Here is a 269,489-nt window from a genome sequence, read left to right on the forward strand (position 1 = left end):
CACCTTGCCCTTTGGACTGAGAACGTCCCCTCCTGTTCTCATTCCCTTGTCACCAAAACGCCCAGATCAGCATTGCTCAGTACAGAAGCCACTGTCCACATGGGCTGGTCAGAGTTGAGACGTGAGAGGAAAACGCACCCTGGACTTCAGTGAGGTGCAGAGATCCGGCCCAAATGTCCCATTAACGATTGGTGCGTCGGTTACATAGTAACGTGGTAGTTTTCAGTGGTGTCGGGGCAAATGACATGACCAGAGCCAGTTTCGCCTGTTTCTTCCACACCTTCTGACGTGGTTTCTAGAAAATGGACATTGGCGTCTGCAGCTTGTCCTGCGCTTTACCGGTCTGTGCTGCTCTGGAGGGCCTACTATGTGCTGGCCCTTGGGCTCTGCAGGACGCCTCAGAGTGGGACCAAAAGAGAACCCAAGGAGCATTCAGGCGAGAGCCCCGCTGCCCTGGGCTTGGTCTCTGCAGCTGGTCCCCGGCTGTGCCCCGGCCTGCCTTGTCACAGGGCGAGCCTATGCACATGACCGGGCTTCTCTGTGTCCTCCTCCATGAAATGGAAATAGCAATTATCCCTGCCTTCCGGAGTTATTTTCAAGAGCAAATGAAGTACATTAATCAATGAAAATGTCTGTCCTATAATGGGCGCTTAAATGCGTGACTGTGATGTGCAACCCGGGACCACGTTGCAATGTCTGCAAACGTGGTAGGGATGTGGGAACTGAGTTGGGGAGGTGCTACTGGCCTCTGGTGGGCGGAGCACAAGGGTGCCACTCAACATCCCCGCCCCCCAACAGGACGGCCCCACCACAGACTTATCCAATAGCGTCGCGACCCTGGAACCCGGATGTGGAGCACAGGCTACGACTATTACTAACCACTGACACCTTGAAAATCACCTCGTTAAGCGAGCAATCACGAGACAGTAGACTTCGTGAAGACAGGACTGTGCTGTGTCCCCAGTGCCCAGGACACTGGCATGTAGTAGGTGCTCAGGAAATATTTGCAGAATGGAGAATGAGAGAGGAACTTGGTGGGGCTGCCCGTGGTGGTTCCAGTCTCCGAAGCTTGAAGCTGGAACACGGAGAGTCGTTATTCTTATTAACACGGGACATATTTGCAGGCCCTGGGCACAGTGGCCTGGAAGCATGGAAAACAACTCGGGCTCGCGAGTAGGTGCGCCGGGCCAGCAGGAAGCCGGGCGCTGGGCGCTCGGGACACGCACCTGCTAGGGCTGGGGCCAGACCAGAGGCCTCCCGAAGATGGTGCTGAGGTGAGGCCGGGAGGAGAGGCGAGCCACATCTCCCCCGATTTCTGGAACTCCCTTCCCGGTGTCCTGATGGGATCCTTGGATCACTGAGGGGCTCGTTCCTTCGCAAGGCAACCTTCTCCATGATTCTTCCTAGAATGTTCTAGTGCGTCTCTCAGCCACGCCCACCAGCAGCCTCGGGCGCAGTCCCCTGGTCATTCTGAAGCCTGGTCAGTGTCCCAGGCACCTGCCGCAGGCCTGGCTCCGGAGGCTGCACTGCTGACGGCCGAGCCAGCTGCCTGCTCCCTCCTTGGCCTGGTTGGTAAGTCAGGCCGGCTGAGTCACGGCTCAGCTCCCCCCGTCGTGGGGTCTGGGTCCGCGCCAGGGGCACTGCCTGCCAGGGAGCCCGCAAGACAGACCAAAAAGAGCCCGGGAAACTCACTGAGGAAGAGACCAAGGAACATTCTGGAATCCCACACTCCACGTCGGAGTTCCCCAAGGTGCAGACCCCAGCAGACTGGCATGTCAAACCAAGGCGCCCAGTATGGGGGGACACCTGTCCCAGGTAGAAACAGTAACATAGTAATTGTCATTGCTACATGCTGTCACAGCTGATGACTGAAACCTGCTGGTCCCAAGTGGCCGGGCTCTTACAGACGTGTGCGCGCGTGGGTGCATTTCTATCCCACCACAAGGGTGCTAGTGACTGTTTTGTGTCCCGGGCCCCCTAATCCACACGCAGTAGCTGCTCAATAAATGTCACCCAGAGGCAGGTGCGGGGCATTATGTCACTTACTCCCACACAGCCAGGGCCAGGAGGGGATGCTTCCAAGCACCTACTCAAGAGGAGCCGTCGAGACCGGAAGCAAGGTGGCTTGGAAGTACAGGCAGCTGGTGAGCACAGAGTCCAGACTGGAAGTAGTTTCAGAGCCCGTGTGCGCTCTGGACCATCAGCCGCCTGCCAGGGAGCCCACAGGTCAGACCGGAAGAGCCCCAGAGCCTCGCTGCAGATTAGACCGAGAACGTTCTGAAATGTCACACTGCCCTGGTGGGCCCTGCAGTCAGGGGAAGGGGCCGGGCTGGGGGCCTCTGGGAAGGGCTACTGGGGCAAAGAGGGAGCTGCTCAGGCATTCCCCAACTCTGCCCTGTGAACCCCAATCACAAGGCCTTTCCTGCATAGTATTCCATTTGTTATTTAACAGCAGCGGCAGTGAAGCCCAGAGAGGTAAAGTAACTTCCTCAAGGTCACACAGCAGGCTCCTCAAAGATCTCCTGACTCCATGCTCAGTATCTTTTTCCTAAACTGCAAGCTCTGGCTCAAACCCAGAACCCTAACATTAGCAGGGACACAGGTGGGCCAGGAGACAAGGCCTGTTTCAATAGTTACTATATTTTCCCTGCCAACCTGGCCCAACACACCTAGTGGCAAATCCTAATTCCATACTTGGCTCTGACCAGCTTCCTCCCCTGAGCCTCAATTTGCTTGTCTAAGGAATGGGGATGTGTTATCTACCTTGCAGGTGGTGATGAAAATCCCTGACCTGGTGTCAGACTGAGCGGGGTGCATGTCCTGGTTCTCTTGCTGTGTGACCTTGGGAGAGAAGCTTAACTTCTCTGAGCCTCTCTTCACCTGCAGAGTGGAGTTAATCCATACCCACCTCCTGGGGTATGTGTGGGTACCAGGCAGGACCTGGCACATAGTAACTGTTCAATTAAAGTTCGTGGGCTGACGGCCCTTGTCAGGATCCAGCCGGGATGGGCAGGACACTGCAGACCTGGTGCGCCCACTCCAGGCTGACCCAGCCAGCTGGGGGAAACCTGAGCCGGGCGCCTTCTGGGCAGGAGGTTGCCACGGCTGCTGCCACCTCTGAAATGAAGGAAAGGTCAGAGCCTAGGAAGCATGGCCGGGCGGACAGAGGGCGCCTGCAGGGGAGGAGGGGCGGTGGCCGGGCCGCGAGCACCTCTCTCCCGGGAGGCCTGAACCACGGGGGCTGCCCGGGGCTTGGCCTCCCAGCCTGCAGAGCCGCCTCCCAGCCTGCCCCTGGGGAGGGGCCACCTGGTGTCAATTAAGCCCCAGTCACTCGGCCGCACCACGCCGGGCGGCTGATTAGTGCCGCTGGCTTCTCCAGATGGGGCGCACCGACTGAGGGGGACGCGCCAGGCCCGTGAGGCCTCTCCCAGCCCAGCCGGTGAGTACCCGCCTCCCGCCGATTGTCCTCCTGGGGCGTTTGAGGGCCGCCCAGCATCTCTGACCCCCTGCACCTGGGCCTTCCCCGCGGGGACCCAGCTGGTCAGTGTCCTGCTCAGGTCACACAGCTGCAAGAGCCTCCCCCACACGGCGTCTAGGGGGACGTGGTGGGCGAATGGGGACCGGTCTGCAGGACGAGTGGACCTGGTTCTCTGTGTCATCCTGTGTGGGCATCTGAGGCCATGTCCCTGCAGGCCACCAGCCCAGAGTCACTCTGTGGGGTGGCCCTCCGCGAGGAGCAGCCTGGAGAGCCTGCGGCCGTGAGGGCCGCTGTTCCGGGGAGGCCATGGGCTTCAGAGGGCCACGTGTCCTGGGGCACAGCAGGGCCGCAGCGGTCCCTGGCCCAGGACCCGGAGATGCTTCTGGGGCCACTGGTCCAGCCCCAAGCTGGCAATTCCGCAGGGGCTGAGCCACCTCCTGGCTCTCAGCAGGGAGTCAGTCCCAGGGGGAGAAAGGAGGGGGCGGTGCCTGCCTAAGGGACAGGCTTGGGGTGGCGGGGTTGTCATGGAGAGCAGTGAGTGACACATGAGCCGTTCCTGGGCCTGTGTGGGCTGTGGCCTCGGCTCCCGGCTGGGAGAAGTCCCCATATCCATGAAGGGCCCCCGAGGTGGGACCTCCTGGTGGTCTGTGGCCGTCACCTGCTTGTGGAGGCGGGGCGTGAGGGGCAGGCACGTGACCACCGAGTGTCACCCGTGGGCATCTGCCCACGTGCATAGGCCAGGGAGGAGGGCCGGCCACGGCTGGGAGCCAGGTGTGCACGCTGTGCCCGCGCGTGTGTGGGAAGCACTGATGCCCACGCGTGCCCAGGTGGGTTCCTTGGCAGAGACTGAGTCCGCGGCTGTGCCTTCCAGCTCCGTCTGCCTGGGGGTCAGCAGTGCCCGAGGCGAGCAGCCCAGGAGCGTCCTCACGGATCCACTGAGCAGCCCCAGCTGCCGGTTAACCGGGTTAACTGGCCGTGTCCCCGGGGCTGCTTTCCCACCTCCCAGGGCCACGCGGGCTGGCGGCCGCCCCAGAGCACCGGGTCCCTGGAACCGTGTCTGAGCGTGAGGCCAGTGGGGGGCGGGGAGGGGCGGCCCGGGGAAGCCCAGCTGCCTCCTGAAAACCCAGCTCCGTCCAGTGGGTCGGGTGCACCACCAGGGTCGCCCTGCCAGGACCCGGGGCCACCCTGGAGATGGGGCAGCCACGCCCCAGTTCAGTCCTTCACTCAACAAACACCCACCGAGCCCACCCTGCTGGGTGCCGAGGCTGGTGGTGCAGCTCGCCCCTGCGTCCCTCACCCGCGCCCGGGGTTTACGGAGCAGCCTGGAAGCCCGGTTCTCCTCTGGTCCCTCCTGCCAACCTGGACGCCAGAAGCGTCATCTCTTCCCGTTCCCCCGCTGTCCGTGCCCACGGAGCTTGGGCCCAAAAGACAGCAGCGACTTACCAGGCAGAGGGACACTGAGTTCTCTTCCTGGGTTCCTTTTAGCAAAGAATCAGGGCCCCACTTGGCAACGCCACTTAGCATGTCCACCTGGAATTGGTGACTCCCGCTGAAGCCAGAGAGGGCGATCATGATGGGGTCCGTGGGAACCCTCTGCACCAGGACAAGACGGGCTTCACGCTCGGACTTGTCCCAAAGGCAGTGGGATCGTTTTGACAATCGATGACCAAGCCTGCCTGAGATGCGCGCCCAGGTCGCTGGTAAATCCGAGGAGCTCCCGTTTCCTACGTGCCATGACCACCACGCTCGCCTCAGCTTGCTGAATTCTTGCCCGGCCCTCTGCTGGGTGGCTGAGGATTTCCCGCTTCACCTAGAGGAACTGAGACCGAGGAGAGCGACCCAGCTCCCCACAGCCTTGGTGACAGGATTCTTGGAGGGATTCGTGGACTTGGCAGCCAGGAGCCTTTGGTCCAAACACGCTTGAGGGGATGGCCCAGAGCTGAGCCATCCTGGGCGAAGCCAGGTGGGGTCTCCCCCGAGGGCCAGGCTCTCTTTGATTTCTTACCCCTGGGGTCGGGTGCCCTTCTGAACGCCCGAGGGGACCAGGCAGCTGACAAAGCACTTTGGTATGAAGTCACAGCCAGCCAAGGGGGACAGGACAGGGAAGGACACCTGGCAGGTGATGCATACGGTGACCGTGAAGGAGACCTGGGTCAGGGGGAGATGGCACTTTCTCTCAGGCATCCCTTCGAGAATCCATTCGGCAAACTTCACTAAGCTCCGACTGTATACCAGGCACCGTCCAGCCCAGGGGTAGAGGCCTGAGTGCAGAGTGAAGTTCCTCTCCGTAGCTGGGGTCCCATGCCCTGAGCATTCTCCCGGTGGGGGGCCCCTTGCCTTTTCAGCAAGAGTTCCTACCGTAGTCCCAGCCGGGGCCCTGGGGTCTCGGTGGCAACTGGCTGAACCTGCCTGCTCTGGTCAGGCTTTCTGGCCTTTGCGCCTGCGTGGAGTCTGGAGGGAGGAGTTTCATGAAAGGGCAAGTGCAGGAAGCCGGAGGCCAGCAGAAGAGGCTCAGCACCCACGGGACCTGGGCAGTGGGCTGCCTCTGGGAGTCACCTCCTGAGACCAGGGCAGGCCTTGTCAGTGGGCCACGTGTCAATCATCAGCTCAGGTTGTGCTTCGTGGGGGGTGAGGGGGGGGTCACAGTTTACGGACCGGCCAGCTTCCTCTACCAGAAGGGACGTCAGTAGCTGGAGAGCGGATGTCCTGGCCTGGCCAGGGACACTTGGGTGCGGTACTCAGGTCATTCACTGCACTGCCCCTGAGTGGTCCCTCTCGGATCAGGGAGGGAGGTGGATGATGACCTGAAAGGAAGCAGCAAATGCCAAGGGAGCCCAGGAGGGGACCCCAGACCCAGCACAAAAACGGGGCAGAGGAGCCTGGGGCCCCGGTTCAGATCCTAGCGCCGCGCTTGCCCGCTGCTGACCGCTAGCCCTTGGCTCCCAGAGCCTCTGCGTCCCCGGCTGGAGGCTGGGGATGCTACTCGGGCTCCCTTCCGGGAGGCTGGCAGGACTGGTGTGGAAGTGGTGCGGTCCAGTTCCTGGATGAGGCCCAGGGCGGTGTGCTGGACCCTGGCTGGGTCCCATCACAGGGGACCCGTGCGGCTGTGAAGATCCGGGTCCTTCCCTGCTGAACTCCGGGGTTCCCTAGGAGGCTCCAGGGGAGGAGCCAGAAATACGGCGGCCAGGGCCGGTCTTGCTTTTGATCCAAAAGACCCGACCCAGCACGCCGGTGTCAGTGCTTTGGGGAGGCAGGACCCGCAAGGCTGTGCGCGCTGGGGTGCGGCTGCGCCGGGCGGAGAGCTGGAGGGGGACCGAGGGCTGCGAGGCCCCTCGCCTCATCCCCAAGCCCAGGGCCCAGTCCGAGACCATCTCTAGACCTCAAGTCCCGCTCGCCCCCATTCAGCAGTGTTTCTTCAACGCCAGTCCCACACTGCGCTCCGAGGGTGGCACGGAATCAGAGGGAGGGTCCCCGCGCTCCCGAGCGCGGAGTTCACGGAGGGGCCGTGGAACAGTCAAGGGCACGGGGAGGAGCAGGGCCAGGGCCAGGGGCAGGACGCTGAGAGCGCCCAGACGTCGAGGCGGTCACTGTGGAGCGTCGGTGGGCGAGGCCTGCGGCAGACCTGTGGGGACACAGGCTGGCGGGGACGTGGCCAGGGCGCAGCTGGGAAGGGAGGCTGGGCGAACCCGGTGCCGACGAACGAGGGTGCAGAGTGTGGGCTCAGGTGGATGTGGTGGGCGCGTGTGGGTGTGCCTGGGTGTGAGCGTGGTGCACACGGGTGTGCGTGGGTGTATGTGGGTGTCATAGGTGTGTGTGTGTGTGTGTGTGTGTGTGTGTGTGTGTGTGAGGGGCCTATGTCCGGGAATAGGGGGACGTGGGTGGAGAGTGGGGAGTGTGGGTGTGTGCGGGCGTGCAAGAAAATACCGGTGAAGGAGTGAGCTCAGGAGATCTGAGTCTGGGCCCACGTGCACGTGGGGTCAGAGGGGACCGTGTGAGGGTTTGCTGTTGTGCAAGGACGCGTTTAAGGGCACGTGTGGCGGGGGCTTTGAGACAGGGTGTGGAGACACGTGTGAGAAGTCCTCTGACACCCCCACCTGCCAAGTGCATCTTGAAAATCGCTGTTCAATTAGGAAGAAAATTCTTATCCTCACACTAGAGAAAACAAAGTTGGTCCTAAAGAGGCTGGAATCTTGTTGACCAGTGAGTCCCACAGATTCAGGAGGCACACGTTCTGCCCACTCTGCCCCTGCACTCTGAGCTGGCGCCCCGGACAACCTTCCTGTTCGCAATGGGCACCACCAGACATGGCCGTGGGCCTCCAGATGTCCACAGGAATATGCAACCGGGGCGACTATAGTACATCCTGACCCTGCCAAGCAAAACCCCCACACAGGGACTCGTTCCCAACAAGAAAGTTAGCTATAGGAGGCCTTTGATGAAGTTCGGTGGCCATTAAAATCTGTGGTCTCTAAAGCACCTGACAGATTTAAACCACCCTCTCCCATGTCCTTCAACACACACACACACACACACACACACACACACATCTATCCATCCATCCTGCATCCATCCATCATCCATCCATCCATCCAACATTCATCCATCTATCCATCCATAATCCATCCATCATCTGTCCATCCATCCATCCATCCATCATCCGTCCACCCATCCATCTATCCATCATCCATCCATCATCCATCCATCATCCATCCATCATCCATCCATCCATAATCCATCCATCCATCCATCCATGATCCATCCATCCATGATCCATCCGTCCATAATCCATCCATCCATCCATCATCCATCCATCATCCATTCATTCATCATCTATCCATCATTCAGCCATTCTTTCAGTCATCTACCCATATATCTACCTTGTCATTCATCTATTCATCCATCCACCTATCCACATATCTATTCAGCCTTCCATTCATCCACCCACACCCCCCCATCCCTCCTATCCGTCATCTCTTCTATCTATCCACCTAGTCATTCATCTGTCCCTCCACCCATCCACCTACTCATCCATTTATCAACTGTCATTCACCCATCCATGTATCCTTTATAGCCACTTATCAATTCATATGTCCATCCATCCACCTCTCTGGGGTTGGGGTCCCCAAGACCACCCCCAGGTCTGATGACTCAGTAGGACTCAGGATTCAGCTGATAGTCATGCTCATGGGTTGATTATAGGGAAAGGAAGCAAAGCCAAATCACCAGAGGAAAGGAGCAGTGGGGTCAAGTCCAGAGGAAACCAGGAGCCAAGTGGAGTCACACAGGGCACACTTCATTCCTGGAGCGACAAATTGTGGCACCAGGTGTGAACGAGAGATTCGTAATAGACTCGGCATGCCAGGTGTTCACTGGGGCTGGTCACACGGGAACCCCTGCCAGCCCCGTACCCAGATCATTGTGGTTTAGACACACTGAGCTTCTCATCGATTCTGGGAATGCGGAAACCTTTACAAACTCCAGGTTCCCGAGGCGAGCCACTGCACTCGGGCCTCTCTAAGGAGAGCCGTCTCACACCTGCCGCGTGAAGACCCCGCTTCATGCCATCCAGCTGTCCGTCATCCTCTGTTCGTCCTCTCACTCAGCCATTCATCTACCCATGATCCACTGCGCATCCACCATCACCGTGTCCTGCCTGGGTACCACCCGCCATCTCCATCACTCCCTCCTTCCCCCGCCTGCCGGCCCATCCGCTCTCCTCCTGCCGCGCCGGCTCAGAGACCACAGAAAGGCATGAGATGTCCCTACCTCTGCGATCACGTTGCTCACATCCCGGTGCCTTAGAAGAGCTTCTCCCATCTTCTCCTCCACGGGGGAGATGAGGAACGCAGTCGAGAGGAGCCCTCCTGGGCCGTTTGTCTCTGGGAGGGACTGAGGGTCGCGGCTGAGCTCTGAGCCCTCAGTGAGCCCAGTGCCATCCAGCGACCCCAGCCCAGCCCAGCGTTGACACGCTTGCTCCGCACACCCTGTGCTATGGCCCCCCCTGGGGACTCCCTCATCTCCCCAGGAACCTGGCATTGGTCTCTTCCACCATCCCTGCTGGGTCCTCGGCCACCGCCAAATCAGGTCCAGGAGGCTGTGTATGGAGATGGGAGGGAAATATCTTGGGGACTGTCCCTGAGTTAGGTCTGGGGAGGGGACAGAGTTACTCTGCTGCTCTGCCTCTCCCCATCTTGCCTTTGCCTCCTTTGCTGGCTCTTTGAGCAACTATGCAGCTCCAACGCATCACTATTCCTCTGGCAATGGTGACACTCCACTTGCCACACCCCTGGCGTCCTCCACCCTCCTGTCTGCTCAGGGCTGGATGAACACACCAGGAACCAGACACTCGGAGTGGCTAAATAGTTCACCCAAGGTCACACAGAGCCGCACCTTACCCAAGCCTGTGTATTCCCCCATCCAGAATGTTCTTCCCCGCAACAGTTTGGGACCCTGCCTCAAAACTCCTTTGGGGGTGCCTCTCCACTCTGGCTAACATCTGTACCTCGATTTCCTTTCTGTCCCCATGAACTTAAGATGTGGAGACAGGAACACCAGGCGAGGGTTTATGCACCATTGGACCTCTGTCCCTGGTCCCACAGGACAGAAGGGCTTCGTTTACCAAGCACCTACCAGGGCTTTAGGTGGTGGTCAAAGCATCTGGCATGCCTCACCCTTACCTCTCTGGGGAAGTGTTACTGGACATTCTTAAGGCCACTTGAAGGACATTACACTAATCCAAAGCAGAGGGTCTGGCCACAGAAACCAGCAAGATGCCGGGGCCAGCCTAAGCATTTGGAATATTATCTCCAAGTGGCCAGCAGTTTTTGAGCAGTGGACATGGCCCACAGAGGGACCCACACTCGGTGTCTCAGCTTTTAAAGGGCATGTGTTCTTGTAGACGCCACCCCGCTCCAGGGTTGCCATGGAATATTTTTATCCTGATGTTGTTGAAACATGTACCAGCATAAAAGCAGGCGTGGGCTCCTCACTCTCCGCCTCACAGGCGGCTGTAAAACCACAACAATCCGCACATTCAACACAATCACCATCGCCCAACCAGTAAATTCACATTTGAAACGTGGGTGTGATGTGTAGCCTGACCTTCTGCTGAGACAACATTGCCACTCACAAAGTAAGTGCGGGACATGCGGCCAAGAGCATTTCTCTTCTTCTTTAAGAGCTTAGTTAGCACAGATTTCTTTGACTTCCAGAAGATTCTTTTGAGTCTCCCATGGTGGTGACTTGGTTTTCCACCGCTCTCTCCTCCTATGCTGGTGGAAATCCTCTGTTCACAGGGCATGGTGGGCCACCTCGGGCCTTTACCCAGACCCACGGGGGACTGTTTCTGAGACTCATCCCCAGCCTTTCCTCGTTACTGTGCCTTAAGGACAGTGGGGCTTCACAGCAGAGTAGCCGTCATGAACACCATGCAGAATGGGCACCAGAAACGGTGCTTAGAGAGAAGAGAGGTCTCAGTTAATCCAGGAAAGGATGCTGGCAAAATCCTACAAATTAAAACACAGGGTCACAGCACCAGCATGGTGTTTTGTGGGCTTCAGGGGATCCCAACTGGACAAGTTCAAGTTCAAGTGCATCTTGCACTGTTGGAGAGAATGGGTTCAAATGAGGGAGTCTAATGAGGATATTAGGGGGCATTCAGGTTCCATGCTGGGTGGGTTCCAAAGGCTAAAAGTGGAAGGAAGGACCTGAGCAAAGCTTTAAAGAAACACTAGGTGGATTTGAACTTCATGGTGATGCCCAGGGATCTGGCTTTAAGCTCCCAACCTTCCCAGCCCCTGGGCTGCCATCGGCGAGGAGGAAGGAATCCGCAGGCAACCAAGGGAGGAAACCTCAGCTGCTTTTCCCGGGCACGCAGAGACGCCAGATGGGGCTCCCCTGGGCTGCTCTGACCCTTGGTTGCTTCATCCGTCAAGCGAGACTGAGACCTTCCAACGTACTTGGCAGTAGGGACGGGTGAGTCCCGGCCCAGGCGGAAGGCAGGAGCCCCTCCTCTGATTCCTAGCTGCACGCCTTGCCAGCTGTGGGGCCTGAGATTAGTGCCTGAGCACATCTGGGCTGTGCTTCCTAGACTAGCGGGGAAACAGCAGGAGCACCCTCCCTGGCTGTTGTCGGAGCTGAACTCCGAGTGAGGTCCCCGTGGCAGCTGCAGCTCCGTGATTTGGGACATGGGGGCTCCTCTGGATTTCTTGCTATCTGCCTCTCCGCCCCTCAGGGTCCCCACTTCCCTCAGCCTGTGAAGACTCCTCCACGGGTTCTCCGCCTGTTTAATGCCACAGAGCCCTGGGCAGTCTGGGGAAGCCCACAGACCGCTTCTCAGAATAATGTGTTTAAATGCATAAAGCATAACACTCAGGATGGCCAGTGAACCAACCCTCTCGAGATATCCTTGTCGAGAATTCATTGGAAGGAGGCTAATGTGAGATGGTAATTTCTCGTGACATGGTTGCATGTTTTCTTGTTAATACATTCATGATCAGGACCCAGCTGTGAGCCTAAGAAATACTGCAATTTTAAAATCAGGCTGAGCCTAACTATTTGGAGATATTCGCAACGACTGTGAGGTGATACGAAAATACTTCGAACTTCTGTTGGGGACACAGTCATGGCTACTGACAACAGCTAGCACAGTGGCTTTGGGGCTCTATTTGCTGTAACCGCAGATGCTAAATTTCAGATAGAGGTTAGTACAAAATAAAGACATCATTTTTTTCCCACCCAAGTTCAAGTTCCCCTGAAGGATATTCTCAGACTCTTTACTCCACATGGAACAGCATTAACTGCCTGCCCTACGCCCGCTCTCTGCTCTTGACTCCATCCAACCCAACAGATTTATCTATATTTGTTCACTTCTTTTATGTACAAACATGCACACAGTGAAAAAGTCATCCATTGAGAGAAAAATCTTTGCGATAGGAAACAGTTCCCTGCCCACCCTTCCTGCTTTTATCCTGTGTCCCAGGGGCTCCCATTCTTCAGCTTCTAACTTCCTCTGCTGTTATCTCTCCATCTCTGGGTACCACGTTTACCCTCGCCGTTGACTGATGTTCAGACATACAGCCTTATCTGTTGACATTTCTTGCCCTGCTCTTCCAATCGAGGTCTGCTCCTATTTTTAGTTCCACACTGGTTACTGTGGCAACTTTACGAGATGCCACACACACTTTTCCTTCTTTCCCATCCATTACAGGTGGTGTGTTTGGACACTGCAACCCTTCAGAAGAGATGTCAGGGCTGCTCCCCATGCTCTGCCTTCTCCATGTTGACAAGGGCATCTTTGGGTGGGTGCATCCCACCCACCTAATACCATGACGAGCCCTTGGGAAGCAGGAACCTGCTTCAGCTTCTCTTATGTGGCCAAGCCACAATGCCTTGGCATGTAGTAAGGGATCAATAAGTCTGTGCTCTGTTCCGGGGCTACAGCACGCACCCCCACCCTGGCCTCGATTTTGGAAAATGAGCTCCTGGCCTTCCTCGTGGCCAGAGAGGGGAGTGAGAATGGTGTGAGGCAAGCCTGTCCCCAGTGAGAGGCCATGGTACAGCCCCAGGGGACATCGCCACCCTGAATTATGCGCCACAGGATTCCTCTCCTGCTTTTGGGATCTGAACGTCCCACCAGCGCTTCAAGCAAGCTTCCTGGGGGAGAAGACCAACGACCATCTGAAGCATGAGCTTCCCTCCCATCAACACCGCTAGGTTTTCAACCAGGTGAAACGCAGTCCCAGGAAAGGGACAGGGAGACCAGGGTGCATCAGGCAGAGGCTATCTGCTCCCATGCCCAAGTTGGAACAGTCGCCTGCCGGGGGCTATTCCTAGTTCAAAAAGAGAACCATTTCCTGGGAAAGGGATCTTCCTAAAGTCCCCCCTCAAAACTCCTCAATAGCAATCCAGGGCTCCCCAGTCCCTTGGGACCAAGTTCAAATTCACGCTCAACCCCAGTTTCTTTGCAACTGTGCCCTGGACTCTGGCCAAGTCTCTTTCCTTCCGGCTTAACGGTGCATGATCCAGCCAGAGAGAATCACCTGGATTTCCCAGGTCAGCAGGTGTCTTCTGTCCTTGCTCTACACAGCCGCTCCCTCAGCCTGGGGCTCTTCTTCCCCACACAGCCGTTCCTGCCTGCCTTGGCCGAGGCAGCTGCAACACTTCACCCAGAAGCCTTCCCGACCCCTCTGAATCTTATCTCCCACGGCCTCCGTGCTCCTCCCTCTCCTCTCCCAGAGCATACTGAACGGAGATTACTCATTGACTCACTCGTTCAAATGCAGATTCCCTAAAGGTGGCGACCAGGTGACATTCAGCAATAGCCCAGAGCAATGCTTGGAAGGTGAACTGTTCCGTGGAGATGCTCGTGGTTGGTGTGTGTGGATAGATGGACTGAGGGATGGATGGATGGATTGACAGATGAAATGTTAGATAAATAACTGGAAGGATGGGATGGATACATCAGTGAGTAAAAGGTTAGTGGTTGGAAGGATAGATGGTATGTGACCTTTTCATCCCTGGTGTAGTGGACACATGCCATCAAAACATGTACCCTGGAGCTGGGCAAAGTGACACATGCCTGTGATCCCAGCCACTCAGAGGCTGAGGCAGGAGGATCACAAGTTCAAGGCCAGCTTCAGCAACTTTTGAGACAGATCTCAAAAATTAAAAAAATAAATAAATAAAAATGGCTGGAGATATAGCCCAGGGATAGAGCACCCCTGGGTTTAGACCCCAGGACCACAAAAAAAGAAAAAAAAAAAATGTGGGATTATTTGATTGATTTCATTGCACAGAGCCCTTAAGTTCTTGTCCCAATTTGTCCCCAGCTCTCTCAGTAACCGAGGGAAGATATTTCACTCTCTAATGTCTCTGGGGCTGGAAATTGAGCTCAGTGATCGAGCACTTGCCTGGCATGCATGAGGTCCTGGGTCTAATCAGCACTGCAAAGAGAAAAAAAAAAGTCTGATTCTTCCGAGAACTTAAACTTACAGAATGGTTTGGGGGCTCTGAATTTCAGCTGCTTAGCCTCAGTGGTGTAAGCTGGCCTTTCTTTGAATTTATTATTCAGCAACAAACATTTCCTAAGGACGCATTATGCTCCAGTGATGACGGTAGGTGCCGGGGACAGGAAGTTGAAAAATCACCGCCTTCCAGGAGCTGAGAGTCCCGGCAAGAGGGGGCGGTGCGCATGCGCGGTGGCTAATTGCACAAGGACAGCAGCCGCATTAATCTTCGCCCCGGGTTTATTGGGTTCTTACTGGTAGGAGACTAAGTCTCGGATGGAGAGAGCAGAGAGGGTGCTCCTGGCAGGAGGAAGAACAAGAGGGAGACATCTTCTCCTGGCACGCAAATTAGGTGCCATTAGCTTCATGTCGCAAATGGAGAAAGTGAGACTCGTGGGGGTTAAGTCAATATTTCAAGGTCACATAGCTGATAAGTGGCAGAGCCAGAACACCACATGTCCCCAAGACCCAGGCTTGCCATGGCTCCCTGGCCCTAAGGTAGCACGCAGCAGAATGCAGGGGACAAGAACCATCTAAGGGGACACAGGGCAGCAAAGTTGACTCTTCAGGAGGGGACGTGGGGACTTGGCCCAGCTGAGTTTGGTGGGCTGCTCTGTGTACCTGGGGGCAGTGCCCACATATTTAGAGAGGGATCCTCCAGTGGACTCTGACACCTCGATGCCTGGTTTGCTGAGCCCTGGACCAAGGACAGGGTGTACATTTCCTCACCAGGTCACCTGACTCCATTCACATAGACGGCACAGCGCCAGAGTGGCACCAGCTTGCGATCAGACAGACTTGAGCTGGAATCCCAGTCCTCGGCCACAGTGGGACAGGCACGTGGCAGAACTCAGTGTCGGTCTCTAATGTGACTTCTCTGAGACTCAGTTTCCTCATCTAGAAAATGGGAATAAGGATGATGCCTACTCTGCCCATTGGCTGTAGCACAAGATAGAGATAGTGTATGTCAGACTGGCACACAGTAGGACTCAGTCGCTGGTGGGTCCCTTCTCTTGGCCCCTGGGCGTGAGCAGCCTGCTTAGATCACTCTTACGAGGTGATCCCTTTATGCACAGCGAAGCCCTGTGAGAATCACAGGGGAGAGACTCACGTACACCCTGAATGTTTGATCTTAGGGCTACAGTTCAAGTCATGCGGTTGCTCACATTAGCATTGTATTAGCTGGGTTTTCATTGCTAAAATACCTGATAAGAACAACTTGAAAGGAAGAAAAGTTTATTTGGGGCTCGTGGTTTCAGAAGTCTCAGTTGATGGTCGGCTGACTCCATTGCTCTGAGCCCGAGGTGAGGCAGAACATCATGGCAGAAGGGGGTGACGGGAAAGCTGCTCAGCTCGTGGCAGTCAGAAAGTAAGAGTGGGGTGGGGGAGGACCGGGACAAAGACAGGCCAAGGCCACACCCCTGTGCCCTGCTTCCGCCAGCCACGCCTTCCTCCAGCCACAACCCGCCTGGTGCAGATACCACCCAGTAGTCCACGTCTGGCTTTTCCACTTAGCCTACTGTCAGCTATGTTAGCATTTTTGAACGAACGAGGGAAGGCCCCCTATATGCCCATTTTACAGATGAAGACACTGAGGCTCAGAGAGGTAAAGTTTCTTGGCCGGCATCATTCAGGAAACTGTACAGCCAGGACTTGAGCCTGGGTCCATTTAATACTAAAAGTCATGTTCCCTGGGTGAGAAGATTCTACTCAGGCCAGCTGTCACTCACACCCCAAGGATTATGTAGTAAGGTCGTGCATTGATGGACCAGAGCTCCCGGGGCTAGATCAGCAGCCGGGTGGATGCAGTGGGAGTGTCCGCGAGAACTCAGAGGTAGCCCTGATGACCTCTACTTAGGTAGCTCTGCTCCCAGCCTTGGGACCGCTGTGTGGGGACCTGCTGAGCTGACCCTCTCTGGGCATGAGTCCTTCACTGCCAAAGTCCTCTGAGGATTCTGGGGCAGATCCTCCAGGGGGGCTGCTTTTCTCGCAGTGGCCGAGAACCCTGGGACTGTCCCATCCACGACAGCATGTGGGCGTCCCATAATTAGATGGTGGGTCTCCTTCCTAGAATTCTGAGACAGTCTACCAACAGGGGAAACCAGTGAGCCATGCAGCCATCTGTAATTGGTGGCTTGTTGGCTTTGTCCCCTGGAAAGGCTGCAATCGTGGGTTTTCTCCACCATGACTTTGATGGGCAGAGAAGGACCTGGCTGACAGTCTGATGGGGATGTCCTCCCCCGCACAGTCACCGCACAAAGCCACAACCCACTGAAATGGGTGCCTTCAGCCCAGGGCTTCTCCTGGGTCCTGGCCACCAACCCAGGGGTCATTGGCCTGAACAATCAGCTCATGTCAGTTAGGGCCTTTGCTGGGGACACTGTCTCTACTCTCCTCTCCACCCACAGGCACACAGATTCAACAAAGCAGAAAGGACGATAAGAGGCAGCCCTGTGGTGCGTCGGGCTGCTCCTGCCTGGAAACACTCCAAGCTCGGGCATACTGTGGGACACCAGGCACGTGACTGTCACCTCGAGGTGCCCATGTCCCCCTTCTGAAATGTGAGGGGCAGTGGAAATCCACCTTGCAGTTGGGATGTGGGGTGTCAACTCTTAGAAGAGAGGCGTGTTCGTTTCCTAGGGCTGCTGTGTTACCCAGCTTTCCGTCACTATAATAAAATACCCGAGATAATTAACTTACAAAGAGAAGATTTATTTTGGCTCCCAGTTTTTATTTGGGGGAAGGGGGGTTCCAGTCCATGATTGACTGACCCTTTTTGCTTTGGGCCTAAAGTGAGGCAGCCCACCATGGCATCGGGGTGACACTCCTACTTACCTCTTTACCAGGAAGCAAAAGAGGCGAGGAGGGCCCTGGTCCCACAATCCTCAATGAGCTAAAGACCTCCCGCTAGACCCCGCCTCTTAAAGGCCCAGCACCTCCCAATAGTACAACCCTAGGGACCGAGCTTCTAACACATGGGACTGTGGGGGACTTTCTGGATCTAGGCTACAGCAGCTGCCATGACACCCTACCAAACGAGGTGGCTCCTTCAGCAGACATTTCTTCTCTTGGAGTTCTGGAGGCCAGAAGTTCACATCAAAGCCTCAGCCGGCTGGATTCCTTCCAAGGGCCGCGAGGGAGAATCTGTTCTATGCCTCTCTGCTTCTGGCAGCCCCCGGCGTCCCTTCACCAGCAGGTGGCCTCCTCCCGGGACCTCACTTCGTCTTCCCTCTGTGTGAGTCTGTCTCAGCACACGATGTTCCTCGGGTAAGGTCACAGTCCTACGGAGCAGGGGCCCACCTACCCCAGGTGACATCGTCTTAACGAAGAACCCTGTTTCCAGTTAAGGTCCCGGGAGGACATCCGTAGGTGTCTGGGGCTGGGAGGACACAATTCAACCCACACCAGGAGGCAGGCGCCTGTAATTTAGGACCGTGTGAGATGGCCTTGGAACCTGTCACCCTTCCACCAGGCAGAAAGCGAGGAGAGGGGAGAGCAGGCAGGGGAGGGACCGGTGAGCACGAGACCATGAGGTGACCCCAGCGCCAAGGACAAGGGGGACACCTGCCACGGGGCCCTCCGCGCCGCCGCCTCTTCTCTTTTCTCCCCCTTTCTTCTTCCTTCTGGGTCACCGGGGGATGTCAGGAGGGTCCAGCTTGACTCCTCAGTGTGGGAAGATGTCCAACAGCTGGAGTCCCCGCAAAGTCAAGCCCGGCAGGCTTTGGGGGTGGCAGGTGGCATTGGAGGCACCGCTCTCAAGGGGACCCCCACCGGAACACTCTAAGGAGGAGCTGGCTCCCTGGAATGCAAGAGAATCCGTGTCTCAGGGGGTGGTAAGAGATCTCCTCCATCTCTAGGGAGGATAGTTAACAAGTTAACATGAAGCAGGAAAGAATGAGGAAAAGCAGACAGACAGACAGACAGACGGGGCGCGCTTCCTTGGTCTTACCTTGCAGTGCTAACAGGAGGTGCCACCCAGCCCGAGGCCGACCCCAGAAATACCTTCTCACCATGGGGCTGGACATGAAGGAGACATGTCTCTCCCTGTCCTGGAGCAACAGAAAGGTCAAGATGAGAAACCAAGTCCAAGACCCAGCCTCGGCCCCGAGGGAGCCCGCAGCCCATGGGTGAGCTTAGAGTCTACAGGAAACAGCTAGAGAACGGACAGGTGGCCACAGGGGCGACTGGAGAGAGGTCAGGGTTGCAGAACTGGGCAGCTCTGGGTCGAGAGGGCCTGTCGGCCATCTTGGTGAATGTGGGCAGCAGGAAGCCACGGGTGAGATTTGAGCAGGGGAGGAGGCGGGAGGAACATTCAGATGAGAAAGACCACTCTGGGGCTGCGAAGAACCCGGATGGGGCTGTGAGAACAGGAGCAGGCTGGCTCAGAGGTGCTCACAGTGATCCTGGTGGGAGATGATCCAAGTCTCCTAAATGTGGGTTGGCTCCCAGTTGCACCTGGTCAGATGGCAGGGGCCAGAGAGGAGAGGCCAGGCGCTACCTGCTTGGAATTCTCACCGCGGAAGAACTTGTGGGGCAAGTGGTTAAGCTGTGTGAGCCACAGAAGGCCTGTTACCAAGCTCTCGTCCTCACAGCAGCTAGCCGGGCATCTGCTCCCAGTCACGTGAGGGGGACTGAGAACATGCCCATAGGCACGGGCCCCTGGGCCAAGGCCCAGACCCAGCAGCTGGCATGGATAGCCACCAATCCGTCATCCCCGAGGACCCAGCGTCTGCTTCCCGCCAGGGTCTGGGAACCGGGGGAGCAAGGCACCATCTCGACCCTTGAGGATGTCCAGGCTAGTTGGGAGGATTTCTGTGCAAAAGGAAAAGAAGAATTAGCCAGGCCTGGGCAGTGGCCCAGAGGCTATTTGGGGGAAGAGGAAAAGTGATGGGTGGGGACAGGCTGTCGGAATGACCTCTGCATTCCCCAGCCCGGCAGCCAGCCTGGAGCACTGAGCAGAGTAACATGATCGGCCTGGAAATGTCTCCTTGGCGTGGAGGGATCGAAGGACAGGGTGTGTGTGTGTGTGTGTGTGTGTGTGTGTGTGTGTTGGGATGGGGACAGTTACCTAAATAGCCCAAGTCACAAGGCTCATGGACTGGGTTAGGACAGACACCAGGTCACAAGATGCACGCAGGAGTCACCACCAGAGTTGAGAAAGACGTCCAGGGCCTGACCTGGCCTTTCCCAGGATGGCTCCCGGCCAAGGGTGAAAATAACCCAGACAGTCAGAAGCCACAGGCCGGGATGGGCTTCAGGAAGGACCCCACGGGGTCTTCTAAACCAAACACTGTGCAGCATCTGACTTCCCACGGGCAGAGAAACGCCAGCCCAGGCATGGCATTCATAGCAGCAAAGAGCTGGACTCAGCCTGACGCTCATCAGCAGTGAATCAATAAAACGAAGTTTCTACCACGGATCCAACAATTTAAAAGAAAGAACTAGTTCTATGAGCATTCGCAAGGACCGAATCACAAACCTGTTCTGCAGAGCAAGAAAAGAAGCTTAGAGAAGACGGTGAAATCCTAATCATATTGATGCACAGGTGAACATTGGCACCTAATGCAAAATAATTCCATATAGACTTTATTGACATATATATGCATACACATCAGCAGAGACCAAGGTTGGAAAGACACTTAAGAAATTCTCAGCATCCACTCCCCCTGGAAAGCAGTGACATGGGTGGATATTTGTGTCACCTGCAGCAGATCATTTTTTTAATGTGACAAAATATTTTCAGTAATAATACAGTAATAATAAGTATTATTTTCATGGGTTTTTTTTTTTTGGATTTAAACCAATCATTTTTAAAGAATACATTTCAACATTAAAGATGTATTTAAATTCAGCAAAACAGATCATGGAGGAACCAAAAATTGGAGCTTAATGAATGCCAAGAGAGTAGTACGCCTCGTGGCTCATGCTGTGCTTCTCCGTTTTAAATTTTAAACACAAATGAATTTTAAACACCACTCTGGGTGATGGTAAGGAGTGATAGAAATAACTCTAGTGTGGTTTCTTTTTGTCTGTAATCACTATTTATTTTGAATCGACTGTTTAAACATAGGAAGATATAGTATCCAGAGATTGAAGACAAACTGAGTCTTAAGTGACTTTGAGCAATTCCAAAATGTTATTAACTCTCAAACTTTCAAAATAATCATGTGTAGGGGAATCTATCTGGTTATGTCAGGGACTAGGGGTAGACCTGGGGAGGTGGGTCTTTGAATTGGCATCCGTGTAAATAGTATTCATAAAAGAATGTGTTATAAGAGTGTGTCAATTTAGATCTTATTAGTAAAACTTAATAGCAATGCAGCAATGGTTTAGAACTTAAAATACTTCCTCAGGAATTTTTAACTTTAAAAAAAATTTTTTTATTTGTTATAATTAGTTAAACATGACAATAGATTGCATTTATGCATTTTGATAAATCATACATAATGGGAGTATAATCTCTCTTTTTTCTGATTGTACATGTCGCAGGATCACATGGGTCATGCAATCATACATGCACATGAGGTAGTAGTGTCTGTTTCACTCCACTGTCCTTCCTTCTCCCATGCCCCTTCCCCTCCCTACACTCCCCTCTACCTAATCTAGAGTAACTCTATTCTTCCCTAGAGCCAAACCCAAAAAGCCAAAGACTGAGTGTTTTCTCTGATATGCGGATGCTAATTAACAATAAGGAATTTTTTAACTTTTGACATTATTTAGAATAGCCAGGGCATAGTGATAAGAAAAGTCAGGCTGACTTAAGCCAGAGCTGTTATTGTTGGAAATTTTTCTACAGACAGATCACGCTTTTAGTGCCTGTATGCAGGGAGAGCTGCCCCCTTAGCCTGGCCCTTGGTATCCCATTGCTGAGGAGGGATGTAGGGCACTGGGTTTGGAGCTGGGAGTTAAAGAGGTCTTTTGCTTTATCTTTCATATGCTCATTTTTTGCAGCATGGTAGTCGAATATGGATTCTGACCTCAAACTGCCTGTCTCCAATCCAGGCCCCAAGGCAAGTTACTTTACTTTTTCTGGCCTCGGTTTCCTCATCTGTAATCTGGAGCTAATAATGCCTAAATCATTCAGTGGTTGTAAGAATGATGTAATTTGTATAAAAACCATATAAACACATCTTGGCAAATGGTCAGTCCTCAATAAATGCTAGATTTGTGTTAGAGGAATATGTATACATATATGAATGATGCAATTTTAAAAAGTATTTGTCTTGGACAAGGGCTGAAAGAAACTTGCCAAAGTGTTCACCAAGGTGGAGTAGGGAATATGAGGGACAGTGTTTTATTCTTTGTACTTTTGAAAATTTTCTGACCTCCTCTCTGGAGCCTGGGAAGCAGGGGCATGTGGTCTCCTTGGGGCCCCAGTGACTAAAACAGGGCCCGGTCCCCAGCACACCCTCAGCTTTGGCCTGCGACTTTGATTTCTGCCTGGGACACCTCCATCCTGGCCCTTGCCTGGCATGACCCCAAGCAGCACATTTTTTTTTTCCTCCTGTGAGCAAAATTTCTTAACCAGGAAGTGGGCAGGGGAGCCAGCCAGGCTTCCAGAGGAGAAGAAGGAGCTGGAACAGGTCAGTAGGAGTACAGGTGGCCTCTATCGTGGAGAGAGAGGACAGGGGCTTGGCCAGGAGTCTACCTGCAGGGCCGACTCTGGTACCTACCCACCCACTTCTCTATCCCTCTGTCTATTGGTCTATTCATCTCTCCTCCTGCCTTCCTATTGGCCTGTCTGCCTGTCCATCCTCTCAGGCATCCGCTATTTGATTTATTCATTTATTCCACAAATACCTAGTAAGCCCCTCTCTTGTTCCAGGCACCTGGGGCGTGGGAGTAAACGCCAGGACACAGCCCCTGCCTCCCAAGGCTGACACTCCAGTAGGGGGTCACAGTAATAAAACACACCACCAGACAAGGATAGAATCGCAAGTTGGGTGAAGAATCAGAGAAACAAGCAGGCTGCTCCCTGTCTGTCTGTCCATCCGTCAGCTAGACCCACCCCCTCCCCACCTCTCCTTAGACCTCCCAGTCTGTCCAGCTAACCGCCTGGACCAGTTCCCAGGGTCTGCTCCACCAGAGGCCCCTTCTCAGAACTGACCTTCACCGTCACCCAACTTTCCCAATGGCCAAATTCAATGGTACACCTGTTGAAAATACAGATTTCTAGAACCTTCCTGGACCATTCAGAACCAGAAGCCTATAACAGGCAGACAAACCCAAGGCAAGTGGGCTGAGCCACCTCTACTCCCTTCCCCCAACCCTCAGCCCGGAAGCCTCATCTGCAGCCGTGGATCTTGGAACAACTGGGCCAGGTGACAGGGCCCCAGGGACACATCTGGCTCTTTCTCACAGCTTGGAGCCTTGGGGGAGGGCTCACTAGACCAAGAATCAGGCCTGCCAGGCCTCCAGGAGAGCAGGGACAGCCATGCCCTGAGAATGGCCAGCTCCTGAGGAGGAGGAGGAGGAGGAGCCTCAGAGGGGACACAGCAGCCACAGAGCCAGGTGCGAGGTCAGGGCGGGGAAGGGCCAGTCGTTCTGTCTGAAGGGAGGGTGTTCCGCCCAGACTGTGCCCTGGTGCTCGGCACCCTGGTGATCCAGGGCAGAGTGTGAACCAGGTTAAAGGAAAATACCCAGGTGGGCGCCAGAGGGTGGGACAGCGTCCGCGGGAGGCCTGGAGGCCATGCAGCTCAGGGTGGGCAGAGAGCAATCGGAAAAGTGATCCTGCCGCTAGAAGCGGAGCTCAAGAGGGACCCAGCCCTCCCCTGAGGCTCCGGCGGATGAAAAGATGAGGCTTCCAAAGCAGAGCTTGGTCGCCGTGCAGCGTCCCCGGGAGACGGCGCTCTGGATGCTGGTCCTAGAGGAAGGACAGGGGTCATTTTCCATGTTAACTCACGGTGGCTCCGAGTGGGGTCTGGGCCCGGCACCGACGTTACCAGTGATCTGATGCCAGTTGTCTGCCGGGAGCCCCCCTCTGAGTCTTGGTGACATTTGGAGAGGACATCAGGGTCCAGGTGAGGACCCGCGCGCCTAGGCCCCACCGCCGCTCTGCCTTTCTCACCCTGGAGGGGGCGCTGTGAGCCCCGGGGCTTCGGTCCCCCGGGGAGGTGCAGCTGGCTCCATCTTCAGTGTCGGCCGGTCTCCCCAACCAGCCACAGGCACCCAGGGGAACTGCGCAAGCGCCCCGGGCGCGCGGAAGCAGGCTGTCAATCAAGTAAGCCGCAGGTGAAGGCAAAGGCGGGGACAGCCTGGCTGGGCCCCTCGCCCTCCTACGTCCAGAGACGTTCCCCAGGGACTTCAGCCGCGGAGCTAGAGGGAAGGAGGGCCGGGAAGGGCGGTCCAGGCAGGTGGGACCGCAGGGGCAGAGACACAGAGGTGTGAATGGCCGTGGTGTCTTCAGGAAAGTCCATCACAGTCAAAGTTTTGGCCAAAGCCGGGAGGCGAGAGGAAACGGGAATGGGGGAGAGGAAGGCACTGGTGCTTCTAAAGTCAGGGACCCAACAGGTAAGGCTCCCCATGTGAGCGCACGTTGGTCCAGCCTCCTGCCTGTCCCCACCCCTCACCCAAGGTGAGGACAGTCCCTCTCAGGTGAGGACAGTCCCTTTGGAGGACGACGTCGGGTCTGGTCGGGCTTGCTTTCCGAGGTTAGCCGTCGAGATGGATATTTCAATCCCAACTTCTAGTTTTTTGTATAAAATCAGATAAAAATCTGGCCACACCGAGTCCCCACCGTCTCTCTTCCATTTTTCCTGAGGACACTTCCTGGTAAATCACGGCCACACAGATGCTCCTCTCAGAGCCCCTTCCGGTCTCAGCCCTCCCACCCTGGCTCTCCCTGGCTCTCCTTCCTGCTCGGAGTCCCCTCCGGGCCAGCTCACTGGCACCTCAACCCCTGGCTTGGATGCAGACGGCACCCTCCGGGTCAGCAAGCTCCCTCCCGGTGATTTATGATCCTCGGTTGGCAGCGTTATTTTTAGCCATCTCTTGCCACCTTGGCTGTCCTCAGTTAGGGAGGAAATTCTGCCCTGCTTCCTGAGCATCAGAGGGGGTTATGTGAGTGGCTTTTCAACCAGACACAACCTTGTCCCCCAGGGCACACTGGGTAACATCTGGACACATTTTTGTTGTCATAACTAGGGTGGAGGGTGCTGCTTCATCTAGTGGGTAGACACCAGGCACACAGCTAATCCACTGTTCATGGGGCAGGAGGATCCATGGTCTCAACTTCAGAAGCAGGTTGGGTGGTTCCCCCAGAGGACCAAGAAGACAGCATGTACTGAGACTCTGTTTTCCTGAGAGGGGAAGTCCCACCTGTATGGAGGCTTCAAGTCTGACAAGTGTCGGGTTAACCATGGTTCCTTGAACCAATCCTTGTAATGTATCAGTCAGCTCTTGCTGCGTAACAATCTATCTATCCTCAAATGTAAATGTGTATTATGTTAAGTTATTTAAGTTCAATTCTGCACATTGGCAGTTGGAGTTGGGTTAGATGATTGGTATATCGGATCTCAGATGACCTTGCACATGCACCTGTGCCAGTTACCAGGGTGGCCATAGGCTGGCTGATCTAGAAGGCTCTGGCCTCAGATGGATCCTGTCTGCTCCAGCGATCCCCTCCTCCTCCAGCAGGCTAGTCAGAATCTGTACACGTAATGGACTTTAAGAGCAAGAGAACAGTTACGAGGACTCCTGAGTCTTACACTGCGATGTCACCTGTGTGGCATTCTATTGCTCAAAGCCAGTGACCTGACCAGCCCAGATTCAAGGGGTGAGGAAACAGGCTCCCACCCTTAGAGGAAGGAGTCACATAGCATGTCACCATGTTTATGATCTACCACGATGACATTCTCCTTCCAGACTGGGGTCACATATATGTTTAGAATCCTCATGGTTAGTAATCATAGTACTTAATCTGGCTCTAATCAACTGTTAGTTACTTAGCTGTGTGACCTTGAGCAGTTACTCAACCTCTCTGTGTCTTGGTTTCCTCACATCATGGGAAAAATATGCCTATCTTGCCTGCCTCATAGATTGTCAGAAAACCCAAATAAGACCACAGAGGTAGAAGCATATTTTATGATCAGTCCTTGAAACAGAGAGAGGCCTGGCTGCTTCTGCTGGGTGTATGCATCTCCCCCAGAGCGCTGTCCTCTGTCACTCATCAGTGACCAAGGCCTGGCCATCCCTCAGTAGATCTTCCCTCATCCTCACATTTTCCCAGGAAAAACCCAAGAGGTTTTGCCAGCAGCTCTCAGGACCTCTTTCACTCAAGTTCATACCCTCAGCTGCCAGAGCCCCTCTGGTGGATTCGTTATTTGTTCTGAAAGCAAACTTGGAGATTCCCTGAGTGGAACAGCCTCAGAGAAGCCCTCTCTCTGGCAAAGTTCAATAAACACGGCCCCGCAGGCTCAGGGCCGTCTCAGAGGCCACAGGCTCCCAGGGAGCAGGAAAGAGCTGTGTCCTCCCCAGATGGGGAGGGGTCTGTGCAGGAGTCTCACTTGCACGGTGTCCGGCTTCCCTTCTTCAGAGTCCCCCGGACCTTCCCCAGCAAGCGTCTCACTGGCCTGGAGAAACTGAGGCCAGAGACCTTAAAGGAAGAGTAGGTCAGTCCAGTCTTTGGGTCCTTGTGTTGTTGGGAACAGACAAAACAGAACCAACACGGCCACTTAGTAGTGACTGACTGGTCCTAGTTGTGGAATATGGACTTTGTGAGGGTCCCTGGCGTAAGCCAGACCATTCCTGTCCTGTTCACTGCTGACCCCCATGACTCACATCAGGCCCTGTCCCTAGGAGGTATGGGGTGGTCTAGAAGGAGCTCATTTAATCCTCCAAAGACCCAACCAGGCAGGTGCCATTATCCTCACCCGGTTTCACAGATGAGGAAACCGGAACCCAGAGAGGCAAAAGGATGCGTCCGAGGCCCGCAGCTAGGGGGCGGCAGAGTGCAGATGGCAAAACAAACAGGAATTTATTACAGTTCTGGAGGCTGCCAAGTCCAAGATCAAGGCCACAGCGGATTCCGTGTCTGGTGAGGGCTGCTCTTGTTTCACAGAGGCCGCCTTCTTGCTGGGACTCCCGGCAGAAGGGCCAGGCGGCTCCCTTCAACCTCTTTTATAAGGTCACGGATCCCACACAGGAAGGCAGCGACCTTATGACTTAATCACCTCCGGTAGGCGGAAGTTCTGACTACCGTCGCATTGGGAGTTAGTTACCATGTAGGAAACCCCGGGGGATGAAAACAGTCAACCCCACCACTGAGAAAGAAGGTTCTAGAACTTTCCAGAGTCACCCGAAAGTGAGTGGCGCCGCTGGGATTCGAACCCAGGCAGACCTAACGATAATAACGATGACGTCTTGTGCTTATATGGACTCTGTGAGGCAGCTACTATCATGATCTCCATTTCAACAAGGAGAAACAGAGTCACAGAGAACTAGTGATGTCCCCTGAGATCACAGAGGGAGCAAAGGGCAGTGCCGGTCAGGATTCGCACCCAGGGCTGGCCGTCTCGGGCCCACGGTGGAGTTGAACCCTTGGGAATGCTCATGAGATGACGGAGCAGGTGAGCGAGTGGGAGGCTCTCAGGGAAAGAAGTCTGAGCTCGGAGCAGCTGGTCTCCAAGGAGCAGCTGGCAGGGCAGGTGGATCATCCCCAGGAAAGATTCCCAAGAAAAGGACTCTTCTTACCAAGACCCCGGGAGGGCCCCTGCCGGCCCCGCTCCTGGGTGGGGCATTGGCCCCTTTCCTGGTGGGGAGGGAAGAGGGCACTTCAGGGAGGCGTCCTGACCCTCCCTCTGCCTGCAGAAGGGTCGTCAGACACTGGGTGAGAACTTGGTAGGGACCCCTGAGCCCGCTTCCCCCTGAGGAGTTGTGCAGAATCAGACCACAGCCCCCAACAGCCAGAGCCCCCCGGAGCACGGTTAGGAAGACAGGGCGCCAAGTCAGGGTCTAAGGTGCCTCCCCTTCCCCATGCCTCGGAACAAAAAGATGTCCACTCTCTCCTGGATGCCGGGGGTCCAAGCCTTATCCACTAAGCTCTGTCTGCCCTGGACCCCGCTAGTCCTCTCTATCCTTACTGTGGTCCTCCCCTTAATCCCCCACATAGAGGGACTCAGATGACCTCACTCCTCTGCTCAAAGCCCTCCGTGGCTCCCCAGCAACCTCAGAATTAAGTCCAAAGTCCCCACCCGAGACCTTAGGGTCTTCTCCCTCCCCTCTTGCTGACTCTACGACCCAGAGCACACGCGTGCCTCAGGGACTTTGCACTGGCTGTTCCTTCTGCCTGGAAACCTCTTGCCCCGGGTTTACACAAGCCTCATTCCCCCACCTCTAGGGGGTCTCTGATGAGGTGTCCCCTCATTGAGGAGGTTTCACTGGCCACCCAGCTTCCCCTCCGCCTATCCCTTGTCCTAGTTTTCTCCCCAGCACTATTGCCTCCGACACTGTAGAACATCAGCCTCATGACCACAGGGCCCGGGTGTGTGTTCATCCTGTGTCCTCAGCACCTGGCACAGGGTCCAGCTCTTAGCAGGTGCTCAGTAAACACGTGTTGGGTGAATGCAAATGACTCTACTGGATTAAAATGAATGGCCCTGTTTTACAGATGAAGAGTCTGAGGTTCAGAGAGGTAAAAAGACTTCCTTGAGTCTCAAATACCCCCAAATAGAAAAATTCAAATGAGGAAGAAGTCAGTTTTATAGACTGCCTAATATTCTGTCTTGTAGTCGTCTATTGTTGACAATTTAGATCATTTCTTCTGTCTGGTCCAAAACTCCATGACCCTCCTGTACCTTCTTCTTTTCTGTATCTGCTTATTTCCTGAAGATTTTATTTCTTCTCTCCTTTCCTCAGTTTCCCAGTCTCATTCATGGTATTCTGCGGGGCTGAAATTCAAATATTAGTATGAACAATAGTTTTATTGAATAGATCTCTGTTTAATTATTTTTACATTTGATTATTGGTAACTACTATTCAAAAACAATGCAGATTTATTTTCTTGTCTTCCGGGTTCCATGTTCTATGTCAGTTACTAAACCTATGATCTCATATTTGGGTTATTTATTTTGACTTATCATTTGATCAATGGGGCTTGCATTTGGGGTTTTTTTTTTTAGTATTATCTTTTTTTTTTTTTTTTTTTTTTTTGCGGTGCTGGGAATTAGAACCCAGGGCCTTGTGCTTGGGAGGCAAACACTCTACCAACTGAGCTACATCCCCAGCCCGTTAGCATTCTTTTGAGCTTGCGCCGTCTTTATCTGAGAATGCATTTCTAGCCCGTGGAAGGTACCTTAGCTGTGAGAGGTAATTAAAGGGGAGAGAATTCTTGGATGGGATCTGTTACCCAGGTCCATAGATGCTGCAGTTGCTGCTTCTCCATGTGCACGCGTGTGTGTGTGTGTATGTGTGTGTGTGTGTGTGTGTATGTGTGTGTATTTGTGCACAAAAGTACTCACTGGGCTATCATAAACCTTCAGCAAAATGCAGAAATCTGATTGTACAGCTCAAAAGAAAATTGAGAATTTATTTACTCATAAAACCATCAACCAGGTCACGAGATAAAACATTTCCATTGCCCTAGGATGTTCCTCCCGCGCCCCTCTCCAGCCAAGCCTCTACCCCCCAGATGCAACCAGGGTTATGATAAGAGCGTGATTGGGCTTCACCTGTCCTTGACCGTCCTATGAACGGAATCGCGTGGTGACAGAGACCCTCAGGTCTGGCTTAGTCCACTCGACCTTTCCTAGTTGAACTCCATCGATGTTGCGGTCACTCCTTTTTAGAAATCTGTTTCCGTCTAATAGCGTCAACATCCTACTGTTTACCCGGTTTCCTGGTGACGGGCACCCGGGTGGTTTCCGGTCTGGGATGGTCGCTGCCGTGCGGGTCTTTGTGAGGATGTTGGCTCCATCTCCCTGGGCAGCTAGGTAGGGGTGACCTTGCTGGACCGTGCAGAGGGTGCGTCTGGAAGAAGCTGCTGACCGCTTTCCCAGCCTGGTCGCTCCATTTTACCTTCCTGCCACCCGCATACGCGGGAGCCTCTTGTTCCCTGTCCTCGTCAGCACGTGGAATCGCAGGTGTTTAAGAGTCCTTGCCCCCTGGGGTGGCCGCCATGCTGGGTGTGAAGACAGAGTCCACTGTGGTTTTTCAGCTGAAGAGGCTGATCCTACTTTCTCCTGCTGGTTCATCATGCGGCATCTTCTTTCCTAAAACACCCGTAGACATTTGCCAACTTCCATCTTTGGCCTTTGGTACTGAGCATTGGAAATCTGCAGAAAGCCCTGGAAAGAACACCTGCGTGGTAGAGGTGTGAGTTGCGGTTTGGAGTTTTTTGGGTCTTTTTTTTTTTTTTTTAGTTTGTTTGGCTTCATTTTTTTTTTTCCTTCCTTATCTCTGAAATTTCCTGACATTGATTTTTGTTAGTTGTGTCTGGAACTCGCTCAGCTCAGTCAATTATAGACTGAAACCTCAAGATGGTTTTCTATTATTATTTTTTATTACTTTTCTCTCCTTGTTCTGTTCCCTTTTCTATAATTCCTGGCTTTGTCCTTCCTGAGTCTTGAGATGACATGAATCCTACTGATTCTTTCAGACCCAGAAGTAGCGAGAAGGGGAAAATGGAGATTGTTGTGGTTGAACATTTCTGGTTTGGGATTCCAGTCACTGGGAAAAAGGGATGGGGACAGATGTCATGGGCAACCCCACCAGAGGCCCAGTTTGGAGTCAAATACTGCATTTTCCGCAGTGGCTGCAGAATGAGAGGTAGTTAAGCCAGTACCCTAACTGTCTCCAAGCCTGGCTTCCATCCATGGCGGCCAACCATGAATTAGCTCCCTTTTGGGACTCCTTCCAATATGGCGGCCCCCAACATGGCCATCCCTAACATGGCCGTCCCTTCTGTGTCCTGCCCAGGGGCCCCGGTTGGATTTAAATGAACCCGTCAGTTCTCCCCTTTCATTCCTGAGGTGCCACCCTCTGTGGTCTCTTCCACCAACCTGAAGGTGACTCATTACTTCACACTTGACCTTCCACAACTCCGTTCAGACCTTCTTTCAATCCAATGCCTTCCACACTCGATTTTGCATAAACTGTATGAAGTTGGGCCAGTCTTGCCTAGTTCCCACCAATCAAGGCTGTCCCTGGGTTGTTTTTTTATTCCTTTGTTAATTCTGAAGATATCGAGGGATGCAGCTAAACCCAGCTGGAAAAGTCATCGTCTAACGCAGAAACCCTTTCCCGGTCCCTGAAGCCACACGAAGCTGCCATCTAATTAAAGAGAGATCAGATCTCACCTGTGAACAAGCGCCTTGTATTTCATCCCTCGGCCCGGGAGCCCTCTTATTAAATCTAAATTGCACACATAACCAAGTGTATCGCAGGCGCTTAATCATGGCCTCGGGCCTGTTTTTCTGCCAGAACCCAGGCACCTCCAGGTTCTGAGAAAACGAGAGAAGAGTCAGGTTAGAAGTTCTGTTTCCTTGGAAGGGTTTTTGATTATAATGAGGGGAGGTCTGTGTGGCCTTGTTTCCCAACTAGCCTCCCCCTTCCGGGGGCACCAGGTAGTTTGTGCCTCGGGGTCCTGTTAGCTCCCCTGTGGGATCCCCCACAGCACGGCCTCCCGGCTGGCCTCAGCCTGTGGGTCCTCTGCCTTCTGCTCTGGCCAGGCCGAATGTGCAGGTCCTGGAACAAGAGTTGCTGTCTTCCTTGGGCCTTTGCACACACCTGTCCCTCCCGGAATGCCACTTCCCTTCCCTGTCCCAGCGGAGCACCCGTTCACCCCCCACAACACTGCTCGCCCGAGGCAGCCGCTCCTCTGGAACATGGACGCCCTTCCCTGGGCTGCCTGTGAGCGGGCACAGGGCTCCCTGCACGTGCGCAGGCATTAGAAGGTAGATCTGGGCTCCGCGTCCTGCACTGGGGGCTGAGGGCGAGGCTGCTGGTCTCCTCCTCCTCTCCGCAGCCCTGAGCTGGCTCAGTGCTGGGCGTGGCATCGGGGATCACCACTGGCTTCTGAAAGAACAGAAGGAGGAACGACGGGCGAAGGGCGGATAAACGGATGGATGGATGGATGGGTGGATGGATGGATGGGTGGATGGACTGGTGGATGGGTGGGTGGGTGGATGGATGGATGGATGGATGGACTGGTGGATGGATGGGTGGGTGGATGGATGGATGGATGGATGGATGGACTGGTGGATGGATGGATAGACTGGTGGATGGGTGGATGGATGGATGGGTGGATAGATGGACTGGTGGATGGGTGGGTGGATGGATGGGTGGGTGGATGGACTGGTGGATGGATGGGTGGATGGATGGATGGATGGATTGGTGGATGGGTGGGTGGATGGATGGAAGGATGGATGGATGGACTGGTGGATGGATGGGTGGATGGATGGGTGGATGGGTGGGTGGATGGGTGGATGGACTGGTGGATGGGTGAGTGAATGGTTGGGTGTATGGGTGAATGGACTGGTGAATGGGTGGGTGAATGGATGGATGGATGGATGGACTGGTGGATGGATGGGTGGATGGTTGGGTGGATGGGTGGATGGACTGGTGGATGGGTGGGTGGGTGGGTGGTCTGCCAGATAAATGGATGGAGAGAAGGAAGGAAGAACAGATGGATGGATGGGTAGATTAATAAGTGGTGAGTGGATAATCGGAGAGACAGATAATGGAGGGAGGGAAGGAAGGAAGCAAGCAAGCAGAAAACATGGATGGGTGGATGGATGGATGGATGGATGGATGGACGAAGATGAGTAGAGTGGGGGGAGGGAGTTTCCTATGGGAGGCACTGATCTTAGCCTTAGTCCCCTTCTTAGGAGTTTGCTTCACCCTCTCTTGACCTATGGGGCTGGCTACCCCTATTTCACAGAATGTGAAGTAAACCCCGAGGGCAGACTTAACTTCCTGAGTGCTGTGAGACAGTGGAGGAAAGAAGGATGAGCCTCAGAACCCTGGACTCTGGTTGTGGCCTCCAGATTAGGGCTCTTTGCCAGGCACCGTGGCGCACACTCGTCATCTCAGCAACTCGGGAGGCTGAGGCAGGAGGATTGCGAGCTCAGAGCCAACCTCAGCAACTGAGCAAGACCCTGTCTCAAAACAAAACATAAAGAGGATTGGTGGTGTTGCTCAGTGGTTAAGCACCCCTGGGGTTTAATCCATGGTAACTTCCCCCCCCCAAAATTGGGGCTCTAAACCAGGGGCCTTTGGATGAGATTTCAGTGTCCGTGAACCCTCTAAAGTGGCGAGAGTTATATGCATCAGGGAAATTTCCTGGGGAGAAATTCTGTAGCTCTCTGCATATTCCCAGAGGAATCCGTGACCCCAGTAAATGGAGAGTGACATCGGGGCTGTGCAGGGTGGCGTGGGCTGCACTCTTTGCCAGTTCAGGAGTCTCTCCCAGGGGTGAGGTCCAGCGGTCAGCAGCCGGGTCCCTTGCTGGTTTCATGACCTCATCCCTCATGTCCCCCTTTCTTCCTTCCTTTAAAAATGGTTTCAAGGAAATGGCCTTTCGGATCATCCACAAGGTCCCTCAAATGCCACATGTACTGATCTTCCCCGTACCCTTCCCCTTCCCTAGTCCTCCCTAGCTACGTCCTGGCTCAGGGTCACGAATCCAGCCAGCATTTATCTATAAGTGTATCCAACAGCTCCACCAAGTTAGGCATCTAACAGCCCATCCTACCGATGAGGAAACTGAGGTTCTAAGTGGCCCAGTGACCACACCACTAGGGTGAAGCACGGCAGGGATCAGAAACTCTATTTTATCTCCATCCTTTCTCAGAGGAACCTTTTGAATCAGATGACATTATTTCCACTTGAAAGTAAGAGAACTGGTAACCAGAGAGAAAAGTCAGGTGCCAGTTCACCTCGCTCAAGCGGATGGAGCCACGATGTCTCTGGGAGCCGGCCCGGTGCCCCCTGTGAGTAGGCGGGAAACAGGGCCCAGGAGTCTGCCTTTCTTCATGTCCCATGTGACGTCCAGGCAGCTGCTCCAGGCGCCAATTTTGAGAGCCACAGTCTAGGAGGTGGTTTTCCTAAGAGGGTGAACTTGGGAAGGCTGGGGTCCGAGCCGAGTAGCCTCAGTCCCAGCTTCTCCCTCAGGCCTCGCTCAAGAGTCTCCTTCCCGATCGAGGCAAATCTGAGACCCGGCCAAGCGCATTGATCTTCAGGCACATGCTTGATCCTGCGCCTCTGCTCCTGGTCGGGATGCAGGGCGTCTCTCGGGCACCCTGCCACCTCCCTGGTGACCCCCATCCAGAGCTCACCCACGGCGACCAGTTTTCTGGTTTCTTTTTTGGTACCAGGGATTGAACCCAGAGGGGCTTATCCACTGAGCCACAGCCCCGGCCCTTTTTTACCTTTTATTTAGAGACAGGGTCTCACGGAGTTGCTGAGGGCCTCACTTGCAATCCTCCTGCCTCAGCCTCCCTGTCACCGGAATCACAGGCTTGCGCCACAGCGCCTGGCTGGGTAAGCGGAATTCTGAGTCCTGCCCCTGTGGCCAATGACTTTCTTCCTCTTGAATCCAGAAAGTGGAACCTCGTGATCTGTTCTCTTTGCGCTGGAGGCTCCTTAATGATAGAAGGGCATTTTATTTCCTATTTCTCACTGACTCTGACTACTCAGGTTGGGGACTGTATCTGTGCCTTCTCTGTGCCTCCTTCCTGTGTGTCAGGTGCCTGTCCCCAAAGACCCTTCCATTACCCTTGGCCAGACAAGGGTTTCTATATCACCTGTTTCCCTTCTCAGAACAGCCCTGCAAGGGGAGGTGTTTGTATCACAAATGGAGAAACTGAGGCAGAGGGAGAGAATTTACTTGCTCTGAATTCCACAGACTGCAAGCAGTAGCCACCAGCGGTTCCAACCCAGAGCCTGCCAGCCATCTTTCCTCCCAATGGAAACTTTGCCACCCAGTAGCTGTTTGTTGATTGACTAAAGGACGTGAACCCCTTCAAAATGCCTGTCTCTCCTATCGTTGGGGTTGCTGCATTACCAGTGCCCGGGATTACTTCCCAAGGGTGACCCAGAGCCAGGTCAGCTGTTCCCCCTGGAATGAGCCATGGATTTGTGTCCCCAGATCTTTAGTCTTTGCTGGGCTTGTGCCTGAGCTGATCACTTTGGGCAGCTGAGTGCTCGGGCCTGGAGATCCGGCTCAGTGATCAATGCATCCAGGACCCTGAGGTCAGTTGGGTCATCAATAGTATTTATTCTGGTTATAGAGATAAAAAAAAAAGGATGCCAAAAATATGATTTTTTTTCTCCCCTGGAGTTTTGAAGAGAGAGAGAGAGAGAGGAAGAACGGGGGAAATGAGCCTAATTATAATTGAAGTTAATGATGACTCATTTTTAAAATTGGTGTTTGACAAAAACAAGAGAGAACTGGAACCAGGGCAATTAGGAGGTAGGAGACCCTCAAACTCCGGGAGAAAAGCAGGAGAGGGACGTCGGGAAGCCAGGCGGAGGGACGGGGGTCTCGGGGCCTCAGGGAGCAGCCTGGAGAGTCGCTGTCGCCCACCCCTGAGCCTCCAGCCCCGCCGGCCACGGGCCTCCCCTCTGCCACTTTCCCGCCACGCCAATCCAGCCCTCCGCCTGGTCTCCCCTGAAACCCTGACAGGCCCCTGGTGTCTCCCTTCCTCTTCCTTCACCCTCTCCCCATCCTCTCACCTCACTCAGACGAGTGACCGCCATTCCCTTGTTCCAGAGCCTGCCGTAGCGTCTCAGAGCATGCCGGAGAGAGTCTCCATGCCCAGCCTTGATCTCCAGGTTCCCTTCTGAGTGGCGGGCTAATGTCCACCTGCCCGGCCTCGTCTCGAGTCACGTGGCCCCCGATTCAGTGCACGTGGGGATTCTGGCCCCCCAGTGGTTCCGACCTCAGGGCCTTTGCACACACTGGTCCCTCTGCCTGGACCACCCCTGCCTCACACGGGGGACGTGGGGGAGGCGGGTGTTCTTTCTTGACCTTAAGTCGAAGGCTGAAGTCAGAGCAAATGTTCCTGAACAGTTAACTGAAATAAGTCCCCCTGCCAGATTCTCTGTCCTCATAGCCCTTATCATAGCTTATCATGATGGCTTTGGTTCGCTGGTTCACCTTTATGCTGTCTTGTTTCTCCTCTGGACATGAAGGCAGGGCCTATAGATTTTTATTTGCTAAAGTATTACCCAGCACTCGACACAATCCACTATGCATAGTGGAGTAATCAAGAAAGCAGTCACTTCCTACAGTGGTTCTAGCTCTGGCTTCAGGCACAGCTGGATCCAGGAGATCATTGACACTGGAGACCTTTCTCTGTTCACCTCTTGGATCAGCTTTCTTCTGTGCTGTCTACAATCTCAGGCTGATGTGTGATACCAGCTTATCAACTCCAACGGCGAGAGTCTCTCTTTTCCAATCACCTCGGTGAAATTCACCATCATAAATTCACTTAATGAGTCTTTATAGAGCACTTACTATATCCTGGGCTTTGTTCTCAGAATCGAAGAGTCATCGGTACACATGATGGGTCTTGCCTTCTTGGAGCTTCCGTTTCAGTGAGGGATGCAGACAACGAACAGGTCAGGGGATCTGAAGTCATTGTAGCTGGGATGGAGTTGGAGAAGACCAGAGGGGCAGGGAGGACCCCAGTGAGAAAATGCTCCATCCCAGACAGATCAGGTCAGCTGCCGGGACCGGTAGTGTTTGGAGGGAGGCTGAGCTTTGGGTGGGGTTTGTCCTTAGCCATCTCAGCCTCCTTGTTTTTGGAAGGCCCTGAACTAGACCAGGGGATCAGAAAATATTGCCTTGTCTCAAGATGACCACCAGGATGGATGTGTGTCCTGGTTTCCATCTCAGAGGGTGTGACTGCCTGGGTCACAGTGTTGGGAACAGATCCAGGTTCATGGAGTGAGTGTGCTGTGATCCATTAGTAATGTCTGCCAGGGGTGTGGGAAGAGCGGCGTGGGCATCCATGCCAGGTAGTTACCACACTTGATCAAATGGTTAACAATGTACATCCCAGGGGAAAAGGTCCAGCCAGAAATAGATGTGGCACAACAGCAGAGTGAGCTTCCTGAGGTCACCTGTCACAAGGAAAACAGACTCTGAGGTCAGGTCACTCCTGGCCCCCGCCTCTTGTATACACTGTGTGACTTTGGGCGGATCCGATACCTCTCTGACCCTCAGTTTCTTCTTCGTCGCTTTATTACGGCAATAATCACGCCTAACACGTAGGCGTTTTTAAGGATTAAATGAGATCATATACCCAAAAGCATTCATTTGTAGGAGGGACTCACTGAGCCCTGCTTCCTTATTTCCACCCTCCCCTCCTGCCAGCATCCAGCCCAGGGAGATGAGATGTCAGAAAGGGGAGCGGGAAGATCCTGGAATAACTTGGGGTCGGGGGACTATGGAGGGGCTACCTGGACGTGAACTAAAACCAGACCAGCTGTAGAGTAATAGGGAGTTTTGCGAAGCAACCCTGAAGCTTCCAGAACTGGACATACAAGCCCATCTGGCTGTACGCAGTCCCTGGAGGGGCTCTCGGAGCCCTGGTCACGAGGATGCGCTCTAGAGCCAGTGCGTGGGGTCTGGCTGTGTGATGTCCCCTCTGAGCCTCGGTTTCCTCACCTGTGAAGTGGGAGCGGTCAGGTGCCTTCCCCAGAGAGCCGGTGCCTTAGTCACACGAGGTCCTCAGAAGCCCCTGGCCTCTCTGGTCTGGCAGGTGTCCACCTCCTCTGTGGCCTGGGAGAGCACCCTTAGACTCCTTTCTGTCACACCGTCCCCGCAAGATAATGGGGGACTGGACGTCACCTTGGGGAAGTGCCCCTGCTTCTTCCGGGAGGCATGTCCTTCCCGTGGCCGGGGGCCTGGAGGGCGGCTGAGCCTGAGGGGTGAGCGCACGGTGCAGAGGCTTCTGAGTCCCATCCGGGCAGATGGTGTCCCCGGGGACGGTCATTAATGATCACAGTAGCAGGACCTTGCACTTCCCATCCTAATGTCCCTGTAATCAGCCACGAAACCTTGCAGTCCGATACTTGGAGACCATTAGCCCAGTTCATGGCCTCTGCAGCGGTAGCGAACGTGACTGTGCCGTCCGTCACGGGGAAGCAGGGGCGGGCAGGAGGGTGAGGTCACAGCCGTGGCCTCGGCTCGCATGAGATCCGGGAAGGGGCTGCGGTGGGGCCTCAGCTCCTCAGCCACACGGCTGGGGCCCCTCCCCCAGGGGCTTCCAGGGACCCACGGCTGGAAGCCCGCGCGGCCCGGGCCTCTGAGCTCAGGTCCAAGAGGGTGACCACCACCCAGGCCTACCTGGTGGGTCTCCCAGCCTCTGTAAAGATGCCACAAACCCACTTATCTTGGTTCCCCCCAAAATGGCCTCAGCTTGGGGTGACCCTTGGGCTAGACAACACTGGTGGCGTCCACCACCCTGCCTCGGGTCAAGGGTACTCCCTTGGAGTGACAAAGGGCTATTTGGTGGCCGTTTCTTAGAAGGCCCGGTCTCCCCACCTGTCAGACAGCGGAGGCTTAGAGGCCAGCCCGTGTCCCTCTGGGTCCTGGCTCCGCCGTGTCCTCTGGGCAGCTGTACGAGCCCTCTGACTTTGACTTTCACGTACGCAAAATGGAAACCCCCACTTTTTTTTAAAAAGAAACAAATGGGTTTAACCCAGCGAGAGTGCTTGACTCGTGAGCGGTGCTGGGCAGTTGGCAGAACAGCAGTTCATGGAAAAACTAGGAAGTATCTCCGAGGGGCCTGGAGCTCGCGGGACACTGTCCTTCCCGGCCCCGAGGACACAGCAGCCAGCCTTCTGCTCCAAGCTTGCTGGTGGCTCTTGGCAGCCTCAGGGACTCGCTGGCTGTGGCCAGAGACATCAGCTGCTGGCCACGGGGGCCTCCCCGGGAGGCAGCTCAGAGAGGCAGCCTCTTCTCCCCGCCAGGCAAGGGCTTCGCGAGCGCAAGGGCGAGAGAAGACGAGAAGACAGAAGCCGCTGTCTTTTTGTCACCTGGTCTCAGAAGTGACATCCCATACTTGTGCCATCTTCTCTTCCTGAGAAGCAAGTTACAGCCACTCACGCTGGAAGGCCAGGGGATCATGGGGGATCCCGGCGTGAATGTCTGAGGAGGGAGAGGAGCGAGTTGGAGGTTGTCCCCCCTAAGGGACAGTTGTGTCCCCTCCAGAACCGGGTACCAGGTGAAATGCTCAGCAGGCACCACCCCATTTCATGGGAAGCAGACTCTGCGAGGCTAAGCATTAAACCACCTCTTGGTTGGAAAGAGGGGAACGTGGATGAGCCAGCAAAGAAAGACTGGTTTCCTCTGTAAAAAACAGAGAACACCCAGAGGAAAATAAAATGGATGGCAAGGAGGAAAAGCAGAAAAGAAAGAAGGAAGATGGGAAAAACTCAGCCGCCCCGTTCCGATTACCAGATGCCCGTCCTATTTTCTAGGTGGGAGAACTGGCCCAGAGAGGTCAGGTAACTCGCCCGGGGACCGGGAGGCGCTGCTAGAACCTGAACTCTGACCTTATCTTTGGCGTCTCCTTCCACAAAGGTCGGGCCACTGTCTTTGGGATGCAGCCAGGGACCGTCTGGGCTGCCCTGAGCTTGGACGGTTGCATCTCTGGTTAATGGGGTCAGGAAGCCAGCGTCCTGCCCGGGCAGGGAACCTTGCAAACAAGCCGTAATTCAGTAATGCAATTTCCTCGTCCAGGACAGCCTGGACGTTCTGCTCAGGGGAGCAAAATTCCTTAGCTTGTCTGACCTGGTCTCACTGGAGACGGGAAGGCCCCTGGCCATTGTGGCCAGCACTGCCCGGGTGGGTTAAAGGCATGAGAACGGTGCCAACTCCATTGGGAGGAACTGCCCTGAGCCCCCGCCCCGCCCCCCAAGTAGGAAAGCACTGTATCGAACCCCAGGAGACAAAGGACAGGCCTGTCCCCGTTCTGACCCTGACAGGGCAGGGCAGGGCACCTTCCAGATATGAACAGAAGTCATTCCCGGAAGGAACAGGGCCTTATGCCCCAGCCAGGCCTGGTTCCCTGTCCCACCTCTGCCACCCTCAGATGGGAAGACCCTCAGCCGCAGTCTCCTGACCCCTAAGACAGAAGGGATGCTGACCCAGCCTCACGGGGGTGCAACAGAGCCTGCCAAGGGTCCCCCCCGCAGCCACGCTTGGTGACAACTTGCTCTGCTCGGAGTGGGGAAGGTGCCCTGTAGAAATCGGGTAACTCCGTGCTTGGGTTCCTCGGGCGTGGTGCAGGCGTGGCCCTGGGTCACATTTAGCCAATCCAGTGGAGAATTCCAAGGCTGTTCCAAGAAAGTTCCGAGGCTTCTGAACAAGGCGAAGCCTTGGAAGGTGCAAGTTCAAGAGAGGGAGACCTTCCCAGCCGGGAAATACGTGCCAGTGGGTCATGACCCTATTTTAAAGGAAACTTAGACCAAACGAGTCCACGATGTTAACCAGCAGCCCAACAATGAGCGTGACTTTTAACCACCTCGGGGACAGAGTGTCCCCAGCATCGGAGAGGCAGGCAGATGCAAGACTGGTTAGGAGTCGCTCTGGTCTCTTGTCAAAGACAGCTTGCTGAGAACCCCTGGGGACATGGATGGATCCAGGGTCTGCCACACGCCCTCCTCCGGCCCCTTCTGCAGCGATTCTCAACTTGCTGGAAAACCCTGGGAGAACACATTTGCTCTGTGACCATGGGAGAAAGACTTAACCTCTCTGAGCTTCAGAAATTTGGGATCAGGTCAGCAGCTCACAGAGTGGTCATAAGGACTCAGAGTGACAGGTAGGCACAGTGACAGGGCTCGATATAAGTCCTCGGTTAACGGCAGTCCCCTTGTTATCCAGAGCCACACTTCAGGAGGATATCTGTGACTCGCTGGATCTTCTCGGGGCTCAAGGAGCGAAGCTGGCTCTCTACCCACAGCAGACCCGGGAGGAGCAGGCCCCTGGCTGGCAGTTGACAGAGGGAGAGGGGTCGGCGACCCCGGAAGGCTTAGGGCAGGCTGAGCACAGGTGAGGAGGACCCTCCCCTCGCCACCTCCGCTTGGCGCCGCTGGAGGCCTGAGGCCCCCGCCACGTCCCTCTTGGCGTTGGAGCTTCTGCTTGGTGTTGGGAGCAGAGAGATCATCTGTCCTGGTCACTGACCCTCGGTGTCCTGGGGGGACCCGGGAGCAGGTCTGTGACAGAGAAGGACGGTCTCATAGTCGTGGCTGCCGATGGTCCCGGGTCCATCGGAGCTGCTGGCCCTGGGGAGGGGACCCTGTGTGGGCTGGTGTGTGTCCAGGGTCCCCGAGACGCCCTCGCCTCTGCAGCCCGGTCCTCCTGGGTCACCCGTGAGGCCAGCCGTGTTTGGGGACTGCTGGCTGCAGATGGCCAGATATTAAATTCTGCTCAGACTCCCATCTGCTGGCTGCTCAGGCTGGCCCGGAAAATCCCCCTGGGCTGCTCTGGGCGCTGACCAGGCCGCTCTGCTGTCACCCAGCCCTCCAGTGACCCTCAGGCAGGGCGGCCTGCAGCTGAGCGGGACAGCCACCCCTCTGCCCGCCCAGAGCAGGCGCTACGGGCACAGTGCCCTCCTCATCTGCCTGCCCCTCTCGGCCTGTCTCCCTCTTGGACCCCCATGTCCCTGGGCCTTTGGAAGGATGAAGGGACATGACGTGGAGAGTGGTCACCCTACCTGGACTCTAGGTCATTCAGCAGCATCTCGAGGCTCCACCCACCCGGTATCCCAGCTGGGACCCCCAAAAGTATCTCCCGGCATTGCCAAGTGTCCCCTGAGGGTCAGCGTCACCCATGCTACAGCCGCTGCTGGAGGGTCTTTCCCACCGAGCGAGGCACGTGGTCAGCCCTGTGTGGGTGGAGCCACAGCAGGTGGGACCAGCTCCTGGGTTTCGGGGAGACAGCACGACTATGGGGTGCGTGGGACGCTGCCAGGCGGGTTGTAAGAACTCGAGAATAGCGCTTGTCATTCCCGTGTCCGCCGGAGCACCCTCTGGCCCCCGAGGCTGGAGGATGGAAGGTGCGGAACCTCGTGTGGTTTGATATTCGATCATCAAACGTGTGGAGACGGGATGGAGACCTGTCGGCCTGATTCCCAGGCAGGGCAGAGGGAAGACCGTGTCGTCACCGCCACTTGCTCTTTCCTACTGTAATTGTGGGGAATGTTTATTGGCCGTGTTCTCTGTCCCAGGAAACGCTCAAAGGAGTGCGATCCGGGAGGCCCAAGGAGGGGCTCCGTTCGCTCTCCGCGGTCCAGGCAGGCGTCAGGGTAGCCGAGGAACTGGCCACGGCCTCCCAGCAACCCACGGAGGATCCCCCAGCGCCCCTGGTGCCCCACAGGGAAGGGCTAATGTGACCTGAGCAGGGCCGCGGGCAGCTCAGGCAAAGGGAGGTGGCTGTGAGCTGGCTCTTGAGGAATTAGGGATTTCTTTTAAAAAATCTTGATAAGTAGGGGGGGAAGGGCGGCCCAGACCGAGGGCTGAGTCTGAACAAGCTGGAGGCTCAAAGTCTCCGCTGGGATTTCACAGGGCAGGCGACATCTGGAGGAGACTGTAGGAAGAGAAGCGGCCCAAGCCCCTTCCTGGCCTTGGGAGACCAGCCCCAAAACACCCTGGCCGGCTGCACTGAGCAGCCCCTGCGGGGGTCCAGCCACATCTGCCGAGCCCCTCCTGGGTCCTGTGGTCCCTGGGCCATTTCCCAGAAGTATCACAGTCCTGCGCCGGGTCCTCTGTGGAGCCCGGAACGCAGCAGGCTCCCGGGACATGGAGCTTTGGGTGTGAAAGTCAGGAAAGTCCCAGGCAAACCAGCAAGGCTGGTCGCCATCTGGGGTGGCCGGGCTTAAGGGCCCTTTACCCACATCCGCTGGGCCTCTGGGCTCAGCACCCCGGTGACTCAGCCCCACTCCCCTGGCTGACCAGGCTTCTCTCCTCCGAGGGCAGCGTGGGGCCGGGAGGGCGGGACACGGCTGCTCCCAGCTGCCCAGCGAGGCAGGTGGGTCCCAGAACGGGAGGGGAGGACCCGCCCAGGACCAGCCAGAGGGCCAGAAGCAGAGCGGGCAGCAGAGGAATCGAAACTGGAATTTCAACAGAAGGGTGATAATAATTGAGGTTTATCACGCTCTTACCACACGGAACACACCCCGGGCACCCAAGGCCCATTCTGACCCCAAAAGCTAGTGCCTGTACGTATCAGGACCGTGTTATACAAAGGGAAACTGAGGCACGGACACGCTCAGTGACGGGCCCCCTGGGCAGCCAGCGGGGAAACGGCCAAGTCGGGATCCGGAGCTGGAGAGTCAGACGGGACAGTTAAAGGTGACCGCTGGCCGCACCGCCCCCCACGAGCAGCCCTCGTCTCTGTCCCTGGGAGCGTCACTATTGGCAGGCTTGAGTCTGGGACCCTCGCGGAGTCTTAGAGTGAGGAGCGTCCCCAGAGCACGTGACAGACACACGCACCCCTTTTACTCCCTGGGGGGTCTCTGCCTGAGGATCCCCCAGAAGTGGCCACGTGTCCCTTGGACTGTGACATTTTGGTGGCAGCACGGGAGGTGCTGTGGGGAGCCGGAGCTGGGGTGCACGGAGCCCCCATCCATCCCCTCCTAGGGCACTGGGGAGCCACTGACTCTCTAACCCCAGGGACCTGAGGGACAGGCAGGTGACAGGAGAGTGGCGTCTACCATTCACTCGCGCTCCCTCTTCCTGTTTGGACTCTTGCTGTAACGGACACGCGGTGGCTGTACATCCTGAGGGGTCCCAGGTGCTCTTCCAGGCGGGGACGCCCCGTGTGATCGTCACGTCAGGGCCACGAGCAAACCCACCGCCTCGTATGGTTGTCCTCCCTTGGTGGTGACAGCGTTCAGGAACCGTCTTTCCGGCCACTTAGAAATCTACGATTGGCTCTGGTCAGCTGAAATCTGCCCGCTGGGCACAGGACACAGGACCGCCTCCTCACCTCCGCTTGTAACCGCGTGCCTGGGCCCAGCCTCTCCCCGTCTCCTCTGAGTCCCCTCTACAGTCCCCGGTGTCACGAACACACACAGACACGGGGACAAACTGAACACCAGGGGTCCATGAACGGCATGAGTTAGGCCAGGTTGGAGGTGAGAACAGGGCCGCTGGAACAGAGCAGGGCCACTTCGCCCATTTGAGGCGGTGGGAGAGGCTTCTTGGAGAAGGCACTGTCCCCCAGTGTCTTAAGGAGGAAGTACAGTTTAACCAGGCAAAGAGCTGGTGGGAAGGTGTTCCAAGCAGGAAGAGGAGCTTGTGCAAAGGCCCTGGGGTAGGTGGCAGGGGCCCAGGCCAGCACCCATTCTGTTTGGCAAGAGCATAGGTCATGGGGTGGGGAGTCTGGAGAGAGAAGCAGGGGGCCAGCCAGGGGCCTGTAGCTCATTCCATCATGAGGACAATAGACGGCCACTCGGGCTTGAAGTAAGGAAGGGGTCGCCATTCTACTTGTGTTGCGAGAAAATCATTCTGCCTGCTGTGTGGGAAATGGATGAGACAGTGGGGGAAGCTGGTGAGGATGAGGGCCGTGTCTTCTCCGTTCTTCGATTATCTTCAACACGTATCTCAGAAGGAAGGAAAGAAAGAAAGGGAGGGAAGGAAGGAAGGAGAGACGGGAGGGAGGAAACCCATGGGGTGGGACGGAACCAATAAACACAAGTCCCAAGAGGAAATAGCTCAGCTCGGAATGTGAAAAAGAGTGTGCAACAATCAGAGGAGGAAAGAGCCCCCGAGAGGGGTGAGCTGCGTGTGCCCGGCGTTGCTGGTGCGCAGGTGGAGACGGGAATTCAGCACGAGGCGTGATTGACAGGATTAGGACCTGACGTCCGCACAGAACCACGTATTTCTAAAGCGGCTTCCTGCTCTCTATCTCCTTTAATGGTCGTGACTACTCTGTAATTTGAGTATTAGGCTAAGTATTATTCCCTTTTCACAGATAAGGAAATTCACAACCAGAGACGTTAAGTGACTTTCCCCGCTGGTAAGAAACACAGTCCCCAGGAAGGGTTCCAATTCCCAGTTTCCTCTCTCTCTAGAGAACTCCAGAGGACCCCTAGAGTCCCTTCTGACCCAGAAATGATAGGTTTCTTCACTGGTGACACCCTTGCCCCATGGGAGTTTGCATTAACACCGCAAAATAGTATTTAAGCTCCAATTCAGAAAACTGGTTCTTTGGGATTGGCAGAGTGACACCGTATAAATAGAGCAGCTCCGGAGTCATCAAACTGATCCCCTCTCTTGCCGCCTGTGTGGACTTAGGCAAATCACTTTACCTCTCTGAGCCTCGGTTTCCTCATCTAAAAATGCAGATTTTTAAGACCAACTTCCTCCACCTCTTGAGAGAGTTCAGCACACACACACAAAGCATATAAAGGACTATATCAGAAAGAAACCCAACTCTAGAAAGACAGGAAAAGGAGCACATTGCTTGGCTCATTTCTTCTGCTCTCTGGTTGTCTTTTTAAGAAAAAGAGAAAAAAAAAAAAAACCCTTTATTTTATTTCATTGTTATGTGGTGCTGAGAATCAAACCCAGTGCCTCACACATACTAGGCAAGTGCTCTACCACGGAGCCATAACCCCATGTCTCTTCTCCTGGGTTGGAAGCCTCAATCTCTCCTCCTACAGATGAGTCTCTTCCAAATGGCAAGAACAAGACCCCCTCCCCAGCCCCAGCTTAACAACCTCAGGAGAAAGATGGCTTCCTTCACCCGGTAACGCATATCTGTTCCAGGGAAGGGCTCTGATTGGCTCTACTTGAGTCACATGCACATCCTGCAGACCAATCACTTTGTGGGAAGGGTATGAGGTACTCTGATTGGCCAGGCTTTAGTCACATGCTGACCAGGATGACCAAGGGAGTCCAATCAATGAAGAGAGGAAAGGCATCTAAGAGGTTAGGAAAGCCAGTAGACACGTCCAGGACAGTGTCTGGCAGGAGGTGGCCATTCCCCCCATGGGATTGTCCTTGCTGCCATGATTCTCTGGGAAAACCGATGACAGTTTTGCCTGTAACAAAATCAGAAGCTTGAGAAGATTCTAGCAGGGAGGGAAGAAGGGGAGACAGAATCCCAGGTCAGCCACACAGACCTTGGGAATACCAAGTTCATGCTCCTCAGCCGGGACCACCAGACCACCTGCCTCTTTAGAGAACAGTTTACAAGTAACTGGAATTTAAACAGGGGCTGGGGGCCATTGGGTCACTCCCTCCCCAGCCCGAAGCATACAGAGTGGACTCTGAGGAGGCTTCTTCTCTCATCTACTCATTTCTGTTCATCTGTTGCTTTATTTTTTTAAATATTTTTTTAAAAATTACAATATTTTTTTGCCCCTACCAGGTATGGCCGTAGTCCCAATTATCTTTTCTTTTTGAAAACTTTGAAATGTTGAACTGAAGGTGGGGCTACAAAGAACGAGGTCTGTGGCAGAGTTGGCGAACGTGTGTTGGTTCCAAATGATTTCCAAGGTCTTTAGAAGGGGCCACCTGTCCCCCTTCACAACCTCTGAGGGCTTCAAGCTGGGGCCAAGCCCAAGCCGCACAGGAACCCGGCTCATGGTCTTCGGCCCCAGAATCCTTCAAATGCGAAAGTCGGCAGCTTTGAAAGCTCAGGTTTCATGTCAAGTCTGAATCTGGAGCTTCTCTTGAGAGTCCGGAAGACCTGCTGGACTCAGGTTCCACTTAGCAGCATGTACTGGGGCCACGTGCGCCCCCTTTCCACCTGACATGCTCACGGCTTCTCCAGGGTCCTCATGGGACCCATCCCTCTGATTCATTAACGGTCGGCTCCTGCAGACATCTGAGCTGGTTGCCCCGGAGTAGAGGTCCTTGGTCTCTCCCCAGCCAACACGACGCCCAGAACCTTCTGCAGCAGCCTCTCCAAAAACTTCCCCAGAGTTAAAAACCTGCAGATCAGAGAGGAGACAAGGGTTCTCATCCAGAGGCAGGTGAGGCCAGCCTTGCCTTTTTCACACTCTGTTTTCCACCCCAGCCTATTAGGTGAAGCTTCTGGAAGGAATCAAAGGCAGGCATTCAAGTGGCCCTCATTGCATGGCAGACGAGGGCGTGTTTTCCCCAGGAAGACGGTTTTAAGCACCGTCAGAATTACCTCCATTCAGCCGGTGAATAGTGTAATTCTCAGGCTGCTCTGAGCTCGGAGAAGCTCTTCAATGGGCAGATGAGCAGAAAAGAAGGAATGGATGGTTCTTCAGCCGGCTGCCTCACTTGAGCGTGATTTATACCGCCTACTTCCAAAGGCTGCAGAGCGGCGAGGAAGAGGTGGTTCCCATTCCCGTTGAAAGAATGTTTATTGAGTACCTACTGTGTACTTCAGATGCCATCTTCAAGACCATCAATCCCCGACTCCACCTCCACCAGACCTCTGCTGAGTCCTTATGTCTCCCTTCCTTCTCGCTCTGCGCTCTCAGACATCTCCCGGCACTCAGACACCCGTGTTCTGAACTCAACGCCTCACTCCCCAAAACAAAGAGCTCCCCGACATCTTCCCTGGCTCAGGAAGCAAGGACTCCATCTCCATAACTGCTCAAGCTAAAACTTAGAAGTTATCCTTTTTTTTTTAAATAAAAAAGGAAAAAATGACAAATTTTAAGATTTGCAGATATTTGCCTGCATATACACACCAAGGAGAAAGAGCATATGGTGGCAGAAAGAGAAACGGTCTTGGAACAACATGGAAGCGGGGTGGACGGAGGAATCTCCAGCCGCTCACCGGCTCCATGGTCAGTGCTCTGGGCAGTAGGAAGGTTTCTGATCCCATCCTGGATTTATGTCTTCTCATTTCGGAGCCTCTATGGTTGAACCTCAGTAATATAACATTGACGATGACATGTGACAGGGAACATATAAACATGCATGGAAATAAATGGCCCCTGTGTTTGTGAAATGATAAGTGGGTCAAATAAGATAATGCAGGTGAAACGCTTGGCGGCAACGCTGCAGAGAGTCCATAAACAATAGCCATCACCACAGTTGTTAAGAAATAAGACCTGGACTCTGTAACTCACCCGAGAAACCCCAGAAACCTAGACACTTGGGGGCAGTCCTTTTGATCTCCGGTGTTTCGAGGTGCTAGATTATGAGGATTCAAGATGATTCCATAAAAGGAAAAGTTATCTTACTGGAAAATACTGAGTCAATATAATTTCCTCCTCAGAAAGACAACCAAATAACTAGAAGGTAGATAGAAACTTGTTCTCTCCTGCCGTGCACCATGGTCCTCCCCTGAAATCCCAGAGGCTCTGGAGGCTGAGGCAGGAGGATCACAAGTTCAAAGCCAGCCTCAGCAATTTAGTGAGGCCCTAAGCAACTCAGAGAGACCCTATCTCTAAATAAAATATTTTTAAAAAGGGCTGAAGATGTGGCTCAGAGGTTAAACCCCCCTGGGTTCAATCCCGGGGGCCAAAACTACTTGTTCTCTCCTATTCTTGCTCTCTGCAGCCAGGAAGGGTTACGGACAGGAGAGTCCTCTCCCCTTAGTCTGGGGGTCACATAGAAAACAAGACCTGGGAGGGGCCCTCGTGAGCGTCAGGCACTGTTGCTCCAGGAATGAGGAAACCGGGAAGCGGGTGCATAAGGTCATCTGCCCAGAGCAGGGATGGAAGGCATCCGGCTCTGGGTTATTCCATTCCTCCCCAACGTCATTGTCTTCCAGAGACTGGAACCTCTGCTTGTGAAAGTGACCTGAGTTATCCTTCTAGTCTCCCCTCAGCGGCATTTCTCTTATTTCCTAACACGTAATGATTACGCAGATTTGTGGGGTACAGAGAGGTTCCTCTTAGTCTCCTTCTTGCTTATCCACAAGAGCAAATTGTCACCAAGTCCTGCTGGTTCCTCCTGTGCCCCCCATTGGTCTACCCATAGGTTAGTTAAGGTACAACTAGTTGCTGTAACACGTGGACCCTGTAATCTCAGTGGCTTATTATAACAGGAGTCTGTTCTGATGATGACGTCAACACCTCTGCCTCTGTGTCATTGGTAAGAACCAGTCACATGACCTCACCCAGCTACAAGGTTGCTGGGAAATGTAGTCTGTGGATGAATGAATGAATGACATGCTGTCATTAACTCCCCAGCAGAGGCCAGGGTGGTGGACTCTATCACCAGTCCCATTTTACAGCGAGAAGATGAGGTTCAGAGACAGAATGTGGTTTTTCCCAAGATTACACAGCAAGGAAGCCGTGAGCCCCTGTCCTCTGACCTAGGAAGTGGTGAACCCCGGTTCTCTGACCTAGGAAGCGGTGAGCCCCGGTCCTCTGGCCTAGGAAGCGGTAAACCCCGGTCCTCTGACCTATGAAGTGGTGAACCCTGGTCCTCTGGCTCAGGACTTTTTCCAGCAGGTCTTTCATCAGTGTTCCTGTGGGGGCCACTTTAGGATAACTTCCATCCCATCCCACTGCTACCTCCCAGGAGCCTGGGAGCCTCACCTCCCCTGAGCAGGCATCCATTATGGGAGAGTCCCCCGCTGTATCACTCAGGGCCCTGACGAGAGGCGGATGCACACTCCACCTGTGTCATCGCAGAGAGATCAATGCAGGGCCAGTTTGCATGGGTCATGGGAAACCAGTAACAAGTGCAAGACCTGGGACCGCGTAGGACCTCCAAGAGACAGGGGAGGGAGTGGAGAGCAGAGCTGGCGAAGGAGCCGTGGGAAAGGACTTCCTGTAACTGAGGGACAAGGCCCCTGCTCTCTCCAGCCCCAAAGATCCGAGAGGGAGTGAGCCCATCCTAACTGTCCTCCCATCCCCCAAGCCCTGCCAGCGCCCTCTACTGGCAAAAGGTCAGCCTGCAGGGCTCCTGGCAGGTGGCAGAGGCAGGTGCATGGACCTCAGGAGACCAGCAGACCTCTTTCAGACGGAAGGATGGGTAGGCGGCCCCACCTGGGAGGTTCCTTTGGTTTCGAGCACTACAAACTGACTGGCAGAACGAGGAACTCAAAAGCGGGCTTCAGGGTAGCCTTATTAAAGCCAAATAACTGGGCCTCAGGGGCAGGAAACAGACCCCAAGACGTCACACCGATGGGGAGGGCAGTTCCCCAGAGCTAGTTGGGCTGCGTTGTGACAAGAAGGCTGGGAACGCTGGACCCATGAAAACAGGCGATGGTCCACTGGGCTCACCGCTGCCAACAAGAAGAGCCTCACCCGAGCTCATCAGGACCAGCCGCGGGTGCTCGATCGACATTTGCGGGTTGCAGGAGTCAATGAGCCAAGCCATGCCAAGGAACTTGGGCTTCATCCAGAGGACACAGGAGACTTTGGAGAGCTTTGAGCTCAGGAGGCGACGCGGTCAGAGCTGAACCTCAGACAGAGCTCGCTGACCCGGGGAGGGAGGTCGGATTGCAGCCAGGGGGCTGCCTGCTGATGGGTGGTCCCAGGTAGGCAGGCTGCGGCTCAGACTGGCGAGTGGTAGACAAGGAAAGTTGGGGCGACAGCAGAGCGACTCGGGCTCAGGATGCAGCCAGCCCTTGGGACCGTGTGCCTGCGGCCGTTGACGCAGCTGCTAGGAGCCCTCCCGGTGGGCCAGCATGGGGGGCCCAGCCCTGGTGGGGTGAGGTGCTCTGACACCAGCCCCAGTCCCAGCCAATCTGTCCCTGGAGAAGAGCAACCGCTGCAGGAGGGTCCCAAGGATTCCTGGAGAAAGGTGGGAACTCGACTCAGCACAAACCGGGTCCGTGAGGGACATGGCGGGAAAGAATCTCAGCCTGCGTCGGCAGGGACATGGATTCATTTAGGAAAGCAAGAAATGCGGGCTCAAACGAGAAAGGCGCCATCTCAGGAGGGAGAGACTCCTTTCTGGGATTCCTGGCTCCTCTTTTAAAAAAAACTTGGTGAGGGGTGGGCATGGGGGGTGTGGAAGGATGGCGTCCGTCACTCGCTCTCAGGATCCTTATGGTGATGTGGTCTCCATGATCCGGTCGCTAGATCCCTTTGGAAAATCCCCTGAACTCTAGGTTTCCTGAAACCTCTCTCTCTTAATCCTCTTGTTGGTGGCTAGTTAGCCGTGTCCAAGGTGGTTTTCAGAAGTGGGCGCATTTGTGGTCATTTTTAAATGGACAGATTCCCCAGTGATTTGGGAGAGACCGGCTTGGGGGCACACAGAACTCTAAAGAGACGTTTTCTTGTCCTTCCTTTCTGTCTCCTTCCTACTTTTTCTGTCCCACCTCGTCACACGCTGATGCGAAGTCCCCGCAGGCTGGATGTGGCTTCATCCAGAGCAAAGCCCTGAGCCACACCAAGGGTCCAGCCCACCTGTAGTAGCAACACAGAAGCCCTGGGGAGCTCTTGGCTGTGCCGGGACTTGCAGGGCACGTTTCTGGAAAGGTCCCCTCTCCCTCCTCCCTGCCCGCCGTCCCTGGGTCCCCCACCAGCCTCCTCCAGCCTCCAGCTCAGCAGTCATGCCCGCAGGGGTAGGTGTCCCTCCTGGGCTCGGGCTGGGGGGCACGCCTCCTCTGGACTCCCATCTCCTCCACCGCCAGGCCCACCATCGCCCTGGACATTCTGTGTGACCTTGAGCATGGTAATGAACCTTCTCTGGAAGGTTCCATTTCCTTCCCTGAAAAATAAGGTCACATGGCAGCCACCTAACAGGGTCACTGTGCGCCTTGATGGTGTGGCCCCGAGAGCGTCCTGGCCTTGGTGTCCCAGCAGAGTGAGCAGGCAGGAAGCGTTGGTCGTGGTGGCCTGAGTCACTTCGAGGTCTTGAGGCCCTTTGCAGAATCTGTTAGAGACCTTATTTCACCCCCGCCTGAGGTTTCCCGAGACCTCAGACGGCTGCTCATCGATTCCCGCAGTTGTCCTGCTAGTATCGACCACATATCAACCCTGCCTTCCTCTCAGGGCTGTTAATTGGCCCAAGAACCGTGGCGGGGGCGGGGGACCTAACAGATTTATGAATGAAGTCAGATTCCTTTCCCGCGGTGGCACTCATTCAGAAAGTTAACTCTTAAAGTTCTTCAAAAAAGTCTTCAGGAGATTTTTTTTTTTTTTTAATTGACAGTACCTAGTTTGTCTGTTCTATTATTCGCTGACTGAATGAAAAGTTTACTTCCTGTGTTTAACCATCCGTTATTGAGCACCAACGGTATGCACATCTGCCCAAGATGGCTTCCCCGCCAAGTTCCTAAAATCGGCCAAGGTCCAGACTCCACCCCCTCATCCTGCTCATCAGAATCTGTTCACCTGTTTGTTTACTTGTGAGCTTTTCTCTTACTTACGTCTCGATTTCTATCTGATCTGCCTCCCAGACCAGAATCCCAGCTCTGCTCCTCCGTCTCTCTGTGGCCCACAATGTATGGTGGTTGCTCAATGAGTATTTATCAGATCAATGGAAACAAAGCAATGGGCCAGGCATTTTTGCGGCACGGCCGGGGGATTATATATGTAAATAGTACAAGGATGCAATTTGAGCCTCCAAAAGCCAATTCATCCCAGCAGCTCAGGAGGCTGAGGCAGGAGGATGATGGCAAGTTCAAAGCCAGCCTCAGCCAAAGCGAGGCCCTAAGCAACTCAGGGAGACCCTGTCTCTAAATAAACTACAAAATAGGGCTGGGGAGGTGGCTCAGGGGTCAAGTGCCCCTGAGTTCAATCCCTGGTACCCCCCTCCCCCCAAAAAGCTAATTCATTGAATGGTCAAGAAAAGACTCGGGAAGCATCATTACGGTTCTGGAAAGAACTGGATGTGTCTAAGAGACGGGCCTTAAGGTCCTCTGAGAGGCAGAGAAAAGGAGGAGGACGGGCCTCGAATGCTCCGGTTCATCCCTTTGAATTTTTTTCATCCCTCTGCCTCTTCCCATGGCCTTACGCCAGGTGTCCCGGCAGCAGGGCCCCTGTCTGTCTGTTCTGGCTCATTTGGGCACAGGTTGGAGAGCAGCGTGGCACATGGCAGAGTCCACATCTTCTAGAACAGACCCTGAGATGCGGGCTGGAGTGCCAGAGCGGACTGGGGGGGAGATTCCAGGAAACTCCAGGCGTGGGGTGGGGAAGCGGGGCAGGGGAGGGGAGGATGGCTGGCAGGCTGGCTCACCTGTGTGGGGGGGGGCGGGGACCAGGTAGAGCACACACCCCAGTTGCCCTGCTGGGGGCAAGGGATTTGGGACCCTTGTGCCCCCACCCTTGCAGGCATTGGTTGGGAGTGTTGCAAGTTACAGATGCTGAGAGCAGCAGGGGCCAAGGTCACAGGGGTGGGACACCAGCGGGTGGCCCTGCAGTAAACAGGAAATGAACAATGGATGCAAGTGGCTCAGGGTCTGCTGCAGGCCAGGTGCCTGGCAGCCATTAGTGGATGTGCATTTCAAAGCTTTGGAAGGGCAGGAAGATACTAGGGTTCAGAGAGGTTAGGTAACGGCCCGAGGTCACACAGCGAGCAGGAAGCAGAGTCTGGATTTGGGCCAAGTCTCCTCTGGCTTCTGTTCACCCTCTTTCTGACTCTCATGTTAACTGGTGGGACACAGAGTGGTGTGGTTACCCTGGGCTGGAAACTTCAGGAAAGGCACCTCCTTTTCCTATTCATCCTCTAACCCACTGTCTTCTCCTTGGTTCCAGGTCTGAGTCTGCCCAACCTTGTCCCAAAGTCCAGCCAATGGACCCCTTTGCCCTGAGGTCACCCCAAACCCCTAGGGCTCCACCTCCAACAGACTCTCCCTTCAGATTGGAGGGCATTGGTGGCTAAGAGATCTGAGTTCAAATTCTGAAGTTCCCGGCTTAACCATGTGACCTTGAGCAAGTTAAATCTGCTTCTCTGTGCCTCGGTTTCCCCCAGATGTTGGCCAATAACACCCAACTCACTGGGTAGCTGTGGAGAATAAGGAAGGCGACAGAGACACATACTAAGTGCTCAAGAAACGGTCTCCACGGTGATCGTGATGGAGACACGCGTAGCTTGTCAGTTGCTACCCCTGTGCCCCAAACTGCCCCTTCCAACATCCCCCCACACCAGCAGCCATCATGTAGTGTACAAGCACTTAGACCCTCGGGATCGTCTTCCCGAGCTCAAATCCTGGCTCTGCCATTTCCCAAGGTGAAAACTGGCAAAGCGATCTGCCCATCCAGGCTGAGCGTCCCATACGCAAAATGTTTAGGACCAGAAATGTTTTGGATTTCAGATGTTTTCAGATCCTGGAACATTTGCATCTACACAAGGAGATTCCAAGGATGGGACACAAAATTCATTTATATTTCACAGACTCTTCACACGCAGAGCCCAGAAGTCATTGGAAGTCCTATTTTTGGTGCACCTGCGTTTGGACCTCGCGTGGGGTGTGGACTTCTTCGCTTGTGACATTACGTCAGAAGGTCTAGCCCGTGGGGCATTTGGGGTTTCCAGTTTGGGGTCGTTGAACTGGTGTACCGCGGGTCAAGTCGGGCAAGGCTGGCACGGCACCGGCATGCCTGGTGGTGAGGTCTTGCTCTTCACCCAGGTGTTCATATCCCCGTATTCCTTGTCATCGTCACCATTAACGTCACCTAAAATTCCTTCTGTGCATCCGAAAACCTCTATTAAATACCTACTGTGTGCCAAATATTGCATGGAGTGCTGGGGACCAAGCTGGAGAAAACAGGGTCCCTGTGAATGCAGAGCAAGCTGACCAGCCCTGGGACGGTGAGAGGAACCAAAGGATGTCGTTGTCTTATGCAGGGAAGCGGCCCGGGGGTCAATCCAGGAGAGGCCTTCTCGGGGCCTGCTGTCTCCCCTGCCCAGGTTTCTTTCTTTCTTTCTTTTTTAACTTTGAAAGATTAATTTTTTTTTATTGTAAACAAATGGGATACATGTTGTTTCTCTGTACATGGAGTAAAGCATACCATTTGCGTAATCATAAATTTACATAGGGTAGTGTTGTTAGATTCATTCTGTTATTTTTTCCCTTCTCCCCACCCCTCCAACCCTCCTTTCACTCTATACAGTCCTTTCTTCCTCCATTCTTGCCCCCCTCCCTAACCCTAACTCTAACCCTAACACTAACCCCTCCCCCCCATTATGTGTCATCATCCACTTATTAGCGATATCATTCATCCTTTGGTTTTTTGAGAGTGGCTTATCTCACTTAGCATGATATTCTCCAATTTCATCCATTTGCCTGCAAATGCCATAATTTTATCATTCTTTATGACTGAGTAATATTCCATTGTATATATATACCACAGTGTCTTTATCCATTCATCAATTGAAGGGCATCTAGGTTGGTTCCACAGTCTGGCTATTGTGAACTGAGCAGCTATGAACATTGATGTGGCTGTATCTCTGTAGGATGCTGATTTTAAGTCCTTTGGGTATAGGCCAAGGAGTGGGATAGCTCGGTCAAATGGTGGGTCCATTCCAAGCTTTCTGAGGAATCTCCATACTGCTTTCCAGAGTGGCTGCACTAATTTGCAGCCCCACCAGCAATGTATGAGTGTACCTTTCTCCCCACATCCTCGCCAACACCTGTTGTTGCTTTAAATTTTTTTTAAGTTTTTATTTTTTAACTTTTTATTTGTTCTTTTTAGTCATACATGAGTAGAGTGCATCTTGACATACTATACATACATAGAGTATAACTTATTCTAACTAGAATCCCATTCCTGGGATACAGAGTTTCACAGTTGTGTGTTCATATGTGAACCCAGCAAAGTTACATCTATTCATTCCACTGTCTTTCCTATTCCCTCCCACTCCCTTCCCTCCCTTCCCATTTGTCTAATCCAGTGAACTTCTACTCTTCCCTACCCCCCTCTTATTATGTGTCAGCATCTGCATATCAGAGAGAACATTCAGCCTTTGGTTCTTTGGGGCTGTATTATTTCACTTAGCACAATAGTCTCTAGTTCCATCCATTTACCAGCAAATGCCTTAATGTCATTCTTCCTTACGGCTGAGTAATATTCCACTGTGTATACATACCATATTTTCTTTGGTTGGTTCTATAGCTTAGCTATGGTGAATTGAGTTGCTATAAACATTGACAAGGCTGTGTTACTGTACTATGCTGATTTTAAGTCCTCTGGATATAAACCAAGGGGTTGGATAGCTGGGTCAAATGGTGGATCCATTCCAAGTTTTCTGAGGAATCTCCATACTGCTTCCCAAAATGGTTGCACCAATTTGCAGTCCCACCAGCAATGTATGAGCATACCTCTTCCCTCACATCCTTTCCAACACTTATTGTTGCTTAGCTTCTTGATAATTGCCATTCTGACTGGGGTGAGATGGAGTCTCAGTGTAGTTTTAATTTGCATTTGCCTAATTTCTGGAGATGTTGAACATTTTTTCAAATATGTGTTGATGAACTGTGTTTCTTCTTCTGCAAAGTTCAGTTCCTCAGCCCATTTGCTGATTGGGTTATTTGTTTTTTGGGTGTTAAGTTTTTTGAGTTCTTTATATATCCCAGAGATTAATGCTCTATCTGAGGCGCCTGTGGTAAAGATTCTCTCCCATTCCGCTGGCTCTCTCTTCATGTTCTTTGCTGTGAAGAAGCTTTTCAGTTTGATGCCATCGCGTTTATTGGTTCTTCACTTGACTTCTTGTGCTTCAGGGGTCTTGTTGCAGCGTCAGTTCCTACGCTGACATAATGGACAGTTGCTCTGCTCAGATTTCTAACTGCCCCCAAAGCCTCCCACTCTGGCCCTACAGCACAGCTGGAGTCCCCCATGCTCCCTGTCCCTCTCCTTGACAAGCCAACCCTTGGCTCACTGAGGCCAGGACAGGACCTCAAGGTCATTGAACGTGCCATGACCTGGCCGACACGCAATGCTGAAGAAATGAAGGAGGGACAGACAAGAAACGGGACAGGTGGGAGCTTCACCCTCTGTAAGCTCACAGCTTAGCCACCGTTCTCTGGAAGCTTGCAGAAGACATGAGATTCCTGGTTCAAAGACGCTGGAGTGTACTGTGAGCAGCAATAGTATTTGTGCCACTTCCCCAAGCCCCGATTCCCCCAGGGCAGCACAAAGAGGACCAGGTGACAAGTATTGGATTAAAGAAGGGGGATCCCAAAGCTAGAGACACTGAACCTTGTACAGTGTTTCATCGGCAGTTAGTGTCTGTGTGCTCCTGGACAATAATGATGCCTGCCCTTTCCTCTAAATGGACACAGCATTTCTGCCTTCCACAATCACTTTCTCCACAGTTTTGTAAAGAGGCTGGAGACGTGTGGCCTTCCTACAGATAGATATGGATAGATTAGCACATGGGCAGGCAGGCAGGTAGGTAGGTGGAAGGGTGGGGGGGTGGATGGAAGGATATATGGATAGATGGATGAATAAATGATGGATATGTGGATGGATGGATGGATGGATGGATGAATGGATGAATGGATGAATGGATGAATGGATGGATGGATGGATGGATGGATGAATGGATGGATGTATGGATATATGGATGGATGGATATATGGATGGATGGATGGATGGATGGATGAATGGGTGGATGGATATATGGATGGATGAATGGATGGATAGATGAATGGATGGATGGATGGATGGATGGATGAATGGATATATGGATGGATGGATGGATGGATGGATGGATGGATGAATGGATATATGGATGGATGGATGGATGGATGGATGATATATGGATGGATGGATGGATGGATGAATGGATGGATGGATATATGGATGGATGGATCGATGGATGGATGGATGGATATATGGATGGATGGATGGATATATGGATGGATGAATGGATGGATGGATAGATGAATGAATGGATATATGGATGGATGAATGGGTGGATGGATATATGGATGGATGGATGAATGGATGGATGGATATATGGATGGATGAATGGATGGATGGATGGATGAATGGATGGATATATGGATGGATGGATGGATGGATGGATGGATGGATGAATGGATGGATGAATGAATGATGGAAATATGGATGAATGGATGGATGGGTGAATGGATGGATGGATATGGATAGATGGATGGATGGATGGATGGATATATGGATGGATGGATGGATATATGGATGGATGGATAGATGTATGTATGTATGGATGGATGGATGGATGAATGAATGGATGAAATGAGAAGCTGGCAGATGGAGGGAGGGAGGGAGAGATGGACAGATGGGCTGGTAGATGGAGGGAAGGATGAATGGAAGGATGACAGACAGATAAGCTCCTAGATGGAGGGAGGGGTGATTGATTGATGGATGGACAGCTGGGTGGGCGACTGGCTGGACAGGTTGTGGGCAGGGTCGGAGGGTGGAATGTCGCCAGGCAGTGCTCTCTAAGTTATATTCTTTGGAGTCCCAAGAGCTCGGGGAGCTCCTGAGGAGAAGAGAGCAGGCAGGGAAGCGTCCTGCCCCTCCCTCATTCACTCCTAGCTCCTCTTTCACCTTCTCTAAACACTGAAGCATGCACACAGTCCCGTGGAAGTTGCTAGAATCCCCCTAGCTGTTCTTCACTGGTGCAGAGAAGTGACTCCGAAACTTGAAAGCACATCAGAATCACTGGAGGCGTCTTGAAACCCAGAGCAGCAGGTGCCGGCCCGGGAGTTACTGACTCAGTGGGCTTGGGAGAGGCCCATGATATCTGCATCTGCAACAAGTCTCCAGCTGTGTGGGTGCTGCTGGTCTGGGGACCCCCGTTTATGAGTCGCTAGTATAAATTGTCCTAATCCTTCCACGCGATTGGATTAAGTTATTTAATGCCTGCAACCTGCGAGCAAATGGCTAAACATATTGCAGAGCACTGAGATAGATTCAGACCTGGCTTCCACCCTCAAAGTGGAAACAAGAATCCCACAAAGGCCAGTGTCAACAACAGGAGATGGAGAGACAGGGGGAGCCTTGGTTGAACGTGTTCTGTGGGCCAAAGACTCTGCCATGAGCTCCACGTGCAGGATCTCATTTAATTGGCACTGTCCCATGAGGTCCAAGTTGAGGCTCAGAAAGAGTAATTAACTCGCCTAAGGTCACACAGCTAGCGAGTAGCAGAGCCCAGATCGGACTCCTCAGCTTTGAAATCACACTGTGTACCTCCTTCCCTCCCCACTTCCACACAATTAGAGAAGAGGATGAGACAGTTTGCTGGAGTGTCTGTTTGAATAAATCAAATGTCAGAGCGTATGAAGCTCACGGAGCTCAGGACTGCCAGGCTGGGGAGAATTCAGTGGGTTCTCTCATTAGAGCTTCAACCGTCGGGTGAGGCCTTCCGCATCCCTTCCACGGTTTCGGGGCTACCGACGGCCTGCGGTGTCACCGCTTACTTATGGACCGTGGGCCTGGCTGACTTCGCCATGAGTCTTGCTATTCCAGGAGTCAGAATCCTGCCAGGGCGTCTCGGCTGCCCCAGCCCCGGGCACCGTGCCAGGCACAAGGCCCACCAGAAAGGAGGAGGAGTGAGTAGCTAAGTGGATGATAGAAGATGCCGCAGAGAAGTCCCAGATCAGTCCCCATGAAGACGGACGGAGGAAGGCAGAGCCCCAGATGGAAAGCAGGGGACACTCAGGGACGCACGACTCCCCAGCCTTGCTCCCAGGCCCCTGAGAGGCCACGGAAGAGCCCAAAGCAACCTAGAACGGAGAAGGAACTGCATTCGTGTCCAACCCCTTAATTTTATAAGACAGGGAAACAGAGATCCAGAGAGGGAGCAGCCTTGCCCAAGGTCACACAGCAGATGGAAGACAGAGCCAGGGAAGAGGTCAAGTTTCTCCATCCTGGTTTTGTGGTTTTCCTAAATACCAAGCTGGAATTCTCCCGCCCCTCCCTTGACTACCTCTCCATTACCCTCCCCTGGGGACTGGCCTCAGAATTTTTATGATTCTTAGGAATAAATCACACTGTCATATTTTCTGTACATGTCTGTGATATGGTAGAGAGAGGCAGGATCATAAGAGATCTCTGTTTTGGCTTGTAGGAGGGGAGCCAGGTCATTGTACTCCAGGTATCTACAGGTGAGAATGAAGATCCAGCCCAGCTCACAGGGTTAACTTTCCAGGCCCCAAGCAACCAACTTGGAACCAGATGGCCCCTGCCTCAGTTTCCCCTGGAGAGTTTCCTAAAAATGCAGCCACCTCAGATCAGTAGATTCCAAATCTTTGGAGGCAGCATCCAGGACTGGGATTCTCCTTCTTGGGGGATTCTTATACGCCTGCCTCACATGACATTCAGAGCAAGGTGCCCCTTGCCACTCAAAGGCAGCGCTCACTGAAGCTGAAATCCATTTCCTTGGCCAGAGCTCCTTAATGGGGCTCAAGGGGTTTAATTTGCTGGAACACCACTTTGGAAGCACGTGAGTATAAACACTTTAGGAAGGACATGCCCTCCACTTTGCCACAGACTCCACTACTCCCTGGAGCCTCACACCTGATCCACTTCACATGTTCCCCGGAAGCACAAACATTGGCAACTTCTGCAATCCCAGCCATTGTCTTCAAAATACAAATTCTTTGGTCAGCCCTTTGCACCTCAGCATGACTTAGACCCTCAGGACTGAACTCCAGGTATGGAGGATCCCTGCAAACCTTGTGGTCCCTTGATCTGGGGTGGGACAGGCAGGAGACTCTGTTATGAGGTAAAGGAGAGCTGAAGGACTAAATTACACTACCAACAGTACCCTTAGGGCTCCTCTTGATCCCCTAGAGGATTCGGGACCCCACCCCTCCTCTCTCTTTCCCCAGCACCCCAACCTCACATCCTGCTCAGGGCTACTTCTGCATGGACAGGTGCTGGGTGAGAGGCTGGGAACCAGGAGGTGCAGCCAACCCAGGGTGGCCCAGCATCCTCATCCCACCCGAGTCAGCCTGGCTTAGCAGGGACCCAGACAAGGGGTCCCAAACTCTGAGTACAGGAAACCAGGGACTCACTTGGCAGGTCTCAGAAAACAAGCCGCTTCGGTGAAGGTTTAGCGCCATCTGTTGGTCATTCTGGAAACTGCCTCGGTTGAACAGGTCCAGGGAGTGAAGGGCACCCATGATCTTGCCTGCCGGGCTCTCAGGGAAGAAGCTGCCTCCTTCTTTGACGATCGGGTTCAGCAACTCTTAACTTTTACAAAGTCTAAGGTCCAGTCCTAAAGCTTCTAGACACGGTGACAGGGGAAATGGCAAAGAACCGTAGAAAACCACTCTTGCCCTGGATTTTGCCTATAATCCAGGGAGGCAGCCATGCCCAAGTTAAGATCTCCTTTTGAAACCCAGAGATGCCAAGGGATTTGCCCAAGCTCACACCGGACATTAGTGACAGAGCCAATTCTGGAAGCCAAGTGCTCCAACCCCAGAACTAATGTTATTTCTTATGCCCAGCCTGCCTCTTTAAGCCTTAAAGGGCCCCTCCTCTTGCTTCCCTGCTGGAATCCTCCAAATGTCTGTAGGCCATTTGTCACCCAGAATTGTGACCCTTCTTCCTCCATGGTGACTCCAGGCTCTCAGACAGATCTGTTCTGATCACTGCGTAAGGGACAGAGAGAATCTGTGTGTCTTGGGAACAGGGGGACACAGTGCCCCCCCCCCAGGTCTTTCGGTATCTCTTAGGGGCCTGTAATTCAGGACAGTAAAGCAGACCAAGGGACATTTCTTAGGGATGAAGTAGTGAGAAAGACAGTGAGTAATGGATAAAGGGTTGGCTAAAAGGGTTCAAGGTCATCACGCATGGAGCTGGTCTATACAGTCGGTGCCTAATAAGAGATGGTTGTTGTCATTATGTCACTAAATCCAGTTGCCACTCAGCTCCTCGTTCACTTAAACATTTTTTCCGGCTTCTGGTTGGAACTGCTGTTCTGAGACTTGGGCAGGCAACAGAATCACCCTGGGGGGGTGGGGCTTATGGCAAACGCAGACCGCTGGACCCCACCTTGAGGGTTCGACTCTGTGGGTTTGGGGCAGGGCCCAGGAACTGGCATTTCCAGCAGGTTCTCCAGGGATGCTGATCCAGCCATCCCAGGAACACACTTTGGGAACCACTGGCTTGGTCCTGTCTGACAGTAAACCAAGTGGTCTTCCCAAGTGCGCTGTGATTCTGAAAGAGGCGGGAAAGTGTCCTTGAACTCCTCAAAGGTGCCCGATCCCTCTCACATCGCTCATCCATTCCTCCCCGCACCCCCTGCCGGCGACGAGAATGAGGCAGAATTCACCCCATTTGAGGGATGAGGAAGCTGAGACTCAGCCAGGAACCAGCCCAAGAACTCTCGGCAGGACAGAAGCCCAGGGCTGTCTGTTTGTAGACACGAACCGGCCACCACACCCGCTCTGCCGCTCCCGCCTGACCCCTAGGCTCACCCACGGACACAGCAGGGGGACAAAGTGCTCTCACGCTGTGCCCGGCCCAGAGCCCTTCGAGGGTTGCCACTGCTGGGTGACTGCTGCAGATGCCGCTCCATCGCAGCCTATCGAATCAGCCCCTCTCTGCAGCCAAAAGATGATTATGTTTTCATTAGCCCTGGATAATGTATCACCCACTCCAGGTCGGAAAACGAACCTGTTCCCTTCCCTGGGCTCCGCCAGAGGGCTCCCCTCTCCTGGGCCCACCCTGAGCTGAGGGGGGAGCTCTCCCCCTGCCCGCCATCCAGGGGCTGTCATCACGGTGACCATTTATGGTGTCCCTGCCGGGCAGGTGCCTGGATGTGCCTCTGCCAGCTTAGGCCTCCTTGGTCCCAGAGAAGGGTGGTATTGCCACCATCCCCACTCCCCTGCACATCGGGTGAGCCTGAGCGCCCACAGCCACCTGAAAGCCACCATGGCCAAGGAGCATTTGGGGGACGGTCACTGAGCATCGTCCCAGGAATGCCTGGTTTGATGGTAAAAATATCTGGCCGTTTGCTTCCTGTTGTGACGATCACTCATGCAACCCAGCCTTAGTGTGGCAGGTCCCCAAGCCCTAGGAGTCCCTCCCCAGACTCTGCCGGGGTCCCCTTCCCCCTCTCCCCACGAGGACCCGGCGGAAGGAAGTGGAGTCTGACTTGGGGATCCCAGGACCTGAGTTCTAAGACCTTCTCTGTCACCCATCACTGGGGCTCTGGAGCAGGTGGCTTTGCCTCCAGAGACTGTTTTCCCTTCTATAAAAAAAAAACAGACTAAGGAAGAGAGTCATGGCACCATTATTATCACAATTCAGTGATCTCTACCTAAAGATGCTGGGCTCGGGGCTGGCAGGATGTGAAGTGCCCAATGTAAGGCAGCCACCATGCCTTACTACGACAGGAAGTGTCGCTACTAGCTCCCCTTAGCCCTCCAGACCAGCCAGAAAAAGGATGGGGAAGCATCTCCCTCTCCCTCTCTCTGTCTCTCCCTCTCTCTGTCTCTCTATCTATCTGTCTCTGGCTACTTATGTCTCTTTGCCAATTTCCCTCTCTCTCTTTCCTCTGTGCCTCCCTGTCTCGTTCTGTCTCTTCTTCCACCTCGTCTCTGTCTGCCAGCGCTCTCTCTCTCTCTCTCTCTCTCTCTCACACACACACACACACACACACACACACACACACCCAGGACTCCTCATGGTGACTGGCTCCTCTCCTGGGCTCCCAGGCTCTGTCTCTGAGATCCCCGTCTCAAAAGCCACGTTTCCATGCTTTGCTATCAATTGCACCACGTCACCTGGTGGTGAGAACAGAATTGGGGGAGAGCGGGATTCTGTCTCCCCCTCCCCAAACCCAAGCCAACTCTGCCTCCTGCAGACACAGCTCAGCCTTGGCCCTGACCTCACCATCCTAGGGTCCTGTGTTCCCTACCAAGCACCCTTCTCCTGGATTTCAAAACCGCTGGTGTTCCAGGACAGGCGAGGCACCCCCATCCCGAGCCTCTCTGGACCCCGACTCCCACACCCCCGGGCAGACCCCGTTTGGACCAGGTGAACTGCCAGGCCCGTGCAAGAGCAGCTTCCCTTCCCCTGGCTTCCTGATTTTCCCCAGTTGCCATGGTAATTGAGGAGCCGAGTTCTGAGACCCACACCACTGAAACCCAGCGCTCAACTTTGAAATGGTTCAGGCTGGAGCCCCGGGTCCAGGATGGGAAGGGACGGGGCTCCAGCCTGGACCTCCTGCCAACACAGCCAGCCTTTATGTCGCGGCTACCGTCATCGTGGTCTGCAACTCTTTCCTGAGCATTTACTATATGCCAGGCTCTCTAGGTCAAGGGCTGCAGCAGCGTGGGCTTCCTGCATCCTCACAATGACCCCAGGCCGTTTGGCCGCTGAGGAAACAGGCCCTGGATCTTGCCCCCCACGCCCCCCACGGGATGGTGTGGTCAGGGAGAGGCAGAGCCTGGTGTTGATGGCATTTCTCTGGTCCTCCTTCCAAGGTGTTGAAGACAACGCCGAGCTCCCGCAAACCAGCAAACCAGCATCAGCTGCTGCTTTACCGCTTCCTCCCCTCCTCACCCCCCACACCCCTCTTCCTGCGCCCAAAGTCACACCCCCTTATCCCCTGCCTGATGTGCAAGACGATCTGAAAAGCACTTATTAGCGACAAAGGGGGGTGGTTTTCTTCTTTGCCTCTGTACACAAGTCAGAGCCTGAGTGGGCTGCATTCCCTTGGCAAGGCTGGGGAGGAGGAAAGATGGGGCCACCCAGAGCCAGGTGCGGAGTGTGTGTTTGCGTGTGTGTGTGTGTGTGTGTGTGTGTGTGTGTGAGAGAGAGAGAGAGAGAGAGAGAGAGAGAGAGAATCCTGCTCTTTCCTTGAGGCCCCCACCCCCTGCTTCCCCAAGTGTCTGAGCAACAGCGACAGTGAAATGCAAAATCCTTTGCAATCTGCCCAGGAAAAGACAGCTTTTGAGACGGGTTTATATGGTTACCCATATGTTAGGGCCCCTAAGAAAGGAAGGGAAGCTTGGTTTGCTGCATCTGCCCCTCCCCCAGCCCAGCCTTTGGCCTCTCCCACACGCGGGTCTCCTAGGTCGCAGGCCAACAAGTCCCCTCCATCCTCCCCACTCCCCAGGATGCCAGGCCTTAGCTGTGCTCCAGAAAAGACCAGAATCAGACAACATTTCCGGAAAGGGCTGACCCGCCCTCTGCCCACCCCAGAGCCAGGGCCAGTACCCAGGCCCTGACACCCTGCTCCATCCTGGGGGTTTCCAGCTCTGCTCAGGGTGCGGGTCTGTGCATTCTGCTGTCCCATTAAGAGATATCGTCCCAACACTGATGTAGAGACAGAAATAGCCATCCCTGCCTCCTGCGGGGCTCTCTCTGCCCAAAGAGAGCTGCCCTTCCCTGCCCGGCTACCACATTCAGCCCCCTCCAGACTCCCAGAAATTGTCATTGTGTCTATGTGTGTGTGTATGTGTGTGTGTGTGTATGTGTGTGTGTTTCCTGATAGAAAAAAATGGAAATTAGGTTATATAAAAGATGTATGCTTTGGAGACCAGAGCGGCTCTTTTAATGAGGGTTGCGACGTCTCCCTCCCCACACCCATAAAGCAGCCGGGTTGGACGTCACCGCTAATTCGTTTCGGCGATGATAGGATAAAGGAGGGACATTAAGAAATAAATTCCCCCTCACGACCCTCGCTGAGCTCACAGCTCAGTCCCTACATATTTATGCCGTGTTTCCAGTCGCTGGGCGAGGAGCTACTTAGCGCCGCGGCTCCTCCGAGGGGCTGTCGGGCGGCAGCGGCGGCCGAGCGGACGGGGTGAGCCAGGGGCGCGCGCGGGGCGTCGGGCACTGCGCGGGGGAAGCCTGCAGCCTGCGTCCCGAACTTGGGTTTGCTGGGGCCGGGGGAGGAGGGAGGAAGAGGAGGGGACAAGGGAGAGGTGGGGGCTAGGCGAGGGGGTGGGGAGCGATCGGGGCGGCACAAAGCGGAGGGACAGGGGAGGGGCGCGCGCGGCTCCTACCCGGAGGTGAGTGGGAGCGGCTGGAGCCCTCCAGCCGCGCGGGGCTGCCGACCCGGAGGCTTCGGCTCCGCGAGCGCGGCGGCACGGGTGTCCGGGAGGAGGAGGAAGCGCAGGAGCAGGAGAAGGAGGCGGCGGCGGCGGCGGGCGGGCGCGCAGCGCGGAGAGCGGCCTCGGCGCTGCCCGGCTCCGCGGCAGGTGAGTTCCCGGCCCCGGCGTCCCGCGCCCCCTCGCTGTCCCCTACTGCTCGCGGCTCTCGCGTCGGCCCCCAGGGCGCCCGGGAGGCACGGGCTTTGCCGCGCGTCCCAAGTTGGGTCGGGCGGCCTCCTCCTCCTCCCAGCGGGCGGCGGGCGGCTGGGGGTCCGGTCCCCAGGGTCGACGCGGCCGCCCCGCTGCAACTTTGCGGGGCCCGCTGCCTTCCCAGCCGCGCGCTCGGCTCGGCGCTGCGCTGCGCTGGGTAATGGCGGACCGCTGGGCACCGACGCTCCCGGCTGGCAGCCTGAGGCTGGGGACGCCCGTCCCTGGGGATCGCTGCACCTGCCCACCCTCAACTTTCCGCGTTCCGGGTGCGGGGCTCTCCGAATGCGGCGCACCTGCGCTCGCGGTAATGGCGGACTCCTGGCACCGCCAGCTGCCGCGGCAGGGGGCCCGCGGCCGGGAGGGCTCTGCTCCAGGAACGCTGAGCTCGGGGACGCCGCTCCCGCCTGGCTTCCAACTTTGCCAGGATCCTCTTTTGCGCTCCCGCGGCAATGGCGGGGCCGCCTGCACCTCTTGCTTCTCTGTACGGGCGGGATTAGGGTGTGAGAACCTGGGAAAGTTGTTTCTCCCCCAGGAGCGAGGCTCTAGGGCTCCTGGCACGTCCCCAGAGTGGGCAAGGGGCGCGCTCCGCCGTGGTTCAGGGACGGGCAACGCGCCCAGCGCCATGGGTTTGCTTCCAGGTGGCCACGGCTCCCCGCTGGGGACCTGCGAGATCCAACTTCCCTGACCACCCAGGGTCTTTGGGTCGGTGGGTGTAGACAGGGCTCTTGGTACAGCGATCTAGAGGACATGTGACGCTAGCCCCCACCCCCAGGACACCACGATCTGGTCCGAGCGCCCGCAGTTCGCAGCGCGCCGGAGATGGCGATAGCGCTGAGTGGGGCGGGCTCGCGGAGAGGAGAGGCGCGCGCAGAGAAGGCGGCAGTGGAGCGAGGTCAGGAACCTTTCCAGTGACTCCCCGTGGGTTTTAATCCTAGATCTACCCTTTACTTGCTGCGTGACCTTAGGTAAGTCCCTTCATCTAAGCCTCAGTGGTAACATGCGGAAGCAAGACCTTTCTCGTGGGGATCTTAAAAAATCACGAACGTAAATACAAAGCCCAGGGCAAGTGCTCATTACGCAGGAAATGTTGCTGCTGTGTTTTATTTGAACGCCCTGGGACGGATCCGGGAGACTCCCAGGTCTTGGTTTCCTGCCTGCGCTGAATGGAGGGTCGGCCCCTGAGGGTAAGAAAGGCTGCTCCTACCTCCATCTCCACCCTAGCAGTCCTGGGGAAGAGGGGTTGGGGTTCCTCTGGCAGACCCCCTCTGCTCCCATTGTCCAACTCAAACCTGGCAAGTAGGTTTGGGGTAAGCACCCTGGCGGTCACCACGGAGGGAGCATTCCCAAAGGCACCCCTGGCACCGGTGCAGGGCAGGCTAGCCCTGCGTACCTTTGGTGACCCAGGACCTTGGAACACAGGAGGAAGGAGCTCCCCCCCAGACTCCTCCCCCAGAGGAATGAGGAGCCCCACCACTTTGTTTAGTGCTTCTGTAATTGGGATCAGGGCAAACAGGTCTGAAGAGACACCAGAAGACCCTGGCAGCAGCTTTCTGGAGGGGAGACTAGATTTCCCCCATTGCATTTTGCTTTGGGTGGGTTTTGGTTTTGTATTTTAACCCTGGAGCCCTGCCAGAAGCAGAGAGATCAGGCCCGTTCTTTGCCCTCAGCAATCTCCTGGGTAGGTCTGAGAAGCCACGGCAGGTTGGGGAAGGTCAGCCCTTGGCTCCTGCACCTCTGACCCAGCCCCTGTCTAGCAGCCCAGATTGCCAAAGCCCTCTGACAAGCACACCGCTCTCTTTAGGTTCCAAGGTGCTGTCACCTGCAAGATATTTCTGGAACCTCTGAACAGCTCCCCCAGGTCTCTAGCCTAGGGATCCAAATCCCACATTTGCAGATGTGGAAACTGAGGCAGGGCAAACGGTCACCCCTGGCAAGTGGTCCTGCTGAAGACCTCAACCCTGGTTTGGGGCTTCCTAACTGGGAGTGTTTTGCATGCGTAGCAATGCCTGCCGCCCTCTTTGGGTATTTCCTCATGGATCTGCCCAGCCAGAGGAAGGGGGACCCCAATCATCAGGGGCATACCAGCACGTTCAGAAGTTATGATGTCCCCCAGTGTCCCAGGCCATGCAGACAGAGAGCAAGCCACATACTAGAGAGACCTGTTGAAGACCCCTGGGTGAGAGCAAGTTTAGTGCAGCCGGTGGCTATGCAACTTACCGTATATCACTTACCCTCTCTGAGCCTCAGTCCCATTATCTGTGAAGTGAGAACAAGAACTCCCTCAAGGGGTTGTTTTGAAGATTTTATGATAATGTGTGTAAAAGGGGCTCTGGAAACGACAGTTTCATGCCAAGACGTGATTGTAAGGAAGTAAAGAAACCTCAGTGGGACATCTCCTGTGCACGCCTTTTGGGTCAGCAGTGTGGACGTGGCCTCCAGACCGGCCGGCCCTTTGTGCTTCCTGCCTTTTAAAAATTTTCCTCCCAATAACTGAAGCCAGCCCAGAAGACTTGTCTTCCCCTGGGAAGGACACTGGGTGAAGGCTGAGAGGCCGGAGGGGTGGCTGATGTAGGAGGTTCCCAGAGGGTCTCTGCCGCCAGCGGCGAAGGAGCTGTCCAAGGTACCACATGGGCAGTTGTCCAGAACCTTCCCTTGGGACAGTGGTACTGACGTCCCAGGACACAGGAAGACGCGGGGTCAGCTCAGCCGGGTATTGTGAGCAGGAGTGATTGTGGGGTTGTGATTGTGTGGCCCTCTCGGCTGTATGTTTCAGGGTGTCTCAGGATAAGGCTCTGCGTGCTGCTGCCTGTCACTTGCGTTCTGCGGGTTTGTGCAGGGACTGGCCAAGCCCTGGAATGCGGTTAAGAGCTACAGGCAACCACCTGTGTCCATGAGTGCAGGGGCTCTTTCCTGTTAGAAACTGAAATGCACAGCAGTCGAATTTGGCATTTCCGGACCAATTTTCATCTGGGCTGTTTGTGCAGAGGATAGGTTTTCCATCCCAGATCAACAGCGTGGAAGCTGGGAAGGCTAGAGACGCGACCCCGTCCCTCATCCCAAAATATGATAGCATTTGCACATCATCTGATCCAGCGAATGCCAAATGTCAGCCCACCGGACGGTCGGCATCAGAATCCACCAAGGCACTGGCTGAAAACTGGGGTGTCAGACTCCACCCCCTTTCTGGGGAGCTGGCATCTCCAGGAGGAGCCTGGAAGGATCTGGACTTGTAACGAGACTGCTCCAGGTCATTCTCATGCCTTCAGATCTTAACCCTCAGCCTCACCGTATGCATAGGGAAACCGAGGCCCAGAGCAGACAAGTGACCTGGCAAAAGTCACACAGCCCATTATCGACACAGCTGGGATTGATTCCCCAGTGTCTTGACTCTGTCCTGAGCTTGCCGATGGGAACTGAATGTTTCTATCAGCCTAGAGAAGCCCCAGAGGTGTAGAACTCAAAGGAAATTTCTTTCTGTCTCTTTGGGTTGTCATTACAAATTGGCAAACTGTTCAGGACAGACTGGACACGGTCCTTCCCGCTATGACCGTGCTGGATGTCGGCTGTGAGATCCCACCTCATGTTGGGCATTAGCCCCCGGGGTTAATCTTTTCAGGGAGAACATTTCTTTTAAAAGTAGGTGTAATTTCAGAAATCAGGTAATCGTGGGAGCTAATGGAACCCAGTTAACTGCCATTGATTTCACCAAAACCCTGCTTGGAGCTCCTTGCGTGGCCAGCTCAGGCCCCCGCCCTGCTTCTGCAAACCCTGCGGACGTTTCTGTGGCTCCCGTGCCTGTCCCTCCGGAGTGGGAATGCTGGCTAGCGCCCTTTAATACTGAGCCGTTGAGCTCACTTGACTCTAGTCAATGAAATAGATGTAGATGCCACAGAAAATGTCCCTAAGTCCCCAACACGAGCATGCTCAACAGGGTGGAGTGGGCACGAATCTTAGCATGATCATATTTCATGAGGACCAGAGCAGCTCTCATGGGTGATTCTGCAGCCGACATCAGCACTTTTGCTAAATGTGACATGAGGAGAGGCAACTAGCAAGTCCAGGGCCAGGCCCCAGGGGCAGGTGCCCAGATTAGGTGGTGCGAGCCCTGTTTGACAAAGCCTGCGGTCCCCTCAGGCGGAAAGCACCGAGGAAGCCACATACCAGGCTGTCTGTGAGAGAAGGTGAGGCGAGGTGCTGCTTCCACCCCGGGACGGTGGCCGAGGGAGTCGGGGACGCTTCTGGAGAAGGCGGGATGGGGGCTGGTAGCCTGATTGCTACCACCCTTTCAGTGACGCGGGGTCTCCAGGGCCACGCTGTGGCAACAGCAGTCAGCTAGAAAGGCAGAGCATCTTAAAATGTCATCCTGAGACACACCCAGGGCCAGGCCCGGGCATCTGGGGACACAGTGACTGGGTGTGCTTGTGTTAACCTCTGTGACCCACCGGCAGTCATCCACGCTGGGGGGACTGTAACTGCTACTTGGGGTTGTTCGGAGGGTTCAGTGGGACAGTGTGCGTGTGTGACTCTGGAAAAGGGACAAGGAACAGCATCTGGCCCATCTCAGAGACCACCATGAAGAAATGCAAAAAGGAGAGACGCCCGTAGGGGGTCGGTTGATCTGGCCCACCCGCTTCCTGTCTCCCAACTTCAGCTTTCTCATCTGAACAGAGTCGAAATTCAAGGGCATCTCTCTGTTCGGAGGCTGGCAGATTATGTCCTCGTAGGCTGGCGTATGGTTTTCTGAGTTTGGTCAGTTTGAATTTTCTTGAAGTTTCGGTTTTCCGGTTTGGATTTGGATTTGGGTTTTGTTTAGTTTACTTTTTGGGTTTGCCTTTAGTTTAGCTCTGCACCCTTAACTGTTATGTATATCACTTACTCGGCCCTTGGAGGCATTAGTTACATCCCCTGGACTAATTATCTGGAAAAAACCTTTTCTGCTTTAACTTTTTATTCCTCACCTAAGACAAACACTTACCCAATTGGCATCCATCAGTCACATTGGATAGACAGGTGGCCCTGTTCAGATGGAAAACAGAATCCTTTGCAAGAGGCCGGGAGGATTCCCCAATTCCAACCCCAGCAAAATTTTCTTTCTCCACCTCTGATTTGCATGTTCTGTTCCTTCCTGCGATCCGTCACCTCCTCTCAGTTGGAATATTCAGGAACAGGGGTCCTGATTTTTCGGTCACCCACGATGCTTCGGGAGTTTTGAACTAAAACCACCTGAAAGAAATTCTACAGGTTTTCAGAAGTGCCCTGAGGGGCATCTCAGCTTCTGCCGGGAGCATTTGCCCAACGTTGCCCAACATTAAATAAGACTCGGGAATCTCTTCTTTATGCCAAACCTGACAGCTAAATTGCTACTCTGAGATTATAAAGGTGGGCTTCCCTGGAATCCATTTCCAGTTAGGAATGAAGATGGGTCTTGTGAATTCCAAAAAAAAAGCTTACTGGACTTCAGATAGTATCAATGAGCAGACATCAGGTCTCAGCTAACGGATTTTGATTTCTTGTCATAAACGAGAGTCGGGTCAGCTGCTTTTACATTTAAGGAATAAGCCCCGAGCTTCCTGCACCACGCCAGACCCGGCAGGAGAGGCTGTGGCCTAAAGAAGGGGGAAGATATGTCCCTACCTTCAGGTAGCTCACGGTGTCAAAAAAGGTACCAACTTGCCTGTAACTTGAATGCAATGAGGCCAATGATGTGGACAATCTATCCCGTTTGGTCATTAAAATAGCCACATTAAAATAACCCACCCTGGGCTGGGTTCCCTTCCAGGAATTTTAAGCAAAATAAAAAAGTAAGAAATGTCACCTACGGGGGACCCATCAGAATAGTACTCAATAGCAACTGACATATTTTGGGCATGTTTTTCTCTCTGATTTTGAAGCAGTAGCCCAGCTCTGAAATATTCAATAAGAAAAATAAAGACCAATTATGCTCCCGTACAAGCGTTTGAGTAATGAACAGAGTCAATAACATCCACATGCTTGTTAGGACAGGATTTAGCTGGAAATGCCTCTAGTTATCAGTTCTTCCCTCATATCATGAAGTCATTGAGATGAAATCCCTCGATTTCTTACAAAGCAGGGCATTAATTAATAGGACTGGATGGGATTGCTGGCTGGATTTTTTTTTTTTTTATTGTGTTTGGTTATCTTTATAACAAACTTACAAAACTCCTAGGCAAAGATAAAATGTTTCCTTTACAGTTACCTTCAATGTCCATGATTTCTGGGGGCACCTTCCTCAAGACTTGCAGTCACAAAGTTTGGCATTTCCTTCTGAATGTCCCTGTGAGAAGGATATCCCGTTGGCCTTTGAGGGTGCAGCTGGATTTCAGGAATAGCATAAAGCCACTGGGAGTCACATTGTTTGCTTAAAGCAAGCAATCACGTAAGATAAAATGTGGAGATTCTGTTTTTAAAAACAAGGTGATGTAGTCAGACGGGATTTCTTGTCAGTTTTAAAACCAGTGTCTAAGTCAAGCATAATGGACTTCATCTCCCCAAAAGACTTCCTGCTCAGGATCTTCCTGACCCAGGGATGCTGGGAGCCAGGGAGACTGCTTTCCTCTCTCCAGATTGACTACTAAGGTTGCCCCTAAAAAAAAAAAATTAAAAATATAAAAGGCAACCTTTGCTGAGTATTATATGAGATTTTTGCAAGTATTGTTAATTTTCTTAGGCATGATAACGGTATTGTAGGTTTTGTGGAATATGCTCTTTATTCCCAAGGTAGGCATGCTTAAGCACTAAGGGCTGAAACGTCATCATGTGAGCGTTTTATTAAAATGGTCTCTTGTAAAGTGAGACAGGGAGTGAGATAATCAGACAGATGGACAGACAGAGGACAGATGAATACATAAACAGATGACAGACGCATAGACAGACAAGTAGATAAGGATCGCTGGAGAGGAGCCAAGAAACACATGCTAATAGCTGTTGGATCTGCTTGAAAGTTTAAGGGTGATGCTATGCTGCTCTTTAAACAGTCCATCCTTAAATATTTCCTCATAAAAAAGTTGGGAGGCAGGAACTGTTCCAGTTAGACTCTTCTCTGGGTTACATTTTTCCAGGTTTCTCAGAGAAGCGATCCTCCCCTGCCATCCACACCCCTCTCCGCGGACGTCCGCACCCGCCAGCGGGCTCCGTCTCCTCCTCTCTCCCTCTCTTTTCCTGGAAGAAATAATCCTGCAGTTTAGCAGAATGTCCCTGTTTTCCATGGCAGGTCTTTCTTTACATTTTCCCCTCGGCATTTTAATTAGGGCTGTGAGTCACCGTGCTTTATGAGTGCTGGTGACAATGTCATTTACGGCTGTTTAGCATCCCAATCCAGCGCTCGCTCATCACATCAGGGGCATTGAGCAGCTTCCGCCGTCAGCAGCAGAGCAGGCTCCGGGCCTCTTGAGGAACTGAGAAATGAGCCTGAGCTTCGTCCTTGGAGGAGCTTCCAGAGTCACCCACTGCGGGGCTGGCGGGGTGGCCTGGGCGCGCCCGGATGCAGGGACGCTCCACTGGTGGCTCAGAAGGGCAGCTCCGACCTCCTGGGGTCAGCGTGTTTTCTCACTTGCTCAGTGCGCAGTATCATCACATGGGCTCTTGGACGCTGAGACCCCTCCGGATGCAATGGCAGGACCCGGGAGCCCACCCGGGCTGCATGCAGTCCCCTCTACTGCCATCCATTCTCTGTCACTGTGGGCCATCTCCGCACCTCAGTTTCCTCTTCTGTAAACAGTGTGGGGTCACTTCATTGGGTAATGGGGACCCTTTAGTGCTTGGCGCGTACTGGGTGCTCTGTCACTTGATTGGCGATGAGGAGGAGGATTAGGATAACTTGGCTGAGACACACCCTGCCCTTATCTATCCGAATGGCTTCAGATTTTCTTCGTTCCTACGCCCAAGGGGCGATGGAGGTGCGGATTTGTCAGTCAGGAGCCAAGCGGGAAAGGCACGGCAGGCGCCCGCGGTTTGCAAGATGGTTCACTGAGGGGATCAGTAGGCACTGCTGCTTTGCACCGTGAAAGGGAGGCGCCGCAGTTGGGGTCTCCCAGCAAACGCCGTGCTCAGAAAGGACTGCAGACCCTGCAAGACCACAGCAGGGAGAGGGCGGAGGAAGAAATACCCAGCCTCGCTCCCATCCCTCTTCTCCTCCCTCTCCCTGGTCAGTCCCTGCCACCGGGCAAACCCAATTGGAAGCCACAGGGCGAGGGGCCTGTTGATGTCATAGAAATCAGCCTCCTCCTGGAGCCCGAGTGAGTTTGGAGGAGGGTGGACCGAGGATCTGGGAATGAGGACGGATAACAAGCACAGGCGGGGGACAAAGAGGAAGAGGCGACTGACCATCAGCCATAAGGCCACCGTCTGTCATCTCCCAGCCAGGGAGGTGCTGGAGTGACTGTCTACTGCAGGGTCCTCAGGAAATCCTCAGAACAAATCAGGCCTTGGCTTTCATTTCTAACACTGAAATACCTCCCAAGGGACCTGGAGGAACTGGAAGTGGACATGACAAAATCAAATGAACCACACAGGGCCTCCCGGCTAGCCCAGCCAAGGACAGGTGGACCCTGGGGCGACCAGAGGCCCGGTTTCTCGAGCAGGCGAAGCTTGTTGAATAACCTGTTGAAACGGCTTTGGTGGTCAGCGACCGGTGGGTGACTGTTGAATGTCCACTCAGAATTGTTCCGGGGTACGGCCACCTGCAGCCACGGCCAGCTGTGCCCCGCCAGGCCAGCTGTGCGAATCTCACTGAAGCTGGAAGAGTTCTTGGATGCCACAGCAGGGCATTCTGTGGCAGTGTCCCAGAAGCCTGAGATTTTTCTTGCTGACCGTGGCAGAGAGTTGCAGCTCAAACTCGGAGAAGCTGTCTGGGCGCGGCGACCGGATGCTCCAGAAAACACTCTGGAGTAGAGGCGGGAGTCTGCGTCTCCAGCATTGCTGTGACATCAGCCAGGTGTTTCGTGCCCTCACCAAGGCCTGGCACTGGGCTGAGCGCTGGATCTGCAAAAGCACAGGTTTCCAGAACAGAGTGGAAACTGCCCTCGGGGGACCCGTTTTCCATTGTTTTATTTGGTGAAGGTAAAGTTCATGTGATATAAAAGGAACCTTTTTATTGCTTTCTTTTTGTTTTGTTTTGGTTTTTGGTACTAGAGATTGAACCCAAGGGTACTTAACCACTGAGCCACATCCCCAGCCCTTTTGATTTTTTTAGTTTGAGACAGGGTCTCCCGCTAAGTTGCTTAGGGCCTCGCTAAGCTGCTCTCCAACTTGCGATCCTCCTTCCTCAGCCTCCAGAGTCGCTGGGATTACAGGTGCATGCCACCACATCCCACTAAAGAGGAACCGTTTAAAAGTGATAATTAGAACATTCCAAGTGCTGTACAACCACCACTCTGCCTAGATCTAATACGTTTTCGTCACCCCAATGGGAAACTCCAGACCCACTAAGAATTGAAAACAGGTGTCCAGATGAAAACCTAAGGTTTACTTAGGTTTACTAAGTTTACTTAGTGCCATGCACTAAGGTTTACTGCACAGCACAATCCACAATAGCCTAAAGGCAAAAATGACCCCCATCATGGGGTGATCAATGAAGGAGCAAAATGTGGTCCCTCCAGACTCTGGAATATGATGCAGCCATGAACAGGGATGGAGCTCTGGCCTCTGCAGCAACACAGGTAAACCCTGAAGACACACTGCTGATTTACAGAAGCCAGACTCACAAGGCTTCTACCATAGATCCTACTTAAAGGAGATACCCAGCGTGGACAACCCCATAGGTAGAACAGGGGTTGCCCAGGGCTTAGGGAAGGGGAAGAGGGAAAGACGACCAATGCCCACTTTTTAAAAACTTTTATTTTTAAGCAATTTTAAACTTGTGGAAAAGTTGCAAAATAGTACAACTGGGTGAGGCTAATGCCTTACTGGGGGCCAGGGGCCCAGCAGGTGGCTACTGTAAGAGGAGATCAAGACCAAGTCAGGCCTGGCCATCTGAAGGCGGGGTCGCTGAGGCAAGCCTGTGGAGTGGAGGGTGGATTCCGCTCAGCTCCTGAGCTGATGTGACATCCATAGAGGGAAACCCATTTGGAGAGACAGGCGTCATTTGGGGAAGTGTTTTGGTGCCACACCAAGGTGAGAGAAGCAGCCCTGGGGAGTCTGGGATGACTGGCCCATTCCCAGGGAAAAGGAGGCCAGGGTGGAGCCCCAGCCACGGCGCACAAGCCGGGACAGGTGCTGTCAGCTCTGAGATCCCATCGAGTGCCTGGGTCCTGAAACCAGACGCAGTCGCCGAGCATGCTTGTCCCTTCTTCCAGCTTCCGTTAACACTCTGTACCCAGCAGGCGTCCAGGGTCCCAGCAAGAAACCCGTGACCGAGGAACGCTGATGCTGGCCAAGGGGACCTGGGAGCGCCGACCCCACCGCAGGAGCGGCCGTTGCTAACCTCCCGGCCGACAGGCCCCGTGTGGGCAAAGCTCTCACTCTTCCCCAGAAGTCAGAAATCCACATCTTACGTGAAACCTCCAGTTTTTAAATGGCGGTAACCAATTTGGAGGGGGAAAAAAAATTCTCTTTTAACAGCGGTAAGGGGACGCAACTCACCTTTATGCCTCCAGGCTGTTATTTATAGATTCTGACCAGAGCCTTTTTGAAGCATGTCGTAGCGTAGATCTGAAGCACTTCTTTGCAGAACAGGATATAGATTGAGTTGGAATTGGAATTTCATTTGAAATTGCCATTTTTGTAGGTCACGAAATAGTGGAATGACAGCAATTTGGTACGGTTCAACCTGATATTATCACGCTCACTCGCTCAAAGTCTTCTGTGCGCAGCCTCCTGGGATTGCACTGAAGTATCACCGGCACTCAGAGGCGACAGGGACAGGTCTTTTACAAAGTATCATGTGCACACGAATCGCCTGCGGATCTTAAAGGGCAGAGGCTGCTGCAGAGGTCTGGGAGGCGCTGGAGGTGATGCTGGTCCCTGGACCACACCCTCTGCAGATGATTTTACAGACTCCATGAAGACTCATCCAAGTTTTGTTACCCCAGGGCATGACATCTCGTTCCTATGTTCGGGTGCTGTGGGCATGTGGAGATCCAGTCTCCGACTTATTGACCACCTACACGGTACAAAAGCCAGTGCTGCAGAGTCACAAGAGTAAACCTGAGCAAAGCCATCTCTGTCCTCAAGAGGCATCCACCCTAAAGCTCGCTGGGATGATCAGGGTTTTTTGGAACAAAGTAGTTACTCAATAAAAGCCAAGCAAATTAGCCAGTGATAGCAGAAGTCTCTGATTACTACGAACCTTCTTCTTTTTATTTTTAAAAACTACATTTTCGTGTGTGATTCTCTTACAACACTAAAAATGTATAGGCTTTTATCCTAATGATAAAATTGATCTTTTAAACGTTTACCTTGCCCAAGAACTGGAATCCATTAGCCTTATGATTTCTTCATATATATCTGTTCTAAATCCTGGAGAGGCAGGTAGTAATTGGAGGTGGTTCACCAGGAGGGGAGGTAAGGCAAGACGTAACTGCTTTGGCTTCTTTCAAATCATCAAGAAACAGTACAATTAGATAAAAAGAGCATCTACCCAGAGGTATGCTGCTCACAGGTGGGAATCAACATTGCTCTCAAGGACTTGCAGAAAATTTCCTAATTTCATGGGGAGGCAAGGAAAAGGAGTTTGAAACCTGAATTTGGGGATCCCGAGTTTAATCCTAGCTCTGACTGATTCTAAGACCCTCAGGCAAGTCCATTTCGACTCCGAGCTGTATACTGTGGGGTTCATCCAGTGAGTTCTGCCTCACAGAAGCACTTACTGAGTGCTCAGAAAAATTGTGTTAATGCTATGTGAGTGCACAGACACACACCGTGAAAAAGTGACACACATGATTCCAGGCTTCCTGGGGTTCCGTGAACCCTGTTGGAGGTCCACAGACTCCCTATTATGCATGGAATAGAAAATCTCTTGGAATAGAAAATGCCTAGAGTCCCTTTCAACTTCCAATTACCAGTTCATGCCTCCCTGGGTGACTGTGCTCCCTCCTGTCCTTGGTCCTTGTCCCCCATCCATGCTAATTTGGACAAATACATTTTATCCAATCTGAGAGTCTTGATCTTTTGTTCAAGCTTAGCCCAGTTACGTTTATTGTTATTATCAGTATGTCTGATGTGTAGAGTTGTTTCTGCTGTTGTCGTTTTTTGGTTTTCTATTTAATGTGTTTTGTCTTTGCTGAAAATCATTTTGGCCTAGGCAGATGCTGTGATTTCTTACAGGGAATTTCTAAGATATAGGATCTGATGTTATCACAGCTTCCTTAAACCAGTCATTTTTGCTTCTTTTCCCTTCCCCCAGCACCTTTTTCTGTTCTCTGGACTAAGCCTCCCTGCCCCGGGGAGCACCCAAGGATACCAAGCATGAGAGTAGAACCCTCGGTTGAGTCTGGGGTTAATGCTGAACTGCAATTTAGAGGTGCTCTTCCTGTGTCCTATAAATAAAGGCTCAACATTGTATTACTGTTGACATTTACAGTTTACAAAGTACTCCTTACAGTGTCTGTCCTATTGAATCTCCACAGAATCCTCAGGAACTAGTACTTATTACCTTTTCAATTTCACAAAAGAAGATTGAGAGTCAAGTTGTTAAATGGCTTGCCCAAAATCAGACAGCCCAGTGATGACCAGGGCTGGGGACTAAGCCAAAGCAAGTGTGCTTCCTGGATCCTCCTCAGTCCTCAGAATTACGAAAGGAAAGCTGTCAAGAAGTGCTGACCCAATTAAATCATGTATTCCACTCAAGAAGGGCAACTCTGTCAAATGAGTGTCACTCATTCTTATTCCTTCCTTCACCCCACCCTTCAGTGTCCCCTCACTTAGGAAAAAGGCCTCACACACCATCCTCATGTGGAAGGAAGCCAGAAGCTAGGAAGTTACCAGAGATACCTCCCTTTCTCTCACCCACTCTGTCTAGCCAATTACCAAATCTCCTTGACTCACTCTCCCAAATCTCTCTTAAATCTAACCATCCCTTGCCGGGCATGGTGGCACATGCCTGTCATCCCAGCAGCTCAGGAGGCTAAGGCAGAAGGATAGCGAGTTCAAAAATCAGCCTCAACTTAGTGAGGCTGTGAGCAACTCAGCGAGACCCTGTCTCTAAATCAAATATTTTAAAAGGGCTGGAGATGTGGCTTAGTGGTTAAGTAACCCCCGGGGTCAGTCCCTAGTACCAAAATGAAAAACTACCCACCCCCTCTCCATTCATCACCTGAACCTACCCACCACTGCCTCTCGCCTCTGGCCTCCAGCAGACTCCAAACTAGGCCTCCCAGAGCCGGCCTTGCCTTTTCTACCTGTTTTCCATTCAGCAGTCGCCACAGAGATCTTCGTAAAATCAAAATCTGACCACAGAACTCCTCTCGAAACCTTCCTTGGCTTGCCATCGCCTAGGAATAGGGTCCAAAGTCTTTCCTCACTGCTGGGGAGGCCTGGGGGATCCAGCTGCCTGTGGCTGCCCTCCGCCTCTCTGTCAAGACGCTAGCTTTCTTCCCCACCGCGAGGGACTGCGTCTCACGCTCAGGATGCCCACTCCCTCCCGACTGGGCTCTTCCCCACCTCCGACCTCCACCCTCCACCTCTGCATCCGGCCAGCTCTGTATCCTGACCCTTCTCCAGGAAGCCCCGACACCCCGGCCACCAGCAGGCAGACCCTGGGGCTCCCTTTCCTCTTCTGTTCCCCGGGGACTAGTCACCGTTCCAGTCCCAAGCTCCACACTGACACGTGGGAGCCATGACGAGTTAGCGAATGGATGAATGACAGGAGGGAAGCACGAGAAAGGAGGGGAAAGAAAGGACAGGAAGGAGAAGCAGAAAGGCAAGGAGGGTGAGGTGTACTGGAGTTGAAAATATACACCTTTTTTTTTTTTTTGTACTGGGGCTTGAACCCAGGGGTGTTAACCACTGAGCCACATCCCCAGCCCCTTTTTCATATTTTATTTTGAGACGGTGCCTTGCTTAGTTGCTGAGGCTGGCCTCAAACTTATAAGCCTCCTGCCTCAGCCTCCCAGGTTTCTGGAATTCCAGGTGTGCCCCACTGGATCCCTGTGCATCGTTTTAAAGTGATTCTCAAGAGACATTTCAGAGACCACTCAGTTCCCTCCTTGTAGTAAGGAGACCATCCTCCTCTTGGTCATGATCGCGTCATGTATCTGGCCAGGAAATGGTTCCTTTTCCTCGGCGTGTTGTTATCTACAGTGACTCTAACAGTGATAGTTAACAGCAGCGTGCACTTTATGTGGGTTATCCGGTTGGTTATCCCGTTGGTTATCCCATGGAGTGTATTGGTAGAAGTTGTCGTCATTCCCGTGCCACAGATGGGGAAACTGAGGCCAGCAGGGGATAGAGCTGGGTCACAAACCCTTGTCTTTCTGGCTCAGAATTCATGGCTTTGACTACTAAGCGGGCCTTACAGCAAGGGGGCGTGTCCAGCGAGGGGGCGTGTTCAGAGGGCGTGTCCAGCGAGGGGCGTGTCCAGCAAGGGGCGTTCCAGAGGGCGTGTCCAGCGAGGGGGCGTGTCCAGAGGGGCATGTCCGCCGAGAGTGGAAGGCAGAGGTATCTGCAGAGATTTTGATGCTACGCAGTGGTCCATGCATGAACGGAATTTAAGAACATTGGCCCCCAATCCTGGAGTGCTCTGGAACGTTCTGTATATAGTGCCACACAGGTTGCTGAGCTCACTCACTGTAATGAGCTTCGCAAAACAAAGATGACATGAACCCTAGGTGATCACCTGATCTTTTCCAGGGTGGGGATGACAGCCCTCCGGATGTGTTCCTCCGAATGATGGGTGGACCAGGGACGCTCACCCTGCGCCCTAGTGGTCTTGACTCACCAGGTCCTGGGGCCATGAGCCTCTGGGGTTCCATGTTACAACACACCTAATGGTGCTTTGGGAGTCCACGCAGGAGCTAGTGACAGGTACCCACTCCCTTGGGAAGCAGGACCAGTCCCTCTGTCCACACCTTCACCTGGTCCTTCAGCACAAAGCGCTTTACCTAGTATGTGTCCATCAGAGATACTCGATGGAAAAATGACGACTCACATGACCAGAATCAGTGGCAGTGAGTGGATGGATCGTTTCTGGGGCATTTAGCATAGTCTATGGTGACCTGGAAAAACTTAGAGTGAATTATTACCTCATTCCATCCGCACTCTGGACAGCGTCTATCATCAGCTCCATTTTATAGACGTAGAAACTGTGACTCAGAGAGGTTAAGTAACTTGCCCAGCATCACAGAGCCAAGTTGGGAAGCCCAGACAGTGTGACTTCGGAGAGCATGCCCTTTTGATTAGAATGGCAATACAAAATTACAGTAAGAAATGAAAATCAAAATAGTAGTCAATAATCAAATACAAAAGGATTTATAAAAAGGTGAGCTTCTCTTGCCCCTGACCCTTATCCTTCCATCCCCTTTCTGAGATGGAACCACCTTACAGCTAGCTTAGGTTCTTTCCAGAAATATCCTGTTCATCTCCAAGCTTATGTGGAGGTATGGATGGATGAATACAGAGGACGGATATTTAAATGTGTTCCTATGGCAGTGTTCTCCCCCTCTCTCTTTAAATTTAGAAATTCAGGTGAAGACCTTTCCTCCAATGATCCTTTAAAACTAGCCCCTCCCCGCAATTGAATGCCTTCCCCAAATTCCATTGCACAGAGGTGACCAGAGTTTACTTAGTCATCCTCTGTTGACCAGCAATGAGGTTGTCCTCAATCTCTTGATGTTCTGAATAATCCTGCAAGGATATGTGTGTGTGTGTGTGTGTGTGTGTGTGTGTGTGTGTTTTCAAGAATGTTCCTTACCGTTAGCTGCAGGAGAAGGCCCAAAATTTCCATTGCTTGGCCAAAGGTATGTGTATTTTAAGTTTTGGGAAGAGATTGTCAAACTGCCCTTCATAGAGGTTGTACCACCCAGCGATGTAAGAGAGAGTGGGTCTCTCAAGCCCCCTGACCCAGGATCGGTGCTGTCAATTTTCCAACAATCCTTTGCGTTCTTGCTTCTAACTCTAAACTGAGCCCGTTGCTACCCCTGAGGTCTCACCATGACACTGATGGCCTTCTGTGATTGGGGAGGTGCTTTGGGGCCCTGTCTTTGGGAATCCCCAAGGCGCAGACCGCCAACTGACTGGCCTGGTTGGCAGGGGGTTGGCAGATTTTCAGCTCTGACTTGCCGGCGTGGGAGAAGGCGCTTCAACTTCTCAACTTGATTCCTGGGTGGTGATCTCTCCGGGAAAGACTGCAAATTAGCAGTTCAGGAGACGTAAGGAAGTCGGTTGTTGGGGGTATTTTTTTAAAGAGGAGCACAGTTGGGTTGACGCTTTCAGTCTTGTGCTGCTGTGGGGGATGGCGGCGTTAGGTTTTGTTTCTGAAGACGTGGAATTTGCTTTTAAAGGAGACTGGAGGGAGATGGGAAACAGGGCCGCCACTAGCCGGGGGAGATTTTGTGGGTGTGCAAACTGAAAACAGCGGAGTTCACAGGCTGGGTTTGGTTTTCTTTAATATCGTTCATTTAAAAGGCAAGGTACAAGTGATGAAGAAAGTAATTTACATGATATTCAAGTAGAACAAAGGTATTCAGTACCAAGCACGGATCCCTCCTCCTTCTGACTTCCAGTAGGCCTTGTAAGATGCAACCATTAATATCCATTCCTTCCAGAATAATCACTGCCTTTACGTGTACAGAATCTGCCCATTGAGCCTTTTATTTTCACCTTCCGGTATAGCTGGGAGCTCATTTCTTACCTGTAAATAGAGATGCGCCTCATTCTTCTTAATGAAACAATTCATGGTGAGGCTGGGTTAGATTTCAACGGGCACTGGGGAGACAGGATTTTGAATGCTGGACTTTTAATCCAGGTGACCTCCTACTATCCCTCCTTACCTGGTCCTGGGTGGGTTTCCTCCCTCACCCTGCCCATTCCCAGGGGGTCAGCTTCTCAAGGTGGCCAGACATTTGCAGACCCTCTTAGTCCTATCTCTGGGGTATATTTTTTTTTAGAAGCTAAAGCTTTAATAAGTACCTTCTGCCTAAGTTCTCAGTAGAATCTTGGGAGAGTTGGAGGGGGAAGAGTAGAAAACAGAGAAGACCAAGGGGCACCGTTTAGACCCTCGCTGCCCAGGCCATTAGTTTATTTTTATAGCCGTTACACTGAAAAGGGTAAAAGGTGAGGTGGGGTGTGTGGCCCAGAGGTCGAGCGCTTGCCTCATGCCTGAAGCCCAGACTAAAAAAAAGTACCAGGGAAATCCATTTTCTCCACCAAAATTCTGTTTAGCCCACTGTGCCCCATCCAGCATCATTTCAACCTGTAATCCAGAGTTCAAGACTTTTTACATTCTTTTGCTCAGACTGCCCTTTGAAAACCAAGGTGTTTTGCTCTTCTGGCTCCTCTTGACCACCGCTGGCTGGACCGGTCCCAGCAGAGGTTCTCCATGGCCCCAGGGGGCCCGCGGCTGCCATATTGGACCACGGGGCTGGGGACCACTGAGCCGGCCGGGGTCCGTGTTGAGTGAGGCCCCGGGATCTCCAGGCCCCTGTTCCTTGTTTTGGAACCAGGAAGCCAGTCCGGGGGATCTCAACGGCTTCCCTTCGTCCTAATCTTCATCCGGCTTTCAGCGCTAGAAATGGAAAGCCATCACAAACCAGGACAAGCGGGTGTCCTAGAGAAGCTTAATCTCCTCCTCTGTAAAACGAGGAGCCACGGATGTGACCCTGATCGGGGTAGCGGCAGATGCGGAAGCACTTTGGGGAGGCCCGGGAGGGAGCGGGGGCGGTACAGTACCTCGGGATTGTCATCAGGATTACGGTTGACCACGGGAACCCTCGGCATGGGCTCACGTAGACCCAGGCTACCGCCTTCCTCAAGTCACCTCGCCGAACCTCGGGTCTGGATCAGACACCCCCTCCCCAGAGGCCGTGGCACCAGGCTTGGCATGCGGTAAACTCACATCGCTCAAATATGCTGCCGGGGCTGCTCCCCCAGTCGCAGAAATGAGGCCCAGAGTGGGCAACGGCAGACCCAGGGTCACACAGCAAGGAGGTGACGGCAGAGGCTGGCGGGTTGGGGTTGTGCCTTCCCATTGGCCCTCACCCCTGGGATCAGCCACTCATTTCCTGAAATGCGGTAAATGAAATCCGTGTCCCCAAAGCCACTGAAGTGCTCAGCTGAGGCTCGAGGCCAAGCATTGTTTCCATGGTACACGCTCCGGTGTGCACACGGGGCGGGGCTCGTTGAAGATCTCGGCTCCGAAGGCAGAGGCTGGGCTGCAGGCGGTTCCAGCCAGCTCCGTCTCCCTGTGGATGGTGACCCCCACTGTGACCCAGGGGAGATTCCTGCCTGTGATTTCCAGGTGACAGAAAGGCCCTTTGATGGGACCATGATGGAGCAGAAAGCATCCTGAACGGAGACCCAGGAAGCCCGAATCGTGACATCTTACGTAACAGTGAGAGGAAGACTCGGTGGCCTGCTGTTTCCTGCGTTCGCTCTTCCACGGGGCCTCCCCGTTACCCAGCTGGGCGGTGACTGCCAACGGCCCGCTTTACGGATGAGGAAACCGATGTGTGCGTGAATGAAGAACTCGCTGGGAAACACGCAGGGAGAGCCAGGACGCGCCTTAGAAGGCGGGGCGGCGGCCTGAGAAGGCTTGTGGGTCCTAGACCTTCACAGACTGGGACCGGTGGGGGCCTAGAGCAGCTTGATTGATCGGTCTGTATAATGGTCACCCCCGAGCCCGACCCTGGTCAGGATGAGATTGAAATAGGACTGCGGATGAGAGACAGAGCCTTGTGGGAGTGTCGGGAAGAGATGGGGGCACTCAGAACGCAGAGAGCAGATTGTGTCGCGTGTGCATCTGTGTGTGTGTGGTGCTCACGCACATGCGTGGACACCGAGTACCCCTACTTCCAGTTCCTCACGGGATCAGCCGTCTCTCCTAGTGCCGAGGCCCGAGGGGTCAAGAGCATCCCTATTTCCCAAGCCCAGCCTGATTCTAGAAGGAGGCAGAGAGAGCGAGCGAGCGCGGGGTGTGGGGGGCAATAAGGGGAAGCGCGGAGTAGCTCTGAGCAGCTAGCCGGGCAGGCGCAGGTGGGGTGTGGGGGTGGCTTTATTTGTTTTCTTTTTTCTTAAGCAAAGGACAGAAGGTCAAGTCCAGTCTCTGTCCTCAGCTGAGGCCCGCCCACTCCAGCCAGGGGAAGAAATAGGCATAGGTTCTCGCCCCCAAAGAACCTCACCTCCGGCTTCCTTTTTCCTTAAAGAATGGAGCCCGAGCCAACCACCCAGCCGTCTCTGGCCTAGCGGGGCAGCCGGCAACCTGGGTTTGGCTCCTGGAGAGCTCGGGGCGCAGAGAGGGGCCCTCCTGGTGAGGAAGGGCTCAGGGACTCGGTTGTCTTCCCTGCAAACTAGAACCCGGCAGCCAGAGGCTGGAGGACACTGGAGTGGTCAACACACAGGCCACACACAGCAGAGAATGGCCCCGTGTGGGGTGACGCAGGGACACTCGGCGAGCCAGGCGGAGCCGGAGCCTGGGCCCGGGCGCTCCCCACTCCTCACTCACCCCGGCCGCTGCGGGGCCACCTCCACAGGGAGGTGGGGTCTCTGCAACCTCCGCCTGCTCTCAGAGCCCACGGGAGCTTCTCAGTGCCCGAGCCCTGGGGTGACCCGGGAAGTCACCAGAGGGAACCGAGGGAGGCAGGGAGGCAGTGCGGTTTGTTCGCGGTGGCAGGTGGCGCTGCCTCCTGGTGGGCAGAGTGCCGAGGGCTGACAGGAAGGGCTGCTGGCCTGGGGCCGGAGCTGGACCCGAGGGGAGAGAGAGGGACGTCGCCCCCACACCCCGTAGCTCCCCGTCCCCAGCCCGGACCTGTCACCCGCATTGTGTTACTGAGCTTTTTCCGCTGCGGTGACCCAGAGACCTGACCGCAGCCATTTCAGAGGAGGCAAAGTTTATGGGGCCCTCGTGACTTGAGAGGTTCAGTCCGTGGACGGCCGACTCCATTACTCTGGGCCCAAGAGGGGACAAGACATGGTGGCGGAAGGGTGGGTCGAGGGAAGGCACTCAGACAGGGCACTAGGAAGCAGCGAGAGCTCCAGTCCCCAGGAACAACGTAAACCCTGGTGACCCACCTCCTGCAGCCACACCCTACCTGCCCGCGGTCACCACCCAGTTAATCCCTAGCAGGGGACCGAGAATCCCCTGACCCAGCTCACTCTGAACCTTCCTGCTGTCTCACCTGCGCTGGGGGGGACACCTCGCCTCCAAACCACACCACACCGGGACACAGTGGCCCACAGACACACACAAGTGCACACCCCGGCCACACCCGATCTCGCTGAGCAAGAGGAATCCGTGGCTGGGAAATTGCAAAGAGCAGAACAGGGACCTGAGGAAGTAACTAGAACATAAGTTTTAAAATCGTTAGTGTGTGAGTGTCAAAGCCCAGGCTCCGGAGTGGGGCTGGCCGGGTTTCAAGCCCTCCCTCTGCTCCTCTGTCCTGAGGGGTCTCGAGCCAAGATCTGAGTCCTCTCCGGCCTCGGCTTCCTTGTCTGTTGGGGATCCCGTGAGGGAAACACACACGTGAAGGGCGTCCATGCGGTGACTGTCGTTGCCTTGAGTCTTCGGGGACTTTTCTTCTTCATCTGTGAGCGGGATGTGCCCGCTCAACCCCAGGGTTACAGAGGCCGTTCTTACGCTCCTCCCTCTGGGTCTCAGATGGTCTGCGGGGCCCAGATGTCTTCCGGGGTTTTGGGTGGACCTGTGTCTTCGGCGTCGACCGTGTGTTTTAATATGGTTAAGTCTATATTTTTTGAACTTAAAACAAGCTAATCGTTATAAAAATGGTCACAAAGGTCCGTGGGTCTCCCCTACCCCCGGGTCCGTGGAAGGTGGCATCTGTCGGCTCCCAGTGATGAGGGTTTGCGGGACAGGGGGAACGAGGAGCCCAGAGAGCCGAGCTCCTGAGCCAGGAATGGAGTTTGCAAAGCGCCCAGAGCGGAAAGCCACGTGGTCCTGTGAGCCTTCATGTTTGGTCTCTGACTGTCCCTGATGTCCCCCGAGGAGACCCTCCGGTCACCGAGGGCTTGCATCATGCGGGTGAGGCCGGCAGCCTGCGGCTAAGCGGGGAGGCTGTCCCCCGTGGGGGTGGGTTGCATTCCTCGGTCGCCTCCCAGCCTCCCAGTGTCTGGACGGGCCTCGACCGTGGTCTGCACTTCCCCCCCGTCTTGACGGCGGGGAGGGTGGTCCCCCTTCCATGGCTCATCTTTCTTTTCTCCATTGCCGCCCTTGTCCCTTCCCTTCAGCTCCGCAAGTCCCGGATCTGGTCTGCATCCAGCAAGCCGGTGACCGAGAAGAGCCGGCATCCATCACGCGTCACCTCTAGACACGTCCCCAGACGCTCTCCCCGGCCCGCCTGACCTGTGGCTCGGGGACACGTCCCACTGCTCGGCCCTGCTTCCTCGGAGAGCAGGCGGGGACGCAGACGCGTGAAATCATGCCACCGAGGGCCACCAGGCCGTGAGCGGGTGACTAAGACCTGACGTCAGAGACGGCGAGGCTGCACCCTCTGGGCAGAGCTGCACCCTGGCCCCTCCTGGAGGACCCGCCTTGGCTCCGTAGGTGTCGGGGTCCCCGGGCAGGACCCCTGGCTGCCAGACGCCATGGAAGAGCACATGTTTGGGGTTCAGCAGATCCAGCCCAACGTCATCTCCGTCCGCCTCTTCAAACGCAAAGTCGGGGGCCTGGGGTTCCTGGTGAAGGAGCGGGTCAGCAAGCCCCCCGTGATCATCTCGGACCTGATCCGGGGCGGCGCGGCCGAGCAGAGCGGCCTGGTCCAGGCTGGGGACATCATCCTCGCCGTCAACGGCCGGCCCCTGGTGGACCTGAGCTATGACAGTGCCCTGGAGGTGCTCCGGGGCATTGCCTCCGAGACCCACGTGGTCCTCATCCTGAGAGGCCCCGAGGGCTTCACCACGCACCTGGAGACCACCTTCACTGGGGACGGGACCCCCAAGACCATCCGGGTGACGCAGCCCCTGGGTCCGCCCACCAAAGCCGTCGATCTGTCCCAGCAGCCGTCGGCCAGCAAAGAGCAGCTGCCGGCAGGGGCTGGGGCCCCGGGTCCCGGGAACGGCCCCCAGTGTGCCCAGGACCACGGGCCGGAAGCCAGCGCGCTGTCCCACGCCAATGGCCTGGCCCCCAGGCCGCCCAGCCAGGACCCTGCCAGGAAGAGTAGCAAGGTCGGCCCCCCGGGCAGCCAGGAGCCCAGTGAACTGCTCAGAGAGATAGAACCCGTGCTGAGCCTCCTCACCAGTGGAAGGGCACCCGCCCCGGCCGAGACCAGAGACACGGGGGTCCAGGTGGACAGGTAAGCCCCCAGGTGCGCCCAGTGTGTGCGCATGCGTGTGTGTGTGTGTGCATCCTGTGTGTGTGTGTGTGTGCATCCTATGTGTGTGTGTGCATCCTCTGTGTGTGCGCGCATCCTGTGTGTGTGTGTGTGTGTGTGCATGTGTGCATCCTCTGTGTGTGCGCGCATCCTGTGTGTGTGTGTGTGTGTGTGTGCATGTGTGCATCCTCTGTGTGTGTGTGCATCCTGTGTGCGCGCATCCTGTGTGTGTGTGCGTGTGTGCATCCTGTGTGTGTGTGTGCATCCTCTGTGTGTGTGTGCATCCTCTGTGTGTGCGCGCATCCTGTGTGTGTGTGCGTGTGTGCACCCAGTGTGTGCGTGTGTGTATGTGTGTGTGTGTGCATCCTGTGTGTGTGTGTGCATCCTGTGTGTGTGCGTGTGTGCACCCAGTGTGTGCGCGTGCGCGTGTGTGCATCCTCTGTGTGTGTGTGCATGTGTGCATCCTGTGTGTGTGTGCATCTGTGTGTGTGTGTGTGTGCATCTCTGTGTGTGTGTGTGTGTGTGCATCCTGTGTGTGCTTGTGTGTGCATCCTGTGTGTGTGTGTGTGTGCATCCTGTGCGTGTGTGTGTGTGCATCTGTGTGTGTATGTGTGTGTGTGTGTGTGTGCATCCTCTGTGTGTGTGTGTGTGTGTGTGTGTGTGCACGTGCACTCCTGAGCCCTGAAAACTAACTGTGAAAGGTGAGTGGACCGAGGCTGCGGCTCTCACCCCAGGCCCAGTCCTGGGACCCCGGCCCTCCCATCTCCATCCCACGTCATCCCCCCAGACCCCCGCGAGGTGGTGTTTAAGACTGAGGCTCGGGACGCACCTTCCGCGAGTCTGGGCGCGAGTTCGAGGTGCGTGCGCATCTTGTGCCGGGGCATGTGGCCTGAGCCCAGGCCAAGGGAAGAGAGAGAGGGTCCGAGCCCCAGGCAGCCTGGCTGCCTTTGTCCCCACCCTGGCCAGCCGAGGACCAGGAAGGCTTGCAAGGAAGAGCGAGGGGTCAGAGGAAAGGCCAGGTCCCGATTCCAAGGCAGCGGGCTCTCTGGGTCCCGTGGGAGTCGGCGCTAGCACGTGAAGGTCAGGGTCCCGGCGCCTCGGTGTTGGCCAGATTGGCACTTCCTGGTCCCTGGGGCGGGAGAGCTGGCGACACCAAGGGAGAAGCCGGCCCCTTCCCCAGGAGAAACGGGCAGCGGGGCAGGTGGTTCCCGCAGCTCTGAAGGTGAGGGAGCGGAGTTTTCTGCCTTCCATCCTCAGGGTGGGTCCCACGCTCGCCCTGCAGACCCCGTGCTGCCGGGGGCTGCTCATACCCGAGGGAGGCTCAGGCCTAGGGCCACCCAGAAAGCCAGACCACTATTTCCCCCCCAGAGCCCCTAAGTGTCCCCAGAGAATTTGGAGAGAGGTCCCCAGGAAGCCCCAGGGGCCCTGCATACGTTGGTTTAACGAATGTTCATTGAGGACCTACTGCGTGCCAGGCACTATTCTAGAATCTAGGCATAGAGTCACGAGTGAGATAGACAAACCTGCCTGACCTCAGGTGGCGTCCGGTGCGGTGGAGAAAATGGGCAGTAAACCAGGCAGATGTGTACAATGTGTAGTATGCTAGTGATACGTGCTGAAGAGAGAAATAGAGAAGGGCTGAGGATCGGAAGTGGTGAGGAGGGTGGAATTTTAAATAGGGAGGCTAGGGCTCCTCTCCCTGGGAAGGCCACTTTCAAAGACCTGGAGGAAGAGAGGGAACCTGGCAACTTTCAGGGGGAAGAACATTCCAGGTGGAGAGAGTGGTCTGTGCAAAGGTCCTGGGGTAGGAGTGTCTCTGGTGTGTTGGAGAAACTCCATGGAACCCAGTCTTCCTCCTTATGGGGCAGCTCCAGAACTGCCCTTGGGTAGCCCTTGTGTCTGCGGCAGCCTTCCTGAGCCCACCATTGCATGCTGGGATTTTTCCCTAACTTCCCACACCTGGGCCAAAACTGAACTCATTCCAGCAAGACTTCAGAGTCCCCAGGTAGGAAGATGGAGGCTCTATCAGAGGCCCCTGGGCAGAGGGGGAACAAGGGTCCCTCACTGCACCGTGAGTCCCTGCTCTCCAGCTCACCCCCTTCCCTCTGCCAGGTCCCTGGGGACAACCTGAGTGTCCTTGGAACTTTTAGTTCCCTTCTCCTGAAGAGGGAAGGCAGAGAGTCTCGCCCACGCAGCGGGTTGAGGGGACCCTTTGGATGGGACAGATGCCTGGGGGCTCCTGTGGTCCTGGACGTCCATTCCCAGAGCTGGCCGCCAGGATCGGTCCTCAGGGTTCTCCTGGCTGGCGATGGGAGGCCTGCTTCCCTCGGATGAGCCCGGCGGCCTTCCGGGCTGGGACCCAGGACCCGCTTCCCGGGCTCCCTGTGGCCCCACACCATCAGGCCTCCCTGCGATGCGCTACCCGGCCGGCCTCCCGAGTCTTGGTCGGCGGACTTAAATCCTGGAGCAGCTGTGGGGTCCGGAACTGAAGGTCTCGCCTCGTCTGCCGGGTGACACTGTCGTCCCCAAGGCTGCTCCGGGCGCGACCTCCGCCTCCCGGTCTCATCCGCCCGCCCTGGTCCTCGGCACCCCTCTCTCTAGACATTCAGAGGAGGCTGAGTGGGATGGGGGCTTGGTGGGCAGAGCCGCCTCCCACAGGCAGCCGACCCCGCCCGTCCAGCGACCCACGCCCTTGACCTCGTGCCGGGGTGACTACCGGGGCTCCTGGGGGCTCCGCTCCCGTCCCGCCTGGACCTCCCTGAATCACCGTGTGTGGTGCGAAGGCCCCGGGGAGCCGCGGTGGGGGGCTGCTCCCCTCCAGGATGCCGATCCACCCCCGTCCCCAGCCTGGGGCACAGAGACCGTCCAGAACATCTGCTCGCTGGGCCCGAAGGGTTTTGGGGAGCCCTGGGGGCGCCTCCGAGCACCACCCCAGGGGAGACGCTCCTGCTCTGTTTCTCCAAAGAGGCAGCAGGGCCGGGCCCCCACGGACTCCACAGGCTGCGGCCAGCCTCCGACCTCAGCCTCCGACCTCAGCCTCCGACCTCAGCCTCCGACCTCCCCCATCCACCACAGCCCTCCCTCTGCCCCCGTCCCAGCCGCGCCATGGAGCAAAGGCAGCAGGAAGACCTGCTTTGGAGGAGGTGAGGTTTGGGAGGAGGTGAGGTTTGAGAGGAGGGCACCCAGGAGGTCCAGGGCCCAGGGAGGCCACTGTGGGAACGGCGGTAAGGAAGAGTGACGCCCAGGGTAGCCTCCCTAGGTCAGTGGCTGGCACCCGGTGGGACTCAAAGCCCCTGCTGTGTTAGCAGGCGTGTCGAAGGGCTCCCTTTACTGGCCGGAAGCTACTTTGTGGCTGACGTGACCTCCCACCTTCGCGTGTTTTTATCCATTGAAAGCGCCTGTCGGGGCCCCGGCTGGGTCTCTAGTGCGAGGGTCAGGCTCCGCACCCACCCCGGAGGGAAAGCGGGGTGCTGTTGGGGCAACTCCTATGTCACCAGCGGTGTCGCCTTGGTGACATGAATTTCCAGGGAAGTCGGAGTCCCTTGAAGCCACCTTCATGTGTGACAGAGCTGGGGTCTCAGTCTGCTTCTGATCTGTGGGACGGTCCCAAGGTCCTGTGGCCATCAGACCAGTTTGCCTCGTGTGGGTTTGTACCCCAGCCCTGGGGCTGCCTCTCTCCCTCTGCAGCACCAGGTCACCAGGCTGAAGTCAGGACCTTGTCAAGAATCAGCGCCCCGAGGCAGGGACTGGAGCCCAAGACAGGCTGTTGTTTGGGGTCACCCTCGGGGCTGGCAGGCCTGGGGGTACTCAAGCCCAAAGTTCTCTTCCTCCCAACCAAGGGTCCCTCCACCCAGGCCGCCTTTGCGGTGGGGATTAGTACTGGCACCCTGGACGCTGGATGAATGGTCACCTGCTGCCTTTGGTGACCAGCCAAGCCTGGAGCCCCAGATCCAGGGCACCCCCAGTCCGTGGCTTCTGGGGCCCCGGGGACGTGGGCTCCTCCTGCTCAGCCAGCTTTCCCTCGCTCCAGGAAACAGTCTTGCCAGGCTCACTCCCGGGCCACCCTGTGGGGTGTGGCATTTGGGGGGAGAGAAGTGATATTTACCCTGGAGACTGTTCCCTTCCTCGCCCCAGGAGGTGGGGAGGAAAGGAGGCTTCCATCGGGTCCCCTAGCACCTTGGGTACTTGGGAAGCGGTCACTTTAAAAGGCTGCAGTTGGAAGACAGTCCAGGTTGCTCGTCGCTTGGCTTGCTGCCCTGAAGGGAGGGCGCTAAGGAGGCCAAGGTCCCCGGCCCAGCGTCCATCTGGACCAGCAGGTCATCCTCGCCCTGCGTTCTGGTAACTGTCCCCGCTCGCCGGACGCTGGGTTAGTGACACAGTACCTTCTTCAGAGAGCGTGTGGATAAATAGGACGTGTGTGGTTTTAGCCTGCTTTTCTGAAGGAGGGAGCTGAGGCTCAGAGAGGTGAAGCCACTTATCCAGAGTCACACAGCCCCAGTCCCAGGGTGCTGCCCTGATTCTACCTAGAAGTTTCACAGCAGGTGTCCAGAGTTAAAAGGGAGCCGAGGCAGGAGAATGCCGCCAGAGGATTGGAAGCCAGTTTCACGGTGGGGGTGAGGGAGGAGGCTCCTTCAGGGGCGGGGGGGGGGGGGGGGGGGGGGGGGCGGGGCAAAGCAGACTTTTGTAGCCTTAGGCTAGTCAGCCTCCACTGAGCCCTCGGGGGAGTCTGGCCCTGTGCAGAAGCCTTTTGATCAATTATGTTCTTTGCTTTCGATGGTGCACACCCCTCCCCCATCCTGATGCAGAAACCAAGCCTCAGAGAGGGGTAGCCTCTTGTCCCAGGTCACACAGCTTACAAGTGACAAAGCTGGGACTGGACCCCCAGCCTGGGCTCTTCTCCTCTGCCGGCCTGGTCCATGTGTGTTGGCCTCAGTGCACGAGGCTGCTGACCAGCAAGTTTCTGAGGATATCCAAATATTTTCTCAGAGTCTGCAAGGACACCGGGCCCCTGGGTGCCACCTAGAGGTGGTGCCCCCGGCCCCTGGCCTGGCGCTGCTAATGCCGGTGGAGAAGCCCAGGACCCGGCCTTCAGGACCCGGAGCAGAGCCTCCCCGGGTCAGGGAGGCCCCCGCTTGGCTCTGCGTTCTTCCACCTGTGGTCACCCTGGGTCCTCGCCAGCCCTTCCCGCCCTGTGACGGGGACGCCCTTCCTTCCTCTAATCTCCGCTCCCGCCTGGACTCTCGCCATTCCGGCTTCACCCTGTCCCGGGCACCGGGTACCCAGTGTTCGTTCAGAGCGTGGCCCTAGCGGGTGGTTCCGAGCCTCGATTCCGGGGCCGTCTGACCCCGGGGTCTCCACGTGATGCGCCTCATCGCTTTGGGTCACTCTGCGGGGACATTACTGCAGCTCAGGAACCGAATGCAATCACTCGGCCTTCACGCTGGAGCCGGCGGCCCTTCCTTCTCCCCTGGACAGCCCGGCAGGACGGCTTCCCTCCACCTCTTCCCGACACCGCTCTGCCCGTCGGGAGGTCCCTGCTGCCTGGTCCCTGGGCCCCGTGCTCTTGGGAAGAGCTCGGGAATAAGTCCACCTGCCCAGCCACCAAAATTTGCCTGCGACAGGGGCTTCTGACCATCTCCCACGAGTGGAGCGTCCACCCGGCCCCCGCACTCTTCAGAGCCCCGGGGATCCGAGGATGCTGGCCTCCGAGGGCCAGAAGGAGCAGAAAGGAAGAAGAAACAAACGCGACAGAGATCGTGCTGTACAGGAAGTAGATTAGCGACTCGAGGGGGAGTGGCTGGGGTGGGGAAGAACATCAGAGTGGGGGTCAGGGGAGGCCAGAAGGCGCTGACCGCGTGAAATCCAGGGACTGGCGTTCCCGGCAGAGGACACAGCAGAAGCAAAGGCCCTGAGGCAGGAACCAGGTCGGGATGTTCAAGAAACCGGAAGAAGGTCTGAGGGGCTCGAGTTGGTGACTGGGGAGGGTGGTGGGCGGTGAGGTGGGACGCAGGGGTGAGGCCGTCACCCATCCTACCCCCGCCCCCACTCGCTCACCGTATCAGTCGCCAAAACTATTAAAGCAAATTAGCGCACACTGGGCGGCTTCAAACCCGACACCCTGCGCTCTCACAGATCGGGAGGTCCGGCGTCTGGTCTCCCCGGGGTGAAATCAGATCGGGACATCAATCAGCAAGGCTGCGTCCCTTTCTGGGCTTCCTTGCCCTTTCCAGCTTCTAGATTTGCACTGTTGACGTCCCCTGGCTGGTGGCCCATCCTCCAGCCTCAAAGCCTCCTGCCTCTGTGGCTCTCGCACCTCCTCCTCCAGCCGACCTCTGCCTCTTGGAAGGTGTTTTAGTCGGATTCTTTTTTTTGTCACTGTGACCAAAAGACCTGACAGAATAACGTCGAGGAGGAAAAATTTATTTGGACTCATAGTTTCACGTAGAGTCCATGATTGGCCAGCTCCGGGTCTGTGGGCCCCAAGGGAGGCAGAACATCATGGCAGAAGGGTCTGGCAGAGGACACACACAGCAGCTCAGGACACGGCACCAGGAAGCAGAGAGAGCCCCGCTCTCCAGGGACAAAATATAAACTCCAAAGACTGGCCTCTCGTGACCTCCTTCCTCCAGCCACGGCCCACCTGCCTGTAGCTGTCACCCAGTTAATCCGTATCTGTGGAGTAATCCACCGATTAGGTTAAGGTCCTCATAATCTAATCAGGTTACCTCCTAACACTCTCGCATTGTCTCCCACATGAGCTCTGAGCGGACACCTCATGTCTAAACCCTAACACGACTCAGGGCCCACAGAGAACCCAGACAGTCCCCCCATCTCCAGATCCTTAACGTCCCAGCGCATCTGCGAAGACTTTTTTTTGCATGAGTTCATCTTCTGTTACTATGACCAAACACCTGAGGCTGGGTACTTTATGAAGAAAAGAGTTTTCTCTGTTTCCTCACAGTTCTGAAAGTTCAAGAGCACAGTGCTGGCATCAGCTCGGCCCTGGTGAAGACCTCGCAGCAAATGGCGTTCCGGCCGGAGCGTGCGGGAGAGGAAGTCAGGACAGGACAGGAAGCCTGAGCGAGGGGTGGGGCCGGGCTTCCTCTTTCTAAAGGCTCCGTCGTGAGAGCGAGCTCCGTGTCCCAGGAGGACCACCTTAATCCCTTCCCAGGGCAGTTCCTCTGGGACACAGCGACCTCCTGCTACGTCCACCTCCTAAAGGTTCCACCAGCTCAGCGTCCTGCACTGAGGACCTCGGTCCCAACCCTCAAGTCATATCCGAGCCACAGTGGTAACACCTACAGGCTCAAGGGACCAGGACCTCACTAAGCAACACCGCGGACCAGGACTGTGGCCAGGTCCTGGGCTGCACCTGGCGACCTCAACCTCCTCCAGCTCCTTCTCCCTACTTGCCCACTGAGAAAAGCCCCTGCACCTCTCAGGGCCTCAGTTTCCCCATCTGTAAAACTGGGAGGCAGATTAGACAAGTCCTGGGATTCCCTCCAGACCTGCCCCTCAGGCGCCTTGTGAAGGTCAATGACGGACACACCCATTGCGGGTCCAGCGCCCGCCCAGCGGCGCCCACAGACGTGGCCCTGTTGGATTCTCCAGAACGTCCCTCGGAGGACGGACCTCCACCCGGGGGGCTGAGGGTCACAGGCGGTTCTCCGAGTTTGCTTTGGCCTGCGCGGTTCTCTCAAAAGACAATGATGTGGCAAAATAAGGAAATCAAGAGATTTCACATTAAAGGGGCTTCTAGCCTTTCAAGACATGGACACAAGTTGTCCCTCAGTGTCGGTGGGCACGGGTCCCGGGAGCCCCAGGTCCGAGGACGCCCAAGTCCTTTAAATGCGGTGGCTGAGTATCCGCACCTGAGTTGCAGAACTTCCCACCTCACGCTCCGGCGAGCTCCAGTTTCTTGTGGGCGCTACTCCAACGTGAAGACCGGGTTCGTCCTTGTCACACTGCAGGGTTTAGGAAATGATGACGAGGAAAAGAACCTGCACATTTTTCCAGGATAGGAACCATTATTATTTTCAAACATCTCCAGCCTGCGACGGGTGGCGCCCATGATGTGGACGCCGTGGACCCAGCCCTGTGAATCAGAAAACCTCTTCCCACCGAGGCTTCTTCCTGGGGAGGCGGCCAACCCAGGATCCGGGAGGGGCTGCCGCTCTCCAGCACCCAGATCAGCCCGACCCTGCTCTTCTTTCCCTCCTGGACTCTGAAGGTGCGAGTTCGAGGACCCCGCCCTACTCGGGGACCCTAGAAATGAAGAGTCTGCCCGGGGACCGCTTGGCCGCCAGCGCCCGCGGTAGCATCCCGCTCTCAGAAGCATTTCATTTGACATGAAACCAGGAGCAGAGCTCTGCTGAGACCCCAGTCCAGTCTCCACGGCCCCCGGCACCCTGACCAGGTGGAGGCCGGGAGCGAAGGCCGACATGCGGAGGATGAGGAGAGTAGCCATCAGCGGGAGCCAGGCTCTGTGCAGGCGCGGGCAGGGCTTCCCGCCAGGGCCAGCTGCTCCTTGGCGCCTCCTTGCCTGGCTGGGCCGGAGCTGGCAGCAGCCCGCACCTCGCGGTGCCCGGCACACGTGCCTGGCCCTCCTGCTCCCCTGCCAGGTCCAGGCGTGGGCCCGCGGTCAGCGCCCCATGCGTGCGTCCCTTGGAGTCAGCCCAGGACCCCCGTGCCTCCTCTGCAAGAGAACCTGGCCCCAGGGAGCCGGTGGAGGACGCGGCGAGGGTCCTGCAAAGAGGCTACCCCGACGCTCGGCTCGGGGGAGGACCATCCAGCCAGTGGAGTGGAAGGAAAAGGGATTTAGTGGAGTCCTTGCCAAGAGGGCAGAGAGCGCTGCCAGGAGGGGGCTGGCGCCACACCTGCCTCCTGCGAGACGGAGGAGCTGGGGGAGGGAGGACGGAAGGAGCCGCAGCCAACCAGCTAGCGCCGGGGACTCGGGCCTCCTGCCACGGTCCACGGTGGGATTCCAGGGTTCCCACGGAGACCCCCGCTCAGGCTGGGGCTCAGGAATCTGAATTCCAACAATCCTTCATTGCATTGGATGCACCTGAAGCTTGGGAGTCACCAACTGTGTCCATTTGGTGGTTCTGAGGACGCCGGTTCCCGTCACAATACCCAGTCCCCCGGAGGGGTGGCTTTCGTAAGGACCCCTGGGAGCCACTTAGCAAAGGCAACTCTCTCAGTCCCACGTGGGACAAGGGGCTCCTCTTCTCAGGCCCTGGGGGGCGGGAAGGAGAAGCCTGAGTCTCAGGTGCTCCTCGCCTTCTGCAGGGTCCGCAGGGACCTCGTGGTGTCCTGACTCAGGTGGAGCCCGCCGGGCACAGGACAGGACCCGCCACGGAAGAGTCTCTGGCCCAAAACGTCCATCGTGCCGAGGCTGAGAATCTAAATCACTCGGAGCGCCTGGGTGGGTGCAGGACTCCTGGGGACAAAGCGGAGTCACTGTCCAGCTGGAGAGAAACCCCCTCTGCCTCCTTCTCTGGGTCCCCAGCATCATTGTTTTGTTCTGTTTGATTTTTAATGGAAAAATGATAAAACAGAGCTTCCAAAATTGTCCTTACCAGAGGCATGCGATCAACAGATCGAGCTCTTCCGTCAAGCACATCCAATATTTAAATTTAAGGTTCTTCATGAATGTCAGCTCCAACCCAATGGCTCCCCGGGGTTCACGGTGATGCTCAGCTAGGGCAACAGTGAGAGTTACCTCATTTTCCTTCAAGGCTGTGTGACCTTTGACAAGTGACCTAACCTCTCTGGACTTCAGCTTCCTTAGCTCGTGTTTAGTTAGTACAGACTGTGTGCTAGACATTTTATATGCATCATCTCACTTATTCTCCAGGAGAGGGGTGGTGTGCAGTGGGCCTTGAAGGATGGGTAGGACTTGGTTCTTAGCAGAAAGATGAAAGGTCATCCAGGGGCTGGGCACAGTGTTGTGCACCGGTAATCCCAGCTAGTCAGGAGGCTGAGATCGGAGGATCACAAGGTCAAGGCCAACCTCAGCGGAACCTGACTCAGAATAAAAAAATAAAAAGGCTGGGGATGTGGCTCAGTGGTAGAGCCCCCCGGGTTCAACCCCCAATACAGCAAAATGAAAAGAGAGAAAAAATAAAATAAAAACATGAAAGGCCTCTAGGAAGGAGCAGGATATAGAGGCGACGTGTCCCTTAGAATGGGGAGAGAGCGGGCATCAAGACCAGGAATGATGGGCGGCTCAGACAGGAAGTCCAGAGGGACCGCAAGGGTCCCAGGACTCATGAGCTCCAGGGACAAGATGTGACCGTCCCCAGGGTCTGAGTGAAGACGTCGCCCCCTCCGTGCCCAGGAGAGGTGCCCCTCTCTCAACGGGAAGCCCGGGTGCCTCTCGCTCCCCGTCCCTTGAGACGTGAAGGCTGCCCGCTGCCGTGGCCACAAGCCACCTACGGCCCTTGACCTGGGAATTGGTTAAGGTGGCGCGAAACTGAAACTTCTGTACCTCAGGGAGAAGGGCCAGGTTTCAAGGGCTCAACGGCCAGGTGTGGCTAGTGGCCAGGACTGGACAGTACGGGCCTGAAATGTCTGCCGATGCTGACGGTGCCATTCTAGAGGGTGACGACTGGGAGGAATCTTTGCTTCCGCCTGGTCAGCCCGAAAGCAAGAGGGTAGGACGGGTGGCCGGGCCGCCCCTCTGCTGAGGGACGGGACCCCTGCAGCACCCACGGCCTCAGAGAGAGGTCAGCGGAGACAGGTCGTGTCCAGAGCGCCGTGCTGACGCCACCTGTATACACCCCACCGCGGGCTGCAGAGCAGCCTAGCGCGACCCTCCAGAGGCAGGTCCCAGGTGAGCAGCTGGGCGCCAGCTCCTTCCCGGGGCTTCTCCTGGAGAATGGAAGCGGAACAGCTCAAGCTAGAGGTCCCCCGGTCCCATTTTCCCTCTTTCCCCTGCTCGTCGCACATGCCTCTAAAATAAGTTTGTGTTGCCACGAACGCTTCAAGTGCATCACTGAAACAAAGGTGTTCATGGATTCAAAAAAGAAGGAGAAGAGAAGCCTGAAGCTCCCCCTCAGGGTCGCAGAGACAGCCAGGTGAGGCACTTCAGAGTTGCCTGAGTAATTGACCCTGCCGTGTTTATAATGGAAACGTGGCGTTTCCTGTTCTGTCGCCCCTGGCTTGGAATGGATATCGTGACTAGTTCTCCCTGTCGCTATTTTTTTTAAAGGAAAGGATCGGGGCTAGCCATCCGTCCGACCTGGTATCCAAACCGTAGTTCTTCTGGCTCTGTGCGTACTGTGTGACCTTGGGAAACTTATGTAACCTCTCTGGGCTCAGTTTTCTCATCCGTAAGATAGGACTCTTAACGTCTGCAGAGAGTTAATGAAATAACTTCGGGGCTCCTACCTGGCACGTTCCAGAAGCTCAGTGTACGTTGCCCTCCTCCCTTGTCTGTTGAGGCCCCATTTGTGGCCATGTGATGCCTTCAGAGCTGAAATGGAGCGGAGTGACGTTGGGAGCGGCCCTCTCCACAGATAATCCCTCTGTCTGTCGCCGCGTAGGTAAGCCGTTGACTTGGGGAACGTCTGTAGTCAAGAGCCACTCCGGGTGTGCTTTGGTGACATTTTAAATGGGTAAAACACAGTGTTCCCTCTGATAAATGCAAACATCTCCAAGCAGAGGAGCAGGAGTGGCTTTGGCATGGACCCAGGGACCAGGTGAGACCCCGCACGGGGTCCGGCTGGCCCCACTCAGCAGCTGGAGAGGTCACGTGGGGCTGTGCACTCAGGCGAACTGGCTTCCGGTTCATCCCAAATGCCTGTGGCCACAGAGAGAGTTGCCTTGCCCGGAGCTGACACCACAGGACAAAATCGATGGGAGTTCCAAAGGGACAGTCGGGCAGCCCTGGCAGGGCGGAAGGAAGAACGGGTGAGGGGCCACGGCCCTCTGGATGTTGACACGGAGTCCTAGCTCCGTCTAACCGGACGGCCAGCCTGTGGGACCGAGCTAGGAGGGCTCCGTCCTAGTCTCTTCGAGGTCAAGGGAGCTTAGTGGTTAAGAAGTCAGGTTTGAGACTCAGGAACAAGCCGAGTCTGCATCCACCATCTCTAGCTGTGTGATGGAAGCTAGGGACCTAACTTCTCTGAACCTCGGTTTGCTCAGATGATGCTGATTGTGATGCTGATGATGGTCATGGTGAAGAGGAGGAGGAAGATGGTGGTGGTGGTGATGGTGGTGATGGTGGTGATGGTGGTGGTGATGGTGGTGGTGATGGTGGTGATGGTGGTGATGGTGATGGTGATGGTGGTGGTGGTGGTGGTGGTGGTGGTGATGGTGGTGGTGGTGGTGATGGTGGTGGTGGTGGTGGTGGTGATGGTGGTGGTGGTGGTGGTGGTGGTGGTGATGGTGATGGTGGTGGTGATGGTAGTGATAATGGTGATGGTGGTGATGGTGGTGATGGTGGTGGTGATGGTGGTGATGGTGATGGTGGTGATGGTGATGGTGGTGGTGATGGTGGTGGTGATGGTGGTGATGGTGGTGATGGTGATGGTGGTGGTGGTGGTGGTGGTGGTGGTGATGGTGGTGGTGGTGGTGGTGGTGATGGTGGTGGTGGTGGTGGTGGTGGTGGTGATGGTGATGGTGGTGGTGATGGTAGTGATAATGGTGATGGTGATGGTGGTGGTAATGGTGGTGGTGGTGATGGTGGTGGTGGTGGTGGTGGTGATGGTGATGGTGGTGGTGATGGTGGTGGTGGTGGTGGTGGTGGTGATGGTGATGGTGGTGGTGATGGTGGTGGTGGTGGTGGTGGTGGTGATAATGGTGATGGTGGTGATGGTGGTGATGGTGGTGATGGTGATGGTGGTGGTGATGGTGATGGTAGTGATAATGGTGATGGTGGTGATGGTGGTGATGGTGGTGGTGATGGTGGTGATGGTGATAATGGTGATGGTGGTGGATGGCAGTGAGGGCCACTACTGCGGAAGGACATGGAGGTCAGCTGGACCTTACCCTGACTGACCGTGTGACCCTGAGCAGTGGCTTCTCGCCCTCACTTAGCTGTCTATGAGGCGCGGTCACTCAGCATTCCTGCCTCCCAGGACGGTGGCAGGGGGGGTGGATCAACCCCTGTGCGGTGTCCGGCACCTGCATCGGGCTCAGTGAACACACGGTCGTTATGAAGAGTGACGGCGTTTCCTTGCTTCCTCTGCTTTCGAGTCACCCTGTTACCCTGGGCCGGGCTTGTTCATAGGAGGCCAAGGCCCGGGCTGGACTGGGAAGGACCCGTGGCCTGGCCTGGGGGCCTTGTCTGCCTCCTGCTCCTGTGTTACCCCACTAGGTGTCACGGCAGCGAGCCGTTCAGGGGTGCGTGGCGTGGCGCTCAGAGGAGACGGGCCTCCCGTGCTCCCAGGCCGTGAGGCGCGGAGGGAGAGAGGAATGAGCGGAGTCCTGCTCGCGGCCATCCTGAGGCCGTGTCCACAAACCAGTGTGGATGCCAGGCGCAGGGGTCAGCTCAAAAGCCATACCCACACCAGGGTGGACGCCGGGCACGGGGGTCAGTTGGATGAGCTCACCTGCTGCTGGACAGGGCTGCCTCCCCACGTGGCTGGGGAGCAGCAGGCAGGGTGTCCAGCCTGACGGGTCCCCAGGGAGCCCTGTGCGTGAGGCGCCGACTCCCAGCAGACTCGGGACGGTCAGATGGAGGCGGGAGTCTGATGTCCCCACCTTGCCTTGCAGGGACTTGGACGGCAGGTCACACAGAGCTCTGCCCCTCGGCGGGGAGAAGGACCGTGTCCTCAGTGACCTGTGGGGGAAGGGCAACACGCCCGTGGTCCTCAACAACCCGTACTCGGAGAGGGAGCAGGTGAGTGTGGCTCCGGCCAGGCCCTGGACGCTGGGAGGCCGGATGGGGCGGCGGGGCGCACGGGGGATGTGGATTTTGGCTGTTTTGTTTCGATTGCGAGTTTGTCCTTTTTCAAACTTTAATTCTGTCTCTACCAGGAAAGGTATTGGTGTGATTCCACATTGAAACGAGGTAAAAGATGCCTGGTGATACTTTTTTCTCTCTCTTTGCCTCAACCCAGCCAGTTTCCTTCTCCAGACGCCAGCAACACCAATAGTTTTTGTGGGTTCATTAGCAATATCTTAGGCTTAGACAAATGTACACACACCAACTCTTTTCATAATTTCATATAAGAGCCCATTACCCCTATTATTTTGTCCCTTGTATTCTCACTTATCCACAGGTCTAGGGGATCGATCCCAATTAACAGGTAAATTGAGTCCTGTTTCTTTTTGATGGCTACATACTATTCCAAGAGTCCTTCATAGTGGATACGTGGGTCATTGCCACTCTTCTGTTGTCACAGTGCTGTCAGACATAACACTGTGCAGACGCCTCAATCGGCCCATGAGGGGGGTTCTCAATAGAATAAATTCCTGTTGGTGAAATCGTGGCATCAGAGATCATGAACATTTATGATTTGAGCAGAAGTTGCTAAGGACTTGCTCTAGATGTCGTCGCTGTCCCTCCAGCGAGGCAGGAGCCTGACTTTTCCCGCGGCCTCGCCAGCTCCATCTGCCCTCAGACGTCTTGGTCTTTGCCAGTCTGCTGAGACGTGTTGACAGCTGAGTCGGTTCCCTTTCCAAGAGCGGCTTGGGTTGGCTGGAGATCAGAAGTGCCTTTTCCTCTCCCGCCCAGGCGGCAGCCGGGCCAGCCCGAGCAGCTCCAGCGGAGCGTGTGCTGCCCGCCTCTCCTCTGCCCTGCAGAGCAGGAGAGGTGGAAGGACCCAGGGAGGGCCGGGGGGCAGCCCAGGTCTGTCCGCACGGGGGCCCTGCATCCTTGCCTCTGAACTTGACCAACGGTGGCGCCTTTCAGTGCCAGCTCATCCTCACAAGGACTCAGGGCCTCTCTGTCGCTTGGGCTGGGCGTTCCTGGTGGAAGTGGGCTTCCCAGCTGCCGGTGGCTGGACAGAAGAGGACTTCAGGGTTCTGCTGCGTGTCAGACGCGTGCACCTGCTGGGTGACCCTGGCGGTGATGCCCGGGCATGGCAGGTGGAGGGCACAGCGGGACACTCTTACGATTCTGTCCTCACACATCCAAGCCACGCTGGGCCTGGGGGTGCAGCTCAGTGGAAGAGCGTGGGCGTGGCCTACGGGAAGTGGTGGGTGGGCGTGGCCTGCAGGAGTTGGTGGGTGGGCGTGGCCTGCAGGAGGTGGTGGATAGGCGTGGCCTGCAGGAGGTGGTGGGTGGGCGTGGCCTGCAGGAGGTAGTGGGTGGGCGTGGCCTGCAGGAGGCCATGGGTGGGCGTGGCCTGCAGGAGGTTGTGGGTTCAACCCCCAGAGCGGGGAAGTCAAGGCCGCCCTGTGTGTTCAGGGAACTTTTGATGAACAAGAATTTCGGCATCTGGAGGGATGATTAAGTGAGTGAATATGGCATAAATTTTCTTTATAATTAATTTCTTAATTGAAAAGGAAGGGACGTGGTCCTATTGGGATCCCTCCCAAGACAAAGCAGGAGACAGAGAGGCCGGCTCCAGCCAGATTGCAGGCTGTAGATATTATTTGCTGGGTCTCCATTATATTGTCCTAAGAGATCATTTATGTTTTGAATTTCTCGTGGTTTCAAATGTTTACGTAGACATATTTCTAGCTTTGGTTTTAGAACGTGCACCGTCTGACCACACTGGGCTTATCCTCTTATGGGGCAGCCATTCCGTATGGGCCGAATGACCGCTGTCCTCCCTAGATGGGGCATGAATCTCTGATTGGCCACACTCCCCACCACGCCCTACCGTCCTTCCCTCCTGAAGATCCCATGTCCGTGGTCATTTAGGACATCCGTCCTTCTGCTTTTCTTGTAAGAGTCAGAATGAAGTTCAATCTTTTTTCGTATCCGTGTCCTTATTATAAGTGGCAGGGAGGAATAGACCAAGAAGTTCCTATTCGTCAGCGGAGACGGAAAAGATTTCACGTTGTGTCAAAATGAAGGACATTCTTATGAGTTGAATACGCAGTCAAGTGCTGTGTCTTGAAGCCATGCCGGCTGCATGGCGATGATCTGCCCGTCACCTCTGGGTTTGTCACTCTGGGCTGCAGACGCCCTGAAGTTCGCGGTTACTGGGAGGAAGCCGAGGAGACCTCGAGAGACACTGACAGGCACCACAAAGATCTAGTGACTGTGGGGACATGGCCATTTCCCTTCCTGCCGCCCACCTTGGGTGAAAAGTGGCGGTTTGGACAACATCACCTTGAGCCTCTAGCCTAAGGGGCGGGGCTCAGCATGGAGAGCAAGCGGAGGCCAATCCTAGGGGAACCGCCAGTTTCTCTGCAGAGCACTGTGGAGAGAGGGTCAGGGAGGAGCACAGGGGACTTGCCCCAGAGACTCAACTGATGTGGCAGAAGGAGAAATGGACTCTGCGGCCGGGCGCCGTGGCATATGCCTGTCATCCCAGCAGCTTGGGAGGCTGAGGCAGGAGGATCGCAAGTTCAAAGCCAGCCTCAGTAACAGTGAGGCCCTAAGCAACTCAGTGAGACCCTGTCTCTAAATAAAATACCAAATAGGGCTAGGAAGTGGCTCAGTGGTCAGTGCCCCTGAGTTCAATCCCTGGCACCAAAGAAAAAAGAAATGGACTCTGTGGGTCAGTCCTCTGCAGTCCAGGGAACCCTGACGGACTTGGGTTTAGGTTTGCTGCATGACTCGGTGTTCAGTGCTCAGCAGTGTCCTCGACCCCGTGAGACTCAAGCCACCGGCTGCACGTCCAGGTGCGATGTCCCCAGTACCTCTCAGACTCAGCCGGGGGGAGGCGAGACCCAAGCGCTCGGTTAGACTTGAGTCCCGGGTTCAGAGCTAAGGGACCAGCCCAGTGCCCTCCTGCAGGACATCCCCAGAGCCTCTTCTGTCCTGAAAGACGCCTCCATTTCAGCCTCTGAACCGCCTGCTTGCAGCTTCTAGAATAAGCTTCCCGCCTCCCAGTTCCTACATCTGCTTCTTTCGAAGCACCCGCAGGGGTTAGCATTGTTCATAGCACAAAAGGGGACCAGCCACTGCCTGCTTCTCTGCGTCAGAAGAGGCCAGGGGCAGTGCAAGCTGGCCCCCGGGACTGGACAAAAAGTAACAGAATACTCATGAAGCACGGCAGATGCAGGCTAGACACGAGAAAGAACTTTCTGACTCAGAAGACTTAGTTCCCTTGCGGGGGGTGGGGAGAGTGAAGTCGTTCCCTTTGACCCGGAAGGAATTCCCGCCATCCTGGAGGCTCCTGTTTGTCTAAATTCAAGGAGAATCACCATAGAGACACCTTCTCTTAGACCAATCTCAGAAAGCTAAGCTGCTCATTTTTCTCCAGTCGTCGTTTCTCTTACTCACCGTCTCGCCTGATACCCCGTGGTTGATGGAATGGGTCACTTTGGCCCTCACCAGAAATTCTCCCCAAACCTGTATGCACATGGCCCTGTCATGGAAGCAAAGATGGACGCAGCCTTCCCTGCCTTTGAGACCCCCGCAGTCACGTGTGGGGGGACAGATGCATATACCCTGCAGTTAGTCCTAAAGAGGCGGGGGACACGAAACGCTGTGGGAACGTAAATACCTCAGCAGCTGCCCACAAGCATTGGCCCCAAGAGCTGCCCTGGGGCCTGGGTTTTGAGGATCAAATAGGAGTTTGCTTACAGGCAGAGGAATGTCCGCGGCTGATGGATCCGTCATCCTTATCAGATCCCGAGACGGCCTTTCAGGCTGACCCGCCGGCCCTTTCCGTAATAATCACCTTTCCATGGAGATGGAGAGCGTGAGAAACTGCTTTGTCCCCAGGCCCTGTGAAACCTCGGGATTTGAACCGGGCCCTCCTGCTGCCCTCGTTTAAGTCGGTTTCCCTCGCCTACCGCGTTTGCCCTCCTGTGGGACAAGGCCCAGAACCGGTGCCCTGCTTGGGGACAGCCCTCTACTTTCAGATACTAAGCACTAGTCCAACCCCGAGTGGGCCTGGGAGAAGTTAGGAAGTTCCACTTGGGATCCTCCCCTCTCATCCATCGCCCACTGCCCTCGCCCCCCGGCCCAGCCTCCTGCTGACCTGGGTGGAGGGACGGTGGTTTCCTGGTGACATCCCCTCTGGGCCCCGCCACCTCCCCGGCTGCTTCCTAAATGTCAGAATCTGTTGAGAAGCCCCCTCTCCTTCCAGGTAAGGAGACCCTCTCTGCAGCCTCTGGAGGCTCCCCATCCCCAGGCAAGCGGGGACAGGCTGGCAGGCCACTGCTTCGTCCCCACTCGTGAGTGGACAAAGGTCACCAGGCCCTTCTCTCCTCCAGCCTGTGCCGGCTGTGCCAAAAACCAGAAGGAGCAGCCCGCCCAGCCGGCCGGGGCGCGGGGGCGACCTCAGCGGGACGCACACAGGCTCAGGAGTCGGGAGGAAAGCAGAGCCCCGGGCAGGCGGGCAGCCACCGCCACCCCGGGCTCCTCGGCTCAGCCCCGTGGGGTGCGGCCGGGGCTGGGGCCCTCCTGGCAGTGAAGACCAGGAGCGCCGAGCCTCCTTTCCCAACTGGGACTGATGACCCGGGATGACATGAGATCAAGGTGTCAGTCATGGCGAACGTGGCTGGTATTTACCGGGCAGCGCCAGGCGCCGGGCTGAGCACATGAGGTCCCGTCCTCTCTTCGTCCCTCACCCAACCCGTGAAGGACGATCTGCCCTCTGTATCCGTGGGGTCTGCACCTGAGCACAGATCACAAAAAAAAAAAAAAAACTTTTTAATTGCAACTGTGCTGAGCATGGATTCCCCAAGCCTCACAGAGTAACGAGCATTCACAGCACTTACGTGGTGTTAGGGACAGTAGGTCACCTAGAGGTGGTTTAAGGTGTGCAGGAGGACTCTGCAGGTTCTGTACAAACCCTACCCCACCGTCAGGGGACCTGACGCCCTGCAGGGGTTCCTGGAACCAGTCCTCCGTGGATACAGAGGGATGACGCTTCTGTTACTGTCCCTATTTATTTATTTGTGGTCCTGAGGATGGAGCCCAGGGGTGCTTAACCACTGAGCCACATCCCCAGCCCTTTTTATTTTATTTTTTTTTTATTTTGAGACAGGTTGTCACTAAGTTGCTGAGACTGGCCTCCCACTTGCGATCCTCCTGCCTCAGCCTCCCCGGTTGCTGGGATTATAGACTTGGGCCACCATGCCCAGCTGTTGTCCCCATTTTCCAGCTGAGGAGACTGAGACACGGTGGGTTTAGTGGCTCGGGGAGGGTCACAAACTCAGTATGCGCTGGAGATAGGATGTGATCCCGGGTCTTGGAGCTCCAGAGCTCCCTCTCAACTTCACAGGCTCAAAGCGAGGGGTCAGAAAACTTCTTTGTTGTCTTCGCTGTTCTTATCTGGCTAATGGGAGGCAGAGGGAGAATAAGAAGCACATTCCTGTTGTACACAGGAGACCCTTGTGACCCAGAAGCAGGAAGGGACCACAGGGTGGGTTGAGACAGACCTGCAACTCACTCTCTTTGTGATTACATCACCGTCCTGTCCATCATCCAGGTCAGTGCTGGGGGCCCCCGGGCGCCGAGCCCAGGAATATCCAGGCAAGCAGCGGTGCACAGGCAGGAGCTCCGGGCCCCGGGACCTGAGCCCGGCTTCATCGCTGGTGATTCATCCATTGCTAAATAGCCACTTTGCTTCTGGCACCCTCAGTTTCCTCATCTCAAAAATGGGTGCCCCTGAGGATTCAATGAGCCAGTGGACGTGCAAAGGCCCAGCCCGGGGCTGAGCACCAACCAGGCATTGACTAAAGGCAGCTGGAAAGGAAAGGAAATGACACACTGCCCCTCAGGAGGTCGCAGCAAGCCACCGTCTTTTCATTGAGTATTTGCCTTGATTTCTGGAAACTTCCACCCCCGAGACAAGCTGCAGACGTGGCCACGCATAGCAGGCACGCGGCTGTGGCCTCGTTTCACAAACGCAGGCACCAGCGTGACCCTCGGAGGCCACCTGACTGGCATCAGCAGGGTCCACAGGTGCTCTGCAGGCACATCCCGGGGTGCCTGTGGTCACCCCTTTCCCCAGGGCCCTCTCTATAGATTGATTCCTCCCTATCGAGGGTGCCCCAGATCCAAGCTCGAAGCTGCCGCTCAACTCACCTGGCCCCCCACCCGGCTCAGGCCAACTGTCCCTTGTCTCCTCCAGCTCATGACCAGAGTTAGACACCCTGGTTGGATGGTCCCCAACCTGTCTCTAGGGTCCCCCTTCTTCAGGTTACCCAGGATGCCCAGCGGCAGACCCTCCTTGAAGATGCTTTCCAGCAATTTCTCCCAAACAGAGTCCCCGGGGGGGGGGGGGGCAGCAGAATCCAGCTGAGCTGACATGTCACGCCCTCCACCAGATCCGCCCTCTGCTTCTTGGCTCCAGGTCCTCACAGATTCCTTCATCAAGAGCCCGCGACAAGTCCTGCGGCCCCGGGGGGTCGGTGCCAGGGTGGAGCCAGGAAGTGCGCCCGGAATGGACGGGTGTTTGGGTCCAGCCCTCTGGAATTTCCATATATTTTGCTAACTGTTTGTTTTAATAGCTGAGTATTGAGTATTTCCAGTGCAGCCTGTCCCAACTTATCTGGGTGGGACAAGGACATTCTGGTGAGGAAATCAGTGGTACTCCTCTGCATGCTTATTGGCTGCCTGCACCCAAATGATTCAAGGCGTTTGCCCACGAAGGCTGACTTGGGTCAAAGAGATTTTTCTCCCTTTCTTTGCAAATCAATATCAACTGCCAAAACCCCCTCCAGAGACTCTTGGAGAGGTCACGGGAGACCTTGGCTGAAGGTTCCAGGATCTTGTAAGAGCTAAAAACTTACTGTGCGGTTTCCAGCGTTTCCACTGAACAGGACGCACAGCACGACAGAGCGTCTTGGGGAGAAATTGCGAGACCGTTACAGGATTCACTTTTAAAGTGAATTTCTAGGGCACTTTTACATTCTGATCTGGTAACGGGACCAAGCTTAAAGTCTGGTCCCTTCTGACTGCTGTGTTCTCACTTGATTTGGAGGGAGCATCAGCAATCTAGATTAAAGACCCCTTTGGCCAGGCACTGTGGCGCACACCTGTCATCCCAGTGGCTCGGGAGGCCGAGGCAGGAGGATCTCTAGTTCAAAACCAGCCTCAGCAATGGTGAGGCCCTAAGCAACTCAGTGAGACCCTGTCTCTATATAAAATTCAAAATAGGGCTGGGGATGTGGCTCTGTGGTCAGGTGCCCCTTAGTTCAATCCCCAGTACTCCCAAAAATAAAGGCCCCTTTGTCCTGGAAGATCCTTGCACCCCCTCCACTCCCAAAGCATGGCTAGTCTAATTCCTGAGCACCCCGACTCCCCACGGCCTGAAGATCATGGACTTGAATCCGGGGGAGGGGTCAGAATAAGTCATTGCTGACGTCTCCGGAGTTGCTGTAAATAACGAATCACTTGGGACGTAGGTATCGCTTTGAGCGCACCACAGGGTCCTAAGCACAACTGGAGTCGCGCTCCAGTTTTGTTAATTGCATGGGTGGTGGGGACCTGCTGCTTCGCGGGTCTGCCGGCCTGGGCTCTGAGCTGCCCCGGCTTGGAACCGGCGTAGCTGGCTGCCCGGGAGAGCTGGCACCCACGGGGTAGGGGGAGGTGTTGCCGAGCCGCGGCGAGGGCGTCTGGGCCCTGGCGGGGGTGGCCTGCTGCCCAGCTCGGCCCCGGCATGCTGCCCTTGTTTCAGGTCGAGCCAAGCATGCAGGTCGCTGCGGGCTTGTGATGAGCAGCGGTGGCCGGTGCCAACGGTGCCAGACGCGGGAGGCGCTGGCTTTGAACAAGTTCAGGCCTTCGCGCCCTGTTCCTGCGCCAGGGCTGCCAGAGCCGTTACCGCCAGCTGGGATGTGTATTGCCTCACAGCTGTGGAGACCGGGACTCCAGAACCAAGCCATGGGCAGACTGAGGGCCAGGAGGGTCCTGCCCCGGGCCTCTGTCCTTGCCTGGCAGATCACATGACATTCTCCCTGTGTGTGTGCCTCCGTCTCCAGATTTGCCTTTTTTCCTAAAGACGCTGGTTACCTTGGAATCGGGGACCATCTGAAATTGGTCACTTTAACCTGATTACCTCCAAAAAGACCCTCCCTCCAGCCAGGCGCCGGGACTCCGGAGGCTGAGGCAGGAGGATCGCAATCAGCAAGACCAGCGCCTACAGGGTCAGCTACAGGCAAGACCCTGTCTCAAAATAAAAAGGACTGGGGATGGGGCTCCAGGGTAGAGCACTTACCCAGCCTGGGGGAGGCCCTGGTTCCATCCCCAGTGCAAAAAAAAAAAAAGATAGAAAAAAAGAAAGGACCTCATCCCCAAAGGTCGCATTTGGAATTACTGGAGTCGAGGGCATCGGTGTATGAATTTGCAGGAACTCGGTTCCGCCCCTAACAGCTCCCAGGAGGCTCTGTAGGTGCCACCCAGGTGCCGCCTCTGCTGGTGGTGGCTGCCAGAGCAGGTGTCCCCAGGAGACTCGTGACAGTGACCCCACTTTGGCAAGGGCAGGCCCTGGCCTGTCTCTTCCTGGTCTGGGGTTGAGCGTCCGTCTCCTGCCTCCTCCGGCTTCCCAGTCCTCCTGCTCCCTGCCCCCCAGGTCCACGCCCACTCCGCCCTTCCCCTCGTCCTCCTGTGCCTGGCTCCCTGCGGCGACCCCAGTGCCCCTCGCCTCCCTCCGGTCCTGCACCTCTTCCCCACCCAGCTGGCCTCTCCGCACTGTGGCCCCGGCTTCTCTGGGGGCATCTCTCCGCCTGCCGTGGTCCCCGCGGCCGTAGACTCTCGGTGTCCGACTGAAGCGCGACGTAGCGGTCAGTGTCCAGCTTCGCAGGGTGTGACAGCAACGTGCCTTGGGTAGAAATCACACTTGGAATTTTGAACCTGGATCCTCTCCTGGGCCAGGGGGCGCCGTGTGCTCCTCCCTCGCTGAGCAGTGACAGCGAGTCTCGGCTCCCAGCAGCCCCCGGGTGGCTGCGTTGCTGAGCCGGGGTGGTCAGGTGAGGTGGGGTCAGCGCCGCTCCTGAGCACGCGGCATGTGCAGCGTGGGCTGATCACGGGTCACCCGTCTCCTTGACGCTGGCTTCCGCGAGGTCACTCGCTCAGTCAGGCGGCTTCGGGCCCCTTTGTTCTCCACTAAATCCAGACCACGGTCCGGGGCCGAGCCTTCAAGTGTCTCTGCAGTTTCAGGATTCGTGCAGATTTTTGCATTTGTCCGCTCAGGCTGCGACCGCAGAGTCCCCTAGCCCGGCTGCTTTAAGCCACAGAACTTCACTTCCTCCTGGTTCTGGAGACTGGATGTCTGAGATTGGGGTGCCCAGTTCCTACCTGGTCCCTCTTCCCTAAATAGTACTGTCTAACAGCTGTTCACAGCGCACCCGGCATCCCAAGTGACCCAGAGAGGATGGGACGGAGACCGAGGCCTGAGTAGCTGTGTGCAAACGTCCCCGTGCCACTTTGTATAAGGGACCTGAGCGCCTGTGGTTTGGGTATCCTGTGGGGGGACCTGGAATCAATCCCCTGTTAGCCAGATTTTCACCACTGTGACCAAGATACCGGATTGACAGGGACTTCGAGGGGGAGAAGTCTAGGTGGGCTCACGGTTTCAGAGTTCGGTCCGTGGTGGGCCCACTCTATCCGGTGTGAGAAGCTGCCTCCCGGGGCACATCCCCAGGGACCCGCTTCCTCCGGTCACAACCATCCTGCCCGCCGTCACCGCCTGCTCAGAGGAGGATGGACTGCTTACGTCACAGCTCTCCGGGCCGAGCATTTGGCCTCCGAACATTCCTGCTGGTCACACGAGCTTCCGGGGGACACCTCGGATCCAAACCAGGGCCCCCCTTCAGGTACCAAGGGACCGTCTCATCCCAGCATCCACGTAGATCCCTGCGACTCCATAGCGACGAGACCGATAGGTTCACACAAGCACACGCCTGTGGCCCCACTGGCACAGGCAGGGGTAAGCGCCATGAAGCCATCTAAGGCGTGGTCAGGTGACCAGGGAGCCGGGGTGCTGTTTTGAAAGAAGGTTCCAGAAAGCTCTCTGACACAGCTGCACGTGAGCACCCTGTGGTCAGCCAGCGGAACTGGATTCTTCACGTCACTGTCTACAGACTTTTTCTACAAGGGACAAGAGTCAAAATATATATACATATTTTTGTCTTGGTGGATGTCCAGTCTCGGGCCCCATCTCACCCGCCCGCTCTGCCTCTGTCGTACAAGAGAAGCCCCCGGACTCATGGGACACCATGAGTGGGCCAGTGTCCCAACAAATCTGTCGAGGACCCCGAAATTTGAACCCCGTGTACCGTTCATGTGTCGCAAGGTATTTTTCTTGTATTCAACAATATGATTCGTCTGATGTTCAATAATCTAAAGATGGAGAAACCCTCCTTGGCTCCTGGGCTGTACAGAAACAGGCCTCCGGCCCAGTGCAGCCAAGACTCCTCCCGGCATTCTGGCTTGGGGACTTGAGGTCTCCCTGCCTCCTTTCAGGCGGAGGCTGTGAGACCTTTTCCGCGGGGCTCCTGCGGCCTCCGTAAGCAGAGGTGTTGACGGGCCTCACCCGTGAGCTCAGGGCCGGTTTTGCAAATTTAGGAGCCGGAGTCCCGCGAGCCCTCCCCGGCCCCTCCCAGGAGAGCCGGCCTCTCCGCCCTCTGAGGACCTCCCTTGTGCCCCAGCAGACACAAAGCCAGGAAAGGACACGTGTAGCCACCGCCCGGCGCCCACGTGGGCCCTGTCCCCAACACCCTCACTTCTCAGGGCCCCTCCTCTGCCTCTGGGTCTCCACTCAGAAGAGTCACCGGCATCCTGCGCGCAGGCCCCTGGCTGCCATGGGAACCTCCCCGCTTGTCCCCTCCTGAGTCAGCCCATGTCACTGCTGGCTAATTAAAACATCAGAGCCTCAGTACAGCAACCCCGCCAGAGGCCTCAATGCCGGTTTCCAGCGTGCGATCCAGGGAAGCCTGGTCGGAGGAGGACGTGGCGAGCTCGGCGGGCTGCTCTCTCCCTCCCTCGGCTCCTGGCAAGGAGGCCGGAGGCTGCCCGCCCACTGGCCACGCCCCACACCTCCTCCCCAGCCCTCGGCCCTGCGCCCTCCCCGCCCCGCAGCAGCACCAGGTCCGTCATCCCCTCCCTGAGAGGCCGGCTGCTCCCTCTAGGACATTAATGTGGGCGGCCCAGACCGTTTCCACCTGGGGAAGTGCAGCCCAGTGTGTAGGGAAGATGGCAGGAAGACGGTCCATCTGGGCAAGTAGCATTGTTTCTTCCTCAGAGATGCAAGTGGTCAAGGCCTCCCGAGGGGTGGCTTGCGGTAGAGGTCTGCTCTGGTGGGCAGCCATCAGCGCAGGGCGGCTGGAAGAGGCAGGAGTGGCGATAAAACTCTGGAGAAGCACGCGGGATGTCTGGCGGAGTCTTGGAAGGAAGTGGCGTGGTTTGCCTGCAGCTCCGTGTGGAGACACAAGCCGACCAACTTAAGAGTCCACTGCGGGCAGAAAGTACCAGGAGGAGTCAGAGAGAACCCAAGCTGCGCCCCATGCTGCCCAGTGTCTGTGGTACAGTGTCTTAGTCTGCTTTCTGTTGCTGTGACTGAGTACTGCAGGCAAGGTACTTTATAAAGAAGAGAGGTTTACTCGGCTCACGGTGCTGGAGGCTGGAAGTTCCGGAGCCTGGTGCCGGCATCTGCTCGGCCTCTGGTGAGGGCCCTCCCGCTGCTGCGTCACAACATGGCGGGCCGGGCCGAGCCCACTGACTCGGGCCTCTTCTTCTTATGAAGTCCCTAATGCCATCGTGGAGACCTGGCCTTCATGACCTTATCTGGGCTTCATTTCTTGCCAAAGTCCCCACATCCAAGTCCCATCAGTGCATCAGACTCTGGGGACAAGGTTCTCCACACAGGAACTTACGGGGTGCCACTCAAACGGCGGCCTGTGGTGGTGACGCCCACAGCCGGCGGTTGTCATTGCCACGTGGGGAGAGTGACGGCTGGCCGCCACTCCTGGGGTCGAGTGAGAGGTGATGGGGTGCTGGTCGGTGCAGGAGGAGGGAGTGGACGGACCCTGGAGCCCTGGAGAGGGTGACCGTGGATGGAGCTCGTGGCGGACGGCACAGAGAGGAAGGCCCAGATCCGCCCGCGGGCTCCTTGATCCGTCTTCCCTCCGCCGGAAACTCAGCCTGCTGTTCCCTCCCCTCCCGTCTCTGGAGTCTTAGCTCGGAGCTCAGAGTCCCCTGCAGGAGCCTCTCACCTCCGGACCTTTCGCAGCGCTGGGGGGGGAACCCAGGTCCTGTGCGCGCTCGGCAGCCCCCCCACTGGGCTGCACCCCTAACCCCCGGGTCACCTCAGGACTCAATGGCAATGGCTCAACCGCATCCCCTCCCCCACACCGAACTGTGACTCCGCGGGAGCAGGGGTCACCTGTGTCTGGTCGGTCACCGTAGCCCTTGCTGCCCTGCCTGTCCCTTCGGAGACGCTCGGTAAAGGTCACATGAGTGACTGATCCTGGGTGACCCAGAGGCAGGATCGTAACAGGTTAGGGACACTTGGGGTCGGGGGAGCCTCTCCAGGCTCCAGGGTCCTGCTCATCAGCTCTGAGGTTTTGAACAGCGTGGTTGACCTCTCTGTCGTCCGTCACTTTCTCATCAAGGTCGTTGATGGGCAGAGTAAGTACTTGAGGACTGTCAGTTAGTCCTCGGTGTGAGTCCCTCAGGGCTCTCTACGGCTTCCGTCATGGACTCGGCACATTCACTGACATCTCAGCTGTCCCGACCTGCTTGAGCTCTCCAAGTTAAGGACATGTGGCCCTGGCCTCCATTCCGACCTCCCCCCTCGCCCTCACCCTTGCCCTGCACACCAACCTCACTGGCCTCCTTGCTGGTCCTTAGAACTGCACAAGCTCTCCCTACCTCAGGGCCTTTGCACCTGATGCTTTCCCCTCTACTTTGTCCCCGTCACCTCCCACTCTTTTATATTCTTATCTCCACTTCTCTCACAGTGATGCTCCAAAAGGACAAAGATATTGCTATGTCCCCAACGTCTGTTCATCGACCACATAAGTACTGGACTCAAGGTCACCCAGGCCCACTCTTGGAAGGAGCAGCCCTCAGCTGTGGCTCATCCTCTCCCCTCCCTGGCTTGGTTTCGCCCTGGGGTGTGTCCGCTGCGTCTCTCTTACAGTTGCTGAGTGGCTGATGCCTATCTGACACACGGCCACACCTCTGCCCAGGCAGGTTTGACGGCCTCCCAGAAACGTCCAGGAAAGAAGCGATCCTTACCAGCGAGGTCTAGAATGGATGGGGCAACCTAGGACTTATCACCACTACCCACCCCCCAACCTCCTGGTCTGTTTGTTTCCAGATGTGAAGGCAAATGGGGGACGAAAGGTGTTTGGGACAGAAGTGGCAGTATGTGCAAAGGCCCTGAGGCAGGAACACGCTTGCACTTTCCAGAGACAGACACCTGAAATTTGGAGAAAACAGTCTGTGTTTCAAACTTTCTGACTTAAACTCTCTGTTTTCTCAGTACTTGCCAGAAATGGTGAATTTGAGCTAGAGTAGGAAAACCTAGAAACTCGTACAGAGGACTGCGTCCCTACAGTGGCCTCCTCATTCAGAGATGCCAATAGGTCATTTATTCACTCAACAAACCTTCCCCGAGTCCCTACTCAATATGCCAGACCCTGGGCCAGACATCAGAGAATACCTTTGAGTTTCTGACCCTTCTCCCCAGAACAGAACCCAGAAGCCTCTTCTGTGATGCTTGCTTCTGCCCAGGTATCTGCCACCCAGGGAGGGTCAGATCCTCCTGTCAGTTGGTGACTCAGGGAAGATTCCAGAAAGAGTGATACCTCCCAGTCCCAGAGGAGACGGTTTTCCGGCTCCCTCAAGATGCTGCCTAACGCCCTCCTCTCTCCTCTAGCCCCCTGCCTCGGGGAAACAGTCCCCCACGAAGAACGGCAGTCCCTCCAAGTGCCCCCGCTTCCTCAAGGTCAAGAACTGGGAGACGGACGTGGTTCTCACCGACACCCTCCACCTGAAGAGCACCCTGGTGAGTAGCCCGGCGGGTGGGCCGGGCGGCTCCGTCCAGGTTCGTCGCTGCTGTGAGAATCGTCCCCCGCACAGAGAGGTGCAGCCGCACCCGGCCGGTCCCTGCCAGGTCCCCGCCAGGTCTAGCCACAGCGTGACAACCAAGGGGTTCTCCAGACATTGTCTGACATCCCCTGGACGGGAGGTGCGGCCCTGTTTGAGAACTGCCGACGGAGACCCACTCCTTTACCTGACTGCTTTTTATGGGGCACCCTGTTCCCAAATGAATTTAAGGGGCGTCACCAGCTGGGAAAATACTCTCTTTGCTCTCACCATCTGACCACTGATGAAGAATTAAACAGACCCTGCCCCGATGTCACCCTGCCCTGCTTCCTCGAAACTTCTGTATCGTATTTTTAGTAGTCAACACACCAACGTATTACTTTAAATTTTGGTTGAAAACGGGCTTTGAGGAGAAATGTATCTGTTAGCTATCGCAGCGTAACAAACTGGCCCAAAATTCAATGACTGAAAACAACTACTGTTTATGACTTTTGAAAATCTACGGATCAGCTGCTGATCTGCACCAGACTCCCTTGATCTTAGTGAGGTAGTATCATGTACCTATAGCCACCCGAGGGGACAGCTCAGGGCAGGGGGATCTAGGATGGCCCTGATTGAGATGACTCTCTGGTGTCTGGTCTCTGCTCTTCCAGCAAGCCAGCCAGAACTTGCTTGCCTGTGGTTGCAACAACAGGCAAGCTCTGTTGAGGACCAGGCTTGGACATGGTACAGGGTCCCTTTGCCACACTCTGTGGGCCAAAACTAGCCCAGATCCAAGAAAGAAGGAGACAGAGCCCCCTCTTGATGGGAAGCCACTACAAGGTCACACTGCAAACCCATACGGGGAGGGGAAGAATTGGGATCATGTTTGCAATTAGTCTATGATAGACATGGTCACATGAGCCACCGCAGCCTCCGTTAGTTCCTCTTTGGTTAACACAGAATCAAAAAAATATTCTGGAATTAGTACCAGTGATTTTGATTCCGAGTCAGAACACTTCTGATCCCCTAAGTGACCTTTAGGAGTCTTAAGTTGTGACTCGCTGTCCCTTACTTTGGCTGATGACCATGTCCAACAATCATGTGAAGCTGGTCACTGAGAAATCCCCTCTGGAATCCAGGGCCAGGTCAGCCCTGCCATGAGCATCAGCTCCTGGTCTCCAGCCGGGCGCCACTAACCTTGGGTGAAACCAAGCGGGGACCCACCTCTCTCTGCCTTCCAGGAAACGGGCTGCACGGAGCACATCTGCATGGGGTCCATCATGCTGCCTTCTCAGCACACCCGGAGGCCCGAGGACGTGCGCACCAAGGACCAGCTCTTCCCCCTCGCCAAAGAGTTCATTGATCAGTACTACTCATCGATTAAAAGGCAAGTGGGCGTCAGCTCCCGGCAGCCTGGGGTACTGAGGCCTGGGGACGAGGCGTCAGCTCCAGAGTTGCAGAGAGTCCAGCCAGGCCCTGACTTGAAGGCCTTAACCTGTCAAACTCGGAGGTTGAAACCTGGTTGCCCACTGGCTCCTGTTTGACCCATGAAAGGATTGCTTAAAATTTGGAACATTTCATGCAATTCTGCACCTAGAGAAAAACTCCCAGTTGCTCACAAGAAGAAGGGCATGTTCACAAAACCCATGTGCAGTAAGAAAAATTACTATTAAAGAACCTTCCAGAAATCACCTGAGCTCCATCCACAGGAGAAAGGAGAAATAGGCATTGGCAGAGTTGAGAGGTGGAATCCAGGTTGCGTAGCCCTTGTCCAAAATGTTTTGTGCCAGAGGTATTTCAGAGCTCAGAGGTTTTCAGAATTTTAGAATATTTGCATAGACTTTACCCAGCGAACATCCCTAGTCTGAAAATCTAAAACCCAAGGGGCTGAGGGTGTTCTTCCGTGGTAGAACGCATGCTCAGCAGGTACCAGGCCCCTGGGTTCCATCCCCAGCACCAAAAAGTAAGTAAATAAATAAAAGGCAGAAACTTTACGTAAAATCTGACATGCTTCCAAATCCCAAAACTTCCCACATTCAGAAGAGGGCGTCTCCACCCACGCTGCAGCCAAGACAGTGGAGGGTTAAGCCATGAAGCTCACACACAGCTCTGACCACGGAGTGAACACTGTTCGTACAGAATCACCTAGATAAGGTTTTTAGACACGTGGAACAGTGTCGCGCCTGGTTTACACAGGTGGCGGATGTATCTGAGAATAGGGAAGGCCACATTCCGGACAGCAGCCACTTCTGGGGAGAGGGGCTGTGCTGGGGAATTTATTCCTAAGGAGCTACAGCATCGTTTCCTAGGCCGGTCGGGGACCTGGGTCCTCATCCTATTATTCTATATGCTTTCTTATGAGTTTAAAATTTTCCATAATAATTTTTAACTGTCTAAAATTGAATGCATTCCCAACCTTTTAAAACTTAGAAGATTTCCCTTTAAAAGGAGGACTTCCCAGTTTCTGCTGAACCAGATTTGACAGCCCTGGGTCCCCACACCTATCAGGCAGCTGTTGGCTGGCGCAGAGTCATGGCTGGCCCCACAGACAAGGCCTGGCTCCTGGTTCAACGCAGTTCCCACCCAACTGGTGTCATCTACAAACACTGCTGAGCCTCTGTGGTCACCTGAGTGTAGCGTCTCTGGTTTAAGCTCCAACTGTTGCATGAAGAAGCCAACCGGGGACTTCCTACAGCCCCACTGTCCTCCTCGCCCCTCCCACCGACCTCTCCTTCAGAAGAGAGGGTAATGCTGTTGGTTAGCTTTCCGTCCCTGTGACAAAACACCTGAGAGAATCAACTTAAAAGAGGGAAAAGGTTTGTCTGGGCTGATCATTTCGGTCTCTCGGCCCCATTGCTGTTGGGCCTGTGGCAAAGCAGCACACCATGGTGGGAGAGCCTGGTGGAGGAGGCTGCTCACCAGAAAACAAGAGAGGGAGGAAGGGGCCCAGATCCCATGGTCCCCTTCCAGGACACACCCCCAATGACCTCACTTCCTCCCATGAGGCCCCGCCTCTTAAAGGTTCCACCACCTCCCAGCAGATTCACAGCCCGGCGACAAACCATCTCAGGAGCCTTTGGGGGATGCTTCCAAATCATGGCGGTGATGTTCCCATGCTCCTTCCCTCCCCACTCAGATTTGGCTCCAAAGCACACATGGAAAGACTGGAAGAGGTGAACAAGGAAATCGAAAGCACCAGCACGTACCAGCTCAAGGACACAGAGCTCATCTACGGGGCCAAGCATGCCTGGCGGAACGCCTCCCGCTGCGTCGGCAGGATCCAGTGGTCCAAGCTGCAGGTAGGCTGCGAGGCTCAGGTCCCCTGAGGACGCCTTGGGGAGGGGACAAGAGAAGGGGAGCAGAGAGAGCTTTGGGCAGGCCCAAGTCCTTTCACCTGTTGGCCACGTTGACCTATCAGATGGTGGTCATGGAGCCCACGTTCTCAAATCATGGCCAAATCCTGACCAGAGCCACATCTCCTGAGCCCACACTGTGTTGTGTAAAGTCAGTTTGCACATCTCTTGCTAGGACTCAGGCTGTCCAGTTTGCCGCAGAACCCACCGCTCCCTTTTGCCTTACACCAACTTTTTTTTTTTTTTTTTTTTGCGGTGCTGGGGATCAAACCCAGGGCCTTGTGCTTGCAAAGCAAGCACTCTACCAACTGAGCTATCTCCCCAGCTCTACACCAACTTTTATTTACATTCTCTGCCTCCTCCTTGAAGGTATCAGTTTCCATATCCCTGATACGATTTTATTCTAGGGAATAGTTTAATGTGGGAAGTATTAGTTATCAAGATCACAAGAGTTTTGTGTTTGATTTTGGTTTGTTTGAGTTTTAAATCCCTTAATCCCTAGTAACTGAACAGAAAATCTAACCAGCCCATTAAAACTCATCTCCTATTTACTATCCCTTACTTAGCCTTTAGGAGATTTTTCCTGGTCTAACTGACGTTGGTTATTAGCATAGAAGAAAGAAAACATATAAGGTAGCCTGGGACTGAGAATGAGGTGCGGGGTGACCCTTGGGGTGGGCTCTGGGCGAGGGAGGAGCCGGCCCACGATCCCACCGGGCACCTCTTACAGGTGTTCGATGCCCGCGACTGTACCACGGCTCACGGGATGTTCAACTACATCTGCAACCACGTCAAGTATGCCACCAACAAAGGGAACCTCAGGTGAGCTGCCGGCTGGTGGGGGTGAGGGAGCTCCTGTCCCCACAGCGTGGAGCTGGCCCCCTGCTGGGGAGATGGGCCACACTGGGAGAGAAGTCCAGCCGTTGCTCGTCCATGCCACATGTCCCTTTTCTCCTGGGGACGTAGTTTCCCATGTGATTTGCAAACGACAACAAAAAAGGTCCCGCTCAACCCTCAGTTCCATACCACCTATGAAGCCTGGGTTCCCAAGAATAGGAAAGTCCCTTCGCCAGTGACAGCCTCCTTTGACCGTGTCCTGCCCTGCTCCCCAGGGCTGCCTCCAAACCTCCCTTAGCTTGAAAGGCAATATTTTTTTGCCAAAGGCACAGCGATGCACACCTGTAATTCCAGCAACCGGGGAGGCTGAGGCAGGAGGATCGCAAGTTCAAGGCCAGCCTGGGAAACTTGGAGAGACACTCAACAGCTTAGTGAGACCCTGTCTTTAAAAAATAATAAAGAGGCCTGGGAAGTCAATCCCCAGTACGATAACCAATCAGTAGCCATTTCTCCTCCCCCGCTGCGAGGACTGTTCTCGCAGGCTCCACCACGCCACGCCCGGACCCCACTTGCATTAATTAAAAGAATCAAAACCACAGCAGCCGGCCACGGCGGGGAGGCTTCCCTGGGGGCTGCTGGCTTCCACACTGATGGCCCAACAGGGACAGGCAGCTGGAGGAGATCGGCTGTGAGGACCTGCCCCATCTTGGGAACCCAGGGGGCCGCTTCCAGGATACTCCCACAATCCCCCTCTGCAGACCAGCTACCCCGAGCCCTTCCAGAGGTGGCTTATCTGCTTTAAGCATGGGTTTTTCTTGGGCACTGAATCCCCCAGTAGGAGAGAATCTGTATGGGGAGTTAGTGGCGTTTAGATCTCCCTCCTGAGCGACCTCACCCCCGAGACAACATGAAAGAAGCATCCTGCGTATCCTGACCAAGAACGGAGGACCCCACTAAGGCTGAGCCCTCCAGGAGCTTGTGAGCTATTCTGATGGCTTCCGGGCCACCCAGGCCTGGCCACGAGCAGAGCACCACCTATTTTTCTTCAATGATCTACTGCAGCGGAGGGGGGTCTTCATGAGCACTCCCAAAGAAAATAGCCAGCTGTTGTTTTCTTATGTGTTTAAACCTCACGTCTGAGAATAATGAGAGAGTCATAAGAGAGTGTCCACCACGGATATGGAAAGAGTTTCTACATCCGGGATGAAGGAAGGCCAAAGACGAGGGAGAGAGAGAATCTCATTAAACGGCGCAGTACGTTGGCCCGCCCTGCCGCAAGCCTGTGCCCGGGAGAGGCACGTGGCGTCTCCCGCCCGGGTGTCTTCCGTGGGCCTGGGATCCCGCGCACGTAGCACAAGCATCACACCCGCTCCCCGGGTGTGACTCTGCTGTTGCCAAACATGCTCCTGCATGTTCGTTCCACAAAGGCACCGAGTCGGGCGCTCAACCGAGGCTCAGCAACACCGGAGGGAAAACTGACTCACCCTGCGCTCATCTCCACGGCGGCCCCAAGGCGCGTTGGCTCAGAGATTTCCAACGGCGCTCTTTGTGTGATTTTTGCCCCCGTCCCCCTCCCACGCACCCCAACTTTCACACTGAAGGGCTGGCGCCCCACCCCTGCAGTATTAAACGGTGCTTTCTTTTGTATAGAGGGGAAGGCGCAGAAAGACGGCCCCGGGATCCGGGCGAGCCAGGGGCTGCCGCGCGGGAGAGTCTGAGTCAGGACTTGGATGTGGCACAGGACGGCAAGTGGATGGCAGGCCGGGCTCCTGCGGGAACACACGTGGGAGCAGATCCACGAGCCGCGGGGGGAACTTCGGATGCCATCCCTCTGTTGATACGAGAAGCCAGGACCTGGTTCCGTAGCCAGGAATTGGATCCCTTGGTGGAACAGGTGAAGCCAGACCGTGGGAAGAGCGCCTGGCATAAGATACCGTGCAACCTGGGTGGAGAAGTCACCCTGCTGCTTTCAGTTATTACTGTTTTTTTCAATCCTTCCCCAGTGCCAAGGAGAAAAGCTCCGTTTGGTCCTGTGACATCATTCACCCTGGGGTGACGTGCCCATCCTGCTTTGCACAGAGAGACCCGGGCTCCAGCCAGGGGCTGACCCTCCGCAGCTTTGCACGACTTCGTTCCGGAAGACGGTCCTCACGGGGCCTGTGCAGGCGGGCAGGGCCCTGGCTGGCAACCTGCGGGTCTCTCTGGGGTTCGAGGGCCTTTCTCGCTCACTGTCAGTCTGTCGATGGACGGTGGCTCCGGGCCGGGCCCGCTGGATGGGGACGGGTTGTTGAACCAGGCCTGTCTTCCCGGCCACAGTGCTGAAAGGGGTTTTGCCAACACACGTCAGAGTGGGTCTCAAACCTGCCTCCCCCAGGACGGGGTTTGAGGAGGTCGGTGACCGAGGCCTGGGGAGGCGACGGGAGGTTAAGGAAGAGTGGGTGGAGCGGGTGGAGGGTTTGTTCAGGTGCTTCTTAGGTTTCAAAGGAAGGCTGGCTGGTGGGACCTGGAATCCACTGTGCCGTGACTGGGGTCTCCGCTTGCTGCCGAGCTGTCTGTCCTCTCCGAAGCCCCTGGCTCTGGGCGCATCCTCCTGCCTCTGCCTCCTCGGGCCTCCACCCTCCACCTTCCAGTGAGGCCCCTGCCTTCCAACAGCAGCCCCTTGACCCTGGGGACCTCGACAGAGTCCTGGTCCTCCCTGAGCCTCAGGCAGCTCTGGGTCTGGGCAGCATCGTCTCCAGTTGGTCCCCAGAACCCACATCCCACCCGAGGTCAGCTGACCCCATCTCTCCCCAACAGGTCGGCCATCACCATTTTTCCCCAGAGGACGGACGGCAAGCACGACTTCCGAGTGTGGAACTCCCAGCTCATCCGCTACGCCGGCTACAAGCAGCCGGACGGCTCCACCCTGGGGGACCCAGCCAACGTGGAGTTCACGGAGGTGAGCCCGCGCACCCACCCCGGCTTCCACATTGTGGCCCCTGGGGAGCAGCCTTCGGGCACAGGTTCCCCGTCTTCAGATTGGCAGCTGCCCCCCGTTTCCAGCCTCTGGCTCTTCCACAGTCCGGCACTGGGTCCCTTTCACGTCACCTCCCACCTCGTGACGGAAACCCTTGTTCCTAGCTGGGCAGAGCCAGTCTCCGCGAGGCCAGTGAGCTATCCGAGGGCGCCGCGTAAGCCTGGGGAGAGTTGGGGCCTCAGGCAAAGCTGCCACTCTTATTGGTTCACACTGCTGGCCGCCCACGGCCGTTCATAAAAGCCACCAGGGGAGCCGCCACCGCCCCTCCCCACCCACGGTTCTTCCAGCTGGACCTGTGGACGGGCCGGGCACCCCTGCCTTGGCCACCCAACCCTCCCCAGGTGAGCCTCGTCCCCTCCCGCACTCAGGCCCCCTCTGGCTCCACCCTGCACCTCCTCCAAGACCCCACGAGGCCAGAGGGCGACCCAGCTGCTACCTCCTGGCTGCTGACTTCATCTGCAGGTGGCTTTTCTTATTAAAATGTGATCATCCTGAGAGGCGCCTGTAACCAGGGCAACCAGGAGCTGCACCTGTGCCCTGCCTGGCTCAGCCAGGCTCCGCTTGGCTGAGCACTAAGGGTGCACTTGGCCTTGACCTTGCCTCTTCCTCCCGCTCTGCCTTCTAGAACCTTCCTTGACTGGCACGCTTACTCCTGAGCCCACCAGTCAGCACCCCCTCCTCTCGGCCAACCCAACACAAAGCATGGCCCAAACCTAACCACCTGATCACCCCCTCGCAACCCTCTAGCCACACACTGCCCAGAAGGGTGACCCCCAAGTGCCTCCCCTGTGGCTAGTCCAACTGAAATGTGCGCTAAGTGAAGATGCACGCCAGATCTCCAAGGCTAAAGACTCAAAACACAGTGGGGCTGGACATAGTGGCACACGTCTGTGGTCCCAGCAGCTCCGGAGGCTGAGGCAGGAGGATTGCAGGTTCAAAGCTGGCCTCAGCAACTTAGCGAGGCCCTAAGCAACTTTACGAGAACTTGTCTCAAAAATCAAAGTGGCCTGGGGATGTGGCTCAGTGGTTAAGTGCTCCTGGATTCAATCCCCTGGTACCAAAAAAAAAAAAAAATATATATATATATATATATATCAGTGGAAAAGAGCTCATTCATTGATCATTCTTGTATTGGTTGGGGATGTGGCTTCGTGATAGAGATTTGCCTAGCATAATCCCCAGCACCCCCAAGATCACTCTTGCATTGATGGCATATTGAAATCATAAAAAGGTAGGTACAGTAAGCTAATATATTAAGAAATGCGGGATCTTATTGGATGAATAAATACATATTTAATTTTAACATGAATATTAATATTTTAACTATTTCAGTAGATCTGTTTTGATGACTTCTCCCTGATCATTTAGCATTGCTATTCAATGTATTCCATTGTTACATGTTACGTGTAGTTGATATATTTTAGATGAATGTTGTCAATTTAATTGTAGCATCGAATAGACCATTTCGAATACACCGATGAGAATACTTTAATCCATGAGCACTATTCTATAAAGTGCATGAATCTAAATGAATATTTAATAAAATTGTTTTCACCTCTTTTTTAATGGAGCTGCTAGAGTTAATTACTCAGTTGGCTCACATACAATACCTATTTGGCAGCTGCCCTTAAAAATGCATTTTATACAGTACTTCTCCATCAGAGTCAGGAGACCTTCTTTGTGTCTTGACGTATCTAATGCCACCCCACAGAGTGAGCCCAGGACAGATGCCGGAATAAGGTGGGTCCTCTGGAGTTCCCAGCGGGCACAGAGGACCAGGGAGACCTTCCGGACGAAGTGCCTGCTGTGGGGGACTCGCCTTGGAACCTCGGCTCAGCCCTCGGCCCCACGTACCCTGTGTGTGGAGGGCGTGGGGCGCAGTGAGCTGACCCGTGGTCTCTTTGCAGATCTGCATCCAGCAAGGCTGGAAGCCCCCGCGGGGCCGCTTCGACGTGCTTCCGCTCCTGCTGCAGGCCAACGGCAATGACCCGGAGCTTTTCCAGATCCCGCCAGAGCTGGTGCTGGAAGTACCCATCAGACACCCCAAGTGAGAGGGGCCGGCGGGGGCGGGCCTCCCAGGACCCCTCTCTGCCCAGCCTGGGCCCCCTGGCTCTCTCTGCCGCCCAGACTGTGGTTAAAAGGGGGTCTTGGTTCCTGTCCTCCCTGGGGGCTTAGGCAGTGTGGGTTCCCCTCCCCGGTCATATTTGGAGCCCCCTTTTTTCAGAGTCCTACCCTCCTCTCCTCACCCCAGTCTGTGAGCCGTCTGGGAGGACCTGCCCTTTCCCCAGCTCAGGGTTAGAAGAGCGGAAGCGCCTCCTCTCGCTGTGGGCGCAAAGGTTCAGTAGCGAAGTCGACTCAACTCAGCCGACCCTGTGCAGGTCAAGTTCAAATGCACCTGGTGCTGGGAGGAGCTGCAGGGTCCCGGCCAGCAACACTGGCTGCCTTTGCACTTGGAGAGTGAAAGAAATCCACCGCCAGGCACTAGACTCAGGGACCGAATTCAGGGAGGCTGCTAAAAATCTCAGTATGGGGCTGCGATGTACTTTAAAGGTCAAAGTGAACCCTTTTTTTTTTTAAATCCACGATGAACCATATAGCCACATTTTAAACCAAAACGGGATCCAGCTCAGAACTGAGATTGGGGTGAGACAAGCCAGGAGAGTCACACAGGGAGGGATGGGAGTCTATTTAAAGTTTTGTTCAAAATACACAAACGGGTATGTAGCATTAGATTCTATTTTTTTTAATTGCATTAATTTAAACTGTTGCATGAATAAGCAATAGCATCCATCTTGATTACGGCTCCGGTTGGGGCCCCCTTAAATTTTGTGCTCTAGACCCGCGCCTCGTGGGTATTGCCCTTGCCCTGGCCCTGGACGGAAGCGCGTGTCCCGGGGCTGGGCTGCCACCTGCTCTCTGGGAGCACACCCAGGCTCCTTCATCCGCTCACCGACTCAGTCCACATGGGCATTGTCCTCGCTCCCAGTCAGGCACCGTGTGAGCTTTTGGGGCTGATACAGTCCCTGCCTCTGTGGTTTTACCTTCTCAAAGAGGAGAACATCCTACACACCCAATTATGTCATGCTGCTGGGCGCTATAAAGTTACTGAATTCCAAGAAAGTGCTTCAGCAAGAATCTTGTGGTGCCCAGAAGCCCGAAGCCACGTGAGCCCGATGGGGCATCAGAGAAGGCTTCCCAGAGTAAGCAGCATTTTAGTTGAGAATTAAGTATAGGAAGGAGCTGGAAGCACAGATGGGAGGGAGAGGATCCCAGGAGGAAGGAGCTGCCTGTGCAAAGGCCCTGGGGCAGGAAGGCGTGCCACGGGTGGCAGCAGAAGAGTTCTCCACGCCCTTTCTCCTGGACTCACTCTCAGTGTGGGTTTGGAAGACCAATAGCTGCCCATGGCCGAGGTTCCCAGACCTGGGTGTCCATCTGAATCACCTGGGAAAGCTCTGTTGTAGAAATGCATATGCTCAGGACTCCATTGTGGAGCCCATAATCCCGCAGAGCTGAAAGGGCCAGGTTTGGACGTGGACCTTCCCCGTCAGTCCCTGGCATGTCAACATCCCCAGACTAAGGTTGTCCCGCCCATGTGCCTGCCCAGGGGACGCCTGCCCCATGGCAAACTGGGTTGCCTTGCTGTCCGCAGGTTTGACTGGTTCAAGGACCTGGGCCTCAAGTGGTACGGCCTCCCCGCCGTGTCCAACATGCTTCTGGAGATCGGCGGCCTGGAGTTCAGCGCCTGTCCCTTCAGCGGCTGGTACATGGGCACGGAGATTGGTGTCCGCGACTACTGTGATAACTCACGCTACAACATCCTGGAGGTAAGGTCCCTCGGTGGTCCCCAGAGCAGGAAGCCTAAGGCAGAGGTGCCCAGTGGGCAGAGCTTGTCCCCAGCGGGGCTTTGGAACCTGGAGACTGCAAGGAGTTGGAACAGAACCGCAGTCCCCGCGACATTCTGGAAGCCTCTATGTCTTCGCCAGTGATGAGAGCATCGGCAAGCACACAGCACGTGCCGCATGCTGACGCTGTTTGAGCACCTTATGTGTACAGTCGACCCCCAGTGTCTGCAGGGGATTCTTCCAGGCACCCCACAGAAGCCCCCCTTTACATAAAACGGCTCCATATCTGCATCTGACCTACACGCTCGCCTGGATAATTTAGATCACCTCTCGGCGACTTATAATACCTGGGGCCGTGTGAGTGCGACGTCAGTGGTTGTTGAACAGTGTGGTTCAGAGAATAAGGGCCAGAAAAATGTCTCTACGTGTTCTCTGCAGAGGCAAATTTTTTTTCCAAATATTTTCCATCAGAGGCTGGTTGAATCTGCAGGCGCGGAACCCGCAGGTCTGGAGGCAGTACCAGCTGGCTGCAGGTGGTTGGGCAGCCTGCGGGGTTTGGTTTGTGTAGGTGACTGGTGTCTTTCTTCCGAGGTAATGGCTGTGATAGTCTCCCAGTTATTGTTTCTCTCAGTGGCTCAAACCCACCAGCCGCATCACGTTCTCGTTTAATCCTCACCTTAAACTTAAGGTACGATAATCCCCTTCAGGTGGAGAAAATGAGGTCTTTCAGAGGGCTTAAGGGACAAACTCAAGGTCATGCAGCAAGGGAGGGTGGCCTTTCTCCACAGAGGGTCTGGTTCCCTGCCCTGCTGAGTCTTCCTTGTGTCCTGAAGGGTCTGGGTACAAAGGCAAGAGTCCAGCTCAGAGTCGAGCATTAGGTTTCTGTTGTTAAAATCCACGGGTTCAGGGGGTCCTTGGTCTCACGGCACCTTGGAGCCACCTGGGGGCCTTTATGATGTCTAGGTCCCCCTCCCCAGAATTCTGATGTTACTTATCTGGCATGGACCCCAGACAAGGGCATTTTTTAACATTAATTTTTTTTACAATAATTTTTAACCTTCCTCAGAAGGTTCCACTGGCTAGCACACATCCGTACAAACTTCTGGCAAGAAAGGGGGAAATATTTCAGGTAATTTCCATGGATATGGCTCAAGTTGCATTGGGGATTTATTTTTTAAGTCGTGTAGTTTTTATTTTTTTTTTCTCTGATTGTTATTGTTTAATTTTTTTTTAAATGCTGTAGAACGCCAGACACGGTAGCACACACCCGTCATCCCATTGGCTCAGGAGGCTGAGGCAGGAGGATTGAGAGTTCAAGGCCAGCCTCGGCAACTTAGCGAGGCCCTAAGCAACTCAGTGAGATCCCATCTCAAAATAAAATACAAAAAAAAGGGCTGGGATGTGGCTCAGTGGTTAAGCACCCCGGGCTCAATCTCTGATAATAATAAATAATAATAATAATAATACTGGGGCTGGGGAGGTAGCTCAGTTGGTAGAGTGCTTGCCTCACAAGCACAAGGCCCTGGGTTCAAATCCCCAGCACCGCAAAAAAAAAAATAATAATAATAATAGTGATATAGATAGTAATAACCACATGACTGGTCACACGATGCTTTGCTCTTTCATGAACTATCTCAGGTTTCATATGCACCTGTGCAAAGCAGCAGCAAATGGTTTGCTTTTCTGCTTTAGACCCCAGCAGAACCCAAAGCCCGGGCCTCAAAGAGGGCAATAGCCAGTGCTTTTCTGATCTCTGTGCACGCATCCCTGGCAAGGTGGCGTCACCAGTAGCTAAGCGAGCCCGTCTCCCGCCCCGGCCCCGGTTCCAGCTGCCATTGTGTACCTACGCTGACAGCTGGGTGGGAAACGACTTCCCCCACCCGAGACTCTGCTGCCTTTCAGCCCGGTAATGAGACCGGGGCTCCTCCAGAGGCTGGCGTGACAGGGGTGAGAAGCGGAGCTTTAATTAGCCAGCCCGCTGCCGGCGCTTCCCTGCCCCGCTCCGGAGCCTGCGTCTGCTTCCGCCATCGGCTCTGTCACCAGCTCTCTTCCAAGTCATTTTGACACAGGTGTCAGCGGGTTGGGAGGCAGCTCCCAGGACTGGGCTGTCAGGCATGCCCTGAGCTCTGCCTCCCAGGCCACCTGGATCTGCGGACTCTGGACAAGTCCAGACACCGCTCTGGGACTCAGTCTCCCCATCTGTCAGAGCCCAGCAGGGATCCGGTCTCAGGGATCCGGTCCTGCAGGGCGAACCGGAATGAGGGGACCTTTTCCTAGTAGGAAACAGTCGATGTCACTCCTGAAACCCTCCAAAGACCACCCTCACATTTGGAATAGAATCCTGGCTTCCTGGCGTGCCCTCCAGGGTCCCACGTCCCCCAACCCTGCTTCTCTCTCCCACCAGCCTGCAAGCACACTGGTCTTCTTTCTGGTTCTCAGATGGGCCCAACCTGATCCCACCACAGGGCCTTTGCACTCACTGTTCTCGCTCAAATGTCCCCAGGTCTGTGAAGGTCTCGCTTCTTCTCGTCATTTGACCTTGAATGCCATCCCCACAGGGGCCTCCGTGACTACCCAGGCTGAATCACCCAGCCCCACCCCTCTTCCTCCCATTTCCTCTATCTTATTTCTTTCCTAGGAATCAACACTTATCATAGCACTAACTCTCTCTCCACTCTGGTGGAAGGTCACTTAATGATTCAAGGGCCAGCCCCGTCTCTTTCATTTCCTGCTGCTCAATTAAAAACAAACAAACAAAAAAAAGAACCACAACCACTTTTGCACAGTGAGTCAGTTCACCTGAGAATGAGCCGTCCATTCAGGGACCGCGGGGACGGCCCCCTGCCCTCCTGCAGTCTGAGGCGCAGAGGTGCCCCAGCCTGGGAGTCCGTTTCGTTCCCCGGCAGGAAGTAGCCAAGAAGATGAACCTGGACATGAGGAAGACGTCATCCCTGTGGAAGGACCAGGCGCTGGTGGAGATCAACATCGCCGTCCTCTACAGCTTCCAGGTAGCTCCAGGCTCCACCTCCAGGGAGCCTGGCCGAGGGGGCCACAGGCCTGCCTCCCAAAACCCACCTGGACGGGATCCTGTCACCAGCATGACCTGCTTCCTGTCCCCAAACCTCCCTCTCCTGGGGGTCCCTGGTGGGGACCGTTTGATGAAGACAGGAACAGAGGGGGAGGGAGGTCACCACCCACTGCTCACGGTTCATCAGAACTGTGGTGACAGCCAGGCACAGTGGTGCATGCCTGGAATCCCTGCCGCTCCGGAGGCCGAAGCAGGAGGATCGTGAGTTCAAAGCCAGCCTCAGCAACTTAGCGAGGCGCTAAGCAACTCAACGAGACCCTGTCTCCAAATAAAATACACAGAGGGCTGGGGAGGTGGCTCAGTGGTCGAGCCCCCCTGGGTTCAATCTCTAGTACTGCCCCCCAAAAACTTATGACAGGTGTCCGGTGTGTCTTGTCCTCTCCTGGAGACTCAGATTGTCACATAACCGGGAATATCCTCACTACCAGAGCCTCGCGGGCCCCGGGAAAGGGTGTCCTAACGCGGAGTTAGACAGTCGGGCAGTTTCTTTGTCTTGCCAGTTGGAAGAACGCAGTCCTCAGGCACAGGGGCGAGGGTCAGGTGACAGGGTCTGTCCGAGCCATCGAGGGGAGCCGCCGTCCTCTTGGGGTTCTTAAAGGTGCATCCGGTGGCCCTGCGGGCGACTGGTGGGCTGCGGGATGCTGGTGTGGACCGGGAAGCCTCCGCGTTCTGAGTTTAACAAGCCCATCCGACGTGAACGACTTCCATCCCGAGTTTAGGCCACGAAGAGGACGGTCCCACCTGTGGTCCCACCTGTGATCCGCCACGTCCGCTGGGGTCTCTTGGCGGTCGGCCGTTGCTAGGGGTGGGGCCAGGGTAACTAAGAGGGCTGCTGTGGTTGCAGCGCGGGGAACAGAAGCTAGTGGCTGAAGCCGACGGAGTAGCACGTCACAGGGTGCCCCCGGACCCCCGGGCTCCTTTCAGGTTGGCTGGGGTCCCCGTCCCCTCCTGTCCTCCTCTTGGCCGCCTAGGGGAGCTCTCCACCTGCCTCAGTATCAGGGCGGCAGGATACTTTAAGAGCACCAAGGGGACACTTTGTAACAAACACAGCTACGTTCTGTGATCACCGCGGGGTTCTCTGGTGTTGGCAAAGTGGGAGAACTAGAGATCTGGGGACCATCTCTAGAATGGGCACCAGCTCTGTCCTCCCGGGCTTCCTCCCGCCAGGCCGTGCGTGGATGAGGAGAAGCGGGGGCTGGATAGGGAGGGACACAGGACCAGAACAAGTGACAGAGAAATGCCAAGAGGATCACAGGTTCCCTTCACACTGCCTAGAATCATCTCCAGGACCACAGGACCACCATCTTTTCTTTTTTTTTTTTTTTTTTTAATTTTATTTACTTATTTATTTTATTTATTTATTTTTGGTACTAGAGATCGAATCCAGGGAAGCTTTACCCCTGAGCCGTATCCCCAGCCCTTTTTATTTTTATTTTATTTTATTTTTTTATTTTGAGACAGGTTCTTGCTCAATTGTTTAGGGCCTCACTTCATTGCCGAGGCTGACCTCCAACTTGCGATCCTCCTCCCTCGGCCTCCTGAGTCTCTGGGATTACAGGCGTGCACCGCTGGGCTTGGCTTCCCCACCTCCTCTGACTCCCGGTCCCCTCTCTTCTCACAGAGTGACAAAGTGACCATCGTCGACCACCACTCTGCCACCGAGTCCTTCATTAAGCACATGGAGAACGAATACCGCTGTCGCGGGGGCTGCCCGGCCGACTGGGTGTGGATCGTGCCCCCCATGTCTGGCAGCATCACCCCCGTCTTCCACCAGGAGATGCTGAACTACAGACTCACACCCTCCTTCGAATACCAGGTCCTGCCCCCTCTGCCCCTTTCCGTGCTGGGTCTTCCATATCTACTGTGCATGTAGTATCGGGAGCACATCTTAATTGGGGCCTTTGGATGTGCAAATGCCCAGTGGCCACGGGTGACTCATGGCTCCCATATTGGACAACAGAGCTCTTGCTGAAAGACAGAGCGAGTGCTCAGAGGTCACAAGGAGAAAGTTTGAGGGGACCCAGGGCTGATGGGCTGGGCTGGCAGCTCTACAGGGAGGCAGGAATAGCTGCAGTGGCCACGGGTGGAATCCCTGCCTTCCAGGGCTGGAGGTCGGGCTGCCTCGAGCCCCAGAGAATCCTGGGCATCTCCTTCATGGCAGTGACCAGAGTCCTCACTTCTCTTCCCAGCCTGACCCTTGGAACACCCATGTGTGGAAAGGTACCAACGGAACCCCCACGAAGAGGCGAGCCATCGGCTTCAAGAAGCTGGCCGAGTGAGTGCCCTTCCACGGGGACCAGGGGTGCACCCACACACTCCGTAGCCCCCGGAAAGGAGGCCAGGCGGCTGCCACACCCTCCGACCTCCCTGTGGTCAGACTGATCCATCTTCCCCAACCCTATGATTTTCTTTGCCTCTGAGTTCAGGGTGTGAATTTCGCCTCCTGAGAAAGAGCTCCTTCCTTCTCAGACTGTGGGGACTTCAGTTTCTTGTCCTGGTTTCTTAGATGCTTGTCCTGACCAGAGCAGCATGTTGGTAAACGGAATCGCTGAACCGTAGTAGCAGCAATACCTTGATTTGTAACGTCTGCCAATTCCCATGGTGTAAATATTCCCACTGTGGCCATTTTCAAGGGGAAGCCGGGAGCCCGGAGGAGCCGGGATGAGCCTGCTTCAGCACACGCTGCCCGGAGAGCCCTCGGGCCCCAGCACCCCACCCGTTCACGTCCTCATTCATTCATTGAACCAACAAAGGAGCGCCAGGTGCCTTCTCCATGCCAGGCGCTGTGCTCTGGGGATGTCACAGCAAGACAGTCAAATGTGGTCCCTGATGTCCCAGCCATCATCTGTCAAAAAGTGAAATGAATATAGTAAACGTTGCATCTGTGGCAAGGGCATTGAGAAGTGGTTCACGGTGCCCTAAAACAGATGTCACCGAGTCTGAGAGGTCAGGGAGGACGCCCCTGAAGAGGACTGACCATTGAACCCAAGAATGACATAAATAAGAGTTAATTGAGGGGCTGGAGAGGTAGCTCAGTCGGCAGAGTGCTTGCCTTGTAAGCACGAGGCCCTGGGTTCGATCCCCAGCACCCAAAAAAAAAAAAAAAAAAAAGAGTTAATTGAGCAAAGAAGGAAGAGAGGGGACTGTGGACCAAGACGGCTGAGGGGCCAGTTCTTCCTGAAGGATGCTCGGCCAGCTGGAACCAGCTGAGCAGGGTGGGTGGACTGAGCCAATCGAATGGGGACACCAAGCTTCTGCCCAAAGAGAACTCCACGCGTCCCCCGTGTTTGGGGCCGACCTTTGGCAGACCCCGGGTGGACTGAGCTAGCTTGAGTCCAGAACCCTCCATGTATGCTGTCTATTGATGTAACGAGGGCCAGCTATGCCGTGGACCTGGGGTGGGTTCATGGGTCCTGAGCCCCCGGATTGGCCCCTGGGATGCCCCTCCCCCTCTCTCCACCCTGTCCCACCTGCCAGCCAAGGAGGAGCCCAACGCCAGCACCGTCTCCCTCGTGGGAGGATCTCGAATGTTCTCAAACTTTGGCTTCAGTTCAGCTCCCCTGTCTCCGGGAGGAGAAGGGAGACAGAAATCTAAAACATTAATTGCACTATTAAGTTTGGAGTAGAAACAATGGGATTTAATTATAGATGCGTTTTTATGCTCAGATCCTTCCAAGGGAACCCTCCGCACACCTTTTATTCCTTTCGGCTGCCCCCCCTTAGCTCAGCGTCTTCCCGCGGCGTGGGTGGCTTCCCTAATTCTAAAAAATGATAACTTTACCACCAATAATCCCCAGGTGGGAGTTAATTAGCAGTTCGTCTAGGCCGAGATTCCTAGCAAGAATAGGGAAGAGGGCTCAGGAGTGGAGCCCAGGTATTCCTGAGTCTCTAGCCTGGCTGCCACCCCCAGCCCCTGCCAAGAGCGGGGATGAGGTTCTCTGTTTAGCTAGAAAGAGGCTGAATTTGACATTGAAGCTCCCCAGGGCGTAGGTGACAGCCGCATCTTTTTAGATTCATAATTTTTAACAGACATTTCTTCAGCGCCTGTGAGGTGCCAGGTGCAAGGCCAGGCCCTGGACGTGCATTGCTGAGTAAGCCCTTCCTCTGTGGATCCACAGCCCCTGGGACCTTCTGACGCTGGGCCTGCTGAATCGGTGGTGACCTGTTTCTCTCCAATATACACACACACGCTCACACACCAGATAAGCCCGCGACAGTGGCTTCTTCGCTAGGCACACCGAGGTTCCCATGACTGGAGCCGTCAAATAACTAACTAGCAAAAGCAACCAGCCCTTTTAGCTTGTGACTGATGGCTTGGGGTATCTGATCGAGTACGCCCAGCACGGTGCCCACACTCAGGGGCTTTGGCCCCTTAACGCATCAAAGATCAAGAGAGTCAATTCTCTGATTTCCTGGATCAGGGTTCTGGCCCGAAAGTCTTAACTTGGAGTCCGTTTCCCACTTTTCCTCTCCGTCCCTCTCTCTCAGAGCTGTCAAGTTCTCGGCCAAGCTGATGGGGCAGGCAATGGCCAAGAGGGTCAAAGCCACCATCCTCTATGCCACGGAGACGGGCAAGTCGCAAGCCTACGCCAAGACCTTGTGTGAGATCTTCAAACACGCCTTTGATGCCAAGGTGGGTAGCGGGCAGTGCCCCTCATGGTAAATGCAGTTGGGAAGGGGAGAGAGGGAAGGCAGCAGAGAAGAGCCTCTGACTGTGGATGAAAGGACACTAGAAGGTGCCCATCAGGACACACAGATGTCCATTTCAGGGGACAAGCCCTCCACAGAGTCCAGGAACCACCAAATGAAATCCCTGTCTCTAAGTTAGCGGGTTCATGAGAAACCATCCTGAAGCCAGTTTGGGAAGTTCTGTGCTAAATACAGCTCAGCGGGCTTCGTGGTAAAGAATTCCTCAGTCCTTAATTTATAAACATGCATAATAATCTCCAAAGCGGAAAGGATAGACGATAAATGTTTCCCAAATATAATTGACCGTGGGTCATTTCTTGTCATGGAGAGCCCCAGGAGACTGGACTTCCTTAGCTCCTACTTTGAGAAACCTACTCTGTGTGCAGGTGAAGGCCGAGACTCAGGGTGACCATCTTTACCTCAGGCAGGTATCTCAGACTCACCTGCCCCAGGGGCTTCCCCCTGCTGGAGGCAGGTTTAGAGGAGGGGTTGAGCAGACCCACTTAGATCGGGGTCAGGAAGAATCCAGGGTGAGTCGGCTGTAAGAAGCCCGAGGACTTCCTCCAAGATCTGTCTGTCCTGGCAGCCAGTCCTTGGATCCTGGCCCCAGACTTCAGGCCACAGTGACCATAGGAAGACCCCGTGCTACTGAAAGGCTTTTAGTCCTGTCCACTTGAGCCCGCTGAAATACTGACACCCCAGGACATCTGGTTCCCTTCCAAAGGAGTTGACTCAAAATGACTCACCTTTTCCCCTCTCTCTCTCCTCTTCCCGTGGCTTCTGGTTCTCTCCCCCCACTTTTCCCTCCTCATCGCCGTCTCCCTTCCCCTCCCCACGCCCGCCAGGTGATGTCCATGGAAGAATATGACATTGTGCACCTAGAGCACGAGACTCTGGTCCTGGTGGTCACCAGCACCTTCGGCAATGGAGACCCCCCTGAGAATGGGGAGGTGAGAGGCGCTCCCCCTGTTCTAGGATGGGGTACCACCAGCAGGAAGCAGGAGGGCCGTGGCCGGGACCCTCCCGCTATACCTGCCATTCAGAAATAAACCCTCCCAGAGCCGCAGAGCCAGCGACCTCAGTTTGATCCAGGTCATGCAAAGACTGGACTGTTCCCGATTCTCAGTCCATGGGTATCCACTGTATACAGTGAAAGTGTCACCTGAGTGAGCTACTTGTTTGGAATGGGTGTTCCCATCATGAGCTTGGTGTCCCCTGTTAAAGACGTGGGGACAATATTTGTATAAAGAGAAGGTCACAAAGAAGTATGGTGAGCTGGGGTCAGAGCTTCCACACCTGTAGTCCCTTAAACAGCTGACCTTCCATTACACCTGCTGCTCGGCATGGCTGTCCACCTGAGCCCCTGACCATCCTTGACACCTGACCACGAAGCATCAGGCTCCTCTTTGACAGACTAGGACCCCGGGCCCCGGGCCCGACCCCGTGGCAGATTAGTTAATACGTTCATACTTCACATTTCCTTCATCTGTTCTGACCTCCAGAAATTCGGCTGTGCGCTAATGGAAATGAGGCACCCCAACTCTATGCAGGAGGAGAGGAAGTAAGTGACCGGCCCCTCCAATGTCAACGATACCCCCCCTGGGGTCACTGAAAATTATTTGTTGGCACCTGGGGACATTTGAGTTCTGGATGGTGGTTGTGACCCACCGTCCATTAAAGGTTGATTTTTAGCTGGCAGGTGTCTGGAATCCACTGGGGCTAATATCTTGGTCTCCGCAACTAAGTCATTTCTAAGCTCTGTGACTCAGCTTCTCTTTAGAGATGATAATACCTACCTTAATTTTCTGATTAGTAAGAATCAAATCAAAAACTAGGAGAGAGAGTCCTGGGGAAAGTTAAGGGCGCTGTGTAAACATCAGTTCTTATTCTCCCCCGGCTTTGGAAACCCCCACTCAAAATCAGTGAAGGTGACCTCTGGGGCTTTTCTGCCTGATGCTCAAGGTGGCCCTGCAGCCAATGCAGAAGTTAAGTTCAAAAGCTTGGCAAGATAACCTTGCAAGGCAGGGACACCCGGGGTCCACCGATGTGCAGCAAGAATCGCTTCTAGCCTGGGACTGGGTTCTAAAGGCGTCTCACAAGGTAGCCCGCCTGTCTTCAAGATCACCTCCAAAAAAAGCCGCGGCATCCCCCATGAGGGCGCCTGCGTACTGGGCTCCAGGGGACCAACTCAAAGTTCCCCCAGCTTGGAGCAGATCCCTCTGGCTTAAGCTGAGCATCGCACGTCATAGCTGGCTGGTGTCGAGAGACCGGTATGCAGAAAATCACTCTTGGATTTCTCCGCGCAGAGCACATGCTGCCAGACCCATCACCACGTCCCTTGTGGACTGCTCTTGTCCCCGCCCAGCTCCAGCATCTTGGTCCTGGCTCTCCACCCCCGTCTCTTTCCCGGCCATCCTGGGTGGCCCCCCGGCAGGGCCCCCGAGATAGGGCTCCATCCATTCTCCCCTCTAGGTACCCGGAACCCTTGCGTTTCTTTCCCCGTAAAGGGCCTTCCCTCCCCCACGGTGACACTGAAGTCCACGGTCTGGCTGCAGCCCGTGACAGCCAGCACAGGTAGAGCGTGTCCGTGCACGCGTGCATGCGTGTGCAAGTGCGTGCGTGCATGTGCGTGTGTGTAAGGTACGTGTGCGCGCACACCCGTACGTATGCATGCCCCACGCCCCAGCATCCCTGGCCACCCCCGGGTCTCAAAGTGACCTGGATTCTAACCCAGGCGGCACCATTCATTCATTCGGCCACCTGGAGCAAACCACGTGACTTCCGTGGGCCTTGGTCTTCCTCGGCTGCCAAATGGGGAGAGGTGATCCTGCCCTGCCCGCCTGTAGGGGCTGTTGCCAAGGATCCCGGGGTGGTAACGACGAGGAATGCATTTGGAGAAACCTCCAGCCTCATCCGAGTACACGTGCTGCTATTCTTACCCCACAACCACTAGCCATGCCTCCCCACGAACCCCACACACACCCCCTGATATGTTGCATGACTTATTTGGAGAAGTGACTCAATGTGAGACTATTTTGGGGCAGAAAATACACTTACATATATTTAGAACTTTCCTGATGCCGGAGCGAAAACTTTGAAGAACATCCAGTTTAGAAACCCTGCTGCCAGAATGCACAATTTCTTTTTCTGTCTTTTTTTTTTTTCCTTTTTGCATTCAGATTTGTGCCTTGGGTTCTCGTCTTGATTGGAGAGTTTGGGGTTGCTTTTGTTTGTTTATTTGTCAGGTATTGGGGTTGGGGTTGGGGCTGGGGTGTGGGTTTGTTTTTAATACCTTGTGTGCAAATAAAACTTCCCCCTTTGGGAGGAAAGCGGGTAGGTTTTTTGTTTTTGTTTTTTTGAATCTCAAGATTCCTGGGCCTCTCGTGCTGAGTTTGGGTCCCAGGGCATCTTCCTTCCCCTTGAAACTAATTTAATTAAAAAAAGAAAAAGAAAAAGCCATGTCTTTTCATGCTGGGTATCAGTGCTAAACATTTTTTTGTGTGTTTGCTTGAAATGGGACCTATGATAGATCCAGGAAAAGTCTAAGATCCATCACTCTGTGAAAGGGAAGTGTCAGCTAGAATAGCCCAGCCCTGTCCAGTAGAACCTTCCCCACCCCTGGTACTAGGGATTGAACCCAGGGACACTCTACCACTAAGCCACATTCCCAGCCCTTTTTATTTTTTTATTTTGAGACAAGGTCTCACTGAGTTGCTGCACATCTTGCTAAGTTGCTGAGGCTGACCTCAGTCCTCTTGTCTCAGCCTCCCTAGTCTCTGGGGTGACAGGTATGCCCCACCATGCCCAGCTTCCAGGACTTTCTACAGCGATATAGATATCCTGCGTCTGTACTGACCATATACCGGTCACCGTCCACACGTGGCTACTGGACTCCTGAATTTTTAGTTGTATCTCATTCTCATCTAACTTTAGATAGCCATGCTTAAGCGGTGGCTGCCGTACTGGAGAGGGTGGGTCAAGTGAGACCCTGGCACTAGCAAATTGGCATTTCTTGGGGGCTTGTTAGAAATGCTGGCTTTCAGGTCCCGCCCCAGACCTCATGAACCAGAAACCCTGGAACGATTTTTGTGTGTGTGAAAATTTGGAGAGCAAGAAAATATAGACTCGTGGTGAGAGGAGGGTCCATTCTGTTCCCGACTTCTTATTCATTGAGCCATTTTAACTGGACAGAAACCTTTCAAGTTACAGGGAGGGTCACATACACATCCTTAAAGAGGCCAGAGGAGTGGTATGAATTGACTCAACCCATCAGAGAAGGTACTAGAACCAGGACCAGTGACTTGGAGATCCACAGAGGGTGTTGGCTTCAGAAGGGGGCTACCAGCCGAACCTCACAGACTCTCGTTGGCCTTGGCAGGAGCTACAAAGTCCGATTCAACAGCGTCTCCTCCTACTCCGACTCACGCAAGTCATCGGGCGACGGGTCTGACCTCAGAGACAACTTTGAGAGCGCTGGACCCCTGGCCAACGTGAGGTGAGCAAGGGTCCTGGGGCCAGGGGATGCTGAGGCTCTCGGGGAACTGGACCTGGTTGCAAGATGGGTTCTTCTTCATTCCAAGGGGACCTCTTCCGCTTCCTTGCCCTTCTATCCCTTATAAAAGCAGCTGCACCCTGGCCGTCAGGAACCCTCCATTACAGCAAATTGCCTGATCTTCCCGTGTGCGCACTTGACCCTTCCTGTGGCCTCTCTTACCCTTCACCCTCTCTCAGAGCCCATCACCCACAGTTCACCCCAGCATGTGTGCTGAAGCATATTAGTTCCTGAATATTGGCCACCGAGCCACCCTGCCCAGGGAACACATTTTAGACTTGGTAGAAGTTTCTGGAGTTACCCTGCCATGACCCAGGGACTCGAACCCTGCATACACATAAAATTCACCCAAGGGTCCCTGCCATGTGCCAACCCAATAAGCCAAGCCCTACTTGCAGAGATCCTGATGTAACTGGTGTAAAATCAGGCTCACACCTGACCTTTTTCCTTTAAATTCTCCAGTTGACTCTAATCTGCAAATTTTTAAAATACCGGCGTAACCCCAAGTTTTCCAAAGCAGACTCACTTGCCATGAGATAATTTTAGGTGGCACATGGACAAATGTTTTGTTTGTTTTAACCGTTGTACATTCAGTTGAATGTGGACTTGCAAGGACACGAAACTGGGATGTCAGACCCTCGGTCTCGTGGATATTGGTCAAGACAAGGCCGATATAAATGAACCTGTAGGCAGAACATTCAGGTTTACCCACAGACTTCTTTAACCCTCGCTAACTAACTGACATTTCTTAGCAACTGCTCAGAGCAATGCTCAGTAGACAGAGTTCCTAGATATTGAAGGATCGTGTCCACCAGCACATTTTTAAATAGGCTTTTTTTTTTTGTACTGGGGATTGAACTCGGGGGCACTCGACCACCGAGCCCCACCCCAGCCCTATTATGTATTTTATTTAGAGACAGGGTCTCACTGAGTTGCTTAGTGCCTCGCTTTTGCTGAGGCTGGCTTTGAACTGGAGATCCTCCTGCCTCAGCCTCCCGAGTTGCTGGGATGATAGGCATGTGCCACCGTGCCCAGCAAGTCTTTATTTTTAAAAGCAATTTTAGGTTGGCAACAAACTTGTACAGAAAGTACAAAAAAGAAAACTGAATCATATCCCACAGGCCCCCCATCCCCCTACCCTGCACACATGCGGCCTCCCAACATCCTGAGACAACATGGTCCATTTATTATTAGAGTCAGTGAATCTACAGTCATTATCAGCCAAGGCCTATAGTTTGGAGTTCACTCTAAAGAGTGGCACATTTTGTGGGTTTTGACATCGGTACATTTTTTTAGCTCAACACTGAAACTTCAGTTCTGGAGTTTGACAGTCAGACCTATTTTTTTTTTTTTTTCTTATTAAATCTATCACAGCAGAAGTTGGCAGACAGATGCCCGCAGGCCAAGTCCAGAATGGCCACTGCTTGTTTTGTATAACCCATAAGCTAAAAATGTTTTCTTATAGATGAGCAATTGTAATTAATGATAGAAAACATCTTTGAGCTTTAGTTAAACAAAACATTATGCCCCCCCAAAAAATAAAATCCCATTCTTCTCATTAGTAGACCTGAAAAAAAATTATACTCGACTATCATTATGTTTTTAATTTCATCAATTAAAAAATGTACTGGAGGGTTTTGTTTCTCTTGTTATATAAATACCCAAGGAGTAGCTTCAATTTTATAGTCCCCCAAATATTTGCCATTTGACCCAACATGTAAGTATTAGTTAACTGCTATGGGAGACTTAAAAGGAAAGTTTTGAAATCATAAATAAAAATTGTGGGAGAAATGTGAGTCTATCAGTGACCACGGAGTAGGTCTCTGGGTCCCCCAAGAAGCAAATTAACAAATTGACCCTCTGAACCCTTTGTTGGCAAACACAAAAGTTGAATGTCTTAGTCAATACAAGATGCTGTAACAAAATACCATGAACTGGGTGGCTCACAAGCAACAATAATTTATTGCTCACAGTTCTGGAGGTCAGGAAGTCCAAGATCAAAGCCCTGGCAAATTCAGTATGTGCTGAGGCCTCGCTCTCTAGTGGATAGATGGGTGTCTTCTCCCTGCATCCTGACTTAGTAGAAGGGAAGAAGTCTGTTCTCTCCAGCCCCTTATAAGGACACTGATCTCATGCTCTAGGGCTCTGCCTTGATGACTTAATTATCTCCAAAGGCCCCACCTCCTTATTCCATCATGTTGGAGATTAGATTTCAACATGAATTTTGAGAAGACACCAATAGTCTGTCCATAGCGTGGAGTTTGATGAGCTAGAGAGTAAAAGTAAAAAACAAGTTAAAGAACATGAAAAGTGTTGAATGGTACCAGAGGGAGTCAAATATGGCGGATATCACAAGTACCAATAACGGATACAAGTAACCACAGGGCATGCTCAGTGCTAGCAGTTTCCAGATCTGCACTGAGTCAAAGCTAAGGCGAAGGCTTGGGTCAGGAATGTCCTTTCCTGATGCCCCTCCTGCCAGTCCAGTCTGGTCACCTGTCAGGTTGCCACCCTGTGAGGAAAAGGTGAGGTACCAGATCCAACAAGGCTGTGGGTTACGGAGTGAGGGGAGAAGATGCTGCCTGATCAAGAGTGGACTTGATTCAGAAAAGTGCAGGAAAGAAGAAGAAGGTGACATGGGACAGTGTAAGTGTTTGAGAGGAGTGTCAATCTCCCTCTGTGAGATGCCTGAACCCCTCTCAAGTTCATCGTCCATGATGGGGAGTCCCTCCCTTCCCAACTTCCCTCCCTTTCCCTTCTCCTCCCCCTGCATCTGTCACGTCTGGTCCCCAAGATTCTCAAAAGGAGATTCAGGGACAGGGCAAGACCCCCAGTGGCAGGTTAAATGGCACCATTCTTGACCTGTGAGGTGACAGTCTTCGGCAGGATGAAGGGTTCTCGTCCCCTCTGTGGACCTATTGCTCCACTTCCTGTGAGGTCCAGAACAGAAGGTCCAACCCCCAGAAATGTGGTACAGAGTGTGGATAAGACTAGAAGCTCACAAGAAGGGCCCTCCGGGACACCATCCTCCACTCCCCACGCTCAGCCCGTGTCCTCACCTCAACATGGAGGGAAAGCACATCAACTGGACGCCCACGGGCTCAAACGCCGGCATTCACTGGTGGTATCTCTACAGAGAGAAAGAGAAACTAATGGAGCCAGCATGGTTATAACTCTTTCCTCCCCTTTTAGAAAATGCTAATTACACACCAGTTTCTGATGTGCTAATGACAAGTCCTCCTGGTCACTTTAGTAGCTACAGGTCCCTGAGAACCATTGTGTGGGAGTCTTCATTAGCTGTCTAATCTAAGTGTGCCTCTGGCAGAATTCAGGCCTTCCACTACGATAGACTCTGGTTCCCCATGAGTCCAGCAGAGAAAGGGACATGGGTCCCAGGTCATTGCTGTCCCCGCCTCATCCTCCTTAGAACCATTTGGAACTTTCTCCTGAGGCTGGTGAGAGCCAGCAGAGACCAAACAGAAGAGAGAGAAGAGACCTCAGGGGTTCTCAGGCTCCATGGTGGCCTTCTGCAGATGGCTTGGGGTCACCTAAACACCATCAGCTAAACACAGTCCCACCCGAGATTCAGGTTAGGTGTGCCTTGGGCTTGGGCTGCTGTAACGGATTACAGCAGACTGTGCCGAAGCAACAGAAATTGATTTTCTCATTGTTCCAGAAGTTCAAGATCAAAGTGCCCCAGACGTGACTTCCGGTATGGCCTCTCCTCCTGGCCTGCCGATGGCCTTCTCCTTTCTCACTCTGCAGAGAGAGACAGAGAGACATAGAAAGGGCACACACAAGCTGGTGTCACCCCTCTTGTTATAAGGGCGCTGGTCCTGTTGGGTTCGGGCCCTACCCTTCTGACCTCATTAGCTTGAATGACCTCCACCAGGCCCAACCTCCAAATTCAGCCCCCCTGGAGGGTTTAGGGCTCCACCGTGAATTCCAAGGGCACAGGGTTCAGCCCGTAACAGCGGACCCCAGCACGGACCTTCCGTTGTCTCCTGGGTAGGTTCTCGGTGTTCGGCCTCGGCTCCCGGGCCTACCCACACTTCTGTGCCTTCGGACACGCGGTGGACACCCTCCTGGAAGAACTGGGAGGGGAGAGGATCCTGAAGATGAGGGAGGGGGACGAGCTCTGTGGGCAGGAGGAGGCGTTCAGGACCTGGGCCAAGAAGGTCTTCAAGGTAAGCTGGACCTCAGAGACCCAGGGAGAGACCACAGCCAACCATGGAGAGAGAGAAAGACCCCGGGGCACCTCCCCGCTGTGCCCAGCCCGGAGAGAGCTTGAAACCCCTCAAGTGAATCCGAGTGGCCGCCACTCACACCCTTTCCCCTCCCAGAATCCCACACTGTACATTTTGGGCAGAGGATTTGGTCCACAAATAAAAAATGGAGGTGCCGCTCAGCAGTAGAGGGCTTGCCCGGGACGCACGAGGCCCTGTGGTTCCATCCCAGCGCTGCAGAAAAACAAACAAAATGACAGCGTCTATGTATGTATAACATACCAGGACGATTAAAGTAGAACCAAAGGCCTCCTGCCCCTCTGTCCACTTCGTATGTGCTCAGCAGCCAAAGTGGCCACCATTGCCCTCTCAGAGAGCGGAGAACATTCTCACCGAGGTAGAACATCCTGCTGGACAGATGGGAAGTCACAGGAGGAGAAATGAAGCATTTCGTGTGGGGCACAAGTAATTGGCCATCCCGGGAGCGGGGGACATTGAGTGTGGACCCTGAGTGTGGACCCTGTTGCCTTTACCCACTCCTTACACCACCCTGAAACGTGTCCTCCTCCGCAGCCCCGGGAACTTGTGTCATTGAACTGGCACATACTCAGAGAACAGAAGGGGAAACCGAGGCCCCTGGGCAGCAAGGACTTCTGGGAGGGAGGCTGTTTCCGTAAGCCCGTTCCTGCGTTGCCACACAGAACAGAAGGGTCGAGATAACTTGGCTTTTTTTCCACACCAAGTTATGAGTACCAGGGACGTGTGCTTGACCGCTGAGCCGCACCCCCAGCCCTTTTTATTTTATGTGGAGACAGCGTCTTGCTAAGTTGCCCAGGCTGGCCTTGATCTTGTGATCATCCTTCCTCAGCCTCCTGAGAGGCTGGGATTACAGGCGTGTGCCATCGCATCCAGCGATTGTGTGGTTCTCGTCTTCGGACTGTGGAATTACTAAGTGTTCATCGTAGCATCTTTGTGGGAAATCCCTTAGCCTAACCGTTTCCTCGCTGTGGGAAGAAGCAGGACCTGTTAAAAGCCACTATCACCTTCAGCTCTCAACCTCCTGTTCTCCCCACCCCCACTCCTAGTTCTAGCACTACTAATCTAATGTCTGTGTCTATGAATTTCCCTGTTCTGTTCATTTCATATGAATGGAACCACATAATAGGTGGCCTTTCGGGACTGGCTTCTTCCACCACTTAGCATTACGTTTCCAAGGTACATCCATGCTATAGCAGGAATCAGGACTTTGTCCCTTTTCATGGCTGAATAATATTCTATTGTGTGGATATGCCACATTTTATTTATCTGTTTGTCTATGGATGGCTATTTGAATTGCTTTAAAATCAACAAAGCCAGGCAATATCAAAAGCTATCCTTGAAAACTTTAATTTTCTTTTTGGCAATGCTGGGGATGGAACCCAGACCTTGCACATGCTAGGTAAGTGCCCACTGAGCTATACCCGCTTAAATGTTATTATTAAAAAAAGAATTCTGTGGTGGCATGCATCTATAGTCCCAGCTACTCAGGAGGCTGAGGCAGGAGGATCACTTGAGCCTGGGAGTTCTAGATCAGCCTGGGCAACACAGGGAGACCCTGTGTCAAAAATAATAATAATAATTTTGAACAGTAATTCTTAGATCATTAATGTTGGGGAACAGATAGCTTGACCAAAACAAAAAAGAAAAAAAAAAAAGTGTGATCTGGAAATGTAGATCAATGGCAGAGCACTTACCCAGCATGCACCAGGCCCTGTGTTCAATACTTTTCTGCAAACAGAAAAGAAAAATGTAATGCAAGAATGCAGGCATCCGATCTATTTACTTTTAAATCTTTTGAGGAAGATGAGTAGGAAATTCTATGGCATTTACTTCCTTCTTTAATGCTCAGCCTCCCCCCATGTTGGTTTTAGAGATAAATGCCACCAGAGCTATGTCTTCAGTAGAGATTAGGTCCTAAAATCAACGGAAAATGTGATGTGTCCAGCACCTTCCGGGCACTTAAAAAACATAGGGTGGGTGGATGGATGGGTGGATATGTGGATGCGTGGGTGGATGGATTGATGGATGAATGGATGGACAGACGGACGGACAGATGGACAGATGGATGGGTCAATGGATTGATGGATGGATAGACGGAAGGATCGATGGATAGTGGATAGGTGAATGGCGGGTAGATAGATTGATGAATGGACAGATGGATGGATGGTTGGTGACTAGGTGGATGGGTGGGTGGGTGGATTGATAGATGAATGGACAAATGGACAGATGGATGGATGGATAGATGGAAGAATGTATGGATGGTGGATAGGCAGATTAGTGTAGGTAGCTAGATTGATGAATGAATGGACGGATGGTTGGATAAATAGATGGAAGGATGGGTGGTTAGATTGATAGATGGAAGGATGGATGGATAGTAGATAGGTGGATGATGGGTTAATAGGTTGATGGATGAACAGATGGATGGATGGATGGTGGATAGGTGGATGGGTGGGTGGATGTATTGATGGATGAATAAACAGATGGATGGATGGATGGATATATGGAAGGATGGGTGGATGGTGAATAGGTGGATGGGTGGGTGGATGTATTGATGGATGAATAAACGGATGGATGGATGGATATATGGAAGGATGGGTGGATGGTGAATAGGTGGATGGGTAGGTGGTTGCATTGATGGGTGGAAGGCTACAGGGAGGTAGAGAGAAAGGGAAAAGGGAAAGAAGGAAAGGAGGTTGAGTGGATGGAAAAATAGATGCCATGACTCGGGACTACTGGGGGGCAGCCTCTCTTGACCAAAAGAGGCCACCAGAAGGTCTCTGTGTGCCGCAGGCGGCCTGCGACGTGTTCTGTGTCGGGGACGACGTCAACATCGAGAAGGCCAACAACTCCCTCATCAGCAACGACCGCAGCTGGAAGAGGAACAAGTTCCGCCTCACCTACGTGGCCGAAGCACCAGAACTCACGCAGGGTACGGGCGCCGCCCCCGGGAGGCCCCACCTGCCAGCGGGGAGGGGGAGGGGCACCTCCACCGGGAAGGGTGCTGGGGCCGCGCGCTCGCGGGGTGGTGGGCGAGTTGCTCAAGGGCAGTCCTTTAAGAGTGGACTCGCCCCACGCCCAGTGCCCCGGGAGAGTGACCTGTCCCCCTGACCACCCTTCTCAACCTGCTTCAACCCCGACCAGTCCCGGCCGAGCTCTCCTCTCTCACCCCTTCACTTGACTCCAGAGGGCAATAGCGGTGGGACTCCAGGGTCCCTGAGGCCTGGAGCCTGTGGCCTCCTCTCAGGGAGACGCTCCTTTCCCCCAGGTCTTTCCAACGTCCACAAGAAGCGAGTCTCCGCCGCGCGGCTCCTGAGTCGCCAGAACCTCCAGAGTCCTAAATCCAGGTAGGAACGTGGAAGCACTGGAACTGCCCACCTGGGCCCCAGGGCCACGCGCACCTCGGGAGGGCCTCTGCTGCTCCACCCAGGGCCTGCCCAGCTCCCGACCACTCAAAGTGCCATGGGGGCCCTTGCTGCCTGTCACGTCTGGGTTTCCTCTCGCCTCTGGATCAAGTTCCGATCTGGAGGCAGGGACAGAGGAGATGGAAAGGGGGACAGAGAACAGAGTCGAGGGATTTTTCACAATGCTCTTGTGGAATTGCCGGAAGCTCCGCGGACCCCAGCAGCTTCATCAGGAATCACTGAGTCCGGCATTTTCTCAGTGTGGATCATTTCTCTCTAGAGGGCTACAAAATAGCTAGCTGACCCCTGCCTTAAATGTCTCTGGGATGACAGTTCATCTGGTCCCCAAAAATGCACTCCGTGTTTTGACATCCTAATTGTTAGAAATTATCTTAGTATCTAACCTCACCAAATATCCAATGTATGTAATATAGTTAAATATCTTATTATCTAATATAACCCAAGTATGTCTTCCTGGTAGTTTGTGTGAAATCCAGTTAGTCTTTGCAGGGACACCCCGGACAGATTCATTTCTTGCACATGAGAGATCGGCCAGATGTGATGGCATATGCCTGTAAGCCTATCCACTCAGGAGGCTGAGGCAGGAGGATCGCAAGTTGGAGGCCAGCCTCAGCAACTTAGTGAGACCCTGTCTCAAAATAAAAAATTAAAAGAGCTAGGGATGTAGCTCAGTGGTGAAGATCCCTGGGTTCCATCCCCAGTACCACCACTCTCAAAAAAAAAAAAAAAAAAATCAAATAGGAGACATGCAAATAACCAAGGCCCCTAACCAATCTCCTGTGGGTCCTGATACCTTCAATCATCCTGCCTCAGACCCGGTTTCCCAAGCTTTGGGCTGTAGTAAAAGGAGACACTCTGTACTGCTGGAAATGTCATTTGCAGACCTGGTCACTGCACAGCGGAAGCCGTATGATCACCACCGAGCACGCGGGGACTATTGTTGGGGCTGCTGATCTGAACAGGATGTGCTCAGGCTACCCGAGAATACAGGCGCTGTCCTAACAGCCTGCTCTCCCATTAAGCTGATGTCCTCCCTGCTCCTTGACATCTCTCTCCTCAAAATGATCAAACCAGGGCTGTCCACCCCTCTACTTGTATAAACAATTTTTTTTTTTTTTAGCACTAATGAATGTCTTTGTGTTGATCCCTGTTGAATTTCACTTTGTAGTTAACAGCCCAGGAAGGGCTTTTGAAATCTTGATTCTTCGCACAGCATAATGCAAACAGTGGCTCTCTGGCTGCGCAGCCTGGGTTCTGACCCCAGCTCTCCCCTGCACTAGCTGTGTGGCCTTGGACCAGTCTCTCGGGGACTCCGGGCCAGTGTCTCCTTATCTATAACATTGCAATGGTTGCTGGAGAGATTGCTAATGTTTATCTAGCTTTCCGAGTCCTGAGCATGATACTGAGCCCTCCGCACAGGATCTCAGGTAATTCATGCCAGGAAAAAGAGCCGGTGATCATCCACGTTTTAAATGGGGGAAATGACAGGTAATGGAAGTGACTTTTCCAAGGTCACGCTGACCTGGTTATCTGCCTCCAAAATCAAGGCGCCCAGAGACAATACTGATGTCCTCAATGGCATTGCAGCACCATGTGAGTGTTAAAAATGAGATCCGTAGAGCGATCTCCTGTCTAAGGTCCCCATTCCCACCCTCTGTCCCTCCCAGCTTCGTCTCTCCTACAGATGAGCACGCATGCTTTCCGTGTGGTCTTCAAAACCTTGGATAAAAGCGATCCACCTGTTAGAGCCAACCTGTTGGTCTCTCCTAGATCCTAAACATTCAAGTAGACAGGGACATCGATCTCTGAATAATTAGTTAAATACAGCGCTCTGATAAAGAGAGAGATTCTGCACGTGGCCTGTGTATCTCGCTTTCCATTCCTGTTCTGTGGAAAGGCGTGACCTGAACAGCATGGAGGAGGGGCAGAGAATCTGCTCCCGCTATGGAAGACCAGGCTAGAAGCACCCCTAAACCACAGCGCATAAGCGGCAAGGAAACCTGCAAATATTTTGATGCGAAACTGAACCAAAGTCCCCAGATGAGCCCCTGCCCTTCCAGGAAGGGCACCTCTCAGCTGAGGGTCTAAAAGGGACTGATGAGAAAATTCCAAACAAGGTTAAAAACTAGAGCATAGTATTAAAATCGGTTGTGAATTAGCAGGAAGAGGACCAAATTATACCTAAGTATTTATCTCTTTGAAAGCATGCTCTGTAGCCCTATCTATTTTCAGGCTTAATACCATTTTCAGCTTCATCGGGTTTGTTTTTTTTTTTTTTCTTTCTAATGCATAATTGAGCGGCAAAGCATGATTCTCTCATGTTCTCCTGCCCCAGGCCAAAGTTGGGCTCTTTGGCCCAGGAGGCTGTGACTAAGACTTCCCAAATCACCTCCACTAGAGACCCTTAATTGCAAACAAAGTGCCCAGGAGGAAGTAAACAGCTTTTTCAGGGTGATCTTTGCGAATCTAAAGGGAAAAGTGACCACAATATTTCCTGCCTGGAAAGAAATGTTCTAATCCACGCACAGCAATTAGCTCAGGAGGCCGAGGAGTAATGGAGCGCAGGCGGGTGGGTGAGAACGGTAAGTCCTAGAAGTCAGGAAGAGCAGAGGAGTCCCCGGCCTGGATCTCCAAGTGGCGATAGCCAGAGCCGCGGTGAGGATGGGCCTGGGCCCTGGGTGTCTGCGAGGGTAGCAGACGTGGCGTTGGAGGGTCCTCGTTGGAATTCTCGTCTCCCCCTGGGCACAGCCTTCCCGGTCTCAGCCAAGGACCTCAGCTCAGGTCAGAACCTCCAGCATCATCCCTGCCTCCTCTCTCCGCCTCACACTGGACATGCTGTTCTCAGCAGATGCACTTGGCCTTGTTCAGTTACGTCCCAGGCCTACGGCGGCCACCTTGAGCAAACCTGTGACCACCTCTCGTCTGACTGAAAGAGCTGCCCAACTCATCTCCGTTTCTCGGCTTTTCTCTCAAAGATCTGTTTTCCAAACAGCAGCCTGAGCTGAATTAAAGCATGTCACCCCTCCGATTTCACAGCCTGCAGTGGCTTGCCGCTGAGCATAGGGAACCCTCCAAACTCTTTGCCATGATGAACTGTGACAGGGCCCACAGGATCTGGCCCCTGACATTCTCCAAACCCTCTAGCTGTCTTTCCGTTCCTCGAACAGCTCGTGCCTTTTTCTGCCTCAGGGCCTTTGCATGTCCATCCCTCCCTCCCTTCCTGGAACACTCTTGATCTTTGCACACCCACTTCTCATTTTCAAGTTCCCATTCAAATGTCAGATCATAAAGAAGTCTCCCTGACCACCCTCTTTGACCTCAACCCATTGCCACCCATGTATCTGCAACACCCAGCCCATGCAGGTACTCTGGGTCATGTGGCCATTCAGTTCTGGGATCTCAATGAGGAGACTGCAAAGCCCCTTTGCTCAAAATTCCTCCCTGCTGGGCAGAGCCCTGGCCCACCTTCTAACCTGCCTGCTGGCTACTTTCATTTCCTCCTACCCCTTCCTGCCTGACCACCCTCTGCTACATTCAAGAGGACCTGGGGGAAGTAGCCGGGAGCGTGAGGCAGCTCAGCAAGTTCAGGTCCTCTGCATTCTGATTTTGTGCAAATCGTGATGGTCTGGAAAGAAAGCGGGAATTGATTTGCCGGCCTTTCAAAGGCTCCCTCTGGGTGAGCGCAGTAGGCTCCCAAATGAGAGACCTACAGCGCCCCCTGCTGGCTGCTGGCTTTTGCTAGTTTCCTGCCTGCAACCCAAGGTAATGAGGTCTTTGCTCCCCGGGAACCAGGCTGGTGAGCTCGGGGGAGAATCAGTCATGCAAGTCCGTATCATTTGACAAGATCATTGCTCCAGAGAGGGCGAGACCTGCTTGGAAAGGAGAGAGGAGCCCCAGGCCCTAAAGTACCATTCACAATTATGACCACAAGCTCCCCATCACTTACTAAGGTCAGGGGCGCCTTGCTTCAAGAAAACACTGGGCCATTCCCCCAATAACCACACACAAAAATGTGCCAACTCGACTATTTTTAATAAGGATGGCTATTTGTAGCACAAAAGGGCTCTTGGTTGTGCCAAAAATGCCTCTAAATAGTGAGCCCCGTTGGTCTATTCAAGTGTGATTTACATCCCGTGGAGAAAGCAGGAACTCTCACACTGAATATCCAAGCGCCTCTATCCACCGAAAGCAATTGGCCTTGGAAAGCCAGCACGGCCCAGAGCACAAGGATCCCACGTACCAAGGCGTCTGTCTCCAGCCCAGCCTTCGCAGGGACCAGCTGAAGCGCAGTATCGCCTGCGCTGAAACTTTTCAAAGGACCAGAACAATCACGTGCTGAGAATTCTTTCTTCAAGTTCAGATGCAGAAGTCAGTGTGAGAGGGCGTGACCGGGCAGGAGTGAATGTGGGTCTCCAGGTGTTCTTCTTACACCTCGCAATTTTACGATCTAGGTGAATTTGTAAGAAAGAGGAACCGAGGACTCCAGTTGCAAGAGCGGGTGGAGCTGGGAATTCCTAGGAGAGACTGGCACTGGACACAGGGTCTACCCAGCTACTGACTGGTTCGGGGAAGTCTGAGGTTCCTTCATCCATCAGATAACTTTTTGAGAACCTAGTATATGCTATATGCTGTCATCAGCCTAGACAAAACAGAAAGATGCCTTACCTCGTAGAGTTCGTGTTGTCCTGCCAGGGGGTAGCTCACAGACCTCAGAAGGAAGTCAATGATGCTCTGGGTCAGAGGAGGGGAAATGGAGAAAATTAAATCGAAGGCAGGAAGACAGAAGGGCAAATATGTCTGAGGGTTGAGCCTGGGCTGCTCCAATGGTCAGAGTTTGGAAGAAATGCAAAGGAACTGTCAAAGCAGACTGGGGCCGGTGCACGGTGGTGCGAGCCTGTCATCCCAGTGGCTCAGGAGGCTGAGGCAGGAGGATTGTGTGTTCAAGGCCAGCCTCAGCAACTTAGAGCAAGGCCCTAAGCAACTCGGCGAGACCCTGTCTCTAAATAAAATACAAAAAGGGCTGGGGATGTGGTCAGTGGTTGGGTACCCCTGGGTTCAATCCCTAATACAAAACAACAACAACAAAAAAAACCAGTTTGGGCAGCTATGTCTAGTGCTGCTTCCTTGATCCAGATGAACCCAGGAAAGCCACCCTTGGACTGGCAGCCAGGGGCTCCTGGGAGACCTTGACACAAGCTGTGGTGTAGAACGATGGGTTCAGGACTCGTTGGCACAGGGCCCCAAGAAAGATGGAGGGAGGGTGGAGTTGGGGCCAAAAGGACCGAGAGAAGCAAAGAGAGGGCAGAAGCTGGTGGCCCTTGCCCTATTTCCCCCCTTGTCCTTCCCTGCAGCCGATCCACCATCTTCGTGCGTCTCCACACCAATGGGAATCAGGAGCTCCAGTATCAGCCCGGAGACCACCTGGGCGTCTTCCCTGGCAACCACGAGGACCTCGTGAACGCCCTCATCGAGCGCCTGGAGGACGCACCCCCTGCCAACCAGATGGTGAAAGTGGAGTTGCTGGAGGAGCGGAACACGGCTCTGGGTAACGCCCCCAGGGACCCTTCCCCTGCCTGGGGAAGACCCAGAGGTGGTGGGCGCGTGGGCATGGGACACGTCGCGCCTCCCACCCGCGGATCCAGGCAGGAGAGCGGGTCTCCGCCACCCCCAGCTTCTGAGACGGACGCCCCCTTTCTCACGGTCGACCCTCCCTTGACCCGCTGTCTGAGCAGAGGCCCATGATGGAAGGACCTGGGCAGCTCGTCACTGGGAGGAGGGGCGTCTACCCTCCTAGTCTCCACTGTTCCTCCAAAATACCTGTTGCGCCCCAACTGGAGAACAGCTGACGTCTCACTGAGACCCCTCGGGATCCAGAGGTCCCACAGGAAGCTTCATGGCCCGTCAGGAGTAGAACCCACCTAAGTTGGCCGTGTTCCAACCTGTTTAAGGGACCATCCTTGACATGCTGTGGGGGATTGTCCAAAGACAAAAGGGTCCCCGTGATTCATCCCAGTAGAACAGGTGGGCTGAAAAGTACCTCGAGGTAGAAGAATCATCGTCCGCCCCCCCACAGATACCAAAACCCACGGATGCTCAGGTCCCGTGTGTAAATGGCCTAGATTTGCACATAACCCATGTGCATCTCCCTGCCTACCTTAAATGATCCTCCAGGCGACTTGTGACATCCAACACGATGCAAACCCTCTGTGAATAGTCATTGTCCCATATGGTTTAGGGATGATGAGAAGAAAGAACCAGTCTGTCCACATTCGGAACAGACAAAAAAAATTTTTCAAGCAAATATTTTCAATCCTCAGTAGAATCCACAGAATGCAGAAGGTGTGGATTTAGAGGCCCGACTGTGCAGTGGGGGACTTGGAAGAGGATCTGACACCAGACTTCCTGACTTCACACTTAGGAGCTGTGTGGCCTCGGACACACCCCTGAACCTCTCTGTGCTTGCATTTTTCCCAGCGGGGAGATGATAATAGCACTCACCATGTAGGATTGCTATGAGGATTAAATGACTAGATGGCATAAAGGGCTGAGAACCGTGCTTGGCACGTGGAGAGTGCTAGGTAAGGGTTAGTCGTGCTGGTCATTGTAGTCTCCGGGAGAGGACAGATGGAGCCAGAAGAGACGCCTAGCTCGCTCTCAGGATGTAGCTTTAATCTTCTCCATTCGAGTTTGGTTTGTCGTTTGTGGCCTAGTTTGCCACATTGTGCACGTGAAGCACCCCGGTGGTCTCCTGGGCCTGTGGATGCATGGAAGGTAGAGAGCCGGCCGCCCTGCTCAGCTGGCCCCAGCTTCTCCTACCTCCTCACGCCTTGTGCCCCCCTACCCCAGGCATCATCAGCAACTGGAAGGACGAGTCCCGCCTCCCGCCCTGCACCGTCTTCCAGGCCTTCAAGTACTACCTGGACATCACCACGCCGCCTACGCCCCTGCAGCTGCAGCAGTTTGCCTCCTTGGCCACCAGCGAGAAAGAGAAGCAGCGTCTGCTGGTCCTCAGCAAGGTGGGTCCCTGGGCTCCACACACCCCTAGGGGGCACCTTCCGCCTCCTAATTATAGGGAACTGTAAAGCTGTTGTTCCAACACTGTTCCAATAGATGGCAGTCTTGACCCATGCTTGCCATTTCCTTCTTTGCATATGGCCGCCATATTGGTTGGTCCACTCTGGCTAGTCCTAACCCTCTCTCCCCCTTGTTCTATGACCTGACAGAACAAGAGCAAGCCCCTTGAAATTCAAAGTTCTCTGGCCACCATGGAAATTGTGTGTCACCTTCTGCCAACTTCCTTTGTTATCTGGAGCATCCATTTTAGCCCATGCTTGGAGGAAAAAGAAATAGAGACTCTCATGGTACCCTGGTTTAAAGATAAGCTTCTTCCAATGTGGAGGAGCAATAGGTAAAATTGCTAGATATAAGAGACCTCTGATGATCAAATTTACCACTCTTGCTCAGAAACACATGGACTCACCTACCCCTACTGCTGCATATTCTGCTCCAAAAGGATCCTGCCTAGGAGACCACCCAGGTTTCTTCCAGTGGGGTCTCCTTCCCAGTAATCAAACTCCCAGCAAAGGCTGGTGTAGCATTCTTCTGCTGTCCAAGAGATGGAATTGAATGGCAGGCAGCAAGGAAAAGGCTAGTTAGTAGGTACATATTATTTAGATATATGAAAATAACCACCAGAAGAAACAGATAGAGTTATAAGTGGCTACCTCTGGGGAGCTGGAAACATATGGAAGCAGTGGAAGACAAGGCCATTATCTTTAATCTTAAACTTGGCAGAATTCTTCAACTTTTTTAGACTACTTGTAAAGCTTTTATTTAAAAGTTATAATTAATGAGGGAATCCAAAAAGGGACCAGAGACTGTACCCTTTGCACAGGATTATTTAAAGGAGAATTTCACAGAACTGTATGTATAAGTCCATTTCTTCTGAAAAGCTCACTCTCCAAGATGGGCTACATGACCAAGGATTTTGACTAGTGAAAACACCTGTGTGAGAGAAAAAATGGGAAAGTAGTCAGGTAAGGCTGGAGAACCATTAGATAATAAAACAAGATGGACCTCAGGTGAAAAGAAAGGGATGAAAGCTTGGAAGGAAATGTCCTAGATTGGGATGTAGTTTATGGAAGAACAGCGAGGTCCCGGGAGAGTCTGAGAGCCCAAATCACTTATCCCAGGAAAGAAAGTGCTTTGGTGTCTAGGTCTTCCATGCTCAGTCTTGGGCTGGAAGCAGCCAGTAAAAGCTAGAGCTGACCCAGCACTAGTGATGAATGTCCGTTGCAGATGTATGTCCATCTGGCCTCCACTCCAGCAGCTAGATGTCATTGAGGCTGTAGATTGGACATACACATTCCCAAGGATGCATACGGCCGCCATATTGGTTGGTCCACTCTGGCTGGTCCTAACCCTCTCCCCCTGTTCTAAGGCCTGACAGAACAAGAGCACTCCCCTATTGATAAGGCAAGGCTGGTCTTTAGGAATGGCTTATACAATGCACTTGTGACTGACCTACATTATGCAATGCACTTGTGATTGACCTTACCTCTTGTCTCAGAAACTGAGTCTCTTATGCCAACAACAAGGAACCACCCAGGGACTCATCTGAGATGTAGGCAAAGCAATTCTGGAGCCCCAGAGTTCCCGTGTTCCCTGGTAACCACTGGGCTTTGCTGTCAGTGTGCCCCCCAAGCATGGTCCTCCACACCCCAACCTGCTTTTCCTGTGCTGTCCGCCACCATCTTGAACTTGACCATCTCTCCAAGGATGCATTTCCAGCCTCAGCAACCAAACAAATCTCAAGTGTGCATTCTGAGCTTGCTGCCCAGGACTCAGTATGTCATGGCACCCCTAGGGCATCTCTCTCGACCTTCAGGAGAGTGGAATGGCTAGGAGCACAGATTCTCAGTCCAGAACGCCCAGAGCAGGGATTGGCAGACTTTTTCTGTAAATGGCCAGGTGATCAGTATTTTAGGCCCATGGCCCATTTGGTCTTTGTGGCAGCTGTTCAATTCTGCCATCACCATGCGACAGCATAGATGATACACAAATGGACAGGGGTGACCTTGTTCCCGTCGAACTGTTCACAGACCCTGACATGCATCTCACCACACCATATTCTTGCGTCATAAGATAATCTTTTAATTTTTTCCCAGCCATTTAAAAAAGGAACAACAATTCTTACCTCACAGGTGGCAGGTCCGGATTGGCGTGCAGAATGAGGTTTGCCACCCACCCCCACTTAGATTCAAATCCCAACCGTCACCACCGAGTAGCCAGAGGATCCCTGCGTGGCTCAGTGTCCTCATCTGTAACATGGGGATCACAGTAATGCCTGCTGTGGTCTGAAATTCTGTGCCCCCCCAAAATTCTGTGTCAAAATTCATATGCCCAGGGTGATGGTGTGAGGAGATGGGAACTTTGAGAAGTGACTCTCAGGAGGGCGTAGCATGAGCATCTTTATAAAGAGCCCTGAGGGAGCTAGCGCTCCCCTTCCGCCGTGAGAGGACACAGGGAGGACACAGGGCATGCGCCGTATCTGAAGAGCAGCCTTCCCCAGACTCCAGGTCTGCTGGCACCTTGACCGTGAACTTCCCAGCCTCCCGAGCTGTGAGCAATACCTTGCTATTGCCTGCATTCACCAGGCGAAGGTATTTTGGTGTGGCAGCCCAGAGGGACCAAGGCGGTGTATTTCGTAAGGTCCTTGTGGGGCAAGAGCCCGGGTGGCGTAATTCCCCTGCGGGCGTCCCTTCCTCTGCCTTTTCTTTTGCCGTCTTTCCTGGACGTCTCCCAGCACCCGCCGGCGTGGCACGGGCACCGGATCCCAGCTCTCTTCCCTCCTCTCCTTGGCACAGGGGTTGCAGGAATACGAGGAGTGGAAGTGGGGCAAGAACCCCACGGTGGTGGAGGTGCTGGAGGAGTTCCCGTCCATCCAGATGCCGTCCACCCTGCTGCTGACCCAGCTGTCCCTGCTGCAGCCGCGCTACTATTCCATCAGCTCCTCCCCAGACATGTACCCCGACGAGGTGCACCTCACCGTGGCCGTCGTCTCCTACCACACCCGAGGTGGGCCGGGGAGCCGGGAGACCCCCCCAGGCCTCGAGATTTCTCTCCCCAGAGCCAAACCCCAAATCCCTGCAGGGCAAGCGAACTGTCCTGGGGCAGAGCCAACCCCAGTGGATAGGAAGGAGGCGGGTGGGAGGTGCATTTGGGAAGCTCCAACGAGAACAGGCCCCCCCACCATTCCCTGGAGGGTGCTCTGCAAATCAGGTGCCCCTGGGTCAGATGATCCTGTTCCTGAACTTCCCCTCCTTTTTTTTTTTTCTTTTAGATGATTATATTTAATAGAAATGCAGAAAATTTGCAGACAATGTCTATGAAATCAAGGAACATTAATTCTAAAATTATTAGTTTAGCAGGATGTTTAAATAAACGGAATGTTGTGCTTGCCAATTTCCCATACGAGCAGAATAATTATTTCACAAAAACTGGTACCTCTCAAGACTTGAATTTGCCAGTGTGCTTTTTTTGTTTGTTTGTTTGTTTCAAGATCTGATCACATACTTTTTTTTTCTTTTTTTTTTTTATTGTAAACAAATGGGATACATGTTGTTTCTCTGTTTGTACATGGCGTAAAGGCATACCATTTATGTAATCATAAATTTACATAGGGTAATGTTGTTTGATTCATTCTGTTATTTTTTCCTTCCCCCCACCCCTCCCACCCCTCTTTTCCCTCTATACAGTCCTTCCTTCCTCCATTCTTGCCCCCCTCCCTAACCCTAACTCTAACCCTAACACTAACCCCTCCCACCCCCCATTATGTGTCATCATCCACTTATTAGCAATATCATTCGTCCTTTGGTTTTTTGAGATGGGCTTATCTCACTTAGCATGATATTCTCCAATTTCATCCATTTGCCTGCAAATGCCATAATTTTATCATTCTTTATGGCTGAGTAATATTCCATTGTGTATATATACCACAGTTTCTTTATCCATTCATCAACTGAAGGACATCTAGGTTGGTTCCACAGTCTGGCTATTGTGAACTGAGCAGCTATGAACATTGATGTGGCTGTATCTCTGTAATATGCTGATTTTAAGTCCAACTTTCCCTCTTTGATGAAGCAACTCACGTGCACACTAGCTGAGGAGCTCTGAGACCAGGACCCCAGCGAGCCACCCAGAGCACCTCCACGGGGGTCCTTCCAGTGGATAGGAATTGAATGAAACCCACCCATACCCAACAGAACCCGGGGCAGGTGCACAGCTACCAGCTCACGTCAGCTATACCATTTCATCTCCCCGCTCAGAGGTCGGGATCCAGAGTAGGAATTCCAAAGCAGAGATATGGCGTCAGCCTGGGAGCGTTGGAGGGAGGAGAAGCCAGGCTGGTGGGGGCGGACGTGGTAGATGACCCGGACGGTCCTGCTTCCTCTGCTAGATGGAGAAGGACCAATTCACCATGGCGTGTGCTCCTCCTGGCTCAACCGGATACAGGCTGGCGAAGTAGTCCCCTGTTTTGTGCGGGGGTGAGTAGCCAGGGCCGAGGGATGAAGAGTCCTCTCACATCTGCATGTTGGCATCACAGGTCGGAGTGGGTGGAGCAGCCTGAAGGGCGGGGACCGACTGGATGGGCGCCACCATCCCTGCCGCTCCGCCCGGGGCAGAGCAACACTGCAGGTTACGTGTGTCCTCTAAGCAAGGTCAAGTCAGTGCCCTGGATGTCTATCAAGTGACTCACTGAGAAACCAGGCATATACAGTCAGACTGGTGAAAAAAAGGTCCATCCAAAGTCTTCTGGTCACCTTCACACTGTGCCCAGTTTCTCAGAGATGGAGAAAATCCAACCATCCCATGGATTAGAGCGCTTCCTCCCCAACTCAGTTTTAGAGCATGGACCCATTAGCACAGCTGTTCAGGTGCCCCTGGGTCAGACGACCCTGTTCCTAAACTTTCCCTCCTCGATGAAGCAATTCACATGCACACTAACTGAGGAGCTCTGAGAGCAGGACCCCAGCGAGCCACCCAGAGCACCTCCAGGGGGTCCTCCCAGTGGATAGGAATTGAATGCAACCCAGCGATTTCTCTATCTCAACACCGGAGGCCTAGGCAAACCTCAGCTGTTGAGGGTGGGACGTTCCCAGTAGGGTCCGCATACCATTGGTATCCAGATCCCCTGGAGCATCTCAGAAATAGAGTCCTGAGCCCGAACTTACTGCATCCCCAGAAATCCTCAGTTCTAACATCTCCAGGTGGTTCTTCACACATGGATGTCCGGGGGTCTCTATTTAAGATCTCATGAAGGGTGTTCCCATGGTTCCCAGCCCAGGTGATCTTCCCCCCACTCACCACGCGGGGCACATTTGACAATATCTGAAGACATTTGGGGTTGTCACAACTCAGGGATGCTCTTGTCACCGTGTGCCATGGAGCTATCAACTTCTAACAGTGCCTAGGATAGACCCACAGCAAAGGAGCACCCAGCCCCAGAGTCTAGAGTGACCACGTAGAGACAGGTTAAATCCATCCCACTGCCCTTTGTGGCTTAGCTCACCAATGAGGAGCAATGCCCAGATCCCAAGGACCTCGCATTTCTAGAAGTCCCCTCATTGGTCGGACTCCCGCTGAAAAGGAGCCCCTGGTCCTAGCCGAAGGGCCCCGAGTCACTCTGTGTGTCCACCCGAGACAGACGCCTGGTCTACCTCGGGCTCCGCTCTTCTGGATGGGATTTGAACTGAGCAGAGCTTCTAACTCTCTCTTCTGACTCTCTCTTCTTGTCCAGTGCACCCAGCTTCCACCTGCCCCGGAATCCCCAGGTTCCATGCATCCTGGTCGGCCCAGGAACTGGTATCGCCCCTTTCCGAAGCTTCTGGCAGCAGCGGCAATTCGACATCCAACACAAAGGTGGGGTACAGCCCAGCAGGCACTTGCTTTCCACCCTGAGTCTCAGAGAAGGCTGGTCAGACTCCCCATTGCCTCGCTCCCTGGAAGGGCTGGAGGGAAGGGAGCAGAGACCTCACCCCTAGGCGAAGCTCATTGCCATCCAAATGGTCCCCAAACATGTCTGCCACCCAGCTTGTCCTCGGGGCTTGGAATTCCAAGTCCAGAGACATCTCTCTGATTATTTAAGGTATAGCCCCTCATAAAAATCCAAGCCTCAGAAGGGGTAAGCCTCAGTCCTGATCAAACGGCTGGGTTGATAGGGTTCCCCCGGGGACTTACTCAGAAGCAGACTTTGCTCTGTGAGAGCATAACAGTTCCATTTTGGGAGAAGGAGACACCCCCCAACCGTGGCCCTTTTCTTAGGTGATCCTTGAGCACCTAAGAAGTGCTCAACATGAATGCAGGTGCAGGTGCTGGGTGCGTAGCCACCGAGACAGAAAAGCAACTCGAAACGCAAGACCTGGCCATAGAACAGTTGTTCTGCAGAAAAGCTAACATTCACATTCACTAAGTGTGCCCAGTGTTCATGTTGCACACCTCTTTCTCACGGTAATTCCATGAGGTAGTTGGCGCTCTCTAGTCGGCCGCCCCGCCCTTGGTATCCATGAGTTCTGAATCTACAGGTTCACTAACTGCGGGTCTGAAATACTCAGAGAAAAATATTGCATCTGTACTGAGCCTGTGCAGGTTTTTTTCTTGTTGTAATTCCCTAAAAGATACAGTGTGACAGCTATTTCCCCAGCGTTTACATTGTTCCACAGCACAAGTCACTAGAGGATGCACGAAGGTTCTGTGCAAAGGCTGGACCCGTTGAGCTGAGCACCCTCCGATTTTGGTATCTGAGCAGGATCCTGGAGTCCATCTCCTGTGCATACTGAGGGATGGCTCTGTTTTCATTTTGCACATGGAGAAACTGAGGCTCAGAACTTGCAATAAGTGGTGCTTTGTCACACAGAGCTGGGATTGGGTCCTAGGTATTCTAGTTCAAGTCTGGGCTCTTAGCACTGCCTGATGGTGGAGGTGGTTAAGGAGCCAGAGAAGGGAGGTCCAAACACATCTTACTGACTGCCCGCAGCGCGCGTGTGTGTGTGTGTGTGTGTGTGAGTGTGTGTCCACCCCCACACCCACCTGCCCTGGTGTCTGTGAGCCTCTGCCTGCATCATCTACCCTGAGACCCCAGCACCCCTGCCCCCAGTCAGACGCCAGAGCTTTTGGTGACATGAGGTCTTCCTGGTCCCCAGGAATGAGTCCCTGCCCCATGGTCCTGGTCTTCGGGTGCCGGCAATCCAAGATAGATCATATCTACAGGGAAGAGACCCTACAGGCCAAGAACAAAGGGGTCTTCAGAGAGCTGTACACTGCCTACTCCCGGGAGCCAGACAAACCAAAGGTGAGCCCCCCACACCCGCCCCGTTGCCCACCCTCGCAAGTCCTGTCTTAGAAACCCCCTCACCCTTTCTCAACCCCCGTCTGTGAAGTGACTGCACTTCAGAAAGCCTGGAGAGGAAATCCGTTTAAAACATTTAACAGCCCGTACTACGTGACTTCATGAAAGGTTCAAAACAGGACATGCGCAGACCCAAGGCAGAATTGTGACGGGGAGCTGGGGTCACGGGGAGTGAGCGCAGGGTTCCTGTTTGGAGTGACAGAAAATTCTGCAACTCGATGGTGGCGACGGCCACGCAACACGCTGAGTGTGTTTAATGCCATCGACGTACACACTTTAGCATGGTATGCTTTGCCACAGTGAAAAATATTTTAAAATAAGAATTTCAAAAGTATATTTGACAGCCCGTAAGAGGTAGCAGCAATCAGAATGGACGGGTCCAGGGGAACCCTAGGGAAGGGACCAGGACACTTGTGGCCGGAGGGCATTGTGGGGAAGCCTGTCACCCTTAACAGCCACACAGGGCCCAGGATGTACCCACTGAATGTGAGCCTCACGGGTGGGGGAGGGGAGTTTCCAGGACGAGTTAAAGACAAACCCCCGGAGGCCACGTGAGGCACCCTGTGCCCACCTCCTACTCCAGCCCTTGCTGCTGTCGGCCAGCAGCCCCCACCGTGCCCACCCCTGCCGTCTGTCCTGAGGATTCTCTGGCACTGTGGCCTGGGCTGCCGGCAGGAGCCAAGCCCGCACCTTAAGGTGTAGGGATGTTCCCGCCAGGTGTGAGCAGTGGGCACGGGGAGAGGAGCGGATGGCTGATGCTTCCCTGGAAGCCCCTCCAGGGTTCTCTCTCCCCCTCCCGCTCCCCTCCCTTCCCCTTCCCCCTCCCCTTCATTCTCCCCCTCTCCCCCTTCCTCCCTCTCCCCCTTCCTCTCTCTCCCTCTCACCCCCCCCTTCCTCTCTCTCCCTCTCACCCCCTCCCTTCCTCTCCCTCTCTCCCTCTCCCTCTCTCCCTCTCCCTCCCCCTCTTCTCCCTCCCCCTCCCCCTTTCTCTCTCCCTCCCTCCCTCTCTCTCTCTCTCTGGCTCCCTGGAGGGTCCTCCTGAGCTCCAGCTGCTCCTAGTGGAGAGTGGCCATTCACACCCCAGGGACCCCCTTTGCACCTTCCCATTTCGCTTTTCCCAGCCCCGCCCCCTTTTCCCTGGGAACGCCCCCAGAGTGTCCTACTGCCCACCAGCCCCTGCATGGGCGCTGCTTCCTGGGGAGACAGGAGCCTCCCGGGGCCGCCCCTCCTCACAGACCCCCTGCCCCTGCAGAAGTACGTGCAGGATGTCCTGCAAGAGCAGCTGGCCGAGCCCGTGTACCGAGCCCTGAAGGAGCAAGGGGGCCACATTTATGTGTGTGGAGATGTCACCATGGCTGCCGACGTCCTCAAAGCTGTCCAGCGCATCATGGCTCAGCAGGGGAAACTCTCGGAGGAGGATGCCGGCGTGTTCATCAGCAGGCTGAGGGTGAGCATGTAATCCTAACCCAATTATTTCTGCCCCCAGCACCAAGCTGCAAAACTGCCCTGTGTAGTTGTACAGGTAGGGCACTGAACAAAAAGATCTGTCCAAGCGGGAGGCAGAGGTCTGAAAGCCACCCCATGCTTAGCTCTCTAAAACATGCTCCTTGGCAAGGAGCTGTGTCTACCCTGTAGGAAGGGCCTTTTCCTAACAAGTCCAAAGGCTGGGCAGAGGCTAGTGAAGGCTCAATCAGCAAAGTCCTAACCATGTGACCAACTTCCCCAAATAGAACCCAATCCTAGACCCCCTCAAATCTCCAGGTGCAATCCTGTCCTTTCCCCTGCTTTTCTAAATAAGCAATGATCAAACGTTCTGGTGGAAGAAGCCCTTACTCTAAATCTGATGCTAAACCCCAGGAAGTTACAAAAAGAACTTTCTAATGGCCGGCATCCCCGAAGCTGGGAAGCCGCTGCCTCCTCGTCTCTCTGATGTGATCCTCGGGGGACCCTGTCCCGGGTTCCCCAGGACTCCGAAGAATCGAGTTAAAAATCCTTCCCAACTCACAACAGACCCGCTCTGCAGGTGGGTCCAGGGAGGCTGGGCCAGCACGCAGGCGCCTGGCAGGTGGAACCCACTTCCAGCCGCTGTCCCTCCTCAGCGTCCAGATGCAATTTCCCTCCGCCCTTTGAGAGCTGCCGGCCCTGCCGGAGTGCTTCCATCGCCTCTGAAGTCCTTAGATCCCAAGAAGTCCCCACTTGGGGCAGCTGTGGGGATGTGCCCTGGTGGCTACCCACTCACTCCGCCGGTCTCCACGCGCTGGGACCTTTCCCAGGGAGCCCTGCCTCACCCAGTCTGCACCTGCAGGAGCAGGTTAGAGGGAGGAGACTGGAGAATGGGGAGGCTCCCAGGTGGCTTGTGGCCTCTTCTGGGTTCTACGTCTGCACAGCTGTGCGGCCCCGTTTCTGAATGGCGACCCCAGTGTTCCATCCGGACTCTAGAGGCTCCCTGCCCTGGAGGGTAGAGTCTCCCCGACACAGAGCCTTAGAGGTCAGAGGCGCCCTGGGGGCACCGGGGCTCAGCCAGGGGTCTTCAGGAACCGTCTTCTTTAGGTACAGGTCCCTCTGGGGTGTCGGTCCTGTCTGCTCCCTCTGCAAGCCTTTGTCTGGCGTCTGAGGGCTGTTCCCTGATCGTGTCTGTCCCCTAGGATGACAACCGGTACCACGAGGATATTTTCGGAGTCACCCTGAGAACGTACGAAGTGACCAACCGCCTTAGATCTGAGTCCATTGCCTTCATTGAAGAGAGCAAAAAAGATACAGACGAGTAAGTCGGTTCCACCCCCAGGAGGGCAGGCAGCGTCCTCCCTTCCGTCCCAGCGGACAGGGACCTTCCCACAGTGGGGTCCCCAGACCAGCTGCACCACCACCTCTCTCTGGGGACCTGTTAGGAATGCAAATCCCCAGGCGGTCCCAGACCTGCTGGATATATTAGGGACTTGGGGCACAGTGGTTGGTCCAGGGAGCTCTGAAGCCCCTGCTTTGGGTGTGGCTTCCATCTGGGGTACCCCTCCTGGAGCCTCGGTTCCAACTCTGCACAGTTCCCCCCGCCCACCGGGTTGAGGGGACCTTCTCCTGAGTGTAAATCACAGTCGTTAGGATGCTGACCGTTTGACGCATCCCCTGGAAGTGGCTGGGAACAGCCAGAGACACCACAAGACGAGGGTGGCGTCTCGGCACGTAAACCTTACCCAACTCCAGGGCGTGGCCATTTCTCCACTGGGTGCCTCCCGGCCCCAGCCACGCGCCCTGAGACGGGGTAGGAATCCAGCACAAGGCACACGCTCACCCTGGGTTCTTACACTCAGCGGTTTTACCGTCTGCTCTTTGAGACAAGGAGCCTCTGTCCAAACCCACTTTGTGTCCACTGGGCTCACGTCATGGCCTATAAGATGACTCCTCCTCACAGCTAGCTAGGTACAGGGTGCAATGGCAGGAGCCTGTTGTCCCTGTGGCTCTGGAGGCTGAGGCAGGAGGATCGCAAGTTCAGAGCCAGCCTCAGCAAAAGCAAGGCCCTAAGCACCTCAGTGAGACCCTGTCTCTAAATAAAATGCAAAATAGGGCTGGGGACATGGCTCCGGGGTCCAGTGTCCCTGAGTTCAATCCCTAGTACCCCCCCCAAAAAGAAAATTGTGAAGAAGACCAGGGATGGAGCTCAATGGTAAAAATCCCTCTGGACTCAATGCCCCAAAAAAATAAGACAAAAATTTCTTTTAAAAAAATTTAAAAGAGGTGGGGATATAACTTAGTGACAGAGCACTTGCCAGGCATGGGCGAGGCCCTGGGTTCAACCTCTAGTAGATAATAGATAGATATTATTTACTTATTATTAAAATAATCAATTACTCAATTAGATTTAAAAGCTCACACCTTCCTCGACGGCCCTCTCCCTGGTCAGCGGTTTTCTCTGGGTTTCTTCAAGGAAGGAGAGTGGCCGGGGCCATGACACTGACCGTCCCCTGCTCTGCTCCGACAGGGTGTTCAGCTCCTAACTGGATCCTCCAGCACAGAGGGACGGCAGGCCGCCACCCCAAGTGCTGCGCAGGGGCGGCTGCAGGTTCCCCACGGGCGGACACTCGGCTGCACCTTTCCTCCGGGACCCCCGGGGTCCCCGCTCTGCCTCTGTCCCGTTGCTGTGTCCTGGTGTTCCTCCTCCGGGCTCCTGCCCCCCAGCGGCTTCCTGGGCCCTCCCGGGTCTGCTCCCTGAGCTTCCCCGCTGCCGTGCCATGCCTTTGTGACCTGCGGTGTCTCTCACGAAAGCACGTCCTCCCTGCTCTCTGGCCACCGAGGGCAGATCGTAGGCGCATGAAATCACCGGATCGTGGCTGTGGCTCCTCGTAGGGCCTGTCCTCTGGGGCCTCCTGGAAAGGCTGCGGGTTCTGGACAGAAGTCTTCTGAACCGGGCCCTCTGCCTCTCGAGTCCCCCATCTCTCTTGTGATTGACGTTTGGGTCGTGTGTGTGCGTGTGCGTGGGACGGGCCTGGCTCTCCGTCTGTCCTGTTGCCTGTGCCAGCGTGTCGATCTTAGATCCGAGTCCACTGCCTTCGTGAAAGATCCTCGGTGCCAAGAAACATGCCCTTGGCCCACGTTGATTCCTTGTGTGTCCCTAATTAAGGGTCTGCACTCTGAAGCTCCCTAAATAAGGGTAAGGGAACGGGAAGGGGCCGTGGTGATGGAGAGGATAATCACCCCATGAAACTGGGAATCGTGGAATTTGATGCATTTCGATTCTGAGCCCAGACAGCAGAGCCCTGACGGCTAATGGCTTGGGCAAACCCCCTCCCCAAACCCACCAGCCAGCGACACTGATTGGACCACATTCATTGACCCCTTCCCAGGAAGGAAACCCCATCCATGAGGCCCAAAAGCAATGCTGTCCACAGGAACATGCTGGAAATATGGATCTTTCCACTTTGCCAGTATGGATGAGTCACTTGTCCTAAGTTTCCCCTGATCAAATTGTCCCCAACCTGAAGGGGATGAATGGATTGAGCCTTAATGTCTCAGAGCGCGAAATCATGTCAAAGAAGAATACGGTGGTTGATCTCTTTTTCCTCCAAATGGGGCTTGCCCACTGTACCTTAGGGTTCAGATCAGTGAAGCCAATTTAGGAGGATCCCAGTGGATAGAGGCCCCCAGTGAGGAACCAAATGGATTTTTCTATGGGAACCAAGACTCGGGGCAGTAAGAATGTGTCCCCGGGTCTTTCCACTTTCTAAAATTGATCTCCCAATTTTTTAACCTGCTGAAATAATTTTAGCAAATAAATACCTTCCACTCAGATCTGCCACCCCACCAGCCAAAAGAAAAAACTGGGTAGCAAAGTCTTCGGCAGGAATTAGGGCAGGTGCAATGTTTTCCTTCCGAGGTGGCCTGCAGCGTTCACCCTCTCGGAGCGAAAGGGGAGGGAGGTCCCTCCCACACTCAAGTGCTGAAATCAAATGCCAAGCAGGACCCAAGTCCCATGACCCGCAGCCTCCTGGGGTCGCTCTGGGCCTGTTCGAGCCTTCTGTCTTGTTTGTTTTATTTTGTCCAACAGAAAAACTGTGTTCCCTTGATGTCCTTTGTGTGGACATCGCTTTCTTGATGCTCAGTGTGGATGCTGGCCAAAGAGAAAGTGCCATGCCCCCCTTTGGAAGGGCTTTAGAGTTGGGGGTCTCCAGACCCCAAGGGCTCCAGCCCTGAGATCTTAAAAGGCAAGCCACCGCTCATCTTTGCCCACCCTCTTGGCAGCCCCTATTGGTGTCCTTGGCATATGGAGTTTGTCCCAGTTACAATCTCTCCTGCCTGCCTTCCGTGACTCCGAGTTTTTCCCGCTCAGTCTTCCACGGATGCAGAGACTAAGCCCTTGGCATCCCATAGCGACCCTTTCCAACCTGGAGGGAAGCCAGCTGTCACCTTCTCTCCTGCCAGCACGGTCTGGCTTCTAGTAGCTTTTCTCCCAGGCACATTTTTTTTTCCCAACCTTTTGAACCCTTGGGGACACTTTCTAAGATGTCACTAATTCCCCAGAACGGAATCACTCTGTCAGCCTCTATCAGAGAGAAATCGATCAGCGCTTTGCTCTCCAAACCCAGCTTCCACCGCTGAGGAAGGAGCGCTTAGTATTTGCCAGGCACCTCCTTCCTGCCCTTCTAGTAGCCGGCGGATGGATGGAAACAGCTTCTCTGTCTTGTCGGGGAGTACGGAGAAATGGTTATATAACCGGCATTCATCTGTCTTCCCAAGCAGGACTTTTTTTTTTTTTTAACCTCAGACACAAACAGCTTCATAGCTCCCACTTTAAAAAGACCAGAGACCAGACCAATGTGTTTTTCTCATTTGCAGAGATTTCCGGTACCAGAGAGCCCCACCCTACTGCTTAGCCCGAGAAAAGGCAGCGTCCAGTCTGGCTGTGGGTTTAGCTCTGGTCCAGGATGGGTGGATACTGCCCTCTGCTGGTGGTGCCTAGTTCAGTCCCCAGAGCCAAACACAGGAACACCACACACAGGTTAGCAATAGGTTAGCAAAGGGTTAGCCGGGTCGCAGTCCCTTTATTTCCCTCTCCCTGCTAAACTGGCCTCTGGTAGTTCTGACCCCATTTCATAAAAGTGGGTTTGTCCAGGAAAATGGAGAGACAGCCCTGAAACAGGGACATGGGACATCAGGCTATATCCTCCCCGCCGTGACTCCAGCACCACACCTTGTTGGAAGAACAGGTGCCACTAAGTCCCCTGGGAAGAGAGGGCCTTCCTTGGTGTCCTGGGTGTGGGACAGTCAGGCACCTTTTTTTTTTTTTTCAGAGGGGAAACATTTCAGATCCACCAAAACAGCTCTGGGAGCAGAACAGAGTCCACGCTGCCCCTTTCTAAGTAGACGGCCATGGTGACTTGGCCTTTCCGCATCTGTAGATCCACCTGCCCAGCAAGGGGATCCTGAGATGATGCCCGGTTATGGCGCCCGGCCCAAACGCCCATGATTTTTGATTTCTCACTTATTTATAACAGGCGGGTGGAAGGTGTGCGGAGATCAGCAAAGCCTGGCCCCCTTCCTGCAGAAGGTCAGAATCTGGGGGGTAGGAAAGCTGCTCTCAGAATTGATGCACATGTCTGGGGTTTGAGGGGTGGGTAGGATTTCCCCTGTGGACTGGGGAAGACCAGAGTTTCCCTGGGGGAAGAAAGAATTAGGGGCAAGGCTTGGGCAGGGAGTGTGGGGTGGATGGGGCTGGTTTGGACGGCAGAGCCCGGTAGGGCTGCTGAGGGGGAACCGGGGGAAGATGACCAGGAACCAGACAGTGGGGAGAGGTAAGCTGCACAGCAGGGCAGTTAGACTTTGCCTAGTAGGGGAAAGGGAGTCCTTCCGGTGTTTTCCAAAGGGGAAATGAAGGTAACAGGAGTTTGCTTGCAAAAGAAGTCTCTGAGCACAAGCTAGACCATGCATGGCTGGACCCCTGGGCCACGGACAGGACGGGCGATTGCCGTCACCAAGACTTAAGGCAGTTGATACCGAGAGTCCAGGGGCTGAACCAGCGGGACCAGATGTCCCCTGGAGAGCGAGGATAAAGAAATCAGAGCGTTGCTGTGGAAAGGGCAGGTTCCCAGGGAAGGCAAGTTCACGGTGCTGACCTGATAGCCAGCTCTCCCCAAGTCCAGGGTGAGTCCTTCCAAGATCCAGCCGGGTCCAGAGGCACGCGGAGAAAACTGACCCCTTTAACCACAGTTGCAGGCCTAGGAAGAGAGGATTCTCCTGCCAACCACTCTCAGCAGCCACCTGCTTTGGGCTTCCAAAGAGGTCAGGTTTTGCCCTAAGCCCAAAACAGGGCAGAGTTCTGACCCAGATCGGGGAGGGGGCCACGTGTGTTCTGCCAGGATGGGGAGCTAGCTGCCGGCCCCACCCCCATGGGACCAGCCTGCAGTCCAGCCGTGGGAAGACGGTGGGCTTCTGGGCTGTTTCAATCCAGCCGTGCTTCCTGGTAAATTTCCCTCTGATGGCCCCAGATCTCCAGCAACAGATCTTTCCCCCAATCCTCCGTCTGAAACCTCAAGTTGATCCAAGACTGCCGGCAGGTGCCTTCCCCAAGTCACCAGGTCTGAACGTCCTCTTTGGCTCAAAACGTAAAGACCAGGGGCTGGGATGGGGAAAGAGGTCTGAGAGGCAGAGAACTGGACCTTCCCTCCCAAGGACGGGACACAGAGGGTCCCACTGATGAGGATTTGGCTTTTGGAGCCGACACTGGCCTGGTCTCTTCTATTTCTCTCCCTCACGGCTCACCCAGGAAGAAGTCACCTTTCCCCAAACCCTCCTATGACTCCAACGTCAGTGTCTATTTTCCATTACAGGTTGAGCATCCTGAATCCTTAAATCCAAAATGTCCCCAAATCCAAAACTCATGGAGCACCATGAGAATGCAAATGGAAAATTTGTTTTTATGCATAAAACTATTAAATATAGTATATAAACCCACCTTCAGGCTATGCAGATAAGGCATATAGGAAATCTAAATGAGTCTCCCATTTGGAATTGGTTCCACCCCCAAGGTATCTCATTACGTACATGCAAATATTTAAAAATTAAAAAAAAAAAAAATACCCAAACTCGGAAACACTCCTGGTCGCAAGCATTTCAACCTGTGACACTTGGCAGGGAGGTGGTCCGGAGTTTACATGCTTTCATGTCTTCATGAGTTGGTTTTGTCCCTTGAAATATCTAAACGGTTCTGGTCAAGCAGGTACATCTAATCCAGTGATTAGCAGGGTGGCCCCGGCAGGCAGGGGACAATGTGCCTTGGTACACTGCTTCCCAAAGTCTTCTCAATGACGACTCCAGACGTGCAAGTGCCCAGATTTGGCTTCCAACCTCCAGGAGACTCTAGTCCTGAGCCCGTCCATCCAGCTCAGCGTTATTGGTGTTTGGGGCTCATTCTTTGTCATGGCGGCTGTCCTGGGAGTCACAGGATGTGGAGAGTAGCATCCGTGACCTGAGCCCACTAGATGCAGGTAGCAATCTCCTGCCCGTCACGATAAAATGGGTCAGCGGACAGTGCCCGTTGTCCCCTGTGCAGGCAACGTCTCTCACCCTTGGACTGAACCCACTGCTCTTGGACACCAGGGACAGCAGAGTGCCTGCTGGCGACAAAAGCCCTCCCCATGACGGACCTTCCGGAGAGGGTCTTTATCCACTGCCAAACCCAGACTGAAGCCTGTGTGCGGCTTCACAGGCTCCCTTCCACACCAGGAAGGAACGGGTGGCTCTGGGTTGATGAGACGCTCTGTCCTGGACGTCGGTTCTAATCAAGCCCCTGGTAGCCTGGTGCTCTGTGCCCCCCTCCCCATTTCCGTTGTCGTATTGTGGCCGTGACTTTAACACCCCCTCCAGGCTCACCAGTGGGTTTCCAGAAGGACCGGAGAGCGGGACAGGTCGCTGCACCCATGGGTGTTCCCTCTGAGGCTGGGGAGGCGGCCAGAGCCGGGGTCCCATCTCCCCACACACACGCACGCTGTCAGGAACTCAGATGGCCCCCTACCTCTGAGCTCTCAATGCTGCTAATCCGCCCAGCGTCCCCTGTGCTCCAGCACTTTCCTCGAGGACCGACGCCCACCCCGTGCTCCTTGCGAGGTTGTCAGGCTGTGTTCGGCGCATGCTCTTCTTCTGTATAGTTCTCATCTCCTGATTTTATGGGATTTAACAAAAGTCTACATATGCCTGTTTGCATTATGGTTAAAATATTAAAAAGTGGACTCGACCGGGCTGGCTCTTGTCTTCTGTGGCCTAGGCTGGGGCTTTCTCGTGTCCCTGCCTGCCGGGCGGCTGCCTTCACCAGCTGGGGGCCCCAGGAAGCCGGCTCTGAGACGGAGCGGGCAGGAGCCTGATAACGGGGTGCTGCTGGGAAGGAGGGGTGGAAGTCCCGCTGGTCAGAGCGGAAACCTCAGCAGAAGCCTCCAGCAATCAGGCAGGGAGATCTGAAGATGACATTTAGAAGGGTCTCCATTTGGGACTAAAATGCCATGTCACCCCTACCTACCTCCATCCCTCTTAGGCCAGGGCCACACCCGAAGGACGGAGCACTGAAGGCCACGGGTGTCCATTCCCAGGCGGCATATGGAGCAGCTCAGCGTCCCTCCTCCCTCCTCCCAACGCCCCTCTGCCCCAGCACAGCTGCGTTTCCAGGAGGACCCCAAAGAACCTCCACACCCCCTGGCCTTCACCCTTCCCATATACACAGCCCCGAAGATTCTAGAGCCCAATTCCCAGCTGGTTTCAGACCCAGTTCTGAAAGGAAGAGAACAGAGAGGCACTCCCGCCACAGGCGGGGCGGAGCTGATCTGTCTCAGAAGCCCTGACGGGCTGGTTGCTATAAAGGGGTAGATCAGAGGTGGCCGGGGAGGCTGAGGCTTTACGGAGCCCTTCTGGACGTGGCCCTTCGGATGCTGTGGCCGTTTTGACTTTGACACCCATTTCCTGATTTAAAAGAAACACTTTAGACATTCAGCTTTTTAAATTACAAAATAACTTCCCCAAGGACAACACCCCCCCCACACACACCGAGACACATGATTAGACACACCTAACTCCTCAGTCCCATCCGAGTCTCATGTCCAAGGTCCAGTTCAAGACGAAGATCAGAGACAGAGCAGAGTCAGGGAACAATTCCCAGGACCCTACCCCTTGCTTCTTACACAAACTCGTACACAAAATTTGTACACAAAATTACTCATTTACCAGGTAGAGCAATGCACGTCTATCATCCCCACTACCTAGGAGGCTGAGGCAGGAGGATCCCAAGTTCAAGGTCAGGCTCAGCAATTTATTGAGACCCTGTCTCGAAACGAAAAATATATGGCATAGCTCAGTGGTAGAGCAGCCTGGGTTAAATTCCCACTAACAGAAAAAAATACACCCATACACACACACACACACACACACACACATATTTGCTAATTAATGGGTAACAGTTATAAAAAGCATTGTTATGGTTTGGATATAAGCTCACTGTCAAGACAATACAAGAGGAGATACAATTGGGTTGTGAAAGTCTTGACCTAATAGGTGACTTCCTCCCTGATGGGATTAACTGAGTGATAGCTGGAGGCAGGTGGGGCGTGACTGGAGGAAGTGATTCACTGGGGGCGTGGCTTTGGGGTATGTATTTTGCATCTGGAGCAGGGAGTCTCTCTCTCAGCTTCCTGATCTCATGTGACCTCCTTCCCTTTCCACACACTCCTCCATGATGTTCAGTCTCATCTCCAGCCCTGAGGAATGGAGCCAGCCTTCTGTGGACTAAGACCTCTAAAGCCATGAGCCCTCAAATAAATCTTTTCTCCTCTCCAGTTGTGCTGGTCGGGTCCTTTAGCCACGGCAGCAAAACAGCTAACTAAAACAAGCATCTTCACACGAATGCTTTGGCCTGATATCATTCAGAGTCATGCTTTGCTTCAGGATGAGGATAAGGTCTGAGAAATTCATCCGCATGTTGCTATTCTGGACATGACTGTGTTCTTCCCAGCTTAAAGCTTGGGAGACTGAGACGTAGGGGGATCAGATAGCTGGTACGAGTTCAATAACTAGTAAATGTGCAGACCAAGAAATTGCATTCTTATGCATCATCCATGCCGCTAAGACACCCAGACTCCCTTGACTCACAGCCTAGCACCTCCACTTCTTAACTGTGCAGCTTTGGATAAGTTACTCAACCTGTCTGTTCCTCCATTTCTTCAGCATAAAGCAGGCTGTGATTGTTGTGACTGCATGGGTTTGTGATGGGAATAAATGAGGTAATGCATCAATACACTCAATTGGAATGGAATAGAATGGAAAAATAGAAACAGCCCAAACTCCTCATTTTCTTGGCTTTTTTTTTTCTCTTCTAGAAGTTCAAGCAGCCAGTCCTGAGTTCCTCTGGACTTTTCAGACAAACTGCTGTCAGGTCACCTCTTTATAAAGACAGTTCCTGCACATCCTTCCCTCTTGACCATTAGCACTGATACAGGGAAAGACCTGGATGCCCGAGGGTTTAACCTGCTCCTCTCGCTATCCCTCCACACGCTGCGATTTTGGCAGGTCCAACCTCAGAGGCGAGGCAGCACCTACATTTAACATTACAGGCATCCCATTGGGATGGCTTCTGTTGCCTGGCAACCAGGTGAAAAATTCAAGTTTACACCAAAACAGAACCTTCCCAAGCTCGGGTCATAGGAGAAGGGGGTGGGGAACAACCGGATGTGGATAGGAGAGAATTAAAGGATTTAAGCCACTGCAGACTGATAAAGCATATGGGCTTCACGGTCGGTCACATGGTGAAAATGTATTTATTGTTTTCTTTTTTTTCCATTGTATCCCTTGCAACGCGGCCAAGAGAACAAAAACAGATTATGTATTTGCAACTGGGTGGATCAATAGAGCGTTTAGCTCACATTGACAAAAGGAAACCTCTTGACTGAGGATCCTGGGGAAGAAGAGTTTAGACGTGAGAAATGAGTCAGGTGTATTTTTTAGGCACTCAGTTTTTTGCATCATAGGCTTGGGAGAAGCGGGGAACGGTGTTGTAAATAGTGGTCAGGCTGATATCATTTTGGGAATAATGACAGGGGTCTCCTGGCCGCCCTCACTCTGGATGGTCTCCACCAGAACACAGAATTGGAGACTTCCCGGTCTCCTCTCCTCCCTAACTGACTACTGTGCACAGGAAGTTTAAGGTCTTCAGGGGTGACGAGCTCCCCTCTCCTGAGATATGTGGCTCCGCTTCATTTCATAGGGATGTGGCCGGGTAAAGCAAAGTGGAGAAAGTCTCAAGACACACCATAAACTCCATGCGCATTACCTGTAGCATTAACGAGCACCCTGCCATGTGTAACTGAATCTCTTTTGTTTGAAAAGTTTTGAGAAACGTCACTTTTGGAAATGTCATTTTCAACTGAAAGATTTCAGCAAAATCTGTGTGGAGACACCTCTTCCTTTTCCCCCCAAAGCTGGAGGCATCTCCCTCTTTGAAAAACATAGATGTTTCCTTGCCCTTTCCAGCTTCCAGAAGCTTCTAGAAGCTTCCCCCCTTCCTTCACTTATGACCCAGCCTCTCTCTAATCCCTGCTTCTCCTTGTCACATCTTCTCTCTCTGACTCTGACCTTCCTGCCCCCTTCTTCTGAGGATCCTTGTAATTTTATTGGACTCAGCCGGATAATTTACAATAATCTCTTTATCACAGATTCCTAATTTAATCACCTCGGAAAATCCTCTGGTGGCCAGATGAGGTCACATATTCAACAGGTTCCAGGAGTTAGAAGATGGACGTGTTTGGGGACCATGATTCAGTCTACCATCGTCCACCCACCAAAACCCAAAGATTCATGTCCGCCCCACCTGCAAAATAAAGTCAGCTCAACTTACGCACTTGCAGAATTCATTCGTTCATTCACTCGTAGGAGGACCTAGTATGTGACCACTGAGAGTCTGACCCCGAGAATCAGACAGAATGTCTACATTCTAGTGGACAGAGGGGCTCACTCCGCACACTGGCCTCAGTACACTGATGCCGAGTGATAAGTAATCTGGATAGGAAAAAAAAACACACACACACACACACAGACAGCAGAAAGTGACAGAGTTTAAATAGGGTGACCAAGGAGACCAGGAAAAGTGTCAGCAGTGAGGTAACTCCAGGACACTGGAAGGCGAGAGGGCAGGGGATGGTGGGATTAGTGGGCCGGGGAAAGTGTCTGTAGACCCTCTGACTTACCCTCGCCGTACATTCAGTAGACACTGGAGCAGAATCGACCAGGGGCCCTGCTTTCCTGGGAAGAGACACAGGTGCCGTGGAGCCCGTGACGTGGACTTCGGGCCTCTCACTCGGAAAGATTCCGGCCTTGCTCGTCCATATCCTCACGCCCCGTCTCCGTCATGAGCCCCTCCTGTGTGTTCTTTTTCTGAAATGGGGCTTCCAAACAGTCTGAGCTCCAGGCCCCACGAAAGCCAGATCTGCCCAGGCCGGTGGGCGGCCCATCAGACTCAGCAACGTGTGCGTTCTTACAGGTCGGGGACACGTACTGCATGAGGACAGGGACTCTGTGAAGGAAGGAGACAGAAGCAGCTCGCCCCCTCTGTGCTCTGTGGTCGAGGGCTTGAGAGGAAATGCGGAGGCGCGGTCAGCAGAAGAGATAAGCCAGAAAAGAAAGGAGGTGGGCACAGCAGCCATCCTGGCGGAAGCCCCCGGGGAAACTGGAATAAACCCCAGCTGCACTTGCTTTGGGTTATTGGCTTTTTGTTGACTTGACAAATCACTGTTCGGCAGTCACAGGGTCGAGCTAGGTGTCTCCCACTAGCTCTGCTCTAGATGACCTATGTCTGGGTGTGAGTGACAAGGGTTGCCTAAGTCACTTTTCAGGGACTTGAAGGCCACTTTTGTCAAAATCACTGACTTCGCTGGGGTCTGTGCAGGTATCTGATGGATGACCTTTGACCTCAGGAGGCCATACGCTTTCCCCTCCGTTTTCTGAATATGTCCCCCCAAGAGCCATGGAGATCACACGTGGGCAACCCCCTAATTGCTCAACTCCAACCATCTTCCCCCACACCTTCAATCACCCACTTCTTTACCCCATAAGTAACCCCAAACCCTATCCTGGGAAGTCAACCCCATGTGTGGCCACCTTGCAAATAAACCTCTTCTCTTTTTCAAAACCCCTGGCTTCAGTGATTGCCCTCCTGTGACACCAGCCCCATTGGCCTGGATCAGAAACGATCAAGTCCATTCTGTAAAATGGCACAGTAGCTCCATAGAATTCCCGTGCGCCCTCCATATCCTTTAAGTCATCTCTCAGTGACCTCGAATACCTAATGCAGTGTAAATGCTCTGCAGAGGGTTGTTCCACTGTACGGTTTAGGGAATTCAGACAAGAAGTCTTTTCGTGTGCAGTGGAAACTCAGGGGTTTTTGAATAGTTTTGATCCCTGGTTCGTTGGTTGGTTAAATCTACAGACATGGACCCTGTGCGTGCTGAAGGTGGGCTGTATTTAGGGTGAGAACCGGGAACAGCACTGAAGGTATCCAGCAGGCTGAAGCCATCTCTGGCTTATGGAGACTTCGCCGGAGAGGGGTGTTGAAGCCCATGAGCCAAAGACAACCAGAAAGACACTTGGAGTCCAACCCAATAAGTTGATTTGCTTGCTGTGCAAAGGGGTCTCACCCTAGAGGATTCTGGGGGGTTCAGGAAGGATGGCACCCAGAGGGTGTTTTTCAGCAAGGACTGGGGAGTGGGGACCAGGTCTTGGGATAAAGTCAGGGTGTGAGGGCATTTCAGCAAAAGAAAATTGTAGAGTAAAAACAAAAAAGAGTCCCAGTCTCTCCCCACCCCCACTCCATGCTGGGGATAGAATCCAGGGCTCCAGAATGCTTAGCAAGTGCTTTCCCATTAATTTGTGGGGGTTTGGTACTGAGGATTGAACCCAGGGTACTACATCCCCAATCCTTTTTTATTTTGAGACAGGATCTTGCTAAGTGGCCGAGACTGGCTTTGAACTTGCCATCTTCCTGCCTCAGCCTTCAGAGCGAGCGGGTGGGATTAGAGGCGTGTGTCGCCCTGACTTCCTTTCTTCACCTCTTTCCTGGGGACCTGTTGTCTTGGTTAATGTATCTTCCGTCCCTTTGATGTATGTCAATTTTGTGTGTGCGCTTTTTATTTTATTGTAGCACCTAGGCAGGAGAGAAAATTGACCATCTTGACCATTTTTAAGTGTGCAACTCGTGGTCTTCAGAATATCCCACAGTTTTGTACCCATCGCTGTTATTCCAAGAATGTTTTCCTCACCCCAAACAGAAATGCTGTACCTGTTAAGAAATAACTTCCCCTCCCTTCCTTCCCCTTAGCTCCTAAGGACCTCTAACCTACATTATTTGTCTGTGAATTTACCTATTCTAGATGTTTTATAGGTTCTTTTGTGTCTGGCTTAGTTACTGAGCAATATGTCTTCAAGTTCATTCACGGTACAGCTGTGGATCAGCTTCATTCCTTTCTATGGTCAAACAGCATTCTTTTTCATATCTATACTGCATTTTATCAATCTTTTCCAAGGCTAAACCAAGTTCTTGTCAGCATTGACCCAGGACTGTTTTGCAGCAAGGACCTGCACTCTATCTCTTTGAAATGTAAATAGCAAGGAAGATATTGTCCCTACCTCCCTGTCACCGCGGGGGTTTAGCCTGGGCCCTTTGTTCCAAACTGTAACCACCTGTGTCTAAAGATTTGAGAAGTTTTATTATTCCTTGAGGCTCAGGCAGTTGGCCAGCACAGTGGGTACCCCCATTAACAGGCGAGTCAAAGATGAACTATGAAAGAAAGCATGCTAAATGAGAAGGTCAAGTCCTTTGCCTGAGGGCACACTAGCATGAATCCAGAGAGTACAGATAGACTGTAGTGTTTGACTGCATATAAAATTAAAAGTAGGATTACTCTCCACTTTAGCACATTACCTGTGAGATGCGTTGCAGTCTGGCTTAATGCTATTGAATGACAAAGCTTCTGCTTGTAGGGCTGGGGATGTCGCTCAGTGGTAGAGCGCTTGCCTAGCATGCGGAGGTCCTGATTTCCACCCCCAGCACTGCAAAACATAAAATTTGTATCCTGAAACTGTCCAGGGGATTTCTTGGGTTGACAGGAGACTGCTTTTTCCCACCAGTATCTTGGTCATCTTTGATCAGGGGACAGAGAACCAAATGTCATCAATAAGGAAGCAGCTGCAGCTCATAAGGGCCCCTGAGCAGATCATCTTCACCAGCCCTGGGGCAGCCTCCTGGGCTGGCAGGAACCTGTTTCTCTGAGCACCATCAAACTTGATTTGCAACATCTCAGGATCAGGCCATCAGAGCAGGAGAGGGCCATTCCAGGTCCGCGGATAGAGGCTGGGGAGACAGAAGGAGGTGGATTTGAGCAACATTTGGTATGATCTTTGGGAGTCTGAGCCTGACGTCATCTTTCCTGCCCTGCACACCAGACCGTTTCTCTTCCACCATTGCTGGGTCTGGAGGGAGAGCCCTTATCCCACACTCAAATGGAGGTACCCACAGCCATACTGGAAATTGGCCTTTCAAGTTCAGTCTGATTTGAGGGAAGAGCTGGAGCAGGAAATGAGAAGAGTTAGAGGGGCTGGAGTCCGTGCTGTGTGTGTGCCCAAATCCCAGCCCACAGTGGCCTCCCACCGAGTGACATTCCCACGGTCCCTGGATGGACTCACCCACACCCCAGACTTCCACAGGAACACACTTTTCTTGAGCACTGTCTCTGTGCCCAGCACTATGCTCCACACTTGAACACAAATCTACTCACTCACTTCTCCCCATGTTCCCGGGAGGCGAGCATTATTATTATTCTTCCCCATTTACAGATGAGGAAACCGGGCCTCACAAAAGCTAAGTAACTTGCTCTAGTTAGAGAACTGGCTGGACATTTGCATGGGCAGACAATTATTGAGAATCTGCCAGGTGCAAGGTCTGTGCCCAGTAAGCTGACATCCAGAGGTGACTTTGATATGCTCCTGAAGTCACTGCAGATCAAACAGGAAAGAGGCAGGTTGAATAAATGGGGTTATTAATTAAGGAAATAATTACAAGACGGAAAAATGCAGGGGGGAAGGGGCACTATGTGGCACTGGGGTGTGGGAAAGGAGAAGTTAAGCTTCGCCCAGGAGGAAGAAGAGTAGCAATTCCGCAAAGGGAGGAGGAGGAGGCCTTGCATGCCAGGTTTCAAGAATAGTATCCAACAGAAGGCCAGAAGCGGGAGAAAAGAGAAGACCAGCTTATCTGGGGACATGATGGCTAGTGAGGAAGACAATGGCTTCAGATAGGTGAGGAGAGGGGACATTTGTCCTTTTGCAACAATGTCGCAGACTTCGGATTTATTTCTAAGGTCAATGGGGAGCTATGGATGGCTTAACACCATCCACTGTGACTCAGATTTCTAGTTCAACTCTCTCAGTACATCCTGATTTCCAGGTGAGGGGAGCACTTCTCCATGGCCTCTATGTACTGACAACAGTGGAATTTGAGTTCTTGAGACACAAGGGCTCTGTTTTTTCTCACCTCTGTATCCCTAAGGTACACAGCACCGGGCTTGCACTGAACTGAACTGAGTTTAAAAAAAAAAAAAAAAAAGATGCAGGTATTGAAAATACCCACCCACACCTGGGTGGTAAATCCTATTTTAAAAGTTCAAGTCCTTTCAACATCTCTAGTAATTAGAGAAATGCAAATCAAAACTACCCTCAGATTTCATCTCATTCCAATTACAATGACTGTTATCAAGTATACAAGCAACAACAGGTGTTGGCGAGGATGTGGGGGAAAAGGCACACTCAAACATTGCTGGTGGTGTTGCAAATTGGTGCAGCCACTCTGGAAAGCAGTATGGAGATTGCTCAGAAAACTTGGAATGGATCCACCATTTGACCCAGTTATCCCACTCCTTAGTTTATACGCAAAGGACTTAAAATCAGCATACTACAATAACGCAGCCACATCAATGTTTATAGCAGCACAATACACAATAGCTAGATTGTGCAACCAACCTAGATGCCCTTCAATAGATGAATGGATAAAGAAACTGTGGTATATATACACAATGGAATATTACTCAGCCATAAAGAAGAATAAAATTAGGGCATTTTGCAGGTAAATGGATGAAGCTGGAGGATATCATGCTAAGTGAAATAAACCAATCCCAAAACACCAAAGGCCGAATGTTTTCTCTGATAAGTGGATGCTGATACATAATGTGGGGGGCAGGGGAAGTGCAAGGGAAGAATGGAGGAACATTGGTTTGTGTAGAGGGAAATGAGGGGAGGGGAGGGAGCAGGGGGGAAGGAAAGATGGTGGAATGAGACAAACATCATTACCCTATATACCTGTATGATTACATGAATGATGTGACTCTATATTGTGTACAAACAGAGAAATGAAAAGTTGTACTACATTTGTGTACAATGAATCAAAATGCATTCTGCTCTTATGTATAACTAAATATAACAAACAATAAAAAACAACAACAACAAAAATAAAACAAAAAAAACCCCAAAGTTCGAGGTTTTTGGCCCCTGTGACTACCATCCTTAGGAGCCCTGTTTCCCTTGTCTAGACCATATATGGGTAAAATGGGCATGAATTCAGTACCCATTTGCCTAAAAGCAGGACATAAATCTGGGGGCTATGATTACCACCCTCCACTATCATAGGGAAGAGTCCTTGAAAAACAAGCAAAATGCGTGGCCCACTACCCAATCGGGACTGCTGCTTGGTATCATTACATCATCTGGGTCAGAGCGCAATCCAGCGACTCTGGACTGGAACTAGGACAAGGGACCCTATGCAAGATCTCTCACCTCATGAACCTGTTTCCTCGTCTGTAATTTGGGAAGAAACCTAGTTCCTAAGGTTTGGGGGAAGCTCTGGGCACACATGAGAGTATTTATAACTTTTTTTCTCAATTTAAAAACATAATTAATTCTACAATATCGATGCTACTGCTGTCTTGGCTGGAGGAAACGCCCGCTCCCAAGCCCAGAGCCGAGTCTGGCCTTCCCCCTTCGCAGTCCCGGGCGGAGGGGGTGCGGCTCCAGAAGGGGCGTGGCCGGGGTGGCCCCGCCCCCGAGCCGGGTGGGCGGGGCGAAGCGGGCGTCCCAGCGCGCGCGCGCCGCGGCCCCAGGTACGCGGACAAGATGGCGGCGGCAGCGGTCGACAGCGCGATGGAGGTGGTGCCGGCGCTGGCGGAGGAGGCCGCGCCCGAGGCGGCGGGCCTCAGCTGCCTGGTCAGCCTGCCGGGCGAGGTGCTGGAGTACATCCTGTGCAGCGGCTCGCTGTCGGCCGCCGACATCGGCCGCGTCTCCAGCACCTGCCGGCGGCTGCGCGAGGTGTGCCAGAGCAGCGGGAAGGTGTGGAAGGAGCAGTTCCGGGTGAGGTGAGCCCGCCGCCCGCGCCCCCGCCGCGCCCCGGGCCGGCCTGCGGGCCGCGGCCGCCGCCCCCCGCCGCGCGGACCGCACCCCCGGACGCTTCCCGCGGCCCGCAGACAAAGGCCTCCAGGCCGCCGGCCCGCGGGCCCCGCCGTGACCACCTCGGGGGCCGCGCGGCGCGCCCGGGCGCCCGGCGGGCCGGCCCGCGGCCGAGGATGGCGGCGGCCGCAGCGCTGGCAGCCGCGCCGCCGAGCGCGCTTCTTTTGTGCCCGACGCGGCGAAATGTTTACAGGGCTGATGCGGCGACCCAGCGGGCGCAGCATCCCGGGCCGGACCCGGGATCCCCGCCGGCCCTGCCTGCCCCCCGCATGACCTTGCGGGGGTGTCGGCTTCCCCGGTTCCTCGACCTCGAAGGGTGGGCAGCCTCAGCGCGACCTCGCAGCGTGCTCATTAAATGAGATGCTGTACGGGAAGCACTCAGCACGCAGGGCCCGGCGCTTAGGAGGCGCACGGTCCGTGCGAACTGTCATTGTCATCATGTATCACCGGGGTTGCTAGGACTGTCCTCGATTTAGAGACGGGGAAGTGGAGACACGGCCTCAGCCTCCACGCCAAGGTCACACCATTTGGGCGAGTGCGTGGACGCCGGGTGTAGACTTGAACTAGGTCCAGGGCCAGAGCCCCTCTGCCCACCAGACCTAGTGCCAGTCTGTTTTGCAGGCCGCCTTGGAGTCTCTGCTAAGCTGAGGGGGTGTTTCTCTCCTTGTAGGTGGCCTTCCCTTATGAAACACTACAGCCCCACCGACTACGTCAATTGGTTGGAGGAATATAAAGTTCGGCAAAAAGCTGGGTTAGAAGCCCGGAAGATTGTAGCCTCGTTCTCAAAGAGGTTCTTTTCAGAGCACGTAAGGATCTGTTGATGGAGCGCTAAGCGTTCGCCTGGCAGTGGTTGTGTGTGTGTGTGTGTGTGTGTGTGTGTGTGTGTGTGTGTCTGGGTTTGTAGGCATTAGCTCATCCAGCTCTTGTTGATATCTCCCTTTTCAGGGCTCTCACAATCCCTTACTCACTTCCATGACTGCAAGAGTCATTGTGTCCTTTCCCTCCCATCCAACAACACGAAGCCATTTGTCCCTGCCAGCTTTACTTTTCTAAAGCCAGAAAGAGAATGGGGGTGGAGGGAGGGCCGGCATCACATAGTGGAGGGAATCCAGATCAGCACTGTTTCTCTTCAAGTAGGTTAAATGTATATTTTTTTGCAACCTCCACATGATTTGGGGAATCGTCAATGATTGAGCACCATTAAATTTTCCCCAGTTGTCTTCCCAGAAGGGTTGACAGAATTAATGTGGTTCTTCCCTCTGGCTTTGCAAGTTCAACCCGGTAGCAAACTGCATTATTTGTAGGTAACAGGATTAAAACCTACGAGTAAATCAGAGTTGTTGCTCCCCTAAATAAAATCGACTTGGATTCAGTATCCCTGAGAAGTTTTCGTTTTCTTTCCTTTTTTTTTTAAGTGCTGAAATGCATAGTTTTTTGTTTTTTTGGGGTGTGTTGTTGTTTTGTATTTTTCCCTTCCCCAAAATGTCTCATGGAAGTTTCTGAATCCATTCCTGATTCTTAACTTTTTGCAACTCTGGAAAACTTTGAAAGTCTGATATTTTTAATTCATCAAACTGTTAAATTTTCACTTCTGATTGGGGGTGGTTTATAAGTAGAGCTGATCTTACTTATGTTTATTGATGATTATTTACTGAAGATTACTTCTGATATTCTAATTTTAGTTACTGCTAATGGAGTATATACATTCAAAATGTTTCCAAGACATCTCAGGTTTTGAAAGGGAAAATTTTGAACTTTGAACTAATTTGGACTTACTTCCATTTGGGTAATAAATATTGACTTTCCCTGAGTATAATTCATTTCTATAAATGTTTGTGAATGTTATAATGAGTAGAATTTATGTTCTGCTTTGGAGAAATTACCTTGGCTAATTCATAATCACAAATGGTGAATACTGGTTTAGATATGTTTACCTAACCAGACATGTTTGATGCAGTTAGTGCTGGGTTACTAGTTTCCAACCTCTGCTTCTAGTCCAACTGGTTTTATGTACATTTTTAACATTCTGAGCCTTTGTCTAATAATGATGGATTGTCCTTTTTTTATCTCTTAGCTCTCTTATCTCTTTTTCTCTGTACCACTACTTAATTAGAAGTATGTCAAGGACTTTGAACACAGCAGGAGCATACTTAAGATTGATCTGTGGGTGGGTGATTGCTTTGGCTCAGGACTCTTGTGTTCCTCTGTGCCCGATGTGCGCACAGTTCGCCCTGAAACATCCTGGCTACCTTCAAAAAGAAAAGTGAGGGCTAGGGTTGTGGCTCAGTGGTAGAGCGCTTGCCTAGCATGTGTGAGGCACTGGGTTCAATTCTCAGCACCACATATAAATGGAATGAATAAAGTAAAGGTCCATCAACATCTAAGAAAAAAAGAAAAGTGAAAGAAGTCATAGCATGTTTTTGTGAGGATCTTAAAGCTCATTATTCTACCACCTCCGATTCCAGAGGAGAAAACATAGCCAGCTGGTTAAAGGAGCACCTACTCCACCAAGCTTTTGATGGCTCGGGCCTCCTCCCATAGTTGTGTACAACGTAGACTGCATGACGTGCTTGTTGTGGATTATAAGGTTTTGTAGTTCTAGGCCTTAAGAGCTGTTTTTCTTCACATTAGAATTCAGTTTCAGCAATTTACAGTTTGAAGATGTAATTAATTAACAAGTCACATGGCGATATGAATAAATTATGGCTGCTTTCCATGTTACTTTCTACCCCTGACAGGTAGTTTGAGGTAGTGTAGAATAACTGTTACCACTGTCTGTAGAAGTGGGTATCTGTGTATGCAACTCAGATTTGCGTGAGTGACAGCAGCATTAATACTCATAATTGAGGCCTACTTTTGTATGTCTTCTTCATAGGTTCCTTGTAATGGCTTCAGTGACATTGAAAACCTTGAGGGACCAGAGATATTTTTTGAGGATGAACTGGTGTGCATTCTAAATATGGAAGGACGGTAAGCCATAACTTTCACAGAGATTTTTTTAGGTTTGTTTTAGTAGTACTTAAATTACTATAATTTGTATGTGGCCAAACCTTGGACTATATGTTTCCAGGTTTTTCTTGTCTTGCCATAGTTATAGTTTTGAAAAATTCTATGAATACGAGATCAATACATCCAGACAACTGATGTGCTGTCAGCTGTCTGTATCCACGAGTTCCATGTCCATGGATTCAACCAGTCTTGGATCAGAAATACCTGGGAGAAAATTTTGTCTATACTGAACTTATACAAACTTGTTTTTTCATGTCATTGTTCCCGAAACAATATAACAGCTATTTTCAAAGCAGTTACACTGTATTAGGTAGTATAAGTAACTCACAGATGATTGAAAGTGTACAGAGGACATGCTCAGTTTCTAGTTCAAACACTGTAGCATTTTACATAAGGGAGTTGAGCATCTGCAGAGTTTGGTGTCCAAGGGGAGTTCCTAGAACCATTCCACCACAGACACCAAGGGACAACTGTGTACAGAAGCCTTGCAAAAATCCTTTGGGAAAGAAAACAGAAGTTTTAGCTCTACCACAGGTCAAGTACTGTGCTCTAGACACTTGTATTTATTATGTCAATGTGAAACCTTTTGGTAACATAAATTATCCTTCCTTCCTCACCTTTCCATCTACCACTACCAAATTTTCGTATCATGAACTGAATTTTTGTTTTTTTAAAATAACCCCTTAGGCATGTCTTGATGTAATGGATGCTTTAAAAAAAATATTTATGATACCTGAATTTTGGTAAGAATCTTACCTTGATCTTGAACATCAGATCAAGTAGCTATTAAGTTGAGCCTTTCTTTTTTTCCTCTCAGTCAGCAGAAAGTTACTTTTTCTCCTGAATAAGGATTCCTTATTTCTTGGTGGTTGTTTAGAATGTTTTAGGCTTTATCTTTTCTGCTGTGAAGATTAATTTCTAGTTTACCTGAAAGATGACTTGGCTTCCTGCTTAACTTGGTGGTAGAAAAGATTTTCTGCTCTAAAAATCTGAGAAGGCTTTACTTGTGATGGAAGATAAGGGTGTTAGTTTAGCATCTTCCTTATGAGAAATCATTGTGAAATATCTCACAAGCGGGCTGGGGATATAGCTCAGTTGGTAGAGTGCTTGCCTTGCAAGCACGAGGCCCTGGGTTCAATCCCCAACACTGCAAAAAAAAAAAAGAAATATCTCACAAGCAAGGCATAAAAGGTTTCTGTTTTTAAGGAGATTTAGAAGAGGTAAATCTCTATCAGTGGAAGAAGGAGAGGTAAGATGTGTCACTATTCTAGGCCTTGGATGAGTTCAGATGCAGAGGTCATTTTCCTGTTTCTATTTTGGTTTATCTATAAATGAATTGAAGTATGATCTAATAGTATTATGCAGCCTTAAAAATAAAAACTGACTTGTGTTTTTTACACACACACGCACACACACGTTTTTATATATATATATATATATATATATATATATATACACTTTTAAATACATAGATGTGCTCTCATGTACTTTATTGGTTTAGTAAGACGTTTATTGCAGACTTTTTTTTTCCTAATTTGTGTTGTTTCTACTTCTTTCTCCTTTCACATTGGCCTTCTTGTTCCTACTCCTGTACTACTTTTTTTTCTTTTTTTTTTAATACCAGGAATTGAGCCCGGGGTGCTTAACACATTGAGATAGGGTTTTGCTAAGTTGCTGAGCCTGACTTTGAACTTGTGATCCTCCTGCCTCAGCCTCCGGAGCTGCTGGAGTTATAGGCGTGCGTTACCACACCTGGGCCCCCTACTTCTTGATAACAGCCTGTGTTGTGCTCTTTCATGCTAATAGATGGTGATAAATATGGGTAAGGAAAAGGGGAATCACTATTTCATAAAATTGGGATCATGTCTTTTTCCTCACTCAGCATTACCTTAGGGAAAGCTCTTTTCAATCAACTGATATAATATCAAATTTACTCTTAATGGCTACTATTATTTTGTAGTTTATACCGTAGTTTACTTAACCATTTCTCTCTTAGTAAGCAACCACTTTCTTTTTATGTCACAGTGAAGAATAATAAACCATAGATTCTTGGGAATGGGATCCTAGAGTCAGACTACAGAGTGTTATTGAAACTAAGAGCATATCCTTAAGTTTGAAAAGATTTACTATCACAAAAATGCTAGCTCTCAAATTATTATTTAAACCTAGTACCATTCTAATTAGGCTCCAAACAGGGTTTTGAGATGGGGAGCTCTTTGTTTTTTCAGTTAATAATAATGTCTTGAAATATGTACACATGAGTAAGTTCAGAAGAAGGACCACAAATTTAAAAAAAAAAAAAAAAAAAAATTTAAATAATGGAGGTTGGGAAGAACTTAGGTCAGTGGTAGAGTACTTACTGGCATGTCCAAAACCCTAGGTTCAATCCCCAGTACTACAAAAAAATAATAACTGATAATTAGAATCATGCATCATGAGATAATACATCATATTCCAAAACTATTTGTACCAAACAATGGTCTTTAAAAATAGGCGAGTTATGGCCATCAGTGGCAAAGGACAATTCAGAAACACATCCCAGAACAATGGATAATATATTTAAACTCTGAGAGAATGTTAGATGGTTTAATAGGTGAACATCCATCTGGAACAAAGTAAAACCTACATCATATATAAAAATAGATTCCAAAGGGTTAAGCAACTGAAATTTTAAATGATCACAAAATATGAAATAGGAAACTTTCAGGGAGACCTCTTTATTCACAACCAATAATATTAAAGCAGTGAAAGAACACAAATGATTTTGTTCTAAAAGATAAACTTCGGCATGTCTAAAGAAGTCATAAAGTTAATATAATTCTTATGAATTTCCAAAAAAATGAAAAATATGCGAAGTATAGGAGAATAACATTCACAGAAGAGCAAATCCATATGCTGACAGTCATGTAAAAAGCCTTCATACTCACTCTTCAAAGAAATGTTAAATAAAATTTGGAAACTTCAAACTAGCAATCAAGCTATTTGCCTTTTTACTTATTAGGTTGGGGGGGAGACCAAAAATACATAGCAAATAAAAACATGTATTATGGGTTTTTTAGAAATGATTTTCATAAATGTTACCCCTTGGCCTGATGTGCATTTTGAGCCTTAAAGAGGGTAGTTTTAAATGACAGGGAGGACTCTACATGTTAAAATGTTCAGGGATGCCAGTTTTTGTGGCCAACCCAGTTTGTATTCTTGCCTGGCAAACTGTTTGTTGTTTGGTTATGGAAAGCTTAGGAGAGGAAGGAGATATTTTCTGCAAATTACCAGTTTCTGTTTATTTGAAAAATAATTTGCATTTAATGGTGTTCTGTTTGGTCTTTAAAAAGAATACATCTCACCAATAAAAAGATATGAAAGCAGAATGCGTACCTCTTCCCGGGTTCTGTGTCACATACCTATAATCCCAGAGCCTCAGGAGGCTAAAGCAGGAGGATTGCAAGTTCAAAACCAGCCTTAGGAACTTAGTGAGACCCTGTCTCAAAATAAAACATAAAAAAAGGGTCGAGGATGTGGCTCAGTGGATAAGTGCCCCTGGTTGCAGTCCCTGACACCAAAAAAGAAAAGAAAGAGTACATCCTGCAATAAAGATTTGAAACTACATTTTAAAAAAGTATATACTAAGCTGAGAAAACTGACCCAGAATGACTAATACTAAGATATAGTTTACTAAAATTACTGGATTTTTTCATTATTATTTTTAGAGACAGGGTCTTGCAGTGTTGCTTAGGGCCTCACTAAGTTGCTGGGGCTGGCTCTGGATTTGAACTCACAGTCCTGCCTCAGCCTCCTGAGCTTCTGGGATTACAGGCTTGTGCCACTGCACCCAGCCCCCAAATCACTGGATTTAAAGACAGTCCTGTGGTTATCCAAGCAAAAAAAATAAAATAAAAATGGTGAAGTCATTTACAAGGGAAAGGAAATCAAAAAATGTCAACTGAGGTTTTTTTTATGCCAGCCCGACTGCCTTCCAGATATAAAGGCTGCAAACTTACCAACTTGGAGGAAGCCAGAGACTTTTAGGCCCTTCCTGAAAACGAGCTTCACACACTTAAAACCAACAAAACAAAACAGATATGCTGACATAGACCTGGGGGTGAGCATTAAATATACGCTGTGGAATTAAATCCAAATGAGGGTCATGGGGGATGAAGTTTGTGTGCATCCAGGCACAGGCCCTGACAGTGTACAGTTCTGTGCAGCTGTGTAGAAAAACGATGGACAGCGACAGGGGAAGGATGTGTAGAACAGGCAGCTGTTTGCACTCGTAAAAGTGATGAGAATATTGGTCCTGTTACTCTGAGCATGGTGTGTATGTATAGAGGTATGCAATAAAGTAAGTGAATAATTACATAATAATCATTCTAATTCTGTCATCTGGAATTCTGGAGAAGCCGAATTCTGGAATAAAAATGATAGAAAGAGGTCAATGCCGTGTACTTCTAAATTTGAATTAGTAGTGTCAGGATGAACTCATGAAGTATTTTATACTTAAATATGTAGATATATGTAGGTGTGTGTGTGTGCGTACAGTCATTAAGCATACTAGCTCTGTTCACTGAAAAGTTCTAAAAATGATAACCAACCCAGTAGAAATGATTTTCCCTGGTATTCAGATGGCGAGCTTTAGATACCATTTCCTACTGAAAGTGAGTTTTTGGAGAAATGGTTGATTGTAGGTCCAGTGCAGGAAATGCAAAAGATGAGCCTCAAGCATCTTCGAAGCCTGGAACCAAGTAGCAAAACAACCAACAGTTCTTCACAGCACAAGTGTTTGTGGCAAAAAATGAAGATGCTTCCATGGACCAAAGGTGTGATGATTTGAGCATCAGTGCAGACGTGGATTGAGACAGATGTGTTTAGCTCCATGAGTTTGTCATAATATTTAAAAATAACAACTTATCAGCCACCTTTGGAGAATAATAGAAACTCAGATCATTAGTTTGAAAAATTATGAATAAAAGGAATGATATGAATGTTTTCCCTGCCTTTCCTGTATCCTGTACCATTGGAGGACCAAATAGGAGGTGAAGTTTTCTTTGTAGATGTTTTCTATCCAATAAGTGAAGAAGGGGTGGTTCAGTTAGAATATCACTACATTGTAACCTCTAAGGAACTAGCAGACGGCATCCTGTCACAGTGGCTGCTGACATTGCAGAGAAGCAGCTAAGCCGGACCACCTCCTGAGCAGAGCCACACTGCTTCCTGGAAAGGCATCTTGTCAAGTGATTGGCTTCTGAATCCGACAAGAAATTCGAAAGAGATTTTACACTGCATGATGGGGATGCAGTCAGGAAACTCCAGACTGGGAAGCTCCAGGTCAAACAACGCTGTTTCTTCAACAAGTAAAATGAAGGGGAGTTAGGCACAGTGGCATGCTCCTGAAATCTCAGCAACTCAGGAGCTGAAACAGGAGGATCACAAGTTCAGAGCCAGCCTCAGCAATTTAGTGAGGCCCTAAGCAACTTAGTAAGACCCTGTCTCAAAAATAAAAAGACTGGGGATGTGGCTCAGTGGTTAAGCACCCCTGGGTTCAATCCTCAGTACCAGAAAATAAAAATAAAATGATTGATTAAAAAAATAGTACAAGGGGGAAAAGAGATTGAAGGGAGGTCCTATAGATTAAGAGATTTTAAGGACCTTAGAACAGCCTAGAATGTTTGGGGATGCACATTTGGTGGTTATACTGTAGAGAAATAGAAGGAAGTGAAGAAAGAGCATAGAGGTATGGGATGTGATTGTTATTGGGGCTGGAGGGGCACTAGGGAAGGCTTATGGGGTAAGTTGCAAAATTGTGTCTGTTGGCCTGAGTAGAGATCAGGAGAGTTTGCCTCAGTGATTGTCGTTGACCTCCCTGAAGATTGCCAAGCCCTTCATTCCTTCATGAAGTCAAGCAGATAAGTCAGTCCCTGCCACTCACCCACGTCTTGTAATCCCTGTATACACCTGGAAGAGCCAGTGAAGGATTTCATTCATTTATCAAGTTACTTAGAATCTGCTGCGCATCAGAACCGCTCCGTGCACTGAGGGCGCAGCAGTGGAATCCACCCCACCCCCCAAAAACCTGCCTCGTGGAGTGTCTCCTGTAGTGGGGGGAAAGGCTCTAAGAAAATAGGTAAGATATTTATTACCTTAGAAAATGCAGAATGCTTTAGAGAAATGCCAGTCTGGGGATCTGGAGAGGGGTGGCCTTACTCAAAGTGACATTTGAATGGAAATCTAAGAGAAAGTCTGAGAACTGAGTGGAGAGCATAAGGTGAGCACAGCCAGGCACAGAGCTGAAGGAACAGCAGGGAGCCAGTGAGATCTGGTGGCTGCACTGAGTGGGAGGGGGCAGGACTGAGGCCCGAGAGGTCATGGGGTGAGAGTTAAAGGGACCTTTTGGGTCCTGATCAGGAGGTGCAAGGTGGGAAGCCACGGGAGGATTACGGCAGTGTCGCTGAATGTTGGAACTGGGGTACTCCATCCTGGCTGCCTGGCTGAGGATCGATGGGGAGGGTGTGAAGCAGGAGTCAGGAGGTTACAGCTGTGACAGACAGGGCGGTGGTGGCTTCCGTGAGTTAGTGGGCAGTGTTTACATGTTGCATGTATGTTTCAGAGACCCAAAGGCATTCCGAGAGGGAGCGAGGAGTCCTGGACCTCTCAGCTTGTCAGCCTCGCTGGAGTGGCAGAGCTGGCAGTGTGAGACGAGGGTGACTTTGGGAGGAAAGAAGGTTTAAGGTACTCCCCAGCTGTCCAAGTGGGAAGTGGAATGGCAGTTGGGTATGCAAGTCCAAGTTCTGAAAGATAAAATGGGGAGGTCAGTGTGGATCTTGTCTGAAACTGGGCTTGGATGAACTTGCTTGACTGTGAGCATGGGAGGGAAAACCGGCCGCCTGAGCACCCTGAGGCAGGTGCAGGAACCAGCGTGGACTCCCGATGCCCTCCTGTCTCTTGAAACGCGCAGCAGCTCAGTTCACTTCTGGAGCTGATCTTTCATTTCCTTTTATCAAAGATGCAGGCAAGTAAATCTGAAGCCTCCCCTCCCCCCACGTAAGGTTCCACGCACAAGGGCTTGAGTGTCGCATTACACGTGCAAAACCCTAAGCACGCTGTCTGCCTCCGTAGCAGTAAGGCCTACGGTGAGCAAGAACCAGCCAGGCACAGTGGCGCACGCCAGCAATCCAGCAATTCTGGAGACTGAGGCAAAAGGATCACAAGTCTGGGGCCAGCCTCAGCAACTTAGCAAGACCCTGTCCCAAAATAAAAAGTTCTTTTTAAGGGCTGAGGACGTGGCTCAGTCTTAGAGCACCTCTGGCTTCAGTCCCCAGTTCCAAAAAAGATGATGAAGCAGTTCTGGTTCTCTTGTTACAGTAGGCCACCTGATGCGATTAGTGTGAAGCAGAAACTAAGTGACTGAAAGTTTCAAAATCTTGACTCTTATTGACTTGATTGTTACTTGTTTTCCAGAAAAGCTTTGACCTGGAAATACTACGCCAAAAAAATTCTTTACTACCTACGGCAACAGAAGATTTTAAATAATCTCAAGGCTTTTCTTCAGCAGCCTGACGACTATGAATCATATCTCGAAGGTGGGTCTTTCCCGTGCTTGTGCACAGTGGTCTTTCACAGGTAGCTGAGTTCTTTTTAAGAGCAGGAGTGGGAACTGCTTTGTGGTAAAGAATGGGAAAGGCACCCAACCGAGAGCTGGTGGCGGTTGGGTTGTGGTCTGACCAGTGTGGTGGGCAGTGCTGAACTTAGAGGTAAGGTTTGTTAATCTCTCCAGCTGTCAGCTGAGAGGGAGTTTCTGAAGATGCATCTTTGGTTCCCAGCGATGTTTCAGCTGATGAGATGAATTCCTTGTTGTTCTAAGCTTTAAAGCATCATTTCCAAGTCAGAAATAAATGTATCTGATTTTGTCTCTGTGTAACCTTGAGCAATTCCTTAACCTCTGGTCGGAGTTAATGAGGACAGAATGTTCCTGTGCATCTGCGTCTGCTGGTCCATGATGAGAGCGAGGAGAAAGGGTTGGGTGGGCAGGCTCTGTGGGGGCAGGGAGTGACTTTGTGTTCTTAAGTAGTCCTGCAGGAACAAAATGTGACTTCAGTTTTTTTTTAACTATTTTAATTCCTAGAGTGTTACACAAACGCTCCCAAAAATTGTGGTTATGAATACATTTCTTTCCCTGCTCCCAGTGACTTACTCAGGTGTTGGTTTTTTCCCCTTTCAAATAGTCATGTCTCCCTTCCTGCTCTCCTGCGCTGCCTCTCCCAGCAGCAGCTTTCTAAGGAATTCTTGCTCTCCTGAGCTCCACCCACTCCTGCCCTCGAGTCAGCCAACACACGCAGCCCAATCCAACCCTGGACTCCACCGTCCCCCACTCCGTGGAACCTGCCATGGGGAAGCCACCTTGCTTTTGTAAATCTCTGCTTGCTGTCAGTGTCCTCCACAGCCCCTTCCTCCCAAACCTTTCTAGTTCGTTGCTTTCCAGAATGTTCCACGTGCTCCATCCGGGTCCTACCTGTACACTGTGGCTCCACTTCCTCATTTGTGGCATCCTCCTTCCTTATCATGCTCTCTAGGCTCAGCTCATGTCTCACTTCCATCCAGTTTCAACTGATGGCTTGCAGAGTTCACCAGCTGTGGTGGTATTTAATATTCAAACAGCCTTTCTGTTTGAAATGTATACATTTTGTTTCTTTAACTAGTCACTAAGTTTCTTTGTGCTATAAACAATACCTAGAGTAGGTGCTTGTTGATTGTCTGAAAGTCTAGTACCATCCAGAAGAAATGAAGAATCTATTTTAGTTGATTGAAATAAAATAATGCTCACCACCCTTGGGATCCTCTCATACACACACGGAAGTTGGGAGTCCTGTCTTCTGTTCATTTCACAATTAACAATAGCATAACAAGACTTATTTTCTGAAGTTTATGTTTAAAAACAAATACTTGCTTTTCATTTTCCATATATAAAGTTACTCTTTTCAAATCACCCATCCAAATCACTGCTGTAGGCATTGGAAGCCATCAGAGAATTTCACCTAACCCAACGAATGGACGCCTGTGCCAGGGCTCTGGCGCTTGGTGCTGATGGCTGTCTGATGCCACTGAAGAGGCGAAGGAGTCAGCACTAGGCTGGGCAGACTCCAGAGGAGCGCAGCGTGGGCTTCAGCCACGCAGGGAGCCAGACCCTGCTGGTGCACCCAGAACTGCAGCCTCGGTCTCTTGACCGTTCAGTGCTCTGTTCCTCAGAATGTTGGTGGGGTTGTCAGGATCCTAACTGTTGTGGGGTCTCTTGAATTGAAGATGACTCCCAGGCTCCCAAGTGAAAATGTCCTGTAACCTAATGACGATAGCCCTTTGGTGTCAGGTGAAAAGATTGCCTAAGACTCTGAAGAGTGCTGGTTTTCAAGAGGCAGGGTCTCTGGTGTGCTATGTACAGGTTTTCAGCAGCAGCTTCTCTGAGCATTGCTGTTTAATTTGAAGGTAGAGTCATCTACAAAATCCATTTACTCTTCATCCTTGGGAAGTAGAATTTATTCAAATGTCCTGTCATTGAGGACTTTCATTTTTATTATTATTTTTAATAAAGAAACTGTCTTACACCATTAAGGTTCTGAAGTTGTTGTATTTTGAACCTATAAGAGCAGGAGAGAGAGGTAGCTTAAAGAGCTCTCCTTTATGACATCGGTTTTCTCTTGTAATGGAATATAGGAATGTGCCATATATCACACAATTTTGAGTCCATACCTCTCAGAGAAGTTTTGTTTATTAAAAAACAAGAATAGTGAAATACAGGCTCCTTCATTGTGAAATATCTGTTCTTCCTTCTCAGTGTGTTAGCAGCAAGGCTCACCCAAGTTAAGACACTTACTGGGTGGTGGGGCGGTGAGAAAAGCTGGGGCCCAGGGTGTCTGGGGCCCAACGACAAGCTGCTAAGAATAAGGGAGAAAAGAATATTGATCCCACGATTCTTGATCATCTCCAGGTGCCGTGTATATTGACCAGTACTGCAACCCGCTCTCAGACATCAGCCTCAAAGACATCCAGGCCCAGATTGACAGCATTGTGGAGCTTGTTTGCAAAACCCTCCGGGGCATAAACAGCCGCCATCCCAGCTTGGCCTTCAAGGCAGGTGTGGAATTGCTTTGGGTCCAGCTGTATTTGCAAAAAAAAAAAAAACCCAAAAACCTAGGGGAGTTGGTTGGTTACTTAGTAAATTCAGTGAGGCGGTCCCATTATGAAACAAAAAAAAGCGATAATGACAGGACTTCTTGTTTACCTGGATAAAGTCAAAGACTGTAGATCCATCCTCCTTTCTGCCCCTTAGCTTGGCAGCACTTGCTTGTTAAGCCATTGCCAGTCACATGTTGTGTGGGGGCATTAGTAGCAACCTCATTTGTGCTTGTGTCCCAGAGCATATCTCTGTGTTTCAGGTGACTCCTCCATGATAATGGAAATAGAGCTTCAGAGCCAGGTGCTGGATGCCATGAATTATGTCCTTTATGACCAGCTGAAGTTCAAGGGGAACCGAATGGATTATTATAATGCTCTCAACTTGTACATGCACCAGGTAAATATGGATATAGTAAAGAAAAATACCGTTGACCCTCCATATCTGTGGATTCCACCGCATCCACATGTTTAACAAAATATTACAAAAAAATAATGATTGCATCTGTACTGAACACACACAGACCTTTCCGTGTCGTTACCACCGAAACAGGGCAGCTGTTGCCAGGTGCAGTCTCACATGCCTGTCATCCCAGCAGCTCAGGAAGCTGAGCAGGAGGATTGCAAGTTCAAAGCCAGCCTCAGCAATTTAGTGAGGTGCCTAGCAACTCAGTGAGACCCTGTCTCTAAATAAAATACAAAATAGGACTGGGGATGTGGTTAAGTGCCTCTGAGTTCAATCCCCAGTACAAAAAAAAAAAAAAAAAAAAAAAAAAAACCACCAATGCAAGCACATACCATTTGTATAAATTAGGTATTTTAAATCATCTAGAGATAGTTTAAAGTATGCAAGAAGGTGTGCATAGGTTATTTGCAAATACTGTGCCACTTTATATCAGGATTTGAGCATCCATAGGTTTCAGTACTCTTGGGCAGTCCTGGAATCAGTTCCCCACCAATACCAAGAGAAGAATCTGTGTGTGTGTGTGTGTGCATGTGTGTGTGTGTGTGTACATTTTAAGCTCATTTCTGGTAGATTGTCCATTTGTTGAGGGCAAGTGCTGTCTTTTCCATTTCTGAATGCCCATTTTTCCTCAGTCACAAGAGTTTTCTGTGGAATGTCCTTTGCATGCAAACCCTTGAGATAAATTTGCTAGTAGAAGTAGGTATTTCTCTGACTCATTTGGTCCATCTGTGCCCTGTGAACACTAACCTGCGAACCTGAGCAGGGCTTTCTTGCAGTGGTCCCCAGCAAGTCTGGAGGAGACCTGTGGCCCAGCGGGCCAGGCTTGGCACCTTTGATACTTACTTGCTTCCTGCTTGGCTCCATTTTCACGTCTCTTCTCTGCTCCGGCTGCTGCTTTCATCTTACATCGTCACACTTACACACTTTTCCTTGAAATGTTTTTTGGAAGTCTTTTTGGAAGACTGAAGACCTAGCTCATGGGTCCGTCAGCTTCCTGCACAGGGCCAGGCAGTATGTTATTTTGGTTTTGTAGACCGTGTGGTGTCTCTCGTGACTCCTCAGGACTGCTCTTACGGTGCAAAGGTGGGCACAGCTGACCCAAAAACAGAAAAATGTGGCTGCGTCCCAACAAAATTTTATATATGGATGTTCACATTGAATTTCATGTCACAAAATGGTACTCTCGAAAAATACAAAAACTCTTTTATGCCAGCTGTACAAAAGTAGTTGATGGACTGCTTTTGACCCATGGGTCATAATTTGTTGGCCTATGCTCTAAATAAATAAAATATCTGCTTAAGCTTCAAAACCTAGCATCATGCCTGATGCTCAATAGGTGTCTAATAAGAATATTCGTTGAGTGAATGAGAATGTGCGCCTCAAAAGCATTTTTTCTCCTGTAGGTTTTGATCCGTAGAACAGGAATCCCAATCAGCATGTCTCTGCTCTATTTGACAATTGCTCGGCAGTTGGGAGTTCCCTTGGAGCCTGTCAACTTCCCAAGTCACTTCTTATTAAGGTGGTGCCAAGGCGCAGAAGGGTAAGTGGTTGGTGCTGAGAGGAAACCTGGCTTCGTGGTTAAATTAAGTGTCACCAAACAGAGGTTATAAATAGGACAGGCCAGTGGTGGGACTGTTTTGTGTCCTGACGGTATCAGTGTCACTATTCTACTTGTGACATTGTACTGTAGTTATGCAAGTTATTACCATCAGGAGCAATTGGGTAGAGGGTACTCTGTATTTCTTGTACCTACATGTTAAATCTACGTTTATCTCAAAAAGTTTAATTAAAATAAAAAAGACTAGGACTTCAAGGTCTTGTGGTTCCAAAGGTCCCTTTGTTCCAAAGTAGATCAGATCAAAGCATTCTTAAAGAAATTCTTACTTTCCTTCCTTCCATAAATCTCCCTTTTCTTCCTGCATGTGTGCCCAAGCTTGAGAGAGAGAGAGAAACCTGGCTAATGAGTTCTGTTTTGTTCTTTTAAATCTAGTGTCTTATCAGTCAGAAATCTCTGTTTCAGTTATAGTCTAGCTTTTCTGCAAGAAACAGTTCAAGCCAGATGTGGTGGCACATGCCAGTATCCCTAGCAACTCAGAAGGTGGAAGAAGGAGAATCATTAGTTTCAAGACCAGCCTCCGTAACTTAGTGAGACCATGTCTCAAAATAAGAAATAAAAAAGTGGGGGCTGGGGAGATAGCTCAGTTGGTAGAGTGCTTGCCTCACAAGCACAAGGCCCTGAGTTCAATCCCTAGCACCGCAAAAATAAATAAATAAATAAATAAATAAATAAATAAATAACAAAGGCCTGGGGACATAGCTTAGTGGTAGAGTGCTTGCATAACATGTGCAAGACCCTATGTTCAATTCTCAGCACCATACTGGAAGGAAGGAAGGAAGGGAGTGGAAGGGAGGGAGGGAAGTTCATCATATAGGTAGAAATATCTTCTTACCAGGTGCATTGTTATGTGCCTAAGTCCCAGTGGCTTGGGAGGCTGAGGCAGGAGGATCATCAGTTCAGAAGCCAGCCTCAGCAACTTAACGAGGTCCTAAGCAACTTAGTGAAACCTTTTGTCTAAATAAAATATAAAAAGGACTGTGGATGTGGCTTAATGGTTAAGCGCCCCTGTCTGTGTTCAGTCCTCAGTCCTCCCAAAAAAGAAAGAAATGTCTTTCCATTTAGTGGAAAAAGTTAAAAAAGCTCTTTTTCTGTCTCATATTCTTTGTAACTGCTTCCTAAAAATTAATTGTGATAGCCTTAGGTGAACTACTTAGAACAGTTTAATAGAAAATACTTGAGGTTTGACATCAGATGGAGTTCAAACCTTGGTTTCCTCTGATTCTCAGTTTCTTTCTCTGTAAAATGGGTTCACTTTTTCATAGAGTGACTTGGAGGATGAAAGATCGCACGGTCCTTTACCCACCTAGTGCAGTCTCTGGTGCTCTATAGAAAGAAGTATAATTTGTCTCTCTGCGCTGCCTATCTCCTAGTTAATGAAGAAGTAAAACATTATATGTGTGGTTGAAACCTTCTACATATTCTTCCTGATCCCTTTTTCCCACCTCTGCTTCCCAGAAGTAACTACCAGACTGTTTAAAAGTGTTTACCTCTACGTAGATTGTTGGTTCATTATGTGTTTGTTTCCTTAGATAACTATACACACCTCCCTTGTTTTCCACTTTGTTTTGCAAATAGTATTCCTAAAAGTGTACTGGGTGAGCTGGGCACAGAGGCATTCACCTGTAATCCTAACACATCAGGAGCCTGAGGCAGGAGGATCTCCAGTTCAAGGCTAGCCTGGCCAATTTGAGGTGACCTTGTCTCAGAATGAAAAACAAAAAGGTCTGGGAATGGAGCTCAGCAATAGAATGCTCTGGGCTCAGTCCTCAGTACCAAAGGGAGCAGGGGCGGGGGCAGGGGAGTACTGGCAGAGTGGATATCCACTTTCCATTATTTTAAATGAGAAAAATAATTTTTCAACTCGTTCCTTTTCCCTGTATAACCCAATCTTCTCATGTTTCTCTAAAATTTTCTTAAGTGCTTATGTAGTAACTCACCATGGTTTTGTATGATATAAAGTGTCTTGAAATTGATCACCATGTTCTTTACCATAGTAACTTACGGCACACATTGTGTGTGTGACAGTGTCATTTTTCCTTCATGGCTACAGTGAACATATATTATAATGCAAATAAATAATGCGATACTTTGTTAATACTCCCAGGCAGCCTTTTGTTCCAGCTCCTGCAGAGGTTAAGCTGGGAGAATCACTTGAGCCCAGAAGTTTGGGCCCAGCCTGGGCAACATAGTGAGAACTTGTCTTTCAAAGAAGAAAACTTAGGGAGCAGAAACAAACATGAAGGCCGGTGAAGGACTCGGCCCTCAGGGACGAGACTAGGAGAGCACGTAGCTCTTACCTAGCAGCTGGGCTGTGTCCCTCCCTGTCCTTGTCTGGACTCTTCCCACTCTCTTTTCTCTGTCCCTGCACCAAGATCATATTATCTCAGTTATTGGACTTTATAATTAGCCCTGATACCTGGTAATATGAGAGCCCCACTGAGCTCCGCAGATCTGCCTTGGCAGTTCTTAGCTTTCCCTCTTCCATGCTGATTCATCAGGTTCCACAGAAAAATTCTGCATGGATATTGATGGGGACCATTGACTGCTTTTGATTGGATTTCCAGATCAGTGTGGGGAATATTGCAATATTCACTGTTGAGTCTTTCTGTCTAGGAAATGGTCCTGTCCGTTTACCTGGGTCCTCATTAGTGCTCCTAGAGAGATTTTGTCCTTTTTTTCAAGCTAACTAATATTTCTGCAGGTTTATTGGTGGGTACCTTAAATTTTTGTTGCTATTTCAAGTGGTAATTATTACTTTTCTGAGTATTGATGGTATACAGGGATGTAGCTGATAATTTAGATATAGGTCTGATACACACATTTGCTGAATAAATCGTTAGCCTGAGCAGTTCGTCAACTTGATTTTTTTCAGTGTTGTTAATCGTAGTATCTGTGAATAGTAACAGATTTCTTTTTTCTAGCCTTATATATTTGTTTCTTTTTGTTACCTTACTCTGTGGGCTAGATCTTTTTGTCCAAAATTGATGAGACAGTTGATATCAGGCACCCTTGCCTTGGGTATGACTTTCAGTGGAATGCTTTTCAAATGTCACCATCAAGCCTTATGTTTGAAGCATTATCATTCATTAGGACTATCAAAGCTACCTTCCAGATTCCTAATTTGCCAAGAGTTTTATTAATATCTAGGTATTAGTTTTTTTTCAAAATTTCTTTTCTAACTACCCATGTGATCTCACAGTTTTTCTCTTGTTCTGTATGTTCAGTAATCGGGGTTCGTTTGGTTTGGTCTGGGGCTTGAACTAGGGGCATTGCACATGCTAAGCACTTGCTCTGCCACCAAGTTACACCCTAGCCCCAGAAATAGATATATTTTTTTTAATGTTCGACTCTCCTGTCATTCTTGGGGTACATCTAATTTAACATGTTTTTAAAATACATTGCTGCATTTAATTTGCTCATATTTTGTCCAGGATTTTTTGTATTCATGCTCATAAATGATCTTGGCCTTCAAACTTTATGTGCTTGTCCTTAGGAAGTTCTGGCCCCATAGAGAGTTGAAGAGGTCCTTATTTGTAGAACATTTATATATGTCTTAAGTCTTTGCTAAAAGTGGGCTACAAACATAATTCAAAGGAAGAAATCTGACTGGGCTTTTTAGCAGCCAAAAAGAAAATTTGCTATGTGCTTTGCAGTGGGCATAAGACCAAAAGGAAACAGTTGTTCAAAGGAATCACAACTGTCCCTTGGGCAGAGAGCCACCTAAATCATTCCATAAGCCCTCATGGCATACTTGGTGGTGCCGTGAGAACTTGTATCATGTGACCCTTGCTTGCCACTGAACGAAGGGCAGCCCTAGTGTACAGGGGCACAGCTCTTTGTGGTCCAGTGCCAGGCTCCCCGCTGGAAACCAAGGTGCACAGAATGGAGACTGTATCCTTCTGGAGTGAGGTGCCATAACTTTCCTCAGATCCTCAAGGGCCCAGCGTCCCCAGAGGGTTAGCTGCTGCTGATCTGTGAGCAGACTGCCTCAGCCGCCCTCCATCTTTCTCAGCTGACCTCCGATTGATGTCCGTCATCTTGATTCTTGGATTAATTGTAATAAAAAGCTCTGTTAGACAGCATGCGTCCATGATGTCTCTTAAATGCCAGAGGACTGTGGTTGGACGCAGGTGAGCTTGCATAAAAGGTCAGGTTTTAAACTGTGGACAAGGTGTTGCTATTGTCATGGCGAGGGTACTGTTTTAACCTTTGACCTCTGATTTGAGCAACTTATTGTAGAGACTTATTGTTCAGCTCATCCGGTATTTGCCTCTTCTGATAGGGCCACCCTGGACATCTTTGACTACATCTACATAGATGCTTTTGGGAAAGGCAAGCAGCTGACAGTGAAAGAATGTGAATATCTGATCGGGCAGCACGTGACTGCAGCGCTCTACGGGGTGGTCAACGTCAAGAAGGTGTTGCAGCGAATGGTGGGAAACCTGTTAAGCCTGGGGAAGCGGTAAGGTTTTCTGATACGTAGCAGAATGTCTGTCTTGAGAGGTTTGTCTGTCTTAGCAGAGAATTGCATTCAGTGAACTCACCTGTGATACAGCAAAGCAGTAGATGCAGTGTCAACAACTGTCTGCCCCCCTGTGGAAAATAACTGGTTCCCATGACAATGCTGTACACAGTCAAGATGTGCTAAGTGACTTTTCTTTGAGATCTTTGCAGTGGACTTGGATACACTCTCCTTGTAAATACTGAGAGTGTTCTTCACAAGCAAGAATGTCTAGACTGGAAAGGATCATTTTTCAGAGGCAGGATGTTCTCCTGTCCAGGTGTTTTATGATTTATCACTTAAACAGTGAAGCAAAAGTATGAAACTGTCTTGCTCTGAGTCCAAGCAAATTAATGCTGGGAAAATAGTTGTCGGTTGTATGCTAATAATAATAGTTTTCTGCCTGATAACAATTTTTTTTTTTAAATAGAATTAAAATTTTTAAAGCAGCTTTAGGTTGACCAGCAAAATTGAGCAGACTGTAGAGGGTTCCCTTAGGACTCCTGTTCCATGCATGCCTGGCCTTCTTCACTGTCCACATCCTCACCACAGTAGACATTTGTGACAAGTGGTAGCCTACTGTGACACATCATTATCACTTCAAATCCAGTTTCATTAGGGTTCACCCTTAATATTCTAACGCTCCATGGCTTTGGACAAATACATCTTGATCTGCATCTACAGTTGTACTGTTGCACCAAGTAGTTTTGTGTTTCACTGCCCCCTAGAAGTCCTCTATGCTCTGCCTAGTCAGGATCCTTTTTGTTGTTAGTGTTATGGATTGGACCCAGGGGTGCTCTACCACTGAGCTACATCCCCAGTCCTTGTTACTTTTTTATTTTGATACAGGGTCTTGCTAAGTTGCTGAGCCTAACCTCAAACTTGTGATCCTCCTGACTTAGCCTCCCAAGTCACTGCAATTATAGGTATGCGTCACTGCCCCCAGCTCAGGATTTATGTCTGATCATTACAGTGTTATTGTGGGTGCAGTTAGGCTGAGGTGGGAGAATTGCAAGTTCGAGGTCAGCCTCAGCAATTTAGCAAGACCCTGTTTCAAAAAGTACCAAAAGTCCCCAGTAACCAAAAAATAAATAAAAAGAGTGAGAAAGAGAAAACATTTGGGATTTATGTCAATGACTTTTAAAACCCATGCTTGGAAAAGAGGGATCTTAGCTAAAAAGCCAACAGGATGAGACAAAAGTGATTTTCTTCTCTAGGGAAGGCATCGACCAATCATACCAGCTCCTGAGAGACTCATTGGATCTGTATCTGGCGATGTACCCGGACCAGGTGCAGCTTCTGCTTCTTCAAGCCAGACTCTACTTTCACCTGGGAATCTGGCCAGAGAAGGTAATTATTTTACTTTGATGCTTTGCACTTGCCTTAGAGAGGAGAGTCCTAAATTGAAAGTCGGCTGTTACAAGTTCCCCCTAAAAGGGGAATATGCACATATTTATTCAAAGTCTCCCAGTCCTGACCCACCAACTAAAATTATTTTTTGTTTCTTCTTATTCTAAGGAATATTGGCTCTACTGCCAGGAATTGGCTGTTCCCTTTGTGATTGGCACCCAGAACCACAAAACCTCTGCCCTGTCACTCACCCACCGGTGCCCCAAGCTTTGGCTTTCCCAAGTCACCATCAACACAGGGAAGCAAACTGTGTTAGACCTTCAGCTGACTGTTAGCAACTAAACTGGCCATGAATAAGTACCCCTGTTTAACAGGAAAATCACTTTGGCCACTGAACTACTGAAGACCAGTTTTGTTTCCAGAAATGGTTGGATTTTCCTACTGTCAACTTGAATGTCCTCAGTTTTAGAATGGCTCCTTGGCCAGTAGCACGCACTGTGAGAGGGGACAGTGCTGACATCAGAGCTGGTCCCACGCGGTGTGGGTGTAGCATACGTGTGTGGTCCAGTCACATGTGACTGTGCAGGAGCCAGCGGCACACTCCCACCCTGCCCTTGCCGTCCCCTGGACGTGAGGCAGTAGTCCATATTGTCTGTCTAAACCAGCATGGTGGAGGAGTTGATTCCCAGCTGTCACTGCAATGTCACCATAAACTCATCTCCCTGAGTCACTAGAGAAGGGCGTGATCTTTTTGGAGAATGTAAATATTCTAAGTGAGGCTACATTGCTTAGATTTACATTGTCTCATTAGCTTACTGCTTTAAAGATCTAAAGTCGATCTACGAAAACACTTGGGGAGATCCCAGGCTCTGTCTTAAGAAGCTGTCCACAGCTGGGACAGCGCAGTTTCTCCCCCGGAAGGTCAGAGAGTGTTAGTGCTGCTGAAGTGTCACCTCCTCCCTGCACCTCAGCTGTCTAGGTTGTAATCATCCATTTATATTTTTAATTGTATTCATTTACTTTCGATACCAGGATATGTGTAACTGATTCTGTCACTTGCTACTTTAGATTTGTTAAGGGATTTCACGATCATCCATGAAGCACAGATCCTTTCATTGTGAATCCTGTAGTTAAGTGGGAAGTTATGCTGTGGACAGTCCCTGTTGTGAGGGACAGTCTGCGGAAGCTCTGGTGTCCTTACCTGCACACCTGACTAACGTCAGCACTCACGCTTTTCTCCTGGGGAATGGCCTCGGGGGCCCTGCAGGGAGCATGTCCACCTTCCGTCCAGGCAGGACTTTGCGCAGAGAACCTTTCCTCGTGGCAGTGCTGCTGCACTGGGCACAGTTCTCTGGGGATCAGGAAAGAACGTGGCTCTTCCCAGTGCACCCGAGACTCCTTCCTCTTGAAACAGACGCTCCCGCATGGAAGTAGCACTTGCCATGGGGAAGGAGGCTAGCACTCCCGGGAAGGAAGAACTCGGAGAGTCCTTAGAGAAGGTGCCTGTCCAGAGGTGGCCCCTGAAGGCTGAGGAGCGAATTCAGAGAGCAGAGGGGTTGGGAGGGAGCAGCCTGTGCCTGCAGAGTGGGCCCGAGGGGTGGCCTGCCTGCCTGTGTGTGCGTGTCAAGGGTGGGAGCGGGGTGAGATCGGTCTGTGAAAGAGTTGGGCCTTTTTAGGTGAAAGGGAGCATCCTGAGCCAAAGACCTGAAAGTCGCCTTGCTTTCCATTTTAAAGACCCCCTGGGTCACAAGGCATTGATTCACCTTTGTTGTGGCTGTGGTGGAATCAGGAGTGCCAGGGACCCCATCTGAAAGTCACTCATGTCCACCGCACGTCACCTCCTGTCTCCTCAGTGTCCCTACCAAGTAGATACTGCTTTCATTTTTGCCCTTTGACAAATAATAAAACAGGCACTGAGAAGTAACTTGCCACGCTCTCCCACGCATGGATGGTGGCACCGTGAGTTTGACCTTGGGCTGGCGCCTAAGCCCAGCCCGGGCATCACCTGTGGGCTGTGCTGGCGAAGGCAGGATGGTCCCTGAAGATTGTCCAAGGCCCAGCCCCTCCTTTCACAGGGACCGAGAGGGAGCACTCCTCGGCAGCCCCGCTGGCCCTTGTCTGTGGCACCCCCTTCTGCCCGCTTCCTGCCGGTGACGTTCTTGGGCACCTCCAGGACTGTACGGTTGCACCGGCAACCCCTCCAGGGCACTGCTCTGGCCAAGGAAGCCAGTGACCCCCTTTTGCTCAGCCATTCTCCTTGGTGCTTAATCCAGTAGACACTTCCTTATCTCCCCATCACCGGCTTCTCCCCCACAGAGTGCTCTGTCCCCTGCGCTCTGGCCTCCGGTCCAGGCCTCCCTGCGAGGCTTCACATGGGCTTGTCCCTGGGCTTCTTGTGCTCTGCACCCTCCCCAAAGCCATTCTTACCTCGTGGCCGCTGTACACGGGCAGCTCCCACACGCCCGGCTCCAGAGCAACATCCACACCTTCCACCACTGCACCTGGCTCTGCTTCCCGGCCCGTGGCCTGTTGAGAGCCCCCTTCTCCAGCCTGCCCTGCACACAGGCCCCAGGCTGGTCTTCACTCTGTTCTGAGACTCTTTGGGCCGATTTTAATGAAGTGTCATGAGTGTTCTCATGCTTGCACTCCTCCCAGTGGCTCCCCTGTCGCCTGGAAGGTGGGACGCACGCTCTGCAGTGTGGCTCTCGGTTGTCCCGAGCGTCTGCCCATACTGCAGTCCAAGAACTTGGAGAGCCTTAGCGAAAGCCTGGAACTCAGACAGAGCAGGGGTCAGCAGAGCTGCCCAATTCTGGGCTTTTACCAGAACCCAGCTGTCCTGTGAGTGTGCTTTACGTCCTCTGCTGCTCTCAGTGCTGTAGCGGTGTGGGGCCAGAGACCAGAGACCTTCCCGCCTGGCCCCTGGCTAGAGGAGGAGGAAGTGAGTGAGGAAATGCTTGGTGGGCAGTAAGGCCCTGTTTTAAGATCCTTCCTCAAAAGTAGTGCTACTTGAGCTTCCAGACCAAGAGCATTTGGCTGGGGACAGTGTGGGGCCTGCTGTCCGCACTACCCTTTGTGAACACCCCAGGGGACAGCATCATCCTTTGCTGCCCTCTCCCCCCTCCGCCACACAGGAGAGGGCACCCGTCCGCAGCCTCGTCTCCTGCTCTGGATCAGGAGGTCCTAGCTGTGCTGCCTGTCTGGGGGAGAGTGGCAGCTGCGCGTGTGCCGTGGACAGTAGCTGCTGGAGCAGGCCGGGCACACAGGACGGCCGTTGTGCCAGCACAGTAAACAGAGGCCTATTGTTCTGTAGGATGCTTTTAGCCACAAAGAGTAAATGCCACTACTGTCCCCAAATTAAAGTACACTGTTGGAGGCGGGAAGTGGATAGGGATTGGTTAACAGTGGATTCTTGTCGACTCTGGTTTGGGGTACTTGAGGTTGTGCTATTCTGTCCATTTTTATGTTTTTGAAACTTTGCATAGTAGTTGATTAAGATGCTTCCACTTGCTGGGTACCGTTTCACATACCTGTGGTTCTTGATACTTGGGGGGCTGAGGCAGGAGGATCACAAGTTCAAAGCCAGCCTGGGCAATTTAGCAAGACTGTCTCAAAATAAAATACATTTAAAAAAAAGAAAGGGGTGGGGATGTGGCTCAGGGGTAAGGCACCTCAGGGCTCAGTCCCTAGTACTGCAAAATAAATAAAAAACCTAAAATACAATAAGATATAAAAGCCGAGGATATATCTCAGTGGTATAACACTTGCCTTTTATGTGTAAGGCCCTGCGTTCAATCCCCACTCCTGAAAAAATAATAAAATGCCCCCACTCTTGCCCTGGTACAGTAGTGGTTGAGACACTGGGTCGACAGACTCGGGGTCATGACATCACTCCATGTCTTCAGAATCCTATGACCTTGGGCAAGTTTTACTAAACTGGGATTCCTCTTTCAGAAGTCATCAGTGACTACTTGTGCCCAGCAGAGAATCAGATATTGAAAGTCACCATCAGAATATTGAGATACTCATCCTCAATCTGGGAGACAAGATTGGGGTCTTGAACAATATCTTAGTTCCATAAACTGTAGTTTTCACAACACTTTTGTGGGCTCAGTTGTATTAAGCAATAGGTAAGGCAGTGCTTCATCATCGTTGGATAAGAAAATAATTCAAAAGTGAAAAAAGCTAGTTTGACAGATCTGGGACTAGAATTCCGGTTGTCTTTACCACTCACCATGCTATAATTTAGGACTCAGTAAATAGCAAGGGCAGCCTTGTCAAGAGACTGCTGTGTTCTTATAAACATCACAGTGCTAAACAGTTGTGCATGTGTGTTTGTGTGTTGAACTTGAATGTTTATTTTCTCGGAGGCACCGCATGTCATAGAGAGACTGTGACAGTGGGGCAGATAGTCCTGCCTCTCCCACTACCCACTGGAATACTAAGTTCCATTATGTGTTAAGACCATTGACGTGCCAGCAAGATCCCAGGCCCTGACAGCCCAGCTGCCTTCCTCGAGTATGGCATGAGCTAAAGAAAGCCATCCCTTGGGTGCCTTCTCAGTGACCCTTCCCCTCTTACCCAGCCCAGAGGCAGTTGTGTCAAAATGCCTTTTTCATCTTCATGAAAGCAACTTAAACTATTTTTTTCCTCTCAATGCATGAGTGGCAGGTAAAATAGTCTCCTTACCGTGTTAAAAAAAAAAAAAAAAAAAAAAAAAAGACCCTGCATTCCCACCATTTCCATGCCGACCAAGAACACGAGGCCCTTCTGTGGTCCGCCCAGTTCAAATGTGCTGGCAACTGGCAACCCCTTGCCGTCCTGTGCCAGGTTATGTAGGTAGGTCTGAATCCCAAGCTGCGAAAAAGAAAAGGCCTAGCTGAAAATATTATCTCCTAGTCTTTCTGTCTTGTCTTGAAGGTGCTTGACATCCTGCAGCACATCCAAACCCTCGACCCCGGGCAGCACGGGGCGGTGGGCTATCTGGTGCAGCACACGCTCGAGCACATTGAGCGCAAAAAGGAGGAGGTAGGCGTGGAGGTCAAGCTGCGCTCAGATGAGAAGCACAGGGATGTCTGCTACTCCATTGGGCTCATTATGAAGCACAAGAGGTGAGTGTCCGGGTCCTTCCATCCCCCGGAGCGCACCCCCGCGGGCTGCAGAGGGCGCAGGAGAGTCTTAGGAGCCAGCAGCATCGCGCCTGGAGGAGGATCCACCTCTTGGAGCGGCACCTGTGCCCCTGGATCGCTTACCTGCCAAGGGCCGCCACAGAAGACAAGGCTGAGCTGTCTCTTCACGTTGGTTTTTAAGCAACGACTCGCTTTTCTAACTGAGACCTTCTCTGTGCAGGGAGATGGAGGCAGCTCTGAGCATGGAGGGGTTTTCTCTCATTTCTTCATTGTTCTTAACTCCCCCTTTCATCTCCATCTCTTCAAGTCGGAGTCACGGGTATGGATTTCTCGGGCCACAGGCTATGCATCTGCTCTGTTTACCGGGCAAAATTAAACTCTCTCCAAACTGATGACACTAATTTACATCCCACCAGCAGACAGGGAACTGAGAGTCCCTGTTCTCACCAACAAGTGTCATTGCCAGACCTTTACAAACGTACTTAGGTGGCAACAGGCCGAGGTTCTTTTCATAGGTTTCCTGGCCTCCAGGCTCCCTCAGGAAGTGCTGCTCCAGGTGTTTTGCTGGTTCTCCACATGGGTACCCATCTTCCTTCCTGGTCTGCCCTCCTTCTTATCCTGTACGCTAGTCTCTGGGTGAGGGTGAGTTCCAGGTGTCTTCCCAGGTGGGGCCTTGTGTGCTTTTGTTAAAACTTTGTTATGGAAATTTCCACACATAGAAGAGTAGAGAGGTGAGTGAGAGGAACCCAGGTGAGGTTCCTGTCGTGGAGCTTCAGGATCCCCGGCTCCTCGCTGTCTCGTCTCCACCACCCCCTCCGACTTAACTCTGGCAAGCACCAGGCCCCTTCCACCTGCAGCCATTTCAGTGTGCATCTCCAGAAGGTCAGGTCCACTGGCCATCTCTTTGGTGCGTTTACCATTCTGTTATCACATCTAAAAACAGGCAGTTCTTGAGCCTCACCAACATCTAGTCCAGAGTTAGTCTAAGTGTCCTGTGTTTTTTATGTAGTCTCTTTGAATCAGGGTCCTTTAGTCTCTTAGTTGTGTTGCTTTCAAATTGATTTTCTTTATGAATTATATTTTTAGCACCCTGTTTAAGAATCTTTTCCTGTGGCTCAGTGGGAGAGCCCTTGCCTAGCATGTGTGAGGCGCTGGGTTCGATCCTTAGCACCACATATAAATAAAAATAAAGATCCATTGACAACTAGAAAATTTTTTTTAAAAAAAGAATCTTTTCCTGTCTCCCATCATAAAGGTACTTTATTTTAAAAATCCTGCATTGTACACCTGGGTCTTTGTTTTACTGTGAGTTGGCGTTGGCATGTTGTGATAGGTCAGTGTCCTGATACCTTACTTTTGCGTGACCAGTTGTCTTGTCACTCTTTGAAAAATTTAATCTTTTCTAAATGAAAAGTGCTTATATTCTTGATAATTGCCATTCTGATTCGAGAGAGCTGAAATCTGAGAGTAGTTTTGATTTGCATTTTTTTAATTGCTAGAGATGTTGAACACTTTTTCATATATTTGTTTATCAGTTGTATATCTTCTGTGAAGTGTCGGTGCAGTTCCTCAGTCCATTTGTTGGTTGGATTTTTTAAAATCTTTTTTTGGTGTTAAGGTTTTTGAGTTCCTTATATATCCTGGAGATTAGTGCTTTATCTGAGGTGCATGTGGTAAAGAGCCAATCTGTAGACTCTCTCTTCACATTATTGATTGTTTCTTTTGCTGAGAAGAAGCTTTTTAGTTAATCCGTCCTATTTATTGATTCTTGATTTAACTTCTTGCATCAATAAATCTTGGTGAGGATATGGGGGAAAGGGTATACTCATACATTGCTGGTGGGACTGCAAATTGGTGCAACCATTATGGAAAGCAGTATGGAGATTCCTCAGAAAATTTGAATGGTCCCACCACTTGACCCCGCCATCCCACTCCTCGGTTTCTACCCAAAGGACTTAAAATCAGCATACTATAGTGACACAGCCACATCAGTGTTTATAGCAGCTCAGCTCACAATAGCTAAACTATGGAACCAACCTAGGTGTCCTTCAACAGATGAATGGATGAAGTGTGGTATATAGATATATACAATGGCATATTACTCAGCTTTAAAGAAGAATGAAATCATGGCATTTGCTGGTAAATGGATGGAGTTGGAGAGTATCATGCTAAGTGGACTAAGCCAAACCCAAAAAACCAAAGACTGAATGTTTTCTCTGCTATGTGGATGCTAATTCACAATAAAGGGGGAGGGGCGCTAGAAAGAAGAGTTACTCTAGATTAGGTAGAGGGGAGTGAAGGGAGGGGAAGGGGTATAGGCTAGGAAGGACAGTAGAGTGAAACAGGCATTACCTCATGTGCATGTATGACTGCATGACTGGTGTGGTCCTACAACATGTACAATCAAAAACAGGAAATTATACTCCATTTATGTATGATCTATCAAAATGCATAACTGCATTCTAATGTCATGTGTTACTAATTAGAACAAATTTTTAAAAAATTTTTTTTAAAAAAGAAAGAAAAGTGCTATGTTGACCATAAGAGGGTTATAAAGAGGTGCAGGAGTGTCCTGAACAGTCAGTCAACATGAGTGACGGCAGGTAAATTTGTAAGAACGTGAGTTTAAAAGAAAGGAGGCCGTTATCTCTGTGTTCCATGGACACTGTGACAAGTTCCCGGGGACTGATTTGCCATTCCTCTTCCTTCCGTTAGGTATGGCTACAACTGTGTGATCTACGGCTGGGACCCCACCTGCATGATGGGACACGAGTGGATCCGGAACATGAACGTGCACAGTCTGCCACACGGCCATCACCAGCCTTTCTATAACGTGCTGGTGGAGGATGGTTCCTGTAGATACGCGGCCCAGGGTAAGAGGCTGGCTGTTTGGTGCTTCAGTGACACCTAGGCACATTTTAAGCACACATTTGAACACTCACACGTGGGTCTTGTGTTTAGAGGTGGCAGCTGTCCATGGCTGACCTCAGAGGACTGATACTCGGCTAAACCTGGCTGGGCATGCACTGGCGTTGCTGCATGCAGGGTTAAATGCTGCAGCCTGCCTCCCAGCCCTGCCTGGGTAAGAGGGTGTCACAGACACTTCTAGGAGCCACCTGCTGTCCTCTGTCCTCCTGAGACTGTCTGCTAGCCAAGTGGCCCCAGAGATACCCTCATGTGGCCACTTGCTGATGCTGCAGTCCACAGTACTAGGGCTGGAGTCAGCAGGTGTTTGGTAACTTTTGATAGGTGTTGTGGCCACTGCCCTCCCTAACAGGGCAGATCTGAGATGGGAACTATGGGAACCTGAGGGGGCAGGTTAGAGGTCACAAGACCCTCAGCAAGTCTGTCTTTTCTTTGTCCCTGTTGATGTCCACCTCTTATTAATAGGTTGAATTTGTTGTGTGCCCGATTGCCAAGGCGCTCATTAATCGTACCGACATGAATGCTAACGGCAGGCAGGCCGCATTCTAGTGTACGTTAGCTCCATTTGAGAACCGCTATCATTTTACACAGACTGAGACTGAAGCACATGAGGCCATGTACTTTTAACTTGGAGAATGAACTCGAAGCCTGCTTGGCAGAGAACTTTATCCTTAACCATCATGCCACACCTCTTCATTTCTAGCCTGAAACATATGAGGCTTGCAGTAATTAATCCAGTAAGAGAAACACTGAATATGTAAAAATGCCAGAAGTTTCCAAAAGGCTGGAAAAAGTTTTTGTTAACCATTGTTAATTCATCAGAGGCTGAGAGGGATCCTCCGTAAGAGTAATGTCAGGAGACGTCTATTTACTGCCCCCGTAGGTCACTTACCCATGGCCCTTGCGATGAGCAAAGCGTAAGAGGGTTTGGTGTGCTTCCATGTCAGATAGGCAGTGGCAGTGACGTCATTTACCTTTTAAAGCTACATTAAATCAAAAGTCATACAATACTTTCTAAAATTCAAAAAGTGATTTGGAAATTATTGAATGATTGGCTGGACCATTTGTACCCCCGCCGTCACTTGGTGAGTCATTTCATACTGTGCTTCCTGCAGTGTTTGATGGGAATAAAGGAGAATTTTCCTTCATCAGCACCCTGGCTTCACAACCTGCAGTGACTGTCCAGATAGAGGGTTGGCGTGAAGACATGTGTTTTGGAAGCATTTATATTGACTTGAAAATGGGCTTTTTGGAGTAGGTAAAAATGGGTGTTTGGGTTAGGCATCTGAATTATCCTATTGAAGATTCTGGAATTTATCCCTCATCATACCTAAGCAACATGCTGTGTAAGGTTTGCATTAAATAATATTGAAAAAAATACAATAAATGGGTTTCGATTTTATTATCTCTAAAATTGAGATTGATCTAAGTGGTTGTGAATAATGTTAGTTGTAAGCTCAGCGGGCATGGTTAGCGGCCAAATAAAATCGGACAGAAAGCAGGCCGAAGCAAGCTTTATTGGAATTTGGCTCTCAGGCGAAATTCCCAGCCCCACTGGGGTACAGGTCAGGTAGGGAGCCAGAGAAAATCGAGTGTGGCCCGGACTGCCCAGGGTCTTTAGAGGACGGAATGGGCGGGGGTCCTGCTGAGTGACAGGTGGATGTTAAGGGTCAGTGGAGTTTTCCTGTCCGCTTTGATTGGTCACTGTTTGGCGCACTGCCTTTCGTCTCAGTTGCTGACTCTGCCTCCTACAGTCACCCAAATTCCGACCTAACATTAGCAGGTTGTCCTAAGTTTTGAGACATAGAAGATCCTGAAAACTGAAAAGCTGCAGTGTCCATCTCTGCTGGTTCTGTGGGCCCTTGGACTTCAGCGCTGGCTGGGAGCTGAAGTTAGCGGGGAAGCTTCTTCACCTGCTGCCTGTGGCTCTGGGCCCTCTCCTTGGCTCCTGCGACCTTGTGAGCTGTTCATATGCTGGTACTTTCAAAGCCCTGTTTCTATCCTGAGCTCTTCTGGGCTCCATGCCTGCATCTTACAGTCCCTGGTCTTCTGCATGCAGAGGGCTCTCGGTACCTTCAGTGTCTCTAAAAAAACTTTTTTTTTTCTTTCTCACTACTAGGGCTTGAACCCAGTGGTGCTTTACCACAGAGCTATGTCCCCAGCCCTTTTAATTTTTAATTTTGAGCCAGGGTCTCACTAAGTGGCTGAGGCTTGAGGCTGACCTTAAACTCGTAGTCTTTCCTGCCTCAGCCTCCTGAGCAGCTGGGGTCACAGACTTGTGCCACGGTGCCTGGCTCAGATCTTCCTGACCCTGGACTCTGGTGCCACTCCCACCCCAGCCTGCTCATGCTTGTCCCATGTCACTGCAGGGCACCAGCTGGGGCCAGCTCTACCGTCCGTCTCCTCGTCCTCCTCACGCATGCAGCTAGTCAATGTGCACCTCGCTTCCCTCGCTCCCATTCCACGGCTGGCCCTCTGCTCGGTGTGCGTGCTTCCTGCCTGTGTCATTGCACACTTGCTGTCTAGGTGGCAGGCACAGCGCTCACTGGAGGTCCAGCATGCTGTGTGTCCACCTCAGCAGCCTCCCCCTGTCCCCTCCTGTCACGCTCCAGCCCTTTCCATGTTTTTTTCCTTAAAATTGACCTTTTTGCTCTCCTTCGGGTCTTCACACAGGTGGCTGCTCCCTTTCTCGGCCCTGCCCTGCACTTCCCTGAGCTCCCCGTCTTCCCAAGTCTGAGTGCCTTCACCTCTGTGCTCTCCTGTGGGTGTGGTGGCTGAGTCAGTCTGTTCCCTCGGGTTGTGTCTCAGCACTGCGGATCATTCCAGACCCCAGGAGGCACTCACATTTGGCTACAGGACAGAAGTTCCTGCCCCGGAGACAGAGAGAGAGAACTTGTAAACAGAAGAGCCAAACCATGAGAGAAGTGCAGATTCCCCTTTCCATAAGCAAGAGGCTCATTTTTTTTTTTTTTTGAACAACTTTGTTCTAAGAGCATTTTCACGCAGCTGAATAGCTACAAGAATAGGTGGAGTCCCTGACCCTCTCCCATAGACTTGCCCCTTCCCTCCGGCGCTAGAGCACTTCATGTGCTGCCATTCCACGTGAGAGATGCTGCAGACCTGGTGACCTCAGCACTTGCTCTTGCTGCTTCTAAGAATATTGCTGCAGAACCACACTTAACAGCTGACGTGCAGGTAGTGTTCCGAGTCCCTGGGTGCCCCAGAACTTTTTAGCTGTTTCTTATTGTTGTTTGAAATCAGGATCCAGCCAGGGCGGTGTGCTGTGTTTGGTTGCTCCTCTTCCTCATGACTGACTGGTCGAAGTGTCCGAGCTGGTTGTCTCCTGAGTCGTCTAGCATTCTGGACTTGTCTCATTGTTTCCTTACCTTAACTCAGTGTCAGAGTCCTGGAGACAGAGTTGGCCGGGGCTAGATCAGGGTGAATATTTTGCTGGGGATGTTTAATATCAGGTGCCGTGTGCTTTACCCAGAGACCCCTGGGGTTCGGTATGCCACCATGAGTGACGCTGAGTTTGACTAGACAGCAACTTGCTAAAAGGGTCAGTGTTTCCTTTGAAATTAGCAGAAAATCCATGGGGTCACACTGTGGCATCCTGTGAATGTCCCTTCCCTAGTGACCCGAAACTCTGGTTTGCTCTGGCATCTGTTGACTGTCCCTACCTAAGTCGTTCTGTGAGAATTGCAGTGTGGGGAGTTTCTGTTCTGTCACCAGCCTCTCCTGAACCTCCTTCCCTGCCCCTCCTGGCTGTAGGTGCCTGAATTTTTATTTAGTCAATGTGTAACAATTGTGTGGAGCAATTTCATGCTCACATTAGTGCATATTTAGCCAGTGGGAGACCTTAAGAGGATAAATTTTTAAAGTACTTATTCAGATATGGTTTTAAACATTTCTGGGTTATTTTATTTGCATTAAATTTGGTTTTAGCTGGATGTGGTGGTGCACAACTATAATCCCAGCTACTCAGGAGGCTGAGGCAGGAGAATTGCAAAATTGAAGCCAGCCTGGGCAACTTAACAAGACCCTGTCTTGAAATAAAGTTAAAAGGACTAGAGGAGTAACTCAGTGTCAGAGTGCCTGTCTAGCGTGGGTGAAGCCTTGGGTTCAACCTCCAGTACCACAAATGCACACAATTTTTTTTAAACTTGTCTTCATCTAAATTTTCAAGCTTTGGCTCCAGTGATCCTACTCACCTAGGTAGAACTCATTAATAATGCTTTTCTAATTATTAGCCTGCTACAGAGTTGTAAAATAAATTTTAAGCCATAGACATGTATGATATGAATTAAGAGAATTCTTCCCTCAGGATGCTAGATTTCACCTGAGCAGCATCTTGCATGTTTATAACTTGTTGCTCCCACTAGGGGGCAGGCTGAACACTTGGACTCCTGTCCCAGCTTCCATGTCTACCTCTCAGACGCCGTGGAAGACCAAGTGTCGTGAATGCTTGGGATTGAAGTCAGCTACCTACACTGGGAGGTCAGGAACTCAACTGCCAGTGAGAATCTGGTTCTTAAATGTTGTGCCTGTGGGGTACTCGGAGCGCAGTGTGCCCTCACCCATGGTAGTTGCCTCCCCTAATTCTCCTACACTTCCACACTAAACTTTGCACCCATGGAAATCTGCTGGCAAGTGTGGTGCCCTGGGTGAGGACCCCCCACACAGGGGTGGGGCGTAGTGTCATTTAAATTGTGAAAGTCTCAAGCACCCGTGCTCTTCCAGCCTGTCCCTTCCACCCCTCAGTCTCTTGGTTAGAGACACATTCACACGTATGTATAGAGGCCTGGGATCCCTGTTCCAATGGCAGCACAGTGGAAGTGGGGTCTAGGCAGACTGGAGTCCCGAGCTGCAGTTAGATAAGCCAGTTGCAGGTAAGTGCCTGGAGCGCACGTGTGTAAATCAACACACACAGAACAGAACCAAGCTGGTCGAGGTGGTGCACACCTAATCCCAGCAACTGGGGAGGCTGAAGCAAGCGAGTCTCGAGTTCAAAGCCAGCCTCAGCAAAAGTGAGGTGCTAAGCAACTCGGTGAGACCCTGTCTCTAGATAAAATACAAAATAGGGCAGGGTACGTGGGCGAGTGCCCCTGAGTTCAGTCCCCAGTATCCCCGCCCCCACACAGAAAGAGCACCCAAATTTCTCTGAGTACATACAGGATGTTCGTGCAAGGACCACAAAGACGCGCCACTGGCCTGCCGCACAGGAGGGGCCCCAGAACAGGGCCCTCTCACGAGGACTCAGGCTGTCTTTCCGTGGTAGTGTTCGCGTATTTCAGGTAGCGGGACTTAACAAACGCTTTCTCTGGAAACGTCCTGGGAATCGCGAGCCTTCTCACGCTTGCACAGCACTTCTCGTGTTCCCTAGTTCGTCCTTCGCTCCATCATGGTTTTTGGTTCTTAGGTTTATCATTCCTTGTCACGTACATTTTTTGAGAACCTTCTAATGTAATGAGTGGTCTTTTCCCCTCGTGGCACACAGTTGCCCGCTTCATTCTCTCTCCTCCTGTAAAGAGACGTGCTGCTTTGTCCCTGCTTTTGCGGCCTGGGAGCCCCGCAGCGAGTGTGCCGAGTCCCGCCGGGTGCTCTGCCGCATCCGGGGTGCGGCGGCCCCTCTGGACTGCCGCTTACCCCTTAGGTTTCTCCCCGCGTTCCTGCCTGGCTTTTCAGAACAGCCTTGTTTGAGGCCCACGCCCAGAATTCTGTGCAATAGCTGCCCAGTCATGTTGTCCCAGCAGATCTGAGGGTAGTAGCCTGAATGTCCACCTTTCTTCCCTCTTTTTTTTTAAAGTTGCTGATGGACCTTTATTTTATTAGTTCATTTTTATGTGGTGCTGAGAATCAAACCAGTGCCTCACGTGTGCTAGGCGGCGCTCCTCCACTGAGCCACAGTCCAGCCCTGGGTCTTCCCTCTTGCCAGCATGCAGAGGCCAGCTGTTAGGGGCACCAAGCTGCTACTTTGTGTCACTGAGAAGGGGGGCCTGCAGCCCTCCTGTTTCTTCAGGGCAGGTGTCCTTGACCTGAGCGCTGCCAACATCGTTGGCCTAGCCCTTCCTACCAGCGCCCTGCAGGGTGCTCGGCAGCACCCGGGCTCTGCCCACTACCAGCCAGCAGCGACCCCCAGTGCTGAAACCAGAACTGCCTCGGATGGCCAGACGTCGCTGTGAGGGCAGGGTAGCCGCCAGCTGAGCACCACTGCTCTAGACAGCTGGCTCAGGGCGGGTGGGTCACTCCGTCCTGTCCTCCCAGGTCCCTCCCTCCTGATATTTCCGTGTCGCTCCACACGCACACCCAGACCTGGTGCCCTTGCTAGCAGCCTGGCTGAGGCACAGCCACCATTGCCTCCCCGCAGGTCCCGCACAGAGAACCTGCCTCGGCTGCAGTGCGGGCAGCAAGGGGCATTCCCCTATGAGCCAGTGGCATTCCGAAACGCTCACAGGTTATTAGGTTGTTTTTTACATTTATTAATGTTTCTGGCATTTTAAAAATGTAGAACACAAAGAAGAAACTGAAATGGACTCTTGTGATCCGATGACAGTAGAGATGCCACCCAGCTTCCATCTCGAAAAACCGAGGTCCCACGACCAGGCTCTGAGCAAGCACACAGCCTCTCCTGACAGGGACAGACAGCTGTGGGGACCTTGCCTGCTGCCTGGTTCCCAGCAGCTCTGGAGCTGGCCGACTGGGGCCAAGCCCTGACGGGTCCTCCCTCTGCACCACATCTCGCTCAGCACAGGAGGGATCTGGAGGGGCTCTTCCTGGAGGGGCTCTGGGCTGCGCTGTGAAGCCACCGCAGGACCTGGCGTGCTGTCAGCTCCCAGTTTAAAAGAACCCATGGGGAACGGCCACCCATGCTAGATGCCATCCTTGGTATCTGGTCTTCTAAGCTTTTGTCTTTGGTTTTGTTTTTTGAGATGGGGTCTTGCTAAGTCACTGAGGCTGGCCTCACACTGCAATCCTCCTGCCTCGGCCTCCTGAGTTGCTGGGATCACAGGCGGGGCCACCACGCCCAGTGGCTCTCTGGGCTTTTCTAAGTAGAGCATGTTTCACTGCCCTCTCCCTGGGAGGACCTTGGAAACAGGCCGCTCCCCTCCTCACACCCAGCACTTTGCCGTCACTTTTATTTGCCCAGGGCTGTAGTTGGTTCTGCCAACACTGCTTTAAAGCTCCCGTAAGTGCTAAAATAAACTAGGTGGGTGGTGCCTGTAATCCCAGCAATTTGGGAGGCTGAGGCAGGAGGATCACAAGTTCAAGGACAGGCTCAGTAAATTAGCAAGGCCATGTAACTCATTGGGGGTCCAGGCCCCAGAACTACCAAAAAAATTAAAATTGAGTGCTAAGGTAACCTCCGTATGTTCATCTTTGCACATGATTTGTTTTCTTCAGCAGTTTTGATTCTAAACGGATACATTCCTTAACCACACTCTTAGAAATAGCGTGTCAGCACGACTTCCTTTAGTCCTCCCTGTTTTGTGGCTAAGGGGGGAAAGAATAGATTGACTCGTACCACTCTGTCCCTCTCTCCAAAGGCAAATGTCAGGCAGTCAGGGCCGCTGGAAGGTGCCTGAGTTCACCTGCTGCCGCGGAGAGCCAGGCCTCCGGATGCCCTGAGTCGTACGCCAGGACGTCCCTGTTGCACACTAAGATCCGGCGTGCTTCCCTGCTCCTGTCAGCCAGCCTTGCCCAGGGACTCCCTTGAATTAACTGAAGAGATTGTGCCCCGTGAGGCTTCATCTTGATGGGACGGAGGCTGACCTGGGACCACAGCTGTGTGGGATTCTACCCGGCCCAGCTCCTGTCTGAAGCTGGGTCGGGGAGACCGTGGCCAAGTTGCTTCCGGATTAGAGGTCACACCCAATCTCTGGCCAGCCAGGCAGGGTGCACAAGATGCCGTCCTTCCGTGGTCCCCTCGGAGAGTGGACCGTCTTCAGCCTTTTAAGCCCCTGGCCTGTGGTGCCCTTTGTTTAAGATTCTGCTTCAGAGCTCATTTCCTAGTGCCCTAGTGGCAGAGGCGAGGGGGAGCGGCCGGCCTGTAGCGACAGCCGTAGCCCGCGGGTCTGCTGGGCAGGGCACTCAGCGCTCATCTCGCGGGTCGCTCGAGAGCCCTGTGGGGTGCAGGGCTCTGAGTGGACAGCGTGGCGGGCCTGAGGCTCCACCCCATCAAGCTCAGCCAGTGGTGAGAGAGAGGGTCCGGACCTTCCTGTGGTGGGCTTCGATGACGGCTGGGCCGGGTCTGCGGGATGGGACACGTCTCTGGTGTGTCAGTCCCGAGGAGACTCAGCTGGAGATGCTGAGGCCAAACCTCTTGCTCAGAGAATAGGAAAATGTTTGTCCTGTGGAGCCGTCGGGGTCCTGGGCCCCACCCCGTGGCCAGTCCCTGCCTTTTCCTTCCGCCTCTTCCTGATCCGTGAACATCTTGCTCTTTCCTTTACACCCACTCAAAAGAGCCACTGGGAAGGAGTGATGGGTGCTCTGGAGAACAGACGCTCGGAGGCTGAAACATTAACGAGAATGTCCCTGTGTCTCTTTGCCCACAGAAAACTTGGAGTACAACGTGGAGCCTCAAGAAATCTCGCACCCGGATGTGGGACGTTACTTCTCAGAGTTCACGGGCACTCACTACATCCCAAATGCGGAGCTAGAAATCCGATACCCAGAGGATCTGGAATTTGTCTATGAAACGGTGCAGAATATTTACAGTGCAAAGAAAGAGAACATAGATGAGTAAAGTCGAGTAGAGGACATTGTGCCTTTGCTGCTGCTGCTATCTTCCAAGAGAACGGGATTCCGGAAGGAGACGTCTCCACGGAGCCCTCTGGACTCACCATCAGGAAGGCCACTGCACCAGTAGTGCTGGTCACCTCCTCCCAGTTTAAATGACGTGTGCTCCCCTCCAGCTGCAAAGACAATGTCGCTCTCCGCCTACACTAGTGAATTAACTTGAAAGGCACTGTGTTCAGTGGCATGGCTTGTACGCGTGTCCTGTGGTGACAGTTTGTGACATTCTGTCCTCATGAGCCTCACAGTCAACACTCGTTCTGTTTACCCACGTCCATTCTTCTGTCTGTCTACACATCTCAGAACATTTCACTTGGTGGACAGATGGGCTGATCCATTTGCAATAATTTCTTTGATTTCTCTGTGGAACGTGCGCAGTCCTGAGTCAGGATCGTGTGTCTTTTTGCCCTGAATTTCATTGCATATTCAGAGGTAAAGTCGTGTGCTGTCTTGGCAGCATCTTGGAGACGGAGACGTTAACAAGCAATGTTAATCAGAATCATTAGAATTTATTTTCTTGCCGATATATGAAACACAGATTTTAAGTGTTTATCTCTTTTTTAATTTAAATTGGGAGAGTAACGATTTTCCCTTCCAAATTCCTCTCTTGGAATTATGCACATTTCTATAAATCATGAGTTTTCTATTTTATTACATAAGATTCTTTAGGAAATGCATAATAATGGCTTTCATGAATTTTTCCACATTCATTTTCTCATTCTTTAAAATGACTACTTTTTTTTATTCTTAGAAAATCAGCTCCAGTATCATGAGTAGGTCTTAAATCAGTGATAGGTTCTTTTTTATTTATAGTGAGCCACACAAACCTGTGTTGAAATATTCTTTCTCATAAATTGTCCTCTCTGGTCTCCAGAGACCAAAAAGTGGGGTTTCACTTTTCTAATCAAAAAGAAAGAACTAATGAAAATGAACCTTAATTTTCTTTTTAGAGGAGAGATTCCGTGCCCCCGTCATTCCTTAGAGTCACTGCAGATTCTTTGGGGTGTGGTGGGGTGGGAAGAAGTCGGTGTCTTCAGTGTGAAGCGTGTTGGCTGGTGGGAAAGGAGGGTGTGGTCTGGCTTCACAAGCCACCCGTGCCCACGAGCACAGGACAAAGCCTGGCCCTGCCCAGGCGGTCTGGCTCCTTTTCCACGTTCTTAGTAGCTGAACTGAGGGGACGAGTCTGCAGCTCTGGAGTTGCCCTCCCGCCACCTGCCGGTTCTCGAGTGAGCTAGCTGGTGATCAGCCAGTAGAGCTAACTCCCGGAGTTAGGACTTAGTTACTCTGCGCGCTGCGTTTAAAATGCATACTACATTTGCTCTAGCCAGCGAGGCTTTAGGAGGCCGCAGTCAGCCACCCTCGCCACGTGTCTGTCCGTTTGCATGCAGTATTCTCGCCGCGCTGAATGACCGCTTCTTGTTTACCCTTGGGAAACCCTGGGATGACCAAGGTTCGGGGAACCCACCTGAGACCACTTAACAAGTGAAGGCCACGGGCGGTTACTAGAAAGAGATGGGGATTTGGCCAGCTGGCTCTTCCAGCCTGAAGTAGCTGCCATCCAGTGTCCGTGTTCCTCATCAGTCAAATCCAAAGTCAGATGATTTGAACTTGCATTTTGAAAATGTGACCACTCACAATACCTGTCCTGCCTGAGGTTGCGGGGATTTTACACTACTCTCATTTAAAGGTAAAAATTAGATAATATGGAATTAACATTAATGAGATGCATTACTAAGAAACTGTGGAGCATGCTGAGAGTTATAATTGTTGGTTTTTGGTTTGATTTCCTTTTTCTCTTAGAGTAACATCAAAGCCAAGAAAGATGGTTTTACCTTTACTGACCCAACTGTAAATATGTATCTAGACTGTTTTTAAATGTGTTTCTTCATGAATGCTTCATTTGGCTCCAGGAAGCCTGTATCACCTGTGTAAGTTGGTATTTGGGCACTTTATATTTTTCTAAAAACGTGTTTTGGATCCTGTACTCTAATAAATCATAAGTTTCTTTTTAAAAATTTTTCCAAAAGTTTTCTCCATTTTAAAAAGCCCTGTTACAAAAGTAGAACTTTCACAATGTTAAAATACGAAATATTTGGATATAGTAACTTCTTTTCTCTTCAAATGAATGCCAAGATTTTTTTGTATAATGATTAATAAATGGAACTTACCCAGAGAAACCATGCAAATGGCCTGCCCAATCTCGTTTCAGAACAAAAAGCCCAGCCGCAATGACAGAAGGAACTAGTCTCTCTTCTGATGAAGTGTGAGTTTGCTCTGAGTCCTTGACAGGGTGCCGGTGCCTGTGCAGCACGGTCTCCTCGCTAGTCCCCAAGCTGTAGCAGTCTCTGGGAGCATCTTGTGGTCATGCAAAGATCGCGCCTTTGTCATTGTGTGGAAATACATGTAAATGAGACCTGCAGGTGCCTGTAGGAAAACCGGGTCTGTCGTGTGTTCCGTCACTGTTCATCTGAACAACGGCACTGCGCACGGTGGATCCAGAACGTCCTTCCGAGCACACGTCCTGCCACGCTGCTGCCACGTGAGGACAGAAGCTAGGGCTGCTCAGAGGCGAGCGGTTTCCCGCAGTGGTTTCTCCCGGCTGTCAGCACGCTGCCGTGCATGGTGACTTCCCGGGAGGGCTGGCGGGGTCGTGTCTTCCTAACCTGTGGGACCTAGAATTTTCACTCCTGGATTCCTGGTGGCTGTGCCGTCGATGAGTTCGTACTGCATGCCAGCTTGCAGCCAGGCGCGGGCTGGGGCAGGGCCAGACAGGGCGCGCTTCTGTCTTGGTGGCCCGCACACCCTCTCTGTTGCATGTCCTTTATTAAAACTAGACGTTCCGAGCTCAAGGGCTGTACAGAAGCAGGCCGCAGGCTGGAGGGCAGTGGACCGGCCTGCTCGCCCTGCAGGACGTGGGCGGGCCTGGGCTCTGCCCCACTGCAGAGGGAACCCAGAGGCCTGCCCACGTCCTGGCAGGGGGAGCAGATGGGTAGGTGGGCGGGAGCGCAGGTGCTGCCGGGTTGCAAGGAACCTGCAAGCTCCAGCCCCTCAGCCACGCTGTCGACTAGGAGCAACTGCCTACCTCACCTTTCCCCCTGTGGTGCTGGGATAGCACGGGGCCACATGCACGCCACGCGGAGCCACACCCCGCCAGGCCCCCCGCAATGCTTTGGTCCTTCCTCTCACAGGAGCTTCGATAGTTCAGTTCTGAGATTCTGGAACCTTGAGACTTCAGGGCATTCCTTCCTTGAATAAAATGTGCAGTTCTAGAACAGAATGGCCACTTGGAAGTAATTGCATTAGGGCAACGCTGGCCTGTGACTGTAGACCCCAAACACTGGCTCAAACCCAAGAGAACTCCCCTGCAGGGCCGCCGGGCCGGAGGGGGCGCTGGCCGCAGTCCTCAGCAGGAGGCCGTGGCAGTGGCTTCTGAGAGTCCCTGAGCCTGTCTCCGGCCCACCCTCAGGGAGCGCGGGGGTGGAGGGCTCGCCCTGAGGCTTCCCTGAGCCCACTGCCGAGAGGCACTGCTGCACCCGCGTAGCTGGCGAGGCGGGACGTGGAGCGCCCACTGCCGAGGTCCACCTGCCGTGCGCTGTGCACACTCACCTGGGTTAACACGCATCCCAGCATCCGGCTCAGCCTCCCCTCTCCCTGCTAAGAGGTCCCGCTGCTGATGAATTCAGACCCCCTGCAGACAGCGGTGGAGGGAGAGGAGGGGATCCGTCCAGGGGTGGTTCACACGGCTGCATCTGCCTCCAAAGTGAAGCCCAAGTCACAGGCCTGCAGCCCGACTCTGGGGCCGCGCGAGCCCTTCCACGTGGGAAATCCGTGGGGGGCTCTGCCTCGTGCGGCTTCCACCCGTGGTTCCCCGGTTCTCCCTTGGCCTTGGGGGGATCAGCAACTGACAGACTGGTCCCCAAGACCCATTTGGAGATGAAGCAGGGACAGGACACCTGCAACCCAAGCTCCCATTAGGGAGAAGGAGGAATGAGACACCCCACATCACTGGTCTCAGACAGGGCGACATCCTGCAGGGTTCCTGCACCCCTGCTGTGGCCTGGGGTGAACCGGAGGAACACCCTTCCTGCTCTCCATGGCCGGTCCTGCCCTCTCAGGGGCACAGCAGGAAGGTGCCCGAGGGTGGGAGCCACTCCAAGGCTCCTTCCTTCACAGTAAGCTTGAATTTCCCGACACCGATGCTCTTAGAAACCTTATTTAACTAGCCTACTTGTGCCAGTAAAGTGCCTGAAGTTGTCTTCCAGAACGTTCCAGCCTGCGTCATCTTGCACTGCGTGTTAACCAAGGTCAATCTGGTTGTTTAACTGAAAGATGTTTACTGGGCCTTGTTCAGTGATTTCATCTCTGTTTCTTTGGTTTTTGGCCTCTGTCTTGGGCTCTAGCCATCCTCCTGCCTCAGCCTCCTGAGTAGCTGGGACTGCAGGCACCCGCCGCTGCACCCAGCTGCAGACTGCGCTTCCAGCCTAGGAAGCAGTTTCTGACTCTTCTTCCCTTGCAGGAAGCAGCAAAGAGCCACCCGCTCGCTGTGCTCGGGCTCTGCAGGCTGCTTGCCCCTCAGCTAGCTGAGGGCTGCCGCCTCGCCTTGCGCCGGCCCTGAGCCCAGCTCTCTGCCTTACTGCCTGCTGCAGAGGTCCTGGTCACGGCGGTCCTCCTCCCAGTGACTTTCTCCGGGTTTCCAGTGGGCGTGTGTTCCCATAGGAAGTTCTGCTTCCTGCTTGACTGTGCCAAAAACTGAGGACAGTGATGCACAGTCTCTTGGGGAGTGAAAGGGCCAGAGTCAGGTGCTTAGTGAACATGGGAGGGAAGGAGACCAGTGGCTCTCGGGACATCTGCAGTGCGAGCTGCAGGGTCCAGGGAAGCTGGAGAGCACTCGGGATGGGCAAGGGCCTTGCTGTGGCCGACGCCGGTGAGGCCCTTGATCTCCCCGTGCACCACATGCAGAAGCCGGACCTGCAGGATCGTACCGCCACCTCTGCCGCGTCTCTGCCTGTTTCGTCCTTTCAGAAGCTACAGGGGCAGCTAAGGCAGTAGGATCACAAGTTCAAGGCCAACCTGGAGAGGCCTTGTCTCAAAATAAAATATAAAAAGGGCTGGAGGTGTAGCTCTGTGGTAGAGCATCCCTGGATTCAATCCCTGTTACAGAAAAAACAAAAAGCTGCCTCATTCTCAATAAAACCCTAAATGTGCTAAGCACTCCCTCCTGGCCCCCATAACCCCAGTCTGCTTCCATCACTGCGGGTCTGTCTGTTCTGGACGCTTGGTACAAGTGGGACCAGATCTGTGGCTGCCACCTCATGGCCTGGTGTTTGCGCCGCACCACACATGCATGGGCACTTGGTGTTTATGACCAAATCTTTCATTTATAGAGAGACCACATTCACTTATGAGTAGAACTGGGGGGTGGCTCTGCCTTTTAGTTCTTGCAAATAGTGTTGCTTTGAACTCAGAATTAAATTTTAATACCAAAGATAAACTGTATAACTTCGTACATATTATATACATCTCTGTGCTTTGTGCCTTGAGTAATATTTTTCCACTCCCCCCAAGAACAAATTGCTGCCCCCGGGAGACTGTCCCACTGGGATCCGACCTCCCCGGGAGTGGCACTAGGAACAGCTGCCGTCTGCCCGCTTGCTGCCGGTCGCACGGGTGTCTGGTCCTCGCGGGTCTTGCAGTGTCCCCTTCCTCGTGCCGGGAGCCTTGGTGGATACAGAGAAGGCTGTTCAGTCACCGGTGCGGGCCACCGGGTAGACTCGGAAGGCCCTTTTGGATTATGTGCTGCCAAATCCTCTCTGCTTAGTTGATTGACAACCCACCGCAGAGCCCTTGACGTCTGTATCTTTTTAGAAAGTCCCCAGTTCATGGAGAGGGTGTTTTTGCCTGTGGTAAAAATGGGGTGCAGGAAAGCGAGCTGGGAGGCTCCCTGGGCAAGGGCTGCCGTCCTCCGAAACGACCCCTGAGTGTCCACAAGGTTAGAAAAATCGGAAGCCCAAGGGCACCTCCGGGATCGGCTGCCAGGCTTGTTTCTGATCTGCCGACCGCGGGAAGAATGAGCCCCAAGATGGTCCAGGGACCTTGACGGGCAGGACCGGGGCCTGGGCCTGGGCTCGGGCTCAGCACAGCGGCATCTCCCGCCCCCCGTTCCTCGCTCTGGGGTTCTGCGCCCTCACCCTCTCAGGGTGCCCTCCCCGCGTGCTTGGGGCTCGGTCCTTGCTTGCTCACCCACGTCCTGGCGCCAGCCATTGCCGTTCCGCGGGCCCTGCTTGGTGAAGGGGACCCAGGACGGCCCTCCCTCCCGGGCCCAGCGGCCTGTGTGCCTGAAGTTCGGGGAGACCCTGCTCCGAGCCTGCCGGGCTCTTTGCAGGGAGGGGCCCCACCAGTGCTGCTTCCTCTAAGGCAGGGCTGCCCAGTGTTTCTGTGAAGGGCCAGATAGTGTGCGGTTGCCGATTCATGGGCCATATGGTCGCTGTCGCAATTACTCGGCTCCGCCACCGTGGCAGGAAAGCAGCCTCAGCTCAGAAGTGAGCGAGCGTGGCTGCGGGCCAGGGCGGCCCTCAGGCTGCTATGTGCACAAAGAAGCACCTAAACGTTGTTCTTTGAAGGAAGCCTAAGCAACATCAAAAAGTCGAAAAGGGCCAGGCCCGGTGGCACACGCCTGTCATCCCTGTGGCTCGGGAGGCTGAGGCAGGAGGATGGCGAGTTCAAAGCCAGCCTCAGCAAAAGTGAGGTGCTAAGCAACTCAGTGAGACCCTGTCTAAATAAAACCCAAAATAGGGCTGGGGACTGCAGACTCTGTGGTCGAGTGCCCCCGAGTTCAATCCCCAGAACCAAAACAACAGTTGAGAAGGGTTGGCTGTGTAGCTCAGTGAGCATGGGCTCAGCATACTCCAGGCCCAGAGCCTCCAAAAGCAAACAAAAAGTTGAAAAAAGTCGTGTAATGGAAACCCAGGGGTCCCGAGCGAGACCAAGCACTGGCTGTGGCTTCGTTGTCCTCAACGCGTGTGCCCTTTCTCCTGGAGACGACCTGGAACTCCCCCTCCGCACCTGAGCCTGTGTCTCCTGAGATGAGAACACATTCCTACATGAGCCCACTGCAGGCACACCTAAGGCGATTAATAGTGACGCAAAGAGTGCTCCTGAAATATGGGACTGGGTGTTGGGGGTCCACCGGTTTGATCATACAGTCCTGGACCACTTCAGTTCTGAGTCACATCCTGCCGCAATGGCAGAGCCGGGGGTTGGAAGGCGCCAAAGAAAACGCCAGCAAGAGCTTTCGTGCCGCGCTGCTGCGGCGAGGCGAGGCGGGGTGAGGCGAGGCGGGGCGGGCGCTTCCCGGTTCCCTGCAGGCAGGAGGCCCTGGGTTCCAGCCCCAGTACTGACTCAAACAAGCCCTCCATGCCGATCCCTTGGCCGCAGTGAACCCCGAGATTGCCCAACAACCAAACAGCTGCTGTTCCAGGTAAGCCTAGGTTCTGGAATCTTCTCTTACCCTGGGGATGAAGTTCAGGAGAAACCACTTTTCTCTGCCGTTAGCTGTAGCGAGGTGCCTCCACCACCTGGCAGGAGTGGGTCGCCTGCGTCCTGCGTCCTGTCCTCTGGCCCAGCGCTGAGCCCCTGGCCCCCACGTGGCCTCCTGAGGCTGTGCAGATGGGGGATCCCCAAGGTCCCTTGTGAAGGCCCGGCATCGTCCTGTGCCCTCCTGATTTTTAAAATCAGTTATATCATCCACGACCTTAATCCAATCGACCACAGTCACCAAGAGAAACCCTCTGGGTCAGGGTGGGAGAGCAGCCGCGCCAAGGTCGGGAGCTGTGACGGACGTCCGTGCGGGGCAGGGTGGCTCTCAGCCGCGTGTCAGCAGAGAACCTGACGGTCTCTCTCCTCAGGTGGCGAGTGAGCCAGGGACGCGCGGTGCCTGCAGACGTCGCCCTTGCTGCCGCCCAGCCAGCCCTCCGGGCCCCCTCGGGCTGCGCAGCCGGGGTGCCTGGGAAGCCTGCCCTTCTCCTGGGGCGCAGGCCGCGGCTGCGCCGAACTCAGCCCTTCTCAGCGCTGGGCCTTTAGGCCAGGACTTCGCCAGCCCTCCGCTGAGCTTCGCCCCCAACCCCACGCAGAGGTGCGTACTTTTTCTTCTTTTGAGACAGGGTCTTGCTGAATTGCCAGGCGGGGCCGGGACTCCTGGCCTCCGGCGATCCTCCGGCCTCAGCCTCCCAGGCAGCTGGGCCTGCAAGCCGCACCTCTGCGCCCGCCGCCATCCCGCCCTCGTGCCGTCTGACCCCACTCTGCTTCCCCTTCTCTGGCCTGGTGGGGTTTGGTTTTCTGAGCACTGGACAACAGACACGTGCTCATGCACAGTGTCACTGTCCTCAAGAGCTTTGGGCTACTGGAGAAGCCTGACCCAGAGTCCCTGTTCTGACCACAGAGGCCACAGCAGGGGCCAGAGGGCCCTCAGCTCTGCCTGTGGCCACTGCGGTCAGGACTTGGGCCTCGTGGTGTGGACAGTGGAGTTCTGTGGCCCTCCTCCCAAGCCCCAGAGACTGGGGCAGATGTGGGGTGGGGAGGAGGGCGGGCCCGGTGGGACGGAGGGGCTGCGCGGGCCTCGCGTGGCTCTGGGGGTCTGGCTGGCACCTGTCGGTCCCCAGGGCCGAGTGCTGTGGGGCTCCTGGGTTTGAGTCCTTGCAGGCCCCGGTGGGAAGGGGACTGGGGGCTCCTGAGGTTGGTGTTCACACCTGGACATTCAGACCCGGACTGCCTGCGTCCAGAGACTGACACCCGAGAGGCAGGCAGACACTTCTAGAATGTTCGATGAGTCTCTGGCTTTCCTGTGACAGGACAGCACCAGGAAGCACACACTTTTCACGCTGGGGCAGAGCTCACGCTCTGAGACCTTATTCTCTACCACCGAACACCTACTCAGGGTTCTGCAGTTTCTACACAAAGACACTAAGGCTCAGAGAGGTCGAGTAACTTGCCCAAGATGGCACAGCTACTGAGGAACAAGACCCCAGCCCAGCTCTACCTGCCCCCAAACCCCTGCTGCCTGCATTTCTCCCAGGCCCTTAGTTTTAACTCCTTCCCTGCTGGGAACAGCGAGAGCAGCGCAGTTGCCCTATGGAGAGGTCTCTGGTTTCCAGTCATCTGGTGACACGTAGCTGAGTGAATGAGGCTCAGAAGGGTAACTCGGACCCTGGGGACCCTGGGGACCCTGGGGACCCTGGGCCGGAGCAGAAGTCACTAACGTCGCATCGTCTTCTGCCTTTCCAGGGATTCAAAATCGCCAACCAAGACGCCCGGAGGACGCCATGTCCCCCGGTCTCTCAGGCTGACCCTTGGTCGCGTCCGGTGGCTGTCCCCCTCTGTCACAGCTCCCACCGACCCTTTTCCTTGATGGCCCACGACCCCCTCCAAGTGCCATTTGCCTTGGCTGCTCACTGAGAGAGGCTTCCTGCTGCTTGGAGCTGGTCTGGAGCTGGTCTGGAACGTGCTGGGTGAGGTGCGCAGCGCGACCCCCAGGTGAGCCGAGTGGGGTGCGCACAGGGCGGGGGGCTGGCCCCGGCTCACCGAGCGCCTGTCTCAGCCTCTCTGCCCTTCAGCCCCTAAGCTCAGGGGGAGCGACAGCTGCCCACCCAGAGCAGCCAGCCGTGGGCAAGGGGGCCCGGGCCTGCCGTCCCCTCCAAGGATCCCGGCTGGGGCGGCTTCCGGGGTGACTCAGGACAAGCAAGGCCCGTCGCCAGCCGCCCAGCAGGAAGGCCGGCCCGCGCCTCCTGCCTCCGCCTCCTGCAGCCTGGACACGCGTCTGATCCCTTTGTCCTAAATGGACAGGCCGCTCCTCCTGGCGGCCAGCGGGCCGTGGGTCTCAGGCTGGGACGTGAGGGTCGGGAGCGCTGCCGCCTCTGAGAGCACCAGGACCCCCAGGGGCGCCGGCCAGGCCTGGGTCCCTGCCACCCCGTAAGCGACTCTGAGAAAGGAAGCGGCTCTGCCCCACCTGGGCCAGGACCGTCCCCTCCCTGGGCCCAGGAGCCGTGCTGGTCCCAGGCAGGTGTCTGTCCACCTCGGCCTCCAGGAGGAGGCCGACTCCCGAGCAGCGCAGAGGGGTCCCGGGAGCTGGGCGCGGGCCGGCGGCAGCGGCTCCCCAGGCCTCTGCTCATCAGCCTGAGTGAGCGGTGCCCACCCCAGGCTCCCTGTCACTCCTCACGCCTCCTGGGCAGCCTCTGCAGCCTCCGCTCTGCAGCCTCCACCCTCGGCAAGGCCACCGCCAACCCAGCAGGTTCACCAGCCTCCGGGCCGCGGTTCCTCAGATCCAGTCTCCTTGAGTCACTCCCTGGCTGGATGGCTTCCCACGGCCCGGGATGATGTCCAGACCCCAGCCTCTCAGCACCTCCGCTCACCAGCCCTCCAGGCTCCCGCCGCCTTCCTCTCCTGGGCCTCGGCTTGCGCGGAACCCACCTCCGTCATCCCTGCCCCGGGCGTGGCCCTGCCGGCTTTGCTGGAGCTGCCTGGCTGTGCTCCGCACCCCAGGCCGCCCTGTGGCTGGTCAGGCTTTCCTCCCGCCATGCCGGGACGGCCCTGCCTCTGAATTTTTATTTCCTGCCCGTGTGCCCCCAGGTGCTTTGAGCACAGGGGCTTCTTGGCGTGTTTCCTGTGTCCAGCAGTGTCTGGTGTCTGCTCTGCTGAATCGAAGATGCCTCGTTATGTTTCTGAAAGAAACCATCCCTCCTTCCTCCTTATGAACAGACCCAGAATTTGTTCTAATTCCAAGATATGATCTAACTATGTGTGGCTGAAGCCAAGATGGTTAACCCAGTTTGCCAGCTACCGGCTTGGGAGCGAGAGTGACTCAGTCTGGCATACCCCAAGTCTACAGAGAAAGGTTGGTGAGATTTTGCTCTGTAATGAAAGAAGAGAAACTTTCCCTTCTGCTTCCTCTCTTCCTGATATGAGTCCTCTGAAGAGAGAATGTGATGGTTGGTGCTGCTGCAACTACATTGCAACCATGAGAGAAAGAGAAAGACCTAAAGAATTATAAAAATGCCAACCCAGAGCTCCAAATTTGCTGAGCTACTGTTCTAACCCTGGCAGTGCCCATCTCTCACTTGTTGGTAGGAGAGAGAATATGCATCTCCGATGGTTTGGCCAGGCGTTCTTCAAGGTCTAACGAGTCCCACAGACCCTAAAGCACGCTCCGCCGTTATCTCCTTATGGAGTCAGGGCTCGCTGTACAAAGAGAAGGCCGAGGTTTCCCCTCTTCGTCTTCCCAGCCATGGGTCTCTCCCTGTTCACCTGCCAATCAAATGTGTGGGCTCCTCCAGGAGAAGGTCTGGCCAGAACGCAGGGACTAGGAAACTGGAGCCGAGGAGCCCAGCTGGAGGCGCCGTCTGCCTCCTCCTGTGGGTCTTAGAGAAGCCCGGCCGCGTCCTCCCACTGTCCCAGGTCCCAGCTGAACGGAGCCGGCTGCCACCCCTCCCAGGAGGACGGCCAGGGAAGAGCCGCCGGGTCCTGCAGGTGCCCAGGTCCTCAGCAGGCAGCGGCCTTGACCTGGGAGGGTGGCAGGGGTTGCCTCTGGTTCTCTGCGACAGGCCCTCCCTGGGGGCGGTGCCTTCTCCCTGGCAACCCCGTCCTGCAGGGGGCACTGGGCTCTGAAGCAGCACAGCCGCTCCGATACTGAGTACTGACGTCCAGGTGGCCACACACAGGAGCTTGGCCGCCTCTGCCTTGGCATCCGTCCCCCACCGCTGCGAAGACCCCCGAGACCGGCGCTTTCCGTGTGGCCAGTGACGCAGACGCTCCTCACAGCCAGCCTCCGTTGCTGGTAGAAAGTGGGGAAGGACAGGAAGAGTTGGTGACGTCGGGAGTTCCTGAGGACCTAGCCGAGGGCACAGATGTAAAGGCCCCGGGCTCCGTAGCCGCATTGGACCCGTAACATGGTGCCACGTCTCCGGGGCTTTGCCCGTCCGTCCCTCTGGTCCTGGACAGACCCCCAGGGCAGGCGCTGCAGGCTATTCACATGCTGGAGACGGGGGTTCAGGGCCACGGAAGGAGCTCAGACCGCAAAGCTGGAGGCCCTGCCCCTCAGGAGCTGGAACCCTGGTTCTCGAAGTCTGGTCCCTGGAGCAGCTGCAACAGCATCGCCTGGGAACTTGTGGAAGAGATTCTTGGGCCCTGGATCCAGAGTCAGGAACTCAGGGGCCAAGGCCCAGGGCTCTCTGGTGACACCAAGTATGGGAACCACTGAGGAGGGAGGCGTTCTAGGCCCAGATGTTTTGAAGACTGTAAGGCACGTGTTTGTCAGTGTGAGGTTGGTTGTGGGCTTTTTTTTTTTTTTTTTTTTTTTTTTCCCACCCCAGGGGCTTTTAACCACTGAGCCACATCCCTAGCCCTTTTTTATATTTTATTTAGACACAGGGTCTTGCTGAGCTGCTAAGGGCCTCCCTAAGTTGCTGAGGTTGGCTTTGAACTCACAATCCTCCTGCCTCAGCCTCCCAAGCCACTAGGATTGCTGGCATGAGCCACCGTTCCTGGCTAGCGTGGGGTTTTTGATGTCCCTAAAGGCTTTTGTGAAAGATTATTCAGGGCTACCTTGCTGGCTTTTTAAAAAGTAATCATCTGGTCTGGCGTGTAGCTCAGTGTAGAGCACATGCTTAGCATGAGTGAAGTCCTGGAATCAATGTCCAGAACAAAAGTACTTTAAATTTTAAAATGTTTTCAAATTAAAAATTAATATTCTATTCATTACAAATGCAAATTCAAATCACTATATCCGAAGATTTTATGTTGAATTATGAATATCAGTATTTTGCTTATAAATTGACTCCCATTTTACACTCACTTCAAGGTGTTTTTTTTTTTTAGGCACTTAATTAAATTCTCTTGCGTTCCTTAAGTGCTTAATGGATTTAATATATTTGATTTCTTTTTAAGCACTTTTCAAAACCTTCCCAAGTACTTCATCTTGAACTCTCACGCATCCACTACAGTCAACTTTTAAATAGGACGTGACTTGCCTTCCTTCAGAGGGTAGTGTGCTGTTTACAAACGTGTGTAAAAAATCCCCTTAGAACTTGACAGTTAAAATCCGGCCGATACACCGGCCCGAATGGACATAACTGCTGAACCGTGTGCTCAGAGGTGGCCGGGGTGGTGCACCGTGGCTTCTGTGTATTTTACCAAGACTTTCAGAAAGATCTGGCCATAGACGATCACCCGCTTCATTTAAAACTGAACACAAGGCCTTTCAGTCTGATGACGATGATGAATTCTTGGAAACGTTTTCAGACCTTTAAAATACGAAATGTACGAACATGCGTGGACCACTTTCCACTTTCTATAATACAGAACCACAAAGAAAGAAGAAGAACTGGCTTTGCTCTACTTCGCCATTTCTGTCCTTCACGCTACATCTTTTGGGGATTCAAGATCCCCATGAAGAAGATGCACCGCGCCACCTCCAGCAAATTGGCAGTCCCTGCCGGCGCAGAGGGCCGGGAACTGCTTTTGGGCCAGAAGGAGGAATCGATTTTTCCAGGGACCTCAGCTGAACTCCACAGTCACTGCGGAGGAGATCCAGGCCCTCGGCTCCACGCGCGATTCCCCGGCCCCCAGGCTGCTCCTCCCCAGCGGAACCTCTGGCCCTTCCCTCTCGCCTCACCCCGTCCACACGCTGCCTCCTTCCCACCTGCCGGGCCCCTGGCGCCCCCGGCCCTCCCCCCGGTTCCGCTCACTCTGCAGCCTTGGCTTCTCCTTCCACTGGAGGCTGGTGTCCGCTGAGGTCCATGGAGAAGGGGCCTCATCCAGAGAGGACTTCACCCTGGCCCCCGAGGTTGAGAGGGGCTGCGAGGCAGGGGTGCACTGGAGAGGCCGGGGAGTGGCCTCCTGAGCCACAGGTCATCTCTAGGCCCTGGGGGCACTGGCCCTGTAGTGCTTTCCACCACGCGTAGGGTCCCCAGGCAAGTGTGAAAGGATGCAGAGGCCACCCGCCACGTCACTGGGTGGCGCATCTCCATGCAGAACGGCAGTGGTGGGTGGTGAGAAAGAAATATTCGCTTCAGCCTCGTCACTCGCCCAGGGCGAGGACATCAGTTAGCCTAGCATCTATCCAGGGGGACACGCCCACACATAATCCGCCAGCACAAGTTGCCAGAGATCTGTGACAACACTGGGCAGGCAGGTGACACACATCTGCAGTCCCCGCCACTCGGGAGGCTGAGGCAGGAGGCTGGTAAGTTCAAGACCAGCCTGGGCAACTTGGCAGGGCTGTGTCTCAAGATCAAAAAGGCTGGGATGTAGCTGAGTGGGAGAGGGCGCCAGGTTCAATCCCTGGAGCCGGGGAAGAAGGGAAGGAGGAAGGCAACTCCGGAGTCCGCAGGGAGACAGGAGCAGCCCCGCCTCTCACCTCGTGGACACAGCAGTCCTGAAGGGGGCTGCCCCGCCAGGAGGTCGAAGCCAGGCGGGACGCTTTGTAAAGGCCGTGGTCCTCATTGCTACTCAGCCAAGAGGGCGCTGTTGCTAGGAAGCTGCTCTGGAGATGGAGAAACTGAGGCTCAGCAGGCGGACTGAGCTACCCCAGGTCCCCAGGGAAAGGAAACCCCTGTTGGAGAGGCCTGGCTCCCTCGGGTCCCATGCGCCGTCCTGCTGATCCCGGGTGGGGAGAGGGGAAGCCCCTGTCCCATTTCTGATCCCCACGCCCTGGCGGGCAGCAGAGTTCTACAGCTGACCATGAGCCTGGTGGACGAAGATGGGCAAATCCCGCACCTGTCACTGGCACGGGCAGTGCCGGTAAGTGGCCGACGCCCAGAGGGCTGCCTGCGCTGCTCGGAGCTCCTTTGCTGCGGCATTCGTCGCTGCCTGCTTTACAGATGCAGGCGCGGGGCACAGAGAAGCAGAGGTTTCCCCGGGTCACAGAGCTGGGAAGCCAGGTTGGGGACCCAGGTCGTCCATGCACCGCGCTCCCTCAAACCCCGTCCAGCCTGGCACCGCTATGGGATGGGGTCTGTGGATTCAGGTGACAAGTTCTGATGCTGACACCAAGCCGCTGGGGAGGGAGGGCGTGCCTCCGCCGAAGCTCTTTGAACATCTGCATAAAGGAAAGAAGCGCCTACCCAGCAGCCCCTGCGCACTACGCGTCTCTAAGTGATTATAAAAAGCCGCGGGAGTCGGAGACTTCGGCAGGCGGAGGTGTGCGGAGACAAGAATAGTGGCGGGGCCTGACAGGAGCTGCTCTGGCGACATCGGCTCCCGGCTGCCGTGCAGCGCTCACAGCCGCCAGCAGCAGGGTGCTCCTGGGGGCGCGCTGTCCCTCCTGAGAGGGCTGCACCGCGCCTGGGCACCCAGGCAGGTGGAGCAGGGGCTGGGGGTCCCCCCTGAGCAGCCTCTAGCTCCTGTCTGGAGGCCTCTCACCTGTCACGCCCCCTCCCCATCACCCGTCTGCTGAAGGCTAGCAGGGGAGGGGCTCGGGGGTCCCCGGGCCCCAATTTCCACCCCTTCTCAGCAGGGTCTCTGTCCGGTTGGCCGCCATCTCGCCGCCTTGGCATCCCCTGGGGCAGGGACTCTAACCAGTGGGAACCTGACTGTCCCCGCCCCCGTGAGCAGGGTGCTCCGGGGCTTCCCGTGCTCCGGGGCTTCCCGTGCTCCGGGGCTTCCCGTGCACACCGGGGCTTTGGCTCTTTCACGACTGAAAGGACAGCTGTAGTCCAGACCCTTATTCACGACCCCGACGGTGTCCACTGGCTTTTCCAAGGTCAAAATAAACAATGTGGGGATAGAGAATACAGATTAAGTCCAGCCAAGGTCAAGTCCTGTCCCACCTGGAGCTGTGAGCCTGTAGTGGTGGGACTGGAGCGGGCAGGAGGGAAGGGGGACAGTTTAAGCTGGATAACTGAAAATGCTGCTTCAAATTGGTGTGGCCACCATGGAAGACACGACGGAGGTTCCTCAGAAAATTAAGATAGAATCGCACAGGACTCGGCGGTCCCGTTCCTGGGGACGGATCAGAATCTCCAAGAGACGTGGGCCTGGCTTTTCACTCCAGTGGTCCTTAAAACAGCCAAGTGCGGACACCCCTCCAACAGAGGCATGGCAAAGAAAATGTGCTCACACAGTGTGCTCGTGTGTGTGTGTGTGTGTGTGTGTGTGTGTGTGCGCGCGCGCGCCACTCAGCAAGCATTTGGGCCCCGTAGGAGGCACGTTCCCATTCTTTGGTAAACCAGCGGGAGTTTCTGTCTTTAGGGACACCCCTGGTAATGGAGGTGTCAGGAATTTGGAGTTAATATCAGTGTGACCTTGGCCAAGTCACCTCTCTTCTCTAGCTTCAGGGCTTGTTCACTTATTTATTTATTAAAGAGTCTCCTTTGGAATTGGGGGCGGTGACGCACACCTGTATTCCGATTCAGAAGACTGAGGCAGGAGGATCTCAAGTTCAAGGTCAGCCTCAGCCACTTGGCAAGACCTGTCTCAAAATAAAAAGGGCTGAGAATGTGGCTCCGTGGTTGAGCACCCTGGGTTCAATCCCCAGTACCACACACACACACACACACACACACACACACACACACGAGTGTCCTTCGGGCTGCCTTGGAGATGAAGCCCGTGGGTACTCAGGTCAGGCTCTCTAAGTCAGTTGTGAAGAGTTTAAAACCTGACTCACCCGCTCCTACACATCGGAAGGCAGGACCTAGTTGTAGAAAGAGAGAAACCGCAGCTTGGGGAGCCAGGAACCAAGGTCAGAGTCATGGGCAGCCAAACTGCTCTTGAAGATGCAGTGACCACAGAGCAGGGCACGCACAGTGTGGGGTGCGCATCCTGTGCAGGGAATCTGCATTGCCTGCGCGTGCAAATGCCCAGTGACACTGTGCACAAAGCCAGCCGGTGACAGTACTCCTTATTGACTTGGTATGATATTTATTTCCCCCGTTTTACTGAGATGATTGAAAAAATAAAAATTGCATCCACTTAGGAATGTACACTGTGAAATTCAAATACGTGTGTGTGTTGTGAGCTGATTACCACAATCAGGCTGATTACCGCGCCACCTCACGGAGCTACCCTCGCCCGCGTGTGATGAGAGCACTCGAGAGCTCCCCTCCTTGCAAAATTCAAGCAGTGAACCAGCCACAGTCACCAGGCTGCACGCTGGTCCGCAGAACTCCATCACGCCGGAGCTGCAGGTTTGTACCCTTGGCCCGAGCCTCCCGGCCGCCCCCTGCCTCCCTCGCCGCGTTCCACACGCGGCTTCTGCCAGCTTGACTTTATATTCCACGCCTAAGTGAGATCACGTGGTAGTCCTCTTTCTATTTCTGGCTTTTTTCACTCAGCAAAAGGTCTCCAGGTTCATCCTTAAAGGCTGAATAATGTCCCATTGTTGTTCAGAGGAGAGGCACCTGGGAGGTGCACCTGTGTCCCCCTCCTGCCCCCGCCGCGCGCCTACTTCTGCTGGAGCTCTGTCTCCTCAATGAGCCCAGCTTCCAGCCCAGGTCACCCAGCAGAGCTCTCCAGGACGCTAGAGCCACGCACAGGCACAGGCGTGCGGGAACCGCCCCCAGCCAGGTTGATTCCGTTTGTGATTGGCGGTCCTCCACCCTGGTGGTTGTGCCTTGCGGAAATATCCCAGGACCTCCCAGCCCTTCCCCAGATTCCGACTCCATCTGCTGGGGATCAGAGCTCCCAGCTGGGTCTCATGTGCAGCCCGGGCCAGAACCGTGGTCCTCAACCTGGACAGTGTGTCGGAAGGAATCACCTGGGGGTGGAAATACCTCCCGTCCTCGGCCCACCCCGGCCGGACCTGGTCATCCCTCGCCTGGCTCTGGGTCCCCAAGCAGACGGGCTGCCTCCTGGAAAGAGACTGCCCCAGGCCGCGGTGTGGGAACCTGCCTCTCCAGAAAGTCTGTTCTCGGGCTGCAGCACCAGCTTCCAGTCCCTGGGCTCCCAGTCCCTGCCCTCTGGGCAGGAGGCAGACACAGTGCGTGTGCGCCAAGGCTCACCTGCCTGTCCGCCATGCTTCGTGGACAGGACAGAGGGAGGCACCCTTGCTGTAACCCTGGGCCAGCTCACTCTGCCCTGACACTCCTCCCCACCTCTCTGAGGTCCCCTGGGAAGGCTGCCTCTGCTGGACACCTGGTTCCCTGGGCCCTTCCCAGCATGCTCTGCTGCTCCTGGGGTGCATGGCAGGGGGCGGGGGATGGGGCTGAGTCACCCTGTCCACACTTGCCTCCCTCCACCCAGAGATCCTCAGGCCCTCTCTCGGTCCTGTGATGTCAGGTGGCTGGCCTTGAGCCCCGGGTTCCACAGATCTCTGGCTGCCTGCTCCCTCCCTCCGTGGGGCTCAGCCGGGCTCCCGGGGACCTTCCTCCCCCGCCTTCAGCCCACACCCTGAGCACAGCTTCTCTCCGCAGACTCCCTCCCCTGTCGCTGCCCGCCTCCTAGTCCGCCCTGAGACTTGGCCAGGACCGGCCCCTGCCCCTGGAGCACCAGCCCCTGAGCCAGCCAGGTGACCAGAATAACACACCTCCCCCTCCCAAGCGCCCTGGAGTGCGAGAACTTCGTGTATGACTTTTGTGCTCATTTGGCAGATTCTGCAAGGGTTTGAAGGGTGGGCCATTTGCCTAAGACCAAGACAGGACTTGAACTCAGACCCATAGTACCCCATCCCACCCTCTAGAGCAGAGGCCCTGCGATGGGAGTTTGTGTAAGACCACTCCAGTGAATCAATCTCAGTGACCCCAGGAACCTGCGTTTTCATACAAGAAGGCAGGAGGGCCCAACCTAAATGGCCCAGGACCACCCCGGGAGAGTCACTAGCAGATTTGACCCCCATTCCTTGGTCTGAGGCTAGGTCCAGCCATTGGGTTCTTGCTGGGAGACCACTCAGAACTTCCGTTTCCTCTTCTGTGCAAATGACTGGGTTGAACTACCCAATCCTCAGGGGCTCTTCCACCCTGCCTGGAGGACTCCACCCAAAGAGGGAGGAAGGCGGGGGTGGGGGGAGGCTTTCTCTCCAGCTTTCCTCGCCCAGGACCCCCATCAGGTCCAACAGTGAAGACTCTACCCAGGATATGCACCTCCTCTGCCTGCAGCTGGGGGCCCCAGGGCCTCTGTCTCCCGCCCTGGGTGGAAGGGAAGCTTCTTCCACCCACAGAGCCCTGAGAGCAGCCGGGAAGCCGCCTGTCTTCTCCCCCATCCCACTCCTTCCTCCTTCGAGCGTGCTGTCTGCAGCCAGCCCCGGGAGGGGAGCAGGGAGCAGCGAGTGGACAGCTGGAAGGAGCTCTCGGGCTTGGCTCTGCTGAGTCAGCGCGGCCAGCAGGGCCGGGGGCCTGGGTGGCGCCTGCCCGGGCTGGCCCGAGTGGAGAGCGCTCGCCGTCTCGCTCCCAGGTAAGCCCCAAATTATGGACTGTGCCAACCCTGCACCCCAACGCACATTTACCATCCCCGCCTCCCGGCGCCCTGCCGTCCCACTGGCTTGCAGCCATCCCAGGGGACAGGAGGAGGACGGCCGGGCCTGCGCCTCCCCCTCTGCTCCTGGAGGCTCCGGGATGCTGGGGGTGGCAGATCAGCCCCGGCTGCCCGGGCGTCCACAGCCAGTGGTATTGCCCACTGCAGCCCTGCCACTACTGTCCCACCGGAGCGGGGCCTCCTGAAGGCCAGACAGCAGAGGGACCAGAACAGCAGAGGATGTGCGGGGACCCGACCTCCTGTGGCCTCTGCTGGTCTGGGCTCCCCCTGGAACCTGAGTGTGAAGTACGTGCCTCAGGGGCTGGGGACAGTGAGGCCTTGAGGGACAGCATCCATGTCCCCTGTACGGCCCTGGACCTCGCACCCCCAGACCCCTCTCCTGCTCCAGGAGTTCGCAGGGTTTCCTGGTGTGGGATCCTCAGGTGGCCTCAGAACGAGGGGCCCTTATTCAAAATACAGATTCCTGGGCCCGCACGCAGGAATCGGGGCAGGAGACGCTGAGAAGCGCCCAGGGCGGGCAGACGCTCTGAGGCTGGCCTCCCTTCTCAAGCCTCCGACCCTCGTGCTCGGGGAGGCTTGAGCAACGGCCACTCCGTGGTGTTTCCTCGGGCTCCAGCGAGGACAGAACAGTGGAGAAGGGGGTCCCGTTCAGTCATTCATCTACCTGTGGCAGAGTGATTCCGAAGGTGGAAGAAATCCATCTGAATTTTCCTCCCTTCTTTGCCAGACTGGTAACCTGCAGCAGAGACAGGCGCCTGCCAGGAGGTCGCTGGTTCCTGGGTCGGGGGTCAGACCCACCAGGGGTCTGTCGCTTGCTAAATGCACGGGCTCACCCGTGAAACCCCGGCCCCCTCGACTCAGCTTCCACATGCACATCGCCGGGGTGATAAGTCACCCGACCCCTGTCACTCAGCTCTCATGGGCCAGGAGATGCTCTGTGGAGCACTGTAGGTTCCTGGCCCTCCTGCCTGGTGGCTCCACGTGGTCACTGCACAGTGCCTCTGCTTTGGAAGCAATGCATGTAGAGGGGAGAATGTCACCCAAGCCGCTCTTTCCTTGTGTTTCAAAACAAGGCCATCACAGGGACTCAAACAGACCTTGTGGCCAATGTTCGTCAGTTGTGCTGTTCACAACAGCTGAAAGACAAAAGCAGCCCGAGTGGCCACCAGCAGATGATGGGATAAACAAAATGTGGTCTGTCCAGACTGTGGAATAGTATTCAGCCATAAAAAGGAAAAGCACCCTCCTGAGAAAGAACCCTGGACACCTGAGGCCAAGTGTAATGAGCCAGATACAAAGGGCTGCCTCGTTCAAGATTCCGTTTACGTGAAACAGCCAGAGCAGGCAGCTCTGCAAAGACAGGAAGCAGATCAGTGGGTGTCAGGGGCTGGAGAGGATGGGGGACTAAGGGTCCATGGCTTGGGTGTGTTATCTTGAGGAGGATGAAGAGGCCCTAAAACTAATGTGAAGAGACTAAAACCCACTGAATCATGTGCTTTAAAAGGGGGGATTGTATGGTGTGAACCCCTATCTGAATAAAACTATTACAAAAACATGAAATCCACTCACGGCAGAATCACCCGGAGTTGTCGTTTAAAATGCTTTCCCAGCTGGCTGGGTGCCGTGGCGCACGCCTGTGATCCTAGCAACTCGGGGAGGCAGAGGCGGGAGGATCGAAAGTTCCAGGTCAGCTTACAGAGAACCTGTTTCCAAATAAAAAAGACGGGGGTGTAGCTCAAGGGTAGCGCGCCCCTGGCTCCAATCCCCAGACCTGCAAATAGATGAATTATTTAATACAATAAAATGCCTTCTTGGACTCCCTCAGCTAGAACCTGTGGACCCGGGAATTGACATTTCGATTGCAGTTGCTGTGCATGCAAAGAACCATCTCTCCCAGGAGACAGTCTGGCCAGTTCTCTTTCCACGGCCCCGGGGTCTTGCAGGCCTGGTCCGTATGCGTTTTCCATTGCTGCTGTAACAAATCACACCATGAAGTGGCTTAAAACAATACAAGTTTATTGTCTTACAGTTCAGGGATCTGAAATGGATTTCAGTGAACGAAAATCAAGGTGTCAGCAGGACTGGGTTCTTTCTAGAAGTTTCTTGCATTTTCTAACATTTAGAGGCTGCTGGCATTCCACAGAAGGCTGGTCAGTCGAGACTCTCACAGCCTATTAATCGTTTTTATTTATTTGTTGTTTGTTTGTTTTGTGCAGTACTGGGATTGAACCCAGAGGTGCTCTGTCATTGAGTTACATCTCCAGCCACTTTTTATTTTTTGTTTGGAGACAGGGTCCAAGTGGCTGAGGAGGCTGGCCTTGAACTTGCAATCCTCCTGCCCCAGACTCCTGAGTAGCTAGGATTAAAGGTGTGCACCACCAGGCCCAGCTCACATCCTGTCCCTCTTTCACATGTCTGGACCCTATTGAGTCACTGGGCTCCCCTCGGTCATCTGAGGCAGGTCCCTCGGCTGACCAGCAACCCTGATTCCATTGAGAGCTCTCCTCCCTCTTGCTGCGGAACCTGACACAGTCACGGCCTCCAGGCATGAGGACGGGCCTCTTCAGGGGGTCTTCTGCAGCCTACCACACACCCTCCTGTCTGACGGGGTCCGACGCTTCTCCCACATCGCCGTAGGGACCAAATGCAAGGACACCTGGAGCCCCGCGCAGGGCTGCTGCATCCCGGTCTGGGAAGAGCCCGCGCAGGTTCACACCGGCTCCCTCCAGGGCTCCCGCCCCTCTGCCAAGCCTGCCCCGGGCTCCATATAAAGTAATGGTGAAGTTAAAATAGATTTTGGGCCCCTGCCACCTCTTTCTGCTTCTCTGATAACTTTGTTTCTCGGACAACCATGCGGAGTTTGAAGCCCTTCCAGGGACAAGCATCCATTTGCCCCTCCTAAGTTCCAGTAACCGGTCACTATTTATAATTATATAAATAATGGAAAAACGTGCTCAAGCTGTCCTCCCAGAGAGCCCAGTCTCCTATTTTTAGGTGGCCAGACCCCTCCTTCCCACCCCTCCCACCTTGTGCGCCTCTGCAGCTCACAGCCCGCTGAGATCTGACCAGGGGGTGAAGCAAAGGTCCTGCGGCCTGGGAGGGACCCTGGGGGGCCCTCCTCTCAGGCAACCAAGAGGACATGACTTTCCCACTGAGGATTGGCTTTAAAGAATAATGAGCAAGGACAACTGAAGTCCCCCTGCCAAGATATCTCCCACGACCAACGTGATTGAATGTGAAGCGGACGCCAGACAGAGATTCAGGTCTGAGCTCCATTTGTTGCGCTGGGAATCATGGGAGCAGAGGGCTGGAGGCTGGCTATAAAGTCTGGGCTTCTTCCCCCAGGCAAGGAGCGGACAGCTGTGAAGGTCTCGCTCCGTGCCAGTCATTCGGCCCAGCAACTGTGCAGATGGTACTGTGATACCCATTCTGCAGAGCAGGACATCAAGGTTTGGAGGGGCAGTGACCCCCAACCCGAGGACAGAGCCCAGCTCTGGCCCAGATCTGAACGCCTTCCCCACAGCATGCTGTCACCCCCGTTAGCTGAAAAGACCGGGGTACCTCAGAGGAAGGAGGATAAAGATAAGCAAAGGACAAGCTTAAATCAAAATGCAAATTGGGCATGACACTTCTCTGATTGCAATGTCACTAAAACCACATAAAGCCAGCAAAGGCGCCCGAACAAACCCAGGAGGAGAACCCGGCCAGATCACAGGGGCAGGCCACCCGCAGGGTCCCCCGCCCAGGCCTGTTTTGCAAGAGCATCACTAATGGCCGCCTGTTTGATGTGGTTTAGGCGTGGCCTCCTGCAGGGGCGTGGAGTCCCTGTAAATTCCTGGGAGTCAACGGCCCCAGGATTAAGAACAAGTGTTGCTCCTAGCATGTTAACAAGCCGTGGGAGTTACCCCACGCCAGGTGACGAGAAGGGACAGTGAACCAGAGAAACAGCTGCTTAGACAGACAGATTCAAGTCTGCGCTCTGGTTCCGGCTGAGCCCATTCACCTAGTGGGGTCGTGCAGGGTGGCTGACCCTGGGAGCCACGGTGGTCCGTTCACGTCTCTGTCCTTCCGACACCAGGGACTAACTCCTTCACCGTCGTGCCCAGACTCCGTCCACTGGAGGAGGCTGGCGCCGTACTGGCGTCCGAGGGTAAACTGTTCAATATTCAGGAATCCCGCGAGCCCATTGTTAAACTGTAGCAGCGCGAACTTGACCGTGGGGGAGTCACGGCATGGAAATTGGTAGAGCCTACGCACAGGACCTCCTTCCCTCCTGCCTTCCCAGAGCAAACACCCAGGACACGAGTCCGGTCCTGTTCGCAGCAGGTTACAAACAGGAATCCTCACAGCCGCTCGAAGAGGAAGGCGCCGTCCTTATTGCCATTTTACAGATGGGGAAACTGAGGCTCTGGGTGCTCAAGGCACTTGCCCAAGTGTGGCTCGGTGGCCCTCCCCGGTGGGAAGGTGGCCAAGCAGAAGGAAGACCGCCTGGACATTCTCTCCTTAGGGCCCACTGTGCTGTCACAGGTACCAGCCATGTGAACCACGCTGGTGCAGAAAAGAGTACATATATTTTCAGCCACGGCTTTTAATCAGCTCCTGCAAGAGGGTGGTCCTCGGGGACAAGAGAGGCAGTTGCCTGGTGATGGAAGTGTTTCCCAGGCGGGAAGGTCGCCTGGCCTCAGGGGAGGGAGAAGCTCACCCCTGAGGCGGGCCTCCCTCAGGGCTGCAGGCCCCAATCTGTTGACGCCAGCAGGGCTGCGGGTAGGGCTGAATGAAAGCTGTCACCTTCCGGAACAGGCGGCAGCGGGCTCTGGGTGGAGGGAGACCTGCCGGGTGACCAGCACCACCAGAGAGGGAGGGCAGAGCCCAGGCAGACCGTGGGAGCCGCCGCCTCATAGAGGCGTCTGTTAACCTGGGTCTTGGCTTTGGCGAGTCCCTTTGGGTCAACAGGGGACTCCCTGCTGCTCAGTTTAAGGGGCGGCAGAGGCTCTCCAGCTTGACCGTCCAGGTCTCTGAGGTCCGTGCAAGCCCACACCAGCCCTGTTCACTGGGGCTGCGAGTGTGTCCCCCTCCACCAGGCAGAAGGACTAAGTGCTTATCCAGGAGCGACCAGCAGCCAGCCAGCAGTGTAGACGGGGACTGAGTCAGCACGGGGACCCAGTCAGCACGGACTCCAGGCGCGGGCCGGCTCTGCGGGTCAACCTGGAGGAGGCCGATTCCACAGCTCGGGCAGGCTTCATCTCGGGAGCACCCTGATGGCTCTGAAAGGCTCCCTTGTTGCTGGAAAGGGCTGTGGCCTTGGGCTTGGTGCCCTGGCTGGCAGTAATGGGCTGCTGAGACCCTGCCTAGGACCCTAGGAAGTGATGGAGCCGGGCCCACCCAAGTCCCTATCTGGCAGCACCGCAGAACCAGTGCCCTGACCCAACTGCCTATCCCGGAGCCTGAACCCAGCACAGACGCTGAGCAGCCTCGTCACTGGTGGCCATGCCAACGAGGAGGGTAGAGGCCCTGGCCTGGCCTCCAGCAGGAAAGCCTTGACTTCAAATTCCTGCCCTGGCTCTGTGACCTCGCTCAGCACCAACCAGTTCCTCCTCCCTTGCAAGGCAGATACCATTCCACAGGCCCGCCAGTTTCTGTCACCTTGTGCCATGTCCATGCCAGGCCCTTTGGTGGACAACTCATTAACTTATTCCCACTACAGGAGGAGGAATCACGGTTAGGTAGGCGGCAGAACTGACCTGTGTCACCCTGCCTAAATGTAGAGCCAAACCCCCAAGCTGTCCTCACCAGGAAAAGTCCCCCGGGGTGGCCATGGGGACCACTCCTGTGGCCCGTCTATTGCAGTCCACCTAAAATGAAGCCACCTGAGGGCGACCCTCCGCGCCCAGCTCTCCGAGGTGGGCGGGGCTTCCCGCTCCTGAAGCGGGAGACGCCCCCGGGCCTCGGGATTGCGCTGGCTCACCAGGCGGTCACCGGGGGACCTCGCTTCAGAGGGTGCTGCGCGGGAGGACGGGGGCTTTCCTGGAATGAGCCGAGCATGGCTCGTGGCGCGAGTCCACACTGGCTTCTTATTCCCGGTGTTCTCCATGGAGCTCCTTAGCGCTCGCTGACCTCCTTCCCTGTCCCCGTGGACTTTCGCTCCGGTACCTGGGCGGACGCGCGGGGGCGTGCACCGAGCCTGCCAGGGGTCCCCGCGCCCGACTCGGCTGGCAGCCGCTTCTCTCCACCCCGCAGGGGCGCGGCGTCCCGGGCTCGGCCGCTGCGGGGCCTGGGGACCCTGGGCGGTGGGCCCCTCCGGCCGCCTCCCGTCCGGTCGCTTCCGGCCGGGGCGGGGCGCTCCCCCCCCCCCGCCCCGCCGTGCGTGAAGCCGGCGTGCGCTAGGACCGCGCGCGCCGCCCGCCGCCGCTATATGAGGCCGCGCTCGGGCCCCACGCGGAGCCCGCGGCACCGAGCCGTCCCCGCGTCGCGACCCGCCTCGGACCCCAGGCCCCAGCGGCGCCGCGCAGCCCAGGCCCGCAGCGTCCGCGAGGCGGGTGCGCCCCGGCCCGCCGCGCACCATGGGCGCTGCCCACTCCGCGTCCGAGGAGGTGCGGGAGCTCGAGGGCAAGACCGGCTGTGAGTACGGCGGGCGCCGCGGGGATCGCCGCCGCGCTGTGTGACCTTGGCTCGCCGCTGGCCCTCTCTGATCCCCGGTCTCCTCCTCCTCCCAGTGGGTCCTCGCCGGGGCCGGGCGGCGAGTGGCTCCGCGGCGGGGGCGGGGTCGCGGCCGCCCGGCCGGGGTCGCCAAGGGTCCGGCCCGGGGTGGGCGCGCCGGCCCGCGGCGGGGAGGCCGGGCTTCCCGGCTGGGGCGCGAGCGGCGGCCGGCGTGCGCCGCACCTGCTCCCGCCCCGCGCGCTGCGCAGCGGAAAGTTTGCAAGTGGCCCGACCGGGACGGAGCCGGTGCGCGCTCCCAGCCCGGCCGCCCGCGCCGCCTCCCGTCGGTGCAGCGGGCGCCGCGGCCGCTCCCTGCGCTTCGCCCCGGCTCGCCGACCCCGGGACCGCAGAGGCGGCGCGCCCCGCAGCCGGCCGGCCGGGCGCACCCAGAGCCGGGTGGCGCGTGGGGCCGAGCTGCCCGCAGGGAAGTGACGGAGGAGGCGCCCGTGCGTCCGCGCCCGGCCGGGCTGGGCACTTGACCCTGGTGGCCGACCTGGGGCTCCGGGTCCTGCAGCCGCTCGGAAGCTGGGGCGGGGGGTGGAGGCAAGACCGCGGGAGGCCAGGCATGTGGGCAGCCGGGTCTGGTGATCGGCACACTGGCTGCTAGCCCTCCCAGGTCCGCTCTGGCTGTGTGACCTTGGGCCAGTCTCTTTACCTCTCTGGTTTTCACTCTCTTTGGCACCGGGGGGCTCTGCTAGTACTCTTTAGATCTGGAGACATGGGAGCTGCAGATGTTCTGGGAGGGAGCTGGCGCCCGGCACCTGCTTGGGGTTGAACAGGCTACCAGCGCCCCCCAATCCAAACCCCTCCTGCTTGAAATTGCAGAAAGCCCTTAAGAACTGTGTGTCACGCACCTCCGTAGGGTGCACCTCAGCGTGTAAGGGTAGAACCGTGCCCACCTAGAGAAGCCGGCATCTGGGTTTAGGGAGCCCTCTTTGTTAAAGACAGAGAAGGAGTGTAGGTTCCAAGTTGCCCAGTTGGCATCAAAGACGGGGAACGACTCCCAATAAAATAAGAGTAATGGATACTTGTTTGGATTTGGTAGAAAAGAAGGCAGAGTGAACTTTTCCTGTAAGCTTTTCCTATTTTCATTTTGAACAATGTGCATATTTTGCTAATCCAAGAAGTGTCACAAGCTTCAACCTCAAGGCCAACGTGAGAGGCGGGTGGGCTTCCCCTGGGCCTGCTTTCTGTTTTTATTTCTGGGGTGCCCTCCTCTTGCCCGCTGCCGGCCCCTCTCTGAGCTGGAGGAGGCTGGGCTCATAGCTGGGGTTCCTGTGGAGGCAGCGGGGCATCTGGGGGAATTCCGCCTGCCGGGTTGTGGGTTTGACAGATGATGGGGCCACAGAGCATGCCGGGAGCCTTGTCAGTTTCCTGGGTCCAGCCGCCCACGGGGATGACAGATGCTGGTTCAGGCTCAGCAGCTTTCCTAGATGTAGCTCTGCCTTCCCTTCTTGCTGCCCAGAGCTCAGATTTCACACTCAAAGGGGAAAAGGCCACAAGGCTTAGGGCGGAGCTTCCAAGGTTACAGTCCAGGGGAGAAGGAATGCTTCCAGTTCTCTGAACTTTGCATAGGCGGACAGCCCCTCACCCCACCTCCAAAAGGGGCTTCTGTAGTCTAGGTACCCACTTAGCAAATGTCTACAGACCAGGGGCTAGGATTTAGAGGTGACCCAGAGAGGCCAATGTTCCTGAGGGAGATGCGTAGTTCACAAATCAACCCGTAGGTATTAAGCTCTGTGAAGAAAATACAACAGGGGCAGAGAGCACATTTCTTTAATTGGGGCAGAATAGAAACTCAAAAATAAGGAACCAGCCACATGAAGATGGCTGGTAAGGGTACTGCTGGCAGAGAACAGCCAATGCAAAGGCCCTGTGGCAGGAACAAGTTGAGACAGCAGATGAGAATTGTAGACCCCTGCTGTCTGTGGCAGGAGCTACCTTCAGGGTGCTTGCTTGGCATACGACTTTAGGCATGTCCTTCATGCTCTCTGTGCCTCAGTTTCACCTACTGTAAAACAGGCATAGTAACAGAAAATTCTGGAGTTGTTATGAATTAAGAAACATGAGGGCTTAGAACAGACACAGCAAGTGTTTATATTATTGACATACTTTAAACTCATTTGGATGCTGTGTATGCTGCTCAGAGCCGCAGTTAAGTCTTGGTCCCCCTTCTTCCCAGCCACGTGACCTTGAACAAGTCATTTTTCCTCTCTGAGCCATGGTGCCCCCATCTGGGTCCTGGTGTAGTTGTGTGAGTTCAGTAAGATTCTATTTGTCTGTTCAGGGAGGGCTGCTCAGCTTGGTCTGCCAGCCCCTTGCTGGGCTGAGCCAGGTGGGCCCTTTCTGTTAGAGGCCTTGGGAAGCTCCTGAGAAGGCGGAGAGCGGAGGCTGGGGCGGCTGAATCCCTGGGCTGCTGGCTCCTTGCGGCACAGAGCTCTCTACACCCATGCTTATGGGTCTTTGCAAATCCTCCAGGGCAGGTGGTAATACAGCCATATTACAGATAAGGAAACTGGGGCTCAGAGAGGTCAAGCAACTTGCCTTCAGTCCCACAGCTGTTAAGTGGAGGGAGAGGAGATGAAGGTGTCCAGGGCCACCTTCTTCCCACCACAGGGCTGTCACGGTGCTTCATTGCCTCTAGGAACCCCAAAGGGGTGGGAACTGCCTGCCTGCGTTTGTTCTTCCCTGGGCCTTTGCACGCCTTCCTCTCTGCCTGCAGCACCTTCCCATTTGAATGTGCAGTTTGGTGTTTACATAGGAGACATCCCGCCACCGCCCCGAGGGCTCCCCCTAACCCTTCTCTTTACCAGGTGGCTGCTTCTGGTGGAGGCCCAGCCTGGCTTAGCTCTTGCTCCCTCCCCAAAGCCACCCCACCGTGCTGCCTCCAGCCTCTGTGGGCTCCATCCTCTGCGTTCTCTCCTGCCACACCCTCAGAGACGGAGGCCCCAGGGCAGAGAACAGGTTCACTTTGGTGCGCAGTCTGGTTTTGGTTTGCAGGGGAGCCCAAGAGACCTCTGTGGACGGGGCCTTGGTACTTGGACGCCCAAGGAGCAGTGCCCCCAGTGGAGAGCCGCGGGCCGCTCACAGCTGGCCTTGGCCAAGCCAGTCGTCCCGGTGCCTCCAGGCCCCCGGCTGTGGCACCGAGCCGCCACCAGACACCGGCTGGAGCAGGAGCTCGCCCACGCCAGCCTCGGCAGCCTCGCGGGCCGCCGCCCACCTCCTCTCCTGCCAGCGTCGCATTGATTGATTTACAACACACACCCGCATTCCCAGGCATCTCCGAGCCAAGGACGCTTCCTACCTAGATGTTAGCATTCACGGTAACAGCCGGCCCAGGCAGCCTGCTGGGGTGAGTGGCCTGCGTGTGGCCCCGGGGGACCAGAGGGCCAGAGTCGGCCGCCTGGACGGCCTGGAGGTGGCCCGCTTCCTGTTCCTCCCAGTCCCTGCTGCTCCTGGACTTCCAAAGAGGAAGTCAGAGAAGAGGGTTCTGGGAAAGGTGGAGGGTCTATTTTTTCCTTCAGTCTCCAAACAGCTCCACAGGCATGTCTCCATAGATGCCAAGAAGCTGCCAGAAGGAAAAAGGAAAAAAAAAAAAAAAAAAAAATCTGCAGACCTAGGGTTCAGGCTGCCTGGTGGTGATGGCTGATGCCTATCAGGCGCTCTCATCTGCCACGCACGAGCAGGGCCAGGCAGCTTATCTGCAGTGGCTGATGGGACCCTCCCAGGAGCGCTGCAGGCTTCCCATTTTACAGATCAGGAAACAGAGTGTGGGCGGGTGGGCGTGGCTGGACCTGCGGGTGGGCGTGGCCCGCCTACGGGTGGGCGTGGCCCTGTGGGTGGGCGTGGCCCCAGCCGCCGTTAGAGCCACCAACTGGGCAGCGTACCTTGGTTGTGAACGTCTTTGACCCCAGACCACCCTGGGGGCCCATGGCCATGTGCCTATTCCGTGTTCCAGGCGCTGGATACCAGGGGGTATCCAGACCCTCTGCTCTCCTGAAGCTCAGGGGCTCAGAGGAGAGGGGGTAGCCCCAGGACTGAGGCACACAGGGAGGAAGCTCTGATGGGGACAAGGTGGCCGCCAGCACCAGCCTGTTTCGTCCCCCAAAGCGTGAGAAGGAAACAGCCGGCCAGCCAAACCCGGCGGCTCCTCGGTTCGCCTGCTGCAGAGGTGGTCTTTCACCCGGGACCCTTGGGCATCCATGTACCCCATGAAATACGATGCGGGTTATCTGGGTGCTCTGGGGAGGGACCCCATGGCGCTCTCAGGTTCTCAAATGGTGAGGGTGCATTCCGTGTGCTTTTCCTCCATAAGAAAACAGTGATCAAACTGTTTTCAAAAAACAAAAAACCCAAGAAAAATAAAATAAAAAAGTTCCTTGTGTGAAAAAAAAAAAAAAAAAAAAAAAAACAGAAAACAAAAAACCCATGACTTCCGGGTAGAAGAGGACCAGCACGTTCCTGAGGGTGCAGGGGACCCGCCCGCAGGCTGAGCTCTCTGTGGGCACACGGTGCGTGAGGGGGCTGTGACACAGAGGGGTGCCCAGGTGGCGGATTCTCCAGAACTTACCATCGTGGGAAGGCAGAGTACCCCGGTCTCCCCGCCCCCGGCTTTCCAAAGTACTTTCCAAAGTAATTCAGATGAACTGAATTATGGGGCACCCCAAAACACCTCTGCCCCCAAGCCCCTGCTGAGAGCTGTCACTCGGTTCATTTGGGCCCAGCACCTCCCTGTAGTAATGAGGGCAGAGCAGGGTGCTGGAGACAGCCCTGTGCTGGGCCTGTGACCTGGGCTCAGAGGAGCCCTGCTCTGTGCCGCCCTGCTGGGCTGCCTCCCCCAGGCTGTGGCCTTCTCTGAGCCCCAGTTCCACCCCTTTGGAAAGGGCTGACTCTGTGGTCCACGGTCCTTTCCGCCAGAATAAGGTAGGAACTTCTTTTTCTTGGTGCTGCATGTCCCCTATCTCCCAGTCCTCAAAAGAGCCCATGGAGAATCTTGTTGCCAAAGTCACTTCGATGCTGAATTCAAACCTGTGTCGAGTGCAGGGGAAACCGCCACTCCCGCGTGGTAGCAACCCCGGGACGCAGCCGACCCAGGTCCGCGGGTGTCTTATCTGGGAGTTGGCGATGCTACCCCCACCCTCTCCACACTGTGCGCTCAGAGGCAAGAGGAGAGGTGGGCCTTGAGGCAGGCAGACTGGTGGTGAATAACGCAGAAAGTTCTAGAATCCGCGAGCTCGGTGGGGGCAGCATGAGTGGAGTGGGGGCCCGTCTGGAGGAGGAGGCGGGGATGCGCCACCCCTTCCCTTTGCTGGGGTCTCACGGGGTGGCTCGCGTCTGTTCCCGGAGCATTTGTGCTGTCCCTGAGGGAGAGCGAGGGGCAGTGTCCCCAGACTCCGCTGTGGGCTGATGGCGATCGGTCCTCTGCGTCCTTCCTCCTCGAAGCCCCACCCCGACCGGCAGGAGATTTTTGTCGTGAGTTAATGGCCCCGAATGCAGCAGGGAACTTAATCAACACTCAGACGCACACAGGGAGAGGACGGACACCTCGCAGCCACGTGGGTCAGAGGCTTTTACTTCTGCAGAGCACTTGGTACCGGTAGCTCCAGCCCAGGAGCCAGGCCTTTGCAGCTGGCTCCGAAGTGCCCGCTACTCTGGAAAAGTCACAGGCTCTTTTTGCCCAGGCTGCGGTGACAGTGCCAGGCAAGGGGCCAGAGGGAGGAGAAGCTCGGCACCCTGGTCCCTCCAGCCAGACAGCCTGTCGCTGGCTCCAACTTCATTATTAATTCATAACACCAGAAGGTCGAGGGGTGATTTCCGCTGGTGGCAGCAGTTACCTTAAGCACTAGGACAAAAAGGTCCTTTGTTGTCCCTGCTGTGTGACCTTTGCAGATGGGCACACTGTCAGCAGCCAGCCTTCCGTTCTGGGCACGGCTCCCTGGGAGGTGAGAGGGATTCAGGGCCCCCGGGAGGAGGGGCAGGTGGCCAGCAGGAGACATGGGTGCTTCTGGGGAGGCCGAGTCTCTGAGCGCCGGTGGAGAGAGACAGCCGGCTGTACCTGGGGGTGGCTGCAGTGCACACCTGGCCCCTGTGGGCAGCTTGCAGGGGCTTCCCGAGGCGACTGCTGAGCACCTGAGCCAGGGTCCCAGCGAGCACTAGTACTTCACAGGCTTCAGCCACCAGGTAGTTCTCAGGGGGGGTCTCTTGTCATGTGTCACCTGCATCCCCAGGACCTCAGTCAGAGTCCCACAGCGGCAGCCACACGCCTCCCCCACCTTGCCCTCTACCAGTAGGCAGAGGTGGGCTCAAACCATGGGGCTGCCTGGTGCTGTGCAGCCAAGGCACTTTGCTCCCTGAGCCTCACTTTCCCCATCTATTAAATGGGAATAAAGGCAGAACTTGCACCATCACATGGACTAAATTAGAATTTGGGTAAAATAGAAATGCTCAGCAGGTGCAGATTGAGCCAGTCTGATCTCAAAATCTAAGATCCAAAATGCTCTAGAAGTGCTGGAGATAGAGCCCAACACGTAGAGTGCCTGCCTCTCATACTCGAGACCCCGGGTTCAAATCCCCAGCCCTGGTCGATTGCCGAAATTACAACAAAATGCTCTAGAAGATGGACTTTTGTATCATTAATGTAATTTCACAAAAGGAAAATTCCATGCTGATGTCATATGACAAGTTACAGTCAAAACAGGTGAACTCAAAATACTATAGAAAATGGCCTCAGCTTGTGTATATGAGGTGTGTGGGGAGCATAAACAGATTTCAGGATTAGATTTGGGTTCCCATCCCCCGAGTTCCCATTATAGAGATGGAAAATCCAAAATCCAAAGCACTTCCGGCCCAGAGCTTTTTGGATAAGGTTTAACTCAACCTGTATTGTTTTGATAGCAAACCTTTCAGAGATTGGCCACATCTCCTTTTAAGTGTGTGTTCTATAACGTTCTTCAGGAATTCATTCCATCTTCGACATGCCTGACATGAATTATTATCTCTGCCCTTGTGCCAATGACAGAATCTCAGTGTGCTTTAATTGGTATCACTGTAGTATTTTACTTTATTTAAAAAATATACATATTATTCATTTTGGTTTTAGGTGGACGTTAATTCTTATAACCACTCTTCCTTGTGGATTTTTAAAAATATACTTTTCCATAGACTTTTTAGCAGGGCCCTGTGACTTGTGAACTTGGTTGCAAAGTATCTTTTCTTTGCTAGCAAACACGAATGGTCATTTGGCTGGGTATAAAATTTGAGGTTCCTGGGTAGTGGCTCTCAGTACTTTTATTGATCTCTTGTTGCTGCTGAGAAATCAGCTCTTTAATTGATGTTTCTTTGTGGAAACCTGTTTTTTTCCCCCCCTCTGGTGGTGTTTTTGCACACTGGGGATTGAATCCAGGGGTACTCTACCACTGAGCTATACCCCCAGGCCTCCTTTCTATTTGAAAAAGTGTCTTGCCACGTTGCCCAGGCTGGCCTTGAACTCCCGTTTCAGCCTCCTGAACAGTGGGGGTTACAGGTGTGGACAATCACATCTGGCTTTTTTTTTTTTTTTTTTGAGTGCTGGGGATGGAACCCAGGGCCTCACATATGCTAAGCAGGTGCTTCACCTCTAAGCTACATCCTGGCCCTTTCTCTGTTTTTAAATATTTTTTGGTATTCTGTGTATGCTGTCTAGGTGTGGATTTGCTTTTATTTATTCTACCTTTGAGTGTTTGATGCTGTTTCATTCTAGAAGACTCATATCTCCCATATAAAGAAGAAGATAAAGTATTCTCTTCCCCCTTTATCTTCTTCCTCAGTGGTTTCTGTTAGATACATGTTGGACCACCTTTCTCTGTCCTGAATGCCTCTTGACTTTTCTTTCACATATGCTATTCTGTACCATATTCAGGGTCAGTTCCTTAGAACTGCCTTCTAATTCACTAATTCTTTCTTTAGCTATTATCACTCTACTGCCTTAACTTGACTGCTACATTGTAATTCTGATGATTTTTTTTAAAATGTATATAAATGCTACATTTTAAAATTTACCTCTTTTTCATAGGGTACAGAATTTTCATTCTTTGTAAATGACGTAAGGCCCGTTTCTTCTGTTTTGCCTTCTTGGGGTGCTATTCCTCTTGCTCATTGTGTCCGACTCTCCCACAGGGTGGCTCGTTTGCTTGTGTGCGTTGGTTTTGATTAGGATCTCCTCTTTGGGTCCTCCCCACTCCTGTAGGACTCCCCGGATCATGAGGGGCCTTAAGTAGTGCTTTGTATTTGTACACACCTCGAGTTTTCACCGGAAGCACCTTCTCCATTAGCTTCTAAACTTAGGGCTGGTGCTGTAGCTCAGTAGCAGAGCACTCGCCTCGCCTGTGCAATGCCCTGGGTTCGGTCCCCAGCGTCGCACACACCACCACTTCTCAGTCTGGTTTCCTGTGCCATTGCAGCTTGATGGTTGGTGCAGGCTCAGCGTATTGACCCCTCCCAGGAAGCTACCCTCTTCCCCTGAGTCCTCCTTGTTCTCTGGACTGGTGGAGAACATTTTTCTCTGCCCTTTCATACACAGAGGGACAACATTTTTGTGTTCCAGATTTTTTTTCTTTTGTAGGGGTTTTAGTTCAAGTTCACACAGGCCGAAGGCCACCCCGTCACTCAGTGATTCAAAGCCCCCATCTTTAGCTGTCAGGGCCTGTGACCGTTCCAACACCCCTAGACACCTCAGTAGCATCCATCCCTCACCCTGCTGGGTCTCAGCGTTCCCTCCCTGCTTTGGCACCTGGGATGTCCCTTACATTTAAGCCTAGAGAGTATGAAATCGTTCCTTATTTTCTTCAGTGTTTCATGGTTTCTAGTGGCAGGGAGTCTGCATTAGCCTCCAGAGCAGGAACTGCTGTCCTTTATCTAAATGTCCCACCGTAACAATCCCTTTACTTTCAATGAGTCCGTCTCCACTTGATTTGGCTTCAGGATAAATCTGGAGCTGACGATAGTTCTGGAAGGATGTGAAAACCAGCTTCTTAGATTCTCTGAAGGACGCCCACTCTCCAAATCTTCACTAATTCAGAGGCTTTTTTTTTTTTAACCTTCTGCATCTTAAGTCTTTTTATGAAGCAGAGACATCCTTGTTCCTGTAATCACATACATGATAGATATTCATTGTTCTAGTCTCAGCTTTGACATAGAGTGTAGCAAGTGCTTATAAGAACAGCCTCTGGAACCACACAGACCCCGTTTAAATCCCAGTTCTGCTGCCCATAGCTGTGTGGCCTTCAGCCACTCCGAGACTCAGTTTCCTGATCTGTCAAATGGGTGTGATAACCATCTAGGAGGTAGGCACTGTTACAAGAACTGAGATCCTGCCTGCCGGGCGCTTGGCTGAGTTCCCGCCTCTGAGTCAGCGTTCACACCTGGTAGTTATTATTACCACTAAAAGGCAAATGGTAGAGACAGCAGAGCTGTAGGAAGAGGAGCCGAGATGAGCAAGCACAGACTGTGATTTTTCGAGGGCCCGCTCACCCGCTGACAGCTTTCCAAGTTGCTCATGATAGCAGGATATATTCAAAAGTCAAGTCTGTTCGCTCTGCCCCCAGGGATTTATTCTGTTCAGAAAAAGCCCACAGATCTTAGCCAGACCCCTGGGTACCAGGGATGATGATGTCCTCATGGTGCACAAATGGGCCTGGGCGGCTCTTGCTGGGAATTGCGCTGCCTCGGGCTGGCGGAGTGGGTGGGAGTTTGCCGGGGGCGGGCCTGTTAATCACAGCGCAGCTGCCTCCCCGTGCAGGACAGAATGGGGCTCGAGAACCCCCTTCTCAGGGCTGAGTGCGTCCAAATGCATCTTCATTTTAAAATCCAGCCGCCAGGTGCAGGCGGATGTGCAGGCTTTTGGCCCCTGGCTTCCAAGGAGAAGGCAGGAGAGAGGCAGGAGGCGTCCCGGGTGCGAGGGGGCGTCCCAGCCACGTGGCCCCTGCACCCGGAGGCCTGTCCCTCCCTGCCTGCCTCCCAGAGCCCAGGATTAGTCACTGCTTTGGCTGTAGCCCCAGGTGGCACACAACAAGTTGCCGCCCCCTCCCCCACCCAGCCTGGAGCCAGGGGAACCGCCAACAGCCGAGGGATCACTTGGGGGCATGATAGTAACCGTCATGACAACTCCCGCGTCGCACGCTCCTTCCAGAGCCACGCTAAGTGTGGCTGTGATTTCCTTTTTTTTTTTTTTTTTTTTTTTTTTTTTTTGGAAAAATTGGGGCAAAGATTCATGTAACATAAAACTTAACCATTTTCACCACTTTTCAAGGGCCCAGCTCGGTGGCGCTCCGCGCATCTGCAATGACGTGTCATCCGTCACCACGTCTGTTCCCGGGGCGTTTCCATCACCCCCAAAAGCAACCCTACACCCCTTAGCAGTCACTGCGCCTCCTGCCCGCCCCCCAGCCACCGCAGGGCCACTTCCGGTCTCTGGATCCGTCAGGTTCGGACATTCCACATAGATGGAAGCCAGTCGCAGGTGGCCGCGCGTGTCTGCGACACGCAGGTGCCTCCGCATCCTGTCCCCAAGGTTCCCGGGCGTGGCAGCAGCCTTGGAGCTCGTTTCTCCTGTGACTGAATGACGCTGGGTCCGCCCCCTCGGATTTGCCACTCGCCCACGGTGGGGCCTGGGGGTCGAGGTGCGCATGTGCTGCGGAGCGCTTTCCACCCCCAGGCAGGTGCCGCCTTCTCCGGGTCCCGGGCAGGACGCAGCCGGGGGAGCTGGGCGGCCTGCTCGGACGTCCAGTGGGAATCGAAGCAGGGGATCCGAGCAGGGTGCGGACCTGGCCTTGCCGTCCGGCCCGGCTCCCCTCGGGCCCAGGAGAACGTGTGCGCCGAGTCCTGGCCAGGCTGCCGAGACCGCAAGCGAGAGCCCTGGGGCCCTGGAAGTCCAGAGAGCCGCCAGGCGATGCCCCTGGGTGTCCTGCGCGTGTTCAGGCTGAGCGGCACCGGGGGCAGCAGGAGCAGGCTCCGCGCCCTCCTGGGCCCAGGGACCCCTGCGTCCCCACCTAGACCGCGGTACCTGCCGGGGCTCCCGAGCAGCCTTGGTCGCGCCTCTGCGAAGCTCCTCCAGTGTGTCGGCAGGTGCACTGCGGCTTGTTCCTGCCTGGTGTCCTCTGCCCACTCAGGTGGCATCTGGGTCCCTGGGCTGATGGAGGGGCCTCCCCGCCTGGGTCTGCCCCTCCCGGGCCTGTTCCTCAGCTTCCTCCCTCTGCCCTGAAGACCTCCAGCTCCCCTCACTCTGTCCCGGCTCTGCCAAGGCCACTGCCTCTGCTAGCCCTGTTCTCTCCTCGGCCTCCTGGGGGACCCTACCAGGCCTCACCGCTGTCCCTGCCCTGTGAACTGGACTCTCCTCTGGCCATGGAGCTCCCCGGACAAGCCTTGTTCTGGATCCCAGCAAAAGTGGCACGTTTCCAGCAGACCAGGGCTCTGTCTTTTGCACCTGTCTGGACGGCATCCGGAAGGAGACTTGCAAATCCAAGGCAACTCGGTCACTGTCCCTGAGTGAACGGTGGAGCCAACTGTCAGAGGGTCCTGTGAGCACCGGTGGCCCCTGGGGGTGCTGCTCAGCAACCCCCCGCCCTGCTCCCGAGGTCCCGCCTGGATTCTGAGAGAGCAAGCCACACTTCACGGGCCCTGACCACGCCCTGGGCCCCTGGGGTGTTGCTCAGATGGTCCTGACACCCCATGATGGACAGATGTGAGTGAAGGTCGACCGGGCCGTTTTGGCCCACGTTCAAGGAAGGAGCTGGACTGGAAGGGGGGCAGTTCAGGCCCATTTTTCTGCCCCCACCTGCCACTTGCCCACCCCACTCCCCTGGTCCCGTGAGGTCATCTCCAACCTGCAGGCCCATGCCGCTCTCCCCCTGGCTGCAAGCTGGTCTCTGGGCAGTGGAGCTGTGGGTGGGCTGTGGGTGGGCAGCGTGCCTAGCTTGGCCCCAGCACTGAACCCCGGGGGCTGCTGGCGGCCCCCTTCCCAGCCTGCAGGCTCCGCGCCGTGAACTCGGCCAACCTCAGATGGGAACTCTGGGGGAACATCGCATCTGTACTGACCGCACGCTTTTCTGGTCATCGTTCCCTGAAGAACGTGGTGTAACAACTGGTTACACAGCAGTAGTCTGTACTACAGGTGGTCCAGCACCAAGCCCCCGGGAGGACCGCGAAGGTCACGTGCAGCCATCCCGCCCTTTACGTAAGCGTTCTGGCGCGGGGTAGGGAGGCGGCTGCAGCTGATCCCTCTTGGATGTCGGGGTGTGGCTGTATTTTAAAACCAGCAGATTCTGCCTTGGTTAACATGAGGATGGGATCCCACGCGCACAGCTGGCTGGAGGGAGGGTGGCCCGCTTAAGGGGCTGCGGCCCTTGCCTGCCTGGGTGCGCTCCTTCACCTTCCACCCTTCTGGCCCCAAAGACACTGGGAGCGTGAGTCCCCAGCTGGAGAGCGTTGAGGAAGCCTTGCCTCCAGTCGCCCCTCATCCCTGAGCTTAAACATTTTGTGACTTGAGATCTAATTCATGTCCCATAAAAGTCACCATTTGAAAGTATACAGTTCAGTGACTTTTAGTATATTCAACAGGCTGTGCAGGTGTGGCCACCATCCAAGTGAACAGCATTTATGACCATGCCCCCAAACCCCAAAGTCCTATGGCCACCCCCCGTCCCATTACCCAAACACCGACTGGCCCTGGAACCTCTAGTCTGTCTCTGTCTCTGTGACCACACGTTGGTTATCTGCAGCTGGCTTCTTTCCCTGTGCATAATATTTTCAAGGTTCACCCACATGGTAGCCTGTCAGTGCCTCATCCCTTTGCATTGCTGAATAGTATTCCATTGTATGAATAGGCTACATTTCGTTTATCCATTTATTAGTTGATGGATGTTCGGGGTTGTTTCCACCTTTTAGCACTTGTGCTGTTACAAATATTGATTTACTGGATTTTGGATGTGCATTTTTATTTATCTTGGAAATAGTCTTTGAAGTGGAATTACTCGGTCACGTGGCAGTTCTGTTTTATTTATTGAAATACCAAACTCTTTCCACTGCGGGCCGTGCCACCGTCCCTGTGCATCAGTGACGTGTGAGTTCTACAATTTCTCCCCAGCCCCACCCACTCTCTTGGTTTTTCATTGTCCTCTTCAAGGTAAAAATAATTAAGGATACAAGGAATTCCTGGTAATTGCAGAGAAAGTTAAAGGACAGGTCATTAAAACCAGATATCAGGAGCTGTCTTGCATCCTGCCTCCTGGGAACACCTGTTCTGCCGTTCACCCTCTCCTGTTTCTTCTGCGGGCACATGAGTGCCAACTCCCCGCGTACACGAGAGGTGGTAGCTTGTGGGGGTTTCCACTTACTGAGATGCCAGGATCTTTTTTTCCTGTGTCCCACAGTGTCTTTAAGAGATTTCTGAAGACTGTAGTTCCGGCCTCGGGGGCACAGGATTTACTTGGACAGCTTCCCCAGGCCCACCTTTTCTCACTCTTGCTGTTCCAAATGGCCTCCTCGCATCCCCATCCCCTGGCCCGATCCTGGGGAGGAGCTCCTAGGGACCCAGGTGCTGGTTTGCAGGGGACAGGCCGGTGCGATCCCAGGTGAAGCCATTCGAAATCTTCTAGTAACTGTGTGTGAGACAATTCCTTGTTTTCTAGTAGCCATGTTAAAAAGGGAAATGGGTGAGGTGGATTTCAATAACTTACTTAGTCCCTTTAAAACATGATCACTTGTCCGGGCACGGTGGCCACACCTGTGAGTCCAGAAACTCGGGAGGCTGAGGTAGGAGGATTGAAATGTTGAGGTCAGTCTGGGCAACTTAGCAGATCCTGTCTCAGAATAAAAAGGGCTGGGGACGTAGCTGTCAATGGTGGCAAAGCCCTGGGTGCAAGCCTGTGATATTTAAAAAAAAAAAAAAAAAATTAAAAATATGATTTCAACGTAAAACCCGTATGAAATATTATTGATATGTTTCTGTTTTCCGTATGAAGTCTTCACAGCCCGGCACGTCGGGTTTGGACTTGCCCCATGTGGCTGGTGGTGGTCACCTGGGACAGCACAGGTGCACTCCTTCCAGTGGGTGCTCTGGACACAGCGTGATAAGCCACCCCTCCCCGTCTTTAGGTTCCCACCAGCTCCGCGGGAGGGTGTGCATTTCCCTCAGGTTGAAATCTAAAACCCCAAATAAGGAGGACGGAGCTGTCAGCAATGAAGCCTGCGGCCGGCCGCCCTGGTGTCCATGGCAACTCACCGGGCCCTGGAGAAGGGCTCAGAGGTGAGAAAGCAGGAGGCGGGAAGAGCTCCATCCCAGGGGCCCTGGAGGAGCAGCCGGGCCTCCTTCCGGGGACTCCGGGACAGCCTCCACAGATGTGGGCCAGGAGGCGAGGCCAGTGGCTCTCCAGGGTGGGCTGGGCATGGGCTTGACCACCGGCGGCCAGGGCGCTGGCCGGGGCTGGGGTGTGGGCCGAGCCTGGAGCTTACTCAGCCCCTGCTCTGCCACTGAGCCGCACCCCCGCCCAGGGTGTTTTGAGACTCAGCTCCTGAGGCTTCAGAGATCCTTCTTCCTCCCAGATGCGGTGGCTGCGGAGTCTCCCTGAGCTGAAGCCTTAGCCCTTGGCTCTGGGGACTTGGATGCCAGAAAGAGGGGACCCAGAAGAAGGAGCTGTCTTTCCAATCCCCTGCTTCCAATCAGGCAGGACTGAGAGAGAGAGAGAGAGAGAGAGAGAGAGAGAGAGAGACCTGTGTGCTTGTGGTGGCTGCGGTTAGCTGGCAGCCCTTCCTTGGGTAAACCTGATCTCTCCCTGTTCCTAGCTGTGTGACCCCTTCTCTGGGATGGTCAGAGACTCGTGCCCACCTGGGACGATGGTTGAGTGGGTTCTGTGAGCCAGGGCCTGTAACAGTGGAGTTGGGCACGGTTCCCTGGACACAGTGAATCCCTGCTCTTACTGTTGTGATTGTGTATGCAACTTATTGTTATATATATAATTTCGTGTGTGTGTGTGTGTGAGACAGGGTCTCACTGTATTGCCCAGACTGGTCTTGAACTTGGAATCCTCCTGCCTCAGCCTCCCGAGTAGCTGGGATTATAGGCATGCACCATAACACCTGACTTTTAAGCGATTTTATTGAGATAGAATTGACACACCATGAAATTCACCCATTTAAACGGTGGCGCGTGGGTTTTAGTATAATCACCCCCGCGCGGTCGAAGTTTAGAACATTTTAATCCCCCCCACCCACGAGAAGCCCGGTACCTTTCAGCAGCGGCTCCCCGGTCTCCTGCCCAAGCCCTCCCGGCCCAGCCTCAGGTCTTCCGGTGGGTCTGGGCTCTCCTGCCTGCAGGTGGGTACAGACGGAACCGTGGGCTGTGGTCCTCTCATGCGTCACCCTGTGCGGTGGTGGCTCGGGCCCGGGTTGAGTGCACTTTCTGATCATTATTTCTTATCAGATTAGTGCGTTTTTTTAAAGCTGTGGGCCAGGGCCAGGGACTTTGTGTGATCTCACAGAGGGAGCACGGGCAGCAAGGAATGAATAGATAAAAGAAGAAGCAAACACAAAAGACAACCACACGTTTTTTGCGAGGCTCACTGAATTCAGGTGGTACAGTCCCCTCGTGAAGGTTAGTGGCCGTGAGCAGGGCGCTTGTCCTTCCAGCCTCCATTTGTTCCTGTGTCACGTGGGAAGAGCGTGTCCCGCATGAGGTCAGAGAAAGGATCCTAAGGACACATGGGCCTGGGGCGTGGTACCCGGGCACGGACGACTCACCGAAAATGCTCCTGAGCTTCCCCGGCTGCCCCAGGCGGGACCACGATGTGTCCCGAGCTTCGTTGTGGTAGGACTAACACGCCTACCGTGTGCAGACAGAGTGACTCATGATTTTTTTTATCACGTATGCATCTGTGTCTGTCCACCTGTTTCCGGCACAGCGTTGCACTGGTTTTGTAGCCGGACGTTCTGTTTGTCATGTGCTGCGTGACGGGGTCTTGATGAGCTTACCCAGGCTGGCCTCAAACTCCTGGCCTCAAACAGGCCTCCTGCCTCAGCCTCCTGAGCCGCTGGGACCCCAGCCACTGTCACAACTATCACATTTAAAGCCAGCATCCTTTTAAGAAAATTTTTGCTAAATATCCTACCGTGTGTTGGACGGATCTGCTTCTGACAGGCACTTAGGTGGAAGGCACCGTGAACCCCAGTCTGCAAATCCCAGCTGTGCCCAAAGCCAAAGCCCAGCACTGATGTGATGTCACAAGTCTGGTGACTCAATGTACAGACTTTGTTTCCCACACAAAATAAATGTCCTATAAAATCACCTTCAGGCTCTCTATACACGACACGTGATGACTTTCTCGCTTCGACGTGGGTTCCACGCCCACGCTAGTTCACTGCGTATTTGCAGATATCCCCAATTTTGGGAAAACATCCCAAATCTGAAACACTTGGTGCCAAGCCTCTCAGAGAAGGGATGCCCAGCCCGCGTAAGGCTGCAGATGGAAACACGGCGGCACGGTCACCTCTGGTACCGTGGGTTCATTTGTTTTCTGGACACGTTCCCGTGAGAAGAACTGAAGATTAACACAGTTTTTCTAATGCTCTAACACGTGCAGAGCACATACGTGTACATGCACGTACAAGGGAGCACGCAGCCCGTGACCTTCCCAAGAACACACCCGTGTGACCTGCGTCCCAGCACGCGCCCTGCTGCCCCTTCGGAGCTCAAGCGGTAGATGAGCTCCGCCCAGTCCTTGGGCTCCAGGGAGACAGAGTTGAGACTCCATCAGACCAAGTCCCACGTCCCCAGGTGTTGAAGACAGAACCCCCGAGGCCAGCGTAGGAAGCAAGCTTTATCTAAAGGGTAGAACAGAGAGAAACTGCAGAGAGCTGGGTGTCCAAAGCAGCGGGGTGTCCTGTCCCTTTTATAGGTTTGACGCTTCCTTTGTTCTCATACCCCTGTGCCCTTATCTTGCCTACGTGACCAGTGACCACAGGGAGGGGAAGGAAGCCTTCCAGGGTGCCCCTCCATGTCTGCCCACACAGGCAGGAAGGGAGCCGCCCGGGAGGTACTTCATGAACAACTTCTTGGGAGGATCCGTCCCTGTAGGCAGGTAACCTTGGCAACAGGAGGAGGCGGGCCAGGCTCCGGAGGTGTTAGCATTTGACTTCCTTTCCTTTCCACCCAGCCCGTCTTCCCCACGTGACCCGATCACTTATTATTTACGCTGACTGTCCTTTTGCGCACCCGCCACCCCGGCTTCAGAACCTTCACCCCTGCGCTCTCCCGGGCGGGCTCCTTTTGTTCATTGTTATATATGTTTCCCATTTCCACTGCTGAATACCATTCAGTTGTCAACGCGTGGCCCTTGAGCACGTTGGCTCTCGTGCCGCTGCTGGGCCTGTGGATGGTTTCCAGTCAGGGTGCTGCTAACAGCACTTGCGAGCATCCTCGCCCACGTCCTGGGTGAGCGCCAAATGCGTTCCCGTTAGGTGCCTGCAGGGAGCGGGACTGCCGGGCCATCGTGTGGGCCAGTGTCCCTGCGGACGTAGCTGTGACATAATGGCCATATTTTCCTCTAGAAGGGTAAGACATGGATTGCCCCTGCTGGTTACTTAGTCCTTCCCAGCATTGGCGTCTGCACGGGCAGCGGGGGATGCCACCCTCCGAGGGCGCGGCACGGCAGAGATGAGCTAATGCCTGGAGAGGTGCCCGGCCCCGGTTGGTAGCCTTGGTGACTGCTTCCGAGCCAGCAGCAGCTGCTGGGGATGCTCGAGAAGGCTAAGCTGCTGATTCTCGAAGAGATCCCAGCTTGAGCCCAAGGACAAAAATAAAGGTGACCAGTTGTCCCAGAAATTCCACGTTCCCGTAGCCAGAGGAGGTGGGGGTGGCAGCCCCCGGCCCAGCCACTGCCCCGGGAAGCTCTGCCTGGGCTGTGCACAGTCCCCAGGAGCTGGCCCTGAAGGCTTGGGCACCCGGTATCCGGGACAAATGAGTGAGGGCAGAGCAGGAGGGACCGGCTCTGATGGTCCCGCCCCACCACATTCCAGTGGTGACCGTAAGCCCGCTGTGGGTCTCCAGGGATCACGCCCGGATGGAGGGAGCGCCTCCCTTGCAGGGTTGTTTTGCAGATGACGTGAGAAGTGCCTGCAGGTGACACTGTGCGTTTCCTAAAATTAGCCCCCAACCTACGGGTGTGTCCCTTACAAAGCCGGGAACCCAGAGGGTCCCACCTCAGAAGTGGCTCTGTAGCAGCGTCAGCTGAGAGTGAAATGGTGACAACCCCAAACCGTGCAGGGGATCTGGGAGCGTCTGTGGGAGTCAGATCCGTCCCCGCGGCAATAGCGAGCCCAACTTGCTGCTTCCTCCCTGCCCTCGCCTCACCAGGTCCTCTGAACATCTCTTACTCCAAGGCTCTCAATCGGCTTTCCACACCAGCCACACCAGCCGCTCATCTGTGTGTATGTGGTGGGGTCGAGGGGGTTACCTGGGCTTGAGCCCAGGGCCACTCTACCACCGAGCCAGTCCTGTGTTCATTCCTTCATCGATTTGACAGGCTCTTGCTAAGTTGTTGAGGCTGTCCTCCAACTTCTGATCCTCCTGCCTCAGCCTCCCAGTTGCTGGGGTTACAGGCGTGCACCACCATGCCCGGCTTCATCTGACTCTTAATCTGCCTTTCTCGGCTTGGAAGAACGCCATCACCAGAAGTGGGAGAGGAGGGCAGACAAGCAGATACTAGTTCTTCTGTAGTGGGCTGGGGCAGGATGGAGGTTGAGAGTACGGCGTGCTCTGGGTCTGCCCTGTTCCCAGTTAACAGCTGCGTTACTACTCAGAACAGTCACCCAGAGCTGCCTCACTGGCGCAGTGGGGCCCTCTGCTTCCTCACCCAGCAGGTGGGCGGTGTCCTGCCAAGGACCCCAGCACCCAGGGGAGGAGGGGCAGAACCGTTCTAGGGCCTCCTCCGGTCGCCCCAGTTCGGCTGTCAGTCACGCGTGTCTTCTTTTCTTTCCCTGCGCCTCAGTCTCCTCGGAGCAGATCGAGCAGCTGCACCGGAGGTTCAAGCAGCTGAGTGGAGAGCAGCCCACCATCCGGTAAGATCCGCCACTGGCCTGGGCCCTGGGCAGGTCTGTGGCCCTGGGGGATTCTCCTTGGCTTTTCTCTCCGCTGAGTGCGGAGGGGGCCGGAGGAGCCCCTGGATGCCCGGTCCTCAAACAAGCCTGTAGTTGTTTGATTCTCCTGGTCCCTCCCAAGACAAGGTGTTCCCTAGCTGGAGGGAACAAGCCACTTCTGTTTCCATTGGGATCAGAGACTTTTAACCAGAGTGGAGGAAGGAGAGGGAGGAGCAGCCCGGGCCACCCTGCCAGGGCTCGGGCGTCCCCTTGTCCGGGATCCCAGATACTGAGCACCTGAGTGCCCGCCGGAACCTGCCAGCTGCCGGGGGCACAGGTGAGTGGGGGGTGCAGGTGCCCGCGCTGTCCCAAGGCCCCGTCTCCTGCTTCTGCTTCCTTGGGTTCTTTACCGCAAGTTTCTGTCAAGGAAAATTGACAGTCTCCACTGAGTTTTAAAAGTGACTTTTGTAGACGCCATCAGAGTTTTCTGAGAAAGAATGCCTCCACCCGTGTTGGAGGCTGGTAGAGTTATTAGAACGAGGTCCTTGTCATGGAGCGGGTCATCAGAAAGCAGGCAAGGGAGCTGCAGGTCTGACGGCAGCCAGCAGAGTCGAGAGGGCCGGGGAGCAGATTTCTACCCAGCCCTTCAGCGGATGTGTCCTCAAACACACACCGGGGCCTCAAGGTGACAGTCATTGGAGCTTTAAAACAAACCTTTAAATAGTCCAAGAAAACTTCCTCCTCCTTAGTAGACAGACTTAAATGTCACCTTCCTTTTATGGAAACCAGCTGAGCACATCCACTTTCTCTTGTCTGCCTGAACAAAGACGCATTGTTAGTCCAGGGCATCCCAGGCTCAGAGCGTCCTCGGGTTGCCCTGGCTTCGTCCAAAGTCGAGGACAATCGGGACCAGCACCTTCAGTGCCACGTGACTGCCCCCAGGTTCCCCGACCCGCAGGAGAGGGAGCAGGAGCCCTGTGTAAGCCGCCCCGGCCTCTCATTGGCTCTCATGGGGTCACATGCCTGAGTCTGAGCCAATCACTCTGACCAGGAGCTGGAAATGCAAATTAGCCCACCACGCCCCAGCGGGTCGCGCTGGGCGGCAGATCCAGCCCTGGCTGGTGCATGGCTTTAGCTTCAACAGACTTGAGCTCATCAGACTCGAGGGATGGAGAGGCAAACCCCAGGTTTGGGAGGCAGACTGTATTTGAGTCCTTCCTGCCATGGGCTGTGTGGCTTTGGGTCAGCCGGAGTCCTTTTGCGCAGAGTGGGCGAGGTCCCCGGGGTTGGCTTGGGCCCTGGAGCCTGCCTGCAGGACGGTGGGGCCGGGCCCTCCTTCTGCACCGTCCCGGAGGCGGAGGCTACGATGGCGATGGCGTGGGAGGCCTCTCAGTTTTACAGTGTCTGTATTGCCTCGCAGCCAGCGTGGCCCGTGGGAGGGTCTCCCGGAAGAGCGTGCCCCACGCCGGGCACCTGGCAAGCCTGCTGCAGCACAGGCTTGGCCTGGCCAGGTCTGGGCTGGGTCCTGGACCTGCGCTTCTAACAAGCGCTGCGTACGCTCAGCACGGAGGACAGCGCACAGTAGGTCTTCCCTGGGCGGAGGGCTGCAGGCGCCTCTGCCGGACGCTTTCGCGACCTCTGTGCTGACGCGCGTCCCCTCTCTTCTCGCTCCTCACCAGCAGGACGGGGGGCTTGGAAATGTGAGCCGGGGGCCCGCCCCCACCCCCGATCTCATATATGTAATAGGCTATTTCGGGGCTGCAACCCCAGTCCAGACTCGAAATTCAGGACGTTTCCTGCACACCTTACAGGCATAGGTGAAGTTTATCTTTTACGTGAAAAAATTTTTAAATTTTATATAACATTGTAACAGCTTAGTGTGAAACCAAGTCTCATGGTGTGGCATTTTCCAGTCGTCGATCATGTCATCATGTCCCAGATTTCAGATTTTTGAATTAAGGAGGCTCAACCTGTGGAAGTAGCCCAGGCAAAGAGCGTGTCTGGGGTGGGGCACCTGAGAACTGCCCACAGTGAGGCTGTTATTTGAGCTTGTCGTGGGTGCTGGGCAGAGGAGCGGGTTCCTGTGGTCCCACCCAACCCCACAGGAAGCAGTGGGAACCCTTGCGCTCCCCATTTGGCAAGGGGGAAGTCAGACTCAGAGAGGCTGTGTAGGGCCCCTTGGTCACACAGCTCATAAGTGGAGGAGCCAGAATTTGAACCTTGGGCATGGCCTTGACTTTCCAAGGGTTGACAACCTCGGTCCCCTGTTCTGCCCTTGGGTGGAAGAGGGTGTGCAATCCCCTCTTTGCATCCCCTGGTCCCAGAGCCCCTCACAGTCTACTGTGAGGTTCAAATCGGCTGCACACAGAGTAGCCCAGCCCCCGGGAAGGAGGTGACTGGCCACAGACAGGGTCTTATGCAAACTGACCGCAGGATGGCTGGCCTCCCAGCCTCCGGAACTGCTTTACCTAATCCTAATCGACCCTGCAGGACTGCGAGTGCCTTGACTGTCCTATGATGTTCCCCTGGGGCAGGATCCCCAGTACTGCCCATCCCCGCGCCGCCAGTGGTTTCCCGAGTGACCCGAGGCGGGGCCTCAACTCTCCGATGGCTGGGCCCAGCTGGCGTGCGCTCTGCAGGAGGCCTGGCTGTGCCAGGGTTCTGGCCTGGGACTGGTGCCTTTCTTTAGGCTCTACAGGAGGAGTCTTGAAAGCTGGCCAGTTTGTGGGGTCATTCCACGCCCCGAGAGACCCCTGTCGAGGCCTCCACACCCCGGTGCAGCTGGCGGTGGGTGGCATGGGTGCGCAGCTCCCTGTGTCCCCCCTCGGGGAGCAGAGGATGTCACCAGATGGCCTTTGCACATCTCAAGTGTGAAAGGACCCTTAGAAGTGATGGTCCAAACCTGCAGGCATTGCACCCATTCATAGGAGTTGTGAGCAGCCTAGAAGTTGAAAGCATTTCTAAGTTTCAGCTTCAAGTTGGAGAGAACTTTTTTAAAAAGTCCCGCAAGGTAAAAACTACCAAAACTTGATTTTAATTGTAGCCCACCATTTTCTACCCATGCTCTGTCGGGACTCCTCTTTCTCCAAAATCGTCTCAGAACTTCAGGGGCCAGGTTTACCCTAAAGCACTTACAGCCCCATTTCCGGACCCCACTTTTGGGCGTATCCTCCTCTGGGGAGGGAGGCACCCGGGATTGAAGCCAGGGCCTCGCGCATGCTAAGCAAGCGCTCTATCACCGAGCTACAGCCCCGGCCCTTTTGATTTTGAGCCAGGGTCCTCTAAGTTGCCCCAGGCTAACGTCAAACTTGCGATCCTCCTACCCTCAGCCTCCTGAACAGCTGGGATTTTAAGTGTGACGTGTGTGGGTCTATGCAGGCCCAGTAGCTGGGTATTTTATATTCAGTGTCACATGGCTTTTCTTTAAGAGGGCCCTGCCAAATTGCATGTGCCTCAGGACCTTTGAAGCCTGAATCCACTCCGGCCACAAAGCACTGAGTTCTGTGCCTCTTGAAATGTTTGCATAGAGAAATGTCCCTCTAACGTGTTTATTGAGCACCTACTATGCAGCCCGCCCCTCCCCTGTCATCAGAAGCTAACCCCCGGTGGCACCTGGCAGGCTTACAAACACCCAGAGGGAGGTGCCATAGAACACTCTGGTGAAGTGACGGAGGCCCTTAGAGGCCCGATTAGATAGCGCGTGTCACAGAAATGTACTTCAGGGTTCTTCCGACCATCGAATGTGGCGTGATGTTGGGTGACCCAACCCCAGGCCTGCACGGGGAAGGCGGGGCCTGGCCGAACTGTCACCAGAACAGTGACGCCTCCTCATTGGGCCAGGCAGGGCCATCGGCCAAGCGTCACGACTTCAGGTGCTGCAGGGCTTCCCTACCGTTGCTTTGTCCCCTCGGGAGGTCAGAGCAGGGTCATGCACATACACAGGAGTCCCAGTCGCCAGGAGCCCAGTGCCACCTGGCATCGGGTACCGGGCTTGACTGTGCGTCTCGGGTTCTCCAGGATTTTCAGAGGTTGGCACCGCGGTCCCCATGGGACCCCAGGGCAGGGGCCCGGCTGCAGCAGCACACAGCTGCCCTCAGCAGAGCCGAAGCCCCGACCCGCAGTCACGCGGCTGTCCCCACTGCCGGTTCCCTTCTTACGATCGGTCTGGGGCGAGGCAGTGCTGCAGAAGCACTGGGGACAGTGAGGCATGGGCTCTGCGCCCCAGGCCGTGGCGGGTCAGGGTCGGCAGGGCCTCTGCGCTCGCGGCAGCTCCCTTCCTGGGGTGGGCGGGGCTCTCCCTCCTGCACAGGAGAGTTTGGGGCCGACGTGGGACGGGAACCTGGAGGAGTCGTGGGTGTACTGGGGACAGGGTGCCCCGGAGCAGCTCCCCGGGCCGCGGTGTGAGTGCGGTACCCACTCGCGGTACTTTGAGAGGTCCTTCCCAGGCGTTTGAGCTGACGTGGTCCCTGCTCCCACACAAGCGGGTGTCCAGGGCCTTCTGCGGAAGGTTCCAGGGCAGGCCACCTCTAGACCAGCAGGGGCGCGGAGGGGAGGCAGAGCCGTTAGGTATCATCGCGGGATTGAGGAGGGAGACGCTTGGGGACGTGGTGGGGAGAGGGGCCTCAGGATGGGCAGTCAGAGAAGGCGCCTCAGAGGAGGCCACATCTGGGCTGAGACCAGAAGGAAGAGGAGGCGCTGAGGGGAGGGGAGGGAGCCTCTGGCGACAGGCGCAGCAGGTGCAAAGGCCCGGAGGCAGGGCCCAGCTTCCTAGCCTGGGTTGGGAGAGCTGGGGCGGTGGGGGCAGGTCGCGGGCC

At 53.7% G+C, this 269,489-nt stretch overlaps 3 protein-coding genes, 1 long non-coding RNA gene and 1 other non-coding gene across 10 annotated transcripts in view; 3 read left to right on the forward strand and 2 right to left on the reverse strand.

The window, feature by feature from the left end:
* The first annotated feature begins 3,173 nt into the window (after positions 1 to 3,173).
* Positions 3,174 to 166,999, forward strand: Nos1 (nitric oxide synthase 1). 4 transcript variants are annotated; one of them, XM_047561949.1, is made up of 30 exons: positions 3,174 to 3,439; positions 86,870 to 87,933; positions 101,671 to 101,797; positions 115,854 to 115,982; positions 117,247 to 117,392; positions 119,142 to 119,304; positions 120,089 to 120,180; positions 122,992 to 123,133; positions 125,119 to 125,258; positions 126,861 to 127,035; positions 129,960 to 130,061; positions 131,763 to 131,957; positions 132,331 to 132,416; positions 134,630 to 134,774; positions 135,676 to 135,780; positions 136,333 to 136,391; positions 137,303 to 137,404; positions 139,209 to 139,325; positions 143,395 to 143,569; positions 146,438 to 146,576; positions 146,913 to 146,991; positions 152,421 to 152,614; positions 153,916 to 154,085; positions 156,936 to 157,146; positions 158,528 to 158,615; positions 159,869 to 159,990; positions 161,271 to 161,419; positions 162,729 to 162,923; positions 164,122 to 164,240; positions 165,450 to 166,999. In XM_047561949.1, exons 2-30 carry the CDS (start codon positions 87,227 to 87,229, stop codon positions 165,463 to 165,465), a joined length of 4,389 nt encoding a protein of 1,462 aa, XP_047417905.1. In that variant the 5' UTR covers positions 3,174 to 3,439; positions 86,870 to 87,226; the 3' UTR covers positions 165,466 to 166,999. The 4 variants fall into 4 exon arrangements, with proteins under 4 accessions (XP_047417905.1, XP_047417903.1, XP_047417902.1 ...); XM_047561947.1 differs by lacking the exon at positions 3,174 to 3,439 and adding an exon at positions 64,951 to 65,019; XM_047561946.1 differs by lacking the exon at positions 3,174 to 3,439 and adding an exon at positions 65,356 to 65,416.
* LOC124991151 (uncharacterized) lies at positions 17,358 to 19,010 on the reverse strand. The gene is made up of 3 exons (XR_007109884.1): positions 18,881 to 19,010; positions 18,434 to 18,533; positions 17,358 to 18,283 (listed from the first exon to the last, which is right to left on the reverse strand). It is a non-coding gene; the product is annotated as an uncharacterized LOC124991151 (long non-coding RNA).
* On the reverse strand, positions 28,631 to 28,705 carry Trnag-ccc (transfer RNA glycine (anticodon CCC)). Its single transcript has one exon. It is a non-coding gene; the product is annotated as a tRNA-Gly (tRNA).
* A 14,121-nt stretch (positions 167,000 to 181,120) lies between the features above and the next one.
* Positions 181,121 to 221,438, forward strand: Fbxo21 (F-box protein 21). Of its 3 annotated transcripts, none has more exons than XM_047559907.1 (12): positions 181,123 to 181,386; positions 182,148 to 182,283; positions 184,353 to 184,447; positions 191,939 to 192,060; positions 194,460 to 194,606; positions 194,908 to 195,044; positions 196,514 to 196,650; positions 201,011 to 201,190; positions 202,447 to 202,579; positions 207,476 to 207,687; positions 210,421 to 210,578; positions 219,183 to 221,438. In XM_047559907.1, the coding sequence occupies exons 1-12, from the start codon at positions 181,148 to 181,150 to the stop codon at positions 219,371 to 219,373; spliced, it is 1,887 nt and encodes a 628-aa protein (XP_047415863.1). In that variant the 5' UTR covers positions 181,123 to 181,147; the 3' UTR covers positions 219,374 to 221,438. The 3 variants fall into 3 exon arrangements, with proteins under 3 accessions (XP_047415865.1, XP_047415863.1, XP_047415864.1); XM_047559908.1 differs by having other exon boundaries at positions 207,497 to 207,687; XM_047559909.1 differs by lacking the exons at positions 207,476 to 207,687; positions 210,421 to 210,578; positions 219,183 to 221,438 and adding an exon at positions 202,748 to 207,469 and having other exon boundaries at positions 181,121 to 181,386.
* A 23,856-nt stretch (positions 221,439 to 245,294) lies between these two features.
* The window catches only part of Tesc (tescalcin), a 39,783-nt gene continuing 15,588 nt past the window's right edge, over positions 245,295 to 269,489 (forward strand). Inside the window, exons 1-2 of the mRNA XM_047560978.1 lie at positions 245,295 to 245,496; positions 264,588 to 264,657. Coding sequence (XP_047416934.1) covers positions 245,439 to 245,496; positions 264,588 to 264,657 — 128 coding nt within the window. The 5' untranslated portion in view covers positions 245,295 to 245,438. The remainder of the gene's footprint in view (positions 245,497 to 264,587; positions 264,658 to 269,489) is intronic.

The sequence above is a fragment of the Sciurus carolinensis genome, chromosome 8 (genome assembly GCF_902686445.1).
Source record: "Sciurus carolinensis chromosome 8, mSciCar1.2, whole genome shotgun sequence".
Lineage (NCBI taxonomy): Eukaryota > Metazoa > Chordata > Mammalia > Rodentia > Sciuridae > Sciurus > Sciurus carolinensis.

Coding starts and splice junctions, on each gene's coding strand:
- Nos1 (XM_047561949.1), top strand. CDS start 87,227: ATGGAAGAGCACATGTTTGGGGTTCAGCAGATCCAGCCCAACGTCATC. Junction 131,958..132,330: donor CACCCTCCTTCGAATACCAG/GTCCTGCCCCCT, acceptor TTCTCTTCCCAG/CCTGACCCTTGGAACACCCA. Junction 159,991..161,270: donor ATTCGACATCCAACACAAAG/GTGGGGTACAGC, acceptor CCTGGTCCCCAG/GAATGAGTCCCTGCCCCATG.
- Fbxo21 (XM_047559907.1), top strand. CDS start 181,148: ATGGCGGCGGCAGCGGTCGACAGCGCGATGGAGGTGGTGCCGGCGCTG. Junction 181,387..182,147: donor AAGGAGCAGTTCCGGGTGAG/GTGAGCCCGCCG, acceptor CTCTCCTTGTAG/GTGGCCTTCCCTTATGAAAC. Junction 202,580..207,475: donor TGGGAATCTGGCCAGAGAAG/GTAATTATTTTA, acceptor ATTATCTCCTAG/TCTTTCTGTCTTGTCTTGAA.